The 288,358-nt window shown below is 39.8% G+C and overlaps 6 protein-coding genes across 8 annotated transcripts; 3 read left to right on the top strand and 3 right to left on the bottom strand.

Annotated features, from left to right (window-relative positions):
* Positions 1–69,267: 69,267 nt before the first annotated feature.
* gja1b (gap junction protein alpha 1b) lies at positions 69,268–76,672 on the bottom strand. The gene is made up of 2 exons (XM_042503037.1): positions 76,575–76,672; positions 69,268–73,566 (listed from the first exon to the last, which is right to left on the bottom strand). Exon 2 carries the CDS (start codon positions 73,548–73,550, stop codon positions 72,384–72,386), a length of 1,167 nt encoding a protein of 388 aa, XP_042358971.1. The 5' UTR covers positions 73,551–73,566; positions 76,575–76,672; the 3' UTR covers positions 69,268–72,383.
* A 10,182-nt stretch (positions 76,673–86,854) lies between these two features.
* lbr (lamin B receptor) lies at positions 86,855–108,997 on the bottom strand. Its single transcript, XM_042503736.1, has 14 exons — positions 108,844–108,997; positions 104,155–104,329; positions 101,526–101,741; positions 99,814–99,912; positions 97,531–97,717; positions 96,437–96,633; positions 95,869–95,923; positions 94,577–94,771; positions 94,367–94,470; positions 92,889–93,014; positions 92,515–92,683; positions 92,198–92,278; positions 91,869–91,991; positions 86,855–88,733 (listed from the first exon to the last, which is right to left on the bottom strand). The coding sequence occupies exons 2-14, from the start codon at positions 104,317–104,319 to the stop codon at positions 88,573–88,575; spliced, it is 1,878 nt and encodes a 625-aa protein (XP_042359670.1). The 5' UTR covers positions 104,320–104,329; positions 108,844–108,997; the 3' UTR covers positions 86,855–88,572.
* Positions 108,998–112,251: 3,254 nt separating this feature from the next.
* On the bottom strand, positions 112,252–204,770 carry enah (ENAH actin regulator). Its single transcript, XM_042503720.1, is given in 18 exon segments — positions 112,252–117,025; positions 119,167–119,224; positions 121,925–122,009; positions 124,810–124,876; positions 125,137–125,188; positions 126,385–126,433; positions 126,775–126,917; positions 128,429–128,683; positions 128,685–128,767; positions 131,681–131,710; positions 131,713–131,920; positions 131,922–131,959; positions 131,962–132,471; positions 139,443–139,810; positions 153,110–153,182; positions 180,454–180,631; positions 186,331–186,496; positions 204,679–204,770. Coding segments are annotated over 18 exon segments (2,493 nt in total). The 3' UTR covers positions 112,252–116,987.
* A 56,467-nt stretch (positions 204,771–261,237) lies between these two features.
* srp9 (signal recognition particle 9) lies at positions 261,238–263,887 on the top strand. The gene is made up of 3 exons (XM_042503719.1): positions 261,238–261,418; positions 261,582–261,650; positions 263,028–263,887. The coding sequence occupies exons 1-3, from the start codon at positions 261,347–261,349 to the stop codon at positions 263,145–263,147; spliced, it is 261 nt and encodes an 86-aa protein (XP_042359653.1). The 5' UTR covers positions 261,238–261,346; the 3' UTR covers positions 263,148–263,887.
* Positions 263,888–265,398: 1,511 nt separating this feature from the next.
* Positions 265,399–273,277, top strand: ephx1 (epoxide hydrolase 1, microsomal (xenobiotic)). Of its 3 annotated transcripts, none has more exons than XM_042503715.1 (9): positions 265,399–265,441; positions 267,856–268,050; positions 268,137–268,317; positions 268,403–268,621; positions 268,783–268,912; positions 269,975–270,189; positions 271,289–271,397; positions 271,698–271,820; positions 272,618–273,277. In XM_042503715.1, the coding sequence occupies exons 1-9, from the start codon at positions 265,418–265,420 to the stop codon at positions 272,823–272,825; spliced, it is 1,404 nt and encodes a 467-aa protein (XP_042359649.1). In that variant the 5' UTR covers positions 265,399–265,417; the 3' UTR covers positions 272,826–273,277. The 3 variants fall into 3 exon arrangements, with proteins under 3 accessions (XP_042359649.1, XP_042359650.1, XP_042359651.1); XM_042503716.1 differs by having other exon boundaries at positions 265,420–265,508; XM_042503717.1 differs by having other exon boundaries at positions 265,420–265,536.
* Positions 273,278–276,424: 3,147 nt separating this feature from the next.
* Positions 276,425–281,663, top strand: LOC121955669 (transcription factor 23-like). The gene is made up of 4 exons (XM_042503718.1): positions 276,425–276,592; positions 277,289–277,441; positions 279,695–279,859; positions 281,453–281,663. The coding sequence occupies exons 1-4, from the start codon at positions 276,425–276,427 to the stop codon at positions 281,585–281,587; spliced, it is 621 nt and encodes a 206-aa protein (XP_042359652.1). The 3' UTR covers positions 281,588–281,663.
* Positions 281,664–288,358: the final 6,695 nt, after the last annotated feature.

The raw sequence follows: 288,358 nt of genomic DNA, 5'->3' as shown, positions 1-288,358 counted from the left end.
ACCTAAATACATGCCGTGTGAGGATCTCCTGCCATCTGTGAGTAATGTGTTTTTATTAAGTGCTGCTCCTATTTTAAAAGCACCTAAGAACCTATTTTGGTCAGATAGCGCACTTTCTTGCTTTGTTAAAGGTTGAATTCAAGAGGTCAGATGGAAACATTTGCAGCTGACATTATGTAATCTAGAGTGATGATTTACTTCATCAGGAGCTTGAAGGATGGCTTCAGGATGAAGGAACCACAAGTATCTATCTGGATCACTCACACATGAAAAGATTATGGTCTGTGTTGAAAAAGGGATAGGGTTAGGGGACCTTCATTATCATAGTTACAATAATAACCTTGTGGGTAAAGTCAGGGGAAAACAATGTGACCTCATAAAAAGGTTGCTATGATATCCTACGAAAATGTACACTCAACAGTATGATACTCTTTGAATTAGGGCCTAAAAAACGATTGTATATACTTACTACTATATAAGTTGTGTACTTAATGATAAGTTACAGAGGTTAGGGTTAGGCAAATAAGATTATTGTAGTTAGGTTTTGGAAAAGAAACATGGTGACAATGTAAAATGACTCAAAGTTAACATAGGTCTTTGGGGGAAGTCCACCCTGCCTCCTTTCCAAACCGCTCTCATCTTTACTCCCATCCATGCATTGGTCATACAATCACAGCCTTCCCAAATATGTGGGTATTAAACAGATTACTAGTTTGCAATCATGTAAAAATTTTGGTGCATTTGTTTTTGGCATAATAGCCAGGCTAGCAACTTCATTGTAATTGATAGGTGCCATCTTGGGGTCCGGCATCTAAGTATTATTAAAATCCATGAGCTTGTCTGACCTAGCATCGCTTGACTAACTAAGGGTACTGGGACTTTGGATTGGTCAACTATGGCCAATAGTGGGCGCTGTCACTTCAACAGACATGGATGTTGTTGAGGGGTTTTTGTTGGAGCGAGTGATGCTGTTGTTCCTCTTGACAGTACAGTTTTAATAAATGATGCATTGAGTGTTCTTAGTAGAACTGCAACAATGTTTAAACTAATTACTAACTGCTGTTGTTTAGTAACTGATGAGTCTTTTCAATCATGCATGCGCTCTTTTCCCACAGTTATCATCGAACACTTGAACTTGTGATCCAATGCTGTTGATATCCCACCAACAGCTGTATGTGGGTTTAAATGCTCTAAAGTAAAGTCCTCATTCTAAACAACAGGAATATTTCAAAATGACCCACAGGAACATTACTGAAATGTAATACAATCAGAACGCTCTCTGATCTGCCTAATTCTAACCACCTCTTGGTTAGGGTTAGAGAAAGATGGTGGTCATGGTTAAAACAAACCATTGTTGGCTGTAGGTCGTAGGTGGGATGTGAAACAAGATCTCTGGTTTCAAAGACACTTTGTACTATCCACCAGACCTCCTTCCTACAAGGTTTTGTGGTGCTATAAACAATGTCATGCTACAACCACTTTTGCTTCTGAGTGATGTCAATCATTACGCACACCACCACAGATGCTGGCTTGTTAGGATAAATAATCATAGGTCATTTTAAGTGCTGGAGATGCTGACTGATTGTAATCATGATCGGAATAATGGCTTCTGAATATGGTACCTGCATTTCATGGACTAACCAAATTTCTGTAGTCTGTCTGTCTGCACTCTAATTGCACAAGAAAGTCAGCAACAAATGATTCATACTGCATGTGACTCATTGCTGTAAACTGGCAATTATGTCGTTAGACTTTTCTTTTAATATCCACAGAGACCATTTTGGGACTGCTGTTTAAGTACAGAGAAGTTTCAAAGTAGATTAATTGTATGAAATAATGATACAACAGCTGTTGTTTGAAAAAGCTTATTGAGGCAAATAAACATATCATATGTATGTAAAACTTATATTATTAGCTGGATATAACCAGCATGATGGAGATGAAGCTAAGGTTGTGCACCACTGCTTCCTCTGGTTCATAATAAATGCATTAAAGAAAAGCTCCAGGGCACTTATTTTTTGGATGGTGGTTTAAATCTTTATACTCAAAGAGATTTGACTGAATGTGAAAAATTATCAGTCGCCTGTGAGTCCTCCAACTTTATGTATGCGAAAAATTAGACCACCGGAGTAGCTCTTTTAAAATGGACATGTGCGATCAGTTGGAAACAATTAAAAGCTTAATGTTATTCATTTATCAGCGCATGGCACACAAGGGAATTTGCTCAAGGAGTGATGTGTAAGTTCTACAAAACAAACCAAGCTGTTCAGGCTGCAAACAGGTGATCACCAGTTATTTATATCTATTTATATTGTCATATGTTCATGTTGTCCTTCTTGTCAACCCAACTGCCACAAAAATAGTTCATATTGTATGTTTCTGCAAACCATGGATAAGGTAGTTTTGTGCATTATTTTTAGCAGGTATGAATCTTTATATTTCTCAACAAAGCTGTGGTGAAGGTGTTGTTAGTTTTAGGCACAATCACCACTTGGTTATGGTTAGGAAAGATCATGTTTTGGCTTGAAAAACAAAACCTCTCATTTGTTGGCACAAAAGCGGCAAGAAAAGCATGGCCAGGTTGGTGAAGAAAACACAGGTTGCATGGCTTAAATGCCACTGGGAAACACCACGATAAGTTGGAAAAAATGGTGGCTCGAATGCTGCTGGGAAATGTTGCAATGTGTTGGAAAAACTCCCAGATTACAGTGGCACAAATTAAACTGGAAAGTGTCTCAATGCATCGATGAAAAATGCCCAGGTTCTGTGGCTAAAATATTGCTAGGAAATGCTGCGATGTGTAAGTGTAAAACACCCAGGTTTGGTGGCTTAAATGCTGCAATGTGTTGGCAAGAAACACCCAAGTTTTATGACTCAAGCGTAGCTGGGAAAAAAAAAAAGTGTGATGTGTCGGTAAAAAATGCCCAGGTTTTGTGGCTTAAACGCAGTTGGGAAATGCCGGGATGTTTCAGTTAAAAACACCCATGTATGGTGCCAATAAAACCAGTGGATATGCTGCGAGGGGTCACCAAAAATTCGTTTGTTGGTCTGGAACATTGGTCAGCATTTTGGCAGCCATCTGGCTTAGGTGTCACACCATCCTCCATCTCCTAATGATAAAATCTGTTGATATACTATGTCACTTTAGCAATGTTAAAATGCTATGAAATGTACAAATGTATCCATAGTTTGCAGAAACGTACAATGCAAACGTCTTCTTCTGGTGACATGGGCTTCTCTTGCCCAACGGCCAGTAAGTAACCAAGTAAAAACTGTGAATCCTTGCAGTCCTTTACAGAGGCTGCAACTGTTTTATTTAAAACATTTTATTGTTCAAAGGGAATAACTGTCTTTTATTTAGGAGGCTCAGGTGGTGCTTTTTGAGGGAAAAATATGTGTCTCCAAAAATACATTTCAATTCATATTTCTGTTATGACTTTTACTTTTTTTTCTTACATTACAAATACTTTCTAAGACTGCACTGTATACGGGAAATGTCAGGTCTTGTAATTCACAGATCATATTTGAACGTATGCTCTCTGTAGGGGGGAGGAACCTCTGCACAGTTGGAGACATGGCAGGCTCAGCATGATGCTTATTACGCCCAAACGACATCTTTACTGTGGCTTGAGAATAAATCTGGGACAAATTAAACCATCAAATGACACGTACCAATTACAAAGTTACAAAGTAAAAAATCTGTTCACATAGTTATAATCCATTACCAATGGGCTAGGTTTTTATAATTGATGCCAGTCTGACTCAGTCGCTGATTGTTTTAATTGGTAGCACGTTTATATGTTTGTGTGTGTGTGTGTGTGTGCGAGGGGGTCGTTCTGGCCTCAATAAATGCCGAGGTCATGGTGACACTTAGATACTTCCATGTCAGATGACTGAGGGAGTTAATTGGAGGGTAAGTAGGGGAAGGATCAGAGTTGGGGAGGTCTGAGGGTGGGTTGGGGGTAATTTCCAGCAAAAAAAGTCTATTTTGCAAAGGAACATGTGCAGTGTTGGAAGCTGTGACAGTTAAACGTGCTCGAAAGAGACAGAGAACGTTGAATTTCAGGAATGCCTTTGCTGCTGTGAGCAACCACCGTAAGACTCTTTGTGGCGACTAGGAGACAATCCACACAAGAGAAAAATGCCTCAACCGCTCGCTGTGCATTCAGATTGTAAACAGCACTGCACAGAAAAAAATGTAAGGACCTGTGAGGATTACTTTGAAGGTTTATATTAGATGCCAAAACAATGCAGAGCAATTTATAATGAGACAAATGTTTACATCTCTGTTAAGTTATTAGTGACTCTCATTCATTTTATCCTTCATAATAATCTAACCAGGAATGTGTGCTTGCACATATTTGTCTGGCCAATGCAGTGCGTTGCTGGGTGTGGAAGGGTTCAAATTTGTCTTTAATTACTGAATGAATGAGCCAAATAAAACCAAGCACCACTATCTTGTTGTTTTATTGCATGTTGTAAATAGTCAGCTAAATTAAGTTATACAATGTAATCATATTTGCAGCTAAAAAAGGCTAATGTTAAGCATACGTTAGTCTTTTCACTCATTGGTGCCAGCAAATACCAGACATCCACTTAAAGTGCCACCGGGTAATATAAGGTGTTTAACATGGCCTCATTTATGCTTAACAATTTGGAGAGAACATGCAAGGTTCACTGAAAACCAGGAAATGTCACCTTTGCTGCTGGTGCTCAGACTCGTAAACTTATATTTGCCATGCAGTTCAAGTAGTGGCTGACATCTGTTTACATTTGATAGGGCAGGAGCTCTCACATAACTTGCACCTGACCTAGTTAGTAATGCCTTGTGAAATTAAATGTTGCACAATGTTATATGAGGGAGAGCTGCGAAAAAATGTTTATGTGATGCAAAACTGTTTCATTTTGTATATATATGTATTTAAAAATTCTGTCTTTCTGCAGTGATGCTAGAATCCACCTGAAGCCAGCACTGTACCTAATGGCCCCCCACAGCCTCATAGAGGTGGCCAATTAAGTGTATTTATCTCCATGGTACATATGCATATATATATATATATATATACACACACACACACACACACACACACACACACACACATATGTATATACATATATATATATATATATATATATATATATATATAGTCAAGTCTATGACAGGGCCAGGACCACATATCCAACTTTTTTCCAACTGCAGAAATGTATGTTTGACCATTTAAATCCTTTGTTCTTACTAATGTCATACCTTCAGTTCATTGGTGCCAAAATGAGTAGTATGTTTAATTGATTTGCTTTCTGCTTCAGATGATATGATGAAGTTGCTAATGTAGCTGATATGCACTTGTCAATGTGATATGTTGTTCACAGAAAGTAACAAACAGACCACATGGCTAATTATTACGCAGAATTAAGTTATTAGACCACTGGGTGCCATTCTGTCAGACCATAATCAAACCTTCCATGGTTGGCATTATGTAGTGTGTCATTCAGAGGTAACATTATGATGGTACTTGATTGCCCTTATTGTTCCTTTATGGATAGGTGATAGTTTGTCAGATCTGAAGTCTGTTGGTAAGGTTGGCACGTTATCAGACGTCATATACTGATTTTCCCAATCCAGTTTTGGCAGTTACAGTATTAATATATCTTTTCCAAGTAGTACGAATTTCTAATAGGATTTACGTATCACAGTTACCCCAAAAGAAATAATTTGTTACGATCTTTGTTTGTTGTTGTTGTCACCCAACTACTGATTTGAAATATAACGATCAATCACATCCTCAGATTCATTTTCACAGTTGTTGTGCATGTCACCAAGCAGCAAGCCAGGCTGGAAGATGGACATTACAGACAAAGTTTGTAAAGTTATTAGCTCTATTTCTTATTGAGTCTTTCATTTAGCTACATTACCGCTAGCAACATTAGCGGTTAGCAGTTTAGTACTTATACAAGTGCCAAGTTCCACGGTCAAAAAAATGAAGTCAACACAGAATTTTTTTGTTTTCTTAGTGGTAGTAAAGTACTGAAGTGGTGTTGATCATACAGTAAATACTAGGCAGGGTGTGTTTGTGCCCAGGTCAGGTCTGAGTTGGTAGCTGGGGTATGCCAGTGTGCCTGACAGGCCTCCTCCAGGCTCTCTCTAATAGGTGCTAATTGCATTCCATCCTCGCTGGTCAGCAGCCAGAGGGAATGTGGCTGTTATTACGGTGGAGTCCTGGAGCCACGGGCCATCAGCACATTCTTCTGAACTCAGTCAAAACACGCCTCCTGCAACCACAAAGGTGTGAGGCAGGCTGCTGGGAGAGCAGCCCCGGCGCAAGGCTTTCTGATCGGAGTGGAGATGGACATGTGTGTGTTCAGGATAATATTAAATAAGGAGTGACAAAACGACAAATGATAGCAGCTTGCGAGCCCTGCCAGGAATGCATGTTAAACAAGCACGGAGTAACTGTCAAACTGAGGCTGTTGCTTAAATAAAATGACCAGTAACACATCTGATCCCCATACATACTGTATATATAATGACAATGGAAACCAGCAGATTAAATGTGCATATTTATTAAGTTAATTTGTGTTTTACTTTATTTTCTAATTCAAACATCACTTTTACATCAAACATCCCTCAACAAGAATATCAGTGTTCAGGGTAAAAGTATGACCTGAAAAATGAAAAAAGCCTCCTGTGAGTGTGTAAGAGTCTCTTGTTAACCTCATTCTTAAAGCATCTTCTGTTATGAGATGGCACTTGTGTTAAGATTCTGAATTTTAGAGTCCCCTTAGTCTTCAGATGTTTTTTTTTGGAAACAAGGCTTTAACCTTCAGAAATTCTAATTTTTTTTTACCAAAACTTAAAACATCTCTGACAGTACCCTCTCCTGGTTCTAGTTCTACCTCTCTGACAGACAGTGGTATCCTCCAGGGTTTGGTGCTTGGTCCCCTTCTTTTTATACTTTTTATGCAGATGAAACTCAACTCTACTTCTCCATAACCATCACTGCTGCCACCCAATTTTCTGAAACTTAAACTGCAGTAAAGAAAAGTTACCTGCCCCACCATATTAATTTTTGATCACATGTAAAGTGTAATATGGTATTAATGTTAACTGCTATCCATGTAGAGTGATATACTATAAAAATAAAAAGTATATATATATATATATATATATATATATATATATATATATATATATATAGATATATATATATATATACACGACTGGGTTTAAAGGCATAGATGCTAAGCCCATTTATTAAAGGCTTTTTTTTACTTTTGCAAAGCAGTGTGCCTTTCTGTTTCTTTGGTTAGGACTTATTGACAAAGCAATTTACAAGTCTTATCTCTCCCTACTTTTTTTGGTTACATTTGTTAAATTATCGATTTTTATTTATACATATATATTTGATTTCTTAGTCTAAAGACTGGTACAGTAAATCTCAGAGCAGAGTAAACAGTATGACAAAGAAAGAGGAGAGGCTTGGGAGGGGGAGGATTTTGTGGAAAAACAGAGTTCAGTCTGGTTAGTCTGTCTCAGGTTCTCTGTTAGCTTTTCCATTGGCTGGCCCACTGGTCATTGTGTGAGACCACGCTGAGGACTGGACTACTGCCAGCTGAAGACAGAGGACACACAAAATTAAAGTAAAACACCAGCTCCCACACAGTATGGATGCTCTCATCCAGTGAAATGTTAATACAGTGTTAATACTGATGGGAGCTGCTCTCCCACCTGAGGAGTCATTTCATAACTATTCTCTGGTCAGTGGGATACTTAAAGGGCCTCTAACTCTGTGTGTGTGTGTGTGTGTGTGTGTGAGAGAGAGAGAGAGAGAGATGAAGTTATATTAGAGTTGTGGGATGACCTCGGATCCGGAGTCCCCCCTGTGAAAACACTGAAGGGAAGTGGGCTATGTCGGTGCCTGTCTCTCTCTCTCTGTCTCTCTCGCTGTCTTCCCAGCAGCTCATTGTGTGCCAACGACCAGAGAGGAAGAAAATTAACTCTCTTATCCTTCCTGCCTCTCCTCAGCTGATTTGTCTGCTTCCCAGTATTGTTCGGGGCATACAGCAGATGAGTAACACACGCACCGAATGTGGGTGTAGCTGTTCTTCTGTGGAGCAGCGGTTTATAGGTTCTATGTAAAGGCGATGATCATTACCGAAAGTGACGCTGATTAGACTGAATGATGTGATTTGTGTTCAGAATGTTGTCATGAATCAGTGTTTCTTTGTGAATAAAATACAGCAATCACTAATTTCCCTGCGTGTTGTGTGTGTGTGTTAGATGCAAATGTAGGTGGACCAGTTTGTTTTCCAAAAGTTGAACGTTGAACAATAGAATGAAGGAGACAGGTCAACAGGCTGACAGTCGGTCCAGAATGTTTTCTCTGGCTGGTAATATTACGTCAGATCCCTCCCATACATTATTTGAAGAATATTAGCTTTTGCCATCACACAGGAGATTAAGGGTAACAGGTTGTGAAACTCTTTTGTTCCTCAGTCTGTTCAGTCTATTAAATCAGAGTGAGACTTCTAAATAGCCTCAGTGTACCTGAGTTGAACACTGAATGTATCAGGTAATGAATAATATGTTGCACAGCATTTGTGTTTTATGTCTCTGATGATTTGTTGCATTTATTGTTTGATTTAGTTGTTTAAATACTTGTGTTTTTATGTGTTTTTATGTGAAACAGTTGACGTCCTGGGATGCAAGACAAATTGTAGAATTACTTTTGACAATAAAGTAAAATCTAATTCAGAACTGTTGGGGTAAGCCTTTAGTGGATTCCATCCCCTCGTAATTTGTGTTTCTGCCCGTGCTTCCTTCTTTGGGCGGCAGCGACAGGTAACGGCATGGGGCAAGGCATGTCGACATGAGCTTTAGCTGTGCACAACAGTCTCTGCTGTTATTCTCCTCTCCATCTCAGCACCTGCTGGTTCAGTGGGGTGCAGCAGCATGGAGCCAGGGCTCAGCCGCGACTGTTCTGTTATCTAAGTCAAAGTGAAAGGATTCACCTTACTGTTGTGATTGTCATGTCAGAGGCCCCTCTGAAAGCTGCTGGGAAGGAGATAACAAAGCTCTCAGGCGGGGCAGATGGCTCTCTCCATCAACAAACAATCTCTGATCTTTGTTGAACATGGCTGTTTGAGCAGATGTGTCAAGTCAAATAAATAGAAGGGAGAGTCTATTAAATCCAGATCTTCTCTCTGAGTGAGAGGGCAGCAACATATGCCAAGCTGAAAAATAATTCCTTTTTTTGTCATGTTTGAATACTATATAATATAGCATATGTAACGCTAATAGTACAAATCCCAGAATGTACCACAAGTGCGTTGGCACGTCAATCAAGACCTGCAAGCGTCCCCTCCTCCTCTGTTGACAGTCATTAGTCACCTCGGGCAAATTTAAGCTATTCCTCCCAAAAAATGGTGGACTTTAAAAACAGGAGCTTTCTCGACAGGTGAGAGGCAGAGTATCTGTTCATAAACATAAAGGACAGACCTGGTTGGATTTTCATTGAAGAAAATTAGTAATATTCTTTGATTGTTTTGTTGTTGGCCTGTGAAAACAGGTTTCCATTGAAAATGAACTTGAAAGGCTACATATAGAGAGAGGGACATAAGATTTATTTTTATTTTATTTTCTTTATTTAGATTGAAATAAATGAATGCCACTGATGTGTTTTTTATTTGAAGTTTATTTCTCCTGTGTTTATAGTATTAATAAGCTTTGCTTGTTTCAGATTCAATGTTTACACAAAACTTAAGTTTGTTTCCATATGAAAAAGTTTATCATTATATATCTGGAGAGAAGGGAAAACATGCTCAATTGTAGTCAGTTTTTCAATTTGGCCCACTGTGTATTTGAGTTTGACACCCCTGGTCTAGAGGATCATTCAGTATTATAACCTTATTTTCTATTTTTTTTTTTTTTTTCGATTTAGTAGCATTATCCCTACCAAAATAACTGCTAAGATCTAGAAAGATCTGAATTAAAGTCTGACAGGTCTAGAAACAGTTATTAACTCTTTATCCAGATTATCTAAACTAAAAGTGAATGTACCTGAAAGGTTGATCATGATTGCTGATGGCACAGAAAAACTGTGCATTCATTCCTGTTATTAATAAAGTCGTCAAAGTAGAAGTATATATATGTATATATGGGCAAAACTACGATAACGTGATACAAGTCATAAAATAACAGAATTATCCTTTAAGAAAAGCACTAATGGTATGGTGTCCCCACCATGCTATAAGGTCCACTTACTTGGATATCCTAAAGCTTTTAGCCACATCTCATGACCTTCATCAATGGATGAAGTTTTCTCAGTTGTCATGTCATCATCATATGACTTAATGGGACAATGGACAATAGGAGAAAATGCCAGTGATGTTGGGTGTTTTTCTTCGCTCTGTATTAAGTTTTTTTAACCAGGGGTGTTGAGGGCACCTCTGCAAAAATGCAAGGTACATAGACTGGAAAAACTCGATGAGCTCAGCAGTGCAAAAGCAGCAAGCATACTCTTCACTCTCAGTGCAAACCTATACAGAATGGAATAGTTTCTGCTGTGTGGCATGAATGATAAAAAACATCACAGTATGTCATCTTGTTGCCTCAAAAATGCCAGAGAACAAGTTAGTAGGATATACCCTATTGGGGAACTTGAATGTCTGAATAAATGGCATCTTAATCCATTCAGTAGATGCTGGGATATATCAATCTGAACCAGAGGTGGACAAACCGACTGATCGTCAGACAGACATTACCTTCCTTAAGGCCCCGCTGCTGGCTAAAAGAACAATCCTTTTAGGAATGATTGCATACCTTTGAATCCTGTCTAAATCAAAGGCTAATCTTCCTCTGCAGTGATGAGAAAGCTGAGAGCTGGACTGTTTCAAGTGGAGATAAAATCTGTGTTGTGTGAATGACAAACGTAAGCAGATGGCTGTGCTGTGAGCTTGAAGTGAACTGTGGTGTGCAGACATCCCTAATCAAGTTTAGAAAATGTTTCGAGATCTTACAGGAGGAGCCATGTGGTCACACATGTATGCACGCAAATGCATGCAAATGCAAACCACATCTCTCGAGGCTGTCTACTTTTAGTTTGGTGTCTTCATACTGACACAGTCCCAGAAAGTGTGTGTATGTGGTTTGTGTGTTGCCTGTTTAATGATCTACAGCCTGAAGGGAGCAATGACTGCAGGACAGTGTCATTTATATATCCACTGACAGGAACGTTTGCATTGAGGTTGTAGTTCTTAATCAAAATATACCATTTTAACAATTCGATTAGCCCAACTAATTTCCTGCATTATGTAGTCTGTTAAAGTGGATTCATCTTGCAGTCGTACTTTCCAGAAAAAGAAAAGGGGGAAAAAAGCAAAAACAAGAGAGGCAAACAGATGTTAAAAAGTTCTGACCACAGATACATATCAGATATCCTGATCTTACCAATAGTGCTATTTATTAGTGTAGATTGTTTTTTTTTTTTTTGTGCAAGTTGCCAAGAGTTCAAGATATTGGAACTAGATGGCACTTGGCTCGTGGTGCTCAAAGTGCCAAAAATATATTTGAAAAACATATCAGCAATGTTTCTCTCCAGAAATCATGAGCCAGTTACTTAAAATAATCCACAGATAGCATGTCTGGAAACATGCTAACATGACATAACTCTGTGTCCTGGGATAAATTCCTCCTTCAACCTGCCTCTTTATGCTGATGACTTTTTTATTTACTCCCATCGGCGCATTGGTTACCATATCGCAGCCTTCCCAGTCATGTGGATAATTAACAAATACTGACTCATGATTACATAGTATTGTAGATGTACGTACTAACTGTGCATCAGAACAACCTGTATATTAAACTGCTCACAACAAGGTCTGTTGATAAACTTCAGTAACTGGCTCATGATTTTTGGAAAGAAAATTGCTGTTGAGCTTTTCAAAAGTATTTTCTGGCACTTTGAGCACTTAATGTGAGCGCCATCTAGTTCCATTATATTTGAGATAAGGCAGATATCTCTATGACCTATATCTACAACACAGCAACTCATACCCAAACAATCTAGACTAATAAACAGCACTACAGGTAAAAGGAAATATTTTTTTTAATTTGGGTGTGAACTGTCCCTTTAAGTCATGATCAAGAAAACATTATTTAAAATCACATTATAACAAAAATCGCTGGAAATTTGTTTTCTCAATGAAATTCAGTTTTGCTCATCTTTAATATTAGATATCATAACTAATACAACTTTTTCACAGCCTGTCCTGCTGCCAAGGTGGACCCGAGGAGCTCGGTTATTCCCTGCCGTGAGGCTGTAGAGGAAATGCATGTCATAACGGCACAGCTTGGCACGGCAAGTCTAAAGCGGATCCACCTGGTCCCAAAGAAAAATCCTAAACTGTTGCTCTGTTTCCAACCTTTCTGTTCATGTTGTTGTTATAGTGATATCACCATGCAAATCTTGACAATGACGGCCAAATGATGGCCAAAATCCCAAACTATAACAGCAGTCAGTAAAGCAGTTAGTAAGTCTTAAATGATTACTGACAGCTTTCCATCTCTGTAAAAGATTTCATAGATTGTTATTTTAACCCATAACAATTTGTAGCCAAACAATCAGTGAGCATGTCTGCACTGTACAGAGTTAAAATCAATGCGGAAAGTCTCAGTGGACATGGGTGAAGACTGTCACCAGGTTTCTTTGCAGTGTGACTGAAACAGCTGCGACTAATGTGTCCGAACAGATGTGTTTGAAGTCCAGACGTGCCAGTGGGCGTCGCTCTAAAGCAGGGTCCAGTGTTAGCACAGTGTCATGTCCATCCTGGTATTATTGTTGGTGTCAAGCGTGGGGATGGAGGGGAGCTTGGGAACCAGTGACTAGCTTTGTTCTCTGCCATTGTATGTCTTCAGGATGTCCTTCAGGAATGTTACACAGGAGGTCAGAGGAGCAGCTCTGTATTACTGCCTGGAGGAGAGCCAGCAGGACCCAAGTCCTCTGATGTCCCTGGAAGACTAACAACAAACAGTCAACCTTTTGTTCCACTGGGATACAAACTGTTCATATAATGTGGGTAGGTGGGGCTTTGTGCAAAGTTGTTGATGCCTGGTGCTTTATTTACTGACAGTATTTTAGGTAAGAGTTTGTTGACAATGCCACAGCCATCTGCAGTTTGACTGAATAACCAAAATATTTTATTTTACATTGATAGATCAGATTTTTTTTTAAAGCAATTATTTCATGTCAGCTTTACATTATTGTACTTTACTCCCCAGAAAGAGGCAAGCACTATGCCAAGAAAGCTCAATTTAGCAGCTGGAATCTGTGATCTTCCCCTTACGGTTGCTATCCAAAAGCTCATGACCATGTGTAAGGAATGAAATCTAGATCCACTGATACATCAAGAGCTTCATCTTCAGGATCAGCTCCCTCTTCATCATGACGCGCTATGGTAAAGCGTCAGCATTACTGCTAAGACCTCACTGATTGATCTGTGGATTTCATGTTCCCATCATATCTCAAGATACCTTAACTCTTTCACTTGGGACAACAGCTCACAACCAACCTCTAGTGACCAATGGAAAATAACATATAATGTGCCTGCACTTTGCATTGCAGGCACCCTAAGCTAGTGTTGTCATGTATAGTAATCCTACCTCAAATGCTGATGCCATTACTATAATAAATAACCGTTTTGTTTTATATTTCTGGCTCTAAGACAACTCATTGGAGATTAATGGAATTTAATCCTTTTAGTTTTGCTCCTATCCACAATTTGTTCTTATTTTGTAAATATCCATTGATTTCTGGAATTCATCAATGTTGTTTTGTTGTTGTTTGTGGTGGTGTTTTTGGGGTTTTCCTTTAAACTCCTCTCCTCTCTTTTTTTATGAGTTAAGAGCACTCTTACCAAGATTAGAGAAAAACATCTAATTTTCACAGTCCATAAATTGTTTATCCAACTCAAGAAAACATGAGTTTTAAATTTCAGGAACATAAAATGCATTAATTCATTCGTTCATTGGCCATAACCACTTATCCTCTTATGGGTCGCAGGGAGGCTGGAGATGGGGTACATCTTGGACAGATCCACAGACTGTTGCAGGGCTGACACATACAAACAGACAACTGTTCACGCTCACATTCACATCTACAGTCAATTTAGAGTCACCAGTTAACCTGCATGTCTTTAGACTATGAGAGGAAGCCAAAACTCCCAGAGAAAACCCACACTGACCGCACAAAAAGAGCCCACGCATCCAAGGTCTGAAACTCGCCCCAACCCAAATTTGACCCTTTTGCTGTAAAGCATCAGTGCTAACCACTACACCACCATGCTGCTCATAAAATGCATGAATATCACATATATTTTATGTTTTAAATTAATTATAATGATGGTCTTATTAAATGTGTGGGCTAAAGAAATGTTTTTGGTCCAATGATGCCAAATAAGTTTATGAAAACCCTTGGGCAATGTGCTTTTTTGCAATTTCCTGTCAAAACATTTCCTTTTCATTTCAGATTTTTTTTGCAATTTGGGTGGATTCTTAATGCTAAACCCACTGGGGTCTTCAGATTTTCATTGTTGTAGTTTTGTCCATCATTGTAATCAGTAATAACATTGTACCCATCAAGATCTGAAAACACTTTGATCACCAAAAGGGACAAACATATTCAAGAAAATAAATTTTTTAACTTTAAAAAAATATCACATTTATGTAGGCTAAAGTATCCATGGCAATTTATTAATGTGCAGTCTTTAACATTTACCTGTTGGGGAATATTTTACACCCAAATGATCATTTGCACAACCAATCATTCACCCATTATGAAGAATTCTTAAAGAAAACGTGTTTGTCTTGCATGTCTTTGGTGAACAAAGAATCCAAAATGGATGTAGTTTCTGTCATTGTTAGACTTTGATGTCTTAAAGTGTTAGTTCAAATGAGCCAAAAGTCACACAATTACATAAACTTACTAACTGATTGAGGCAGTGTTAGTCCAGCAGCTCCCATGTTTGGCGAGTTAAAATTATTTTTTTCGTCAACAGAGTCTGGCTTTGAGGAAAACATTGATATTTTTAAACTTTAAATCTTTTCCCTGTTGGAAAGGACTGTCTGTTAGGGAAGTACTGACTGAATAAACGAAACTTCGATTATAATGCACAAGTCCTGTGAAAGTTTTTAAATGGACTTTTTGATATAATTTTGCTTTTGTTAAATGCAGACCTCTTTTACTAAGTCATCAAGATTTTGTCACCGTGGAGGAATGCTTGAAAAAACATTCTTCATGAATACAAAATAACACAGGGTTGAGTAATTGATATACAAATGGTAATTTGGGGGATGAAGTATTCCTGTAAGGAACTGTTGGACAACTAATGGAAATATGCTACTTGTTCCAACATAATAATTTCATATGTGTGTGACAGAGTGTGCTGAAGGTTATTTTTTTTTTATTTTCTCTAAAAAAAGACACAAACAATACATGGACAAGGTTCAAGGCTAGTCAAGTCTGTCACTCATGTACCCCGCAGATGTTGATTTATTCATCGCAAAGGGTTTTATTAGAACAACGATTGTTGGACTTGGGGTTTTTTATGGATTTCCTGAGTGGATTGGCTCTTCAGACAATAGGCTCCCCCATAGAGTCTAGAGTTCAAATTACAACCAGCGATGGTTGGAAACATCTGTCCTCAGTGTGGTTTCCTCTGCTCTATGTTCCCTGGTAATGAAGCCTGTCTGCACTGTTATTTGTACTCAGCAACAGTGGGGTATACTGATGGAGCAAAGAGGGCACTATTTGATCCTTTGGACTTTATGTGTGTACGTGTGTGTCTGCGTGTGTGTGTGTGCGTGTGTGTGTGTGCAAAGGGAGCTGGGAAGGCAATTACATGAAGAAGCAACCCATGACGGCATTTACTGTTCTCATAAGCAAGGCGTAGAGGAGTACTGAGTGTGACCAGGCAGCTTGAAGAATGTCAGCACACACACACACACACACACACACACACACACGCACACACACACAAACACACACACATAGGCACGCTTGCTCTCACACCCACTTCCATCACTTTATGTGTATGTAGTCGTCCGTCCAGGCCAGACAGTCTTGTTTCTCCTCTTTATTTTTCAGCCTGCAGTGAGACGGTGTGATTTGTGCCATATCATCATCCAGCCTGAGAGCAGTAATTATCTCTGAACATGGATGTCAGTGCAAACATCAAACCCTCATTTAGTGCCTGGCTGGCTGCTGAGATCCCACCATAAATAATGATATTTCTCATTTTGATATCCTCACTCGCTTACATTGTGGCCAACTCTCTATTCTTTGGTCCTAAGTGGCATTTAAATCATTGAGATAATTACTATCATCTTCTGCAGGCATTATGCCGTATTTAAGAGCTGCGACTACAATAGCAGACATTGTAACAAAGCTGAGCTTCTGTTTTTCACGTCAGGCCTGACACAGATTTAAAACAGTCAGGGTTTGGAACATGGGAAGAACCACACACTGAAATTTGAGTCAAGATCTTATTGTTTTATTTACTGGCAAAATAAGTAAGCAACATTTGAGCAGAATAGTCAAGAGTTTCACTTTGTGGAGTAAAAAGAGATAAACATCTGACTTTTAAAAAAAAACATCTAATTTTCACAGTCCATAAATTGTTTGTCCAATTCAAGCAAACATGAGACTTAAATTTCAGGAACAAAAAAATCCATTCATTCATTTATTAATAATAATAATAACTTTATTTATATAGCACCTTTTAAAACAGAGCTTACAAAGTGCTTTGACAAACAAGGCAGAGCAGCTGTGAGAGGTGTTTCACGGATAAGAAAACATGACCAAAAAGAGCCGAAAAGTAATACTGAGCTAAAGCCAGACAAACGAGGGAAACCATCACAAAACAGAAATATCAACAGCAACCCTTTACCAGTATGAATAAATGCTGTTTGAAGAGTGTTTGCAGTAATCACAGAATTAATAGTACTTGTAACAGACTTAACATTGCCAGGGCAGAATGAAAATAAATAAATTAAATGATAAAAACAATAAATAGATAAATAAATATATAAAATAGATGAATTAAATAAACCAATTAAAAAGAATTAAGATAAGATAAAATAAAATTAAGATAAAATTAAAATACAGACAACCATTCATGCTCTGAAACTCGCCCCAACCCGAATTTGAACCTTTTGCTGTAAAGCATCAGTGCTAACCACTACACCACTATGCTGCCCATAAAATGCATGAATATGATATATATTTTATGCTTTAAATTAATAATAATGATTGTATTATGAAATGTGTGGGCTAAAGAAATGTTTTTGGTCCAGTGATGCCAAATAAGTTTATGAAAACCCTTGGGCAACGCGCTTTTTTGCAATTTCCTGTCCAACCATTTCCTTTTCATTTCAGATTCTGTGCGTCACTCTGGTGCTGACATGGCATTACAGCATCACAAATGCTTTTTCTGCTGCTGGGTTTTTGATATTCCTGTGATGCCAGTTCGGAAGTTTATTTAACAGTAGGTCAGTGTCATTACTGCTGAAGTTCTTCTTCTTACAACCTTTTTTGGTTGCATCTCTCACCTTTTTGAGTGTGTGGAAGAGTATTTGGATAAGGCACAAAACCTGCCTTTATATGTTACATATTGTTTGGAGTAAGGCGAGGTAGATGTCTGGCTTTTACATCTTTTTTGTGCTTACAACATCCTCATCCTCAAGAAGCTTATAAGGATTATTATTTCAATTTTGTTCTGTTGTTTTTTATGTTCTATACATACACACCATGTTAAATTCTGTACATCACTCTCCAGTACCTATCATGGTCATACCTATAAAACCCACCACTTTCACACTTTCTGTTTTGTTTTTACAGGAATAAAAACACTACTGTTTCACACTTTCTGTTTTGTTTTTTACAGGAATAAAAACACTACTGTTTTACACTTTCTGCTTTGTTTTGCACCAGTAAAAAAATACTGCTGTTTTTTTCACAAAAAACTACTCTCATTGTTTTATTTATCTATCTATCTATCTATCTATCTATCTATCTATCTGTTTCTGTATCAATCTATCAATAAAAACACTACCGTTTTACACTTTGGGTTTTTTTGTTTGTTTGTTTGTTTGTTTGTTTGTTTGAAGGTTTTTTTGCACAAGTTTAAAAGATAAATTAACTTTATTTTGTTTTTGCAGCATCAAATGTTTTTTTTTTCTTTCTTTCTTTCTTTCTTTCTTATTCTTTCTTTTTAAACAAGCAGCTCAAACAGCTATCAACTCTCAGTTGATAAGGCTGCGACCTCTGCTACTTGTTCCAGTGGAAAAGTAAAGTATTCATTCCATTGCTGAAAAAGATCCAGCAGGTCAAAGCAAAGCTTTATTTAAAAAGCATGCTGCCCAGAGCAAATGTGTGTTTACGGTCTTCAGTCTTAGATGCCTTCAGACTTTTTATGCAGACAGAACAAAGTGTAAAAGACTCATTTTAAGTTTTTAGTCTGTCTATTTTCAGTTGGCTGGTTTATTATTCAGAAGATTGTGCTTTCTAGGTGTTTGAGTTTCCGTTTACTGTGTTTTTACGCTCCTGTGTTTCACTGCTGTCTTTCCCTCATGTACCCATCTACACACCTGCTCTGTATCCGCCTCATGAGTCCTTCCTGCTCCTCTGCTCCTCTCAGCCAATCAGCTCCCTGCCTGCTCCTCTGTCTAATCACCTTATTCCCCTCACATGAGTGTTGAGGTTTTATTTGGTTGTGAGATCTTAAATTTACTGTTTCCCTGCTTGGAAGATTAATCTAATCCAGTCATCTGCATTCTCCTGCATTTGGGTTCACCTACTCCACAAGTCATGACAGTGAAGAATGAAAACTTTTAAGTTACACAAAATTTTGATAAAAAAATTTAAAAAGCATGGTACTACACTGTGGAGTTTGCATGTCCTCCCCATGTTATCACCCACGGTCCAAAGTCATGCAGGTCAGATTAATTGGTGACTCTAAATTACCCGCAGGTGCAGCTGTGAATGTGAGCCTGAATGGCGTCGGTCTTAGCCCAGTGATAGTCTGGCTCCGTTCACCTCCCACCAAACCTTAATGGACAATCTGAAGGTATTCAGGATTCTTTCTAATAGTCATTCAAACAAATGCAGTGTATATCTAGGACTCCCAGTCACAGGCTGCATATTTCTACCAGCGGCAGGTTAAGTAAGGTAAAAACACAACCTGAAAGAACCCGCTGACTGTGGTTGGGCCCAATTGAGTCCAGGCAGAGAATCAAACCTCTAAACTGGATTCACTTACTGTGAAACAAAGTGCTCATATGGTATTCAGCTTACAGCAGAGCTGTCTGTAGGAAACCCAGCCCAAGCTCTATGTTTTCCCACCGCTACAATTATTTTGAGAGTGTGAGCAAGTGCATTAATAAAAGAGCTGACACCCAAAAAAACTGCTGTTTATAACCTGAAGAAACAGACATACTGTATATTACACGGCTGAACTCTCCCACCCTCATCTACAGCAGCTCCCACCACACCTAGAGGTCAGGACCTCTCTCACAAGCCGTAGAATGGGCTTCACATAGGCCCGACCCCCCTGAACCTCCTAATGCAACAATAATAGGAGGTGTTCACTCCAAACACATGGAACAATGATTTGCAACTGGCAGATGTTTTCGTTTTCCTCCGAGCTGCTCTCATGCTCCACAGTCACCTGGCCTGGAAAAACACTGAGGAGCCTGCACTAACACCATCATGTTGTCCCTACATACAAACATATCCTCTCATCATTTTTAAATACAAAAAAAGACTATAGTTTGTACAAGCAGGTAATTATGACTCGTGTTTACATTTAGCATAGGTGGCGACCTGTAGTGACTGTAGTAATAATGACAATAACAATGGATTAAGTCATATGACAAGAGCGACAAAGTCCAGGTAAGAAGATTTGGGATGTCAGACCAGTCAAACAAATACAGGACATTAACTTAAGAGACCAGGGTTTGTGTCCAATGTTAAAAAAAAGTCAGTGTTGAGTTATTTTAACTCTTAAAAAATGGAGGGAATTGGCTTGATGTTTTTTTATAATGGAAAGAGGGCAAATAGCAACTTAAGAAAAAAAAAAGATTAAAAAAAAGGTTAGGCCTGCAAGAAAATTACCTGAAAGTTATCACAAAAAAAGTTAAATGAGTTTTTAAAGGGTTTAAAAAGTATTAAAATATGATAATATTAGTAAATGCAGTTTTGCATAACACAATTTTAATTATCTTATTTTAATATAGTTTTCCCTTTTTTGGATAATTTTCCAGTGATTTTTCTCTCTTTTTTCTCTCGCTTGTGATATGGAAATTGAGGAAAGTGATTACAGTACATTAAAGTGTTGGATGAACTTGCAGGCAGCAGAAATACAAAAGAGAGAAAAGTGATTTTTCCACAACTTGACTGATTTGCCCAGTGTGGACCCAGTCGTCATTACAAATTACCTTGTCCTCCAGGATAAAGGCAGACTTTGTTAGTAACATAGAGGCAAGTACCAAATGCAAATAAATTACATTTCTATTGCTGGAATAATGATAAGAATAAATATGAACAAATACTGTATGGGGTTTGATATACAGAAAATCCTGTGGACTACGAGTTGATGGGGTTCAAACCTGTTAAGGTTTGGAAGGTCTGAGAAGAGGCAAAGTGCAGATAACAGGTGTGTCTCGGGAACTGTGTAAATCTGGAATTTAATTGAGCTATCGCTAAGCCCCGCCCTCAAACACCACAAGCCAATCACATTTTGTGCAGCTGCACAACGCACTCTGACATTCTGCTTGTATACCTTCATAGAAAAGCATCAGAAATTTATATTTTCCTGCAGTTTTATTTATATTTGTGCAAATATAATTTTAAAAATGGTCAAACGATGTGCATGGGGTAAATGTAACACTGACATATCCTGAAAGGCTGGAGAATGGAGTGTTTTTTATCCTGTTCCCTAAACCTCACATAAACAGAGCAAAGTGTCTCCTTTGGATTATGCTGTGTGGCACGTAAAGAAGAAAAAAACACAAACAAGGATGTCTACATTTCTTTGAAGGTAAGGCAACATTGTGTTAGCAAAATGTGCTGCAAAGTGACGTCACCAATGTCACCTTGTGGCAAACTTTGCTAGGTAATGCTAGCTTAAGTTAGCTAATAGTCACTTACATCATGGCCGGCTTCAGCTTCGTAGCTCCTCATGTCATCTTTTCAACTTAGTCTTACACCATGTTCACACCAAACAAGATAAAAATCTTTGCGTTGCATTACTCTCGCACATAAAGCCGTTGGAGTATTTTTGGAGCATTTTGAAACTCGCGAAAATTCACCCTCAACAGCAGTGGTTGTGCTTGCGTTAGCAAGGAGAGGCAGCTAACGGCTAACGGGGTTTGCAGTGAAATAAAACAGAAAGCTGGACGTAAACACGCAGGCTCTGTGCTCTGAAGCAGAGTGTACCAAATGAACCAAAACTACTGTCACAGCAGCACATTACATGCCATCCATTGTTTACGTCCACACTAAAAGACCATTTTCAATGACTCAACAAAGTAACTCAACAAAATAGCTTACACAAGACACATTTTATTATTATTTTATTTTCAGCGCTTATCATGAAATTGACATTTTTTTTGTTGCATTCAAATCTATTTTTTTTTTTGTTTCAGACAGTTTTTTTTCCTCTTTTACTTATCTTTATTTTGAAAAGGTTTTTAATTTTTTTTTTATTATTATTCAAGATCAAAACTTGAACTTTCAATTTTAAATTTTTTTTTTTTCATCTTTTTTTTTTCCAAACTAACAAACCCTTTTGGCCTTGATCTGGCTATATATACTCCTGTCCCCAGAAGTTCTGTTTCTCATCACTGGATATGTCTTTGACAATGGCAGCTGCTATTGTTAGTTTAGGTAGCTTGCAGATTGTTTGTCTGAGTGAGCTAGGGGTGCGGGGATGAGCAATAGGGCAATTAAATTTAAGCTCGCCAACTTTACAGTTCAAGTAATGAGGCAGGTATGTGAAGAAATACCGACTTTACAGTAACATTTCTATTTTTGTTCTGACCAAAGCAGAGCTAAATCAGCAGAGTTAAATCAGCATAGTTTACCCTGCATCTAATAATAATCCAATTGTGTCTCACTGATGTTTTGTTCTTTTCCACTGATTAATTTGTTTATTCAGCTGCCTTTGCTGACACTCATAATTTTCTAAAAAAGCAAAACAAAGAGAAACAGTCACCCAGCACAGAGAATTACAAACCAAACAGATGAAGTCAGTTCTGATAAAAATCACTTTTGGCAGCCTGAGATGTGACCTGACGTTGGGACAGTAATTAAATATTGTCTTAAAAATAACAAAACAATGTGTCATCTGTTATGTTAGCTTTTAACCTGTTAGCAGCTCTGTGACAACTCTTGTTTCTGAATAATGAATGACTGAAAAATGTTGTTGTAATACCGCAAGTGTTTCATAAGAACTGATCAGTAATTATGATTTGATGCTTTTCTGATCAGATTGTCCAGCCATGTGGGTGTGTGCGTGTGTATGTGTGCGTGTGTGCATGCGTGTGTGTGTTTGCCTGCATTATATCCGTTTGTTTGTGTTTCTGTACTTTTGACCTTCGAAGGGTTTCACCTCGTCCTACCTAATTGCTCTCACGCAGAAATTGCTCAGTTGTGGCACAACTGAGCTCCTGTTTGCAGAGCTTTCAACCTTCATCAACATGAAGCTCAGTATTTGTGGGACTGTGGATGTCCATTGTTCATTAACTTCTATTTTCTCCTCCAAAAAATCTTGTCTGTTGTCTTGTTTGTCTTGAGCTTGTTTCAAACCTGTGTAATGGTCTCATGTTCCTTCTTTTCAGTGGTGTCACCATGGTTCCCAGATGTCAGAGATCAACCTGGTGAGTACAGTTTCATTATCACAGATCTAAATGATGGAAAAAACTAGACCTAACACCAAAAAGAACTAAAGCCACACATGGGCGGTCATGGGACAGTAGGCCATTGGGCACAGACATGCAAGAGGCCCCACCACCTCCACTACACTTTTTTGTTTTACATCTTTCTTTTTTTACATCTTTTTCTTTTTGTTTGTCACAAACTACAAAACCAAACCTTAAATAAAAACAAGCTAAAAAGTATAAATAAATAAATCATAAATACAAGCTCCAAAATGATCTGCTTCTTCACCAATGTAATTTTTATAGCACTTAGTTTTTGCAACTTTTTTATAGTTGTCAGCATCTTTTTGTGGATTTTGTGTCTTTGTGGTAATTTTGTGTTCATTTGTAATCATATGTGTCTTCTTAAAGACATGTCTGTGTGGTTGTAGTTCCTTTGCCTCTCTATGTAGTTATTTTTAAGTCTCTTTGAGTCTCCTCCTGGTTGATATGTGTTCATTTAAGTGACATTTTGCAGTTGAAGGGCCAGGGGGCCCTTGACACATTGGCCCCCTTGGTCTATGCTTGATAGGCTGTACAGCAATGCATCCATGAAACTTGTAGTTTAAGGATGTAACAGTTAACATCAAGAGCAAAGGTTAAGAAATGAATGTAATCAATTTCCTATGATGTAAACAAGCACAAACTTAACAGGGTGTGTATGTAATCGTGTGTCTGGTTTTTGACCCCGGAAGGCCACAGACACTGATCCGTCTCGAGGGTTTTGAGTGCTGTTAGCACATGAGAGTGTTTATTTTAATCTAATAATACATGGTAAAAGGCTTTACTGACTGCTGTACACAGCTGAAGGGCTTATTCTGTCTGTTTCATGTGATTCTCATACTGAAGTACTTGCAGCCACAGAAGTCTATTATTTCACTGTAAGCAAGCCGGGGTCTGCAACACTTTGTACCAAAAGAAGAGCCATGCTGTTGCAGCAGGTGACATGGGTTTTTCATTTCTTCTTAAGCTATCAAAGCTGTATAAACACAGAACTGTGCACCTGTGAGCATGCTCAGTATGAGCTGCCTGACACAGAGCTGCTTGTCCATCAAGTCACACAGATGTTTCAGAATAAACTGCACTTGATTGCATTAAAGTTACTAAGTATAATGTTGTACTGCTAAACTGCAGTGCCATGTAAAACTCAGCCCTGCTGTTAAACCTAATTTTAAGTACAGTAGTTGTAGTTAAACTCAGATTTACTCATCTGCAGCAGCTGTTGTCTAGTCATGGTTCATTCTACTGACCAGTTGACATACTTACAGTAGACGTGTCTTCTTTGGTTCTGGGGGAGCTTTGTCAAGACTTGAGAGTCTAATGTTGTCGTAGTGATGTCATCAAGGTTATCTTAGCTCGGCTTTAGACGTGACAAATCCATAATAGAAAATCTGCTTTAGAAAAAGGTGTACAGTTTGAAACGTGTGGGTTTTTATCAAGCAGGGTGGGGCTAATGACACGATGCCATCAAGCTGCATGATGGTAATGGAATGTGGCATCCCAGCTCATACTCACTCCCAGGTCGTCAAATACCGACACGTTGTCACACCCCTCTGTGTGTTATCGTGACACTATAATACACACTAGCTATGAGTCAGCACATCTATGTCTGACCCAAATATATTAGGTTAATTGTTAATGTTGTGAAATGGTCACAATTAGGTTTAGTCTACAAAACAACTCTGGGAATGAGAATGAGCTGAGTATCCATTGTTTTCTAAGCTTGAGCCATACTAGGGACTAAAATTAAGGAGAACTTACTGGAGTACTCTTTTAATGTGGGGTTCTAAAATGCACTCAACTGGTGATGATGCACCATCGATGGTTCCCATCAATCCAAGGCTCCTGACAATACTGCATTGGTAAACACACGTCATTTATGGCTGTGTGCTCCTCAGGGACCTCACAAAGTGTTGTGTTATGCTGGCTTCACACTGGGCACGGTAGAGCTGTGAAACGCACCGATTTTTCATAAATTGCTACCTGCTAACTTTTGGTTTTCATGTTAACCATTTGTGCTGTTCAAAGGAAGTTTGCCGTGGTGCCAAGCTCTGCTGCTGGCTCACAAACTTACAGCGAAAGTTTCAGCTTCTGGTTTGTTTGTTTTTTCTGCAAGCTGTGAGCGGATCTGGTAGGAAACACACTGAAAATCTATTGCAAATGATTTAACACTCGGTCTACCAGAATTCTGCAACTACTAGAATGACCATAGCAGTCATTTTGACTGCTCGGACATTATTTGATTATAATTTGGATTATCATTAAAAACATCTAAGAATAAATTGGTGGAATAGGTAAAAAACACATCAAGACACTAAATGAAAACTATAATGAATCAGTGTTTTATTTATTTAATTGACACAACATAACTTCTCTGCAATTACACAGGCAAACTCGAACTGCAACCATTTTCTCTGTGAAATAAAAACAAATGTATCCTGCTTTCAAAATAGGTTGGTGTCATCATTAGACTTTAACAATGAAAAATGTTAACTATTATGAAGATTCCAAAATGCTGTGATGGCTGCCAGCCAGCTGAAGACACTGAATTAAACTATTAAATTATTAAATTATTTGGAGGCCCCCTGCAATACCTAAATAAAGGCTAAGGCTAAGGCTAAAGGCTCACAAGATCACATAAAACTAGCACAGGCTTACATTACAGAAATATGCATTATAGCAAACAATAGCCTAATAATAATGATGATAATAAGGAGTCCTCCTGTAGGCCTCATACCTTGAAAATTAGCAGATGGGATGTCAGCAAGTGTGGAATTCGATGTTTCCAGTCGTCTTTTTTTTCCAGTGGGCATCTCTGAAATGATTTCTGAATCACTCTCAGAGCTAGATGAAGCTTCTTCCAAACACCAAGAGACATCACTCTCTGAACCTGCTCCTCCATCAGATTCTTCCTCATCAAGATCTGAAGCAAGGCTGAAGCCTCCATAACAGACATTTTCTTTCTACTTGTCATTTTTGTCTCTCTTGGGTTTAGAGTGAAGCTATAATTAGGTTTTAGCTTCACAGAGCATAAAAAACAAACAGACAATAGAGCAGGAGAAAGAGCGGGAAAATGTAGCAAATAGTGAAATATGACACCCCCTGTAAAAAACATCATTGGTCATTCGAGGTAGTAATACTCAGTGTTTTGAAATTTTAATGATAAAACAATGTTAGAATAAAATATACACACATTTAGGAAAAGTCAGGGTCCTATTGGTACATAGGTTTTTTTTAAACCAAGTTATGACGTCGCAAATTTTGAAAGCAGTCAAAATGACTGCCTTGGTAGTTCTAGTGGTAAAGGACATATTAGACTGATATAAATAATGTGACTAAATTATAGAGTATGCATGCCACACTTACTTATTTAGATGATATGCATATTATTATTATTATATTTGTCAGTTGTGTCTAAACAGGGAGCAAGAGAGATGAGTAGACACACACACACATACACACACACACACACACACAAGCAGACAGAGACAGAGCTCTATATGTGCTGAGAAAAGAGCAGAGGAGCAAAATTGCTCACTGACCAGTTTTTCTTTCTTTGTCTTTCTTTCTTTCTGTCTTTCTTTCTTTCTGCTGGCAGCTGTTGCTCCACATGTGTTATGTGTATTATGTAAAAGCTCCTTTTCTGCATAGTCAGGAAATCTTCAGTGTATGAAAGTTACTCTGCATTTTTTTTTTAACTGTGGCTTTATGGTGATGGCATATAGTGGGACACATGAAAGGCAGTGTGGGCGTAGCTGTAACATCAGTGTAAACACAGAGCAGATATGGAATGGCGGTCACCCGGCCACTTCCTGTCTCCTTGCAGGCTGATAGTTGACATGGATGGCCTGTATATGTCCTTTGGGGATACAGAATCTTTATTGCTTGTGTGTGTGTGTGTGTGTGTGTGTGTGTGTGTGTGTGTGTGTGTGTGTGTGTCTGTAGGCCCCAGCAAGCAGCACTGCCTACCAGATGCAATAAAGAAAGCTAAATACATAAACACACACAATACACTCTCCACTCGTACTCTTTCTTCACTTACATTACTGTTTCAGAATGAGAATAATTTCAATACACTCAATCATATTTATGTTTCAGTGGGAGAAACTACAGATTTTTTTTTTTCAAATTCTATGCACAAACATGATCCATGCAGGCATTGAAATACAGTACAAATGACAATGCCTGGTCTGACCGGCACATCACGCAACTCAGGTGAACACTCTCAACTTGCACCATTATGCACCGGTGGCAGTAACACACTTTAGTCCATAAGGGGGCGATAGAGAGCTAATCAGATGGTTTTTTTATCTGTAGTTTCAATGATGGAAGTGGCATGAATATGTCAAACGACATGTTCAGCTACAGCTTTGTTGTACTGGTCGGTCGTGGTTGTTTTGAGTCGAAGTAAACCCAAGCAAACGAAATCAGCTTTCTCTGTTATTTCATGCTATAGCGCTCAGTAAGGGCAACACTCTGACTGCAGCTCGTGCTTGTGTTGTGTTAACATTCTGCGTTCATGTACTTGTTTTTGTGCCCTATCTTGTTAAGCAGTCGTGCCATAGCTGCCTCTGGGGATATGGAGGTCATGTCTTTGGTATTCTGTCTGGGAATTTAGGGTTTTTTAAAAAACATTCTGCAATCAAAAACTTGTTTTTTTAAAATAGGCTGATGCCAGTATTTTTTTGAGTCAATGTATTTATTTTGACCACTTTTTAACCAACAAAGGATTCATTACCAGAATTCAGCATTTCTGCACCACATGTTATTCCTGGTAGTGTGGATAAAGGGAGGGGGTGTTGGCACACGCATCACCATATTGTTTTTGTATCTGGCTTGTTGGTTTGGCTATAACAAGAGATGGCAATGCAATTAAAACATTTGTTTTGGTGCCTCGGAGTGAAATGGATGTGACCAATGTTTTTTTACGACAGCTTTTTCTCATCATAAAGTTTTCAAGTTACGACTAATTGCTTGTTTAGTGCTCCAAGGAACAAAAATAAAGTGCTTGCCACTGTGTGTTTGTGTGTGTGTGTGTGTGTGTGTGTGTCAGGGTTCAGGGTGTGATTTCTACAATCTAAACATGGTGTTTTTCCTCTTACCAGCTCCTCTCATTCACACAGTATCAGTATCCAGTAAACTTTGACTGGATGTTTCCACAGCCATGGTGATAAGGCCTGACTCTAAATGATCTTTATTTTCTTTATTTTAAGTGTACTTCTAAGTTTAGTCTATTTTTCTTCGTCATTCATATTTCAGAGAACATAATCTCATCTTTTCATGAACTATAAACTGTATATTTAGTAAATAGGCTGTCCTAACCTTGGACATGGACTATGTCAAAATTTATTTACATTAATAATATCCTCTGACAATAAGATGACCAAGTGGTGGATGAAGAACTGAAGAAATCTGTTTTTGAGTCTGGACAAAACATTGCTTACTGTTAAATCCAATGGTTGGAATAGGAGTCTGGGAAAACTGGCCTGGGATCAGGGTTTAGATCAAGTTAGCCTGCCATACAGTATGGTCCTGTACCACAAGATTAGTGAGTTAGTCATATATCTTTACAGCTAAACCAAGTGGCAACTACTAAGGCTGAAAAATAAAGTCAATGCTGAAGTGCCAAAAACTGCAGTTCCTCTAATGGCCACTTGAGACTGGCCCCAAGAACAAGTCAATCCATGTAGACACCTACTGTATATCCATGTTAAAATGACAAACTTTGCAACATAAATAAACTTGTTTACAGCCTGGTACAAATAAAATGTTTTTGGTTTCTATGGCTAATTTCAACATTTATGATAACTGTCCAGTGGTGAGTTGGGGTTTTTTTTATTTATTTTTTTTTATAACCCATCCATTTACATTTTTATTAAGGCCCAAAGTTTCGTATATTTAAGGAAATTGCAGCTTGAGGCTGTCTGGAAATCCTCATCACCATCTCATCTATGAGTCATATCCATCCCTTGCTCCTTATCTCCAACCTCTCATCCAAATATGGTAACCTCTGGCTCGAAAAAAACCCAAGATGGCAATCTCCAAAAGCCTGAACTCGAGGCTTCAAAACAGCAGTCTACAAACCAGCTGTTGACATCATGGTAGCTATGTCTATTATTTTACAGTCTTTGGGCTTAACTCAAGTTTCCCAGTATCACAAAGAAGATCACCATGGTAACCTATGCTGAAAAGCTAACCTCCTCCGAAGCAGGTTCAGTTCAAGGAATCAGATCAAAACCTGTCAACAGCCCAATACAGCTCAATGGGAAGATGGAGTCATCATTCAGCATCAAACAGGATCCTGACGTGGATCAAAATGTTTTTACGGTAGAGTGCCAAGTGACACAGAGTTCCAATTTTTAAAAGATAATTCAATTATAATAATAACAATAATAATAATAAATAGGATAATTTTCTTCGTTAAATTTCTGTTATTCCTTCCAGGAATCCTGAAATTAGACAGATCTGTTGACTTGCTAGTTCTCCTTTTTTGAAATTTCTTCAACTTTTTTTGTTGTTTTTATGCTTGTTTTTGTTACTAGCAATTGGCAGTAAATGTAGGACTTCTGCTTCTACTCTCAGTATTACCTCTGCTACCTCTGGCTCTGATACAGCCATAGACTGTATATAGGGAGTGGAGGTAGCCACCATGATATCACCCATTGATTTGTAGACTGCAGTTTTAAAGCCTTAAGTTCAGCATTTTCGGCTGTAATCATCTTGGCTTTTGGAGCCATCGGTGAGTGGAGCTGTGGAGGAGCAATGGGTGGATCTGACCCGCCATGGCAGCAGCTTGTCAATTACAAAGTAGCTGCACCCCGCCTCATACCCTGCCTCATCATCTCTTTTATGCTAATTAGGAACATAATTTACAAAATAAATACCATGCTATACTGAAGACTTCAAACTGGCGACTGAGACCATAACCTTATTATGAAAATGTTTATTGAGGTAATAGATCAAGTCAGAAACAGGGTCATTTTCTCAAAGATTTGTATACAATCGCATATCTTTTTGTTCCCAGTGGAGTCGCCCCATGCTGGCCACTTGAAAGAATGCAATTTTAAGGCACTTCCACTTTGGCTTCACTTCTCAGACCCTGAGATAACCCCCTGACTACTACAACCACCACTCCACTTGACTGGTGCTGACTGTTCTCCCTAATGACCCATCAACTCCCTGTGGCCTGTTCATTCCTGTAATAGGAATGGTTCATGTCTCCATGCGAGTGTGACATGGCCATGATATCCTTTTACACTCTGATGACTAAATGCCTGCACTGATTATCAGGTCATTCCACTGACACTCCTCTAGAGTTCACTCTGCTTGATGCTCGCTGCTCACAACGGACACAGATCTTTATAGAATCTTCAACATTTTTACCCTTGTGCATTTTTTTAAATCTAATGACTCTCCGTGATATTTTACAGCAGCAAATAGCACTCTAGTTTCATAATGTTTTCCAGCTCACAGCTCATGATTGAGCTTGAAGATATCAGCAGTGAGCTGGGAGGAAATGAGGGTGCTTTAAAGTGCTATTAGATGCCAGAGAAATTTTAAAAATATCTTGGCATTTATCTGTAAAGTTAAAAAAACATATCAGCTTAAGAAATTATTTTTTATCGATGAACAGAACAAAAATGTCTTGAGCAGAGGAGTGACACAATGGTCAGTGTAACCCTTTAATCACGCAGATTTCGCGATTGGGCTGCAATGGAGACGCTTCATTACGCCAGCTTTGCTTTATCGCACAGAGCCAAAAAATGGCGGCATCAGGTCGCCCCAGTGTGTGATAGCAGATAAAACAAAAAACTTCTACTCTACTATATTCCTGAGGGAAATGTTGTACTTTTTGTTACATTTATCTGCAAGCTTTAGTAACCAGTTACTTTGCAAATTCCTTTTTTTCAAAAAGCATAAGAAAGACTTGTAAAATTTGAATCAAACTACCCAAAAGCTAATACAAATACAGCTGAAACAATTAGTCCATTAATCAGTTAGCCTCAGAAAATCTGTTGGCAACTATTTTTGATCAATATTTAGGTTGTTTTCTAATTTCATATTTCATAATTTTGAGTTATTTGTCGTTCTTTTGTTGTAGTTTTAGATTTTTCTAGAGTGGGTACTTTTACTTGTAATACTTTAAGTAATTGTTCCTAATTATTTGCAATGAGGAACTTTTACTTATAACAGAGTATTTTTACAGTGTGGTATTAGTTATTTTATTTCACAGTCCTGTCCTGTCCTGTCCTGCTGGCTGTCCCTTTTACACAGACATCAATTCGGCACTGTTAATACCTCCATTGCTCGCAACACATATGAAAAATACTTAGATAGACAACAGTGTGACAATTCCACCTGGAACATACTTTAAAAGGGGTTAATATTACTATGGCAACCTTACCTTATTCCTGCTCATTGTGAGAAATCACTCAGTGTATCACTAGTCTATTGAAGATGTTTCTGGAAATACCCTTAAGTACAGCTTTAGGCAAGCCAGTAACCTAGTGGGATAAAACATTTTATGCTCATAGGGCCTTATCATTTATACTCATAATGTGCAGTAGCTTTCAAAAACCAAGTCATCACCCCTCACATCCTCAGTTCACTAGGTCTGATTAGTCATCAGGATGAAAAAGGTCTTTCCAGCAAAGACAGAGAGCTATTTGTATGTGGGTGGGGAATGTGGATGTAATCACGTAACAGAGGAAACATACATATGCACTCAAAGACCTTAGCCCCACTCTGCTGGAGTGTGTCCAGTGAACAACAGGAAGGACTCCCCCTGTGTTGTGGTAATGCAGCATGAGCTAGGCTGTTTATGACTAAACTAGTTTCTTGGTTTTGGAAACTTGACATAAAATTCCTTCCACAAGATTAATGTTTCATTCTTGACAATTGATGAGGACAGAAGGAACGTATTTGTACAGTTGTAGTGATTCCATATGAATGCATGGGAAACATACATGGGAAATGATTTCTTCATGGCCCATAACAATACCACTTAAAGCCAGGAGCAAAGCCAAAACTCCTAAAAGATGGGTTAACAATTTTTCAAGTCTATTTTTAAACAATAGTCATTATATGAACTTTGAAACAAGTTTTTCTTGCGGTGATCATTCCTCCTGTTCATTAAGTGACCCCATTCCAAATGGAGTATTGGACAGAATTCACATTCTCTAAGTGGTTCCGTGTAAAAATATATTATAATATATATATTAGTACCAGTACCAAACCTTCACTGTAAAGGTGGTAGATCATAAAACACTGACGGGGATTTTTTAAACAGTCCAGCCTAGTTGCCAGAATGAAATGTTGGCGTTGTACATATCTGCAAACCACAGATACATTACATTTGTATTTAATTCGTATCATATCAACTTTTCTAAAGGGATGTAGTTCTGATTACATGCATATGAACTGGGTTTCTCATCATGAGGGCGGGATGGTGGATGGCAAGACACCGGGCCAAGATGGCTGCCAAGCAGCAGACCACTGTTTGAGACCAATAAACAACAAATTGGGTATTCTTTTAAAGACACGGGACATTTACAGCCGTGTTTGTGATGACCAAACTGGGTGTTTTAAGTGAAAACATGATCTTCTCCCAATCCTAACCGTAACCAAGTGTTTTCTGTGCCTAAACTTTACCACAACTTTGTCACAATGTAAAATATAAAGTTGAAACTTAAGAAACATGCTTAGGTTTAACAAATCTGCTGCATATGAAATGTACAAATGTAAGATATTGGTGGTTTTCATTAACATAATGCAACATGTATTCTGTCGCCTGGGTTAAACAATCACATGGGTTGTTTTGGATGATACTGAAAAATAAATTTTCTTGCATATAGATATGAGGACATGTTTGTTTATCATCATTTGAGATATATAAAGCATGTCTGATATGACATCAAACTGATTTGATACCAATCAGAAGGACAGACGCTTGACATTAAAACCACCACACACTACAAGGTATCTTCACACACTTCACAGATGTATTGTAAACCCCCAGAGTCTGAAAGTATTTCAAAGAATTAAAACACATGACACAAGAAAAGAGCTGGCTCTTCTTTTCCAGCACAGCCTCATAGAAATGCATACAATGGACACAACCTCTGAACAATGCAAGTGGTGGTCCGCAAGAAATGTTTTAAAACTGCAAGCTGGCAACACAAAAGCAATGTCAGTGCAAAGTCTAATACAAACCTTTGCAGTTTTGTTGGGTGTACAGAAAGAGAAACACTTTAGAGTTAGTGAAGAAAACAATGCACGGTCAAGTCAAGGAAAAGGTTGTGGTTTCTGTTAAAATATGTATGTATGGGATGTAAGCTTGTGTTTTGCATACATAAAGTATCAATGTAAATTACTTTGCGCTGTCGAGTCGATAAAATCATGTAACCAAAGTGACTTTTGGTTTCCGCAGGACATAAACTGCAGTCTCCTGGTTGAAAAAGTCACTATCTCCTGGTTAAAATGTGTGTTTGACCCATCCACATCCCTTGCCATCAACCCCACATGGACTTTCTCTTCTCTGTTATACTTAATTTGTGTATCCGCCACAAGAAGTGATCCACATTGACTTTGCATTGACATCGTTTTCGTGTTGCCAGCACTTAAATTCAACACATTTCGTTACCAACTCCACATACTGTGTCGTTAAGACGTTGTGCCCATTTCATACACTTCTATGAGATCATGCTGAGGAAGGTACAGACGGAACAGTATCGATCTCAACTTACACAACTGTTTCGGTGACTTTTACTATCTTATATATACAGACACATGTTCTTAACGCAAGAGGTCTATTTGTAGTATCACTTGTGGGAGAATAAGGCCTTCGTCTCACAGTCAGCACCTCACAGTATCATTACATAAGCCATGTTAATGCAGCCAGAGCACCGGGGGATTAGAAAGGACTGTTATGTTTGTTCCAAATGTCCTGCAGCCTGAGCAGCCAGCCTGAGCACATATTACTGTCCTCCCAACAATTAACTCCCAGTCACACACAACAAAGTGAGCAACATTATGGTGTGTGTTTATGTCCTCCTGCTTTCATTAGACAGTGGATGATACAGTATAATCAGTGTGTATGACACTGCTCAAACTCAGACTATTAACTATTAACTTCTTTTTTTTTAAGTAGTGGTTTATGTTATTTTTCAGGTAAAAATGTGGCTTTAGATTGTTGTTCTGCTAGCTATGATGCACCATCGCTTTAAAATATTGCTACTTTACCTAATGCTGTTTATAAAACCTTGCACAGATGATATGTTTTCGGAAATGTTGAAATAACTGCAAAGATGAGCGTGATTGGCACATGATCAGGAGTTTGTTTACTCTGTAAACATATAGAATCTCACGGGTCTCATTTGTGTGTTCAGCTGAGTGTTGCTGAATTGAGGAATTCCATTTTCTCTCCACTTCGCCCTCTCTGCTGCAAACATTCCAGAGGAGAGCGGAGGTCACAGCTCCAGCACGGCAGGTGTATACTTCATTGCACATGTAATCAGTGTTGTGCACGTTCACACTTTGACAGAGCTAGCTCCAAGTTGCATTCACACGCATTAAAATGAACTAGTTTATGTTCATTTCTTCAGTTAAAAAAAAATAAAAAATAAAAGTACAAACTTGTGATCATTATTCACTTGCAGATATTTCAACCCTGTCTGACACCTAAGTCATCAAATTCTGAAGCTTGGTTAGCGGTCATTAGCATCAGACACTGATACACTGTGGCACCTTTAGCAGAAGCGTGAGCGACACCTGGTAGTGGCAGTTTTTGAAGCTCTACTATATTATAAAGAGCCAGAAAATCCAGGAACAGGTTGTGAAGGAGAGGGGATGGAGGCGTCAGAAGGGAGGCAAAACGGCCAAACAAACTACAGATTTTTACCCAGAAGTCCCATGTGAAGTCAAAAGTCGTTCAAGTTATTAAGTACTACGCTAGTGACGTATATCATCTAACATGTTACATTATATTACGTTAGTAACAACGCACTAATTTTAAGCCAACCAATAATGTTTTTTTCTAAACCCAACCACATGCCTTTTTGTTGCCTAAACCTAAGGACGTAAACCTAAAATCCAAGTGTTTTTTTACATACATTGTAAGTTTATTTTGTGAGACTGCATGCATTTCAGGGGCAGAAACTTATTTTCTTAGTTTATTTGTGGAAGACACCATGCACGTAACCGTAAATTGACAAGCTATCCTTGTTAGTGCAAAACTGATGCAGGAGAGGTACCTGTTGTGTCATATTTTTATGCAATGAGTCACTGAGCTGATTTTTTTTTTTATCCAGAATTTTTTTTTAAATATTAATGTTAACTGGTTCCAGCAGTACTGTTATCTGCATGAATTATGCCCCCTCCTTCAGGTGTAGGAAAAGGTTTGGCTCAGATTTAGGCAGGGAGAAACACAAATCAATGGGGAAACAGTCTTTGACATAGCAGCAGCATCACCCCTGTGTAGATATATAAGATACATTCAGTCCAAAGTTCACTGAAAACATGACAAACAAAGAACACATGCATTTAGCACGCTCATGCACAGTGCTGCATGTAATTTTATATATTGTAACCTCACACCCACATTACCACAGTCTGTCATGTTTTAGCTACGGAGAAGCATCAGGTCTTTCCAGAAATCTGTTCTGATCTGCTCTTGGAATAAAAGCCCATGAACTATATTTTTTACTCCCTAGTTTCTCTTCTAAGTATTTCCCAAGCCTTTCTTTTTTGTGATTTTGCCCAACTAGACGCTAAGCCTCTGTTGGTGGTTTGTATCTGTCTCTTAGTCTGACTGGATCTCTGTCATTTTCTGGATCAATGTTCATTCTTTTTTTTTTTTTTTTTGGTTGGATTTTGTGCTGATTTGTTCTTAAACTCCTTCAAACATTCATGTAAATTGGCTTCAGCATTATCCGTAGCTGCTTTTCTGAATTACCAGTTTTGCTTGCTATGCCGGTCTTGTGTCTAAGTCTGTTCCCTCATCAAAAAGTGATTCCCTCCTGTTTAAATGTGTGAAGCCACTCTCCATGGTCAGGTGTAGGAAAAGCTTTGGTTCAGATTTAGGTAGGGAGAAACACATATAAACGGGGAAACAGTCTTTGGCATAACAGCATCTTCAGCAGCCTGTGCAGACATAATAAGATACATTCACCACAAAGTTCACCGAAAACATGACCACGTTCAAAGAACACACGCTCAGTTAGCATGTTCTTGCATAAAGATGCATGTAATTGAATATATGTTAACCTCACACCCACACTACCACAGTCGGTCATGGTACAGCTGTATTTTTATGGAGAAGCATTCGGTCTTTCCTGAAATCTGTTCTAGTTCTGCTCTTGGAATCAAAGCAGAGAATGGACTAAAATGTTCAGCTTCTCTAGCTTCTCTTCTAAGTATTCCCTCAGCCTTTCTTTTTTCATAATGTTTTCCCAACTAGACTTTAGACCTCTGTTGGCGGCCTGTTTGTGTCTATAAGTATCATGGGATTTCTATCATTCGCTGGAATTGGGAGGATCAAGACCAGTCTGCTTTTTTTTCTGTTGTGTTCTGTACTGATTTGTTTTTCAACTCCTTCAAACATCAATGTGAACTTCAGCAGTACTGATAACTGTGCTGTCTGAATTACCAATTGTGTTCGCTATGCCGGTCTTGTGTCTAAGTCTGTTCCCTCATCAAATAACGTTTCCTTCCTGTTTAAGTGTGTAAACCCCCCCTCCATGGTCAGGTGAAAGAAAAGCTTTGGTTCAAATTTAGGTAGGGAGAAACACGTATCAATGTAAAAAACATCTTTGATACAACAGCAGCATCATAAGCCTGTGTAATAACAAACATTCATTCCAAACTTCACAGAAAACATAACCATGTTCAAAGACTATGCATGCTCATTTAACATGTTCATGCACGAAATTGCATGTAATTGAATATATTTTAACCTCACACCCACACAGTCTGTCATGGTACAGCTGTATTTTATGGAGAAGCATCAGGTCTTTTCTGAAATCCTCTCTAGTTCTGCTCTTGGAATCAAAGCCCAGAATGGACTAAAATGTTCTACTCACTAGCTTCTCTTCTAAGTATTTCCTCAGCCTTTATTTTTTGGTGATTTTGCTCAGCTAGACTCTAGACCTCTGTTGGTGGCCTGTTTGTGTCTGTAAGTACCATGGGATGTCATTTGCTGGAATTGGGAGGATCAAGACCAGTGTGCCTTTTTTTCTTCTCTGTTGGATTATGTTCTGATTTGTTTTTGAATTTCTTAAAACAGTCATGTGAACTGACTTTGGCAGTACTGATAACCACAAACCCTGTCTGAATTACCAGGTGTGCTTGTCATGCTGGTGTTGTGTCTAAGTCATGGATGTATTGTAGAGTCTGGATACAGCCATGGGGGTGGGGCCTTGTTCATTCCTATGAGAGCTGCTCAGTGGCGCATGAGGCAGAACAAGCTATTTTTTTGGCTGTAGGGCCCATGGAGCATGCATACTAGAGACTCACAGTGTCCGAGTGCATCCGAGTTTGGCCAAGTGTGCCCAAAGGGGTAACTTCTGCTGACAGAGCCACTGACTTCCTAATTAGTTCCTCACTAGCTTGATTTACAATCCAAAAAAATTTGACTCTCGTAGACTTTCCAAAATGTTATCGAACTGGATGTTTTAAATCTACACAGTGAAATAAGTTGTTTCGCAGGCGGGTTCAATGCACACAAAAAATTATTTACTGATTTACAGATGTCTCTATCCCAATGTTAGTCAGTGGGGAAAAGTCTTTCTGGGCCATTATCACAAGATCAACTTAAATGGTGTACTTTCACTTTTGGCCACTATGTAAAATTTGCATCAGAGTCTGACACACTTCCTGGGGGCTTGGTCCAAGTCTGTTCCCTCATCAAATACTGTTTCCTTCCTGTTAAAATGTGTAAAGCACCCCTCTATGGTCAGGTGGGGGAAAAGTTTTTTTTCAGATTGAGGTAGAGAGAAACACATATCAACAGGAAACAGTATTATATCTACAAAGACTGTGTCTTCAGCAGCCTGTGTAAATATAATAATATATATTTAGTCCAAAGTTTACTGTAAACATGACCATCTTCAAAGAACACACACTCATTTAGCATGTTCTTGCACAAAGTTGCATGTAATTGAATATATTTTAACCTCAAACACACACTACCACAGTCTGTCATGGTACAGCTGTATATTTATGGAGAAGCATCAGGTCTTTCCGTAAATCTGTTCTAGTTCTGCTCTCGGAATCGAGGCCCAGAATGGACTAAAGTTCAGCTCACCAGCTTCTCTTCTAAGTATTTCCTCAGCCTTTCTTTTTTTGTGATTTTGCCCATTAGACTGTAGACCTCTGTTGGTGGCCTGTGTGTATCTGACTGGAAGTCTCACAGGATCTCTGTCATTCGCTGGATTTGGGAGGATCCAGACCAAACTTACCACAGTACACATTCCTCACAGCTTTTTTCCTGCTGTGGGACTCATGCAGTCGTCCTCTGCTGCTCTTGATCTAGTGTTCCAGTTCTTACTCTTAATGATTTTAATGATTTGTCCTTCAGAGCAACCTTTTGCAGCCCCTGGTAGTATTTGTAATGCTGCACCCTGTGGAGGGGCTAGACGCAGTGAGTCTACATGATGTAATGGCTGCATATTATGTCATTTAAAATGTAATAAAACTCATAATGTAATAACTTGCCTGTAATGTAATAATAATTTTGAGCTGAAAACACAATAATTACATTCTTGCTTGTTTCACTGATGTATGATTTTGGCACCAATAACTGAGGGTTTTATGGATAAATTCACAGTTATACTTTTTTTTTTTTTTTTAGCAATTATTGTTACTATTATACTCAAACACACACATCGCAATATCAACTATGGACCACACATCCCAAGCTATGTGTTTTAAATCCTAAACGAGTCGGACCACATTTTTAAACATTTTTAATACATTTATGTAATTTACATTGTATTACCTGTATTGTATGTATTATTTTCACTGATAAAAAAATAAGTATTTGAAAACTTTTCTTCCCACCCCTGAAGCATAACTCACCTCTTCTGTACTGTAAGATTTCCACCAGAATATGACTTAAATAAACTGCCTCTGACAATCATTCACCAGTCCGCTGACTAAACAATCAAAAAGTTGAATGTAAAATTGAATTTATGGACTCGGGAAGGTTATAATTTCAAAAAGATAAAGTGCAATCAGTGCAAGTCAGAATTTCTTTACACTAAATTCCAAATATTTTTAGGTTTTTGTCATCAAGTAGCCTTGAGTTTGACTCCTTCACGTGACATGACTCCACATTTCTGGTCCACAGCGAGCTGAAAGAAGCAGAACAAGGATGTTATACATGTGCAGCCTCTAATTTGAGAGAGGTGTATTGTAGGCTACATGTATATTTTGGAAAATGTCTCTACCAGGAAAACAACATTACATGTAACTGCAGAGGTGGACGTACCTCAGAATATTGACTCAATTACTACTTGTGTTTCTATTTTATGGTACTTTATACTTTGACTCTCAAAAGTTCGTACTAAATCATTCTACTTTTACACTACTACTTACTACTTATTTGACAGATATGGTTACTACATTTAGGCTGCTACACTAGTTCCCTTGAAACTTAAAACTTTACCCCAAAATGAAGTGCCAAGAACTGCAGTTCCTCTAATGAGGCTGGCTTGAAAACAGAGTCAATACCTATAGACCCCCAGCAGAAATAAACACGTTTACAGCCTGGCACAAAAACTGTTTTGGTCTCTATAGCTAATCTGACAATTCATGACAGCTGTACAAGGGTACATTTTCATGTAACGCACCCATTTATATTTTATTAAGGCTCTAAATTACACATAATTAAGGGCGTGTGGTCGCTTTGAGTGACGGGCTATCTGTGAGGCATCACCACAATACTGTTTATTGCACATTTTTATTTCACTATAGTGTTACCAGGGCAACAGCTAATCTTCCTGGGGTTCATTTTTAGAACATATTTCACACACATGCTTTCACATACATGCACACAGAAATACATCACATCACTCAAAAGATCCAAGATGGCCAAAATACCAAACTCAAACTTACAAACAATATAATGATCAGTTTATGAACTTTGGTTTTCAACTAAAGAGGTGGGTTACCATGCTAATCAATAGCATAATAAAACACCTCTTAAGCTGAAACCTAATATCATATAGATTAATTGACACATCTACACATTTGAATGCTGTGTGCATGTTAACATGTCTTCAATAACAAATAAATTACATGTTATAAAGTAATCCCCCAAAAACACACTTCTGCATAGTAATTACTGCTTTTGAAAGTTAAATTTTTGCTCATAATAATCCTGTTCTTTTACTTATTTTATAATAATGGCATCCAAACTACGGCCCAACAACATCAGCTGTGTCTTGTTCAGAATCCTGACACTCATTTCTACAAATTCAGTAACTACGTTTAACCAGACCAAGAGTGCAGTTTTCTCATCCTACTGATATTTTGTACTTGTTTGTGAAATAAACTCTAATATAGAAGAAAATATGACTTATTACAGTAAGTTCGCTGACTACTGGCAGAGCTGTTTTTTTTTTTGTTTGTTTGTTTCTTTTTTTGTTTGTGTGTGAGGGGGTCATTTAAATTATTAACACTATCGCATTTTATTTAGGTATATTGCAAGATATTTGATTAAGCAGCAATACATCGCTGATTAAGATCACTGTCAAATGTAACAGCCAGTGCACATTTGTGCGCACCCCTTTCAGGACTCAAGCAAAGTTTAGAGATAAACTGATATGTAGAGTGGAGGGAGTGTGTGTGATTGTGTAGAAAGCAACACAGAGGTAGAGGCAAGACAGATAGAACGAAAGAGACAGTGAGAGACACGAAGAAAAAGAGAGTGAGATTAAGAGAGAAAAAAGAGAGAGAGAGACTGGGCCTTATGCATGACTGAGCCATTTGTTGCGCAAGAACCATAAGGTGTAAAATTGACTACATAAACTGAACCTCTGGAATGGCAACTTCAAACCATTGTGATAAAATAATACAGGATTATGTCGGCTCAGCACGGGGACAGCTAGTTCCTGTGAATAACAGCCCAGAAAACCTCCAGACACCACAGCCAGCCTGATGCACATCTGAGCTCCACAGCTGCTCCAATCAGTCAGTCACTTTATCAATTTATTTGTCACATGAAATCACACAAGGTACAATTCTGGTAAAATGTAATTCAGTTAGCTTTAGTTCCTTCATGCGTCCTTAACTGCTCTTTTTACACTCTAGGTTGCTATTTTATAATTGTCCATGTTTCCAGACTGCAGCCGGAAGTGTATGGCTGCAGGGCATCTGTTTATTGTTCAGGTGTTGTTATTGAATATTAAAAATATTCTTATTGTATATTTTGTATTTACACTTTCCATTAGACAGGCAGATTTAAATGGGGAGTCCAGTCATTTAGTATTGCATTTCCATATAGCTGCAAGTTATGAGAGACAAAATAAATGGACGGTCAAAACCGAAGCAGCAGGTTCATCAACAAGCTTATTTTGTCTGACTTGACTGACCGCCTCCAGGGCACGTTGTACAGTTGTTATCACAAGCTGCTGAGTAGCAATCATGACTAGCAAACTGTCCTTAATGTGCAACATTAAGATATTAGTTTAATTAGAGGTCCTTTTTGTTTTTACATGTGCACATAACTGATGTGGTTCTGGAGGTTAAACTGGCATTCATCATTTTAACATGCTGAAAACTGTTTTCTCATCATGGTTAGTACTTAATGTATGTTAGTGAAGCTATCATGTTGCACTTGAACAGATTTTTAGGGGGTTGCCCACATCTCCACTTTTGCTGCTCTGTGTTTTAATCTGTCTCTTAAAAATTGGATTTCAAAATTGCCATCCTTTATGGGATTATTCATACACATTAACCAAAAACAAACCAAACATCCCAGTGTGTTAACTCACCATTATTTAACAGCACAATACATGAATATCATCATCAGGCAAAAAAAAAGAAAAGACAAAGACCTTCCGCAACCAATGTTTTTGAGAGACATATAACCCAGAACAGAAAACTACAGAAAAGTTTTACCATAATACGTGAAACACACATCATACCTACACACTGAGATCAAAGAGATTCTTGGCTTTACTTAAAAGATCTACAAGAACAAATGCTGGTCTGTTTTGTGATTTCAAAGACAACTTATTTCAGTAACACACACAGGGGAAAAGGCATCTCCCTTAAAGCCCACACACTCCCAGAAGAGGAATCATGGGGGGGGCTGGGAAGACTTGAGGGGCGTGATCACAAAGGTTCCTTGAACAAATTTGCTCCTACAGATGAAATTCTATTAAAAAATCTAATAATTACTGTATGGATTTTTCTATTAATTTACCCTTACAGTTAAGACAGGATCCTGATTTAGATATAGGATCAAAGAGCTTCTAAGGCAAAAAACTGTTAGGAGTAGTGTAGGAGGATTTTTACTGTCAAGCGTCCTGCAGACTGTGCAACATGGATCTAATAAACTTGGGTACGACATAGACTTCAATGTATGCAGACTGTACAATGACAGCTCTTACTGAATCACAGGCTACAACATACATCTATCGACGTCAATACACAAGAACAAAACATCGGCATGTGCCATCCATAATGCTGCTGTAGTGGTAAGACAAAATGTAAACAATAAATCGAGCTCTCGCTATACTGGCATTCATGTGTCAAACAAAGTCTGAAGAAGAGGGGGAGGAGAATGTGAACACGGTCATGGCTGAGGAAAAGAGGCCAACTGGCATACTAATTTTGCAACGATAGCCCGAAGTAAGTGTTTATTATCATCTATTAACATTTAGCAGTGTTGTGCTGATCAGTGCGCCATTTCACGCTGCATTTCCATTGGTGGGTTACCAGACAAAGGTCATAACAGCAGTCACACAGTTATATGGTCATCCCAAATTTCTGACACTGTCAGAGCTTTATCCTGTCTTTTACCGCACAACAATGGCCATCCCTTAAGCTCTCTCACTGAGTGACATGGGACCACTGTTTTAGAGCCACGACCAAAGATATCACCACGTTTCTTTCACATTGGTCATCTTTGGTCTGGAACTGTCCAAAATCGCACAGTGTATACCAATCTTAAAAGGCTTAAGAGTTTCCAAAAAGTCTAGTGTGTAGGATTTTTTGGATATCTAAATCGATCAGCAATTTTGCCTTGCCTTAACTTCTAAACATAAGGTTGCAGATTGAAACCAACTGAAGCCTCTCCAGTGTGCCGAGCATGTGGAACTACAGTGGCCAATGTCAAAACGCAAATGGCCCTTTCTACAGCCGGCATGCATGTGGATAATAGGCGTAACAATAGGCATGTAGGGACACTAATGTGTTTCAAAACCAAAACTTATTAGTGTTGATGTTGCCTTTATCACTGGAATCTGCAGAGTGGCTCATTAGGAGCGATGGCTGACACCTGGGTTGGTGTGACTGCTCAGCTCTCTGGGTTACTGGGTTTGGTTGAGTTATCTTTGTTTTCTTACATCTTTACATGATCACACATCCACACACTGCACACATTACTGATGAGCTTACTGCATACTTAATGTCGCGCCATGACGTTATGCAGACAGGCTTATCATCCATACATCAGGCTGACGTGTAAATTGAAGCAGCTTGAGTTGAGTTGCAGTGGTCAGTATTACTCCCAGGCACAGCATCAATCCAGTCCAGCCAGTCAGTTTACTGCTACAGCGACTCGCTGACTCAGACTTGTTAGGGAGAGTCAAGCCAGGCCACAAACAGAAAGAGCTGCAACTTTCTCATGTAAAACCACTGGATACTGTACACGCTGTGTGTGCATTTGTGTGTATGTGTGTGTGTGTGTGTGTGTGTGTGTGTTTGCAAGAGGCTGTACACATGGCATAGCTTTTTTCTGCCGAGTCAGTTCTGTTCTCGAGCATGCAATTGATTGTGCTGCGGCTTTGCCAGCCAAAAGCAGTTAAAAATACCCAGCCCAACCAAATGAGGTGCAATTTGTTTGTTTCTCTTCAAGCCTGTAAAGTGGAACCATGTGAAGCAAAGACTTATATCTCCTGGAGGCTGTTTTCTTTCTTGTCTTCTTTGAAAATAATTGGAAATCTCGATATTCTAGTTACCACATTTCAAACATAATTACAAGCTGTGGGCATTGTTCTCTTGTCTGATGTGGTCCCATGTCTTTTTTCTCTCTGGTATAAAAAGGCTAAACAAGCATGAATTGTTTCTTTTTTTTCTGTCTTCGTCCTAATTTGTTTCAAAACTGCCCTTTTATTAAAGTCCTGTAGGCCAGGAAACGTTGAGGCAAGCTTCAAATTCGACTCTAAGAATGCAAAGGTCGACTGACTAATACATATCTTCTTTCATGGCTCTTTCTTCTAGAGTGTGCAATAACTGCAGTCTCAACAGAAAGTCGTTTTAGCTTCAGATCACGTGTGCTTGTTCTCCAGAACAAAGGTGATGAAAGATAGTCTGGACTCCAGCGCAGGATAGATCATGGCTGCTCTTTGGGCAACGCCCCTGCAGTCACAGTGTGGTGAGGTGGCTGAGATGAAGCCCGGCAGTACTGAAAACTATAATCTTCAAAAACTGTAATCACAGGCTGAGGCTTGGAGAGAGGCATCTTCTCTCCTCTGTCAGCCTCACAGCGTTTTCACCACGGGGAGAAACAGGGGAGCTGTTTCACGGTTTGTGTTTAGGGTGTGGTTCCACTTTCTACACAAAAGTTGAACTACGGTATCTGATTAAATGATTTGTTTTATTTGATGGAATCATCACACAAACATCTGTTTGTTACCCTTCTCTTTGACTAAGAGGTGAACGAGGGTTGAAATAGTGGAGTCTACTTCTTCTGCATATCTGAGTGGCTTTTCATTAGTTCTCAGTGTGGGACAGCAACAGATAAGGGCAACGATAAATGGGGATGTAAAGTATTTCATACGTTGATTAATATAGTTTCTAATCACTTATACAACTTAGCTACTCTAGTTGTTCATGTTCAAGACCATAATTGCTGGCAGCTCTAACAATAGCCAACAAAATGTTGGCACTGTACATTTTGGCAAATTGCAGGTGCATTTGTACATCTTATATGTATCTTATGATTGTTCCTATCGAGGGGGCCTCTATGCTTGAGGCTAGAATATGGTGATGGTGATATCATTCAGGGCCGGAGTCTGAGCAGTAGCAATATTTGCTGTGGGGGAGTTCCCACCAAAACACCTATGTAACCAATCACAAACAGCCCCATTGAATGGGAGTGCATGGATTGGCTGACACAGCTGTCAATCATGGCGGTAAATCCCCTTTTTGTAGTACTGAATAACTCATTTAAACCAAAACATATATAAACAAACACTTGAACAAACATAAGGGTGATTAGAACTACCTTCAGTGTCAGAAACCATCTTTGAGAAAAAATGTATTTGGTGTGTACTTTAGTTTTTAGCGTGGCCTGTATTCCATTCACTAATATGGAGGGGCAGGATTTATGATCTATACTGCAGCCAGACACCAGGGGGCAATCGTGATTAAAACATTACAATTTTGGGGAACTGTCACGTTGTCCATTTTTATATACAGTCTGTGTTTGAAGGTTATCAAAACATAACACTGGTTGATTTTTTGGCGACGTGTCTGTTGGGATTTCATGTTCTTTAAGATCCAAAAGCAGACTCAATAGCAATAGCAAACCTTGTTTCTGTCCAAAGATGTTCTCTCAGATATGAAAGTCCAAAATCAAGTCCTGGTTGATGACCAGTAAATGCTTTGACTGTTGTTGTCCTCAGGTTTGCTATATGTCCGTTAGTTTGTCATAATTTTATAGAGATAGCTCTGTATAGGAATATGCACGATGTAAGAATAATATCAACTGAATTACCAAAGGTAGATTTGAACACTGATTTTTCTTGTCTTCTGGGTGGAGAAGCAAAGAGCTTAAGCTAGTGGGTGGTTTGTGTTAAGTGTTGACTTCTCGTGACTTGAAGACTATACGTTCCAGCCATGTAAGGGAGAAGTGGACCTTGGACTTGGGATTACTTTGTCACATATACCGTTGGGTTTCATAGACGTAGAGTGATCTCACCATATTGTCAACAAGTTCGAAACAGTGTTCTTTAAAGCCTTTGAATTTACTGGTTAACTGTATAGAGTGCTTGCAGGACTGAGTCCCAAAACCCAGAAATGAATTTGCATATTTGCACTTCCTGTTCTCTCTCTCTTCGCTGAATGGCTTTAAATGCTGGTTGGATGCCTGAAATGAGATCTGTGGTTAATACAAACTTAAAAATATTCATAGCATAGTGTGGGGGGTGTCGAAGTCATGCGAATGTGGTATAGTCTGTTTATGGCCTGCTATCTTTTTTACTTCTGGCGATTGCATTTACACTTCTAAAATCATAAAAGTTATGTACATTTGTGACGATCCTTGCTGAATAAAAAGTGTGAGTATTAAACTTCTGTTTGCCACAGAGCTTTGTATTCCATAATCCAAAATCCAATGGATAAATCCTATCGGGTTTTGTCAAACTGGTCTATACCCAAATTAAAAACTGTTTATGCAAATGTGCAAATCCTTTATAGGTAGGATTACAGTTATTAATACGTAAATGCCTTTAAACATCTTAATATAGAATAAAGGGCTTAGTTCTTAAATGAATATGTGAAAAGATTTTTTTACATTCATGCTTCTATTTTGTATACAATTTATACTGCTCAGGGTCATTGAGGGCTGGAGCCTATCCCAGCGTGCATTGTGTGAGTGGATGGCTACACCCTGAATAGGCCTGAGCTAACATGCAAGTCTTCAGACTGTGGGAGTGAAACCCACACAAACACAGGGCGAACATGTAGCCCATAATTCACACAGAAAAACTCCAGCCAGCAGGGTGGCAATTATTAACTGTTGCTGTATGTGTAGTAAGGGTACATTATTATGTGCTTTCATGTGTGTTTATTTGCTCATGTTAATTGTCTGTGTGCTATAACAGCAAACAGGCATCGTATACCCCAAAACACACACTGTGGGAATGTGAGAGAAAAAAAAAAAGATACAACAACAACAGATACACCAACACAGGTTCACAGGCCTGTTTGTGGAAAGGCTTATAACATGACGACATTTCCTGAATGACTCTGTTGTGACAGCTGCGACAATGTTTGAAAGTTGTTTCATCCCTGCACACTCAGCAAGTTAAAATACATTTTGTAAATATGTTCAGTGCTTCAAATATGAAATAACATAATTTCACCCTGATTGTGGGTTTCTTAAAAGAGCTGTACAGCATTTAGATCAGATCCATAATTGGTGTCTGACTCAGATGGTCTGCACACAGCTCTAAATGTAAGTTAGTGAGCTGAGCTAGTAGTTATTGGTGCTAACAGTGCAAACTGCACTAACAATGGCAACAGTGCTGATAGAGTTAACAGTTTTAAGCTTGGGGGGGTCATCAGAGGGTGGGCGATAAGCTTCCCCGATTATGCCGTGGGTCAGAATGGTGTTATCAGCAGTAACCACTATATGAGCGGAGTGCAGAGCAGCAGCAATCAGCAGTATACACACAAACAGACTCATAAACACTAACGTGCACAGGCAGCCGGAGTGTCTTTCACAACAAAAAATAGAGAAGCTCAGATCACAACACACACACAGGCAGCATTATTTCATTCTTTGGTCAAAAAACTATTAGCAAATAGTTGCTATTATATTAATTCTCTTAATGCCCTGTATAGCTCCTTTAAGCACATTATTAGTATAGTTTATGGGTTACTGTAAACTCCAAAAAAGTACTTGGAATCCTGCTAGAGGTTTAGATAAGATTAGAACAAATATTGAAGGTAATCATTGTAATGTTTGCCTCAGTTTTGGTGTCATAATCACTTTAGATAAGATGCTGAGACCAGACGCATGTCTGAAGGCTCCTGCTGCTCTGAGAGAGTCTCTTGAACAAGAGAGAAAAAGAGAGAGAAAGAAGCTGGCACAGAAAATGTGTGTGTGTGTGTGTGTGTGTGTGTGTGTGTGTGTGTGTGTTCATGTTTTAACATAGGCATCTTACAGGACACATTTCAGAGTAAAGACCAGTTAACTGGGGGCAGCTTGTGCAACTGGGGACAAAGTCTTTGTCCCAAAATGGGAAAAAGCAGATTTTTGGGTCAGTGGTTAAGGTTAAGGTTGGATAGGTCAGGGTTAGGGTTAAAGGTTAGGCAAGTTGTGGGTACGGTTCCAGGGAATGAATGTAGATCTATGTAATGTCTCCAAAAGTGACACAAGTATGTGTGTGTGTGTGTGTGTGTGTGTGCGTGTGTGTGTGTGTGTGTGTGTATGCGTGCTTCAGGGGCAGGGACACAGTCAACAGCCAAAAACACTTAGCTATAAAAGGGATAATTTCTTTGTTTCTGCTTCATGCTGACTGCACTGCCTGGAAACCCCAAATCATTTCACAAGGCATTTAAGACCCAGGAACATGATAACTAGAAAACCAAATAAATTGCCTCAGCTCCAAACAATCGCTTTTCGAGACCGCCAGACTCTTTCTAACGACTTCACCTCCCAACCTTTTTCTTAGCACACACAGTTTCTTCACTGAATTTTATCTTTATTATTGTCCTGTGCAGATTTTTGGCCTTTTATCACCACAGTTGCTGCTGTTTCTAGCAATTGTTGACGTGGAGAGAGCTTTCAACATTTAAAGGTCCTCATACCAAAAGACTATAACCAGTTGTCAGAAGTAGGGATGTAAATGAAAACCAATATTTTTTTTTGGATATGTGCAGATACAAAAAGTCATATATGCAGTAATATTAATCTCCCTAACAGGCCGTACCTATTCTTGCCATTTTACATACCTTTGCTTCATTCCCACTCCACAAAAAATCTGCTAACACATGCTAACTAATGGCTTTTTAATGAATTAGGAATGTATACAATCAGCATTTACATATGGGCCAAATGACTCTGCAGTAGTAACAGGTATTTATCACCTCCGGCTTTGATCGGTATTGATGGGAACGCAGTACCCTGATTTTAGCCCCTGAACGAGCGAAAGTAATGATACGCCACCTCTAAATATATACAAAGAGGTCACGACTGTAAAGTCTTCACAGAGCTCTGATACTGCCGCTCTCTATGTTTTACCTGTTCTCCAGTCTGTTTGTGACACATGGACACACAAAAAAAAACACCCACACACAAAATGCACACTCGTCTGCTGCAGAGCCGTGTACAAGCTCTGCTTTACTGTCAGTGGGAAAGCAGCCCCCAGCCTCTTTTTATTGGATTTACCTGTTTTTAAAACCCACTTGTATGCACAAATTTTGGTGGGAAAGGGGTACATGATACAATCAGGCCTTTGTTTTAAGTGGCTAAAATATGTTTTGCTGTCAGCTCCCCTCAACACAGGTTCATAACTGAGCTTCTGGGGTGGTGGTTCTGTCTGTTTCTGCGAACAGGTAGTGTTCTGACCGCCATCTACTGTATGTAACAATGCATCTCATACAGCCCCACAGCACAAAACCCGAACTATCCCTTTACAATGTGCATTTTTTAGGATAGGAGGTAGGTAGGATGTTTTTCAGACTAAAATGTTTTTGACTTGAATAAATCTTTGCCAAAGATTAAACACACATTAGCTTAGTAGGTTTCCATCAACATTCAGTCCGTAGTTTGTGTTTCAGAACACAAATGTTCTCTTTTACTCAAGACATAACAGCACTTGCAGAGGGATAGAAAAGTGTTTCTCTTTAAGTGCTTTTGTCCTCCTCTCTTGTAAAGTGTTCAGCTGGCACCTCACCTCTTGTGATCATTTCCTCTGCAGACAGATCTCAGGCTACAATTAAGGCAACTCACAGTGTGAAAGTCAGTGTTTGAACAGGGACTTAGTTCATCCGGAAAAGAAACATGAGCTTCCTCAGAAGCAACAAAATTTAGAGTTTGGAAGGTCTCGAAAAAAGGGATAGATAAAAATTAGGATTTCTAATGCTTCAACAAATTCTGTATACAAATATATTACTCATGACAAATATCGTATGCCTTTGGTCATTTTAAATATGTGTGCACAACAACAGGATCAGATGGCTTGTAGCAATGGCTCGAGTACCCAATACTCCCACACTATTCCCTGCAAGACTGCAGCCTGCTCCAAGTCAACAAAACACATGCAAAGTGAATGGTCAAACTCCCATGACTTGAGTAGGACATCGCACCATGCCACATCGCAAAAACTGTTTCGGAATAGCCTGAGGAACATGACAAATTGCTCAAGTGTTGAGCATTTGTTGGATGTGCCGGTACTCTAGAGAAACCCTGGATCCATGGTCAGACCTCCTCGGATCAGACTTGGCTCTGATGCCTCTGGAGTGTCTTGTGGTGTCCGGCACCAGTTTGTTGGCAGGAAATCCTTTCAGTCTTTCAGATTTGTTAGGCGGGGCACCAGCAAACCCACATGTGCTTGATCAGGTTGGGTTGTGGGGAATTTTGAGGCCAGGTGAACGACTTCAGGTCTTTGTCATGTTTCTTGGGCCATTTGGCCATTTCTCAGCAATCCATTGACAGGACATTTCCCATCAGAACATTGCATTGTAATGAATTGATGGAAGTCAAGAGGTTTTAATGTTTTGGCTGAATGGGGTATATCATATTAGTAGCTGTCCATCTTACAGAAGCTCTGCTTCCTTCCCCGCCAGAGAGGTGATTTTGCATAATCCTAGAACCAGTCTGTGATGCCAGGGGTCAGAATACCTTGGACTTTTCTTAGCCTTCTGCGCCACTGATAATACACCTGACCCAATACCTTCCCTTATGGATGGGACCACAGGGCAGCAGCTCCATAGTTCTTTGGGGTTATGCCCAATTGGGCTCAATGGGTTAAGGCCCAACCTCTAGATGCTCCTATCTCCAGTCTGGCACCAGTCTTCCCTTTTCCATGTATCTGTGAATCCACACAAGTTAAAAAACCCAGTCTCTGGCGTCAAAGTCCTAGGTTCTGAATATATAGCATCCACTGGGACCACCTCACTAGAACTTCTCTGTGGTTAAAAAATGTCATACTTTCTGGATTAGAAAAAAAGTTGCCAAATTACATATTTAATGCAGCAACAACATTTGCTACTGTAATGTAATGCACTTGACAAATCTATTTAAAATACACCATAGCTTTAAGAAGACTGGTTGTGGGACAGTTCCATAAACATTGCTCTAAATTTGTACTTTTAGCTTAATCTATATCACAAGTGCTGATTTCAGCAAAAAGCCTCACCAATGAGCCCTGAGTGCCAACACTAAGATTTAACGATATTTTATAGAAGTCATATCTGGGATGGCACATTGGAAAAGTTAGTTAGCACTGTCACGTCACAGCAAGAAGGCTCTGCCAACCTGCCAGCCAGAGTTTTTCTCCACATGCCTGTGTGGGTTTTCTCCTGGTGTTTTTGGTTTCCTCCCACATTCCAAAGACATGCAGGTTTGGTTAAATGGAGACTCTCAATGTGTGTAAACGTGACCTGTCTAGGCTGTAATCCATGGGTATATATGTAGGTGATGGAGGGTTTTGTTTTAGCATGTTAACTTTTAGGTATTTTGAGCTATAATTATATTAATTTTTATGAAATTTGCATTTTATTGTTTCAAATTCAGAATAACCTATTAAGATGAATAGACCTCAACACTGGGCATTTTCTGATATGCATGCTGCTGTTAATGGATTATTCTTTATATATGAGAAGCTAACAGCTCTGTTAAATGAAAACATGTCTTGTTCTTTCCTCTGCCAGTGCTGCTGCATTAATTGTTTCCAGGGCTGTAGGTTCCACTGAAAACTCTGAGGTCACATTCTCTGTGGGTTTTATTCTAACAATTTAGAAGTTTTAGTAACCTGAAGTGCAGGTTAGTTACATATCGTAGGCCATGTTACACAGTTACAGTATGCTAACTGTCTGTTTCTGTTTATATGCTGACATAATTTCACTACAGGCACTAGTCTATCTCGCATTGAATGGAAAAATGTTTAAAATCAAGGAGTTGTTGCAAAGCTGTGTGCTCAGTTTTGGTTGGTAACACAATGGCTTTTAATACCTGAACCTAGTACAAGCAAAATCCTGACACAGGGCCAATAAAAAACGTTGGAGGATACAACAGACAGTGTTGGACTGGTTTTCAGTGACAGTCAATCACATCTGCTCTTCTCATCCTGACACCAAAGAAAATGATGTTATCAAGGAGAAATTGTATTTCAAGCTTTGCTTCAAATAATTATGTCCTATATTTTTTCTTGGAGCTCTGGATGCATGTAAGAGACATACATATTGCAAATGATTTTATGCTATGAACCTGGAATCTGTTTGGAATAAAAGCTAACTAGTATAGGAGATAGTTTACCTGTTTTGTTCAACACACTCTCATCTCAACTCTTTGAATACCACCACCTTGACAGTTGACCGACACATCAAAATATGACATACTACGTACATTCCTGCATCTGTTTTGGATGTTCAGGATGTGTCAATTTATACTTGCTACATCTATTGTGTCTTTCCAACATACACTGGAAATTTACAGTTTCTGCTCACCTCATGCAAAAATCTTTTTCAAAATGAATTCAAATGATGGTAAAATACTTTGTTATTTTGTTTATTTCCTAAACATTAAGTGACAAAAGTCAGTGGTAGATTTCGACAACAAAAACGGTGGCTTAGTGGATAAAGCAAGCGCCCCATACATGAAGGCAGTGTACTTGCTGCAGTGGCTAGGGGTTCATTCCAGCTTGCAGCCCTTCGCTGCATGTCATCCCCTCTCTCTACCCCTTTCTTGCTATCACTCTGTCCTATCTAATAAAGGCAAAAATGCCAAAAAAAATCTTTAAAAATAAAAGAAAAAGAAAAAAGAAAAAACTTGTCTAGATTTGGCTTGTCACATACGTCACTAGCAAAGAATGCTACACATACTAGCACACTATATTATTCTTGGAATCACTCAACTACGGGTTTCACGTGAGAAATATACAGCTGGCTCCAGAGTGAAAGTCCAGAGTTTGTTTGACCCACCATGAAGGGTGCCTCTTTGCATTGGTGCCTGATGCTGACTTCCACTGTCAAAGCAGAGGTATTTGACGAGTTTCGTTGTTGCCTGCTGCATCAAAAAATTGCGCTGCCCGGTGCGCATCCAATCGCCGTAAAGGGTGCCTCTGTGCATCAGTGTATGATGCTGCAATCACTGACCAGATGGCAGTACTTGACCAGTTGGGAGTGAGAACAGGCTGGTTTTGTTATATCCGGGTGCTGTTAAAATTTTTAAATAATTGATGATGGGTCCATTGTGGTGTTATCATGTGTAGATTATGTCCAACACATCCTTCAAATTCAAACTTTTAAATGAAATTCATGTATCATGACTGTTGCTGTATGATGGCTACAGGTAAAAAGGAAGGATTGTATATATTCTCCAAGCAGTTATGGGTGACATTCAACAAACAAACATTAACAAACAAAGAAAGGGTTTATGTGGCGGTCAGTGTATGTCTCGCCACAACTAAAACCACAAAAATGTGTTTCTGTGCTTGTGTGATGTGTTGGCCCGAACAGAATGTCATACCAAAATTACACTGTGCTGCCTGATCTGCATAAACACAACCTCAGCAACACCACTTGGCACAAATAGGTTTGGTTTATTTGGAGCCAGGAAATTACCAAATCAGACACAAAAAATAGACCAGAAGTAAACGGCATCAAGGCTGCATTGGTGATACCACGGAATGCTTGGAAATGGTAACTGAGGAGGCAGTATGCAGGACGCCTCCAGGCCTCCTACTGCCCACCGCTCTGTCTCTGATGGATGTTTGAGGCTCTTGCTGAGTGCAGCCCTGTATTTCATGAGAAACAGGGAAGTTAGCTTTATTGAAAAAGCAGCACTCACTGATTTAAAGCCACATAAATATTTCACCAGACACTTAATAAAGCTCAGCTTCAAAACACGAGACAAGGCTGGAGGTCTGTACGACTTTTACATGTCGTCTCTTTCTCTCTCAGTTCTTTATATTCGTTGAACTCAACCAAGAATGAAGACACAGATGTTACCGTTCAATGTCACGTAGCCGTGTGGTGTTACTTTTAAAAAATCACTGGTGTGTGAAAGAAATACAAATCTTGTCCAACAGGTTTTATATCTGTACAAAGACATGTTGAAGGTTAAAAGGAACTCAGTGGCTCTATAAACTGTCTCCCTGCCTTTGGTGTTAAGTGGCCATATCTTTTCTGACCTTATATTTGATCTCCATCAGCACTGTAAGCGGTCATGTCTCTGGGTTTTGGCTCTGAAATCTTAACAAAGTGCCACAGGGCTGAACATAATCATAACTGTGTCTAAAGCCAGGCCTGCCTGCTGTAAACCAATGAAGAGCCAAAATGGACTTCTTGTCCCAGGGCACGTCTCACTCTACCGCCTGACCGCAGAAATTCAGAAAGGAGCTCTCTCGGAGTTCATTTTATTAAGATGGAAAAATGCAACGAGTTTATTTTGAAACACAAGAAATCTAAAACACACAGATGTGTCTAAGCAAGTCCCTCAAACTGACAGACAAACAAGATTGCCAAAGTCTTCATCAGGGTTGTTTTTTCTCATGATAATGTATTAATTTGAGATCTCCGGGATCTTCTTTTATCTACTAACTTACTTATCTGCCTCACCAAAGAGCATCCGTGAGACAAGCCATCAGAGCCAAGTGGTGCTACTGTCTTCCATTGTAACCTAATTTTGTTATGTATTTCTTTCCAAAAGGTTACATCTACAGGTATATATCCTGAATAAATGAATCAGCTTTTTCTAAGTACCTTTCCACACCATCACTATTACAGAAAGAGTAGGTTAGGCCATTTTCTGATTTGCCACTCTCTGTGGTAAAACATAGAAACACTATGTCGCTGAGGTCAGTGAATGATTGCTCTCATCCTGATAATATACCAAGTTGACTGTTGACATGTATTGGGGAACAAACTGTGCTCTCTTATTTCAAAGTTAGGGACTTTATTGAGATATTGAGAAATGCTGTTGCAATATTGTGGGTTAGAGTACTCAATTGTTTATAAAGTACTTAAAATCGGATAAATTAAGCATTAAGTATGGCCTGAAAATGGTGTTTTCACAGTAATTCATCAGTATAAACAAGTACTATAATATAAATCTTCTGTTCATTTGTTTGTTTAAAAAGGGCTAATCATGTGCATGTGTACTTTTATTTTTGATCGCATTTTGATGATAATATTTCTGAACCAGTATTTATACAGTGTGTGCCACCTTTAGGAGAGGAATACTAGTTAGAATTAATGATCAAAACTTGTTTTCTTACATGCCTTCACAGTGAATGGAGAATCAAAAAAAGTGAATAGTCTTCATAAAGTGACGTAAGCTAGGCAGTGTTTAACAACAGCAAAACTTATAGTACTTTAAGTGATATTAAAGTATTTCCAAAATACATGCATTTTTGTTTTTACGTTATGATTTAAAGGCTACCAACGGGCCCTGATCATGAGCATGCATACAAGCTCTGTTTGAACAGTTCAAACTTGTGCATGAGACTGTTTGTACTAACATGTTTGAAATGACCTTTTAGCAAAAATGCATGTGTTGGGGGAGTACTGAGCATATTGCATGACTTTTGTGAGAGTTTGTGAAGAGATGTTTTGATATAAATTTGCTGTTGTTAAATATCGACTCCATTTACTTCACTCAATGAAGAATGTTCACCTTGGATTCTGTGTTCACCATGGAGGCATGTTAGAAAAACAAGTTTTGATCACTAATTCAACAAAACACATGGTGAGTAACTGATATACAAATAGTTATTTTGAGAGTCAAGCAAGTATCGGATCTGGGTGCTTCTTTCACCACTGCAGAAAAGTAAGGCTACAGTCAAACACATAAACAGTTGGAAACGCGGAAATCATGGAACCATGAGAAGCTTGTGAATTATATCACCCTGTTTAACAGTGTGAGCTCACTGGCTTCTTGTGCGCTCACCATGTGCACACTAACGGGCTGCTTCATAATGAGGAACATTAATAATGAACTGTAATTGCTGCATTAATAGGAAACAACAAAGCAAATGGAATACGTACTTCTGGGCTGGGAGGGTGTTTGTTTTAGAACCTCCATAAAAGCATCCAGCATTTGGCATGCAGTTTAAGTATGTGTCAAAGTCTTTGTTGCTTCAAACACAGAGGCAAACAGTCCAAATGAAGGGTGGAGGAATGGAGGATGAGGAGGAAGACAGGAAAAATCTATTCTGTCTTGTTATTAAGTGCAAAATATTTCCTGTTATCTCCCTTGCTATGGAGGTGAAGCCTTACTTTATCCTTATAAATGGCCCTTATCTTACTTGATCGTGACCCTTACTTGAAATCTGCTTTTTCTACACCTTGCAGAAATTTCGTGTTACTGTTGGTTTGCTAACAAAGCTTGTCATTGAATATTCCAAGACAAAAAGTACACAGACACGCTAAAGTGCTAACCCTATCCAAAATATCAATAAATGATGTGGATTCAACATGACAACATTTATACAACAGCTAACAAGTGTATGCTGTATACATTAGTCCATTTTCCATAACGTGTACAACGCTGGGTCAATCGAGGTAGCTCAGACCTTTCCTTCTAATACTTGGGACTGCAAGATGGTCCCAGGCCAGGTGGATCACATAAAGGTGTTCTGGGACTGCTGGGTCTCCTCACAGTTGGACATGATTACAGAACTGCCACAGGGAGCCATACAAAAGGCATCCTGATCAGATGCCCAAGCTACCTCAACTGACTCTTTCTAGTGTGAAGTTCTACCCCGACTCCTTCAGCATGTCTGAGCCATAGACTGTATAAAATAATGGACTTAGAGGGTGGAGCTGTTGGGTGTGCATTTGTCATAAATGTTGAAGTTATAGAGACCAAAACTGTTTTTGTACCAGGCTGTTAACACATTTATTTCTGCTATAAAGTTGGTCATTTTGACATGGGTCTCTATAGAAAACCCCAAGAATGAGTCCTTAAACTCAGAAATGAGTTAGCATTACAGCACCTCCTATTCCCTCGTGTGGAAGTCAGTGGACTTTTTGAATGGTTGTTGGTTATACACCTGAAATAAGGCTGTGGTTAACCCAAGCTTCAGAGACTTTCACTTTTCGTTCAATGTCAGAAAATACCCCACCCCATTTTAAAGCTTTTATGTGTCTTAAAAAAAAGGCGGTCCCTAACTAGGGGCATGAGACAACAGAACGTCATCAAGCGGAGCCGCGCTGAAGACTTTAGAGACTCATAGCTGTGGCAACGTCAAATCCTGCGACTGTAGTGTGGTTTGTTAATAGCCTAACAATAGCGTTTTACTTCTGGCAATTGTATTTAGTCTTTAAAAATCCTGAAAGTGGTGATCATTTGGGAAGTTTATCTTGCGGAACAAAACGTATAAGTATCATAAATGTTTGTTCGCTACAGAGCTTATTTTCTACAATGATCCGAAGTCCAATAGAAAATTCCCATAGGCTTTTTAATGAGGGAACCATGGCAATGTTAACTTCCACATCAGCCTAGAGAAAAACATCATCCCTGGAGCACTCTATAAGGATTGACTGGCTTTTGGAGCCAGCCTCAAGTGGCCATCAGAGAAACTGCAGTTTATGTCATTTCTGTGTTGGCTTCTTTTTTTTTCCCTGGAGGTCGCTACTTCTGAGTTCCCCCAGCCACATTTCAGACACTTCGCCATCAATTATCTCATTATTTCAGTTGGTATTCACAGCTCATGACCATAAGTGAGGCCTAGAACACAGATCATCAGGTACTATGACTGTCTGGTGCAATGCTTGTATCAATGATCCATTATTCATGCATTGTTGTGAGTGGAGATGTGAGTGAGGAAATCAAGAACTGAGAAGGTTGAAGCATTTACAGTATATGTTTTGATCATTTTACCAAACTTCCCATATAGACAACCAAACCTGCACACTGGGTTGCTAAGACACATTCACACTTGTTATTCAAATCATTTAAGCTGGCACCTGAAAGGAATCTCCAAACACAGCTGTTTCCTGTCAATTTCACAGTCAGAAGAAATAACACACATAGTTTCTGCATGTGTATCCAATACAAAGAAAGATACATGTAGTTGATCTGGCAGATTATCCAAGCTTAGAAGAGGAAGCATAGACTATCAACAGAGGAAAATGATAAACTTATGGCCAAAAGTCAGTGGACACGTCTACTTTTTATGTAATTCAGGTGTTTTAGTTCCACTCATTGCCAACAGATGCATAAAACCCAGCATAAAGCCATTAAATTCCCTTAGGCAAACATTTCGAATGGGTCATAAAGAGCTCTCTCACTTTAAACATTACTCTCATACAGAGGCTACCTTCTAGTTTTAGAAATTCTAGAAGAATAAGTCTAACTTGGTAAAGTTTTAATTTTATTTAAGAACTAGGCTTATCCAGTAAGAGGAAATTCCATAGAGTTGATTATGTTGAATTCTGAATGACTTTTTTTTTCATTTTAAAATAAAACAAATAAAACACATAAAATAGTCTGACTTCTGCTGACTAAAATCATAGGGTATAAGCAAATCTGGAAATGCTGCTTCACAACCTCCCAATTTTCCCTGCTTAAGGTGGTTCTTCATCAAATAAAAGAAAATACAACCTCATTAGTCCCCATGAGAGAATTAATCTTCTGTATTTAAACCATCCAAACACCCTACACACACAAGAGAGGCTTGAGAAACAATGGCAGGAGCTTGCAACTGCCCATGACTCCCTTAACAATCTAATTGCCAGCTGTCTTATTAAAGGATTTGAACTAACAACCTTCAGGCTACCTATTGCCAAAGTTGCCCACCTATTATTTCCACCAGCCCACCCTTATAGAGCACATCTAAATCAGCCCTGTGCACAGTGCATCATGGGTAGTTCAGGGAGCCTCTTAGATTAGAACATTCAACACAAAAACAGGACCGGCTCAGCCTGTTTAGAAAGCTTAAAGCATCAGCAGCCAATACAAAACCAAAAAGGTGATTAGAAACTAATAACAAAACGTAAAAGCACCAGTCCTAAGTAGGTCAATGACAGGTGAGGGTCAAGTTATTTGTTTGTAATAAACTATAAGGAAACACAGTCACTGCGGCACAGTTGTTTGGTGCACGTGCATGAGCTGGTTTGGTGACCCTGAAACCTTGGGCTGAACCCCTGCTAACTAAACTAGTGCCCGTTTTCCATCTGCTTGTTTCCATTTTCTCCTCCTATACAAACGGTCTTGTGTTTGGACTTAAATGTCATAATCGTTTGGTTTAGCCTCTTAATGCACTTTAAGCCATTTTCCGACACAGTACATAGACACACATGCACATACACACCCTGTGTACTAACAAACAGCTTGTGTTTCATTAAGGCTGTAGGACCAGTAACTGTCCGTTGGACAGCCTTAAGGTCCAGGCGATGAGAACCGACTGAACTCCTGATTCAGCTTGTCAAGGGCAGATGGAAACTCACCTGAAGGAAATAACAGAGAATGGAAAAACACAAATGGACCCAGAATGAAATCCATTGAAAACCAGGAAGATATTTATTGCGTTCTAATGTTGTTTTTTTAATATTCCAAAAAATAAAGTGTAAATTTAAAGGGATTACTTTATGGAAACGAGGGAAGATTTTCTTGTGCATTTACAAGAGAATTACACAAATAATAGGATGAGACATGAAAGATACATTTAGCTGGATTTACTGAGGTCTCAGTATTTATACCGGGGAAATTCTCAGTTTCTAAAGAACCAAAAGAATGGTTGTGTTAGGGGGGAAAAGAAATGGGCATTGAACATAAACTTAATTATAACCAAAAATGGAGTAGTAGAAAGAACAATTGAACATAGGCTTTGACTGATGAGTACAGACACTAATAACTGTCATGCAAAGGAATAGCTGAAGAGGTTTGTGGTTTGTGTTCATTAAATTTGCACTGTACAGGGTTCCCACACTTTTTAATAGACAAGATTTCAAAACTTTTCCATGACTTTTCTCTTTTACCAACTTTTTTTTCCCTTGTCCTACTTGCCCGGCTTTTTTTTAAACATATCAGATTCAAAGTATATTTAGACATAATTTCAGGTATCTGGCATACGTGAAGAGAGAGACAGAACGGAAAAAATAGAGAAACGTGCATGACGGGAAGAAAATGTCACAAATCGATGCAAATTAGAGTGACATTACAGTCGAGAGAAAGATTACTGTAAACTGTTTCATTACACAACAAAATTCCATGACTTTTCCAAAACTAATTTGCTAATTGCATCACTTTTCCAGGCCTGGAAAATGTGATTGTCAAATTTCATGACTTTTCTAGGTTTTATATGACCGTGGCTACTAAACTTTTATTCCTTTTGTTAAGACATTTACAGTGTGGCTGCATGTCCCTCGTCACAGTTCGAATATACTGGAGCATTGATGGGTATGATGTATGAAGTTTATGTAGGGCAATGAAGTCAGTGAAAATGAAAAGGCAAAAGCCATCCAGAGAGCAGCACAAAAAAGTTTCAAAGGAAGAAGACAAAATTGTCAAATTTGCATATACTTTATTCTGTCAGCGTTTGTTATTTATTGTTATTTGTTAGTTTTGTTGTTCATTTGTGTTGATTCCTGATTAGTTCTTGCTCTTGTTTGTAAGAAATACAACACAGTGATTTGGGTTGGGGGATTACTGCCTTGAGCACTAAATGTTCTAGGTCCAGCACTGGTTCCTTGCATGTATTTTCTGTATGTGGTTGTCTTATTATATCACTCCTTTTTGTTTTCCATGAACAAATGTAATGCTTCCTGGTGTGCTAACAATTATGCTAAAGACCACTATATCATACTTTTATGAGTAGGCTAATACTTTGTTTTTTCCTTCGGTCGAGTTGGCCACAGTAAAAGGAAACAAAAACACTACGTCATCAGTTCTTCATGAACACAATGATCTAAGAGAAATCCCACAGCTGTACTTATTGCGCTCTCCCTTACTCGCAGTATGTGTCCTGGTGGGTAGTACCAGGATCAGTCCAGGAGCTGACTGAGCTTCTGTCTTAACAAAGTGGTGCTGAATGAAAAGCGCAGTGTACACCACAGAACTCATATTCAAAAAAACACAGAACTAATCTTACTTGTCCTTTTGGATGGGTTTGCACTCCTGATGTGAAGCTTATAAATGGCTTTTTATGATGGTTTTCTGAGGCTGATTTATTAGGGCTGCATGAGGAGAGGCACACTGGAGGTGTGAACAAATGTAAATAGAGGAAGGTGAGAGATGTGCATGGTAAGAGAATCAGTAAGGTAACTGCAGTCATGGAGAGAACAAGAGGACACATGAAAGAAGGACGGAGATAGAAAACATACAAAGAAAGTGTCTACTCTATATATGAAAGCTTCTGGATCATTAACTTCCAAACACAAGCGTGTTTGTTTGAGCACATTTCTACAAGTTTATTGATCATGAGTCACACTTTCCAGATGTTTAACCATTTCCAACTGCACACACACTTGTCAGTAGGACATTCCAGTTTATGTCCCAATTTAAAGGCTCAGATGCTCAGGCTTATGCTAAACTAACCAAGTATGGTGGCCAATTTCAGAAAATAAAACGTTTTCTAAATGCAATTAGTGATGAGTCACTTAGTCGTAAATTTGTAATTGTACTTTCACAAGCAGCCTCTAGCAGCCTAATACAATTATTGCAGGAAGTTAGATAATAAGTTTGCACATGTTGCCTTATTCAACTTATTTCTGAGTAATCAGATTTATTCCTTTTTTCCTAGAATATTTATGTGCCAGTATTCAAATCAACAGTGTAGAATTAAAAGTTTGGCCCTGTGAATATATGCTTTCTTTCTCTCTGAACTGAGAAAGGATGATTATACTTCACTGGAGCAGACAGACAGACAGATGAACAGGTAGGTAGGTAAATAGATAGATAGACAGATAGATAGATAGATAGATAGATAGATAGATCTAGACATATATAATGACATTTAGTCATAGGGTATGGAGAACAAACCCAGCATCTGCAAATTGTCATATTGTTTACGTCCACAATGAGAAATTGTAAAATTGTCAGACATTTAATATATGGTCAACCTGATTCTCATTCCATTCATAATTTATCATCTGTCCAACGTAAGAGTCCAACATCTTCCTTATGTCATGTTGACATCTTGCGCCAGCTGGATGAGGTCATTCTGCTTCATTTATCATCAAGATAACTATCAAAATGCTTATACATTTAATCTATTTGCCAATATCAGACCATGTGTTTAGTTGAAAGTTGGCTGATGTCTGATTTTACCTTCTTTATAAAAAGAAAAGAAAAATCTTTGATTCTCACAAATATCAAATGACGGTGTTTTGATTGATTATTTTGCTCCAGTCTTACAGTAAGAGTGAGCTCGATATTGCATTAATAACAAAATAATTAAACCGTTTCTTGTTCCGTCGCCAATGCTAAAATTGGGGAATAGTTAATAAAATACAGCATCTGGTAAGACTGATGAAAAAGAAATATATCCAAAGCTGAATCAACAGCTCATTGCGAAAACAGCTACAGGATTAGAAACAGAGAACAGAAAAATGTGAGAGCCACAATTCAGAGTGCAGTATTGATGTAGGTTGCAGTTGTGTATAGTACACTGATTCTGGTTAAAAGGAATGCCTTAAAAGAAATGCAATCTATCAAAAACTTTTTCTTGATGCTCTTAAAGAAGTATCATCACTTTTGTGCCATAGTTAGTGTCACAGCACAGATGATACTGGTAAAATAATTTATTAGGTCTATGACTTTCAATAACTACTAAGTCTCTACATACAAACGATCCCCAACAAACTTTGAATGTCCTAGTTGCCAAAAGACCCAAACCTGACTAGCTGTCTTTATCTCTCTTCGGCTGGTGTTTTTTGACAGGCACATTTTAGACCTGCTCTGTTAAAGCAACAAACCAAAATCATAAATGACAACTATGAGACCTTGACATTAGGTGTGCTGTGCAATATAATCTGAATTTGTACTATTTTCCACACAGGATGCGGCAAACTTTTGAAAAAAAAAAAAAAACAGTGTTGCATGTGGGACTGAAAGTGACAATGGATAAAAGTCCTCAAAGATCAAACTTAATGTCTAGAGTGTTTTGAGGTGACGTCCCAGTGCGTCCTGAAACAAAGACACTGTAAGAGGACTTGTTACTGTAACACTCATCCTTGACAAAAACCTACTATGCAACCAAGGCCATGTGTGCAGCATGTTATCTTTTAGATAGGAGACTTCTGTGTAATTTGCCACTTAAAAGCACTCCGATGAGTTTTCTTTTAACAAGCAAAGTTCATTTCACATCTAGTACTCCTCATCCAAGTGTATCATATGTAACTTTGAGCTCTAATAAACATGCATTTCAATGCACTTTCTTACAATGTATTTCCATTTCATGAGGTGTTGTTTAACACTTCCGAGGAAGTTGATGTCTCGGGTAACAGGCAGCAACAGTTAAAGATAGGTTAACTACAGTATGAGCTGTTTTTTTAACTAACTAACTAATTTTTTCCTAACTGATAGAAAGTCAATCTGCTTTACCTCCCTCTTCTCCTTTTTCCTCAAGAAAATGTGAGCAGACCAAAATACTACATGGTTCATCATAGGATGGAAACTGAACACAGTGCCATCTCATGTTGCAGTTAATGGCATTTTGTTGATGTAAAATGTGTGACGCATGTACATTAGAATGTATTCTTGTTATCCTCATATGAAAATATTTAATAGTTCATAGAAAGACCACTTGATTTGTTTGTTTTTTTTCTTCGGCATGACATCGAGATGAAGACACCTGTATGTCTTGACGCATGGTGTTGATGATGGTCACTTATGGGCTATATCTAATATGGCAGTGTTCAGTGGTTTATGTGCTCTTTCACAACTGTGCTCACAAAGAGGGCATTGTACGGTCATTGCGTATTAAAATGGTACATGCAAGGACTATTGTGGTTGTGTGTTTGCCAGACATGCAGAAATGCAGAAATGCAACCTTTCAGTCAGTTGACGTGATAAAGAGCTTAGGCTGACAGCCGGGTAAACAGTCCCCATTCCTCCTCAGAGTTACGAGGGATGATGATACACACTGATATGTGTAAAAATGAGAACATATTCACAAACTGACCCCATGTTTGGCACAGGAGTACACTGTGTTTGACCCATTCATATTAGACTCTTGGTACTGGTTAATTTCCAGCAAGTCCTTCAACCCATACAACCATATAGTCCATAAGTCTCAGCCCATTTTAATTCTAGTCATCGATTACTGCCCCTTTTGCAGTGATTTTGTTGGAAGAACCTGACACCAAAAGCTACCTTTCATGGCTATGTGATATGTCACTTGATGGCTGGATGGCACCAGCAAGATACACGGATGGCCGGCGTTGTTGATGTCCCAGCATTGGTTGCCATGTGCTTTTTTTGCCTAAACATAACTGCACGCTTTTGTTGCATAATCTCATCATGTGTTTGTTGAAGACCCGGTGTCAGTAGAAGCATCTTGGAGCAGCAGATGCAGGGGGATACCTAGAGCATAATATGTAGACGTGGAAGTCCACTGACAAAGTGGCAATATGTGATAACCCTTTGACCCTTTGTGGCAACAAGCCTGTACTGCACTGAAAAATCTTGACACTGTCTGTCCTTATATTTGCCTCTGGTAAATATAGTGAACCCAAACGGAAGCAGAAGCAGGAAGGTTGGTTCCCATATCATAAAACTAAATGTTGACTATGTTTTCTTTTTGAATTCTCTTCCTAAATTTTATCCTCCTGTCTTTGCTGGGCTTTTTTGTGACATCAAATGCATTTTCTTGCTGCCAGCTGGTTTTGGTTTGAACATGACGTCATGGTTCAAAGACCTCGTTGAAAGGCCATTTTTAGCAAGCACCCTCGCAAATATACACACTATCTATGTATTTTTGCCAAGTAAGCCATAGTTCCACCCTGTCTCTGTGGTGTGCGGTTATAAGTCAGTCGGTGACGTCTCTGGATGTCTGAGAGCGGCAAACCAGCTGCAGTACAACAGCTGCCACCCTCAATGTTCATTTACACACCAAAAATAAGCCCAGCCACCATGACATGCGTGCACAGTGTCTAGCCCAGTAAAATAACATTACGCTTGGAAACATTTACAGTCCAACCCCTTTGACTTTTTTTTGTTGACTTTTTTCCCACATATGGCTCCACAATTTGGACATGGAGTATACTATACAGTTATGTTCTGAGCAGCTTTACCCTTGAAAAAATGTCTGTGAACATGGTCTATGCAGCGATTATGTTTTCCATCTAACGCCCACATTCTAGTTAGGGGTGGAAGGTGGCTTTTGGCGTCAGGCTCGTGTGCCGAAAGCACTGATAAAGCTGTGCTATTTGACAAGTTCGGAGTGAGAACAGGCTGAATATTTCAAATTTCCACAGAAATGTTGAAATTTAGGAATCTAGATATAATCTGTGTAATTCAACTGGAACGCAACTTTTGTTCAATGTTTTGTGATAGCCACTGAGATCAGCTAAAAAAGTCTGCTAACCACTCGAGGTTGCTCAGGTCAACAAGGTCGTGGCTTTCCCTCTTAGATCTCCAAGAATAGAAGCTCTCCAGAACTGTCAAACAAGTAAACCAATGCACATCTGATTGGTACATTATGTTAGTGTATTATTGTTAGTGTATAGTTTGCAACAGGAAACTCACTGTAATGAATCGCCTTTGACTGGATGAGATTAATAGTTTTCACCAGGGTGCTCATTACATTACAAATTGCTTCCTGTGACTGATATTCCCATGTGGTATCAATAAAACTGTATTTTTGAAAATATATTTTTTATTTTAAAATTATTCACGGGTCATATGAAGTAATTGTTGGGCCACAGGGCCTGTGGGTCATAGTTTTGACATCCGTATTGTAGAGCCTTTGTAATGTCTTAGAATATCTTCAACTTCTAGCAGTTTGATATAGTAACTTCTCAATACTCTATGATACAGTGCCATTTCAGCTGAAGGTTGGATATGAAACAGGTTAAAGGAGTTACAGTGTGTGTACATTTGACCAGGAAGCATCAACTGCAAAGCACTTTTAAAAACAAAAACAAGCAAAAAATATAGAAATATATGAAAAGTAATAATAATTACAATAATAATAATAGTTGTGAATATAGTTTTGTAGGCATTTTCTGTATTTTTTCTAATTGCTAACTTCAAATAGTTTCTCTCTCTTTTTAAAACAAAAATTTTCAGTCAATTTCCTAATTTCTTGCAGTTTGTGGGACATCATTCATTCATTATGTTAACTGACTTTTTAGCCACATTTAAAAAAAAAAAAAAATCAAACCAATTTGCTCAAATTTCAAAGGTTTAATGTTTGTGAGAAGTGTCCAAACACAGCAATAGAAAACTGATGTTTTTCCAGGTTTCAAATGATCGGACCTTAAAATGTTAGTTCTTTAAATTCAGAACTTTACTTTAGTAAACATTTGAGTGTCATCGTAAATTCTGACACTTTAATATTCTATTCCTAACAAAGACAAATATGCTGTGTTTTATGAATGTATCTGAAGACTGCCGAAAAAATAACACCAAACAAAAAACATCCACTGCTCTCCTCTGTCTGAACTTCACACATAACAATGGAATTAAAGGGCACCTTTTGCTCTGTGAGAAATACAGGAATTACACGACATCTCTAATGCTGGTCGATACACCGTCAGCTTCTTGAAATTGTAATAAATAAGTCATTAATGAAAGTCCTCCTCTCCCTTTCTAACTGTGAGCCACATGTGGTCTCCAAGCTGCAGCTCAGCTCTCTGAGCACATGTGTTTTGATTTAGTACTGTGGAAAGATTAAATAGGAAACTTGGAGAAGCGGAAAAGAGCAGTGTCCTTTCATATTATGAAATTTAACTGCATCTCTCGGAAGCCTTTATCAAAGCCACAGCATACTTTAGGACTGATTACCTGCTGAACCCAATCGCTCTGCTTTATCGGGAGCATGGCTTGGTTTATGGTGTTCACAAGGCTTCACCAGTGATGGCTAGACAGAGTTACCTCTGTTTTAGGCACATGATGCAATCCTCCAGAAATTTTACAATAGTAAACTGAGAAATACTTTCATCGTAAAGTTAAAAGGTCGTATAATTGCTAATATGGTCATATTTATGAATCCAAGGTAACACAGGGTGAGTCATTGACATACTAACGATGATTTGGGGGAGAAAGTATTCATGTCATTAACAAAAAACTGTGACAAAAAAAGATTTATTTGTGACCTTTTTGCTATGACAACAGACTAAAACACAAAAAAGTAGCATTGTTTAGTTAATGTTATGACACTGTAAATGTCAGGCAAGAAGGAGTATCACATCAGCTGGAACTAACCATGAAAACATGAAGACCAGCATTTTAAAAACAGAAAGCTAATGCCAACAAAACATCATCAAGGGCTAAGGATCTGAAGGTAACACTTCTTGTAGTTGATGACTTTTTTGTATTTATTAACAGAAAGGAATGCAGAATTAAAGTCAGCCATCCAAGTCTTTCTCTAGATTAGATGTCCTCACAGTTCAGACTCTTGTCCATGGCAAGTCAATCCAGACCCAGTGCACACCTCATAAAAGGAGTGCAATAATACAATGTAATGAAGTGTACATTTCCTACTTTTTACGCTTATGAATAAATTGTTTTATACAATATGGTCAATGTGGAGACAGTTACAGCGATCCTGGCCTGAGATTAAGCCTTAAAGGTCATAGCTTCCCTGTTTTACATCATTGTCATGGCAAATCATCACGTGTCAGAATTCAAGTTTATAGACATTTGCAGGCAATGTGGTATTACATTTGTGGGAAATGTATTACGCCTGTGGGATTATTACACTAAAAGTTACGGATTTGTATTACGTTTGTGGGTAATTATATTTGTGGGCTGTTATTATCTTTGCAGGTGTTACATGGGTATTCACGTTCTGTCGTGCGGGAAAGAGAAAGCAAGACTTCAGCATCTTCTGTCAGAGTACATTACGTCGCTAATGCAGTGAGGTAAGTTTTAAACAAGTTTAATAAAAGTCATTTGCTTATCACCAGTCGTTCCAGACCTTTGGCCTTGAAAATAAATCAGATTCAGACCTTTGTATATTAATTTTAAGAACCCCCGCTCTCTGTGGTTACTTCAGGAATACAGTGGTTTTAGCTGCGTGTCTCAAGTTAAACCCAGACAACAGTAGCAGAAACTGTAGCAGACAGCAAGCAGCTCTGTTTTAACAACCAGACTTTTGTTTTGTAACAGCAGCTATAACCTCAATGAATGAAAGGCATGCAGTACCCAATCTTGTAATAATTTCCTTAAAATGTTATTATACCTGAATTAAATAACATTTTCAGAAATGTAATTTAACACAATGTTGTAATAACGTGACCAATAATTTGATAAAATGTCCTGACTGATACTAATACCTTTTTACCAATCATGTTATATTTTATTACATTATTGAGAATTTATTATATTGTAAGTAAAAGCAGTTGCTCTTAAACTTTTTGAAGTCAGGCCCCCCTTTCATAAACTAGAAAGTCTGTGATTAGATCACATCATCATAATCCATGGCGGTGCATTTGAGTAAAAGTAAAAAAAAAAGAAAATCTATTTTTACATGTACTTAAGTGTTGAGGTAAACTTTTTTTCTTTTTTTGTCAATTTAAATTTTTTAATTTTGTTTTTGAATGCAGATCAGGTGAAGCGACACACTCTTCATTCAATAAAATCCATTTTTTACTTATAAAAAAGAACGTTTCATGGAGACTGAATCGACTGCTTTGCCTTTATTGTTCGTTGTGTAACATTGGTCATCTTCTGCAGCCTTTGTCATCTTCTGATGGTGTCTACTCTAAGATCCACAGTGGTCTAATAGACAGCCCTTTACTCAACGACCAATCAGCATAGGTACTGGTGGTTCATTTTCCAATGATAGGGATTTTAGTTTAATGCATCATTGCCTCATAACAACATACCACTTGACATCTGTTCATTTCAAATAAACCTGACTCACTTGAAATAAACCTTAACCATAAACAAAAAATGACAAATGACCTTAAAATGTTCCTTAAAACAAATGTACTTCTGGACTGGCGGTTCATTCAAATCACTGTGATGCCAAAGAGAAAGCCTTGCAATGAAACCAATCAATCAGTGATTAAGACAGAAAAATATTTATTGGTTAAAATAGCTTTTCACAGATACAATTAATGAGTTTTTTTTTTTGTTTTGCTATCATGCACTTACACTGTACAACAGTGGATCCCCATGGATTAGCATTGTCTGACAAATGACTATTGCTCCTGTTCTGTCAATGGAAGACATCTCTCACAATGAAACCAGTGGTCAGATGTCCGATATTATGCACTGTAGTGATTTCTGTGTTATAAAATAAATTAGTAACATGTGAAAACTCTTACCACTAACGTTGTGCATCATATTACATCTCTATCACCAAGATCTCAGTGCAAATGCCATTGTAGCTGAAAGATCCATGACACATGTAAGTACCGACAAAATGATGCACAAATGACAATTTATTTTTTTAAATTACAATAAAAAAGGAAAAAAAAGCCCAAATTGAGATTCATCCTAGTGTTTGGTAGTTGTGGAGCTACATTGGCATACATTTTAATATAACTGACTAAATATTAGTCCAGATCTATAAGCAGTCTTCTAAAAACTCACATTTTTTTTATTGTGACACAGTTAGCTTGATTTACAGTACTAAATATCTATTTCTCAAGCAGCAACGGTTACATTGAGTCTGAAAAACAAAACAATACCTACAAAACGAAAAGAAAAAAAATCATTCATTCAAATATGTAAAACACAGATAATCATTCTACTGTCTTTCTCTATAGCCCATGAAAGATGAAATAAAAATAGAAAAGATAACACACAGTAATAAAGCCTTTCTTTATGGAAGCCACATAAAAGCAGATCAGAATTTGCTGTGTCACAGAAGCCTGAACCCTCAGCCCTGCCATTCTCACACACACCCCAAAAAAAGACAAAATAAAACCACAAAATGAAAACATAACACCACATAAATTCAAAGTTTATCAGGAAACAACAGTCCATGATGACTGACGAAGTTACTAAAGAGGAAAAAAAATGCTTTTACTGTCAATAAATATACAGTTTGTGGGGAGTTAATGTTAGATGTTTTCTGTGAGTGAGAGATACCGGATAGTAGTCAATTTTTCCTCTTAGTGGTAGGTGTCCTACAGATGCCAAGCAATAAATATTCACTACAACTGATATTAAGCATTCTCCCAAAATCCCCTTACCATAAGTAACAGGCAAAGGATGAGCCAAGTGATAAACACTTTACATACAGTTGTCTGGACAATAACTCTTGTCTTTGCTGTGACTGACATGTGATTTTAACTGAGAACTGTTTTAAGAGTTTTGATGTAAGTGAAAACAGAAAAAAGATGTATTAATGTTGATTTACACATACATTTATTACACAAGCAAACTGTAAGAGCAAGTCAACGCAGGTAAGGCCATCAAACTATCTGTTAATGCAAACATGCATGTGTTTGTGTGTTCATTGCAACTTGGATTTATTGTTCTATTTCATGCTTGTGTTGGTCTTTCCTGACGGTTATGATAATGCCTCATTGATAAGCACAGCTTTATAACAGTGCACCTAGTGATCACACAGGGCTGTCCTCACCTAAAAAAAAAATGTCATTTTTTCAAACAAGCTAATATGCTCACGACTTTTCTCTCTCAGGGGCTAAGGTGGAAGTAGTGTGACATCATTCTGCTGTAATACCTTTTGCGGATGAAGAAAGTGATGCAGAGTTTACATTTCCCACCAAAACTAAGTCTGACCATAAAAAAAGACTAACTAAATAGTTTTAGTTAATTGAGACTCAGGGGTGGCAGATTAGAGAACTTTCATGAGTCAAGTTTGGTTCACCTTCAACTTATACTGCGTGCACATGGAATCAGGAAGATGGCAGACAGCAAACAAGGTATCATTTTGGTGAACGAGAGCAGAACGGTAAAATAAGGTGAGCTCAGGAGAGAATACCGGCAAAGCTAATGGTAGACAACATTGCCATTCAATGCTTCTATACTTAAAAAATAAAAAGTAATGACTTTTAACTATAATCAGAGTGTCTCGAAACAAAACCATGCGCCTCTATCACACCTAGTGTCTTGACCCAGTGCAGCACCCCCTCATTTTTTTCTAAAATACTCAAATTTTTGCCACCTTTTACAACAGAATTTACAATAAGATGTAGGTAGCTCCACACAAGGCAAAAACAAGGATTATCTGGACAGTTACTGGAAAAAAATACATAAACTATTAACACAAAATTACCTTTTTTAAATATATATTATTCAGTTTTATGTAAACAACACATCACCATAGTAACATAACAGCATGCATGTTTGGTTTTACCACCCTGTTGTACTGTTTGTCTTTGTTTTTACCTGTGCTGTTCAGAAGCTGTTGTTGATCTGAACTCTACTGTCCGCCTGATCCCATGTGAACGCTGCAGTACTTTTTCAATTCTAAATTGTACGTCGTAGATAATTTGACTAAATTAAGGGTTTGGAACATGTGGGTATGGAGATTTTTGTCTTGCACTACTGGATTCTTTCTTTTTTGTCTTTATTTGACAAGAACAATGCTCATGGATTAACAGAGACAAAAAGAACTGTAAAAAAAAAACAAAAAAACCAGAGTTTACCCAGAAGGCAAATTTTTAATCTGGTCCATGTTAAAAAGACACAACTAAGAAGGCACCCTGTTGTAAAGCTGTCACCATACCTTCAGAAACCAGCTATGACGGTAAGTAAAATGCTGTCACCAATAAGAAGAATAGCAGAAACTATAAAAACAAGAAGAAAACAGAATTGTCCTTTAATGTTACCATGGCAAACCAGATCAGCCACTTTGACCAGTATGGTCCTCTGTTCTTGAACTGATCAGTGACTGGTTCTAACTGGTTCTCACCTCTGCACCATTCCCGTGGCTGCTCTGTTCTCTTAAAGCTGGGTTAGCTCCACTAAAAGGTTATGGTAACAGTCATTGAGAAAAAAAAAATATTTGCAACTTGTACCTTTGACAGTGTTACATAACAAGTTTTAATGTCTCTTCGAGTGACTAAGAGTCTCTATGTTGAAGACAGTGATTGAGGTTAGCCCCACCTCTCATATGAACCCACGTGATTGAGGGTTTCCTGATTCTCTGGCTGCAGCCGCACATCCCGTCAGCCAGGCAGAGGTGGGAGGAGGCGGCACCGGGGCTTACACGTCCAGGTCGTCTGGCCTGGCTCGGCTGCTCATCCGGCTGCTGGCCCGGCTACAGGGCCTGGCGTCCATCAGCGCCAGTGGCTGCAGCTCGTGTCCTGCTGTTGAGGACAGTTTCTTATGCTCATGGGTGTCATCTGGGAACTCAAAGGCTTGTGCATGGGAGTTTGAAATAGTGCTTCCTCCACCGTTCTGGCCGAGCCGGTTCTGCTCTGTGGAGTAGTTGGCCCAGTTCTGCTCATTGGCCTGCTTATTGTAATTACGGCATGAGCCGGTTCCCCGCTCCCCTGTGGCCAGTTTGTAGCCTGGGGGGGACATGGGTGAGAGAGGGGCAGTTGGGGAGGAACAGCCATTATAGTAGGCATACTTGGTGGTGGACAGCTCTTTAGGGGTTGGACTCAAGGTGCCCCCACTTGGGTAGAGCATGGGCTGCTGTTTGCCTTTCACACGATCTTTGATCCTCTTGAAAAACACATAAAAAAGCTCAATGACGTTGAGCAGCAGGGACACCAGTGACACCACCAGCATGAAGATGATGAAGACGGTCTTCTCTGTGGGACGCGACAGGAAACAGTCCACCCTGTGTGGGCATGGGGACCTCTCACAGGTGTAGACCGCAGACAGGCTGAAGCCGTATATGTACCACTGGATAATCAGGAAGCCCACCTCAAACATCGACTTGAAGAAAATGCTGACTATATAGGTTCTGAGCAGGGCACCTTTCATCTTCACTTTGCCGTGCTCCTCAATGCCATACTTTAGCTTTTTCATCTCAATTTTCTTCAGCGGGATGTCAACATCGCCGCCATCGTTTTGCACGGCTTTAAGCTCCTCCTCCTTCCTGTTGAATTTCTGCTCCTTCCTGTTCAGGTAGAAGACATGAGCCAGGTAGAGGAGTGTCGGCGTTGATACAAAGATGATCTGGAGGACCCAGAAGCGGACATGGGAGATGGGGAAGGATTTGTCATAGCAGACGTTCTCACAACCAGGCTGCTGGGTGTTACATTTGAACGCAGACTGCTCATCCCCCCAGGCTGATTCCACTGCAGTGCCCAGGACCAGGATCCTGAAGATGAAGAGGACTGACAGCCAGACCTTCCCCCCGGCAGTAGAGTAGGCCTGGACCTTGTCCAGCAAACGACCCAGAGCACTCCAGTCGCCCATTCTCGGGGAGCATTAGCTGGTGAAAAAAAAGTTGACCAATATTAATCTGGCAGTAATATACAGACAGCACCAACTACAAAAGTTCAGGCAGAAATGGTGTAACATATGAATGCTCTAAACTAGTTTGGATTTTTGGGGAAGATTAACAGGATTTTGGAATTTTGGCAGCATTATGTAATTAAATAGCATTGTTATTGAAGGAGACAAAACTGGATGTTTCATGACGCAAAACACAGGTTAATCCAATTACCGAGAGCAGGTCCGGAAAACACATTTTGTTCGGTTTATGCAACAACCAGGCAAGGATGTGAAATTATGAAAAGAAATTTGACTTGTTTAGTAAAGAAAATCTTGAGCAAAGTTTGTATTCATCAAAAATAACAAAGTGCTTTAGAATGAATTGAAAGAGCATGTTTAAAGGTGCTGAATGTAACTCTGGAGACAGATATTTGGTTATTGAGTCTCAATCCCAGGACGACACTTTGAGTCTGTGGTCTGTGGTGGACAGACTACCATCCCGAAGCATCGGTATTTGAAAATTGGAGAATGAGACTCGACCATAAACTATCTTTCGCCAAAGGTAAAGGGTAACACAGAGAGAATAAACCCTTAATCACGTTATTTTCGAAAAATCAGCAAGATGATCAAATTATGGACCTTCAACAATTCTACATTAACCCCTCCAATAAGGAGCAATGGTAAAAATAGGGATGTGGAGGAAAATTTAATATTAATTGAATAGTGAAAGTCATGTGCAACAATTAGCATCTTAAAACAATTTCTCTCACTGTCTTGAACACAGTCATCAACTGGGTGAGCAGTCCTGGAAAAAAACCCATATTTCAGTCACATGAGGGGATTCTACCTGCAGTGCATTTCTGCAGCACTTCTTCCTCAAAGGTCCAAACTGTTTCATGAGAATAGCCACTAAATTTTGTCTGGTTCATCTTTGAGGCCAGTTTTTAAAAAAAATATGTCAAAGTTTATATATGACAATTTGAATGAGTCTTTATCACTTTACTCCTGTTCTTGTAGGAAAAGTATCTGCTTCACTGTTTTAAACTGCAAACCTCAATCCTGCAATTCCTCAGTAGTTGTTCTTGTCTGTGAAGCACAAAGCAAACAGGAGAGAATAAATGAGGAAAGAAGACGCAAATCTGGATCATCAGCAGACCGAGTATGTCTGCTCCAGAGAACAGTAGAAAATCTACTGAATGCCATCCAGTATGAGGTTGCTGGAAAACAGCCACTATACTGCGTGATTGTGTACTCAATCTGATAAGTGTGTGGCAGAACAGACGGTGCAGTAAATCTTGTCAGTGAGGCCTGCAGTGTGCTTCTTTGCTCTGTGCTTACAGACAAGCCCTGCAGATACAAAGAATATTTCCTCAAAGAAGATCAGCCAGTTACAAAAAAGAGTGACATCAGCTCCTGCGGACAGTTTACACCTGACCAGTGTCAAACAATTTGGTTCCAAAGCTTTCGACAGGGTCACGCTGACGACTTAGCTACACTTTTATTTCACTACAAATAAAACCATTACAGTGAAAAGATGCACGGCAGTGTGCTGTGCTCGTCAAGGCTCATCCATTTAAAACGAGCACCCTCATTGGTCAAAATGAGACATTACTGTCGGCTGATATAAGTTTGGAAGATGCAGAACAAAAGAAAATCACTGCTGAGTTCATCTGACCATGTAGTCATTAATGATAATTCACAAAACAATACAATAAATCAGAATTAGTCATAAAGGGTCCTTAAAGGGATTCTGGGAGTCTTCTGGGACTTTCTGTGGGGGGTCTGTGGTCACCGGTGCTGCAAAATTAGCAGAGCACAGTGTGATTCTAACTGAAATCTAGTGATAAACCACAGATTGTAAAACAGTTTTAATCCCGTTTTCACTTTCACCTCCACAGCTCAACCTTTCTAAATGAAATCATTAGTCTTATCAGGAATCTGATGGAGGTATTTAACTCTAAAGTGGATCTTTTTACCCACTCTGACTTGAAAATAACTAAGAAGAGCTGTTAAAAAGTCAGAGTAGATCTTATGAGGTAAAGATGAAAAGCATCCAACAGATAAAGACATTTTACTCCAGGGATCAGCAGGAATCTTAATGTGGAAAAATTAGAAAATCCAGTCAACTGGTGCCAAACTAACCGCATGGGCTCTCATTTATCTTATGATAAACCACATATTATGACCTGGAAGACATACAGAATGCACTGACATTCTGTAGAAATCACCTTTAATATGTGAGTCTTTAGCAGGCAGGATATTTAAACATGAAGCATAAAGAAATAGGAGTTAAGTCATTAACAAAGCAAAAAAAGGAAAAAGTTATTAGACAGAAAGATGTCCCGCCACTTTCTACATGAGTGAGTTTGTCTGGTGAAAATGACCAAGACAGCAGAGAACAATAGAGTGCAAAACAATGACTCTCTGAGCAGACCTCTCAGATCTTACTGAAAAATCTGCACACTGGTTTCAGTGAGGAGTCACAGGATATGAATGAAAAACGACTGGACATTCCAGAAGAAAAAAAATCAGTGTTTTTTAAAGTAAAATGGCTTATGGGAGAGTTTTATAATATGAAACAAAGCTTTCCTTGAGTTAAAAGTCCCGAGGACAGATCAGTGGGCCACAGTGCGGATTAAGTTAAAGCCAGCACAACAGCAACAGGAAGTTTTGGATGAAAAAAAAGAATAAACATAACGCGCTCAAGATTTCAGTGCGCCTTAAATGTATCTAATAAATCAATCAGCTCCTATGTTTATCACAAAGCCTTTGTGTAATGTGATAGTATCAAGTTATCTATATAAACTTAAAAAAAAAAAAAGCTTTAAAAGAACCAAACGATCTAAGCGCTTTTTTTCACACAGTGGGGGAAAACTCTTAAAGTTTTTAAGTTGCGCTGCGTACAGGAGCGCACCGCAGCTTTCCCCACTATTTCTAACGGGATTCCTGACAAGGAGGGAAAGTTTCCTCAGACAACAAATCAAAGAGAAAAGTGGTCTAACTTACCCGGAAAGTTGCAGATAGAAAGAAGAGAGCCCAGAGGGACTTTCTCCACCACTTGCAGAAAGTTGAAATCCAAGTTTGGGACCAGGAGGGAAACTGAGTCGAACTTGTCAAACTTCCCTTATAACTGTCCCGTCAGAGAAGTTAGAGTCACCTGATCTCTACGTCAAGACCAGAGCGGCTGTCTGCTGGGAGGAGAGAGCGAAGACTCCCGCAGGAAAAGCCAAGGTGTGGAGTTTGGTTTATTGTTTCATGTAGAATAGATCATGTGTGAGGGGAAAACACATGGTTATAATGCGCAACCTGAGCTTATTCATCTATGTCTTTATTTTTTTTTTTAAAAAAAGGTATTTTTACTGAAGTGCTGCACTTTTTTGAGATTCTGTTACTTACTTGTTTCTTTTTTCTACTACTTTATACTTCTGACACCTGGAGTTATTGATTATTGTGTACATTCAAACAAAAGTAAGTTAAGTTAATTTAAACAAAGTAAGTTTGCTTACTTTCCCATTCCTCTCTTTCTTTCTGTTTTGTTTGTTTGTTTTGTTGTTTGGAACCTCAATTTATATTTTTGGGGAAAAGACATGACAGTGTACATTGGTGCTCCAGCAGCATAAGCAGTCAATCACTCAGCTTAACCCTTTGAAACCTGAGCACATTGGTTTGATTTCTTGCAAAAACTAAGAAATTAGTTTTTAAAAAATGGCAAGAAAATTACTTAAAAATGAGGGAGAAAAAAAGAAGAAAATGCCCCCCCCCCCCCAAAAAAGAAAAAAAGGCTTGAAAATGCAACAAAAATATCTAATAATCTTAAATATCCACCCTTTTTAAGAACTAATTTCTTAAAATGTCTTTTTCGTATAACTTCTTACTAATTTCTTGCAGTATGGGAGATCTCTTGCCAGGTTACTCACTACCTCTTCCCCAATGAAATCAAACTGATTAGCCTGGGTTTCAAAAGTTTGACAAGCTTGTAAAGGGTTTCTGAGTGCAGCACAGGAAAACTGATGATGATCCAGGTTTCAAAGGGTTAACCTACGTTTAGAGACAAATGATAATAATATGGGGGGGCAGACTGGGGTGACAGGGGTCTTTTTTTTATTCATTCAACTGATTTATTCATCCAATTTTAATTTAGTTATGACACTAAATATTTAGAAATAAATAGCTTCAAATAAAACAGAACATGTCATTCCAGGTTTTTTGAGGGCCCCCCTCCCTTTTGAGCCCAGGGTAATCAGCCCCACTTCTCCCCCCACTATGACACTCCTGTCCACATGAATCCATCGGTTACAATGAAACACTGATAACACTGCACAATAAGTACTTTTACTTTTCATTTTGATACTTAAGTACACGCTACTGATGACTGTTGTGTGCATTTGTGTCAGTACAGTTTCAAATTTAGGACTTTTTCTTTTCGTGGAGTATGTTTACATTGTGGTATTGACACTGAAATATAGGGAACTTTATCCCCCAGTTACTGTAATAAATTGTATTTTTTATTAATTTGACTAAGTCATTCAACTAATTAATGAGTTTGGGAATCTTTTTCTACAAATAACACAAAACATTCAGTGGCCAAGTTTTCACCTCACAGGATATTGAGGCTTTTCTACTGCCAGCCTTGTTCTTTTGTGTTTCAAGACAAATCCTGGAACAAAGCTGCACTAAATAAGCACATTTATCTCTTGTTTTAAGGAAAACAAGTCTTAATCATCAATCAGTTAATCATCATTTATTCGTCACATGGAAATAATACATGGTATTATTCCAGTGAATTGGGATCCCAACATGTATGTAGGAGTAAATGACTTGTTAAGATGTTTTTTTTACAGTGTTTAAGCCTTACATTAAAAACATTACACTGTTTTACTGACAATGTACGTATGATAGAATTATCATGGGCTTTTATGGCTTCATACCATCATATAATGTCTATTAATGTAGTTTTTAGTTGTCTTAAAGCTTTCTTATGATGGCTTATCCCTACAAATGGTGCTATGTTTGAGATATTATTCTGTAATATCTTAAAGTGCTCTCAGTGTTCAAGTGTTTTTTTCTGATGCCTCCCAGTGCTCATTTGCTGTGAAACAATATTATTGTAGTGACTTCAAGCACCACTCCTAAAGTCAAACTAAAACCTGTTGATGGTGAACTGTTGTGTATTTTGTAACTTTCCATTAACACTTGGGTCTCCCATACTGTACTTAACAGTGCACAGCACCACCTAGTGATGGAAATAATGTAATGCAGGTGTATACATGAAAAAATGCCATTGTGTACATGTTAGAGTAGCACATAGTACTTAATAGGCTGTACATGCTTTAGGATTAAACATGGCCATTGGCGTAAAAAAAAAGAGAATAAGAGCACAAGCCACTTACCCCCCACACATATAAACACACGCACATATAGCTATTTCTATATCTATTACTATCAACCTCAAGAGAGCAGTGCAGCAGGGACATTTAGTAGTATAGTGTGGACTTATAGTGTTCAGAATGTACGGCTCCAGAATGGAATGACAGAAATGACCATGGTGACCATGTCAGTCCACCCATTAGTGTTTCATATAGGCCTTTAAAAAGCAGCAGCCTATGTCTTATGGACAGTGTTTCCTCTGCAGCTGCTTTGTTGCAGTGGTGATTGTGCAAAATTTTTGTTGACCGTTTATTCACCATCCATGTCCTCTTATTAGTTCTTGTGCAGGCAATAATACCAAAGCATTTCTTTTATATTTGAGGAAATAATAATAATAATAGCTATTTGATGCTCCAATTATTATTATAATCTCTTTCTAACACACCTGAGTAGGAAGGAGTTCTGAGAGAGACAGGTGGGTGGACCTGATAATAATGATAATAATAATTATTAGTATTAATATTATTATTGGACTGTAGGTAATACGTATTGTCAAACATAAAGTAATTCAGTTTCAAAATAAACTTAGTGAGTGACAAAAGCAATTCCACAGGGAGTGAATATTTCTTAGGCTCAAGCTAAAAGCTCATGGCTTCTCGTCCATAATCGTGCGATATTTTAGCGTATGTAAAACTGTGTGTAAACTTTCCACATCAGGTGAAACCAAAAAGGAGTTGTCTGACATAGAGATGTCAACCAGCAATTTCAAAACATCTTCAGTGTCCGCCACATATGTTGGTAAAGTCTTAACAATGAAAAATGTATTGGAGAGAATGCAGCCCAGTCCGAGAGGTGGTCATTGAATTAATATCCAGAGGCATTCTGGATTCATGAACTGCACACCATTGAGCCTTTTGGATTACATGAAGCACAGGATTTGAGTTGTTTTCTGTGATAGTAGTTTCCTTTTTTTTGTGATGAAATGGTTGATTTGTACTATCTTTAGATATTATTGCGTTTATTGTGAATTATGACATCTTTGCTACTTTATGGGCCTTTGTAAATATCGCCATGTTTTTTTATTGCTCACTTTTGAAAATGTTATTTAAATATTGTAAAATAATGAGAGGTGACGTTGACAATTTGTCACGTGACTCATGCGAAGCTATTTAGCACACCTGTGCATGCGCATGTGATTTCGCCGAGCAAACCTGAAGAAGCCACAGGCGAAACGCGTCGCTCGCTCTGAAAAAGTCACAGTAAAGTCATTCAGTGTGCGGTGCTCTTCTTTGTTTTCCACTTCATATGTCCCTGCTACCAACCAGCACCTGACGATAACATTAACTGTGCACCATGGATATATGTGCACGGGGAGTTTTGCATACTGCTTCACTATTAGAGACTTTGCCAGGAGTTTCCTCTTCCTTGATCGCCGGCGAGCGGACCAAGATGGCCAAACAGAGCACCTGCAACAACCGGCGTGCCTCTTCTTCAGTGACACGGAGACGCAAAATATAACCTCTCAAGCATTCCCTCTATGAAGATCACCGGAAGGAGACTCCGACAGTAAGTCCAAACGATCAGAAATCAGAGTTGAAATATTTGGAGAAAAAAGATATCCGCCTGAAGTGGTATGGGATTGCAATGTCTGAATGCTGGCGAAACAAACAAATTCCCAGAGGACCGAGAATAAATAAGAAACCCACACTCGGCATCTTTTGGTCATTGGATTTTCCGTTCAAAAACGGGTATTAAAAATATTTTTTAAAAAATGGTTGTTAGATTTTCGATTTAAAATGCAAAAATTAGAACTGAAATACAAGGCGTTTTTTTTTTTTCTTTTTCATGGTCATAAGGGATAAGCAAAATTTAAGAATTGGTTTTATTCGAATTAAATTTTATTATCTATTTATCATATCAAAAAACAAAATCACTTAGAGGCAGAAACTTAAAAAAACTTTTTTTTTTTTCATTTTCTGTGACCGGATGTGGTCATAGCGAGAGCGCAAGCAGTGTGCTAGTGAGCTCGCGATAAAACTAGTACGGGGCGGCTTTTCCGAAGTGGCGAGAGCAAACGGGACCTTAACGGACTCCGTAGGAGGGTAAGTTGGCCTCATTTCTGCTTCACAGCTAAATGACTGCACTATCGCTGCAGGCTGTATGTTGTGTTGCTGTGATGCTGCTGTGGAGCTAACGTTAGCTTTATTCCAGTGTTTGGGCTGGTTAGCATTGACTTATTTCAGAGTGGTTAAAATGCCTTTGAAGTGACCCAACATGTTTGTAAGTGTGGTTTTATTACTGATATTATATATGCGCTCGCGGTTTCATTTTATCACCACTTGTAGTACCGCTTAGTAAGCTCTCCGTTTACTACAGTCTCTGTTAACAAACAAAAAGCACATGCTAAAGTTGTTTTTTTTTTCAACTTTTTTTATTGGGTTTTGCAAAAGTATACAATTTTATGCACTTCTATGTATAAAGGGTCAAGTATAAAAGTTTTTTTGTTTTAATAGAAACTGCTGTACATACGTTTTCACAGCAAAACGATTTATCCGTCTGCTGATTATGCATCTGTCACCGCACAGGCTGCGGTTGTTGGAAAGCAATGCTGTGGCTGTCACAGCTGTAGCTGTGGCTGTCACTGTCAGGTAGTGAAATGTCAAATAACATCTGGTGGTGAAAAAAGTGTCAGATCACACATCTAAATATGTCTGCTCTTTCTACAGGACTGGCCTTTGCATCAGGGATCAAATCCTCCAGCACTATTTCATCTTATTTTAGAATATTGTAGTCTTGTTTTAATATTTAACAAATTTTGTAGCATGATGCACAAATGTGTAAATCTTACTTTCTATTTCATTTATTTTCATGGGAGCATAATGCACATATTTTTGAATGCAGTTTTTATTTAGATGTATTATTCTCTTTGCTTTCCGCTTAGTAAGCTCTCCGTTTACTACAGTCTCTGTTAACAAACAAAAAGCACATGCTAAAGTTGTTTTTTTTTTCAACTTTTTTTATTGGGTTTTGCAAAAGTATACAATTTTATGCACTTCTATGTATAAAGGGTCAAGTATAAAAGTTTTTTTGTTTTAATAGAAACTGCTGTACATACCTTTTCACAGCAAAACGATTTATCCGTCTGCTGATTATGCATCTGTCACCGCACAGGCTGCGGTTGTTGGAACAAATTTTGTAGCATGATGCACAAATGTGCAAATCTTACTTTCTATTTCATTTATTTTCATGGAAGCATAATGCACATATTTTTGAATGCAGTTTTTATTTAGATGTATTATTCTTTTTGCTTATATGTAGAATGAGTGCAAACTATAAAAATGTCACAATTTTCTCCTTGAGATCAATAAGCATTTATGATTCTATTCCAACTGTAAATTTGCTTTTTATTCATGTATTGTACCCACCTACCATGTATTTCAGTCATCTACCAAATAAAACTTGTTAAGTGAAATGTTAAGTGTCATTATTTGATTTCATGAGCTTATTCTCAGGTATTACTTTTGAGACGTTACTTTTTAACATGCTAAAATTTGACATTCATGGTTGTTTTTGGTCCTTTCTTCATCATGCTACACTATTACGCATCTCGACAGGCTATTCTATGTTATTTCAGCCATTTTTTTGATGTCATATTTTGACATTTTTGGCAATATTCTACTATGCGATTTTTGTTCATTTTTTCAACATCCTAAAACATGACATTCTTGATTGTTTTTAGTCATTTCTTCACCATGCTACACTATTGCACATCTCAACCAGCTATTCTATGTTGTTTTCAGCCCTTTTTTTGACACGTCATACTTTCTGGCAATACTATACTAAGTGATTTTGGGTAATTTTTTCAACATGCTGATATATTACATTTTTGGTTGCTTTTGGTCGTTTCTTCACCATGCTACACTATTACGTGTCTCGACAGGCTATTCTGTGTTGTTTTCATATGTCATATTTTTGACATTTTTGCCTCACTATAGCCTTGCATTTTTGGTGGATTTTTCAACATGCTATTTTATGGTGTTTTTGGCCGTTTTTGCAATTTCCTTTGCTATGGCGTGTCTCGGAACGCTATTAAATACAGTTTAATGTGGTTTTCAGCAGTTTTTTTGGACATGTCATATTTTGACATTTTTGCCTTACTATAGCCTTGCATTTTTGGTGGATTTTTCAACATGCTTTTTTATGGTGTTTTGGGCCTTTTTTGCAATTTTCCTTTACTATGGCGTGTCTCGGAACGCTATTAAATCCAGTTTAATGTGGTTTTCAGCAGTTTTTTGGACATGTCATATTTTGACATTTTTGCCTTACTATAGCCTTGCATTTTTGGTGGATTTTTCAACATGCTATTTTATGGTGTTTTTGGCCTTTTTTGCAATTTCCTTTACTATGGCGTGTCTCGGAACGCTATTAAATCCAATTTAATGTGGTTTTCAGCAGTTTTTTGGACATGTCATATTTTGACATTTTTGCCTTACTATAGCCTTGCATTTTTGGTGGATTTTTCAACATGCTATTTTATGGTGAGTTTTCTGGCTATTTTTGCAATTTCCTTTGCTACGGCGTGTCTCAGCATGCTATTTTACGCGTTTAATGTGGTTTTCAGCAATGTTTTGGACATGTCATATTTTGACATTTTTGCCTTACTATAGCCTTGCATTTTTGGTGGATTTTTCAACATGCTATTTTATGGTGTTTTTGGCCGTTTTTGCAATTTCCTTTGCTACGGAGTGTCTCAGCATGCTATTTTACGCGGTTTAATGTGGTTTTCAGCAGTTTTTTGGACATGTCATATTTTGACATTTTTTTTGCTTTACTATAGCCTTGCATTTTTGGTGGATTTTTCAACATGGCATTTTATGGTGTTTGGGCTATTTTTGCAATTTCCTTTGCTTTAGCGTGTCTCGGCATACTATTTTACGCGGTTTAATGTGGTTTTCAGCAGTTTTTTGGACATGTCATATTTTGACATTTTTGCCTTACTATAGCCTTGCATTTTTGGTGGATTTTTCAACATGCTATTTTATGGTGTTTTTGGCCTTTTTTGCAATTTCCTTTGCTATGGCGTATCTCAGAACGCTATTAAATACAGTTTAATGTGGTTTTCAGCAATGTTTTGGACATGTCATATTTTGACATTTTTGCCTTACTATAGCCTTGCATTTTTGGTGGATTTTTCAACATGCTATTTTATGGTGTCTTTGGCTTTTTTTGCACCCTTCTTTGCTATGGCATGTCTCCGCATGGTATTTTACGCGGTTTAATGTGGTTTTCAGCACTTTTCTGGACATGTCATATTTTGACATTTTTGCCATACTATACATATTCGGTAATTTTTTCAACATACTAAAATATGATATTTTTGGTTGTTTTTGGTCGTTTTTTTATCATACTAAAGTATTACGCGTCGCGACAAGTTATTCTATGTTGTTTTCAGCCCTTTCTTTTATGTGATATTTAAACATTTTCTGCCACAATATATCTTGCCATTTTTGGTTATTTTTTTGACATGCTCAAATATTTCATATTTTGACATTCGGTGCCTGTCGTTGCGGCAACCAAAGGACCTGCTGGTGGACACCAGCTGTGACGGAGGCCCTCATTGACTCAGGGGTCTCCTGAAACAGCAGACAGGTACTGGTTGGCCAGAAGGGCTGCAGCTGAGGGATTCGCCAAAGCAAAAACTCAGGTGTGGGAGGAGTTCTGGGAGGCCAATAGAGGAGGACTTTCGGTTGGCTTTAAGGAAGTTCTGGCAAACCGTGAGACACATCCGGAAGGAAAAGCAGGGCTTGTCTGACCAGGACTGGAGATATTGTCGAGCGGTGGAAGGAGCATTTTGAGGAGCTCCTGAATTCAGTCACCACATCCTCCATAGAGGAGGCAGAGTTTGAAGACTTGGGGTAACCTTTGTCCATATCCCTGGCAGAGGTCGTTGACGTAGTCAAGAAGGTCTTAGGCGGCAAGGCGTGTGTAGATGAGATTTGCCCAGAGATGCTGAGGGCTCTGACCGATAGTAAAATGTCGGATTCAGGAGGAACAATGTGGGTTCTGTCCTGGTTGTGGAACAAGTGCACCAGCTCTTTATTCTTGCAAGGCTGCTGAAGGGGTTGTGGGAGTTTGCTAATCGTTTTTTCCTTTTTTTTTTGCGGACGTTGAGAGGGCTTACAACCCACAAGGCTCTGGGATTCCTGTGGGGGGTACTGCACGAATACGGGGTACTGGGGTCACTGCTGTAAGCCATCCGGTCCCTGTATGACCAAAGTGAGAGCTGTGTCGGCATGCTCAGCATAAAATCAAACGCGTTACCAGTTTGTGTTGGCCTCTGCCAGGCTTGCTCCTTGTCTCCGATCCTGTTTGTGATATTCATCTACAGGATCTCAAGGCACAGTCAAGTGGTAGAAGGGGTCTGGTTTAAAAATTGCAAATTGCGGTCCTGCTGGCTTCATCACACTGTGACCTCTGGCATGCCCTGGGGTGGTTTGCAGCCGAGTGTGAAGCGGTCAAGATGAGAGTCATCACCTCCAAATCTGAGGCCATGGTCCTCTGCCAGAAAACAGTGGACTGACCTCTCTGGGTGGGGAGGGAGATGTTGCCCCAAGTGAAGGAGTTCAGATATCTCAGGGTCTTGTTCACGAGTGAGGGTAGAACAGTGTGAGATGGACAGACAGTTTGGTACTGCGTCTTCAGTGATGTGGTGAAGAAGGAGCTGAGCCAGAGGGCAAAGCTCTCGATTTACCAGTCCATCTACGTTTCCATCCTTCCCTATGGCCATGAGCTCTGGGTTGTGACAGAAAGAATGAGATTGCGGATAAAAGCAGTCGAAATGAGTTTCCTCCACAGGGTGGCTGGGTTCAGCCTTAGAGATAGGGTGCGGAGCTCAGTCATGCGGGAGGAGGTCAGAGTAGGGCTGCTGATCCTTTGTATTGAAAGGGGCCAGATAAGGTGGTTTGGGCCTCTGATCAGGATGTCTCCCGGGCACCTCCCGTTAGAGGTGTTCTGGGCACATCCAACTGGTATGGAAGGAGGCCCTGTGGCAGTCCCAGAACACGCTGGCCTGGGACCACCTTGGGATCCTCCAGGAGGACCTGGAAAGTATTGCTGGGGAGAGGGACGTCTGGAATGCGCTGCTCCGCCTGTTGCCCCCGTGACCCGACCCGGATAAGTGGAAGAAAATGGATAGATGTACTATGACATGTCTCAACATGCTACACTATGTGGTATTTTATTATCCAAATCCATGTACTATTTTGTCACCCAAAACAGCATAAACTCTCCTACTATGATGTGCTATCCAAAATAGCATCAAGCACTGGCTGATTATTTTGTTATCCAAAGTCCTGTAAGGAAAGTTAGTGAATAGCATGTCATAAAAACTCATAGGGCTCTATGTTGCGCTCGGCGCAGCGCAGATGTCATTGCTATTCTCAGACCGGCGCATTTGTCATTTTCACACCCGACCGTATTCAATAACTTACTTTTAAGAATGAACTGATCATGGTGATCAGTTCATTCTTAAATCTAAATGGATGATTGTGCCAGATTTGAGGAAACTCCCTAAAACCCATCATCAGATACTGCGTTCACAAAAATGAGACGGATGCAAGGTCACAGTGACCTTGGCCTTCAATCACCAAACCTAATCAGTTCATCCTTGAGTCCAAGTTGATAAGTGTGCTATGTTTGAAGAAATTCCCTCAAGGCGTTCTCGAAATACTGCATTCACAAGAATGGCCAGATGGACAACCCGAAAACATTATGCCCCAGCCTCAGCTATTGCTGGCATGGAGGCACAACCACTGAGTGCAAATGGACTCTGTCTCGTTCTGCACTGTTCATCACTTAGCCGCTCAACAAGCCTATAAATGAACAATGACCACAAAAAGTGGCAAAAGGGTAAGCTGTAAACCTTTATTTTATGCTGCAACATTTGTACAGACAAGCTCTTTCAAGCCACTGTCCCCCTCACTTACAGCCTGCTGGACCTGGTTACTTCTCATTCATTGTTGTCATATGTCTAAGTACATCCAACGCACAGCTTTCCATTAAGACTGCCAAAAAAGGTAGAAGACATTTTTGCCACCATAATATTTTTTAAAAAAACACCATAATTTTTCCTGGGGCATACAAGAGTGGCATGACTAATATCAAACAATATTTTCCGGAAACATGGCAGAGCTAAGTGTAAACATAACTACAGTGGTCAAAATTATGTAGTTAACTTAAAAAAAAAATCCAAACGAATAAAAAGTAATATTAAATATCTAATGAGAAATATTACTATAATCACTACTGTCACATCCTTTACTGAAAATAACAGGATTCAAAAACAAAAAAAAACAAAACAATATGTACATGTTATTCAGTCAGCACAGCATAAAAAATGCTACCTAGTCTAGTTAATTATTGCTACTGATGTATTCATCTACAGCTGCACAGGCGCAATAATACGTTTTTTTGGGTTCGCAAATGCAGTTTGTAAATGCTAACACAGTCAACAGCTCTTCATGTTGTCACAGTATTAACTTCATTAAAATCGGCGTTGTCATACAACCAGGCAAATTAAAGCTTAAATAAACCAAATTCATGTGGCAGTGGTGGAATATATCATATATATATTATACATATATATATATAATATATCATAATAGAAAAAATGCCCCAGAATCTAGCCAAAAAAAAAATTACAGATATTTCATCAGCACCCTATAAATGCAAGAGTTAGGTTTAGGCATAACAAGTTCGAGGGTGTCACTTGTTCACAGAAAATAGTAACGTTATTGTTGAAATGAATAACGGTCTAACTTTTTTTTTTTACTTTAAGCAGTGACATCACACTCATAATTACACACAGGAAGAACTGCAGAGTGAGTGAACCTGAGGTAGCAAAGCCAAATCAAATACACTTTGGGATTGATAATATAAGAAAAAATATATATGCTGTAACACATTAGTGCATTTTTCTTGAAACCTCCAAAATCATTTTACACTCTCAAGTCTAAACTACAAATCTATATAAAATTATACACAACAAAATTATTAAGACAAAACTTCTGATTTCTGACAAATTTCTGGGTCCTGAGAAAGAGTCCTAGTTACACTGTGCAGATTTTTTTTAAGTCACATTTTTAATCCCATCCTTCACAATATGCACAAGCAGTATAATCATAGTCGGAAGGCTTACTTACAAAATTATTCATAATAGCCAAGCTGATATTGTAACATTGTGAATTTTGGAGCAAGGAGCAAAACTTACCAAAATTATGCAAAAGGTGAGATATTCTTGAAGTATAAAAACAAATGTGTATATACAAAAATATACATCCTAAAAAGACATTCCTAGCAGAGGCATCTCAATTTCCCCCAGATTTTGCAGAGTTTCAAACTGTGTATTTTTGAATATTTACTATTAAAAAAGGCAATTCTTCAAATAGTTCACAATTATTCTTTTTTTGACATCAAAAAATATTTTTTTTAAAAGAACTGTAGCTCCTTCAGTCCAGAATCAAGATTTTAAGAAGTCCAATCAGTCCACTCATATTTGACATTTTTTTTGCTGAGCTTTCAGAGTCAGAATTTTGGGTTTAAAAAGGCCTCAGCTGGGGAGTGTCCGGCTACAGGTTGCTCAGTAGACATGCGGAATGATCCGGTAGCGAACAGTTCGGCAGTACTCATCCCACGCTGAGCCGTACTTCCTCCTGCACTCGCTCATGTCGCGAGAGTCTCGGTGTACGAGCAGGATGATGAAGTAGATCATGTAGTACCATGGCAGCAGGTGGCTGAAGCCTGTAGGTGTGAATAATAAAAGAGCATTTTAACCTGATAGCGAATTCAGCAATTGGTTAAAAAAAAAAATAGAAGTTGCTCTAATCTGCAATGTTATCAACAAAGTCACTAAATAAACTAAACTTCTCTAATTTCAGTCTTTCTGTTTTGTTTTGTTTTTTGGCCTTTTCTTGCCTTTAATTGACAGGACAGTGTTTCACTGGAAACAACAGTATCAGTCAGTCCTCCGGTCCTCTGTCCTTCTTTCTCTGTTGCTGATGTGACTCTGCAGGTATTGCTGATACGTTTTACGATATGTGGCAACGAAGCTAAATAGTTAAACTTCATACAAACGGCTGTCATTTTAGCTTGTTTGTAACAATTTGCTACTAGCTGAGCAGGCGTGCTGCACTGGTGTAAAACATAATGGATGAGAGACTGCGGACAGAGCTGATTAAAACACTGCTTTCTACATAATTATGCCTGTTAAACAGGTGATTTGACTTTTACTTGCTAAGGTTTTGTTGCACTTACTTACAGTTTTGAGCGCTGTTTGTTGTCTCCACTGCGGCCTGTCTGCTGCTCTGACTTCTCTCTGTTTAGTGTGTCTTTAAAGTACTGATACAAGTGCCGGCAATGTCGGACTGTATCAGTGCCACGGTCTTTGGCCCGGGGCCCATCCCTTACTGCTGTTAGAGCTTCATTTCTGAACGCAGCACACAAAATGGTCCCTTCTGAGGTGGTGTCGCGTTGGTCGCCAGGGTGCAAAAGCCCATGATGGGAGCTAATACATTGCTTAAAATGACCTCCTTAAGCACTGCTAGCTAGCACAGGTCTCTAATTTTAATATATATACACACATATATATATATATATATATATATATATATATATATATAATTTTTTTTTTTTTTTTCTCTCGCTGTTAATATAAACCTACCATGAATACCATTATTTCTTTGTCAGCAGACAAACTTACAAAATCAGCAAGGGATCAAATAATTATTTCCCTTACTGAACACTCTTTTATGCAGGAATGTGTGAAACAAAATTCAATAACATTTACAAAACTTTCTTGGTATAATTCATTTTCCAAAAAGCTATTTACAAATTCCATGACTTTTCCAAGTTTTTCATGGACTAACTATGTGTATTTAGACTAAAGAATCATGATACATCGATAATATCACCTCAGGCGTTGTCCAAAGTCTGGCCTGGGGGCCAGCCACGGCCCTCAGACCAATTTTAACCCTTTGAGACCAAGAGTGACATCATTTTTCTTGTGCTGCTTTCAGACTCCTTTTGCAAGTATTTAAACCTTTGAACTCTGAGGAAATTGGTGCAAATTTGAATTAAATTGCACCAATTTCATCACTGGAAAAAAGCAATGAGCAACTTGGTAAGAAATGCTCCACAAATTGAGAGAAAATAGTGGATTTTGAATTTTATATTTTAAAAATGTCAAGGGAAAAATGAAAAAAAGCTATGGAAAAACAATATTTATAAAGGCCATAATTATGTATTAATAATAACATTACAGAATTCTGATCATTTTCAGGACTTTTCCCTTTTGCCTTGTTTTTTTTTTTTTGTTTCCTTTTAATTATTTTTTAAAACTACCTTTCAGGTATTTTTGCTTTCTTTTTTTTATTTCTTGCTATTTTGGGCTAATTTCTTCTTTCAATGCTCATTGCTTTCTCTCTATGTATCTGCAATTAAACAGATTTACTCAGGTTTCAAAGGGTTGAACTGCCCTCAGCTATTTGTTCCATGTATACTATATGTGGCCCCACACGTTTTGGGTTAATAAAGCCAGATCACTTTGCATTTTTCCCCATTCACGTCGCAGTGGCAGGACTATAGCGCAGTGTGTACACATGTACCAAGAAGAAATTACACAGGTAGAACAAATGCAAACAAACAAACAAACAGTAACCTAACAGCAGATGGCTCCTGCTGGTAGCAGACATCGACACAGCAAAGTAGGGTTGAAAGAAAATGTTGATACACCTGAGTATCTCAGAAAAGTTTAAAAAGAGTTTGAACCCCTGGCTGCTAGTTTGCAGTGTTGTAATCTGTCTTCAATTATATGAATCTCCCACTCTGACTTAACAACATGTTCCTTGCGTGTTACAGGTGCTGTAATAAAAACAGATCCTACTGTGCTCATTGCATTATAAAAGTAGACTTGACTTTAAGACATCTTTTCCTTTAAATTAGATATTAAAAAAACCCGCAATATATTCCTTTCTTACAGTACTGCAGTGTATCCCGATACTGAATTGTAACCTGTGTTGTGGTTTGTATTGTATGTCCGGATTCTTGCAGATACCGAGCCCTGCAGCAAAGAAGTGTTGAATCGACAGCAAATTCTTTTTCACTAAAAGATGAAACAGTTGTTTTCCTTATTTGTAGAGTTTTTTCCCCCCAAAAACATGATGATATAAGAAGCAGCTGGCCCCCTGCTATTTTCACATTATCTAATCTGGTCCCCATTCACGGATGTTTGGACAGCCCTGCCTCAGGTTATTCCCAGTCCTGTTGTTGTTTCTTTGATTCCCTTTTATGTCACGCTGTTACACAACACTCACACTAACTTCTGTACAGTTGTTGACTCCCTTGTCAACAGTTTTTTGGCAACATTTTACCTTATAATACAGTGTTTCATGTTTTGACATTATGCTGTGAGTCAGTATGACACTTCAACATTTCAGCCACAAGAGGTCAGTGCAGGAGGACTTTTCTTCCACACCCTTTAATGTGGCTTTGCCCCTGAACAGCCACCTAACTGCAGGAAAGTACTGACAACATGCACAACTCTAGACCACACTCTTCATATATTTGATCAAGAACATATTCTTAATATGTTGGCTCTTAAACACAAATGTGCCTATTGAGGGGATCAATGTGGTTCCAAATAGAAATGCAAAGCAGTGCTTTTATTTCATGTTTCTGGAAAGGTTACTATGTAATCATGCACATTTGCACTTGCAACTCTTTGCCTTCCACCCATTTTTCCTTATAAAAGTCTGGACTCTAAACATTATTACCAAACAGGGTATTTACCGGTGTTTGAAAAACCTGCTTACATGCACTTATTTTGGTGGGAAAGGGGTATTAGTGTCCAATTACTTGTGGTGTAAATGTGAAACTCACCACAGGGTAGGGACCAGGCCAGAGCCATCAGAAGGTCTCCCAGGTAGTTCGGGTGGCGGACCACACCCCACCAGCCAGACACGATCAGACTCTTCCCGGTAGCTGTGGGGATAGTCTTCAGATCTGAAGATCGCAGAAAAACAGACAGTTTAGCAGAGAAAAATGGACACAAAAAAAAGACGGACAAAAAGGTGGAGGCAAACGTTTTGGCACCAAAATATTTGAAATGTTACTCAACAGTACTTTTTGTTTAAATGGAGGGCAAAAAAAAGTAATCTTACGAGTTATGGCATATTTATAACAATCAGCCTTAAGCCTGCAGAACTTACGAGACAGTTTGGGGTCTGACGGGTTTCGCCTGAAGTTGTTCTTCTCAGAGTTGGACTTCCTGAAGATGTAGAAGCCAACGACTGCAAGACAGAGACACCAAGAAAAAACTTAAACACCATGAGCTTTACAAACTGGGAAAGGATTATGATCACTGAAATGTTAACATCCTCTCATCATCTTGAGACTAAACAGCGTGTTTTTATCTCATTGAGTAGCCAAAAGAAAACTAGACAAATGCAGTTATGAAAAGAAAATAGTCCAAACCCTGAAACTGAGACCGTCAGTGACTTCAGTTTGATGTTCTGCTGCTACTTACGCTTGAGTGTGACGATGAATGCGAGGGCGGGGAGGCTCAGGGGGTTGGGGTGGCTGACCAGGTAATACGCCTGCAGCGTGTAAGTGAAGGGAACCCACACCAGGTCACCAAAAGCCAACATGAAGCCAAAACCATCGTGCATCAAGTCCATGGTGGTCAGGATGGCCTCCTGAGGAGACAAAATCACACATTCAGCATTCTCTATTTTTTTTGTTTGCTAAATAAAGTAAGATGGGTTTAAAAGTTGTTAACCTGATCACAAAAGCAATTATTTTCTTTATTTATTAATGTTTTATCGAATTCCCGTCGAGTGATACCGCTAAGAAAATATTTATGTTACAGCACAAGTTGGACTTGTGTTCTGCGGAGCGTACCTCGTTCCAGAGGCCGTCCACCACGTAGAGCAGCTGGAAGAGGTTCACTAGGATCATGGAGTAAGACGGAGCATCCAATTTCTGCACCTTCATCTCGGCCAGCGCCATCGCAAAGTTGATCAAACACTGTACAAGGACACACAAAGGAAATCCAAAATTATGGGTATTTCTTCATAATCCAGAATGCTGTATAGCTATTTGTAAATGTGCGTGCCAACTCCTATTCAAGGTATTAAAGGAGGAAATAAATGAGTGTAGATCTGATGCTTCACCGAAACAGCAGGTTAAGTCCTCTCATGTTTAACTCTTAAGGGACTGTTAAGCGCATTTTATGTGTTTTTCATTCTTTGATAATTTGGGCTGTGTTCATGTATATGGCATACATTTTTGGCAAGATTGTGTTTTTTTTTTTAAATCTTGGAATTTCCAGCTCAGCTCCTACAATACGTTTAAAATACACTGTGCAAATTCGACTGCAACATTCGTTCATTCATTCAAGTGAAAAATAAAAGCGTCAATGAAACCCATCCAAACTGCAATTTTTGATCCCACAGTCAAAGCATAAAAATGTGTTGTATTATTTCTGGGTGTCATTTTTACCATATTTTGCATATGGATAAAATACATGCTATTTCCACCAGGTGCACTGTCACAATAAATGTTGCTGACAATCACTGACATATCCCAGGCTGTGATAATCAAAAATAAATTAAAATCTACTACTGTTACTGCATGTGGTATATTAGAAAATAATTCTTTTTTTTTTATCTAAAAACATAGTGGCAACATGACAATTATCTGGCATTTAAAGGGTTGAAATTCTGAAAATGAAGGAATATTTGATATTTTTGATTAGGGCTGTTGGCAAAAAAATTAACTCAGTAGAAGTAGAAAATCATATTTATGTATCGTATTTTTTAAAGCTCAATTTTGAAATGCGCATTTTGTGCGCAAAGCGGTAAACGTATGTGTAATATTAAAGAGGGCCCTAAAGGGTTAAGGATTGACGCCCAGTAAAATTCTTCACATTTTTGACTACATTAACAACATGAACCCTCATTAATCAGCTAAAAATCTCCGATCACAGTTACTCATGTTCACAAGCTGTGGTTCTTAAATGGTATAAATCTCAGCTCAAAGTCTGCAGTGACCTCATAGCCCCAAAGAAACACCATGTTCACTGAGTTCATGCCACATATCTGAGGTCCAAAATAAATTCCACATTTGGCCACCAGAGAGCGCAGTGTGTGTAAGTCCTATTAAAACAGATAAGGTGGCAAATTGATCTACTGTGTAGTCAGCTGTGGTGTACAGGTACGTTTTTAAAATCAAGACACAATGACTACAAGTTACTCAACTAATAGACAGTATTTTCATAGCCAGATATATGACTGTTTCATTTACAATGAAAACAACAAAAGTCTTCTTAATTGCTCAATAAATGTGTTTTTGGGAATGTCCAGTGTCCTGTGACTCACCCAGCCAATCAGACCAGGTCTCATCTCACAGAAGAATTTCAGATCAAATTCTTTGATGCGGGGGTTGAGCTCATGTCCTTTGAAGAAGTCATAAACCACATTGCCTGGTGAAACAAAGGGAGAGAAAAGAAATCAGAAAACTGCAAAATAAATGAATGAATCAAAGAGGCACAACACAGCATGTGTGATCAGTGAGAAGCTCACTCTTACCAGAGCTTCCTCCCAGTGCCAGCTGCTCTGGGGCAGCGTATCGAGAGCGGACATACAGGTAGACGCTGAGCAGGACGGAGATGAGGAAGGTGGACGCAGCCAGCTGCAGGAAGTGGCTGTGGATGTAGGTGAAATCGACACCCTGGTGCATCGCCACTGCTACCGCGACAGCACTCACCACGATGGCAAAAAAACCTGGAGGGACACAAAGAGGATTTGATACAAGCCCCATTTACAGTGTTGCTTCAAGGTGGGAATATCGCAGTGTTATGATGCCTCATCATTCTGTATGAAAGGTATGACTGTGGAATGAGGGGCCAGTTTTCTCGCTTTTAAGCCACCATGGGAAGTAGTCTATGTAAAAGGGACAGCTGACAGGACGAGGTCATGGGCATAGCGGGTGTGCGGCTCTGGTTGCGAGTGACTGGCAGGAGACTTAAAAAGAAGCTTGAAGCAGTCAGCATCTAACTCAAAACAAAAAACCCAGCAGCTTTAAATGTCTGCAAATCGGTAAAACAATGACATTTGTGAGCTCCTTGCCAACCGAGCAGAGGACGAGATCAGCTGCCATATAGCAGCAATGATAAATGATTGTTATTGCCACGTTATTCTGCTGTTAGTTTAGAAAGTGCTGGCAAGGCGTATGTTATATGTCAAGCGAGAGGCAGATGCTGTCGTGTTAAACATCACGCCTATCATGCGATCAAAAATGATACACCGAAACGGCATGATACCACCGTTGTTTGGTTCTGTGTAAAAACCCAAAGGTGTCATAAAGGAGGGACTCTTTTTGGATCTCAGTGTAAAAATGGCTGCACATGGGCAGGAGAAAGCTAAAACGTGGAAGACAAAAAGCTAGGAGATTAAGGCCATGTTGAGATGCGAACGGCCCTTCTAAAAACGGAAAAGTCTTTGCACTTTCAAAAAATATTCCCTTCATGTGATAACACTGTAAGGCCGTTGTTGTGTGAACAAAAGGCCAAACCCCAACAAAAGTTCAACATTTCATGCAAGAAGCATTGCTGTGTAAACGGCCCCTAAAATTCAATTCAAACTACAAAAAAGGTAGTTGAAAGATAAATATGTTTAACTTTCCAAAACAACAGTAAAAGTATTGTCCCATAATGATCGTAAATGAATGCTCGAAGCCTGTAGTGATCAGATGGAGTCGGCAGCTCAAGAGTAGCTGTCAGAATTGGCTTTTTGTAGTGAAAACAAATTCCTTCATTCAAATGAGGTTTACGTGCAGTTAAAGACACTAACTGATGGTAGTGTTGGACCCTGAGCCTCACCATTGGTTCTGTACTTCAGCTTCTCCCCAGACCTCAATGGCATGCCCTCGCTCAGCTACAAGACAGAAAAACAGCAAACTGGGATGAACAGTTGACCAAGAGCACATTTTAGTCACTTGCTCACAAGTGAACACATGCATGCTACAACCTACTATTTGTACAGTCAACATATGTCAGTGGAGACGTATAGTATATCCTCATTTTACCACTGTGGTGACAAGAAGATTAAAGCCATCAAGTCATTTTTAATCTACACTAGAGGAAAATACTACATGGACTGAAATGATAAACACGAAACATGTAATGTGATTATAAGGTTTATCATTCAGGTGAGCAGAGAGTAATCTCTGCTCAGAGGCAGAGAAGACACTGGAGGAACACAACGAGAGCTTCCTTTTTACTGTGGGGCATCTCAGTAAGTGTTACTCCTGACCATTAATCCAATTTGTGCCTCCTGCAACAGCTAATAAACTGAAAAAGTCGAGCTCTGGTCCAAGGAAGGGGAAGGGAAACACACTGTATTATGTAATATCTCTGGTTTTGTGTTTTTACAGTTCTTCCCACTCACCTTTCCAACAGGCAGGATGTAGAGCAGGGCTTGGAATAAGATCCAGAGCACGACAAAGCCGAGAGCCTGGGCGTCCCAGAAGTCTTCAAGGGGGGGCAGAGGAGGAGGTAAGTTGGTCAGACTGGGGTCCGCCCGCTTCACTTGGAGTACCAGGAACAGGACCCAGGCTGGCAGGAAGAGCAGCCAGAAGTATGCTCCTGGAGGAGGGACAGAAGTTTGTGATCAGCTTCACCTTACTGCAACACAAACACCACCTTCACACAGACACACTCACACAGATCAATTTGTCGATTTATCTGTTATCCCTAAAGCCAACTGGTTTTCCCAGTGACTAACATCATCCAAATAAATTAATACAGTATACTCAGTGACCAGAAATGTAGAAATCTCTGCAGTACAATAATACTGCAATACTGAAATATCACAAAGATGTATGTTGCCTTCTGAGGAACTTGAATTATTAATTACACACTTTCATTTTTTCCCATTTAGATTATTGTAATTCCCTGTACACTTGCCTCAGTCAAACTGCTCTAAATCGTTTACAAGTGGTTCAAAACGCAGCTGCAAGACTACTAACTAGGGCGAGCCGTCAGCCCCACATTACACCTGTTCTTGCAGCCCTCCACCAGCTTCCTGTAAAATTCAGAGTAACCTACAAGATCCAGTTGATTACAATCAAGGCACTGCACGACCTCGCCCCCTACATTTCTGATCTCATTGTTCCTTATTCTACTTCTTGATCACTCCAATCCTAAAATTTCAGCCTCTTATCCATCCCCCGCTCCAACTTCAAAACAAAAGGTGAGCGCGCTTTTGCTGGTTTAGCCCCGACCCTCTGGAACAAGTCCATGGACCGTTTTCAGCATCTACTAAAAACCCCCCTTTATAGGCAAGCCCTCCTATAGACATCTCCATGTGTGATGTTTTCTTTGTTTGTTTTGGTCTCGTCTGTCTCTCATTGTACTGTGTTCCATATGTAATTTATTAAAACTTGAATTATTCAATCATTCATTCATTTTAAGTGTGAGTACATGTGTTGGTGAAGCTCCATGTAACTGCACGTTTTAAAAAGTGTAACCTGTGTAACCTACCTATCTTACCACCAAAATCGAGCGGGGTGGAGACGGAGGCAGCAGGAGCTGCGGCCAGCTTGGCATCCTTCTCCTCCAGCTGCTGTGCTTTGGCCTCGACTTGTTTGGCTTCTCCATCGTCCTTCCTGCGGCGCAGATTGTATCGGCCTTGGTTTGCCGCGGGCTCTGCCTCTACCGCAGCTTTGGACTTGGGAAAAAAAGATTTTAGTTAATTAAAACATGCAAAAAGAATTAATTCAAATTCAAAAGTTCACCATAAAATCAGTGTTGACTGACTGAATATTTGACTGAAAAGAAAACAAAGAATTATGCACACATTAATAACTTTTTTACACTTTATTGAGGAGGTTTCGGTCATCAGACCTACAACAGGTAAAATTCCTATAGACAAAACCACATACAGTACAGGCTGGGTGCTTCAATGTAAACGTTTCGTTTGTAAGAACTTTACCTGATGGAGGTTAAGTAGTATTTCACCGATATTAGAGTCCTCACATAATAAAAGGCCGTCTCTGCAGTAGTAAGTTGCAAATACTTTTGAAATTGTGCTACGTGACCAGAGAAAACAGTAAAAAAGAATATTTTGCTCAAGAGGGAGAAAACCCACAACTACCATAATGCATCACGCCTTACCAGACGCACGTCTGAGTGAAACAATGGCGGCCGGTGATCTCGTATTATAGTTGAACAGTACGCTAAAACACGTTTCTGAAAACATTTGAGGTGAGAAATAAGCAACTTAGTGACAGAATCTTGGTTTATATTTGAAGAACAGCAGCCATAAGTGTCTGCAAATTGGGAAAATAATGAGAATCGTGAGGTCCTTATCGTCCAAGCAGAGGATAAGATCAGCGGCCAGAGATGGTAAATTATTGTTATTGTTTAGAAAGTGCTGCCAAAAGATACTGTTGTGTTAAATATTTCGCCCAGGCAAGATTCTTTTACTTTCGGGATGCCAGTATGCTGTCTAAAATCACAAATAAGAGCAACATGATGCTGCCATCGTTTGGCTCTGTGTAAAAATGGGACGGAGGTAATAAGAAGGAACTCGGTTTCAGCCCTACAGCGCGATCTCTGTGTGAAAACGGCTAATGACAAATGAAGCAAACAAAGTCTGTAGGAGATGTTTTGCATTATTTAACCATCATTTGAGAAACATATACTATTGGTTTTACTGGTCTTCAGCAACAATATTCCTTAAGGCTAAATATTTCTTCATAGACAAATTAAAACATTTAGATAAAAATATCAAATACTTCTCTCGTGATTGAAATTAAATTTTAAATCAAATTACAAGCAAAAGATTAGAAATTAAATCTTAGAGTTTTCCAAAGATTCCCATCAGTATTACTTTACAGCTGTGAAACCCTTTGTTCCTCACTCGACCGAGTTCTTTAGTAAAGTTCACTCTGTTCATGAAGTAAGGCGTTACTCTCCCGTTAACTGAAAAATACTTTCACAAAGAAAGCTTCTCACAGAGGGTATAACTTTCAAGGATTACAGATTAGGCTACATAACCACACACACTAACAATGACTTTAGAGGCTCTGGTCTCATGTCTGCAATTCAACTCAGGGATTTGATTTAGACAAAAAACAAAACAGCAAAGATAGCAAACAGGGACAAAACTGGATTGAAATAGCATGTATTTCTGTTTTTTTTTTTTTTAAACACACCTACTACTCTACACTTTGTCTACATGACCCCTGTGGAGCTGTCAGAACATTTTGAAAGGGATGGAAAGTAGAGAAATGGCACATGTTGGTACGCCATGTGACCGGCTAAATGAAGCTCGATCTTGTGAGGGGAGCCTCCCTCGGTTGGAAAACACACTCAAACACACGCCCCCCCCAACGTGCATGCATCATGACATTCCTTTAGCTCTAACTTACCTCAAAGCCCATTCACTATTAGACTGTGAGCAGCGCCTGGAACATCAGTTGTTGTTTTGGTTCTAATAGCATCTATGTGGCAAAACTCATTTCAACTCAGGAGAAACTCAACAGGAAAAAACGCTTGAGAATAAAGAAAGTAGAAATTATTCTTTCTACTGCAACAGCCCAGAGACATGGTGTGTGTTTACATGTTTTTCACATACTTAACAGTTCAATTTTTTGTGCGCTTTTTCTTGAGTCTATACCATAACTTTAGTCTGTCTTCATGTGAGAGCAGCTGGGCGATTCAACAGTCCACCAGTACTCTATTTCTGGACCTTTCATTTAAATGATTATGGACCTTTTTTCCAAACAGAGGAACATTTTTCAATTACAAAATAAAACTCACCTCATTTACTTTGTTAGCAGTGTTATTCTCCTCTTTTTGTTTCTCCTCTGTCTTTTCATGCTCATTGTTGCTATTGTTCTCTGCTGTCTTTGTCTGTTGCTGTTCGTCAAACAATGGAGGGAGATTGATGGAGATGAAGAGAGACAAAAAGGGCAAAAACAAAAAAAAGCAACGTGAGGAACAGGCAGAGGGAACGTGACGGTGTCATGGTCAAAATCCAGAATGACAGAGAGACAGAAACGCACACATTTCTCACAATGACAAGGTACTGATGATTTAGGACATTTGACGAGATCATCTAGGACAACTGTGTTTCATTTTTAGAATAATTAATGGCACAAATTTGACTTGCATCAAGGGACTTTGATTTAAAAAGCCCAATATTTTAAAACGCACATTTCCCTCAAGAGGCTTTAATGTACGTATCTGTACTTGACCAATACTTGGAACAGTATCATCTCATCCACAGTGACATTACCCTCTTACCACTCAATGCTTGATAACCAAACAAAAGCCACACCAATGATCTTTGCTCTCGTCATGATCATGCGAAATAAGTGACGTTTTGAGCCAAAACACTCTTCCTCAGTCAGAATAAAATCCTTTAAGGGGAGCTTCCTAGGATGCGGATCTCTATCTTTTTACATTATGATTTTATATTACAACAAACCCAGAGTATAATTTTTATTGCAATTACTTCCAATTCCCCGCTAGAGAAAGTTAGAGAATAAGGAAGCTCAACAGAGCATTCTAATGTAGTGAGGCACCAGATTTCACCACTACTATTACACAAACTGTATCTATGTGTGGTGAACGGAAATTACAGAACTTCACAGAGAACGCAACCACAATCAAATCACAATTTACCCCATCAGCCTGAATGCTCTGTAACATGCTGTATGACTGAGATGGTGTCAAACATGTAACTGCTTCTCCCAAACTCAAGGCAGTGGAGTAAAGACTCTTTGAACATTACTAACAAAATGTAACTCCAGGAAGTAAAATCTGAATTAGTAGAGGCATTGCTTAGGGCCAGTGTCCACACAGCATTTTTTTCAGCACCAATGTCATTTTTTTCAGTTTTTCCCTATGAGTAGCAGGTGTATCTTTTTTTGAGGCATTCTGCCTTTTTTGTGTGTTAGCTCCGAGCGCTTCTAGTTGAAAATCTCTGCTGGTGAGATGTGCTTTTGTCTGTACCTTGTTAAGCTTGGTTTTAACAGTGTAATAAACTCTGTATACGTAGTGTCACGTTGGCTTACTAGCTAATGACATGATGACAATGTCAAGATTTTGTTGTCATAGAAGCATGTGTAGCGTATTATTTTTAAACAAGGGTTGAAGCGCTCCCAGCACCTTGCTCTGCAGAAGAAAAAGGCTGTGTGGACACAGGCCCATAGCGATGCAACCTTACGATGAATGACTTGGTTGACACTCAGCTGGCTATTGTTCATTTTTCATTACAAATTCTTCACTGTTTATGGGATGTTATTTCTTTGATAGATTACGTGACTTGATTTGGTTTGATTGGGCAGTTCACAACCATGTAAATATCAGAGGTAGGCAGTGTCTCTACTAATGTACTGACTGCAAGTCTGTTTCTGACCTGCCAAATAACACTTTCTGACGATATCCTTTATCTGTTTCTGTGCATCAGATCCTAAAACAGCACCACTGATATGACGAGAGAATGAGAAGGCAGCTGTGGCACTTACCACGGGACTGGGCTCGACTTCTAGTGAATCCTTCAGCTTCGTATCCCTGCGGGAGGACGGAGCGCTCTCTGTTATAGCTGCAGTAGCAGCAGCCGCCGCCGTGCGGGAAGATGAGCGCCGCGTGGTCCTCGCTGGGGAGCGCGACCGGCTGCGACGACGGCCTGGTGACCGAGAACGAGAACGGGAGCGAGAAAGGCTCTGGAAAACAGCAGGACTCTGAGGGAGAACAGCAGATGAAAGGAAAGAGATTTAAGTCATTTTTAACAACTGTACCTCATTTTTAAAAGTGAAACAGAAAAGATATTTTAAAAAAGTCTACCTCATCTTTTGTTTATATATTCAGTTCAAATACAGTTAAAATTTCACATAGCAGGGTCAATAAGCTAGCTTTATCTGAATCCAGGTTCAATAGTAAACTTTGGTTTAACAACTGTTAACGCTGAACACATCAAACCATTGTTACCACTTTTGAAGTTTTCATTCCATCTTAACCTTTCCCTAACAAACTTTGTTAACTGATCATTATCCTGTGATTAGACCTTTGCTCTCATAGTACTGACTCCCTCCTCAGGAAGGGACAGAGCGGATTGTTCCTTCTGACTCCTGACCTCCTGAGACTCAGATCTCTCAGTGTGTGCAACAGGCTCCTGCAGCTCTTCTATCAGTCTGTAGTAACCAGTACACTGTTATTTGCTGTGTTGTGTCGGGGTGGTGACTTTGTGGCTGGTATGGCCAGAAGAATCAACAAGCTGGTTAGGAGGGTCAGCTCTGTTGTCAGGCTGGAACTGGTGAGTGAAGTCAGTGGCGGAGAGGAGGATGTCACTTTCTCTATGACAAGCTGTGGCAGATGGGCAGATTCAGCTACCGGATCATCCCGCTAAACTGAGCACTTCACGCACTGCTTCGTGTCCACTGCAATCAGACTGAACCACAGCAGTGGAGACCACAGACTGTCCCATTCACTTTGACCAGCCAGCCAAAATCAAAACACACACACCCATTTCCCAAAACGCCCGGCACACTCTCCCTTCCCATTGTCTCAATTGGACTTGATTTGCTTATTATTACAATTAGTACTTTTATCATCCATTATATATTATACTAAGCTCACTATGCTTTACTAACCACATTTTCAACAGGAGCCCACAACACTTAGAGCAGTCAGGTCTAAAGTGCTGGCTGCAGGCCAATTTTTGGCCTTGAGACCAATTTCAAGCAGCCCTCATCTTGTCTACTGATATTATGATTAATCAAGCAAGATCACTTTGCATATATCTTCATTCACCTCACAATGGCAGGACAATCATGTGGTTTGGAGACATGCACCAAGTAGGAGCAGTGTAGGCAAAACTTATGGGTTTTCATAAATAAATAAGAAAACTAACGGTTACAAAACACCAGATATTTTCTGCAAGGTAGCAGATATGGCAACGGCAAAGATGCATAAAGTCTACAGTGAGGGCCACCGCTTTCAGGAGCAGTACAACTATATATAACATATATGAAAAATATCTATTTGTATGAGATTATTTTTAAATAATCCGTATGATTTGAGAAACAGCTGGCCCCCAGGTATTTTCACATGATCTAATCTGGCCTCCATTCAAAAAATGTGGACTGCCTGCACTGGGGGGTCCTCAGAGTAACCTCATAAGATACAACAAAATAATGCTTGACCATTGAAGTTTTGATGTATCTATTTTTGCATAAATTAATTTTGGTCTAAAAGTTCACATTGAACAGAATCCAACATATTAGCAAGGATTAATTGGCCTACTAATAAAAATGTAAAGACAACATCTAATTTACAGTTCACAACATCAATAACAAGCTAGCTGCTGCTACCCATGGATTCTTGAACAATCATGTGAACTAATCAGCTAACAGTGTATTACATTCTTATGAGTCACAATGGATAGTGTTGAAACTTTTTGGGCAAGAGTGTCTGACACACCAGCCACTTCAGAGACCACTGGCGAAAGTGCAGAGGGTGACGCTAATGCAACTAGCTTTGTCACAACTGCTGCTAGCTTAGCATGTACAGCAATAAGAGAAGACCCTAAAATATCTCAAGTGCAACTATATTTCCCACAATATATGTAGTAGGGTTCCTGGCTCTGTCTCTCTTTCAGCTAAGGGTTCTTTGGCCAGAAAAACACTGTCGACTCCTGCTTTATTATATTTTACAACCTGTTCTATATTACTGTACTATACTGTAAATTATGTTATACTACGTCAATACATTTCACATAGTTAAAGTACAACTACCGTATGCGTAGTATAATGCTTGCATTGTAATTTTGCAACTTATTTCTTTTTCATAATTTTATGCTGTTCTTGTTTTATTTAATATTCTTTATGTTATTTATACCTTTCTCTATGTACACATATTTAGTGTACTTTTTTATGTTCTTGTGTTGTTACAACAGCCAAGTTTCGCCTCTGGGAATCAATAAAAGCTTATCTGATTTTATCTTAACTCCCTGTGGCTCTAACCTGTAGTACTTTCATAGCAGAAAGCCCTAGATAAAAAAAGATTACACTAACACTGAAAATAAGATGAATTCACCAAGATACTACACAAAAAGAAAAGATAAAGTGACATTCAGTTTGTAAGTGTCTATGTTACCTTGATGTCTTGCTCCTTGAGCTCCAGCTCTGTGCCATCCTTGTAGATTACGGTGTAAAGCTGATATTTGGTATCATAGCCCAACACCCTGACCTCATAAAAAAGGTTGCTGCCGGGCCAGCGGCCCATCACCATGTCCCCTCTCTGATACTTTACCAAAGGCATCCTCACTGACCTGAGAATAAGTAAAAGACAAGAGATGGAGTGAGACCAGATGATATAATAAAGAGGAGAGAAGAAAGAGACAAAAAATGAAAGAGGGAGGACAACAAAAAAAAGGAGGGGAAATACATTAGAGTGGACAGGCGGGAGATGTGAGAGAGGCAAAAAGGCAAACAAAAAAGAAAGGACATAAAACATAATTGTTCTAAAGAATAAATATATTTTTAAATTCTTTTATGTAAACAATGTAGATTAGTTTTAGATTTTTTAACAGTAGAAAAATAAAAAAGTATAGTGAGTATAGTAAAGGCTACGTTGATACAATGGGCGCTGTCATTGCAACCAGTCATGTCTGTTTCCATACAGTCCACTGAAGCACAGCATGAGCTCAACAATCTGCTTGAATCACGACTAAAGTGGCATCTCAAAATGTCAATGGGCTCATTGTCACTCACACTGCTCTGACAGTTACATACTTGGCATCCTTTCTCTCTGTCCGCTGCATTTACATACAGCGTCACCGTGGCTGGACAATAATTAAGTATTATGATGCAATATCATTCAAAAGAGTTATATACAATGTGAAATATAGTTTGGCGTTATAAATTGTTCTGTTGCCGTTATTAATGAAGCAAATAGCCAAATCAAAAACTAAAATAATCCTACAAACAACAGCATGCAAAGTCTCGCACAAAACAGAAAAATATGCCTTTTGTCATGTGATCGTGCTTAGCAGATGTTATTCAAAAGCACACACAGCCAAGGATTAGAGCGAGTACAGAAAATTTCACTTCAGGCCATAAGATGCTCTTGAGCGAAAATAAAAAAAAGGTGAGAAAAATCAAGCCCTTCTTACTACAACAGCACCAGAGATGGGATAACTTGTTCTGGCCACTGCCTACAGGCTATACTCTTCACAATAATTAATGGGGAATATGTTTAACCCTAGGACAACATTAAAAAAAAAAAAAACTCTAGTCACAGTGCAGACTAAAACTGCTTGGGGGAAAACCTTACGCACACAGAAAAAAAGTCCCCTAAATCTGTGTTTCCGATTTAACTCTGTTCACTTAGGTGTGAAACGAACTTGGCAGTTGTATAGTGCAGCTATGTGAGGTCATCCTTGCACTGAAAAAAACACAGGTTAAACTCTACTTTTGTCAACCAACTTTTCTGCTAGTTGTCTGGGAAATAATCTATAGATTATCAGCCTGGCTGATTATTGGGGCAGATATTTGGAATTTTGACGATTATCTGTATCAGCATTTTATTTTAATGATCACCAATAAAATTAATTAATTAACAAGTGCAAAGAAAGTGTCAGCATGGGGGGAAGTTTTACTTTTTAAAACCTCATGGAGGTATTTTTATTTATTTATTTTTCATTAAAATTTCCACTTGACTTTATAAAAAAAAGGTTGCTTGGAACTTGCATTATGTAATGTTAAGTTTCAGTTTTAAGCATTTAAACAATGTTTTGTATTAGAGTTTGTAATATTCCAAATTTTAAATATTGAGAGAAAGATTCTCATTTTGTTTTGTAAATGCACATTGGTTCCAAATCAGTAATCGATCGCAATAACTACTAATAATGAGTTTTGAGCCTGATTATCATATGGGGGAGTAAAGTGACAATTTACCACAGTAGGTCAAAAAAGTCTCATTACATTTTCAGGTTACATAAGATATACTATCTAAATTATCAATTTAGCATCAGACACCATCTCTGGTTGGCTGTCTTTTTAGCTTAAACTTTAAATTGTGCAGGTTTATACTCTTCATTTAGTACATAGGCATCCTTGGTTTACAATTTCAAAACCATGCAAACATTGTGAGGGGCTGGGCAACCTCCACTAGCTAACACTTTAGAATGGCAAAATCCGAGTGCAGTGCACACCGCTTGACACAATGAGGTAGGCCGGGCAAGGTCAGCAGTATGGAACATTAGGGACCAGGGAGGCTCAGTGTCTAGAAAACCACCACACTACTGCAGAACTGCTGACAGGTCTGTCCCTGCTAGGTTTACCCAAAGCTGTCTGTCTGACAGAGTTAACCATTCAAGTCACAGCAGGCAAGGAATTTTAGACCAGCCACTGTACAAACGACAGAAAACTAAACTGTGGTGGTTGTGGCTGTTAAGTTTGCCAAATCTAGCAGCCAGTTTGAGGACAACCATAAAATTAAAACATTGATAACAGCTGGTCAATTTTACTACTAGACACCCATTGAGTTCACTGTACAAACATGATTTTCTTCCATGCAGCAGAAACAAACACCAGCTGAAAAATAATTCAAACAATGCACAAGCATACTGTGTTACACAGCTCATTCATAAAAGCCCCACATTAACCAAGATAAACAGAAGCATGTGCATGTTTTCGCTACTCTAAATCACTTTTTCATGTCAATTAGCTACTGTCACATCATGATCACAGATAAAACACTGCAGTATGCAAGAAATGTTTGATCTGTAGCACATTTAAAAAAAAAAAACATTAACTAACTGGGAAGAAAGAAAACTGACTTAAAAACACACTCAGACTTTAGTATCAGTCCAGCTCTGTACTGGTGACAATTTTAGCCACATACCCTAATGACAGGCTCCTGTCACTGGTCTTGCTAATTAAAATTCCAGCAGTTTACACAGCACCATGCCTCAGCAGATGGCAGATAGCATATAGAAACTATTTGAGGTTAAGATCAGTTGTTAGGTTGATGCTTTTTATCCAAAATATCACACAAATTACACATCAAAGAATCCATTCATGTTAAACTTGACAATCACAGCTGATTATTGAGGACTACACCACTCTGCAGTACAAAGAAATCCATAAACATAACTCCTAACAGTCCATTGAGAAGTTGGCTCTCAAGGATTACTACAAACAGGCAGGGAGAGTCAAATACGCAGCCAACCCCTAATCTAATGGTAACTGATCTAATCTGGTGAAACACAAAAATCCACAACATCTGAGTGAAAACCATCTCAATATGACACACCCAAAGTAAGTCCCTGCGCTGCTCCGAGTCCCATATAGGATGTGGAAGTCTGGGCTGAATCGTGACTGATGAGAGTTTCCCATCAGATCTCAGGCAGGGCTGATGAAAGGATATGGGCTCTACTGTAGGTGGAGTTTTAAATAGAAGTCACACACACACATATCCCCCCTTTGTGCGAAAAACTGCTGTTTAGCTCCACCTGGTATGCAGCCCCCTTTGAAATGTATCGTGAGTTTAGTTGTAAACACACCAGACAGGCGTTAACCTGTTGTGTTAACCCTACAATCCATTATTATTAGAGTTATATTTCATAATGGTGGGATAAATGTGAGTGGTTAACTTTTATGGGCAAAATAAATAACTCGTTTTAACACTAAAAATAACTTTAATCACAATCTTGACGCTAACTCGCCATTTCAAGACAGCTATAAAGTCGGAAGATCAACGATCGCTAGTTAACATTATTCTGGATGGTTAGGATAATTTCTTTACAAGAATATTTAATGTCAACAATCTATCACAATAACACATTGCAACGAATTGATACAAACATTAGGCTTTAAAAAGTAAGTTGTGTCAAAAGGAAAAGTACTTCGACACCGTGACATCTGTTTTTCATCTTGCAATGTCTCCTGTGCAATTTTCATTGCGTTATGATCTGGGATTTGACAGCAGGCTATAATGAATAATTCTGGAGCACTTTTATTCATTATTTCGTTAAAATAATCTGCATTTTCCCTTCTACGTTCCATAAAATAAAGATATTTTACTGCTGGACACATGGATTGGTGCTTGGCTTGGCTGTTAGTAAAATAGTTCTACGTTTTATGCCACAACTAAACTGTAATATATCGGAGCTGTTTCTTTAACAAAATGCGCCTAACGTTAGCTTTGTTAGCTTCCACGTAGCCCCCATGCAGCTGCAAGCAACAGAAAGAAAGGAGGGAAAACGTCATGCATTCAAATACTGCTGGTGATGAAAACAAATGCATCAGTCAAACTATCAACCCGCGAGCACATGTGGATAAGTTTAATGCAGCTGAATTCAGTGACGGTAGCCCAGCAAAACATTTAAAACATTTGATACGGATGCAATCCTGAAGCCGACGGGGCTAATGTTAGCTTTACAATCTAATAAACCTTGTCTTTGACAGGGTAGACACAGTCTAATTTCTGATCAGCCTGTTGTGGTGTGCCGTTAATCTGGACGTTCACGTCAGTGTATATAACGGCAACGTTCACGTCACAGGGCTGCTTGCCACAACTATTAAACATTTCCAATAAAACTATGAGCTATCAAGGAGAAGGGTTGCAATTTAACATGTAACCTAACAGTTCCCCCGGCATTTTTACTTAGACTGGTGGACCCAAGTTAAGGTTCCAGGAAATAGTCGGAGCCTACCCTCGGAGCGCCGTTATACAGCCAGCTTGAGTTAGCTCCGGCTAATACCTAGTTTCTCAACAAAGAAGCATAAAGCGATTTGCTATTCTGCACCACAAGCACACGCGTTTAACACATGCACTTACCTTATTATCACGCGAGTAACTCCAGTGACTTAAACCGACAAAATAGTCCTCGACAAGACCAGGAATTAATAAATTAAGATTTATATTTTAAAAACTGACGGTGCTAACGTTTGACGTAGCGCTCTTTCTCCCTCCCTCTCTGGGCAAAACCCACCAGTGACTAGGAAGGCGCGAAGGCCGCTGATTGGCTTGTGCAGGGTTCAATTCAAACAGCCCTCTAACCTGATTGGCTATCGGTGGATTTTAAATGAGTCGGGATTGGCTCTGAGGGAGTCACGACTACTTTGTTTACTGGTGTCAAATTACTGTCAGCCAAAATGGTAGAGGTGAAAAAGAGAAATACCTTCTGCTACATTATTCTTAGTTTTTAACACTTTGCAACCTGGATCAACATCAGGTTTCTTGTGCTGCATTCGGAGGCCTTTCACAACCATTTAAGCTCCTGAAATGTGAGCAAATAGGTATGTTGTCTGTCAAAAACAGGAAAAGGCGATCAGCAATATGGCAAGGAATAGTCTGCAAAATACAAAAAAAATCTAAAAAGGTGAAAGAGGGAGAGAGAATAATTAGAAAATTATCAAAAAAGAAAACCTGCAGGGAAATATCCAGAAAGCTATAGCTGTAATTATAATTATATATGTAAAATTCTTTAATAGAAGTAAAAATATTGGCTCTTGATGATTTTTTAAAAATTATTTTCATACTTTTTTCTTTTTTTTTTAAACTTTCTTTTCTTTTTTTTCTGCTATTTTTCAAGTGATTATCTTGTAACTTTTTTTATAATTCAATTTCTTATTTTGGGGCCATTTCTTTTTAAGCTGTTCATGACATTTTTTAAAAATGTTTTTGAATGAAATCAATCTAATTTGGTCAGGTTTCATAGGGTTAATAAGATATCCCTGACACTAACATAAAGGCTATAATATAAACTAATTCATACAAAAAATAGTCAAAGAAAGTAGTCAAATATAAATCACCTAAACTGTGATATCAAAATACTTACATTACATTTTTATATTAATGAAAGATAATATGTCCATGTAGAAAAGTTTTAAAATATTCAAAAAGAAGCTGTCATCATAGTGGTGCTGTATACTTCTCCTGGGAGACTTATTGTTGTCAAATAAGTTAATCAAGCTCTACAGACACATGCAATCAGTCATTTGAAAGGGTCTGGCTGCACTTTTGTTGCACAGTGTTCAGATATGATGCATAATTTATCAATGTGCATTCATGAAAACATTTACTAAATATTAAAAACAATTGCACAAACCTGTATAGTTATTTTTACACAGTAAACACTTGTATATCCCTATCTGTCCTCGTATTTCTGGTATGCTATCATGAGGAAACCATAAAAAAATAGTAATTATGTATCACACTGTAACGTCTCTGAGGGAAAGTGCACCATCAGCTGAAAGTGACTACATCAAACCGCTTTCTTGCAAGTGAACCAAATCATTCACTCATGGAGTCTGAGATAAGCAACTGCTTCATGGGACACCTGTTGCTCATAACCAAAGCTCACACAGTAAACACAATAAAAGGAAGAAAACTGATTTTGAAAAATTTAGACTCTCCTATTCAATTAAAGCATCAACCCTCTCTCAGCTTCCTCGTCTCTCTCGTAGCTCAGAGTGTTTTCCTGTCTTAGTGCAGCTGCAGCCACAGTGCAGTCCTTCTCTAGTTACAAGTCACACAAAACCTCAAATGAACTGCAGATGCACTGCCAGGCCTCCCCATGCTCCGCCCACAGGAAGTGCTGGTGTAAGTGAAGCTGCACAGAAACATTTTGACAGGTAATAAAGTGCGGGAAGTCTGTTAAATCTGACACGCAGGTTTTATAATGCAAACTGGAAGTATAAAAGAACATACTGTATGTGGAAACTGCAGTATTTCAAAATGTAACCCCCCTACAATAAAAACACAGAAACTGGCCTCTCTTGAATAATATTAAAGACAAGAGAATTAAAAAATAAGTAAACAAATAAATAAAAAATAATGTAGCTGAGGAAAAGTGAAAAAAAAACAAACAGATTTTGCACAGTCAAAAATGATTAAATGTAGAAAAGGTGTGATTCATCTGACTCTGGAGGGTTGAGCAAGCTGAAAGTAAGAAACCACAACATACATTAATATATGTTCAAATCTTGGTCTTGACCCCAGTTCTGTCTTCTTTCCACCCTCCAGCAAGAGTTTGGCTCAGCTCACTGAGGCAGCAGTACAAGAAGGAAGAGCTGCAGAGGGACATCATGCATCATCAATCAGACTTTAAAAAAAAAAAAAAAAATCATGCTCTCATCTTCCTCTTCCTGTTCTCCACCGCTAAGCGTGAATGTGAGGCGCTGTCAGACATGTTGTCGCTGTAATCGGGCTGTGAGACAAAGGCTGACCTGGTGTAATAAGAGATGTGGGCACACCAGGAGGGAAAGAGGCCTGCAGGGAATTTAAAGTCAATGCTCACTTAAAGCAAACGAACCCCTAAACACTCCAAGGCCGTGCTGGGGAAACCCAAAAATCAGCCCACATGAGAATTTGGACCTTAACTTCTACAATTACCTGAATGTATCCTTGTGGCCTCCCTGGTGATGGAGGTAGTGAGGGTCACACATGATTATGATTTCACAGAGTGTTGTTTTCATTTGTATGTTGTGTAAATGTAAATTCACATAATTGTCTTGTTCTTTTACACACAATTCCAGTTTGATGCCTTTTGTTGTGCACCAATATGGAGAAGATAACACAATCTTCTTGTTGAAAGAAGTTGAGTTCAAAAGCAATAAAAAGCTAGCTCAGTTTATTACACTGGGTTAAATACACCAATAGGCTAGCTTACAGTGGCTAATGTTAGCTGAAGTTAGCTCACTATAAATAGATATTGCAGTGTAACTGATATTACCAGGTGTGGACTCAACTCACATGACTTGGACTTGAGATTTGATGACTTCAGACTACACGAAATTAAAAAAAGACTTGCAACTCGACCTGGACTTTAACACAAATCACTCGTGACTTGGACATTTTCCAATATGAAGTGAGTTAAATACATCAATCAAATACAAACTGGACCTTTAAAATGGCATTACATTTGACAAAGAGTGCCCCATGACTTGGACCTTGAAACTCAAATTTTAGGACTTGGGACTTGTCTGTCTTGACTTTGGACTTGAGAATTTCAAACAATGACTTGGTCCCACGTCTGGATATTACTGAGTCAATTCATTTACTTAAAGAGTTAGTAAATGATAAAGTTACACACAGAGATCTTACATGGAATTGAAATTTGAAAAGAGATCATGAGAAACATTGGCCAAAATATTCTGATGATATTCAATATTTATTGTAAGAGGCTTGCTTTGAAAAACTGTTTAAGGTTCCAAACACCATTTTAAAAGAGACAACTTCTAGTCTCGTATTGCAATTTTTATTTAATTTGCTCAAACAAAACAATATGTTAGCATGTAAGAAAAGACTAATTAACATGAGAACAGTATGGTACAATGCAGATGATAAAAGAATAAGTCTGGAAACCCATCCATTCAAACTTGCTTCAGCCAAATTCATCCCCGCAAATTCACAACTCTCTCGGTTCCCTCGGCAGAAAACTGGGTTTACGGACAAAGAGAAATGATTCCATCAGCAATCTGACATCAACACGGAGCAGACCTCACTGCAGAGGACAAAACACATTTCCAAGTGTGTAAAGGAAGCGAAGCTGCTGAACACACACACACACACACACACTGTCTCTGTGACATTTAAACGGCATCACAGAACACTGCAGTCAGACTCATCTGGACTTTATGTTTAGAAAAAAAAATCATCATCGGAGCAAAGATCATCTTTAAACTCTTCCAGGCCTCAAAGGCTTGATTGTACTTCTGAGCTGTTAGAAAAGCAACCTCACAACTGTATGGAAATAAACATGTATGTAAAAAAAAAAAAAACAACAAAGAAGATCTTGGTGCAAAGATGTTTTCTTGGTGGGGAACGGTACCAAGGTCATCAAACTCTCCCTTCAAACATGACCAGGATAGGAAAAAAAGAAAGCCAAACTACATAACAACTGCATGTGATCATAATGACAGTCTCTAGAGATTATTACTAGTCATCTTTATATCTTTGACATATTAAATGCAACTTCGGAACAAGGCACAAACCACATAGCTTCACACAGAGATAAACTTTTCTTGAACCAAACATTTTACCTTCCATCCCATCCAAAGGACTGAACATAGACATCTTACTTTTTTTTGTTAGATCTCTCGACAAAATGATACAAAAATAAGAAAGGCGACTTTGTAGAGAGTGATTATGTTTAGCAAGAGACTGCCGAGTTGAATCCTTTGGTGAGAAAGCCAGGCTGTTGGTGACAGAGGCTCTGTTGTCAGAGTATGTTGGATTGCTCTGCGGGTTTTTGTCTTAAAGTGCAATCGATGCTGTGTAAACACTCAGTACAGGGAGCCTCTTGGCTGGGTGTTTCCATTTTTAAAAAAAAGTGGATGAGAAGATGAAACGACTCAACAGAGAGATCATGAAACTGACCTGATCATAATTAAATCCATTTTTCTTCTCCGCATAGTTTTTTTTTTCAAACAAATTTGACCCAATCTGTATCTCAAATCTGTGACTTCTCATCTTCAAACATCCAAGCCCTTGAACATAGAGTCGTGTTGTATGAGAGCCATCAGCCACAGATAGCCACCGATTAACAAACCTTTTGTACAAGCAAAAGTGCATGACAAGCAATACACGATAGATCCCAATCTGCTTCTCATCATCATACCTTAAAAGGGCACTCCGACGATTTTACACCCGATAATTAGTTTGGTCAGGAGAGGAACAATTCAGACTGTGAAAACAGTTGTACATTGCATTCTCCGCTTTACAGATGACGTCATAGTGATATCATCAGGGTTATCTCAACATAGGGTTCGTGACTTTTTTTAAAAAAACAGAAATCTAGTATTACAAACTGTGCAGAGTTTGAATAGTTGCCAGAATAAAATGTTTTCATTGTACATTAGTTCCAATTACATACATGAGTTGAGTCAGGACATTTCCAGCCATGTTTGTAGCAACAAACCTTTTAGCGAGACGTCGGGACATTTCCGCGCGTGTATGTGCTGACAAAAGCGGGTATTTTTAACTACACATTGGGACATTTCCAGATGTATATGTGGCAACAATACTGAGCTGATTTTAACAAAATGTCAGGACATTTCCAACCCTGTTTGTGGCAACAAAACCAGGTATTTTTAACAAGACGCTTGGACATATCTGCATAATTTATGGAGACAAAACCGGGCATTTTAACGAGACATCAGGACGTTTCCAGTCATGCGCGTGGTAACAAAACAAGGTATTCTTTAACGAGATATCGCAACTTTCCCAGTCATGTTTGTGGCAACAACACTTGGTATTTTAACAATACATCAGGACATTTCCAGCTGTGTTTATGGTGACAAAACAGGGTATTTTTAGCTACACCTTGGGACATTTGCAGCCATGTTTGTGGCAACAAATCCACAAACAAGACGTCAGAACATTTCCCGCAATTTCGGGATTGACAAAATGAGATATTTCAAGACAAAACATGATCTTTTCCTTTCTTTCTCTCCTAACCATGTTAACCATATCATCAGAACATAAAATTGAAGACTGAAAGGTAGAGAAACTTAAAGTTTCAACAAATCTGTTACATGTGAAACATGCAAATGTTACATGTGGTTTGCAGACACACACAATGCAAACATTTATTCTGGCGATTGTGTTGGTGCCTACATTTACCAGAAGGGAATAATCTAATAAAAATGCAATTGGGTTGAATTAGGGGAATTGTAGGACATAAAGTCAGGATATTTTGGCTTTTGTTGATTAATTTGTCCATTCTTTCTTCTACTGCAAAGTTTAAATTATTATTAAGTCACTGGAGTGCCCCTTTAAGTTGGAAACACTTTTACTGTTGTAAGTGAGCCAGAGCTGCGACATTAAGGGTGAACAGTGGTGACAGTATGCACACTAGCCCACACTGTTCTCCATCAATATACCATAAAATTCACGCTGTATTCTATCACCTTGTATTCCTTTGGAAAGTCAGAAAGGTTGTTTTCAAGCTTGTCCTGCAAACCCCACAGTGGGTGGCTGTATTCATGAAGCTGTCCCTCCTTAGGATCTCAGAGTACAGAATTGTAACATGTTTTTTTTTTTATCTGTTACCTTCACATGTGATCTTGGTGCAATAGCCAATGACATCAGTCTCTCAGCTCCCTACATTTCCCTCTCAGGTTGATTGTACTTTTAGTGAAACCAACTCAGCACCTAACTGAAAGAAATGCTGAAACAAAAGTGTTTTTTCAGAATAAAGTGACAGTCCTGTTATCAATGTAAAATCTCAGGGAAAATACAGTTTCTCATTTCTAAGGATTTGACATTGGCAGGAGAAAAAGGCAAAGAAAAGAAAAGATGAAACAAACACGTCATCAGTAAGCACTAGAAATAGTAAATGGCACATTCACGTCCTCTTTTGGACACCAACGCTTACACATTTGGGTTATCTTGTGCACTTTTCAACAGTCTCACTTTATAAATGCAGTAAATAATCATAATAAAGGATAAAAAAATCACTTCAGCTCCAATGTGGCTAAAGACACAGTATCCTTGGATTTTATAGAAATCAAAAATAAAAAAAGGAGAGTATTGTGATTCAGAAATGGTGTGCCATGAAATCATGTCTTACAGTGTTGCTGATATTCTTTCACGTCCGCCTTCAGTTTCACAGAACATCTGCGACCAAAGTTGACACACAGTAACATCGTCCAATGAGGGCCCGAAAAAGGACAGATGGACATCGAAAAGTGTTTGGTGGTGTTAGGACTGGGGAGGGGGAGGGGGCCTTGAAATAGATGCTACACTTATTGCTTGTAATAAAACTTGCGACAGATAATGCAGTTTCGTGGCAGACTTGTGACCCTCACCATATAAAGAAAAGAAGCGTACGTGCACCAAACGGAAGAGGTGACGTGATGGAGAAAAAAGGGGAGAGAGTCAAATCAAAAACGGACAGAAAGTCAGGTCTATCTACACGTCTGGCCGTGGTCGAGTAGCATGACGAGTATTAGCAAATCAGCACTTATCGTCGACGGTGAACGTTTGGTAGAGAGCTACAGCGGCTGCTGCGTGACAGGCAGCTACCCTCCGTGTCTCGTCCGCCTGCCACTCAACAGTATGAACAAAAAAATGAAACGTGTCAACAGAGCGCACACTTCAGGAGGGAGACGACACGAAGAGACAGACAAGACAGCATCCTTTTGAAAGATTGGATTATTGAGCTACTTGATACGGCCGTAGATCTACACTGAAACAGACATGGTTGATAGATGCTTTTTTTTATCTTCTAAATAACTTTTTCTCTCTTTTGTACATATTCAGGTTAAAATAGTATTTGAGGAAGACAAGCTTTACAGTGTCCTGCAGTGGTGGACTTCACCAGAGACTGTCAGTCCCCCATACACACTCACACACACTCACACACGCACGCACGCTACCCCTATGGCATTATGGGAAAAAAAGTTTTTTTTGTTTTTTTTTTTTTTAAATTTTCCATCCCCACCTTCTTCCTGTCTCTCTAAATAAAACGTGCCTTTTGATAGTAACTCACGAGATTCTTAGCATCACCGTTCACTTATGCGCCAATGGTTAATACAGTATCATCGAAGATTTTTTTTTGTGTGTGTGTGTGTTTTCATGTTATTATAGGACAATGAGAGAGAAATCATCTTTGCATAAAAGACATTTGCTTCTCTTTCACACCGTGCACTGTCCTCCGGGTTGCCCTCGGCGGGAGGAGTAGGAGGGGGAGGAGGAGGAGGAGGGGGGAGGGGCGTGGAGGCAGCGGACGCACGAGGCTTCATCGAATGGATTCTGTAAGTCAGAGTTACAAGCCTCCCACCACCACCACCCTGCCTATTGTTGTTCTTTCCGATGCTGTCCCAGAATAATGTCCTCTCTCAGTATTAATATGATTATTGTCATCATCACCGTTTTTTGTTGATTTGATTTTATTTTACGCTGTTGTGTTGTCTTTGTATTGACCGTGGTTGTCTGTTGGGTCGCGTGTATGTAGAAGTTGTGAAGAGGATCTTCTACGCCGTGCTGGACTTCCCCAGCTCCTCCCTGATTGCTGAGGACACAAAGACAGAGAGAAGACGTGTGACTCACCCAGTTACTTCTAACAAGAGCTCAACTTTACATGTGAAGGGGGTTCTAGGTTGGTCCTACCTTTTTTAGAGGGCTGTTGCAGCAGTTTGGGGTGTACGCTTAAGTAGGGTTGGATATCATTTAGAAAATCGATAGAGTACTTCATTGAATGTCTTTTTTTTCTAATTCATTCGATACCCATCATGTGAGTGGAAACATTCATTTACGTAATATGCCACAGGAGAGTAACAGTAGGTGGGTTTCCATTACAGATTTGCGCAAAACTTAAGCAATAATTTTGAAAAAGTTGATAAATCACAATTGCAAGATGACTGTGTTTCCACTAAGTTATGTTATACGTCTTCTCCTCTCACAACAACATTCCAACAAGCATGGTGATGGATGCTCAAAACATTAGCAGGTTTATTTCTATTGCAGCCACCGCACAAGCCATCATTATATCCAACTGAAGGAGAAGTAGGTGTGTTATGTGAGCGATAATGGAGGTGGCACCTTATACGGTAGCCTTGGCCAGCAGTGTATGAATGTGTATGTGAAAGTGCGTGTGACTTGTAGTGTAAAAGCTCTTTGAGTGGTCAGAAGACAAGAAAAGCGCTATGCAAGTGCAGGTCAATTTACCATTTTACAGAGTTATTTCAGTCAATACCGTAAAAGGTATCAAGTACCCATACCCAGCACTAATGGTAAGGTACAAAACACAACGGCTTGCGTCTGAAATCTATAATATAGAGTGTAGCTAGATAATAGTGCATCACCATAATTCTTAATTCTGCTTTATCAGACTGCACTAAATACAGATGCTGATAGCTGGGTGTCATATTCGAAAGAAAATGCTATTAGAAAAAGTATACATCACATCAAGGGGCCGGCACAGATGATGATGCTCAACTACGTATGACGCACACTACTGTTGACCTCCTCAGGGATATTTCTGGTTTATAAAAACTTATTTCCAAGGTTTTGGTCATGATTCTCATCATTAATAATAATAACATTATATTTATATGGGAACACAGTGACACTGCTAAAAATAATCCAGATGGGACAAGAAACACAAGTTTTTTTCTTTCTTTCTTTTTTTTTTTTTTTTTAAAAAAAGCTCCATGGCATCTTACTTGGGAAGAAAAAACAAGGGCGAATATTAAAAATATTACCAAACTGTCTGTTACAAACATGCATCACAGTTTTCCTGTTCATGGAAAGATCATTATTGACATTTTGGGTGAGCTCACTTTCAGTTTGACCTTAAAGTGGCTTCTGGATGTACTGCTTTAGAACCTGTCTAGTTGTATGACCACTTGTATCAGCCCTGTTGGCCTTTAATACTTCTTTTACTTCTCTTTACTTTATTAACAAAGATGTAATAATCCAGAATCATACTTTTATTTATTCCTTACATTCAGGGCTGGATTAACTCATTAGGGGGCATTCAGAGCTCCTGCTGACCTTCCTGTGTCCTGTAGGTATAACTCCTGGTTGCGTTACTAAGTGCAACATTATTTTTGAAAGGCATGTTTTGTTACTTTATAAGAATTGCAGGTGTCCATATTTTGGTTTAAGGTGTCAAAGACAACAGCTCATTAAACTGGTTCACATTTCTGACATCCCTCCCAGAAGGTTGACCAGCATGGAGCTGCTTTGCCCACATACAGTGTTGGGGCAGCTGTGCGGACTGGAAACCCTCAGGCGGTCCGTCTGCAGCAGAGCATCATCAACTGTTGCAACAACATCAGTGCTGCAGCTACGTACACTGATGCATGCGAACAGAAAGCTTATGCTCACATGAACAAAAACCACATTCTGAGTTTCTATAAGTTATGAGTCATAATAATACGGTGCCTAAGACAAATGAATAACGCTATTTTTAAAAAAAAAAAAAGACTTTGTGTCACTTCCTGTCTTTAGTTAGCATTTCAGTTTTAAACCTAATAACCCATGAAGATACGAGTTAAATAATTAAAACAGGAAAAAAGGAAAGTAAAACAGAAAAAAAAGATAGACTGCTGCACTGTTAGTTTTGGTGTATAGATTCACAGGAAGTGGAAGGAAGGTGTCTGACGGTTTTGCTGTGAAAACAGAGAGCACAGGTTTGGACATAATTACCATCAATGAGCTCTTCTTTTAGCTTCGACAGCTCCTTCCTCATCTCATCCAGAATGTCCTAAAAGATAAACATGACAAAGTCACCCTTCCATACAAACATGATACATGTCAGACATATGAGAAGAGACAAAGCAGTTTTCTCACCTTCCACTCCTCTTGGACACTCACATCACATTAAAGGGGGCGTGTAAGGCTCATTTTCAGGTTCAGATTTGTATTTTGGGTTTCTACTAGACCATGTTTACATGCTTCAGTTTTCAAAAAAACACTTATTCTCCTCATACGGTCTGTGCTGGAACACCTGTATTCACCCTCTGTCTGAAACTCTCACTTTAAGCGCCTGTCTCTCTAAGCCTTCCTACCAAAACAGCCTAGTCTGCTGTAATTGGTCAGCATTTCCAGGTCTTCTGAATCTTTGCAACCTCTCAAAAAAACCACAATAAAAACTTCAAACCAAAATCTTCACAAGTGGACATGTTCCAGCTGCAATGTGTTCCGAAATTGGGTAGAAATTAACAACATCTGCAACTAAGATTAAATTTCCCTGTTGTTAGTATGTAGCTACATGTTGCAGAGAACTTGCGCCTGGGTAATGGTTTTAATAGTGGCACTTTTTTCGGTGAAAAATCACTCATAGTAGCTTCTAAACCAAAATCTTCACAATCAGACATGTTCCAGCAGTAATACGTTCCCAAACTGGGCAGAAATTAACAACACTAGCAACCAAGATTACATGTTTTCCTGATGTTAGCATGTAGCTATATACAGCAGTGTACTTGCAGTCCGGAAATGACTGTACAGCAGCACTTTCTACCATGAAAAATCTAATATATTTTTTACAAGTGGAAATGTTCCAGGAGGAATATGATCCAGATTAACAGAGACATTAACAAAATTGGTGACCAAGATTACATGTTTCACTGAGTTTAGCATGTAGCTACACATAGCTACATGTAGCTACATGTAGCAGTGTAGCTATGTAAGGTAAACACTTGCAATGGCGTGCCTGGAGAAGAAATCTGTCATGGGGTGATGCCAGCTTGCCTCAAAAATGTCAAAACAGTCCAAAACCTGTGGTTTTTGCTTACAGGGATTGCTTTTATACACGTTAACCGTCATTATTTGAAGTTTGTCCATGGTTAATGTGAACATAAAATCGTAACATTAAATGTGTATGACAGAAAACAAGGAAGAGAATAATAAGTCCAGTTTAAGATGGCATGCTAACACAGCGAGACAGCGTTTCCCTTGACTTTTGGATTTAGTTAGGTAGAGGCTCTGCCAACTGGCAAAGGGAGATTCTCCGTCTTCCTTTCAAAGAAGCTAATCCCAGTGTGGGGACTCCCTGTGAGATTAGCCTTTAAGACTCACTTAATAACAGCAAGACGTAAACAAACTGACAGAGAGATGAGTAAATCACTATTATGAATTCTAACTTTACTCTTTTTTATCTCCAGTCAGACTGAATAAGAAGCGCAAATGACAGTGAGTACAGTCATATACAGGTGTCGTCTGTCCCTCAGTCCCGCTGCAGTGAGCAGTTGTGCTGGCAGATAGGCAGGACTCAGAGACTCTGGACTTATCTAACAGGCTCATTGACAGAGGTCAGAGGGAGGAGCTGCCTTATAACAGGACGGGTCACTGCACACACCCACACCGTCTCTCTTCATAACAGGACTGCATAATGAGTTAGAGTTAGAGTAAAAATAATAGACCTTGTGTGTGTCAGTGTAAGCTTTGCCTGAAATAAAATGAGATGACTGCTTATCACAATAGGATGTCAAACATGAGCATTTAAGAAGCACATTATCAGTACAACCAACATATTTTTTATGAACAGTATCTTGGATTATAATTACATAAAGATCTCATGTCATTCAGGAGTTTATTCCAAACAGCTGTGTTTCATATAAATGTGTTCAACAAATATCAATGGTTATCTGTGGCTGTTATTGAAAAGTTATAGGTTCCATGCTAAGTAGCTAACTGCAGCAGCTAAAATGTCAAAGTGTTTTTCGTAGAGAAAATCATGTTTTTCGTATTCATGCATTGCAGTTTAAAATTAAGTAATACATTTTGGTCCCGTACAGAAGTAGGTAGGTTCTATGTAGGATTTCTAACACAAGAAATGTGGACTCTGGGGCGCTTGGTGGCTCAGTGGATGGAGCAACGCCCCATGGGCAGAGGTTGTGTCCCCGCTGCAGCGGCCGCGGGTTCGATTCTAGCCTCGACCCTTTGCTGCATGCCACCCCCCAGATATAGTTTTGCTGTTGGTAAACATGGCCCCCATTTACTTCAATTCATCAAAAAAAATTGGATCATTTATTCACCATAGAGGCATGCAAGAAAAATTTAGTTTTCTTCATGAATTCAATGTTACACAGGGTGAGTAACTGATATACAAATGATCATTTTGGGGGTGAAGTATTCCTTTAAGAAAGTGAAAAAGGTGAAGTATGTGAGTTGTGGAAGAAACTGAAGCAATTGCATTAAACCATTTAATATGAAAGCCTATGCAGGAAGCAATAACAATAATAACGCAAAACAACTGCTACACAGCTTCCTTGTCCTCGTCTCAATAGACTGTCTACAAACTTTCAGAGGAATATTGATCTGTTTGGGTGACTTCTGTGACACAGATTTTGTTACGTATTGACAGACAGGCACAGCATAAAAATAAAATCCATATATCCTGTGCAGTGACATAATGTCAAAACCAAAGTTTTCCCTTGTTTAATGTTAAAGTGTGTTCACCTACCTGTTTCAACCTGTCATAGTCAACAGCTTCTGTTGGCACACCGTTGGCACTTAAGGATGCAGTAGGTGTAGGAGTGGATTTAGGTCTGAGAGGAGAGACATAGGACAGCAAATAAACTCAGCGCAGGGAAAAAAAGAAGACAAGAAGACGAATGTGAGGTGGAAAAACAGGATGCTCATAGACCGGTTGCTGCATTATTATCATGTACATCAAATAAATCAAATTTTGGATTTATTAAGGTCACTCAAACAACAGAATCTTAATTCATACTAGCACCTAAAATAAAATATTAGTATGCAACTCATCTGGATCTTGACTGATGGAAAACAACTAAACCCAGTGTAAAGCTGGATTACTATGGCACAAACTTGAATGTCTAATTTAAAGAAATATGATATCAATATTTTGATTGAAAACCTGAAAATCAACGATGATTTGTTATCACACACAGAGAAGCTCTTTGCTGAGCCTTTCAGTTAGTTGCTGCGGCAGCAAAAACACATTGAAGTTACGCTGTAGTTAAAAGATGTTGCCAAAACTGCAGTTAGGAACCAAATCCTGTTTATAGCATGCACACACATTTTGAGAAATGCACTCGCCTAGACATGCATGTAAGCACACACGCGCACACACGCTCGCACACGCACACACACACACACACACACACACACACAGACACACACACAGACACACATACACACAAACATACTGATGTCATGTTAAGAATTTCTAAAACTTAATAACATCCTCCTATGGTGCAGCAAGTGTCCATGTGTCATTTATTTCAAGTGTTCCTCAAAGTGACTTTTTGGCTAGGTGCAGCTGATTAGCAGCTCAGCTCCTTTTTTTTTCTTCTTGCGTGTCTGAAGAAAAGCGATAAGCCAGGAGGATGCCAGCAAGTCAGAAAAGCAGCCACGCCGAGTCCTTGCTCTATATGAGAGTCATGGGAGGGGGGGGGTTAATAGAGCAGCCAATCACTTTCAAGAGAGGAAGTGTGACAGGAAGGAGAAGTGAAAGAAAAGGAAATGAGCTCGGCAGCGGTTCATTTAGTAGCTATGGGTTGGAAATACTGCATAGCCAGAACACGGAAACTACGTTCATGATGCTTTAGCGCTAGTTTTCAGAGTGTTTCCCGTCTTAAGAAGATGCAGGTAGAGCAGAAGAAAAGAGATTCAGAGTCACAGCTGCACACTTTACACTCAGTCTTACTCAAACTTTTACGATATCCAAACTAGGAAAAATGAAAATTCATGGTGTTTTCTTTAAGAAATTAAAAGCAAAATGCAATGAATGCTGCTTTCCTTTGTAACTTCATGCTCACTGGATGATTTAATCTATGTCATTAGAAGTGAATAAAATACTATAAAAACTTGCAGCATTGCAAGTTCATGTGCTCCAAAAAGCGTGCTCCGCTCTCTGTGGGTCACACATTAAAGTTATTATAAACTGGAATCCAAAACGCCCATCTGGTCTTATCAGCCTTATCTGTGAGTGCCTGCTGGATCTGCTCTGGCTCTACAATGATAATACTGTGCCAAGTCTGGTCTGCACTGGGCGGACACATATTTCTGTGAGTTTGTGTGCATGATAGGGTGGGTGTACAGTGTGTGACGCGTACATTTGGATTTCCCTGTTCGAAAGAGAAAAGCAGAGAAAAAGGGGCAGCAGGCAGAGCAGCATGCCAAAGCAATGACTCGATCATGTTAGAAATCAATGACTGGTTTAGGAAACAAAGCAAAGTAATGCAGCAAATGGCACATATCAAACCGCAGACAGAGCTAGCTCCTGCAGGTTGGTACATTTGGAAAAGAACACAAAGACAACACAGGATCCATTCCAAATGTTTCATCCAAGCATTTGAGGGGAAACCCCTCTTCAACAAAACCACGCCCATCACAGCAAACCTGCATGATTGTTTTAAAGAAAAGGATTTCTCAAACTCTCCCAGGGCCTTTTCTCTCTACCTGCTGGAGGAATCTGCTCCCATGGGATTTCTCCACGGAGACTCTCGTCTGTGTGAGCAGCAGAGACACTGACTTTACAAATTACAGCTTATTTTCTATCTGTGTGCCGAATGAGATGACTCTGGCTCAGGGCTGTTCATATCGCCCACTCGGCTTTACTCAAAAGGCTACTATGCTCTAATATTAACACTTCCTTCTACAGTGACCAGGTCAGATCTGAGGGATCGGTGTCAGGCCCAATAAATGCTTTTTTTTTTTAATTGATCAAGATCAGTTATTTTTGAGCACACACCTCACCTGATCTTTGGTCTATGTCCACTGTCACACAGGTGTCATAAACGAAGAGTACGATTTGCGGCAGATATTCAGGTTTTATTGTAATGCCGCTATTCCAATAAGTAAAAGTTTAAATCCATCCAAAAAGCCCCAAAGGCTGTTCACAGCTGATTGTTGCCCAATGTTAGCAAAAAAAATAAGGGAAACTAGATTTTAGAGATACAACATAGCTGACAACATGGAATAAAATCTGTCCCTTTGATAGCTGCTAAGCTAAATTTGATACTAACTTCTTCCTCTTCATTCACACACACAGACTTTTCTGCTTTAAGTTGGGTGTCGGACGTACATCCAACGAGCACACGAATGCGGCGTAAGCTTTAGTGATGTTAGCCACTGCTGAACGGCCTCAGCAGTGCACCATGCTAAAGCTAGCTGATGCTAAAGCTTTAATATGCGCCTGTGGTGGACATTTAGTAGCAACGCTGATAGCCATTCAGGGAGGCAACACACATGAATGATGTGGGAAATAAAATACACTTTGGAAAATGAAACTTGAGAAACATATTAGGATATGAAATATACTTTCAAATGCAACAATAAACAAAAACACATGTTGAAAGGAGACATGGAGCGATTCTGTACCTTCCGATAACTGGAGATTTGCTACCGTTCATGGTGTTTGTTCTTTCCCATGGCTTCCTGGGCATGTCTGGAGTATGACAAAGCAAAAACAAAGCTGAAACATAAAACCAAACTCCTCTTACCATGTCGCATAGAGTTCTGCTATCCCTTGATGATAATTATTGTAAAAAAAAAACAAAAACAAGTTAACCATCAATAATGATAAAACAGCAGATTTGCTGCAGTAAGAAGTGATGTGAGAAATGATGTTGATGTCGCCTGTGTGAGGAAGATGGATGTTAATTCCTGTAGTTGTTGCTGAGTCCTCAGATTCCATCAGTCACTCACCTGGTGTGCTACAGGCTGACACTTTAGGGGTTGTGTTGATATCGCCCTCCTCCTGTTGGACAGACACACAAGGTTCAAAGGTCAAACAGGAGTCCCACTCAGAGGAGAGTTTCTACATAGACTGCACAAAAGAGATCATTATAAAAGTACAAGCTTTTACACAGTAAAAGCTTCTTTTGTCTGTGCTCAAACAGTAACAGTAAGACACGGCTAGCCTTGAATTAATTAAATGTAAAACACACAAGATCAAGGCTAATGTCCCTGTAGATGTATCAAGATGCTGTGAAGTAATAAAGAGATAGATAATCATAATCAGTCAGATATATGACCATCCCTTTATCTGTACTGTTTTATGTGTACAAAAAAAATGTGGAAAAAAATTATGGTGGAAAAAAAAGTTGTTTTTTCAACCATAAAAATAACAAGACAACAACAAACATCAAAAAACTAAAAATTTTAAACAAAAAAAAAAAAACATTTCTCAAAACTCAAAATAATTTTTTAAAAAAGGAGGAAATGTTTTTGTTTTTTGTTTTTTTTAAAAAGGAAAAAGACTTAAATATTAATCATAACTGGCAATCAATATTCTGTGAATGGACTGATTGATTAATCAACTATTAGAGTTGAACTTGCATAAACTGTTTGGTAATTTCATCTACAATAAAACATCATATTTTATAAAATCTCCTCATGTTTTTTATGCACAAATCTTAATTTGTAAAGTAACTAAAGCATTCAAATAAATGTAGCGAAGTAAAAAGTACAATATTTCCCTCTGGGACATAGTGGAGTAAAAGTATTAGGTGTCATGAAAAGAAAATACTCAAGTAAAGTACAAGTAACTCAAATTTATACTTAAATTTATACTTGAGTCAATGTCCTTGGTTACATTCCACCACTGATCTGACATAAATATGATATATACTTTCTATAAATACAGGCCTGGTTTCCTCTGGAGTTCAGGTGAGTATAAGACTTCATGGTATGTGAAAGAAGTGACTACAGACTGGAATGTAGTATATGAAATCTACCCAAGGCATGCAGACTATCACACAGACAAAGCACTGAGTGACTGTGGACATATTTCAGACAGGAATGCAGTAAATGTCTTTCACCATGTACAGCCTGGACACACTGAGGAAACCATGACTGTTATTATCACACAGATGAGCTATTGTTCAGTCTTGTATTTTAGAGCTAAATCAAAGGAAGCGTAGATGTGTCAGACATGACTCTGGTGATACTTACTGATCTCTGGTCAGGTTCAGGTGACGAGCCCTTCTCTGCGATTCTTCTCCTGTGAGACATAAAGCCAAAAACAGTGAGGAGAGGTTTCATGTTGAGGAATAGCAAGTTGCCTTTTTTTGACATTAGCATCACAGACCACAGCTCAAAACAATTCAGATCTACCTTAATTTCAAAGTTTATTTAATGGACAGAGATAAAATGCAGTAAAACTAGGATTTTACTACAAATCCATACAGAATCCATACATTGAAGATGATGATAAGACCAACAGGATTTTTATTTCAAAATTCTGACATATGAAACAAGATTCTGAATTGATCATGAACGCTAATTGTGTGTGCCAAGCTTGGAATATATTGGAGCTAATGCTAATATGTGATGTGACGCTACCTTCTGGCCAACAAGGCGCTCATCTCCTCCATCAGGCCTCCTCCTCCGGGCAGAGGGCCGTTGCCTCTGGCTTCAGATTTGGCCCCCGCGGCCCCTCCAGCCCCCAACATGGCTGCTGCCAGAGCGGCCCCTGCATCGTCACTCTGAAAGGACACAAGCAACATCTTCCTTAGTAGAAGTATAGTAGTATAAGTATTAACCCACCTTCCTGAATCATACAAGAATTAAAAACATAAAATTGGTATTTTTTATGATAATTTATATCAGAAAAGAACAAAGGAGGGTCAGGGCCACATTGAAAATAAATGAATAAATGTAGATATTGAGAATGAAGTCATAATATTACAAGAATTAGGAATGAATTATGAGAAATATGGTTTTAATATTACAGGCGAAAAGTTGCAGATTAAGGCCGCAAAGTCAGTTAACAGGGACCTTTTTTGGGAGGAAATTACAACTTTACTCTTAAAATATTATAACTTTCTTTTCAAAATAATATGACTTCAATATTAGAATATTAATCCTGTAATATTGTTACTTTTTTCACAAAATTATGACTTTTGTTCTTGTAATATCAAGATTTTTTCTTGTAATATGATTTTTTTCAAGAAAATATGATTTTTTCTTGTAAAATTACAACTTTATTCTTGTAATATTATGACTTAATTCATGTAATATATAGGCTGTATTCTCATGATATTATAACTTTGTAATATTATTACTTTATTCTCAACAGTATAACTTTTTGCTTGTAATATGACTTTTTTCTTGTAATATTATCACTTCATTTACATAATATTACGACTTTATTACTGTTAGATTGTAACTTTATTCTTGTAATAAGATTAATTTATTTAATTCAGAATACTATGACTTTCTTCTTGTAATATTATGACTTTCTTCTTGTAATTTTATGGCTTTTTCTTGAAATTATGACTTTGTTCTCTTAATCTATTTTTCCCCAATATGGCTTTGACCCTCTTTTACAGAAAAGCCATACATATTGAACAACATAAAATGTTTGTGTTCAATTTCTAGTTGATTTCTGTATTTTGTCAGGTTAAACACACAAGAAGATGTGCAGATTTGGTGCAGGAAGGCTGCATTGCATGTAAACCTCCTCGGAGGCTGAGATGAGATGTGACAGATGGTGACTGTGTGTGTGTGTGTGTGTGTGTGTGTGTGTGTGTGTGTGTGTGTGTGTGTGTGTGTGTGATGATTTGTGCATGAGTGCCTCAGTGACAGTGATTCTGTGTGATTATGTATGAAAATAATGTGCGAGGGCTGTGTGTGTATCAACAGCGTTTCTGTCAAGTCAGTGTTGCACTGAAAACAAAGGACACAAAGATCGATTGAAGAATAACATTTTGTGGGTGCAAGTTGTCACTTACTTTGACGCATAATTTTGTATGCATATAATACTCTATTTTATATTCTATTTAGGCCATTCCATTGTATCTTACATCTAATTGTTACTTCATCTTATTTTATCATTTGTGTTAACCTAAATATAACTAATAAGTTGAAGTGAGACCTGAAACACATGCAGCTAATCACCTTATTGTTGTGTTAATGTAAAATAACCTGTATGGTAGTGACATGAAGAGATACAGACATGATGTGTCAATCTTTAAACAACCAATCAGGTGCTCACCCTTGGCACTTTACGCAGCTTGGCTCCGGCGAGGGCAGCGGCCAGGCCTGAGACGGGACGGTCCTCTGCAGGAGAGAACAGTCCAGCGGGAAGGGGGGGTGCTGGGGGAGGGAGTGGGGCTCCAGGAGGAGGGGGCGGACCCGGTGGAGGAGGAGGTGTCCCAACTGGAGTCAGTGTGGGAGGGAGTGGAGGAGGTGGGGGTGGGGGAGGGTGGCCGGCTGGGGTGGATGGGGGGGTGGCAGCCGGGGTGGCGGCCCGCAGAGGTCACAGTGGAGCCGGGTGGCAGGGGTGGTGGTGGGGGAGGGGTGGGGATGGTCAACCCTGGGGTCTGCACCACGTCTGTTAGGGGGGAGGAGAGAGGGTGGGGGATGGGCGAAGACACAGGGATGAAAAAATAAGCTCAAACTGTCACTTTTTTAGGAAAACACAGTTTTTCAGTTTGGTCACAAAATCATTCTATCTTTTGCCTTAAATCACCCTGCTCGCTGTGCAACTGTCTGTGACTCAAAGTCAAACTAGCTCACTAACTCTCCATGTAGTATAAGCAGAATTATGATTTCGCCTTTTGAAAATAATGGATGTTGTCAAATTTCTGTATCCATCTGCTCTGTCATATATTCATTCACCAAACCTGTAATCTCCTACTAATATCACTGTAATATTGTAGTACTAGTTTCAGCCTGTGTAAGTCTACTTCAACAGGTTAAACCAACTGCCGCTGAACTTTAAGGTCAATAATGGTGGATCATTTTCTACGAACATGGAATACACACGTAATGTATGACAGCATGCCACGTCATATCACAACAAATATTTGATCAACATGCAACATTAGTGACAAGTAGTGGCAGTTAGAACTAGGGCTGGGCAACACAATGAAATTGGTAAGTTAGAAATAATAACAATAGCTATCAGTATGTTATTTGCCCAACCCTATTGTACATTCTGATACATGGAGCAGAGACAAAGCAATCAACACTGAGCATTAAACTACTGAAATGCACTTGTTGATGCAATGACACACACACACACACACACACACACACACACACACACACACACACACACACACACACACACACACACACACACAATAACGCATAATGACCAAAAGATGATCAACAAAGGAACATAGGCAGCAGTCGTATTTAGGTCGACATCAGCTGCATAAATATGATAGAAATCATAGCTTGCCAAAAGGTAGTATAATTTGCAATCTGATAAATATGAACTAAGTTCTGTTTTTTAATACAGAATGAACAAATGTTTACTTTCTAATTGTTATAATCAATAAAATTTTTATGATGCCCAGTTCTCGTCACAGACCTTATTACATGATCAATAATCTATGATGGAATGTGCACATGCTTTGCTGTGATCAATATTGAACCAGTCTAGCTAATCAGTTTGATGATATCTGAGGCCAAGGGTGAGTAGAACATCCCCTGAGGATAATAAGAGAAATGCCAAGGGTCACTGGAGCACTGGAGCATTACCATATGTATGCTGCTCGTCTGATGTTTTATTTCAGAAAGATTTAAACTTGTATATCAACAACTGGGCTTCAATTATAATCACATAAAATAGTGATAATCACTAAGAGAATCATTCAAGTTAAGTGTCTTCGTGAAAGGCTTGATGTCCCCCTTCCTCTGAGGGATAATAGCACAGCCAGTGATCCACCAAAGCCTCATTCAGAGACAGCATCCAGTTGTGACTAGACACAAGCGCCCCTTTTACACTCCCTGTTCAAGGCAGGGACATCTTGTCATGATGCCACCTCGCTGTTCTGTATTAAAGGGTGCGATTGCAGAATTGGGGGACAGAGTATCATCACCTTTAAGCCGCCAAGGGAGGAAGTAAGAGTGCAGAAGCTGTGCTTGTATAAATAGGAAAGCTACGAGACGTGATTGTGGGCGGGACGTTTTGACGTGTTATGTGTGCCACCTACTGCGGGAGATGTAATAAGCAGCTAGTAGCTCTTAGCAGCTACTCCAGAGGAAAAGAGCAGAGGCCGTAAAAGTCACACTAGAGGCTGATGCTGTTATGTTAAAGTCACGCTCATCACACCTCTTTTGGTTCCTCGATGCCGGCATGCTGACTAAAATCACACACTGATGCTGTCATTTGGTTCTGTGTAAAAATGCAAAGGTGGAATTTAGAAGGGACTTAGAGGGGGCCCTATTGCTTGATGTCTTTCCGAGCGCATCCTGTTGTGACTAGATAAAGACTTACAATAAGTTTGACTTACTGCACTCATTTTAGTTCAGGGGCCAAATGCAGTCCAATTTGATGTCAAGTGGGCCGGACCAGCTCAGATATTTTACAGTTTATCAAACAGTGAAATTCATTTGAGATGTCTTGAACTCAAAATTTTAGTTATTGTCAGGAATTATGGAGCAATGTTTTTGTTTTTGTAGTGTCTTGATCTTCAGTCATTTCAGGATAAATATGTAGGACTTTCATTTTGGAATATTTCTAAATTTGTGTATATAGTCAGAGATATCCTAAACTGAAATGTGCCAGTCAATGTCAGGAATTATCTATCTTAATTTTATTTTCAGCAACCCTGAAAATCAATGAATAGAGACATTTTCCCCACAATTTTGTGGTATTTACTTTTTAATCTATCTGAGATAAAATCGAAACAACTTTTTTTTCACACTTTGCAAAGTCATCAAAAAAAGGGCTGGACTGGACCCTTTAGCAGACCGATTTGGGCTGTATGTTTAACACCACTGGACCAGAGAAATTGTCAAATGAAGGATAATCAAATGGCAAAAATCACAAAATCAGCACAAAGGTGAGAAAAATGCAACACTATGGTTGAGAAATGGATTGACAAAAGAAAAAAAAAAACATCCACCAGTAAATGAAAGAGACAAGTGTTGACTTCCATCAGTGCCATGCTAAACGACCACACATACCTTATATCAAATGAACAGCCAGACACATGGACATACATGCAGTTTATGAGACTGACGGAGTCATTAGACAGGCCTGAGCAACAATGACTCGACACCAGGAGACCCGACAGCAGTCACCACAGCAGCTGTTTGAATGTAACAGAGGTCAGGACCTACACCTTCCTCCTCTGATATCAGCCTGCATTATGGGGCTTACTTTGTGGCCAGCTCAGAAGCACGGTAACATCTGACAGTCGCCCCTCTGTTAGTGAGTGAGTCACAGAGCAGTGAGAGACAGAGAGGGGACAGGGGCAGTGAGAAAGACAGTCTGGACAGGAGGCCTTACCCTGGGGCTGACAGGAGGAGCCCCCCTGAGAGGCAGGTGGGTCTCTGGGCCTGTAGCTGCGTCCGGCTCCCACGGCCCCGACAGGCCCAGGCCCACGGGGAGGGAGAGGTGCTCAGCGGAGGCAGAGGTGGCGGCGGCGGCAGCAGCAGGGGGTGCTGTGGAGGGAGAGGGCACACCAGGAGCCTGGGATGAGGAGGGGGGAGACGAGACGAAGGAGGAAGACGAAGGGGAGCTATGGGGGAGGGGGGAGAGGGGGCGGGGTGGGTGGGGGAGGTGGGGGGGGCAGGCGATGCCGATCGGGGTGTGCGGGATGGTCACGGGAGAAGGTGCGGGGAACATGGGCGGGCCATTGGGGGCCGGCGAAGGGGGCTTCTGGGTGAGAGGGGAAGGTGCTGCGATGGGGATGAGCGGCCGCGGACCTGCAGCCTTTCCTGGCGGGCTGCTTATCATGACAGGGGGCGACGGCGGCAGCGGGGTGAAGTTGCACGCCGACCACACCACGGATTTTGGAGGAGGAGGCGGGGTTGGCACGGGGGCTGGAGCAGGAGGTGGGGCTTGGGGGAAAGCTTGCTGTCGTCTGGGAACCGTTGCGTAATGAGGCAGGACCGGGTGGAAGGCAGAACCGAGCGAAGTGGCGAATCGGGAGGCAGAGTGCCTTAGAGGCGGGGTTGGCGGAGTAGTGGCGGAGGGCGTCCCAGGGGCTGGGTAGGTGGGCGTGGATGGAGATACGGGCGTGGAGGACGTCCTGCTGTACTCCTGAGGCGTGGGGGTGTACAGAGTGCTTTCGAAGGCTACATGTACGCCACGCGAATGGACAAACCGATCAAAGACAAGACAGGACAGAAGGGAAGGAGTGACGAAAGGAAGGAAGGAAGGAAGGAGAGAAGGCAGGAAGGAAGCAGCCGTCATGCACACAGGAGGGAAAGACAGCAGGTCAGGAGAGAGAGAAGGAAGGAGGGAGGGAGGAAAAAAGAGAAGGGGGCAGATGAAGCAGGAAAAACCAGCACAGAGCTATACCAAAGTTTTATTCCAGGTTGTGTGTACCGTCTCGGACACTACTGTGTTAGTGGACAGGTGTTAGCACTGTGGACAGAGCCAGAGACACAGAGCCTGTTCACAGGAGAAGACAGGAACACGATCAGACTGAGGAGCAAGAGTTTACTACACAACCGTAGAAGAGTGACCGAGTAGATGCAGCTCATCACCAACATCACAGAGCCTGTCCAATCAGCAATGGGACACTAAGTTGCACCCAAAGGCCCAAAATACACAACTTCATATAACGTTCATCAACAACACAGTGTGTCAGTAACAAGTAGAGCCAAACAACTCTACAACCAAAATCACATTCAACGGTGAAAAGACAGTGAGTTCAATAAAGTGCATGTGTCTGTGTCTAAGTGTGTGTCAGAACATGGTCTTATCGAACTGCTTACAAGTATGAACAAATGAAGACTTGCAGCTTATTTTTTAACTTTACAGGACATACTTGTACTTTATTGTGTAGTTCGACGATGCAAAAGGGTATCCTATGTCACCTGATTTCCTCCTTTGCTCCTTTAATAGTTTCTATGGCCACTAGAGATCAAAGACAAACAATAAACATAAATATGGCTCGTAATAAGCTGCTTGTACAAATGACCTATGGGGTGGTATTTTGGAGGCCTCATCGATGACTGTGCATTTCCAGTACAGTGGGTAGTGTCAGGGCTGGTTATTATATTTTACTATGTGGCATTTTATAATCACGCCTCACACCTCTCTCTACTTTACAAGTCTTTATGGTATTGAATAAGCCTCTTCCTTCTTTTTATTGCGGTTTATCAGGAGTGGGTGGAAGGACTTATTGTCTCATATCATTTAAATGTGGTGATTTTGTCTTAAATCCCTCCTCCGTTTCATTATGTGTCTATCCCAGCTGAGCCGAGCTCTCGCTAACTCATTACCTTGATTGTGTTTATGTACTCCTTTAGCGCTTAGCGTAACCTGGACGGTGCTGTATGGAGCTGCCATATGTTTTCTGTGTGCGTAAGGTTGTTAATCTGCTGTTCACCTTCTGCTCCACTTCTTCTTAGTAGTGATGTCATTCGACACTTCACTCTTGACTGGATTTTAATGTTTTTTGTTCATGTTTGATACTATAATACTAATTGTTGCACTGAAAACCATACATCCATTCCACTCATTTTTCTCTTACCTGACATACAGGAAATCTCACACTTACTCACAGACACGGTTCAAATCTACACACACAGATGCATGCATAATCAGACATAACACACACCTTCTTTCTCACATACACACCATGACATTGACCCGACTGCCAGGTCACACACACACACACACACACACACACACACACACACACGCGGCAGCACCAGAACTGGAGTTCATGTGAACACCTAACAAGCAGTCACAAGACAGATAACCTGATGGATTCGTAAGACTGTTTGGCTCTTTTCCAACCCCTCCTCCTCCTGCTCTGTGTGACTTCTGTTCCTCCCAGCTGAGCGCTCTGACAGCTCATGCTGCATTTACCATTTATCCTCTCTAACTGGAGTCAATGCTCGTTCCGACTTCCACTCCACTACACACACAGTTTCTCTCTTACATCTCTTTTTTTAACAACATTTCTCTACACGTTTTGCTTCTTCCTCTGTACGACTTTCACCGCACCACACTGCTACACAATCACCTCCCTTATGGCTCACGTCTCTTTCTTTGACTAAATTTTGACCTTTTCCACACTTCTCCATCATTCCACCACCCCCTCTTGTTTCATCATCCTCTCGCCGCGTCTCTCTGTAGCTCTGGGCGGGTCATGTGACTCAGAGGCCCCAGCTTTGCTCTGCCATTCCACAACACACGGTCAGAACACACTGATTACACGGAGGGCTGGGCACGTGCACACAGGAATATTAAGCGCACATGCACACACATGAGAAGACGGCAAAGCCATACTGCAGCCAAGCTCTTCTGCAGCGAACCCATTTCAACAACAACTTCAACATAAAAAAGCAGTAACAGCAACAGAGGCGGTATATCCACCAGACCACCTTACAAAAACTGTTTTTCACAGATCTAATTAAGCCAATTAAAAGCCATGGTGTGTACTCTGACAACAATTGTGTCTGTGTGTGTGTGTGTGTGTGTGTGTGTGTGTGTGTGACAGGAGATGTAGGACATTTTTATCATGATTACTGGCCAGAAACATGCAATTACTGGGTAAAGAAGTTGTCAAAGGGAAAAGGCTCGCACACACAATTTTGAATTCCACTGTCTTTGTCACTGAGTGAGAAAAAAGTGTCCTGCAGGTCTCTCCTCTCCTTTCAGAAACAGTGAACATAATCAGTTTGAGTAGCCATACTCTGCAGCATTTCTAATTAAAAATGCTAACAACGCTATTTAGCCATTTTCAACCAACCGAAGCACCAAATATAAAGCTTCAACAAGATCTTCAAAAAAGTAAACAACTGCAAAGGAAATTACAAAAAAAAAAAAAAAAAGTAATACAGATTACAGAAAAATGTTGGGGAGAGTGCTTGTGACAATTCAAGTGCTCTGGGTTAGTGAGTGAACGACAATCGGTTAGGTACAGTTGGTCTGTCAGGCTTCTAAACTGCTGAAGAAAACAGCGACAGGAGCACAGTGTTCACAGTTCAGTTTCCCACAGAACTGCATTCTTGTCATGATGGTAGCTGACACGAGTGGTTTGCTCAAGTTAGCCGCTGTAGCAACTTGAATTCAACCAGTGAAAGGGTCTGATCCCAGTCTGCCCCGACGCCCCACCAGATCGGCAAGCTTCCTGTTGCTGCCTTTACACAGGTTAAACCCACAGAAAGTATAAAGTAATGGACATTTCTCCCATGATGTCACCCACTGATTTGTGGACTCACATTTTCAAGCCTCTAGTTTGTGAGTCTGTCGCCATCTTGTATTTTTGGAGCCAGAAGTGAACATGTTTGGTAAAGATGTTGGAGCTTTGAAAGGGGTAAGGGGTGGATCTGACTCATAGACATATGGACTCACAAACAGCCTGTCACTCAAAGCTGTCCTGCCTTTGTTTGTGTATAACTTTCACCCTTAATAAAACTTAAAAAGGTTTTCCCAGTTAAAGTTTTTTTTTGGGGGGGGGGGGCTTTTTTTGTTGTGGGGGTTCGTTGGGCAGAGGGATGAGGGTTCATTGGGCAGAGGGATGTCTTATGCTGTAAAGCCCTTTAAGGTTGTAAAAAAAAAGTAGTCATAGAGACCAGAACCCTTTTTGTACTCAGCTGTAAACGTGTTTACTTGTGCTGTCAGGTTTAGCGTGGTGATCGATGGGGGTTGACTCACTTCTGAGGTCAGCCTCAAGTGGCCATTAGAGGAACTGCAGTTTCCGGCACTTCTGTGTTGGCTTCATTTTTAAGCTCCAGAGGTTACCGCTTTATTTAGTCCCAGTGCTGCTACCACTGGCCCGTTGCGACTCTGGGGTTTGTGCAGATTTGATTAAAGTTACTAGAGCTGCTAAATGAAGGCCTATCTCTGGAGCTGCGGCCCACTCTCCTCCGGGCAAAGGAGTCTCCTAGCAATGAGGAGTGAGGTGGATTGACCACGGGGTGAACTTATATTAGCTAGCACATCCTTGTCTCATCTTTAGTCTGTTAAACAGTGAGAGAGAGTGAGGCAAGAAGGGGCTGAGCGAATCAATGTGCCGCATGCAGCTCTACAATCAACTAAGATTTTACCCATCAATTTAAGGCGGTCATGTTGATACTGTGGCAGTTGCTACAAATAAAAAATGTACAAGAAACGGTGCAGCTACTCAGACACTTCAAACACTTGACTCATTGACTTCAGTGTAACTGTATAACTAGATTCAACCATACACACACACAGTTATCCTGTAAGAGAGAAACACTGTTATGAAGCGTTAAATATTAAATCACAAGCTCACATCAAACCCAACACACACATGTTCTGATTGATCCAGTGTGTTTGTTCTCTGTATGTTATTGTGTATGACATATGAATTAAATCCACCCTTTTGTCCTGGGGCATTTTCACGCAAGTACACACACACACACACACACACACACACACACACACACACACATTTAACCCTTGGGCTCTCACCAGCATTCTCCCTGATGATGTATTTTTAGCCTCTGAGTAATGCTGCCGAACTGTGTCTGCTTGCCTATGTGTGTGTGTGTGTGTGTGTGTGTGTGTGTGTGTGTGTTTATGCATGCGTATGTTAATAGGCCAAGCATGGCATTGAAGCGTGCCACACAACGCTGCCTTCCCTACTGACCCAGTCTTTAAAAGTAGCAAATTTCCATTCCTATCACACAACTTTATAATCTGTGTGCTCCATCTGTGGCTCCACCTTGTTGCTGCTGCTGGATTTAAGTCTAATTAGACTGCACCAAAAACAGTTTTAAGAGTATTTTTTTGCTAAATGCTTCAAATATTCTGAGTCCACTGAGAGGAGAATAATTATTATATTTCTGTAAAGGATTGGCAGTTACCCAAGCCAAGGTGTATAAAGCCAGCATATCTTCACACCAACACCATTCGTCTTCATTTTTGGTGAGTGTTTCAAGTGTCGGAAATTACATGTGCGACTGGTGTAAGGGCTGGCGGCCATGTTTCAAAAATAATGCACTCATCCCTAAACTCACGTGCACAGACTAACATTCAACCCTTTATGCCCCACTGCCTTAGCAATCTGTTCAGAGCGCCTTTCCAGCCTATGGGCACAGAGCAGAGTGCAGGCCATACTGTAGCTTAGCACTGACACAGGAAGCTAGCACTGTCTGGAGAATGCAAAAGAGACAGAGAGCTGCGTCCTCTCAGAAAGTATCCCCCTCCAATGCTCAAAATCCTGCATCTAGAAGACGTTTAGGAATGTTAGAGAAGAGCTCTCTCTTTATCTGAAGCATTTTCATCTGAAGCTTCAAAGCCTCACTAGACACTGTGAGATAAAAAAGGGTTAAACTAAAACTACGGATTATTAACAAATCTGCAACATTTATATCATGTTAAAGTTCAACTTAATGTGTCCCAACTCCATACAGCATGCTAAATCTAAACAGGTTTTGAGTAAGTAGTGTATTGACTGTCCACACTGGAAGAGACAGCGTGTACTCAAAACACAATCACCGGACAAAATGTTTCTGCAAACCACAGATATGTCACATTTGTACATTATGATGTGGTTAGGTTTAGGCACACAAACGACTTGGTTATGGTTATTTAAAGATGATACTTTGGCTGAATATACCCATGTCTGGTGGCACAGAGACTGCTGGTAAAGCAGGGCCAGAACGGTGAAAAGCACCCAGATTCGGTGCCACAATTGCAGGCAGAAATGCTGTGAAGGTTTGCCGTATCACTTTGGAAGTGTTGAATACCTCCCCCTCTGTTCCTGACTTTTGATGTTGAATAATGGCTTGAAAAGTGCTTTTGCAAAACATTATGGTGTCACAGTGAAGTTGACCTTTGACATTTGGATATATACAGTATATAATTCCACACTTCATCATTAGTTTATCCTATTAGACATTCGTGTTCACAGTGACCTTTGACCACCAAATTCTAATCAGTTCATTCTTCCAAGTGGACGTGTGTGCCAAATTTTAAGAATACCCTAAAATGTTCTTGTTTTGCAGGGGATATGTTTAAACTTTGTGTTTCTCAACAAGGCTGTGGTGACGGTGTGGTTATGTTTTGGCTCATAACACCCACACTTGGTGGCTCAAATGCCGTTGGAAAAGAAGTGATGTGTCGGTGAAAAACATCCAGGTTCAGTGCTAAAAATGCAGGTGGAACTGTTGTGGAGGGTCACCAAAAGACAACCATTGTGTGTTGGTTTCAAACAGCATCTCCTCCACCTCCTGCTGTCATTTATCACTTTAAAACTTTTGATATGCTACGTATAAGACATTCAAATGAAATCTATTTGTGGTTTGCAGAAATGTACAATGCCAATGTTTTCTTCTACAACTGGGCTGCAAAATGGTAATCCTGCATCCTAAAAACGGCATGATTTTTGAGCATGTCGTTGATATACACCACTCTCCCACAATGCAATGCACAAAGAGAATGACAGAGCTGCTCAGAGCTGCAAAATTCAAAGCAAATTGTTCACGGTGGTAAAACATCTGTGTGTTGACATAGCAGAAAAGAAATCTATTACAACCTTGAAAAACGTTTTCATGTCTGTTTGAGAAATTTAATTGGCCGTGTCATTCAAGTAACGGTTTGACTGGCGTGCACTGAAGCATGAATTTTAGCATTTTATGCTCGTGTTTAATATTTTTTAAAATGTTAACTGCAAAAACAGAATAGTTAGACTGATTTATACTGATACATTTAATTTATGGTATAATGTCTACTGTATACAGTTGGGATGAAGTAGGGAATTGGGACACACTTGAGATTCAACTAAGTCCAAGGTTCAACATTTTAGTTTTACACGAGAATAACACAAGAAACAACCTCCATTCAAAATTAAGTAAAAAATATTCAGTCTACAGTCAGCCTTTGGTTAAGTTCTGTTCTTACAGGACGCCATATCAATCAGAATAACCCCCGAAGACAACCTTTATTGATCTATTGCTCAAAAAAGCAAGAAAATTATCAAATTTTAATATACAAATCAACAAAACTATGCCCATATTTAGTCCAAAACTCTCAATACTGGCCTTCCAAAACTCAAAGTGTGTGTGTGTGTGTGTGTGTGTGTGTGTGTGTAAGCAGAAAATCAAATTGCATCACTCACCGGCGTTGGAGATGCGTCTCCCTCTCTCCCAGTCCTGCTGCTCTCTGTCCAACTGCTCCTGCTGCTCCCTCTCTGTCTTCTCCCTCTCCATCAGCTCACGCTCGCTGCGCTCCTGCTGCTCCTGGCGCTCCCTCTCCGCCTGCACCTCCCTCTCCAGACGCTCACGTTCCTGACGCTCACGTTCCTGACGCTCACGCTCTTGACGCTCGCGCTCCAGCATCTCTCGCTCCAGGCGCTCCCGCTCCTGACGCTCCTTCTCTTGACGTTCCCTCTCCTGACGCTCTCGCTCCAAACGCTCTCGTTCCAGACGCTCTCGCTCCTGATTCTCCCGCTCCATCTCCTTCTGCCTCTGCAGCTCCTGAAGCTGCCTGGAGGAGGAGAGGAAAGGAAACAAGAGAGGAGAGGAAACAAGAGGAGAGGAGAGAGGAGACATTAATGCAAAATTCACAATATGTCAGTTGTCTCTGTTAAAATGTCACATTAAAACTCGTCTTATAGCAGCTTCCTGTCAGCCAGAGTTTACAGTCATCGCTTTTTATTTTTTATAAAGACTTCAGCCACCAATGCTTAAAAAGAGGTTACGTGACAGATGAAAGAGGAACTGAGGTTGAGAAAATATTTAAATAAAGACAGGCAGTAAATTAGTGTGAGGCCTGTCCTGACCACCCTCTGACCCACAGGCAATTACTGTTGTCATTATATAAGTTAAAGCTATTTTGGGCGCATCAAACACACACACTGAGGACTGCCTGTGGTAAAAACACTCCCTTGGCTGCACAATGCAGCACAGAGCCGACACTGTGTCTGACAGGAGAAAAACAAGAAAATAAAGGCTAAATAAAAGCTCTTTTTTAATGGATGCAGCATCATTAAAAGTGATGTTAATGATGTTGAAGTACGGTGTGTTCAGGAAGCTTTTCCTGCAGGTATTTAATGCAAACTGGTACTGTAGATCCAAGTTTAATCACTAGGTGTCAGTAGAAGGCAGCAGTAAGAAGAATAGTGCAATTGCAGCAGCGGAGGGAATGGATCATGAAAGCAGTGTGTGTGTGTGTGTGTGTGTGTGTGTGTGTGTGTGTGTGTCTGTTCAAAGTTTGACAGAGAAAGGCAGACATTTACTATATCCGACACTTGATGAAAGAGCTGTAACGACGGGAAACTGGATGTTGTTTGTACAAGACATGAACATAAAGACATACAGAGTCAGTCAGTCAAGTTACACTCACAGTTCACATCCATGTCTGTGAAAACACAGATGCCTCAATACAATTCTACATTGCGCTGACAAGAGTTCGACAGATGAGATGGCAGTGATCTTGACCTTCAACCACTAAATTCTAATCAGTTCAATTCTGTGTCCGAGTGAACGTTTTTGCCAAATTTGAGGAACTTCCCTCCGGGCAGTCTTTCACAAGACTGAGACCACGCAAGTTCACACTGACCTTGACCTTTGACCACCAAAATCAAATCAGTTATTTGGTGAGTCCAAGTGGACATTTTTGCCAAACTTGAGGAACCCCATCAAGACCTTCTTGGTTAGCAAAATTTGAGACGGTTCATCTCTGAGTCCAAGTGAACGTTTGTGTCAAATTTGAAAGAAATCCCTCAGTGTTTCTGAGACATCCTGTTGACAAAAGTGAGACAGATCAGGTCACAGTGACTTTGACCTTTGACTTATGACCACCAAAACATAGTTATTTTATTGTTAAATCGAAGTGGATGTTTGTGTCAAATTTGAAGAAACTCAATAGAAGCATTCTTGAGATATTAGGTCCACCAGAATGGGATGGAAGTATGGATGGACAACCCCAAAACACAATGCCTCCGACCATAGCCATCCCTGGCGTGGAAGCAAAATAAATAGCAGCATAGTTTACTCAAGACACTGAATAGATATATACAGGATGTGTAAAGAAATATACAGGTCTATACTCACATGAACAAGTATACAAGTGTCTTGTAGATGTATAAAAGGAAAGCTTCACAATCAGTCCTTCATCAAAATGAATGACAGGTAGTGTGAAGGATTTTTATGAATAAATAATCAGAAGAGAGAGGGGGTGTGTGTTTGAATGAATGGGGGGAATAACAGAGACCTAAAATGTGAGGGGGAGAGCAGATGCAAACTGTGGGAGGTTGTCATTTGTCAGGTTCTCACACACACACACACACACACACACACACACACACACACACACATTTCCCAGCAAATCTGTCATTTAATTGGAAAGACTCAACTGTCGTGAGACATTCTGCTGTGATTTATTTGGTCATAAATTGCATTGGCTGCAAATGAACGAGTGTTACATTCATAAATTACACAAGCAGGGAGAGAGTTGGTGGGAAATGGAGCTAAATGCCAACATGCACTATCCCTGACACAGACACAGACACACACACACACACACACATACACACACACTAGCTCGTCTGCCCTCACTCCTCCTGTTCTGCTGACAGTTGACTCACAGCTAAAAGTCAATCATCAGCATAAATGTTGCTTAATGTAAACACTCACTCTTCTTTCCTTCCATCTGCCCCCGGTGACACACACTAACCTCACTCTACCAGTGACACAGACACATGTCTCAAGGCTTGTTTGGACCAGCAGGTTCACTCGCTAACACACACACACACGCACACACACACACACACACACACACACACACACACACACACACACACACACACACACACGTCGTGGTTGTCATTGTGTTCCCAGGTTGCGCTTTGGGAATAGCTCCCATGCATCTGTGAGAAACTTTACCGCTTCCGCTGAGTCATTCACCAAGAGACAGACATGTTCATTACATCACTGTCATCACGTCAAATACAGACATGCTCTTTACACAGAATGTTTTCCTGCTTTTTCAAACTAAGGAAAGCTGGTGATTTCACTAACCAACATCAAGAAGGTGCAAAAATTTAAACCCAACAATTTGCTGATTTTTGAGATTGTTTGGAGTTGGCATTAGTTGTGAAAATGATGTCATCAAGAGAGAGTTGGCACATATTTGGCCAACCTGTTCTCATTCTCAAGTCATCAAATACCAAAGCTTTGTTTACACCTCCTTGGTTGACGGGTTGTCATTACAAATTTCAACAAAATGTAGGCATTATTTTCCAAATGGTGTGTTTCCATTGCAGTTTTGCAAAATACAGCTTTTTTGAAACACCTGAAATAACACCTCATGCGAGCAAAAACACTTTTTTGCCATATTTTTTTTTTTAAATTGATGTGTTTCCATTTGGCGTTTTTTATATTTGTAGTTTCAATTTGCGCATTTTGAGGGTTAATGGAAACCTGCTTAGTGTCTGATTCTGATGTGCAAAGCACCCTTTAGTGTCTGTATGAGATACACAGCTGTCTCCTGGTTGAAACATGTTGTAACGTGACTTAACCTTGTGAAATGTTTGCAGTGAGTATCAGGTGAAAAAACTAAAAATGCATCATGGTTTATATTAAAATGATTACATTTGTTTTACATAAAGTGACATTGCCAAATTGCGATTTAGTCAAAAGCTGATGAGTTCCAAGACTGCATTTCAGCAAATTTATTCTCCACATGCAGGCAATCAAAGCCTGCTTATATGTGATTGGTCAATACTATTCAGACTACAAATAAATACCAGAACACTTACGATACCAAAATCTTGTCCTGTTGCCTTGCAGATTTCACATTCATATGCAGATATTTGGTCATAGAGATTATATAATATTTTGCACCAAGTCTTTTTCTCTGTGCCCCCTTTTTACAGACATTCATCCAGTGAAAAGAATATAATCAGAGATTTGACCTAATGCAGTGTTTGGTTACATAATAACTGATGAAAATTAATGAAAGTAGCACCAATGCTAATTCCCTCAAACCCGCAGAGAGACGTGATAGCCAAGAGCTCAGAGGCTAAGATCCACCTATTGGCTCCACAGGATTATCCTGACCAATATGATGCAAGTGAGAGGTGTGAAGGAGAAAATTGTCTTATGAGTGCTACACCTCAATCTCACCAACTTATATCCGTTCAATACAGGAGTGAGTGCAGAACCAGATTTCCCCCGGTCTTGTTTCTCCATCGAAAAAGACACACCATTACTCATCCTGCCCCAATATACATGGATGGCTGTGCACACACACACACACACACACACACACACATACACAAAGTGTCCCAGTTCTCACGGTGTCTCAGTGGTCCATTGATGTAATTACAGAAACACAGGGGTAAGCTGGATTTTCGGCCGATGGAAGCGTTGCGGGGTCGGGTCTCTGAGGATACAGTCTCCTCTGGGGGCTTCCCTCATCTACACTAATATATCATTTTCTCTTAAATGAGTCCCTGTGGGATCCTCTGCAATGTAACAGCAGCAGAACATCTTCATGATTAAACACAGCTCATGATGTAATGCTGTGACAGTGCGAAAATCAGTCTAATCAGGCAGATCAGAGAGGGGGGGGGGGTTCCACATTTTATTTATTCAAGCTGCTTTTTTTTTCTATGCAAAGACGGCTAAACTTGCCAACAGCCAGCAGCCAAATGCTGGCAGGACCAAGCCGCTACAGCTGGTGCAATTTGTCAATGAACAACGTTGGCAGGTAAGTGCCATCTTGTCTGTACAAAACACATATGTGATTTGTTAAACAGCTAGAGCAAATACTCTGATACTTTACTCCACTAGTTTACTGTTCTGATTTGTAAGTCAGCTGTTGTCTAAACGGGGTTAAATAGCTAGAAGAACACCCACATCCACATTATCAACATGCCAAGTGGTTCAAGTTTGGTAGTCCAATAACTAAGGCAGCAGAGGGTCAAGTCTCACACACACACATACACACATGCACACACAAGAAAGGACTTGGGCAGAGGGTCATGGGGGGGCTGGTGGTGATGCAATGTACAGGCAACATGCACTTCTCATTTACTCAGAGACGAGTACAGAGGAGCTACAGCTGTCAGGACTCGATATCGAGAACTAACTGATTTTATTGCCTCAACCGGTGCTTTAACATCGTCATTGGTGCAGATCATGGTGCAGTGAAGTTCATTTTGCTTGCGGAATAGCTGAAGCAAAGCGTTTAGAGGTAACACAGGTAATAAAATGAAGAGAGCAACATATAATATCTACAGTCTCTCTTATTGAGTGCTGGCAACAACATTAAAGTTCATACTTGTATTTTGGGTTTCAACCATGTTTACCTGCTTAAATGTTAAAAAAAAAACACTTCCTTTTACTCATACTGTCTGTACTTGACCACCTGCAATCACCCTCTGTCAGAAACTCCCACATTTTAGTGTCTGTGTCCCTTAGCCCCTCTCCCTAGTAAAAGCTTCTACACCGTAATCTTCACAATTAGACATGTTCCAGCAGGAATGTGATCAGAAATCGGGAAGTATTTAACGACAACACAAACCAAAAGTTTGTCGAGTCTAACTAGTTTAAAGCTTATAAACATCAGTGTGTCTAGATAGTAAATTGCTGTGTCAGGAAAATGCAGAATTTTGAGCTACAGCATATTCTCATTCTCTGTGACTTATTCAATTGCTCAAGGATCCCTTTAGCGTCTGTATGAAATGCACCGGGCTTTCAACTAACTCCAGTGTAAAGCCATCTGTGGCAATATTAGACACACTCAGAGAAACTGACACAGTGAAAAGAGCTAAAAAGTCCATGCAAGGAGGCAGTCAGGGTGGTGACCGGGTCAAACAAACGCAGGACTTTCACCCAGGAAGCCGCTATTTGTGTGAAAGGTCGACATTGAATTTTTTCACCATGTAAAATACATTAAGTTATGTAACAAACATACTTGTTTTAACCGAACAAGTTTTTCTCTTAAACTAACCAAGCACTATTTTTAGCTGAAATGTTAAATAGTTGCCGAAACCTACATTTGCTGTGAGCACAGACGTTTATTTTGAAAAGAAGCAAAAAGACACTGACCAAGCTGCTGCGTTTGATGAGTTGAGTGAGAAGGAGTTGTGAAGGACTTCGTATCTGGCTGAAAAATACAAAACCAGCGATTGGCCACTGGAACAAAATCTGGTTGCTTTTTGTATTTACTACAGCTGATCTTCCTGTTTCCTGTTCTGCATCCTGTAATGGGACATTTCAGTCTCTAACATCTAAGCTACCACGTCCACTGTTTCCACAGGGACTTCTGCTGTAGGAGCAATTTCCAACAAAGAAAAGTCAACTGACAGAGTCAGAGTAATTTGTCTTGCACGATGCCTCATTTTTTCTCGTTACACTCGTTGGTGTGAGGGGGTACTTGCTGAATCTGTCCTAATTAGAGCCGAGAGGCAACCTCAGCTGTACTGATGTCTAGTTGGACTGCTGTTTCCTTTGTTGCGGTTAAATGCTTGTGCTGGCGTTGATGAATGTCTCCTAGCTTGGAGGCTTTTTAAACATTTGACTGTTGGCCAAATTTGTGCTGAAAGGACAATAGAGTGGTGAATTAGTTGCTTCAGGATTCCTGATAGAATAAGTAATGTTCAGGGCTGGTTTCTGCACACATAAAAACACACACTTCACCATGGCATTTACAAATGTTACACACACACACACACACACACATACACACAGCATTCCCCTTAGCAAGAGACATGACATTCCTAAACAATGTGCACACACACACACACACACACACACACACACACACACACTAATAAATAACCTATTTGACAAGGGTTTTAGACGTATTTGAGGTGTGTGTGTCAAATAGGTTATTTATTAGTGTGTGTGTGTGTGTGTGTGTGTGTGTGTGTGTGTGTGTGTGTGTGTGTGTGTGTGTGTGTGTGAACATTTCGTGTATGTCTGCGTTTGGCCTGGGATCCAAATTGACATAGACTTTTATCCCTCCACATGTTACATTAATGTCTTTGAATGTGTTACATTAACGCATACATTTTGGACTATTATTCCTATACACTGCAAATATTCTTTATTCTGTGAAATTCAGTGCATCCTCTGTTCAATATTTCTGCACACTCCTAAACAAAAACTATGAACAGCAGTCTCATTTTACAACTGTTATACTTTGTATCATTTTCATTGTATTTTATTGTATTTCTGTTGCAAGGTTTCTAGTCTGTATTTATGTTTTAAACTTTTGCAGTATTTTGCTTTTATTGGGATTTCCTTTTAATACGTTTAATGTAGTGCACCAAACATTAAGGCATATTCTTGTATGTGCAAACCTACTCGGCATTCTGATACTTAAGACAGTGTGTGTAGATATGAGACTTTGTACGTGTCTGTGAGGCAGTGAAACTAAAAGTGATAAAACCTGTTTTGAAAGAAGATAAGTTGACGTGTCAAGCACAGGTTTAATTGACACATTGCATTGCAATAGGTATTGGAAGGGAGCCATTGTTAATGTTATCACATCCACCTGTGCATTTCTTGATACAGTATGTAAGAATATAACAGGTCTATGATCCTTTCCGACTTTTGGAAACAAGAGAGCTCAGATCAAGACTCGGAATATCAAGATTTATCCAATAAACAAAACAAAATGTAAAGTACAAGATGGATGGACTTTTGATTGAGAAGAAAATAAAAAAAGGTGATTCTTACAGTTGGTCAAATCCAAAATATATTTTTTTAAAAGGCTATTGAACTGGAGTCAATTGTCATTATACATTAGCAAAAGAGCCCCAAAGTTACTGTGTACCAAAAACTTGAAAATTTGGGCTTCTTGTTATGCATCTGCAACAGAAAATAACAAGAATCATACAGAAAACAGCCTTTTTTGATAAAATCCAACTTAGCCGCTTTTGTTACAAATTCATCAATGTTGTCACCGTTGTAAAAAAAACAAATAATATGAGAAACAGGCCATGTGATTCCAAAGGGGGTTATGACATCAAACGTTTAAGAGCCATTGAAAAAGGCTATTTTCAGTTCTGGGCTGGTGTACCAGGGGCATCAGTGTGCATGAAAGCCTGTTACTCACAGTTTTTCCAAAGTGTATCAAAACACTTCTGACTGGAGGGTGACAGCACGACACAGGAACAGTGTACTTAACTGTATTTTGGCATTATATGGCAAAAAAAATGATTCGAGCACAGGGACACAGATTTGAATCTATTCTTTGAAAAGATATCAGTTTAAATCAACAATGTAGATATAAACTAAGGGCAATTAGTTCATCTATCTTATAACTTTGAGGGCACCGATGCAGTGACTCCCACATGAAACCCTGCTCCTGTATGCACTGTCTCCATATTTCCTGCCTCTGATAGCTGAACCTAAAACAGGTTTCTCTTCCCTCCACGTCCCTCTCTGCCTTGCAGGGAAACGTTACAGGATTCAAAGCTGTGAAAAGCCTCCTGCACGGTTAAACTGGCGTCTCACTCGCCTCCTGACAGGAGTTGCCAGGGAAACCGTTGCTAGGGGAGCGTGGGCGGCGGCACGGCTTGAATCCCCACATGCACATAGACATATGTGCACATGCACACATATTCCTTTCCTCTTTGCAGCAACTTACTATGAGTGAGTTGGAGTCACTCCGAGGCAGAGTCAGAGAGGATTTGGGGCAATATTGAAAACATGAAATGGGTTGTTGTCAAAATTTTGAGCCAAGGAACATGAAGAAGGAGAGCTGCATAGGCAAAATGCAAATAATGTTATAGGATCTGCAGTCGAATGGTGTGAAGATCAAAGGCTTGCTAAGGCCCCCAAAACCATTACATTGTTTCAGTTTAATAGTTAGCAGTGTATTCATTAGCTACAGAAAATGATTAAAAAACTGCAGATTCTGCAGTGGAGAAACACCTGAGGGATTTATCCAACCAACCAGCGTCTGAAATTAGCACCCACCACTGCCAAATGTGGGTGAATTGTTGGCAGTGGCATGTAATATTGTTAGGCATTGCTCACTTTGGTGAACAGAGTGAACACACTACAGAAATACACATTTGTATGCTTTGATAGAGCCACACATTTAAAAGTCCCTTGCAGCTGCTATATAAGAACATCACTTGTGGCTGTAAAACCTTATTTGTGTGGATTGACAGCTCATAGAATTCTAACCAATCACCACTGACCAGGCTACATAAATACCGACTTGTTACTATATCAGCTTTACTAGCTACCTGACATTTATCAGTATCTGCAGTATCACAGTAAACCAGGCTATTTAGAAATCAATACCATCATAAATAATATAGAGCCCTCCTCTTTCTAGTGAACTCATTATTTGTAGTGCACAGCATGCACCACCAGAGCTCAGTTTTTGCTCTCTACTGGTGGAACAAGCAGCTGAGCTGAAAGCCCCTGCAACACCTCTTTTGTTTCTGTTGAGTTTGAATGAAGTGTGTTTAATGATAAATTAACGAGGAAAATTAAATTCTAAATGTTAAAGCTTCTTTCTTGCACTTTGTGGAACATTTATTACCAAGTTGCTAATTGCCTTGTTCTTTTTTACAAGTTTTTATCATCCCGGGTTGCAGATCTCCTGGTTTCTTTACGTCCCCCTATATCTTCCAATGACTTTAGGAATTCTACTGTTGTTCTACTACATAAATATCACATGATGTCATATTTACGAGCTCACTTGACCACTTTTGCATGCACTGATCTTTCAGCCTCTGTTCGACAGTTTGTTTCAACCAGCTGATGTTAAGGTTTTGTGTTAGCCAGAGACAAACTTCAGTATTCCAGTATCGCTTTGGTGGATATCCCTTTTCGTTTCAATTATCACTAATACAAATGCTGTTTTGAGGCTAAATTCACTTATTTATTATTCTATCTTTCACACTCTGAATATTATATAGCCTACAGTTGTATACATTTTCATTTTTTCCTTGAGCAAAAGATGATTCCTGCCACTCTGCGACAAGTGACAACTGTGCTTAATCTACAGGGAAACTGAAGTCTGGCAAAATCTGTTGGCCAGCTGGACTCAGTGGCTCGCCTGATTGGCTCACAGAACCAGGAAATGTATGAATGGACAAAAGCCCAGATGGACCATATGGACCTACTCTAGTGAGGATGCAGTCCAAGAGTGCAATACACACGCACATGCGTGCACACACACACACACACACACACACACACACACACACACACACAAACCATGTGTCATGTGTCCCACTAACATTAGACCCCAACCTTGTAATCAAAGCCAAGCTAACATATTGGTTTTTAGAGATGTTTCTGTGTGTGTGTGTGTGTGTGTTTGTGTGTGTGTGTGTGTGTGTGCGCGCGCGCACGTGTCACTGTCATTTGGGAATAAATTCGGATGTCAACACGTGTTCATGACAATGTGCAACCCAGAGCAGCTGCTGGTGTTTTCATCCTCTCAGTGTTAAATACCAGCAGCTACGTGCTAACAGCTAACACAAATCTAACACACTCGATTTCCTTCCCACTTCTCCATCCTCACTTTCATTCAAGACGCATGTGACACATCTCCTCTCTCTCTCTCTCTCTCTCTCTCTCTCTCTCTCTCCCAACACACACTCCCTCGCTCCCACGCACCACACAGCTATTTATACCGCAGCCTATTATTTCCAGCTCATGTCTTTTTAATCTGAGGGTAGCACCATGCATTTCTGAACAGGTGGTTTATCCGCGCTCTCTCCCTCAGCCGTCCGTGACTCCGCTCACACATGCAGTGAATATTTACAACAATCCATCAATCATCCCTGAAGCATCATGGCCGGCCTGCTATATGCCTCTTCTTCACCCATCTCTGTCACCATGAAGAGGAGGATTAAAGAGGAGATGGAGGAGATAAATGGAGTTGGGGGACACACAGCGCATCATATTTTCCTGCTCTTGTGTCACCCCCCATTACAGAGACACTTGAAATGTCTCCACAGATGAATGATCTCAGTGTTTACTCCTCAAAGAGTGAGCAAGAGGAGGCCACACTGATGACTGTTGACCGTGTGGTCCCTAAGGAATGAGGTGAGCTCATCCTCCTCAATGAGGCGGAGAGGAGCGTCACTGTCACTCATCCATATCTCCGATTCTTTGTTCTCTCTCTTCTTCCATCGCCATGTCAGGTTCAAAGTGATACGCACTCCTAAACAAAAGCATTAACCCGCTGAGATCAACCATCCATTCCAATGGACAGAACTTTTCTAGGATGTTTAGATCTATGATGACTAAATCTAAACACAAAGACTTATTTGACGAGATGTCAAAAAAGCCAATCACGGTGATCTATGTCATCTAAAGTTGACTGCAGTAGAGTCACGCCCCCTTTTTAAACGAGCATGGCCCGACTGTGGGGGAAGGAGAGATCGCAAGGCATGTTTTAGTCTATAATTCATATTGTTAAAATACATAATACTCTACGTCTTAAAACAGCTTTTAAAGTTAACATGAGATGTTGTAATGCTAATACAAGTCAAAAAAGCATATGACAGATTTACAGCTTTTACTCTGGATTTAAACTTTTTTAAAAAAAATCCATCCATTCGAATGGACGATGGATCTAAATGTCACCAGAAAACTGATACGACCACTCTTGTGAATCATTTGACATGTTTGACATAAAGATCTATCTATCTCTCGAATATAATATAGCACTTCTGTCAATAGATGCTCCGAACTCATACACACTGGACCTTTAAATACATGCAAATAGCACAGGATTACTGAGACGCTATTTACTTGGCAGCGCAGTCAGGGGCGCATTTCACCCTTTGCGGGTGCTTTGAGCATTACACAATATCTTTTTGTCTTATTTATGCAGGTTTAGCAGTTGAAAATGCGGCGCAGTCCTTTTGTGAATCAGCCAGTCAGTCTGTAAACTGACTGGATTACTGACAGCGGCGCACTGATTCGATGTGAAACAGCTGCTCAAAAACAACCTGACCATGTTTGTTGGCAAAACAGACCTTCTCCATCTTCCAAAGCTTACAGCGTGTTAGCTTTCCTTTTAAAGAAGCAGTAGTGTGCTGCCAATTCATTTCTACACTGCTCTCCTCCTCCTTCGCCTCACACTTCTTTCATCCTATTCTCACTCTGCTCCACACAGCCTCTCGTACGGGACTCATCTTGGCCTCTGTATCAGCGGATGACCTCAGTCACTGATCCACTGGCTGCCTGTCTGTCATCCGCTGCTAAATATGGAGCATGACCGGAACCGAAGGGAGGGGGGGGCAAATGAAGCTAGACGGAGACAAAAGGGTAAAAGTGAGAAAGCAGGAGGGGGAAGGAAGAAATGTAGAAGAAAGGGAGAGCGGGGAGCTGGCAGCAAGATCCATCAGGCTCTTTCAGACCTACAGAGTCCGTAAAATCCCTGGCAGATCCAAATTCACTGCAAATGCATTGACTCACACCTGAAGAATGCTTTACTACTCGTGTGTGTGTGAGAGAGAGAGAGAGAGACAGAGAGCAAAAGGAAAGAAACAGAGCAAATCAAATAGCGACTGCATGTCTGAAGGATGACGGAACGAACATGTTGTACTTTCAAATAATCCACATATTAGCATCACTCACCTTAGCTGGAATCTAACCTGTGACGCTGGCAATGTTAGTGCCCACACAAACAAACATGGACGCCTCACATCAGCGACAAGCAGTAACCTCCAGGACTGAAAAATGAAGCCAATGAGGAATAGTGAAAAACTGCAGTTCCTCTAATGGCCACTTGAGGCTGGCTCCAAGAGCGAGTCAATCTCCATAGACCTCCATGTTAAAATGCCAAAATTAACAGCAGAAATAAACATATTAACAGCCTGGTACAAAAACATATTTTAGTCCCTACAGCTAATTTCCACGTTCATGACAGCTGTACAGGGGGGAATTTTTCTACAGTTCACATGGTTGGTGATGACAGCAGGCTCCTGCTACCAGAATCAGCCAATAGCAAAACTGCATCGCAATAGCCAGGTTTCAACCTTTAGAGGGCACTCACTGCGAAGATTTCTAATACAATATGTATAATTGTAATACTTTTCACTCAAATGTCAAGAGTTGACCCTGAATCAATCAACAACACTACTAAATATTGCTTTTCAACTAAAAAAAAAAAAAGGTTTAATTACTCTTTAAATATTTGTATTTTGATGATTCGGCAGAGTTATCCCTCCAGCATCCCTCCAGTTGTCAGTCATGCCATTACATTGTGGTGAGCAGCAGCTGCCCTCTCTCTGAACTGGTTACCGAAGCAGCCATCACTGTTTGGCTGGTGTAACGGATACTAAAGTTAGATGTTTACGTCTCTGTGTGTGGTCACGTTTGTGGTGAATATAGTCCATGACGTCTCCCCGTCTGTGTTTGCATGTGAGAGTGCGCGCAGGCAGTTCAGACTGATGAAATCCTTCAACCAGGTTTCTGGTGAACAGGTTCGAAGCCTCGGCCAACAGCTGGCCCCCATTAATACGGCTCTGTGTGTATGTATGCAAGTATGTGTGTGATGTGTTTTCTAGCCGATCCAGAGCCTCATTATTACCTGAGGGAAAGAGTGGCCTTGTATGGGGAAGAAAAACAACTGTGAGTATGCGAGGTTTTGTCTAAGTGTGTGTGTGTGTGTGTTTGTGTGTGTGTGTGTGTGGCTATGTAAAACAGTGATAGACTGGTTGGGGGAAAAAAGAATAGAAATGGAGAAAATGGAGGGACAAATATGGAAGAAACAATGTTGCCTTACACAGTGAAGACAGTTTCTATTGTTCCATTCTGTATGTGATCTTTGTGTTTATGAGGTCCGTACCTTCTCTGCAGGTCCATCTCCTCTGGTGTGGGGCCATTCTGAACCTGGGGGCCCTGTCTGGGCAATGTGGGGCCTGTAGAGGGCGACACAACACAGAGACAGCTCCTGTTAGACATTCAACCGACATCCTCATTACAACCGACACGCAAATCCTCAGGTACTTTTTCAGCAAACAAAACGTACATGTACTGTGAGAATCATAAATGTTATACAAATTTAAAAGGAATTTCATATTTTGCAGCAAGACACTTAATAATTTTAATAAAACCTTTCAAAATGAAGCTGGAGAGATAAGCCATTATGGTAAAGTGGGTCGGGGAAAGACCCTCCTTCTGCTTTTCTTATGTGGATATCTCTGATCTCTGAGGTTGTGGAAAAAATAGGACATTATTTTTCACGAGATGGACTCATCTGTCTCTGCAAAAATGGAAGAAACTGTTGGAATCCCTTGGACATAAATATAATTTGAACCTAAACAGAGAAATACTGTGCACGAATTTCTGAACTGAGGACACTGGGTATGAATTGAATTAAAATAATATTTTATATTTATGTCTATTTAAAAACAATGTCGCTTTTATCGACCAGTCATGTAATATAATGCAGTCATTTATTGAAAAAAAAAGAATAAAAAATAAATAAATAGAATAAACTGTCAAAAGAATCAGAATCAGAAATACTTATGTGATCCCTGAGGCAAAATTGGAACAACTTACAGTTGCCCTTATAATTATCTCAGTTATATCAAGCCACCTGTGCAGAGAGCTCTATGAATGCAGTTCAGGAGGAAACAGTGAGATACTACTGGTTGTCATGGCAGCACAATGTTTGGCAAAAGATCTGCAGAGTATTTAGCTTCTGTAGATCTCAGGTGCAAAGGGTTGCAGAGAAGTCACCTGTGTGTTCTGTTAAATCGGTCAAACACTTAGTAGATTTTTTTTTTTGTTCGGGACTTGCAGTATGGACTCTAAAGAACATTACTGAATGCAGCTGTAGTTGGTAACTGACCTGTGGCACTTATCTTTAACTGGCTGGGAACTGTATACATATTGAGTGAAAGTAGCCACATTCAAAATAAATACCTCATTCAATATGTGTCCAAGTATTGACAGTGTAATGCCTTCTGGTAAGTTCAGGCAGGCAGAGAAGTTACTATAAGGTCCAAACACATAAGACCATAACACTAAGCGGGCCGTATAAGCATTCCCTCTGCATACACTGCAAACTGAACTCCCTCCCCAGCGTCCTCCTGCATTAGCATGCAGGTTGCTGTGAATGTTTTTCTCTCGGATGTTTTGTATGACTGTGTTGGAGGGCTGTGAGCTCAGGGACAGTCTGTGTCAAGCTCCGCCAGATTAGATTCTGGAGCATTGCACAAGCAGAGACGCCACCAAACTCCAAAATGTGGCTGAGAGGAATATTCAGACTGCTAAAGTAGGCCTACTGATGCATTAAGAGGATAGTTTCAGAGTTTTTTAGGTGGAGTTGTATAAGTTAACTATCCATAGTCAGTGAATTACATGCAGTAGATTGTTATCTGTGCACCCCCAGGTTGGAGAAACAAGCAGGAGTATCGCCATAGAAGCTACCTAATGGACAGCTGTGGACTGAGATGAAGTCTGAACAAATAGAGTTCAAAATGAGCTATCAATACAATGTGCACACACAACATTCCTTTAGAGGCAAAACATTTCTCAGTGAACACAGCCATATGCTTAACCACAATTTGATCTACTGGAATAGTATTCCACTCCAATGGATCGATTGTTAATGGTAGCTCACTCTGACTGGGTAGCAGCAGCAGCAAAATGTATTTTAGCCACCGAAAAAAAGAGCAAACCTTAAAAAAGATCAACATCAGTTTAAGAGTATGGCGTATTTAGAGTATTTTCACTGCTTTGCCTTAATGTCGGACAGCCTTTTCCGACAGGGAACTAAACTGAAAGTGAAACTCATCTTTTCAAAGCCAGACTCCATTGACAAAAAGTCATTTGACCTCATTAGAGTTGCGTTTTGTCCACACATCTTCAGAGGTTCTACGAGTTTATCAATATTAATTAACCAATTAATCACAAATGGTGGTGGTGTTATGCATGTAGACACACCAACAGAGACAGAATGGAGTCATAATGAGGGTCTAAACTGGAGGATCAACACAAATGCAAAGACAGTACTCTGTGTTTTATCTGCGTTTCATCCCACACCTGACTTCATATTAACCTATTAGCCTTCAAGTGAGCAGCTGGTTTTGCATAAAGGAAATGACAAACACGAATGCCCCGAAAGGTCAGTTTAAACCAGGTACACGTTCTAGTGAAAGAAGCGCAGTCCACAGCATAAACAGTGAAACACTGTCAACACTCACTGACATACCCTCGGCAGCCTCTGGCACCAGAACAAGAGACACCCAGACATCACTGTCTCATTTACACTTGCTAATGAGCTGTGTTTTCTGCAAAACCTGAGCAGAGCCAGATGGACCAACATGGTGCTCCTTCTCCCGCTGTACACCAACCACACACACACATGCACACACACGCACACACTGGATCTGGATGAAGCTGAAAAGGGAGCAAATTTGACTGCAATTAGTGTTCAGCCAAGTCTGAGGGGACAGACAGACAGACTGAGTTGAAACGGGCAGAATCTGGGCCGCAGCCAAGCTGAAGACTGTTTCTGAACAGCAACGTGCTCACACACACTGACCCCACTTAACACTGTGACCGTCGTTAGTATTGGCATTGGCTGCTTCTCCACAAGAGAAGAAGATAGGGTTTGCCACGTCTGAGTAAAATCAAGTTTTCAGATGTTTGTATCCTCAGTGGGAAGGCATTTCTGTTGCCAGCAAATGTGTAAAATAAGGGTGCTGCGATCTGTCAGCCACCAATAATTATCAGCCAATATTCATTCTAAATAGTTTGATTTGTGTTTTCTGTGAAGGCTGACTGGAGGCACCGATTAGATGCAAAACACAAGACAATTTTTGCAGCCACTGCTAAAATGGCATCAATCTGGTAGTTCTATCAAGTGCAAGTCAATGACAATAAATTTGCAATTTGCGTGGTGTTTTCCAAGGAAATCCCTCACGGAGGAATGCAACCAAAAAATTTCAACACCACAAACTTCATCAGACATTTGAGGGTTCGTCAAGTCAAGGAATATGACAAGTTTTCAAAGCAAGCGAGGCAGAGAGAGAGAACTCAATCTCCGCTCACTCAGCCAACTGTAGCAGAGATATTGCAACGGCAGCAACCCTCCAGCAAGGACATCGAAACAAACAGTAAAGACTTGTGTAGTCCTTGGCAAATAATGACTAAGCACTGACGCACATCAAGAGTTACTGGAAACCAGTCTACTGACCACTAGTAATGTCAGCACAGAGAATCTTGTCTGATGAGTCAGCACAGGAACCACAACCCCCATAAATGGACCAGTAAGTTTACTGGTGTCACAACATCAATGGTTTCTTACTGATATCATGTGACAAGAGTGGAGTTTATTCCTAAAATAAAACTTTTTCTTCTCTTCGCCTCACTGATGAATAACAGAAGTCTTCCCTTGTATTTTAGTGTAATGTGGCCAAAGTAGCTTGACATTTAACTCATGCCGGCCTTTCAGCAAAAGACTTTTTTAAGCAAGAGAGTTTTACTAGAGTTTTGGTGCGCTAACGTGAACTTGATCGATTGGTGCAAGGTAGTCTTAAAACTCAGTCTGAGCCCTCAGTCAGTGTTTTTCTTGTCTTAGCGTCATGGGAAAATCAAACTTTTAAAAGTTTTAACAAACCAGGAAGACACATGAGTCACATGAATGGTACTCCAAGGAGGTGCAAAAAAAGTGAGCAAGTCTTGGTTCTCGTGGACTCTCGTGCTTTAATGTAGCCTGGATCTGATCTACTAGCACTTTTTTAAGTGAGATATATTCTCACGGTCTCCTCCCAATTAAATAACACAGCTACCAATACCAATGGAGGCTCGTAGCAAGTTGAGACAACAAGAACCAAAATGTAAAGTTTGTATGCAAATACAATTTATTTTCATGGAATATATTGATGCTAAGTTGACAAGAGTGATGTCAACATATTAGGCCTTTTATCTCGTGTTTCTAGAGTGTTTTCTGTGGACATGTAAGGGATTGTTAATATTTCTTAAATAGAATTTGGTGTAATATTTCTCATCAGGGGCAAGATGAGAAATAATCCAAAAGGGGAATCTATTTGTAGTCTTTCAAACAGGGCCCCTACAAGATCCCCAGTCTTCGCAAAATTTGTGACAAAAAACTCAACACTGTCTTTGATGTGAGAGGGTGTCAGACTTTAGCTTTTTAAAAGACTTTTTAAAGTCTTCCAGCATGTGGTAGGCATAAATCTGCCTATGACTCCAGCATTTATGTAAGCTTCTTTTCTTTAACCCCGAACAGCAAACATCCGCAGGGGAAGCTGTGGATCAATGGTGTGTTCAGAAGGTAAAGCCCTATGTGTGTGAGTGTGTGTAGACTGGAAACCATTCAGTGAGGGTGTGACTCACCAACACTATTTAAGGTGTCTGTAATAAGGACTGGGTTTGCATCTCCCTTTGTGATGTCCTAAGAGGTGAACTCATATAAAGTGGAATATTTCAATACAGACGTGATGACTAATGCCCAGTGGACATGACGAAGTGTCTCATTCTTCACGGTCCAGATTTAATCTCTTCTAGCTTCAACAAAAGCTATTTATACTGTGCAAATATCACATTTTCCACAGACTTTATCAGGACTACGTTCATGTGCCAATAAGTATAGGTAACTCACATTATTCAGTCTTGGGGCAGCTGTGCCAATTTTAGTGCCAAAATCTGTTTGGCGTCAGTCTCGTCACTGTAACAGAATCTAATATCTCTTATCAAAACTTCTTGCTCTGATGGTTTTCCAAAAGCCGGACAAAGAAATGATCACACGGCTGTCAGGGGATCAGCGTTTTTGACAAACTGACTACAAGTGTAAATCACAGACAGCGAAGGAAACATTGATTCATAGACTGCCGTCACATGTTTCACCCTTCTTCTCCAGATCCCTGTCAGTTTATATACTATCAGATGAAGGAAACATCTGGTGCTGAAACCACTGACTGATTATTCAAAAAGTGCAACATCTCTTAGAGTTTCTGTATTGTTTTATGTAATGTCTGTAAAATATTTGTCAGGTCCAGGTCCTCAAATGTGACGATTTAGTCCCTGTCTACATGTTTACAGTTTCAGGTCACTAGATTTTTGAAAATGCTTTGTTAAGTGCAGATTTTACAAAACTTTGGTTACTTAATATCGATGTGGACTTGTAAAACAGTGGATTTGGGAAATGAGCAAGCAACAGAAGCACTGACAATGGCAGTCTACCAGTATGCTAACATTTTCTTAGCACTGCTCGACTACTTTACACTTTAATTTAATGTTGCTGCACCACCACCAGTGTTTGCGGTTTAAAGTCTGCCTTTTAAATAAGACCCAGTCGGACCAGAAGATGGTGGGATGATGTGGAGAGTGGGATTTGTTGATGTGGAATGGAAGGAAAACTTTTACATGTCCAGAGCATCCCTAATATATTTGAGTGAGCTCTGTTGTCCTTATATTGAGAGGGAATCGGCGATGATGAGTTCTCCAGTGCGTGCTTTGAAAAAGGTAGCCTGCACACCTACTTCATCACCTTTGTGACGAGGTGAGACTGTGGAAGACGGCTAATGCCGTTAAGTGCTTGGAGTCATTTTGGCGTTCTAGTGTTGATGGAGATATTTTGTAAAATGAAGGTTGGTCAGAATTTTAAATGGTGGAGGAAAATATGTTTTCAAAGACATCTATGCTGTAGAAAAAGCCTAATCTCACACAAGGATGAGTTCTGATATATGGTTCCAGTTTATTTGAGCTCAAACACTAACAAATCTCCTATCCAATCTTTTATTTCTTCATGCTAATTCTCACTAGCAAAGACCAATTTCGACAATATGCAGATGACGCCTGGTTGTGAGTGGAAAGACACATCACTCACTGTTTGTGTTTGTAGGTCAACAGTGTGGCAACTATGAAAGGCTCTTACAATTGAATTAAAACAAGCTAGTTACTAATAAATGCCGTGTTAACATGCTGTACTTCTTATCAAAAGTTACCCAGTAAACCAGAGATGAGCAGCACTTTAGAATTGAATGGTTTGATAGTTTGAAATATCCCTCACACAGTTGCGGAGACAAAAATGTCATCAAAAACTACAAACTCAGACAGTTTGGAAGCCACTTCCAAAGCATTCGAGTTAACCTGACTTTAACAATGGAAAGAGAAAATGATGTAGAGCATCTCCAGGGGGATGCAAAATAACCATTCCTACATCTAGCTCTCTATCTGCCGTCATTATCCACATCATCTCATCTTATTACCATCTTGATGGTTCTCCTTCTTGTATGGGCTGCATTGAAATAGCATTGAATTAAGTCGAGTCCACAGGCACTCGATTTCTGCGACTGTAATTGCTGACATGGTCTCCCGTCTCCATCTTCCGCTGCCTGTGGGTGTAATTGTGTTACTGTCTGCTCTAATAGAGCTTATGTGCTAATGACAGAACACAGACAGCAGCCTAGCGGGGCAGGAGGGAGGACTTAAGATCAGATAAACTTGCCTGGCATTCATTTAAGCTTCATTTCCCTATTAGAAATCTTATCATATAACGATTTGAACACAAGGAACTGTAATTTTATGGCATCTCACATTTCTAAGGCTCAGTCCCCCTTGCCCCTAACACTTAGCCCTTACCCCTCCATTTTGCACGGTGACTTGACTAGAGGTAGGGTGAAGTGTTAAGGCAACATGGCCCTCAAAACTGAGAGGCACACTCCATTCACACCTGCCTTGCAATCCTCACAGTATCTAGACATAACCCCGAGGAGCCATATGTGAAAATCAGTTAATTCTGACTTTGTCTATTAGCTCCATTATGCAAAATCTGTGTGTGAAGACTGGAGGACTGATGATATTAAATAACGTCTGTCAGTAAGGGCCAGACCTGGAAACATCAGAAAAATTAAAGGAACGGCAAGAGACTGTTATTTAGGACCAAATTACCAACTGGCTAGGGGACCATGGTGTAACAATGTCATGTCTTGCCTGCTGCACGTTCTACCCAGATGCCATCCCTCACCAAAACCAAAAACAGCATTTTCAGTGGGTGAGAATGCTTTTCGACATGGACAATCATATGTGTTACATTTGTGAAACAGAAACTTCAGATAATGTCCTGACCTGATTTTCCTGACTTATTTTCAGATTTAATGTAAGAAAACGGCTCCAGTGGAAAAAGAAATAGTCTGCAAGGTGGTTGAACAAGCAACAAAAGAAATGCACCAATATATTTTCTTTAAGTAACAATTAAACATGACAGTAACCATTGTATTATCTTATAGTTTTAAGTTGTTTCAATGTATTATAGTATTTTTCTGTCAAACAAGCATAACAAAAATTTGCTAGTAGTTTGCCGATGTCTCAGCAGCTAACTAGCTAGCTACCATTACATTGTTAATCCTGATTTTTGCATGCCGATCATGCAATTTGACATATTTCCATTTTGCATTCCTCCCACCTTTGATGATCTGAAACTTAACTAAAGTCCAGAAGTGAAGCTGCTGCACGTGTTGCTAATGTTAGCCTACAGAGCACCACTAGTGGCCTGGTAATGATAGTGATATTGTTTATTTGATGGCATGTTTGATCGATTGATGGAGACACTTATGTTGTTCGTGTATTAGATAAATTGCAAATGTCAAATGTAATAATACCATTATTGCCATGGTCTGTTTATGTAAACGCTATCAATGTCTTGAGGGATTGTCCCATTTCTTAGGGAAAGTTTTCAGCCACTGCCCCTTGTATATCTATACCAAGGGGTAAAGGGGCACTTCAAAATGAGAGGTAGGGGTACAAATAAGAAATGGGATCAGGCCTCAGTGTTAATGTCTCAATACCCACAAGACTCACTGACTCTCAAGGTGCCTTCTCCAAACAGACATTGAGTCATTTTCTCTTCTCGTAAAATGGAAGGACTAAAAAGACGTGAATTGATTCAATGACCTAAGACAACAGCACTTAGGCTTGGCCCGCGTCCAAAAACATTATCTGACACAATACTGGGTAAGACAGGGCAAAGAGAAAAGCCATGAAGTAAAGCCAAAAAAGAGGTATTTACAGACAAAAGCAGACAGAGAACAAAGAGAAACTGGGCTGGGCTGTGCTACAGTATATTAGCTGGCCATGAGATCACTATCTGCTACTTTGTAATATCTCCACAGCAGGAGGACAAAGCTGATAATAGTTTACGGGACTGAAAGGGAGAAAAACAAGAGGGTAATGATAAAAGGAATAATTCCACAACTGATAATAACATTTTCTAGCCGATGTCGACCTTAAAATGTTAAACACACACACAAACAGTAAACCAACTATAGAAGTCTGTTCCCATGGCTCTGTACCTACATGAAGGCAGCGTCAGTGTGGGCCTCCTCTGGCAGCAAACGTAGCGCCACAGTCCATGTGGGGCCCCGTCTGACCCGTTGCCAGGCCTCAGTGCGACCACCACCCTGCTGCCAGCTCCCCCAGCACAATCCTGGGAGCTCACATACAGAACCATAGCTCAAGCTTCCAAAAGGTCCAATTCAATTCCCTTTCAATTTCCTGTGCCTCAGCCCTGCATCATCCACACTGCTGGAGGTCTGATGGTCATAAAGTTCAGCTGCACCACGAGAAGATAATAACAAATACTGAGCCTTCTTCTGATGCAGCAGCCGGTTAAGTTGTTTATCCTCTGTAATGTGAAGCCTTAATATCCTGACGGTACACCTTTAAAGATGATGCTGAAATGCCTTGGCGTGGTCGTTCTTTGTGCCGACTCTCCAATAGATCAGAATTGATGGAAACAAAGGAAGAGGAGAGGGAGGGATGGAGAATGGGAGGGAGGGATGAACATAAAGAGGCAGAGAGGGAGAGGAAGACTGAGCTGGGGATTAAGACGGAGAGTGTGAGCCGGACAGAGATAGAGAAAGAGGAGAAACAAACTGATGAAACATAAAAGGCAGAGAGAGACGGAAATAGAGAGAGAGAGAGAGAGAGAGACAGAGAGAGAGATGCGTACAGGATGTGGTGGGACTCTCTACCTGATGGGTTGGTCGGCCAGTTTGTGCTTCCTGGATCCAATCTATTATTCATACGCTGGATACAGAGAAGGACACCGCTGGCCTCAATATCATTACCAGTGTGTGTATGAAGCGATGTAGTGAAGGATACTCCATATCTTTATTTTCAATAATTCATTCAGATCACAGGAAGTAGCGTTCAACATGAAGGGTGGGGTCACCAAAATAAAAGGAAAAGACCTTTTCTAGTCACGCAGACAGTTTTGCTCTAAGATTTTTGCCTATATTAGCTGCAGGAGACCATTGACATTTACTGAATGCAAGCACTGTTACATAAATGTAACTATTTTTGTGTGTTTCTATGAATTTACGGCAAGTTTCAACTTCAACTTCTCCCTAAGTGCCTGTCTGAATACAGGTGTGCAAAGAGCACTCTTCCTGCACGACCACCCCAACAACATGAAGGGGAATAGAAATTTTATTTGTGATGCACCCAGCATTAAGAAATCAAGTTAAATAATTCAACAATGTTTTTTTTTCCAGAAGAAGTTTCCCCAATTATCCTCTATCTCGATGAGGACTTTTGTCTTTTCATGTTACACTGTTTTGTTTGGCCAACACGTTTCATCGCAGCGATTGAACAGGATTCTTTCTCTTTGTGGAGGACATGCTATTGAAGTGTTAAACATTTCCCACAGTGTTAAAAAACAAGACAAAAGATAATGTCTCAAAATAATAAGAAACCTTTAACAGAATGATGAGTTAGTATCTCAAAATAATAACTTTTACAAAATAGTGACTAAGAATCTAAAAAATAAGGAGAAACATTTATTTTGAGATACAAACTCTTTTTTTTAAGTTTCTAATTGTTTTGAAAAACTTGCTTGTTATTTTAAGTTACTAAGTCAATATTTTGCAGTAAGTAAGTCGTTAATGTAAGAGTTTCTCATAATTTTGAGCAACTTTGACATTATAATGACTCAACGAGATCTTTTTTGTTCCCAATCACACTGGCAGAAATAGGCTTCCATAGAGGATCCTGCAAACTGCTAATTTCAGTCTGAAAATGGACAAATAAGCTTATTTTGCCATCTGGATGGGACAAACTTTTACAGCATTTTAGAAATGTGTGGTCCTGTAATTTAGTGTAATGACATAGTGCATTATAAAAATTTAAAGTCAAAAATGGCCCAGCCTAACATAAGAAAATTGCAACTTTGCCAAAGCTCCACCACATTTGTGGCTACCCCCCATAATGTTTTACAGTATAACGTTAGTCTAATTACAGCTATACAACACAGTTATATCTACTATAGCATGGTGGCGTGTAGCCCATACTATTTGGGGTTTAATCACATGTCATACTGCCTTATAAACTGTATTGTAAAGTACAGTATGGGCTTGTGGCGTATATATTTCTTTATACCTGAATATGTTCCTGTCATTTCAGCAGGGTATACAATGTATGATAGCATTTATGTGTGCTGCCTGTGTTGCTAAAATTACACCCCCACTTGCCATGTTAACTCATTGTAAAACAAACTTCATCCAAACTTAACATGAACAAAATAAAACTCATCAAAATTGTCTTAGTCTTCCTAGTCAATCACCAACTCCGGTTTGGTTGAAATAAACCCTTAATTAATGAAATTACATGAAAAAATATGCGGTTTTTCCCACAGTCTGCTCTTGCTGGTCAGCTGTCTACAGTCCTATAACGCTCTCCCCACCACTCCCAGTCACCACCTTTTTCAGCTCAGCTGCAACCAACTTACTGCTCATCATCATTCATCATTGGCAAAATCATCTTCATAATGATCAAGTCAGAATAACTCGGTTTCCCACAGTTGCTAACACTAAGAAAGAACATTATAATTTCAGTTGTCATTTTTAAGTTGCAACAGCTTCACAAAAATAATTAAGTACAGCTTAATTTCCAGTAAACAAAACACTTAGACATAAAGTCAACATAAAATAATATTAGTTATTATTATTATAACTTTCCATTTTCAAGGCAATCGTTTTCCGAGATTATTTTATATAAAATCAACATGTCAGATTTTACAGTGTTGTCCGTGTTACTGACATTGCAGTTTTATTCAGTCACATTCCAGAAATGCACATTTCTTCAGCTGAATATCAACACAGTCGAGTACATTTCAAAATATAATGAAGCATTAAAAATAAACAGAAAAACAGTGATCGTAGTTTAACATGGTTATGATTTTGTATCGCAAAGCTATGAAAAACACACAGTGCTGCTTGCAAAATGAGGCAGAGAGACGGCTGCCTCTCCGTCCCCACAGTGACACAAAGTTTGATGTTCACTGTAAAAAAAGTTATTACCTCATCAACAAATAAGAAAACATAAAAGGTCTTAAACTATATACAGCAGGTTTTATGCAAAAAGTAAACCTTGTTTTTTATTTGCACTGCCTGCCTGTCACTGTCACTGTGTGTCACTGTAGCTGACAAAGCTGTCTGTAATCTGCTGCAGCAGGTAGGTGCTGTGATACACGTAATTCTTGGATCGGAAGAAGTAGGAGAAAAAGGAGAAAAACAGGTGACGCGAAAAAAGACAAAAAGACAAACACCAAAGGAGGGATTGTTTGTCAGGATGTCTGGGAAAAGGACGGACCAAAGTAAAGGACGGGTCATTCTCCTTTGTTTTACCTGCCCACACCAGAGAAACAACCTGTCATCAGAGCTGCCATCCATCTATGTTTGTAAGTGAGGAGCTGACGGTGTCTCCTGTCAGGAGGTCAAGGTGTTTCTGTATATGTGCTGGATGAGCATTTGTTCAGTGCGTCCATCCATCATCCCGTCAGACACAAACAGACTAAAGAGCACACGGAGGTTGTGAATAATATATGAAGCTCAGACGCTTTGATCCAAAGCGCCTCGCAGTATGATGAGTGTGTACATTTTTAGCATGTGTGGCTCCGGTGGGAACCGAGGCCAGTAAATCTTCACGCTCACAGCTACATGACGTACACACTCTGCAATCACAGACAAAACGCAAAGGAAATTCCAACTGTCTTCACTCTGTCAAAGTTTACGTGACTGTAACATATATCAGGACGTCCAGGTTTATTTAGACCGTCTGGTAACAGCACAGAGAGAAGGATTACAGGGCAGACACATTTTTCAAAAGGGAGATATTGTATCACATTTAGCTCATGATGTCATCGTCCAAGCATCTATAGCAACATCTTGTGATTGGCTACAACCCAGGCTGAGCAGGAGGAGAAAATGACAACTGCTCCATAGAAACATATTCCTCTAGTAAATAGTATGACATGTGGGCCATGGGCCAGGATCAGATATTGGCTGGTCTTTATCAAGACAGAATCTACGACTAAAAACATTCCTATTTCAGAGTAGGATATATTTCTGTCTACACTGACTGATTCCTCCAAGAGAGGGAATGTGACAGTGTAGACATTACGTGTCGAGGAAATGTGAAACTGAGGTAACCACAACGATTATATATGCAAAAATACGAGGCCAAATTAATAAATGGCTTATATGGCGTAATGATATTCACAGTAAACTATGTTTATGCAAACAAAGATCATAGGTCGTTTGACTGCATGAACTGATCCTACAGTATTTGCCAATCCAACAACGCCTAGAACAGTGTATTGTGACATGATCTGTGGGCTGATGCATTTCGCTCATCTTTCACTTTTAATCACATCATTCGTTAACTTAAAGGAGGTCTCTGCCATTTTTGGGGCATATGTATGATTGAGAGATTGTCTGCACATGGCTCTTAACATGGAGGCAGCCAGCAACTGATGGTGCTAACAGCGCGAACATTGCCAAAAACAGCAACAGTGCTAAACGAGCTAACTGTTAACCATAGAGTGTATATAAAGATGGACGATATGACAGCTCACCCAAAGTGAAGCCAAAACATCCAAATCACCCCCTGGTGGCTGGCTGCTATAAGGGTCATAAACCCTGTCCCGATGTCAGCAGATAGGAAATGGGCCAAACTGAAAACTCACAGCTGCGTGTGCCAGTCGGCGTGATCAATAGCGCTGCTCATGATTGGTCAGACGCAGTATGGGCAGGGCTCTATCCGGAATATTTTGGCTTCATTTTTCTACAGTGAGAGGAAGTGGAGACGCGATGTCCATCTTTATAGACAGTCATTGGTGTTAACCAGGGAGTGAACTGGATGATTGGTGCTACGCTTTCACGACACTGCCGTCCCAATATCAGCAGAAACTGTGCTATTAGTACAATTCAGTTTAGCTAGCTAGTGCATGGAGTGCACAAACAGGCACATGCGGCTGGACCGTCAACCACAATAACGAACAGAGAAGCTCAGATGAAAACACACAGAGGTAGCATGACTTCATTCTCTGCTCAGGACTCCACTATATCTTTACATGGCAAATAGTGGTTTTCTGCAATGCTCTGAATGTCAATGCTCATTTGAGTCCCTTTGTTGGGAGAACATTTAGTCATGTGATGTCTAACAGTGTGTCCAGTTTTATAACTCTGTTTAACTGATTTAAGAAATTTAATTTAACACACTTTATTAGATTTTATCTGCTAAAATTCAGTTGTGACATCTTTTGTCAGAATTAATCAGGTGACCAGTTAGGAGGACATAAAAGTATTCAAATACAAGACCTTGCTGGGCACATTATCTTTATGAAGCACTGAAAAGAGCTATTATATCGCAATAAAGAGCTTTCAAAGTTTGATTCTTCGTCCTGACACAATCATCAAGTTCCACTGCAAAAAAAGAATGAGGTTGTAAAGACACTGGTGTCTACCAAAAGCACCAGCCAAAGGTCAGTCACATAAAAAGTCACAGTTCTTGTCAAAACTGTGAGCTAACAATAAGCTTATTATCATGAAGCATAAAGCATTAAGCCATCTCCTGGCAGCTCCTAAAAGCTTAGACGCCTTTGGAGCTCTTGGAAATATTGGCAGAGATATGAGTCATTTCCAGGTTAACAGAGTTTTCGATAAATTGCCTAGGACTAAGTACATGTTGCTCTGATATTTTTCAGTTACTACTGATTTCCTCCTCTGAGACACTTAATAAATCTGGGCCCAGATCTAAAGGCCCAAACCACCTGTGACTAAAAACCGAAAGGTTTGCACTGCAGGAAGAATTAAAAGAATGTGTGAGGAACACAGATGGGAATGTGCCGGCCTAATGGCTCCTATGCTGCTGCGTCTCCCTCACCGGCTTCCTGCTGAGGTCAGTGTTTCCAGCAGAAGATGGGAAATACTTCTTTGAGGTCTGATTAGGACGCTCCATCAATAACCATTACAGTAGACAGCCAATGAAAATGGGCTACCTGGCACACAAAGACCCACTTCAAATTCTCTTTTTGGCTTCCAACTCCAACTGTTATCTCGGCACCTCTGTCCTTTGTCTTACCTCCGCTGACCATATCATTGTCTTCATTACATTAAAACCATCTCACCATCGATACAGTAGGGACCTCAAAGCTAAGACACACACACTCTTGGCTATTTAGCTCAAGGAGTTCTTGATGACTTTCAGTGTCTTGTTTATTGCGATTCAAGGACTCAAAGTGTTACTGTAAGTCATGTCCGTAGGCCTCACCTTGCAAAGTCATTTCTTTGGAAAGTGCCGCTCTGACAAAGCAAACCTCCAGCGTCCTGAGGCACGCTAAGAAATTACGATGCTTTACTTTGATCAACAAGAAAATACCTTCTTTTTTTTTTTCTAAATCCACAAATTCTGAAGAATCGAAGCCTCTGGGAGCCCTGATAAATAATTTATGAGTTAATGAGCTGATGAATGAACTTCTTGTAACACTGGATGATGAAATTCTCTTGGTTCATTTCATACCCCGAATGTTTGAGGTCAAGCTTTAAAAAGACGCGAGTTTGACTCACACAGGATTAGCATTTTCATAGGAGCTCTGTCTTGATCAAAGTACAGTAATATCTTAATGAGCACTGGATTCTTTAACAGACAGATTGAATTTACTGTAGGTCCAGTGTGAATAGAGCTGTTCTCCGTCTGTTTCTGTGCCTATCTTTGACTCCTTCACCATGTCCTACAAGTTGAGGGATTATTTTGGGGCTTGAGGGAGTCAGGATGTCTAGAAGGGCAGTAGGATACCGACATCTACACCTCTGCCGTCCTCAGCTCCTATGGATGACTGCTGGACATTTGATTCCAACCCACTGCCCTGTTAATATATTTCAGTGACATGGCGGCGGACGATCCTCAGAGTGACACAACCTGCTAACATGTACTTATTATAGTTTCAGATCTGCCCGGCAACAAGTGGGCCGGTCTTCTAGACGCCCTTGAGGGGTGAAGGTAAACACCAGGATATTCACTGGGGGATTAGAGTTAGTATGCACTTGTTGTGTTTTTGTCATGGACCTGGGAAAAACAAGCAGTTAAAAGCATCCAACCTTTAACTTTTTAATGACAGATTGTTGTTCAAGGAAAATTGCCACCAATTTGTTGCTTCCAGCATCTAAAAGGTGAAGATTTCCTGTTTTAGTGCCTCCACTAAATACAGAAGTAAACTGAATGACTAAGGTTGGATTGCACCAGCAAAGACTGACTTTAAAACCTGATCAAATCATGGTTTAAGTTTAAATTCTGTTGCACCAAACTGAACGGTACGAACCATCTCAGTACACTGAGTGATGGGCCCAAATTATTGCTTACAGTGTTTCAAATTAGGGGTTGACCGATATTGGTTTGTCAGGGCCAATACCAATACTGATTATAAAGTAGTTAATGGGACTAATAATTGACATTTGGAACCGATATGCATTTAAAATAAAAATGAAAATCTTCCTGCCAATATTTAGAATTTAGAATATAACAAACTCCAACAAAAAAAACTTTGTTTAAATGCCTTTGGCAAATGTTTAATCAAAACTGAGACTTTCAACATCATATACAGTAAGTTCCCAGCAACTTTTTTTATAAAGTCAATGAAACTTTTAAATAAAAAGTGAATGAATAAAAATAGCTCCCTGAGGTTTTACAAAGTAATAGTTCCTCCCATTCTTTTCATTTTTTTTATTAATTAATCTTGTCGGCGATCATTAAAATAAAATACAGATAAAAATAATCAGCAAAATATTGGCCCCGATAATCAGCCAAGCCAAAAATCTGTTTTATTTTATTTTATTTTATTTTTTCAAGGAAGGAAAGGGGCTGGCTGGGATGTGTAGGTAGCTGTAACCTCCAACTCACCCATAAGCATCTTTTAGACACTCTAAACCAATACTGCCATGAATTATACATCGCTGCATGACTCATCATCAGCTCGCCAAGCTAATGGCAACGAAAAAGACCAAATCCTTTGAACTGCAGTGTGTGAAATGCACAGCCAGACAGTGACAAAGACAGATGTAGCTTTCCACCATCTCCTCCTACATGTATTCTCCATTGTAAAAGCCTGAATAATATAAAGAAAGAGAAAAGAACATGATGAACTGGGGAGGAAAATCAAGGGGGAAACGAGGAAAGAAGCACAGGAGGAGGCAGCTGCGCACAAATATGCCCCATCAGCTTCTCCGCTGAACGGATTCTCCGATCATTCACAACTGGCTCGATAAATAGTGAAAAGGCTCATTTTTGTTGACACTAAATTATAAGGGACAGCGGCAGATCATTTCAAAAGGAGAGGAAGGGGCATGCCACTGGTATATAATTCATCATCAGAGCTGACAGCATATTTCATACAGATATTTTATCCGTCAGAGCATTTTTGCTGCCTGCATCAAACTTCTAGAGATCTCAACAAATACACAATTATGGTTAGTGGCATGACATGAATGTAGAAATGTTGGTTTTGTTATGACTTCTTCCAGTTCAATTTGGAGTTTTATGGATAGAAAATTACCAAGTCTGGGATTTGATCATTCTTCAGTGTTGTTACTTGCTTTTCAAATACAGACAACAACTGCCCGAACACACAACTCATGGTTGTTTACATCTGTTCAGCTCAAAACATGACAGAAGTGTCAGAAGATGGCTCAATAATCATTTTTCTAACCCAGGACTGAATGCTCAAGACACGTTAAGGTCTCACTGTGGAAAATGAGATGGAAGCATTTTAGATGCAACATCCGAATAAAGACAAAGAAGCAATTTTACTAGAACATGCGATCAGTCTCGATGATTTCCAATACCTGTCCTGGCTTTTACAGATCCCCATGTAAGCTTGGTAATATGGCTACTTTAGTCACTGGCGAGACGTGAAGATATTCAATCCCAAAAGATGGACAACTGAGTTGTGGGAAAGCAATGTCAAGTTCTGAGTGTTTTTGTGTTGGAACAGTTTTGGGTCATTTATTATTATTCCGTATTCAAGACATAATGAGAAACCTTTTGTCTCACTTAGTGGCGAATATTAGTCTACTGCAGATATATTAGTATCTGTGTGAATTCCTGCAGATAAGAAGCAGGAAATTGTAGAGAGAAAAGCCAAACCAGGTTTGAGGTAATGTCGAATCTGTGTCTCCATTACATGGTTTGCTCATAAAAGATGATTAATTTCTCTAACACCTCACCTACCACTTTTCTGTCTTTATACTTTTGGCTTTTGCACAGAAAGCTGACAACCGCATTCTGCTGTGTTTTTTGCATCCTCAAATCTATTGTTGTCCATGTAAATGCTCAGAGGGCATGCTCCAAAGCAAGAGTAATGCTTTTGCAGCAAGCAAGAGTTCTTAAATGTCCATTTTTCAGGGTGTGATCGCTGCGTCCTGAAATAAACAAACTTCAATTTTTGGAACGCAGCACACTGCATGTGCAACAACAAAATACCGCGAGCAGATATCTTTCCTTTAATCCGTAAATATCAGTCTGTGTTAAATAAGGAAGAGAAGTTGATCATTTTAGTGCCACCTAGTAGGCTTGGGCGTTATCACGCTATTGAGGTATACCCGGGTATTTCAAAATCCCGCAGCTATGTTTTTCAATACTGTCATAAATACAGACGCTCCTCTTTCTATTAAATTCATTGTATGTAGTGCACAGCACAAACCACCAGACACAGCAACACTTAGTGGTGGAGGGATAAGTTACAGGAATGTAAACAGCCAGCAACAGGGGAAATAACATCATGTTTTTCACATCTAACTTGGTGAATAAAAGATTTATTTCGACCAACCAGAGCTGGTGATTGTTAGAACAGTGGACTCAAACACTAAATAACTAGCAAGAGTAACCAAGACGGTTATGGATAGGCAAAAATGCATAGTTTGAGCAACAGCCTTAGAGCCAGCAACAATCCTGAGCTGGGAGATCTTGGCACAGGCAAGATCGAGTAAAGTTTATCATAGTTCATTTACTCATACTGCCCACACTGTTAGGATACAAAGCTGGTTGAAAAGCAGCAAAGACCCCCTTTCATAACCAATTCCTGGAGGAAGATCAATACAGAACTCTTCAGAACTTTCTAGAGAGTAGGCTATGATATGGTGCTGGTTAGAGTCACTTGGCAACATCAGGCGCAACCTGCCTCCAGGCCCCATGAAAGTGCCACAAGTAACCTGCGCCCAAACTCGTGTTTTCTAGGCAGTAAAAGTGTGTATGAGCCGCAATGCTTTCTGCAAAGCTTCACTTCCTCCACTGGGGAAAGAACTGTTACACAGCACAACAGCAGACCTCTTTAAATCAGAGATGTAAGCAGCTATTGTGAGGTCTGGAACCAGGCTGGTGCTTACCCATGGCATGCTACAATACATACTTAAACTTGCTCGTGTTTTTTTAATGTTTGGGATTTCTTGGTCATGTTTATTCATCAGAATTAGAAAAGCTCTTATGTCGCTCCAATAGCGGCTTATACTTTTGTTTATTGGCATTTGTATAACTTCAGCATACACTTTAGTACCCTGCCAAAGAAATCCACACACACACTATTGACACACTACACACCAAGATACATTCATGCTGTGTCTCACTTGCACAATTAAACTTAAACCTCTCTCCCAAAGATCAGGAGACCATGGCAACTGTGGGCAGTCCTCCCTCCAGCCTCTTCACACTGTTGCTACATGACAACTGGAGCGCAGCTTAACCAATGAAATGACAGAATTGCTCTGTAGCCAATGACAGGAAGTCTCTATGGAGGCCTTGCTTCCGGCTAAAATGTGTCTGAGGCTCGTGGGACAGAACTGCTAAACGCTGAAACACGAACTGGCACACACACACATGGATGTTTCACACACTTAATTACTTGTACAAGAAAGCAGCGGTGGAATACATTTATGTGTGATGTTTAATTTAACTGCATGAAACTGAGTAGGGATGAACTCAGTCTACACTTTTCTCTCCTGACTGACTGTTTGGGTAATGAAAGATAAGTTCTTTTTATTTTTACAACTTCAAGTATGTATATCTAACTTTAGCAAGTAACACAAACAACCTTAACTACAGGCAAAGATGGTCATATTCCAACATTATGTGGGCTAAAATATCTAGTATGTTCTTTCACTATTATACAATATTACATATTATCAGATCAGTCACATCCTGATTCCTAGAATAAAGTGTTGGGCATCAGTAAAAGCACCAAAACCAAGCGGCAACCTTCAGGGCTAAAAATGAAGCAAATGCAAAAGTGCCAAAAACTGCAGTTCCTCTTATGACCACTTGGGGCTGGCTCCAAAACTGAGTCAATCTCCATAGACCCTCATGTAAAAATGCCCAGTTTGACATTATAAATAAATATGTTTACAGCCTCAAGCTTTGATGGTTTTGGCCTTTTATATAACTCGCTTATTTACATTTTATTCAGGCTTAAAGTTAAACATAATTAAGGGCGTGGACACTTTGAGTGACAGCTGGGTGTACAGTTGTGTTGACAAAATGCTATACCACAGTAACCATGTTGTAACTCCAGATTTACAGAGTATAAGTGTAGCCATAGCTATCATTATTTGTGTTTTCAGTTCATGAAAGGTAATTGTAACATTTTGTTTGCAAAAATCTGGGATGGCAACAGCGAAAAGCTGAACTTGAGGCTGCAAAACTGGAGTCTGCAAACCAGTGGCTGATGTAACAGCGCTATGTCCGTTAGTTCTTATGCAGCCTTTGACCAAAACCATTTCAGTAACCAGATTGGTGCATCATTGATAACTGATATTTTATACATTGCTGTTGTATGTGGGGTTGCAATCATCTTCATAATCAATTAATGTGTCAATTAATGATGTAGTTTGAAAGTCAGAAAATGTCGAAAAATGCCTTTCAGTTTTTCATACCTATGTATTCAAATCACTGTGTGATTAGGTCCAAAACCCCAAAGACTTAAATAACTTAATTAAAAAAAATCCTCATGTTTATAAGGAACCAGAGAATGTTGATGAGGAAATATTCACTAATTGACTAATAATTTCAGCAGCCATTTTACCCAAACAAACCTATACTGCAGTTCAGTCCTGTGGATTCTGATGTCGTTCAGAAGACAAAGACAGACACGAGAGTTGCCTTCAGGAACAAACAGTTCTGCTCTACTCACTCCTCAGGATGATTTGAGCACGGCTGATCTTCTGTCGATCCTGGGGGAATCGGTGAACTCTAGCTGCAGCAGGCATGTCTGCGGATACCTCAGTGATGGGGCCTTAGGGGGTCGTTGCTTTATCAAGCCACTAGCAGCAGCAGTCGGAAAATATCGAAAGAAACTGGTGACCTCTGAGCTTTCCTTTCCTCTCACTTACTTTTTCACTTTCTCACAACTTTCTTATTAACTCTTTCTGCTCACTTCTTTGCCTTCCCTTTCTGATGTCTTTCCAAGCCTTGCTCTCTTTACTAGTATGTCTGTCTCTTCCAATGTCTGCGTCGCTGTCTGCTGTGTTCCAGCTGTGCTGCAAGTGTGTAGTCTACCACTTTGCCAACCGGGGGGGGGGGGTCTGCTGCCAGAGACCATGAGCTCATCAAGAAAAAGAAAAGTGGGGCAGGTGGACAGATGGAGGGGTCACGCGCTGTCACGATCCGCTGAGCACAAACACATGCCAGACTGATGTGGCGCTCTGTCGGAGGGGCCGCCGTACCCCGAAATGTTTACATCATCCTGACCTGCAAAAACAAACCAGTCGTGCCCGGGGGACGTCGGCTGTTTCTATGGGACGGGGATGAAGTGTCCCTCTGTGTGTCTCTGCCTCTCTCAGGTTTCAGCCCCCGCCTCCCCACAAAGCGTTCACATGACGGGGAGCCACGGGGAGCACTGTTGGCAGGGGCCATAAAAACTGAAAATAAGTTAACTTTCACATGTCTCCGTGGAGACAAGCTACTGCCAAGTCTAAAAGTGCTGCTGACACAATAATTCATCGATATTTATGATCTAATAATAACCTATAGCTAATGATGTAATAGTTTAAATGAGATCATTCTATTTTTTGAGTGTTTTTACTTTTCATATTTTACTTTCAACATAGTGATATTTATGTTTTCACTTGCTGAAAGCAAAGAATCCAGCACTGGGCTCTATTTCTACTTACTGCTCATGTTAAATACTGTAATCTTGTAAAATTTTGACAAGTTCATCATTTTCTTTTAAACCACAGTTAGTGTACATAACTAATAAGATAAACTTCCTGTTTCTAAAAAGCACCCAGAAACCCTGACTGAGATATTTTTGTTTAAACCTAGAACGTGGCTTATAATTTCACTTTATCAGGTGCCATTTCTTAAGGTGTCAACGCTGGTTTATATATAATTTCAAAATCATGATTTTCATTTTTATCTGATGTTGCAAAAAAAAATATTCAGCCCCAAATAGAATCTGATCTTACTGATTGCTTGTCAAAAAAACCACAGAAAAGGCCAGTAAGAGAAATGTCGTCTGACTCGCTTCACTACTGCAGAATTACAGCTATTCAATATCTTGTTTAGTCAATCAACAGGAAATTAAATAACAATTTCAAAAATCAATCCATAATCTCAGATGTGTACAGTATCATGCAAAAATAGCCAAATGTTCTCTGGTTCTTTGGTTTCCTTGTTTTATATAATTGTAAAGAGTTTGTCAGGGAAACATTTAAGAAAAATAATAATAACAAAGAAAACAATAATTAAAGAAAAAAACTAAAGGATTTGGGTCATTAGAGAGAAAATTCTGGACTGGAGCCCCAGAGGCCCCCCTTTCACTCTTCCTCCTGAAACTGACCAAAACAGTCCAACAAAAAAAAAAAAAGAGGCACATAGAGAAAAATATGCATAAAAGCAGGCCTAAATATTCAGCTGTGGGGGTGCTGAACTTCATCCAATCCCACCGACTGATGAGGCCGATGATCATGCTGCTGCTCACGCTCCTCCTGTAGCTGTTTTAACAGAGTGCTTTTATAAGCGGCGAGCGCTCACACACATCTAATACAACGGCACAGGTCAGGCCAGGACAGCGTTGTTTTTCTGACCCTTTATTCAACAAGGTTCAAAGAGGGGGACACACAGGACACAGTGTTATCGTCCTGGAACATGAAACTTCATAAACAAATCTTTCCAAAACTTGTTTCCATTCAGAGAATCTTAGAGATATTTGTCACATTTATATCCATCCATCAGTGTGTACCCTTCACCTCGTTGTCACCCCCCCCCCCCCGTCCTGACCTGGCAGGAGAGGATTATTGGCCAGACCACAACAGAGACAGACGCCCAGCGGCCTGTGACCCGTCCCTCCCTCTCCTGAACCCGGCCATCCATCCCGCTCTACTTTCGCCTTTTTAGGAGAAAAGAGAAACACGGATAAACACAATGTGAGCGACTGGACCTGCACTCGACTGTGTGTGAGCTCACAGTTTTTTCACTCGGAGTCAGAGGAAGAGACTCTGCTGTCCTTCTGACTCAACACTAACGATAAAGTCAAGATGCAGGCTGTTTCACTGACGTAAGGCCAGGTGATGAAATTGTGTGGTGTGTGTGCACACACCTACTGTAAACAGACACAAAGCTATGTGTGTGTGTCATGATTTTAATAGCCCTATTAGATGCACACACGTAAATACACACGTCGCCACGTCCACTCGCTTCTGTAAGATGGAAACTATTCTGTGCTTTGTTCAATAGCTTACTCACACATTCCTTCATGGCTTAGAAGAGCAGACGCGCGCACACACACACACACACACACACACACACACACACACACACACACACACACACACACACACACACAGAGACACACACACACACACACACACTCTTGACTCAACAAAGCGGAGATAGATCACAGAAAAGGATGGACCCCCAACCATTTTCTAAATCACAATATAAATAAAGTGATTCACACTGGGAACTGGTTCTGTACTTTTAGTATGGTGTCAGACTGCATAAAAAAGCATCAAAATAGAGATGGTTTATCAAAAAAAGTGCCAGTGGAGGATCCCCACACAGCCCCGACAAGAGGTCCAAACTAAGCACCTAATATCCTAAAATCCTAGAGACGTCCATTCCAGGAATAAATCGCATCGGTCTCATTTATCAGAGCAACTCTTTGTTGTAACCGTAACTGTGTCAGTACGTGTCTGCCCCGCGCTGCTTCTTTACATCATCTCCACACACAATAAAAATGTGCCCTCTAACCTCACATACACATGATTTTCACAGCCGGTGACAGTCGCCCACTGCATCACTGAGCATGGAGCTACATGAATCAGATGGAAGCACAGGAGGTGCAGCAGCACCCTGTGGTGGCTGGAGGACGGGTCAGCGGAGCCATGTTCTCACTGTACATTTCTGCACATAAATTAGAATTACCGTCTCGTAGTTGTGTGCCTTTGCCAGCCAGTCAAGTTAAGATGTTCATCCATATGTCTCATCTCATATGTATGTGCACATGCTTTGGCTTTATTAAATGTTGTGGCAATTCTTTTTTTGTTTCATTTGGAACCTAACACTTGAAATGTTGTAAAACAGGACGATGAATGGGAAAGTGATTTCTCAAGTACAGCTTGAAAAAGTAAAAGATGTTGTTTAGATTTAAACGTCTCCTCATCTCCTTTCCACTCTCCATTACAGCAGATACCAGTCTTATAAATATGTGAAGGCTGCTCAGTGTGCTCTCAGGCCCAGAATAAAAGCACCCACAGGCCACCAGCACAACATAAATCACAGTGAAGATTCTGTAAATGTTCCAGCAGCTGCAAAGATGATGCTCCATTGAAGAGCTGGCTCGGAGAATTTCTGCCATTACTGAGCAGTTTGTCTCGTTCCATTTAAGCGTCCTCACTGTGGATTGTTACCTGAGGATTTACATCTCCATTGATTATCGACCTGGACCTGAGGAGTGTGAACACTGGATCAGGTCACTAATATTTACAGGTACTCTAAAGCACTTCAGATAAAAGCTTTAGATAGCGCCTTTACAGCACCACGTCATAAATCAACACTTGCTTATTTGCTTGCGAGAGAACCACAAAACAAGTCAAACAGATGGCAGCTTTTTTTTCTTCCTAACATGCTAATGTAATACAGTAAAGATGTTGGCACTGAGCCAGAAAGGTCACAGTTAAGGCATGAAGCAGATTATTAAAAGCTTCCGCTAAATCATTCGCATTGGCGCATATCAGCACATGCAACGAAAGAGCGATCCGGCTCAGATGCTGTCATGTGGCAGGAGTGAGTGATGGAGGGGAGGATTGTCAGGTCCACAGATGACTACGGCTGAAATAGGCGCCACCGAGAGCAGCTGTCAGGACAGAAATACAGTAGCGAAACAGTGGGAGTGAAAGGGGAAACCCTGTCGCCTTCCCGTGGCTTCTGTATGCAGCTCACTGCGCCGCTGAACGAGGGGAAGGAGGGAGGGAAGGAAAGCGGGGTGTGAGGAGCATTAGTGGCAGAGAGGGAGTCGGGGGAGATCAGGCGAGGTAAAAAAATGGAAATGCCGCTGAAGAGGGAAGAGAAGAGCTAGAGATGAGGGAGCAAGAAGTGAGAAAATAATAAGAGTGGAGGAAAGTGCCTGAGGCGGTGCTGTTTGCTAGTAAGACTCTTCTCTGCCTAACAAACACCATAGTATGAGACTGTGGATCTATCACTGATTACACATTCAGGTCACACTCTATAGGAGCCACAGCATCCCCAATACACAACGATTCATCTGTGGTTAGGCAGGACAGGGGTGTGTCTGATATCTCACAGTCTGATACCATCATGATACATGGGTGCCAATTTGTTAGAATTGTGATTTTTTTAAGTATTGCAATTTTATAATATGATTTACTGTGATTTTTGCATACTTTTTAACACGAAAACATGGTGAAAAAGTTGCGACATACACTTCTAGAGTTTCTATGATTATATATGAGTCATATTTCCAAAAACAACACACATCTCATGTAACTGAGTTGGGTAGTTAAATCACAAAATGAACTGAATTGATTCACAGAGAAAAATAATTTAATAAACCACTCTGCCTTCCTCAGACACGTAAGCATGTGATGCATATTCTGTTATTTCAAGAATTCAGGTAATGTCTACGATATGACATATCCTTTATGTCATGCATTTTATATTATTAGTGTGTCTTTCTGCCAGATACACTCACAGTGTGTCCAGTGTCAACAGCCCAGTTTGTTAATATTGGAGCCCAAAGGTAGCTGCCAGCTTGCTCTACTGTTATTGGAGCACAGAGCCAAAGGGGGCGGGACTTAGGAAGGGCTATTTCTCCATTGAGCTTTTTTTTGAACAGTATATATGGATAAAGTTCCCTTTTAACTGAGTTTCTCCTTTTGTAACTCTGATACTCTGCCATCTCTTGTCCTCTCACACACAAACATACCACACACACCTCGTAGCACCATTAGCATAATGAGGCGCATCCCTATCAGGTTAATTAGCGGATGGGATTAGAGTGTGATGAGAGGCATGGCTCAGGGAGGGAGGAGGGGATGCACTCTGGAGTGGAGGGTGTGCGGCACAGCAGGTCATGCAGAGCAGCATCTGGATGCTGAGATCACATAAATACAAAGAGGGTGCAATTAAAACCTCTGCTTTGTCTTTGTTAGGAGAGGAAAACAAAAAAAAAAAAGAGAGAAGGAGAGGAATCGGCTGCAAGTTCTGCCTCAAACATGGAAGCTGCAGATTAGTCTTCGCTTTGGGAGTCTGAATCTGAGCGCAAACACTCATCTGGGTAACAATGCTCTCCCTCCCCTCCTCCCCCTCCCATCCCTTCCGGCAGCTGAAGATAAATGAAGATGCACAGCCAGAGGATGGAGCTACGTAATGAATACCAAGGTCGTGTTGTGCCACTGGAGTTACAGCCTGCAAATATTTGAGGCCGGATTCGATGGCGCTTAGTGAACGTGCATGTGTCGAGCTTACTGACGTTCCCTCTTTTATGCTCAGATCTACACAGGATTTATAAATGATCTCTGACTGGCAGATGTGAGCACAGATCATGCTCAATGATACTCATAAACAAATCATCCCATTAACTGACGCTGTTGCCACGAGCCGTCGATCATTAACTGCCTGCTGGGCTCTCAGGCTGTCGGCTCTGACACAAAGTTTGAATCAAGTCAAGTGACTACAGTCCTCAGTCTCTGCGGTGAGCTTCCTGTGATTAACTCAGAGATGTCACTGAAAATATTTCACCACATAAAAATGGTTTTATTGTTGACAGATGTCTTTAGTTATCCTGCATCTTTCGAATAATGTTCCCAGCCACTGCAGTACAGCTTCCCTCGTGTATTACAGCTTCTATATTACTAGATTCATGTAAATCTCTCAGACCTTCAGAATAAAAGCCCTCATGTGTTGGTCACAATAATGAAAAGGACAACTGACATATCTTGTTTTTATATCTCCGTGTTTAAATGTTTCTTGAGACTGGCTTGTTTTGTCACCCCAAAAAACACATGGACTTTCAAGTAAATTTCACAACGTGGACTGGTGCTCAGTTCAGCAGTGAATTGTGCACCGCCTGTCAGGAACTACTACCTGTTATACTGTTTGTCCATTTATAACAAACACAGTATTATGTAAATCACACTGTCCTGTTTCTTATTACAAACAGCGATAGTAGAAAGATAGAGCTCTGTGACACTTTGAAAGGCAGCTCAACTAAAGTCCTGCGGTCTGTCTGAACCTGGCATCTCCAAATAACTCAATGGCTGGCTTTCAGGGGGTTTTGTTGTGCTCCTGCTCCCTGTCTGAAACTGTCATTCCAACCCAAATGTGTTTTTTTGGTAACAACATTTGGGAACACAAAACAGCAGCCGGTAGTCCTACCTGCATCCTGGGAGTTGAGCACCTCCAGGGCGTGCATCATGGCACTGGCGAATACATTGGCGTCCTCCTTGCTGCCAAAGTTGAGGCCATAGACCTGCCGGGCGTCGCGCCACTGGTGGAAGGTCTGCGTGGCCTGGTTGTACTTCAGCCCCTTAGGAATGGCACAGTTTATCACCACCTGGAGATGTCCATGATGAACAAGGAGGGGGGGGCAACAACATTTTTTAGATTAGTAATGATTAATGAGAAACTGTTCAAAATACTTTATCTACAGAGAGGCCAAGAACAACAGGCTCTCAGGAGTCCTGTAAAGCTGTTTTTGAAGTGTTGAGAGCTTAAACTGACAGGAAATAGCCTTGTGGAAAAGATTAGGAAAACTGAAACCTGACAGCATGTTTCAAGGCTGAACTGAGATTTATGGCTTAGTAGCTCAAATAGAGACACAAAAACAGGGAGAGAAAATATCGCGGTGTCACTGCGTCAATCACTTTTTCCTGTCAGTGGTGACACTACACCTGCTGCCAAGCTCAGGAGCCGACAGAAGATGATTCACAACAAACTCACACACTCCCTGATATTGTCCCTCTAAAAAGCCCGATCTTATTAAACACAGGGTAACAACGCCGAGACTCTGTAGCCATTATGTGGTAAAAGGTCAGTTTCACCTGCTCGTAAAGTGACTTTATGATCCCGTCACTCTGTGTTTAAGGTGCTTTTGGTGCTAATATCGGGGGGGGGGGGTGTTTAGCGTCCTGGGCAAACAGCCAAGCAGAAAGCTACTCATCTCTCAGTTATTGAGACGGAGAACCAGAGGGACAACAGCAGATTCTCCTCTCTCCACTTCCTCCAGACACACGATGTGAAGAGCAGGATCTTTAATCTGCATCATAATCAGCTAATGAATCGTTGGGATGATGTAAAAACACTTCATCTGATACAGCTGAAATACCCTGAAAGATTGTGTAAAGTGGATTAAATTCATAATCACTGTGTCATCTCATGTCCAGACTAATAAGAGGCTGAATCTAAAACATTTCCCTGCAGGGACCCTGTGGTCCAACGCTTATCTTTACGGGGCCCCGTGGTTAGTTAAGATTTCGGAAACCCTGTAATGAAAGAGATTAACCCTTTGAAACCTGGATCGACATCACTTTCCTTGTGCTGCGTTCAATTGCCTTTCACAAGTATTTAAACCTTTGAACTGATCGAGCATATTGATTTGATTTGCTTTTGAAAAAAGTAATGAGCAACTTGACAAGAAACGAAATTAGTAGAGTAGAGTTGAGTATTTTTTTTTCAGTTTGTTTTCTTGTTTTTGTTTTGTTTGTTGTTTGAATGTTGGCTTCATTTTTTTTGCTTCCTTTTGCTAATTTCAAGTTAATTTTCTTGTATTTTTTACAAATTTTTTGTGGGTCATTTTTTCGTAAGTTGCTCATTGCATTCTTCCCATGTTTTGAAAGAAATCAAGCAAATTCCCCCAGGTTTCAATGGGTTAAACTGCCTTCAAAAAGGTAATATTCTCTCCTGAGCTCAATATTTCTTTAGCCAATAAACATCTCTTCTTGCACTAAAACCCGGAACCAATCGGCTAGTTTATAGAACGAGGTCTAGCGCTGATGCCGGCAAAATTTATTTGAACCCAGCAAGAAATAATCTAGCATCAATTTCTGTGCTTATTATAATGTCTCTCTGGCAGGCGGGAAGTGATTCCCACAAACGTTCTTCTGCTGTGGAAGGACTGAGTATGAAAACAAGCAGCCAGTAAATGTGAGAGGGAACTGAGATGGTGCAACTCTAGATGCTTATTGTAGGTGGCAGTGAATAAAACAAACAGAGGAAATGTGCATCTTTTGATTGCGGTGCCACACAAACTGAAAATCAGCCTGAAGCTCAGAGTGTGAACCGCTAACACAAACGCAGCCGGTCCTCCCACTGGTGTCCCATTCCCTTTATCAAAGAGGTCTATTATGCTTTTCTATATTTTCTCTTATATATATATATATATACAGTATATATAGACATATTATTTTAATGTCGACTGTTCTTATTAAATGTTGCCAAAGTTTCAAATAATGAGGTCAACATTTGTAAAAGTGATTCCTTTGCACAAGAACCTCAGGCTTCAGACTGGTCTGAATACTGTTTTTAGTGGGTTGGTGGGTTTTTTTCCAGGACAACTTTATATGGTCATCTGCTCCAAGCGCTGCAAGTGTTTACATTACACACTGCAACATGCTGCTATATGCTAATGTCAAGGAAACATGAATTCTTAGTTGCAGATGCCGTTAATTTTTCCTTGATTTCAGATTATATGGTACATGTGGGGTTGTGAAGATTTGGGTTAAGAAGCTTTTTATCACTGATTTTCATGGTAGAAAGTGCAATTATAGTCATTTCCTGGATGCAAGTGCACAGCTGTGTGTATCTACATGCATAGAAACATGTAAACTTGGTTGCTGATTTTGCAATTTTTTTCCCAAATTTCAGATCAATATTCTTGCTGGAGCATGTCTGGTTGTGAAGATTTTGATTCAAAAGCTTTTATGGATTTTTTTCTTAATGGTAAAAAGTGTCGCTGTACTCCGTTAAAGTAATTCCCCAGCTGCAAGTACACTGCTACATGTAGCTACATGCTAACATCAGGGAAACATGTAATTTTGTTTGCTGATGCGGTTAATATCTTCACAATACTGGGTCACATTTCCGCTTGAAAGATGTTCTGTAAAATCCTTAAAATGAGCCTTATGGGTCCCCTTTAAATGCCAGAGGTCGATTGTTTGATAAGATCAAACTTCAGCTGGTGTTTGTAGCTTATTTGTGAATTTCAGGATTTCAGGGTTAATTGTGAATTCTTGTAAAACATTTTTTTAATCTGCTCCCATATTAATTAATTGTTAGCACTTCCTCTTAGTTTCTCTTTTCAACATAAATACTGTTGTCAATCATTAAATAAGTCCACTCAGGTCGACTTTCCCAACTTTTCTACTGGAAGTCAACTCTCCCTGCACAGATTTTTTCCAGCTGCACAAAGGAGACAATCTACCCCTTTACCTGTTCACTTTTACTGTGAAAGATTGAAGTGTTGAGTTTCATTGACAGTGGCTTTACAACAAAAATAATAGGCTATAACATGGCTTGAATGCCTATGAGGAGGTCAAAACTCCACGCAGCATTTGTAGTGTAAAAACATACAATACAAAGAATATTTAAAAGTGTTTTCATTGTTCTTTGCATTTCTCTTTTCCATGACTTTCCAGAAATTCTTGCTGTTATGACCTGATGTTGTGGCACTGATTGTAGAAGAATGTAGATTTGCTGAAGACACAGAGGCATCATGACTTATCCTCGTCCTTCCCTCCAGCCACAGGAGGGAAACAGACAATAAGGCAGAGAGGATTGTGGGATTGCAGAGGCAGTGTGTGCTGACCCATGGGAGGGAATCACTCACATGCTGTCATCACAAACACACGCACACTCACACACATACAGACACAAGCCCCCAGTGGTCCTCATCCACTCATAATTGCCTTTTCTTCCAACAGCTACTTGCTGTGTTTTGTTCTTGTGCTGCTGCACATGTAAAAATAAAAGCACAGTGGCCTCGCTGTCGTGTGTACACACACCCATAGTGCATCAGCCCTGTATCGGATGCTCCTGGAGCTGCAACAATTTATCAATTAGCTGTCAACTATTAAATTAATCACCAACTAATGTGATAAACAACTGGTGTGAGGTTGCCGTTTTTTTTTTCCAAAGACAAAAAAAGAACAAAAAGGCAAAATTGTGTGTTCTAGCCTCTTTAACGTGAAGGATTTCTGCTTTCTTTACTCCTCTATAACAGTTAACTGAATATTTTTGGGCTGGGGACAAAAAAAAACATTTGACGATGTCATCGTGGACTTAGGAAACAACTGATCAATAACGTATTGATTAATCAAGAAAAAAAATCAACAGAATAATTGACAATGAAAAGAATTGTAGCTTCGTTGCTATAAGTAGCTCTTATAGAAAGTGAATATTATGCTTGTTATCAAGCTGTGAGTTGATTTTCTGCTGATGCATTCAGAGTGTGTGCTCATGCGAGCTTTGGTGCGTTAGGGCTGTAACTGTTTGTGCATTCTTGCCAAAGTGTCATGGTGCGAGGATCAGGGACTGGTGCATGCAACCATGCACAGAATACATCGTGAGCAGATTGATGTGTCAAATGTGGAACCAAAGTTTAAAAGCTTATGTTTCACACAGAAACTGTTGGCTGTACACCGTTAGCAACATGTGGCATGCTAGTCAGTCAGACGTCGGTGAGCACAAATAAAAACAGCTGATCTGGAAGACCTGCCCGTTGGTCCTGGTCAGCTACTACAACAACAGACAGAAAACTGTGTGTCCTAATTGTGCCGTAGATATAGACTGTGATGGAAACACATTCGACATGCTAATGGTCATTTGACAGCATCACGAGGTCTGCCTATGGCTGCCTTCACATGCTCCTCGGAAACGTTGTGTTCATGAATTATGAACACATGGACAGCCCTCCAAAGTCGTAATTACAAGTGAGAAACTGGGACATTTTGATGATGCCTGAGTCAACAATCGACAGTAAAAAGTTATATATTTTGTTATTTTGTTCTGAATAGCTATCATTTACTTTTAGTTGTTGCACATTTTAGTGCACATTTTAGTATCTGCATCTATTAGCTGTAGCAAGAAAGCAAACTTTTAACAATAAAACATGCCAGGTGAGTATACTAACATTGATAACAAGGTTATTTTACAACACAACACACAACATGCATAAACACAGCAGGCAAAAGTCAATGTTTGGTCAATGGTAAGAAACTTTTTTAGAAATTCACTTACTAAATATCAATTTTTGATCACATGTTAAGGGTAATATGGTGTTAATGTGTTACTGCTGTCCATGTGCAGTGACCTAGATTAAATAGAAAATATGATATATTATATATAAAATAATATATAAATAATAAATAATAAATATCAATAAACAAAGAACAGCTACAAACTTCTTTTTTAAACACTCTTAGCATTAAAATGCAACCCATTAGCTTCCATGTTGTTCCCACCTCACAACCTCAAAGCACGTGAACACAACAAAGTCGGAAAAACAACTTCCAAACACAAAAACTACAACCTTCTGAATCACATGAATGTAGCAGATTACCAGGATGATAAATGTTTGCTTTGAATGTAAAACCCACAGTGGAAATAACTGAAACACTTTTCCTAATGAATGTGCTTTATTTTTTTATTTTTCTGTTTATTTTGTATTTTTAATTTTAATATCATAAGAGGCACTTTTCAGTTTGTTAGCCTTTTTGGGAAATAGTCCAGTGTTGCTACAGTGTTATATGTAAGTGTTTTAAATCTTCCTTATATTTATAATGAAAATAGTTCACCAAAGTTGCCAGTAGTCAAAATGTTCGCTCAGTCCCCTGCAGAGGGTTGTGTTTGTCTCTGACACTTTTCACAAAGAAATGAAAATCAATAGATCCCTATGCATTTGTCTTTTTTTATTATCTCATGCAAGAGATTAAATTGTCATACCCAAAAGTTCTTGGGAAATTTAATAAACTGATTCACTGGCTCTTAAAGTTTGAGTTTGGCTCTGGGGACATCCTCGTGACTCTCTGTCCCTCATACCTGCTGACACATCCTTTAAACTGTATTACTGCATATTAGATTGAACAAGCTTTAAATTATTTACAGTCCTTTGTCAACCTGAGAGAGTGCTGAGCTCACACTGTCACATCTGATGCCAAACTGTATGTGTGCACATGACTTCAACTTAAAACAGCAATTATTCAACCTTGACTTGGCTCCTCTACTGTAAATAAAACATTTAGTTCCACGTCCACTGACCTGATGATCTTGGATCTTGCGTCCCACGACACGGAAGGCGTTGTTGCCCGTATGGTGGTAGATGTGGACTCTGCTGAAGCCCGTGGAACCACCGGCTGGGACCCACTTCTTATTGGCATCGTCATACACCATAACAGCGGCTCGCGCCTGGCAGATACTCTGTTCACTGCAAAAACACAACGACAGGAAATCATTCAACAGTCTGATCTGATGGCCAAAAGTTTATTTCAACTGAGCTGATAATTCCCACCTCGTGTGGCCCCTGGGAGCTTGATACCCATCTTTGATTTCACCTTTGTTTTTGTCTTTTGTGTCTTTTTTTGTTTTAAGTAAACCTTTAATACAACATGTGTTCAGTCTGAAATACACAACAGCCAGAGGGGAGCTCTGAACTGTGATTATAGCTACGATGGTGATGCAGCAGGTATGCGGTCAAGCCACGAGAGCACAGCCTGCTCTGCCACAAACGCTGCTGTAATTAAAAAGACATGGCAGCATCTTTTTCTCTGGTCAATATGACCCTGCTACACACAAAAACAACACATCGCTAAATACTTTAGACAGTGTGTCCCCTACTGCTGCACAGGCCACTATTAGACCAACAGAATTGTTTTTTAATGCCACTATTAACACAAAATACTTATGACTGTGGAAAATGTTGTTTTTTTTCCTTCACTGATTTTCTACAAGTCTTTTTGAAGTAAAGTTTATGATTTTCTTTCTTGTCGTGTAACGGCTATGCTATTACATTTGCGTCTGTTATCAGTATGCTCATCTCAATGTTATAATCCATGTTTTATATGGTTAAACATAATATTACTCCTGTTATCAAACACAGCACTCTCTCTCTGATTTAAACTAAACTGAAGTTATCACAACATAACCACAATATCAACATAATTTCTATTTAGCAAGCGCATGTCATCAGTGCTGCAATTTAAAATGAACTATCAAAGCTTCTTAAAGCTTCTTATATAAAATCTCCTCATGTTCCAACAGGAAAAAAATTTACATCATCGGCAACCAACTTTATATCTTTCCTTAACATTAGCATGTAGCTACATGTAGCAGAGTACTTGCAGTTGGGAATGCCTGTAACCAAGTATAGCTACATGTTCTACCTATGCTCCAGCATAATTTGATGACAAATTGGGGATAAATCGACAAAACAGGCAAACAGGATTACATATTTCCGTGATGTTAGCATGCAGGGTGCGTCATATAAACTCTTGCAGCATGCCAGAAGCAGATGGCTATATAAAGATATCTGTCATGTGCTGAGGTCAGCCTGTCTCGAAAGTACATTTTCCTCTTTACTTGAAACTTCAACCACATTTAATAGAAACATCCAACATTAACACATAAAACAGAAAATAAGGACAAACTCAATAGGTTCACTTTAACCAATTAAAGAATGCAGCAAAGCTCTTTAGATTCTACACATTCCTCAATGACGTGTTGATCCAGAGTCCCTTAAACACAGAGATGATGTAAGAATAGACGAAAGGGCAAAATTTGGCATCAACAACTTAAAGAGAGAGACAGAATCACATCAACATCTCCTTTAGCATCTTATAAAGTCTACAGACTGCTATCACAAACACAAGGAGTGAGTTCATATGAGATCCAGAGCATTTTCAGCCCTGGAGCACAAAACTAATGAAATCTGCTTCATGGGTGGCTGGCTCTGTTTTGTATCTTTCACTAAATAACACACCTTGCAGTTGTGTGCCATGTATTTAAAGGGGCATTTCATCAATTTAGTATTACAGTTAGTTCCAAAAGAGTTGGGGGTCTCAGACAAGACCATTTTTTTTAAAAAGGTAAAAAGATATCACTTATCTATGATATCTGGAATTTAGTCCTTAAACAGTGATCCTATAATTCCCATGATGCCTTTAACATAATTTTGTGAGATCACTGCATGATAAATGCTCATGAGGGTACATCAAAAGGGTATTTTTCTCCTCCAGACACACAAAGACGATATCAGTGTTTTTACAGGCTGTGTAGTACGCAAGTAAACTCACCTTTATCTTATGTCTGACACACAAAGTGGACTGAATGCAACTTTATGACAGACAACAGGAAGGAAAATTACAACTACTTACACCAGCGAAGGACAGTGGAGAAAACAGATCAGCATAAAGCACTTTGGCAATATGAATTTCAATATTAGAACCTGAGTTTGAGAAGAGAAATAGACGGAAAGTGAGAGGAGACGAAAAATAGGGAGAAGAGTTCGAGAAGCGGTGAGTGTAAAACTGGACTAAATGACAGGCATAAATTGCTTCAGGAGAAGAAGAGAAAGGGTGACGGAGTGAGAAAAACAAGTGGGGAGGGAGGTGATAAGAAGAGGACAGATCCATTTCCACTGAGATACACGTTTTGCGTCAAGTATGTTTCGAGTTTGGAAAACGCATGAAAAAAGAAGACACACAAAGAGGCTCACACACGTGCGCACTCTGCTACACGTGCAGAAGCTACTTAACATGCACTCCAGGTTTGAAACTTTCCGTAACAATCTTCTTGAAACGGCTCTGAAACATTTATCTCTGTGGGCGCTCAAGGACACACACACACAAACACACACACACACCCGCACACGACTGTATCCATACGAGCAAATCCAGCTCTCACACACACTCTCACACCTCTGCTAATGTGCTTCATTATGACAACAGAGGCTGAACTGTGTTAGCGCTCTGCAGCAGCTGTTGAACCGCCATTACCTTTTTTTTTTTTTTTTTTTTTTTAGCACAAATCTCTTCGATGCTGCATTAAGAGTTAACACCTCAGCCTATCTTACATCTAGCTGTGAGCAAAAAAAAAAAAAAAAAGAGCCGGTGATGGAGAGGAAAAAAGAAATCAAGGCAGGATAATTCATTCATGGCTTTTTACATATTCTACAGGCAAATGATTAAATCTTGCATCTTCATTAAACTAGGCAAATTGACTAAGATCCATTAATTTTTTTCCACAGAGGCTCAGAGCAGCAGCTACAGCGGTTACATGGTTGGATGAACACTGTAAAGTCTGACAAGTTGATCTTACTTCAATTAATCTTGAAAACTGACTGACTTAAAAAAGGAAAGTAAATATAACAATTAATCTTAATCTATGTTTACACTGTGAAATCTGACAAGCAGATCTTACTTTTTTAAAAATATAGGACGCCGATTGCTCTGAAAATGGCAAGTGATATAAAGTAAACATAATAGTTATACCTACATGTAAGGTTTGCTTCAAATGTCAAAGTCAACTGAAAAATGACAAGTGAAATTAACTTGTTCTTTCTAAGTGATAGCAACTTAATCTAACTACCGCAGTCTGACTTAATGCAATCTGCAATTCTGAACATTGAAGTATGTAAACATGTTCCAGTGGAAACCAAAAAATACAAGTATGAACCTGAAAATGACAACAAGGGGTCCCTTTGAACGAGGGATTTCATCTGTATGACTCCAGAGCTCCTCTACGGTCTGGTTTGAGACTGGGTGGCTCTCTTGATTGCACGCAGCCAATCAAAGAGGGTACTTTAAGCAATCACATCCGAGCGGTAAAAAATAATGATCGCATTGCTGCATGTTTCATTGATTGTGGTCACATTGGTCAGATGGGATGTCGGCGTGTTCTCATACCATGGAATAAATTCAGGATCACTGCAGAGACCACAGCCTTTGCCTGCGATGGTCTAAGTCACAAACCTTCACCACAATGTGCCTCTGTGTCCAAAAAAATATAAGTACACTACACACGACTGTACATTTTTGTGTCGTGAATGTGCTGCGGTCTGCATGTGTGTGGAGGGTGATTATAAGTGTGCGTGATTCAGCTCAAGGCCCCACTTCTTTACAACCGCTGTGAGCTAAAAGCCAGAGGAATCCATCCCAAAGTGTTCTGAGAGGAAGAAAATGTGGCGACCGAAAGAAGGAAAAACAACATGAGACATGAAGAGAAAATGAGAGGAGCACACTCTCATAGAAATAAAGGTTCCAAAAGGGTTCATTTTGAAGAGCTGTGGTTCTACCCAAAACCATCTGCTACTACAGAACCTTTTTTTTGAAGACAGGGTTCTTCAAGACAAAAAAGATCCATTAAGAACTACAACCATTAGTTATTGTAGGAGAGATCTATGGGTAATGTAGTCAGTTATTATCTTTAGAGCCCTTGTGGGTTCTAGATGAAACCCTTGGAATATAAAAGCATTCTTGGTCGAATCCCCTGGGTGGATTCTTGAGGAGAACCTCGAAATATCAATGAGTTCTCGGTTGAACCTCCTGCGTGGGTTCTTGATGAAACTCTTGGAGTACAACATGGTTTTCAGGAAAAGCTCTTGGGTGGGTTCTTGTTAGCACCCTTAGAAGGTGGAAAGGTTCTGGATAGAACCTCCAGAGAGGGTTCTGGTTGGAGCCATTACACCATTAAATGGTTTTCTGTAGTACCTCTCATAGGGGGTTCTGGCTGAAACCTTTCACAGATGGTTCTAGCTATTACCCTTCATGCAGGGTTCAAGGTAGATCCCTCTGAAAGGGCTCTAGTTGGAACTTTAATAAAAGTTTCTACAAAAAACCAAAAACCTTTATGGTAGTCCTACAGTAACAAGCCTAAAACCCCTTTATGGTTCTATTTAGCACTTTTCTTTCTAATAGTGGAGAGTACATGACACAGTTGGTCCGTTCACTGCTGAATTACTTTGACATTTATGCTTTTTGTCTCTGAGCAGATGTAGGATACATTACCAGGGAAACACAGTGTACAGCTATCTCTCATTTACATTAATGGCAGCAGATTACTGTGCATTATGTGTTGGTGTATTGCCCCTTTGTCTTTGCAGCTACTTGAGGGAAATGATGTCAGAGAAAATCACAGTGAAATGTGGATTTCCGCTTGTTAAGTACTTGACTGGTGTAATCTAGCCCTGTTGACCCTCCTCATCTCCTTGTTAACTCTTCCACCGAACACGTCAACTGCTGTCTCCCTCCCGCTCTCTCCACTGAGACAACGCCGCTGCCCACCGTCAGCATGCCGGCACATACTCCGGGGTTCCCTTTGTTTCTGCCTCACACAGCCCAGAAATATGGTGCATTTCAATGGGTTCTATATCAAGTTACACTATAATGTCTTAATACGAGATAAATCAACCAACGTAATGCTTTTCAGTTTTCTTTTCAAGGTGATTTCACAGCTTCACAGACACATCAGGGCGAGTCCATTTAGACATCTCTCTGCTTCTAGCCCAGTTATACACCTACTGTTTGAGGACATTACTTTGGGTTAAAAGGTCTCTAATGGAGTGGAAGGACTCACACAGACACACACACACACACAAAGACAAAATCTGCAGATGTGACGAGAATAGGAACGGAGAATGGGATATGAGATGAGAATATTTTCATCTCCTTCATTAATGTTAATGAGGCTCCGAGTTAAGAACGGTTCCGACTTCAAAGAGGAACAGAACAGCTCCAGGGGCTTCACCGCCATGATGTCACATCCTGCCAGGATCGGGGTGGGTGTGAGCGGGTGTATAGAGATAGCGATGAGAGATAAACGAGGCGAAGAAGGCTACAGAAAGATGTTTACACTGCATCTTAAACGGTCAGACGATTCCTTCTAAATGTGGGACATGAAAATCCCAGTCTTCATGTCATGATTATTGTGTTTTTGTTGTGATTCCAGATATATTCATATCTCATCCAATCCCTAAAACATTCAATCCTGTTCTCTCTTCTTACTACTTAATGAAAAATACGCCAACATGCTGATTTCTGACAATATCACAAACATGTCCAAAACATCAACCCAAAGTTGCAGTGTTTTTCTTATTTAGCACAATGAATGAATGAATATTACATACACTGAAAAAAAAGTCAATTCCACTACAGATGAGACTTGATGATCACAAAAATAAGTCGATATATTGATATCGGTATCAATTATCGGCCAAATGAGTTTTCATATCCACATATTTGATACTGGCAAAAAATCTGATAACGCACAACCTCCATAAATTACTAGAGAAGCTGCAGAGGGGATAAAGGACATCCTTGATGCATCCCCTGATTGCACTGACTCACTACATCACTACTACGGGTGGAAATTGTGACTAATTTCACTGCTGATAGGCCAAAGTTACATAACGAGCCAACCGTCTAAATATAGAAACAAACCAAAAAGGGGTAACTGAAATCTCATTGAGAGGAGTTGAGTTGCACTGAGTCTACTGTACGAATGCGGAGAATCACTGGTATCAGCGCGTCACATCATGTCGTGCACCACAGCTTGTCCATCTGATTAGATTTTTACACCTGATTGCTACAATGTGTTACAATGTAATGTGATGTTAATCACTGAATATGTTAGCTTAATTAATGACCCCCCCCAAGCATAACTCATCATCTTTACATCTGATTACGAGAATGTTTGCTTCTGCACGAACCGTACAGAGTGTGATAAAGAGCTGAATGCTTGACGGACAGACAGACTTGGACCTGGCAGAGCTCTGGGATCATGCTGTCAGCTGTATGAGATGAAACACTCACACTATCTCCTCATGGCTGGGACTGGTTTTAGAAATCAGACGTTTTCCTCTCACTGCAGCCTCAACTCAATGTTTTAAAGATTTTGCATTTTCCATGTGATGATTTTTGTATTTTGGCCTGACATGTAGTTTGGAGCAAAATAATAAATTTGTTTAAATGCATTGTTTTGTGGTAAATTGTGTTTATAATCAGTGGTATATTTTAGAAAAGCAGTGCTGAAAACAAATTTGGTCAGATGTAGTTTGACACTACAGGAGAGCAAATTAAGTGTTAAATGAACACCACTGAGATTTTCTTTTGACATATAGTGTCGAGATTCAGCGACAGTGTTAATGGATGTTTGAACTTACCTCTATCAGAGCCGTCTTTTCACTGTAAGAGAGTCAATTATCAACACAATAGTGTGTAAAATCAACACTCTTCAGAGTTACTGGCCCATCACTGTAAAAGTTTAATAACTCAATTTAGTGTTATTGACTTTTTGAATTTTACTCGAATAGAGTTGGTTTGATACAACAGAAGAGTAAATTATCAGCACTACCGGGAGTATTTTTTTTTTTACACTCATCAGAGTTCATTATCCTTTAGTGTTGATTTTTAATAACAATATACAGTGTAAATGAGTGTTACATTTTTACTCTCTTTAGAGTTAATTTAACTCATTTTAACACTAGGGAAAGACTTAATTTAACACCAATTCCGAGCGGGAAGTGTTTCTTTAACACTGCAAAATGTACCGTGTGATACTTACAGCATAAGTGTTTTAAGCACAAAAGTTTCAGATGAACTCAGTTGGGGTTTTTTTCTTCTTCTTTTTCTTTTTATGATTTTAAAAAGGTCGCTTTGTGTTTGCATTGCAAGAACTAGAAACAATCGTAGTTGTTAAAATGATTTTTTTGACAACTTTTTTTCAAGTCTATTTAAGAGGAGGAACTCTTCCAGCACAAGAACAACTGTGAGGGATTAAGTGTACCGCGATGGTGAACACATGCACCAATGCAGCACCGGCAACTGCCATTTTTAAATAACCATGGCTTTGTAAATACCAGACAACAAAAGACACAAATAACAGCTCATAACTAAGAAAATGGAAGAAAATGCAGGCAAATGGGCGGACCGTAAAGTCCAGGTTACACAGGATGCATGTGACTGGCAAGACACAACGCTATTTTGACTTGACAAAGCAAAAGTGACGCTGCTACAGCAAGCCAGCTCACATCACTTTAGCGCTCCTGTTGCTGTTACAAATGCAAACAGAGTAATAAAAGCCCTTGGGGTATGTAGCTCCCGGGGGTGCTCCCCAGAGCTGTTTAGTCCAAAAGCGCCTAAAGCGTTTTTTTTTCACCTTCCAGGAACGTCATCAGGGTATACAGTTTATGACGAAAAAAAAGATGGAAACCTCTTATTACTTGTTGCGTCTTGTCACCAGGTTAGAGCAGCCACACTGACGCCGTGAGCAGCGCTGCTGAGCTGCAGCACGTCTAGAGAAATGGAGTCTCGACAAATTTTTCAGCATGATGCATGCTCTTTTTAGCAAAAACAGACAGGAAACATGGTCTTTTGATAATTAAATTAACTCTATACCAGCTTTTATTACAGTTTTAAAGTCTCTCTCTATCACAGACATGAGGAAATACAAAAATGTCTGTTTCACTTAATCTTTCTTGATTGTTTCAAAATAAAAGCCCTTTGACAATGTTTCTGTTGACAGAATCCTTTCAGTTGTTGACACAAGGCATTTTATTGTGAAATATTTGCAGGACTGCGTTGTTGGCAGTGCAGTAGCTTGCATGGCCTCATAAATGAGTGGAGTATGGGCTCTTAATTGTGGAAATTAGGGGCTGAGAGATTATCAGTCTGACTGATTATTGGGGCCAATAGTTCTTGTGTTTCAATATCAGCTGCTTAGACTCACTCAATCAGCTGCTTTTGAATATGGCACCATTATCTCTTTCACCTTCAGACAATCATATGATGAAAAGGTAGGTGCCCCTGCCACACACAATACTCTGACTTTACAAAAGATTCATCAGTAACTGACTCATTGCAGGGGTATTTCTTTTCTCTGACTACTTCACTCTCTTACTAAATTCACTCTCTTTCGGCAGTTTGCCCTTTTTGGCTTCAAATCATCAGGCAATAAACTGACGCTCTGCTCTGAAAGGCCGGAGTCAGCTGCCTCTAAACTGGGAGAGGATGATAAAAACCGTGAAACAAAACACACGGGCAGAATCATAGAAATGTTAAGAGAAGGATTTCCCAAGCATGGGTGTGGAGTCCAGGGGGAGTCCTCGCTGTAAAAATGAACGAGAGAGGAAGAAAGAAAAAGAGGTATCCTGGGACGGAGGAGTGCAGCTGGCCCCGGACGGAAGGAAAGGAGTTCAGGATGGAGGAGCTCTGGAGAGCATCCCCACCACATCTGCATCCTTCCTCGCTCTGCAACCATGTCTTCAACTTTCAGCTTTTTTTACTCAATACAGAACTTTCCACCTCACTGACTCTTCCTCCTTAAACCATTTTTTTTTTCCCGTCTGTCCTTTTCTGTCTCCTCTTTCTGCCTGTCATTAATCAGCAATCACTTATGGTGTGGTGCAGAGTTTGCAGAGTGCTTCCAGCCCATATGGAAGTGATCAGAGGCAGGCAAGGGAGGAACAGCAGAGGCCCCACAGACAAGAGAAAGTCCCCGTTGAACCGCTGCCTGCAGGTATCGTGCCAATGTTTGGGATCACACTAAATCAATGCAGCGGATTCCAAAGTGGGGTCAAGGGAGCAGCAGAGACTCATAAATGCTCTCAGGTTGTTGTTATTGAGAAAAATTATCACTGCATTTCAGCAAAGCCATTACCGAAGCAGTCATTTGTTTTATACTCTTCTCATTACTGTTATCTGTATTACAGATCTCCTGAAGCCACGTTATTTAATAGAACCTCTATCAACACTCAGCACCCAGTAAAGCTGGAACAAATCTGAAGTGATTCATTTCATTGTCGACTAATCTGTTTATCGTTTCTTTCAATTATGGTTTCATATTGCGTGTTTTGTCCAACCAACAAGCCAAAGCCAAGAGATATTTAAAGGAATACTTCATCCCCTGAATGACTATTTGTTTATCTGTTACTCACCCCATGTTACGTAGAATCGGTGCCTAAAACTCGCATGCCTCCATAATCCAAAAACGGAGAAAATTCTTGATGAATCAAAATGATAGGGCTTCACCTTTAACATATGTTGAGTACTTCCCAAACAGACAGCCCCTCCTGATGGGAAACTTTCACTAAAGTGAAACTGATCTGTGCTCTCTTCAAAGCCAGACTCCATTGACAGAAACTGTAATTTTACTTCGCTAAACATGGAAGCTATTGGTCTACTGCTGCCTCAATCAGTTAGTATGTTTGTGCTATTGTGCGACTTTGGTGACCCAAACCAACCCTTTAAAACTCCAAAGTCACACAATAACACATATGGACTGACTGCTCGAGGCAGCAATGGACCAGCAGCTCCCGTGTTCAGCAATGTAAAATTACAGTTTTTATCTATGGAGTCTGGCTTTGAAGAGAGTATAGATAAGTTTTACTTTCAGCTACGATCCCCATCAGAAGGGGCTGTCTGTTTGGGATAAAAACACACCAATACAAATAACGCAGTCTGGCTTCATTTTCTTGTCTCTATATACAACCTTATGAATTGTGTCTTTCCAAGTGACAAGCTGCAACAACAAAAAAAGACAGAAACTATTCATCTAACTATCATAGTGTGTGGGTTTTCACTTAATGACTGAGTCTATATATGGAGTTGGAACACTGACAGTAAGTTTTGGCATAAAAAATAAATTTTGGCGTTGAAAAATGAAACACTGGCAATGGAGAAAAAATCCACTAAAAAATAAAAGACGGGTAGTAAAATTATTTTTATATTTTTTGAACTTTGATGTGTTTTTCCATGAAAATCTTTTTTTTTCTGTATGTCGCTTTTTTTACAGTGTAAATTTTAGGTGACACTGGAAAAAAGAGTGAAATGAAGGGGGAAAAAGGAGATTGTAATTGAAAACACCAGAATACAATAAAATAAAATAAAATATTCTTTAATGCGTACTTTTATTTTTTAAAGAGGATTTTTTTCAGAGCCAATGTTTCCTTTCTCAATGCCAAATTTTAATTTCATTGCCAAAACTTACTGCAACTGTAGCTCCAAATGCCACAAAACCGAGCTGAAAATAATGGATAGGCCCAGCAGACATCAGCTGGTCACTGCACAGTCCCACACTCCTACACTGGACTCCACATCACCTCCCTTTCCAACCCTGCTGCCTTTTTATAGGAACTGCAAACCGAGTCGTCACCCTAGCAACACAGCCGTACATGGGCGGAGGTTTGTGCGCTGCTAAAAAGAGAGAAAGAGAGAGTGTGGGAGGGAGAGGAGCAGATGTGTACAGGTGTGAACACATGAACCTGGTCACCAGTCAGCCATTAACAGCTGTTTGTCTGCATAGAGGTTACCTGCTCTCTACTTTGCTGAAACACACACACATACACACACACATACACACGATATTATAGAGCCATGAGAAAATACCCTGCGCTCACAATTATGAGTCATCCACTCTACCAGATGGTAGGAGAGAAAGAGACGGAGCAGGAGAGGACCAGTGTGTGGCATGATCGCAGAACAAACACCAAAGGTGTGACAAAGAAGCCATAACCACTAGTGGCTATATATAACCCAGCACATCCTACAGCGATACACTGAGTGGCATGACAGTGTGTGTGTGTGTGTGTGTGTGTGTGTGTTTGTGGAAGGCAGACACACAGCTACTCTCAAAAACAGAGTGATGATTCTCGGCTCTGGTTCTGCGAGCAAAGGTCACAGTCTAGCCAATAACTTTGTCAGGATTCAGTAACGGCGTACAGTCTCATTTATATTTGGTACAGTGTTTTATCAGTGCCGGTCTCAAAGGGCTTCACAACACCCACGCTCCAAAACCGTGACTCAAATGACACCCTTCTATATTAAATTGTCAATGAGAAACAAGAGAAAAAGCTCATTAGGAACAGCGACATGGGAGAGGAAATGATAAGGGCATCACAGGCTGCCGTTAACAACCACGAATCAGCCCTAACTTTAGCGTTTTTACAGCACATCCTCAGCGGCTACAGAAATATCAGCACCCTTCCCCCCTAAACTGAATAATATGGATTAAGTCATCTATTATGGCATATGTAATCCTCAATTTCAACATAATATGTTCAGAACTATAAAATATAATGAGAAACATTTATTAGCAAAATAACAGATGGCCACGTTGATTTTTTGTGAATCCTATTAAACAAATACTTAACAGTATAAAGTACACAACATAAAACTGATACAAAGATGCTGTAAATCCAATACTGGCACAAAGCAGCCCTGTTTTTCGATTTGAAACATTACACTAAATGTCCTGTATACAACTACAGATATATAAGGGATGAACAAAGTACAGCAAAGTGATTAGGGTTCGATGGTTTAATGTATATTGTAATAGAGGAGCATGCTGTATACCATAACATCATATTTCACCCCAGCTGTACACTTCTAGTGATGTTTTCTTTTTTCTTTTTCATTCCATGCCATTTCTAAAGGCCCTTTCAGTGTTTTCCATTTCCATTCATTACCATTTTTTATAATTAATGTTTCGTAAATGTTCTATGGTTACTCAATCAATAGTAACTAGCATTTCAGTTTTTTGTTTGTGTGGTTGGTAGGTTGGATTATTTTTTCACTTACTCAAAATATGTAAATTTAGGGATATTTGGGGATTTTCCAGTTAATGCTACAAAGTTCTTAATTGCAGGTGAATTTGTAGAGATATTTTGAACTATAAAAACGAAACGTGAACAATGTACATGTTAAATAAATATGAATAATGAAAATATTTAAGTTAACCATAATTGATTTAATGTATACTGTGAAATCAAAATACCGTTTTAAAGGTAGCCTACTCGATCAGGGATGTTTGCTGAACTTACAATAACCAAGTAAAAGCTACTTATTTAACAATGTCGTTTAACTTACAAAAATTAAGTTGGTGAAACTTTAAATTGTCACCAGTTTTTGTTAAGATTTGATTATCGCGCTTTACAGTGCATTGTTTGACGTTGTCGTAGCATATCTGCTTTATCTAAAGTGGAACAGGGGAACAAGCTCATATATTAAAACTGCAGATCAGGGATAAAACGGCCTATTCTGAGTGTGTACCTGAACATAATCACAGATCAGCGCCAACACTTGATGTGCTCAGGCAACAAAGCAGATTTTTGTGTTGCTGCAGTTTTCCTTCATCAGTCTTCCTGTTCTGTACAGAAATGTAATTAAGATAGTAAAGATTTAACTTCAGCATGCTTTGAGGGGATGACAGACAGAAAACCAGCAGTGAATGAAGGACAGGGACATTTTACAGCAAGTGCACAGCATGGGTTTCCAGAATTACACCTTTGGACTTTGTTCAGTGCTCTATTTTTCTTACCTCACCGACATGCATTACAAGCCAAACTACACTGTAAAATCTGACAAGCTGATTTTATTTATTTTTTTAGATCTAGAGAACCGACTGTCTTGAAAAATGCAAGTAAATATAACTATTTGTCTTATTTGCTGTTTACGTTTTACGTAATGTTAAGTTTGCTTAAAATTTTGTTATATTTACTTAATATTGTGAAGTTGTTGCAACTTAAAAATGACAAGTTTACCTGAATCAGTCTTTCTCATTTTTAGCAACTTCAGCAAACTAAGTTTAGTGTGCTACATATCTGTATTCTGCCGCCTGCAAACTAGTCAATCATATTTGTTTACTCTGACACATATTAGAAAAACCAGAACTCACAGATCTTCTTAATCCATCATTGGCAGAATTCTGTCAGTATCAAGTTAAGTCAGATTTACTTTCTTTACTGAAGTTGCTTTTGAGTTGCAGTAATTTTGCAAAATTGAGTAAAGAATAGCTACACTTTTAGTAAACTTAACAATTAAATACAAAGAAAACATAAATTAAGATAAATTATATTTAAGTCATATTTACTTTCCTTTTTCAAGGAAATTGGTTTCCAAGATTATTTTAGGTAAGCTAAACTTGTCAGATTTTACAGCACAGTCATCCTTTAAAAAAATGGTACTATGTGTCTTACTCAGTGAATTAATATATGTGCTGTTAAATGAAACTGAGAATTACATGTAACATCTGTGCTACATTACAGTACTGCTGTGTTGTTGTCCCCTAATTATTTTCACATTACCTAATTCAGGTCATTATGGTGTAAAACATTATTGCCCAGTAATTACCTGGACCATCGACTGGCCCATTCAAGCACCACGCTTGTTTAAGGAGAGGTTGGACCAGATACACACAGTCCTCTTGGATTCAATTAGGCTTTGAGCGACTCACTCACAGAAACCATTAGCTGAGTGAAGAGGCAGAGCCCCAGAGGAGGGATCCACAGGTGGCTCCCCCTCTCTCATTGCCTTTAATGACTCTGCCCTTTTCAGCGCCATGGTAACCAGCATCATTGCGATCAACCCCAGGAGAGCAGGGTGTGAATCCCCTCAACAAGCCCGTCTGACCTTTCTTTAAATAAAATAGCTCACTTTGTTAAATGGGTTACAAACATTTCAAAGTATAGATGTAAGACATGTTTGGCTGACTCTAACTGCAGACTTATGGGCAAGAACACAGTAGGAGGAAGTAGAAGTTATTTTGAGTAGAAAGGCAGTTAGCTTGATGAAGCAGCAACTCTTTGGCAACCATCCTCGAAGTGAGAGAAAAGTGGGAAACAGAGAAATGAGTAAAGGACCAGGGTATGTAGAATGGTATGTTTTTTAATACCGTCATAAATACAGGTGGTCCTCTTTCTGTTAAACTCATATGTAGCGCACAGCATGCACCACAAGACCTCAGTCTCAAGTCTCTACTAGTGCAAAATGCAGCTGAGCAGAGAGACATCACGACATCTTCTGGTGGAGGGAGAAGTTACAGGACTGTAAACAGCCAGCAGCCAGCCATAGCAGAGAAAGACCATGGGAAATGGGAAACTTTTTTTTTCTTTTACATCTTACGTGGTCAATTAAGGATTTATTTCGACCACACTGGACCTGGTGATTGTTGGAACAGTGGACCTACTAGCTAGATTACTCAAAAGAGTCACCAAGACTATTAGAGTGAGTTTTCTTTTTTTTCTGTCAAGTTTTAATGAAGTATGTTTTATGATGAGTGAATGAGGCAGTTAAGCATAGTCAGTCTTCTGTTGAATTCAAAAAGGGAATATTAAAATATTACAAGAATGTTACTTTTCTTAACATTTTGTGGGTTTCTATTGCATATTTACTTGACTATAAAAGCTGAATGTAAGTTGCACACTCACAGTTATGTGTGTTAGCACCACACACATATCATATACTCTGACATTTCAGAAAGGTATTAAAGTATGAAATATTACATACTGCCCAAGCATATAAGAAATCATACAAACTATACAAACACACTGAAATCATACATGGTAGCTCAGTTTAATATACGCCTGCAAGAATCACCTCTACATACTGTAACAGCTGACGGGTCTGGGACCCCAACACACTCCAGATGCTGTTTATGCACCAAACACACAAGCGCACACACACAGAAGTGCATTGCAGAGCGTTTCCAGGGTTCAGAGTGCAGCCCGTGTGTTAACTGGGAGCCTGGCACATTTTACAAGAGGCCAATCATGTTCCCATTCACACAGAGACAGGGGACACATTGACCACAGAGCAGGTCTGGACTGCACTGAACAGAACCAGTCGTATGTAACCATTATAACCAACAAGTGAAGCCTTCATAAAAACAACTGTACAGGTTTGTTTTAACTGCACTGTGAAGACAACAGTGGATTGAGGCCAAATGGCCTTCAAGAGTCCATAAAATGCCTGTGAGATTCTGTTGAGTTGCCAAATATTCACATGTGAATTGGACGTTTGTCTTAGTGTGGGAAATGTTAGGCTGTGTCCTATATCACTGACCACTCACTGTATAGTTAGAGTCACAACGATTAGTTGTCAGCGATTAAATTAATCGCTATCTTAGCGGTTTGAACCATTTTTAAAAAGAAAAAAAAAGTCAAAATTCACTGACTCCAGTGCCTTATGTGAATATCTTCTGGTTTCATTCTTCCTCTACAGGAGTAAACTGAATATCTTCAGGTTGCAGACAAAACACGACATTTAGGGACGTCATCTTGAGCTTTGGGAAACACTGGTCTACATTTTTCAACATTTTCAGATATTTCATAGACCAAACAACTGATCAACTTATCGAGAAAATAACTGACAGATAAACCAACCATGAACATAACTGTTAGTTGGTTTGTGTACAACCGATGGTCACTAACAAATCACTTTTTACCATCATTTGTGCATTTAAGGAAAAATGGGAGTCAAACAAGAGAAGTGAGAGAAGTGTGTTTATAACCTGTAGAACAAATGTAAAAGTTTGAATGCTTGTGAGAACAAAAAAAAAAAAGGACTGTTATTGGGCTGCATTTTCAAGCGGTTTAGTATTATTCAAAAAAAGTGCAGTTTGTTTTTCCTTATGATGACAGGAACAAGTATAGGAAACAAAAAGGAGACTTAAAAAGTTCATTTTAACAGCAACACACAGATCTGTTGCCATCCATGCTGCCTTGCTATCAAGTTTTGTTCCCCTTTATTTGTTTTATTGTGTTTTAAAAACTGTGTATATACCGATACAAACAGCGGAGCTTCTCTCACATTGTTTCACCACTTTGTTTTTATATATTAAGAAACACACATTTTAGCACCGATGAGATTGACTTAACTGTAGCCCGAGCTGCTTGTGTTTCCTGTAAACACTGGCACTGGTGGAAACATTTGCAGATTACGCTGGGAGTGTTTGAGGAGCTGTTTCTGATGTAAATGCTTCCTTACAATGTTGGCTATCAATCACTTCTCTCTCCAAGGCCTGACACACACACACACACACACACACACACACGTCTGGGCACAACACTATGCTGTTCACGCAGAAAGACAGACAGACCGGAATAACTAGCTAAGCTCACCTCATCCACCAAGCTGATCACAAAATCACTGACTTGATGAAAAAGGAAACAGGACAACTCGTGAAACATTTCCTGAATTCTGGATTGTTTTTTCATTGTACGGTCTTTATCAGACACCACGCCACAGCATGTCTCTGCAGCCCAACACCCCACTTTCCTACTGGCCACCTAACGTATTAGTTTTACCTTCAGTCTTGTACTTTCCTTTCCTCCAAGAAACAGGGTTCCCACACACTTAAACCTGCTGATGCCTGAGTAAATTGGCTTGATTTTTTTCAAAAACATGGGAAGGCAATGTGCAAGGGAAAAAGAAATGATGTCAAACTAGCAGGAAATCTGCAAAAAGCAGAAGTAAATTGCCTGAAAATTAGTAAAAGAAAAAGAAGAAAGAAAAAGCACGCTAAATAAATGCTTAAAAATTCTAAGAATTCTGTAATAATTTTTAAATATGTAATTATGATAATTATATATACAGTTTTTTCCCAGCTTTTTTTCTTTGTTCCACTAGCTTTTTTTTCTTAATTTTAAAATCCTATAATTTCTAAATTTGCCGTTACCTTCCATGATGAGGAAGGTTATCCACTTGTTTTCAAATAACAATTTATCGATTCATTAATTATTAATTTTACCAATAATCAATTAAGGAAAGTGCTTGCAATTTGCAACCCTATTATCCACTGAATACACCTACACCACCAAAAAAAATCCATGATTTTTCCAAAACTTTCAATGATTTGTACCACTTCCTTGATTTTTCCTTGCCTGAAAATATGTGATTGTGAAATTTCAGGACTTTTCCAGGTTTTCCATGACTGTGGGAACCCTGAAGGAAACTCCAGAATTAGACTAAATTGGTGACACTTGCTGAATTTTGCTGAAAACCCCCAATATCCTAAAGGCTACTACAGCTGTTAGAGAATATATTCAAAATGCATGTGATGCATGTTTCAGTGCATGAATAATGCTGCAGGGAGGTCAGGGGTCAGGCACAGACCATCATCCCTAGAGCTGGGACATTCAGTAACCAGCTAAAGGACACGGACACAGTGTGGATTCTTGCTGGGCGTGTAGCTGGAGGACGGTCTCTCGGTCCATAAAGGACATTCAGAAACAATGAGATGGATTTGTGTCTTTTTGTTTCACACTCACAAGCAGCCATTTGCTTTTACTGAGGACCATTTATGTTTGTTTTTGAAGAAAAAACTAATAAAAAAATAAAAAAAAACAAGAGAATGGTTTGTATAAATAAATAAATTAATTTAATTAATTATTAATAATAATTTTAAAATAACTTTGACCATTATAAATATTGTTTTTTGGACCTTTGGACAATCTTCCTTTAAATATTTACCAAAGGTACTAATTTCTTGCAATTTGCTGACCAGTTCTTGCAAAGTTGCTCATTTCCTTTTTTCCCATGTTTTCAAAACAAAGCAAACCAATTTGCTTAGATTTCTAAATACTTGTGAAGTCATCTGAACGCAGCGCAAGAAAAGTGATGTCTGTCCTGGCATCAAAGGGTTAAAGGCTTGAGATTTCCTCCTTATTTGTCTTCAGTTAAACTACTCATTAATGAGACATAAGCCTTGAACGCTCACAAAAAAAATGATTAAAAAAATAAAATAAAATAAAGTCGGATGTCAACAAGGTTCCTGCACAACACCAGAGGCTGATGGAGAAACACAGAAGAAGAACCCACTTGAATGACAGCAGGTACGTACCGGTGGATTTCCATTTTGGAGGCCAGCACACATCTCTGACTGAGGATGAAGCTGGAGGCTTTGGACTGTGGACCAGAAGACTGGATCTGCATGTCTCCACACAGCCGCTTCCCGCGCAACTAAAACCCCAGCCACCCGCGCTCCGCTCCGCTCCTCTGTCTCAGGGTCTCGCCTCCACTAACGTCCTCTCTTTGACTCGCTAGCCAAGGTAATCTCTGCTTTCTCCCCCTCTCTAACAAACAGCTTTCTTCATCATCCAAAAGCAGAGTGCCAGTCCCCCCCCCACCCCCATTGCCTGGATACCCCACTGCCCCACCCCCGGCCCCCCACCTCCTCTCCTCACAGCCCCCGTTTCTGGGTGATTCCTTCCTTATGCATATGTGCGATGTCAGCGCCAGCGAGCGAGCGAGCCGTCCAGACACTCAGCCAGCTGTGGTTTCCCCATGGCCGCGGCACCAGCCGGCAAACACGCACGCTTCAGCCCTGGCTTTGGGGCGCCAACAGCGGGGGTATCCAGGCAACAGGCTCCCGCTCCCGCACAGCCCACTCTGGCGCTCCGTGGCTGTTAGCGGGGAAATCACCGCGGCGGGATCACGCAGCACGCCTCGGCTCGGCTCAGGAGGGTTCAAGCGCGGGGAGGGGAGGAGGCTTCCTGTCTTCTGTTGCTCTCTGTGTTTTCTTCCTCTCGCCCGGCTCCCTCTCTGCTACATCTATGTCACACCTTTTGTCTCTCAGTTGATCTCTCCCGCTTTCATCTGCACGCGGCTCCCTCCCATCCTCCCTCCCTGCTCCTCGCTCCGCTTTTATCTATGCGACTCTCCACGCGCTCGCACTCTCTCTATTTCTAACTCGTCACACACCCACCCAACTCATCTCCCTCACTCCCTCCACAGAGATGTGCCGGGGAGAGCTGGGGAGGACGGGCGGCCAGAATTAGTGGTGTTTGGCAGCGCTGGAGCGGGGATTAGCAAAGCGTTTCGCAGCATCTGACAGACACAGAGCTCTGACAGGAGGGATTCTCCTTTTCACCGCATGGCTCCACAGTCACTGTCTAAATGCGGTGCATCTTACTGGAGTTCATTTTCAGTCTTTCCTTTGCAGCTGCAATCGACTGGCACTGAATAAAAAACACACTGCATGTATACTGAAGTCAGAGCGCAGAAACACAGCTGCACTGAGTCAATCATGTAATCAATAATGCAATAGTGTAACTATTACCTACAGTACGCACATCAGTCTTAATAATGTTCACTACTGTTCTCATGTGAAATCATAATCAAAAGTTAGAATATCTGTCATCTAGATAGTAAGGCAGGACCTATATTTAGACTGTGTTTTGGGCTTTCCCACTGAGCTGATATTTATACTGCAACCCTTACTGGGTTTTATTGGTTGCTATGCCAACTCTTAGGTAACTTGGGAGCAGGATGGCCATCATTTTCTCTGCTGTGTTTTCTATTATGTATTTATAGAGCTCAGAAGAAAAAAAAGGTGTATCTTTAAAACAGTGATACTCAACTTGCTTTGCTTGGGGGCCACTTTTGCAAAATGACAGGAGGCCAAGGGCCAGTCAGCAGTCCCATACATCTATCTAGGATTTGAAGACGTTTTTAGGATTTTAGAGCATTACGAGCATTTTAGAACATTTCTTGGGATTTTAGGACATTTCTAGGATTCCGAGACGTTTCTAGGATTTTAGGACATTTCTAGGATTTTAGGATGTTTGGGGGTTTTTAGAACATCAGGGGCTTAGCAGTAGAAAGAAACAAAGACTTAGTAAATTGGTGCTATGACCAGAGAAAACGGAGAAAAAGGACTTGGGGCAATAACCTTTGCTCAAGTTGAAGAAAACCTACAAGTACCAGAATGCACTGCATTGCACCAGACAAATAAACGCTTCTGCTGGTGGTTGATGTAGTGCAGGTTTGGCTGTTTTTTTTTTTTTTTACAGGGAAACAATAATGCAGCCAGCTAAAAACAAGCTATCTCCTATTAAAGCCAAACAGTGCACTAAAATATGTCTTTTAAAACATTATAGGCAAAAAATATGCAACACAGTAACAGAATCTTGGATCCTATTTGATCATTTGATCTCAGTTTTTTCAGCCTCTGTTTTTATGATACAGAAAATAGTATGCAAACCACTTCTGGTTCACAAAATCCAATATTACAGCCAAACAGTTCACTTAAATATGTTTTTGGAAAATTTCAGATGAGAAATGACAACACAGCAACAGAATCTTGGTTCATATTTGATGAACATTGCTTAGTGTTACAGTTTGATCTCAGTTTATACAGCCTCTGTCACACAACAAAGGAAACAGTATGGCCTCCACTTTCTGATCACAAACTCTCACATTACGATTAAACGGTGCACTAAAATATGTTTCTGATGAAATTTAAGGTGAGAAATAGTGAAACACAGTAACAGAGTCTTGGTTTTAGTTTTAACCCCCGTGGATGTACAAAAATGAGGAAAGCACAGTTTGAGCAACAGTATAAGAGTCAGCAAAATCTACCAGATGACACACAGCCTCAGGTCAGTAAAACACCCGTATTTGCTCCAAAGTTCACAAATCTACACATTTGACCTCTTCTTTCTCTCTTTTTTTACCCACAATGTGAAAAACATACAGGCAAACACCAGCAACTACAGATCATATCAGCCGTGAATAATAAAAGCTAATGCCGTTGGTAACTTTCCCAAAGGTCACAGTGACGCTTGGCTGTTTGTCCAGCGAGTGTGGCCTCTGTCTGTTCTCAGCCAAACATTATTAGTGAGGTAAGTTTAGCACCACTCTCCAACATCGGCATCATAAGTAAACACGGTGCTTTAGTAGTTTATATAAGCAGACAGAGAGGAGAATATCTCTGGTTAATATCTCTGGAGTCTGGTGTCTAAATATTCCTGTCCAAAGCATTCCTGTTTCCTGTGTCCACCTCATAGTTCTGAATGGTGACCACCAGCATTTTGAGTAAGTGCCAATGCCTTGAGACCTATAAAAGCCAAAAGCCTTACTTTTTGGAAACCTTTTTCGCTCAAAATAGAAAACTTGAGAATCAGGTGAGTTATGAAACATTTCTCACGGTATGGTAACTTTATCAGTAACAGATTAAATGTCATATGCACAAAGTGTTATACTTTTGGAAAAAAATGATGCTGTTCCATGTGCACTAAAAGGTTTCAGTTTCTTTGACAAATGGCAGAAATTACAGTCCAATACTATTTGTGTTTATTGAGCTTAAAAGCAAGGAATAATATATTGCAGGGATGCACGATAGTATCGGCACAGTAATAACAGCCAAGAAAAGGACAATTAGGATATTTACTGATATTGTCTCATATGTCTCGCAGGCCCCTGAATAGTATCAAATCAAAAAACGATACTGGCCGACTTTATATGAGCCAATATCGTATTTTGATTAATTTTGGGATTTACACCCCTACATCATGTAAACAAACAACAAACCTGTCAGCTGTATGCACAAGATCATACTGGAGACGTAACCACTTTAAACTTTGATTCCAAACTGGGTTTCGGGTTCATTATGAATGGCCCGCATGTGACTCCCGGACATGTCAAGTTTGTTAATAACACACTTCATTTTGAATTTTTGGTACAGGGCTTTTATTTTGAAGTGCAGTCTCCTGCTGTTCAGCTGCTATTTTATTGCCCAGTTCTTGGTATTATTTGGCCTATTAAGGTGCTGTGACTTCGCTGAGTTTTTATGTCACTCATCTTGAAGCAATTATGGGCACTTTTTGGTTGCAGTGCTATTTATTTACTAAGCTTTAAGTAATTGTACTTAATTCTTTCATTATGTGTTATTTAATTGTGTTTTAAGCCATTTTGTGAAATAAAATATGTGGTAATTTATCTTATGTCTGGACCTTGAACGAATGAGGACAAAATCTGGACCCTGTGGCTGGACCAGTTGGGAACCACTGACTTAAAAGATGGATGAGTGCTTGCTGTCTTGCTAAGTCTGTACTTTGAAACAAAAAAACACACATTTTAAATTCTGATATTTACTAGAAATAGCATACAATATAGGCAAAGGTAAATGGTAAATGGACTATACTTGTATAGTGCTTTTCTAGTCTTATTGAAGGCAAAAATTCAATTTGCCTTCAATATTTACCAGAAAATTTCAACTTCGTGGCAATCTTTCCAGCCAGGTGCTATTTTATTTAGGTGAATAGGTTTAATATAGATATTTTCTCATGTTATCGTCATGAATCAGCTGTTTCTTGTCCATTGTGGCACCTTCAATATGAGCCACAAGAATAAATAGAAACAGGGCATCAGACAAAAGTTCAGCTGGATCACATTGCATTGCTTGTGGCCAGTTAGGACATGCCAACAGAAAACAACGCAATCAAACTGATTTTGATGCACACGCTCGTGTCGCATTCAGTTAGGACAGAGTGCCTCCAAGGTAATTATTTTCACCAAATTTTATTACCAAATATGTGGACGCTAAATGTGCTAAACATACACAACACATGCTAAACATAAATGGTTACAACTGATGGTTACAACTGTGCATGAAATGAAGGCAGATGTACTAAAGCTGAGAACACTACTGTGACATGCCTTTGCACTGAACATTATGAGGTATAAATGAACCACGTGATCGGCTTTATTACATATTAGATAGTTCAGTATAGATTTGTTATGCTAAACAATGGAGCTCATCAGCTTCCTGCACAGCTGTGACTAACAATGGACCAACTTGTTGAACACATGCTTTTTCCAGGGTTTGAATCAATTTGTGATTCACCCTGAAGGCTACAAAACTAATTCAAGGGTTGATGTAATTACTACACATGTTGCAAATAAAGCGTTTTTTTTCCCCCTTTTCCCATCGGACAGCTGGCTCGACAGGCATGAAATCATCCACAATAAGGCAGTGCATTTCTATCAGAATGTGCTGTGTTTTCAGGGTAGGGCATAGAGATACACACACACACACACACACACACACACACACACACACACACACACAGACACACAGACAAACACACGCAGACACCAACGCTCAGAGATACACACAAAGACACACACACACACACACAGCCGGGGACAGGGCTGCGAGGGAAGGCTGTACCAAACTCTGGAGGTCGGAACAACATGGGCTCTAGGAGATATACATATTTGTGCCTTTTGTTGAGCACATAAACATGCACACTGACGCTTTCAGCCAACGCTGTGCTCAACTGAGCCTTTAACACGACACATCGCTGACTGACACATGCATACCTACACACACAAACAGTGCGTTACTGCTTTAACAATCATCAGCGTAGAAATAATGGCAAAAGTATAGTTTTGCAGTGGTGAAAGATGATGATTTATGATCGTATACAATTAATCACTGGTGTGGCCCTAAAGTGGAGCAGAGCTATTAAAATGACTTTTTAAAAGCCCGGAGAGGCAGCGTGTGCCCCGGGAAACGGGCTGTGACGGATGAAAAGTCTACGACGAGAGCAGTTTGTCACACTTGGGTTAAGCACACAGTCAAAAAGCTGTCTAAACACTGCGCGCACATCAAGAGCTGTTACAATCAATTAGAGGGAGAGGACGACGGGGAGGGATGAGGAGGAGGAAGAGGGGGAAATGACAGAGCAGCGTGAGGCACCTGTGAGAAGCTCCTGCCTCTTTTAGCAGCACAGATGATGCGAGGGTGGAGAGGAGGAGGAGGAGGGAGAGGGGGAGGAAGGCGGGGAGCAGAGGGGTATAGAGGATGGAAAGGGAAACACAGAAGGAGGAGGGGTGAGAGCTCTCAGTCACCAGATATAACCATCGTGATAGAAATGCATAAAAGTGTTTGATTTGTGCCAAAACTCCCAACTGTCCAAGTTTTAAACTTAGCTTTGTGCCGTCAAACGCACAGAACAGAAATGCGACTCATCAGTATAACGCCCTCATATTCACAAAGTTTCTTTTTTTGCCAGTGGCTTAGTTTAGTAACACGTTAAAAGGGCTGTCTGTTTAGGGAACAAATTCTCACTCCCAACTCGTCAGTTCGGTCAGGTGACCTTGCACGTTAACCTTTGATGTTTTAGGTATACTTCCCATGTCAGGCTATGACGTCCTGGGATGCCGCTACAGAAATGCACATGGTGGGATGATGTCATGGTGGTATGATGCTACCCGTTACCATGATGTCAACAAATGAACGTGTGGTGGGATCAGGTGGCACGGTCTATATGTTCACACAACAGCCTGGACTCTCACCACGGTCGGGATTAGGCACCAAAGTCACAGATGGTTAGGTTTAGGCAAAAAGGCACATGGTAAAGTGTACACACACACACACACACCATTCAGGGTAACACAGGACTGATATACAAATGCTCATTTAGAGGATGAAGGATTCCTTTAACTTTCTTTGGAAAATGTGTTGACTCTTTGCAACCCTGACTGGGACCACAGCACTCAACATATTAGTCGGGCTTAGTGCTACGGGCACAGGTATCCCACCTGAACACAGAGAAAGATGGAAAAGGTGAAGAATGGATGATGGAGAATGAATAGAGAAAGTAGAAAAGTTGTAAATAGTCCTGCTAATGGAAACAAAGGCAGCGGGAGAAGAAAGAGATGGAGGAGAGCAGCAAGACGTCTCCTCTCCCCCGAGGCCTGATGCCGTATCAGCTCGCGTCACCGCAGGAAGCTGCAGGGCACAGGTGGCTCAAATGCCACAGACGCGCACACTCACATGCCTCATAAACCACAAGCTATTTCCCTCAAAAGACTCTGAAAAGACCCCAGATAAGATATAAGATGCTGTGCAGCGCTGTGTGCCCGTTGAGAAAGAGAGGAATCGTAACAATGACATATACTAAAGAGTCGGCTTGTACGCACGCTTAAGTGCATACAAGGTCACGCAGATCAAACACAGACAGCCTGAAATAAACACTCAGAAATATTACAATGTAATCCGTATTTAATTAGAGACTTTCGCCTGTTATAACAACAGTGTCTTTAAGCAGCCCTCTGACCGAGTCCCACTGAGGGGACAATAATTCACCGTCAGCCCTCCTCTTTAATTAAACTCTACAAACAGCCTCCTCCTTGAAATGTGTTTGTGTGTGTGTGTGTGTGTGTGTGTGTGTGTGTGTGTGTGTGTGTGTGTGTGTGTGTGGTGCTGAGGAAAGTAGATGACATCATCAGGCCAGTCAGCAGTCGAGAAAAAAGCAACTCCAGCTGACTAAATAGAAACAGAGGAGACAGAGCTGCTGTTCTCTCTTTTCTTTTGTGTGTTCAGAGTGGAGACCCCCCCCTCCAACTCCTGGACCTGCCTTCAAAATAAAAGCATCAGTTTGCAATCATTCTTACTGGCTGCACTGGAATGAAAATATCATGAATCTGATTATTAGGTAAAATGTCCAGAGGGTCAGATTTGGGGCCACAGAAGTGTTTTCTCTCAGCCTGCAGTCTTCAAACATGACGTTCTGGGATACTGTATTTCTGCCATGTCTGAGCCAGCAGATGACTATGATAAGATGTACTGGGCTTACTGGACAATTTTGAGGCTGACTCATTCCTCTGGGCACACAGCAGATGGAGATGCAGACAGTGAGGTAGAAATTTGCTATCCCATCAGCATTAAGGTCACAAACAATCTATCGACAATCTATCGGCATCACTTTTCTTGTGCTGTGCTCAGACACCTTTCACAAGTACTAACCCCAAGCAAATTTGATGAATTCTTTTAAAAATACTGGAAAAAGGGCAATGAGCAACTTGCCAACAAATTGAAATTAGTAAATTTTCAAAAGCTAGGGAAAAAAGTATAGCCAGAAAACTCTACTTGTAATTATGCAAACTATAGTTTTGCAAATTATGCTACAAAATGATATATTATATTATAATATATAATATATATATATACTATATATATACTAAACTTACTTTTTAAACACTTTCACACAATTTTCATTTTTCTGTTGTTTGCTTTTTTGGGACGGGGGTGCAAATTTTCAGGTTATCTTTTACTTTTTTACAGATTTATTGCAGATTTTTGAGTGATTTCTTCTCATGTTCTTCATTGTCCCCTTCCCATCTTTTTTAAAAGAAAGGGGGGTGACATGCAGCAAAGGGCCACAGGTTCAAACCCGCGGCTGCTGAATTATTTTCTAATATTGTTCTATATTTTATTGGGCTAGGTATAGCTAGGTGTAGCCAAATAAAACAAATGGTTTGAGAAAAACCAACATTTTTTAGGCAGAGTGGGCAAAGTGGAAGATAAATGTTGCACTGTCAGGGCTGAATGGAGAGCATGCAGGGAGAACAGAGGAGAGATGTGAGGCAGTGATACAGCACAGCAACAGAGACAGAACAAACAGGGATGGAGTGAGGGCTGAGAGAAGGCAGAGATGACGAGGCAAGAAGAGATGGAGAAGAAGATGGGATGAAGCTGGACAACGTTTGAAACCTTAAACCTTTGAAACCTTGATCAACATGATTTTTTGCAGCACTTTTTCTGGGCCTTTTCTTTTGTGCCCATTTTCAGGTTGTTTTTTTTTTTTTTTTTTTAAATTTTTTTTAATTTCTACTAATTTTCTGCTAATTTTTGGGCCATGTTTTGTCACGTAGCTTGTTTTCACCTGATCATTTTGAAAGAAATCAAATATTTCAAAAGGATTAAAACAGAGCCTGAACTTAGAAGAAAAGACGGGGAATATAGTGCCAAAGAAATTATAAAAAGGAGAATATTGCTTAATCTATCATATACTTAATCATCCCTTGACTTGGACAAACCCTGGGACACAAACAAGACCAACAGAATCCGGTGACAGCAAGGTCACAAGCTGAGCTCATCCATTTCTGTCAAAGCGTCCTTGAGCAGACAGTGAAGAGTGTTTGCTGCAGGGTAACTCCACAAACTGTGTGTCCTGCAGCTGAAACACAGACATGGACATGTCTCAGGGGACATGCATAGCAAATAAGTTCCATATCAAGTGGCAGACAGGTGCACCAAGACAGTGAGGGAGGTGTGTCCATGAGACAGCGCTGCTGCTGTGATAACAATGGTGCATATTTCATTCTCTGACAGCGCATGATATAGTTACTGTCCTCACACAACTCACAGGGTGTGAGAACACTCCCTTCCAGTAGACAGAGAGCTTTCTGTTACTGCCGAGCTGGCAAAACTGACTAGAAAACAGCGAAAAACAGCAGCCTTTGTCCTTTCAGAACTCCCACAGGACATCAGGTACACCCAGATGCTCCCGGATCATTTTACATGAGAGCGCACCGAAAAGAAAGCCTTTTTTTTTTATCCGCAGCTTAACCCTGAAACTAAGGTGTGAAGCAAACCTTCACTGATCTTAGATGAAGAACACAACCTCTGATCTGATTCCCATCTGAAAGCACCGTTTCCTTTCATCTGTTGTGTGAGCAATCATGGTTCTCCTCGGCCATAAAACCAGAGGCAAAATAACAAGACTTCACCTGCCAACAGTGACATCATGTCAGCTGGCAGGTGTGCCGGTGCCGCAGGTGATTCACTCTTGCAGAGATGTGAGGAAAGGAAGCATTTTATTGACCTTCATTTTACAAGCTGAGAAAATATGCTTTGCGAAGGGCCTGTTGTGCTATTAATAAGAGCAGAGATTACACAAGCGTTATTACAAAGATCTACAACTGGTATGAAACAACTGAGGGCCCATTAGTTGTAGTTTCACATTATAACACCTAAACTTTTTCAAATGAATTAACCAAATACAACATTTCGTCTGCCCTCGCCCGTTTTTATTAGCAATTATTAAATGCTCAAGTAGCAGGCTTCTCATTTTCAGCTGGCAGTCAGGGTCAGACCCTGTCTTTGAAATGAATGACTTGTTGCCGGTGGCAGCTGTAACTACTTAATGACAGGAGCATTTGTCTGAAGCAGCGCAGGAGTGTTTTCGTAGTTCAACAGAGTGGAAAGTCTTCTTTAATGAAACAATCTAGCTGTGTGGGAATCTCCCAATTCAAGTCGCCCTCCTGACACGTTTTAAAGTATGTAAAAATAGTGATGAATGTATTAATATTTGTTTTACATGGTTTTCAAACGTAAAAAGTAACTAGAACTACCGCCTCACACTTGTATGCCTCTGGGGTTACTGTTTACCTCCATGTTTGTCCACACTCACATGTAGCCATGACAGCAGACAATACTTCGAATATGGATGCAAAGAAGCTATAAATTCTAAAATATGGATGCTTTACACACACCTGCAACCCGGCAGCAAAGAAGATCTATAGAGTCAGCGCAGTTTCATGATTAGTGTCACCAGGTCAGTATCTGATCAAATGTCTCCCCCTCTGTTCCTGAGATATGTCAAGTAACGGCCAGAAAAAATTTAGCAAACCATTATGATGTCCCAGTTAAGTTGACCTTTTCAATATAAAATGTCATCACCTCATTTATGTATCCTATTAGACATTTGTGTTAAATTTCTCCTTAAATAAGTATGGCCAAAAACATGTTTTGTGAGGTCACTGTGACTTTGACTTAGACAAAACGTTTGTGCCAAATTTGAAGAAATTCCCTCATGGTGATCTTGAGATATCGCATTCACAAGAATGAGACTGATACAAGGTCACACTGACCTTGACCTTTGATTACCAAAATCCAAGTAGTTTTTAACCGAGTCCAAATGAACATTTTTTCCCAAAGTTGAAAAAAAATCTCCCACGGTGTTCTTGACATATAATGTTCAAAATAATGAGACACATGAGGCCACCTTGATCTTTGGCCTTTGATCACCAAAATCTAATCAGTTTATCAGCTAGACCAAGTGGACTTTTGTGCCAAATTTAAAGGAATTCCTGCGAGGCGTTCTTGAGATATTGTGTTCACAAAAATGGGACCTGCCAAAAAGAATAATGCCTCTGGCCAGTGCTACCACTGACGCTGAGGCATAAACAACCTGAGATCACACAGAGCAACAGAACTGTGTGTTGTTGTCATCTGACCTGCACCGCTCCTGTTGTCCACCCTGGACAATGATGTCATTGTTGCCGGGTGAACTGACAGACAACAGGTGACATGCAGACAGATGCTAAATCAACACTGAAGCTCTTAGGAGATGATGTCACGCTGAGCAATGGATGAATACAAACAGAAATCACTAATTGAGCGTCATTAGTTATAATTGTTTCATTGAGACATGAGCACACTTTGAACATCACATGTAACCACAAATGGAGAGCTCATAGGAAACTGGTAACTGCAAAAACTGCACAAACACAGGTGAAAAATGCTGTGTTGTTTTTGGGGGGGTTGCCTACATTACTTGCTGGGATGCAACTACTTAATGGTCACCTTTAATTATTTATACATGGAAGAAAAAATTGGTAAAAATTAGCATTTAAGGACACAAATCAGCAAGTGTCTCCACCACAGTGCTTTTAGTGATAAGACAGCAGATACTGAATTTGCAAACAGTGAATGAAACACGTGAAACACCCCCCATCACCACCACAAACATACACTACTATAACCCCCAAAAAAGTCAACTGAGAGCTTTTCTATATGTTTCCACAGCAGCTCCAGATGCAGCATCGCCTCACGTTAAGTCATATCTTATATCCTGTATGTGAGCAATAACTCCCTCTGATTGGACTCTGAGGAGTTTCACGGCCGCAGCGGTTCTATAAATACATAAGCTTCTCGTGTGGTGAGAGGCTCCAAATAATGAATGAATAGGTGGACGGCGCTAAAAGCTAAAGCTCGTTCCTCATCTGAGTGGGAAGAAAGGCCAAAGAGTTGAACTAAAGTACAAGTAGCCTGGTAGAAAGGCAGGCTAATCCTCAGTCATAAGCCTGTACTGTACATGTTAAACCTGCTTTAAAGGTGATGGTAAAGAAATGGAAAATGTTTAACACAGACCATTAAGCTTTCTATTATACGACAGTACGACCTTCTAAATCCTACAGCAGCTCCACTGCCTCTCAACCACCCGCTGAAACTTACGAGTCACGAGTCATCTCGGCGTCTCGGGTGAATCCGGCACCTCCGCCTCACAGAGAATCTGTCGTTGGAAGTGTTTGGTCTATTTCTTGAAGTGTCCACTTTCTCTACAGACTGACTAAGCGAGCAGCTGCGTTGCTGGTTCAAACTCGACTGGCTGACTTCAGAGGGGGGAAAGTGAAGCGGCGTTTAGACGGACAGTGACAGTGGCGAGGTGCCCACCCACCCACCCAACCGCAAGGACTGCTGGTAGCACCCCTCCTCATTTCCCCCATGCACCCACCCACACTGGAGCCAGGGCTAAAAGTGGAGCAGCTGGGTGGGGGTGCGGGCGGTGCAATGGGTCTACACTTGGGGGTCGTTTGGGAGGGGAATGTCTCCCTACACTTTCCAAAATTAGATATTCTGACGCGCACACATCATCAGCTTAGATTATGTGGAGGATTGTTGGAGGTTTATAAATCTGATACAGGTGTTCCTTTGGTCACCAAAGAAGGAGACATGACTAAGCAAATGAAGCCATTGTAGAAGTCAGACAAGAGTTTCCCCACATCACTCAAAGACCGGACAACTTTGTATTATTGGCTTCCACCTTGAGCTGAAACGATCAGCATTTAAGTCAATTGGCAGAAATAATTGGCAATATTTCACACATTTCAGTAAAACGTAGCTCATGGTGTCGCAGTTACGGTCTTTAAAGTGTTAACCTTCAAAAGGGGAACAAAAGTAGCAGCGAGCGGGATTTGAACTTCATTCTCAAGTCCTCTTTTCCACTCTTAACACATCTGCCATCATATTTTGTGTCTACAACCGAGTGCAACACCACGGATGTGTTTGAGTTTGTCTGAAAGCACGCGTCTCCATTTCTTTACTGTTGAGACAGCAAAGACGTACAAAAGACTGTGAGCTCTTTGAGAGGAATTGGGAAGGCAGTGCGATGACAGATACCGACGCCTTCACTCCACTGAATTGAAAAGGGTAGAAATGGATTTCCAATCAATTATGTTCGACCGGTGTGTATTGTTCAATGCAAAAATGTCAGTTTGATTGACAGTTAATACTTAATAACCCTAACATAAGTGACAGTGTATCAGTACTCTGAGCCTTGAGTTACATACAGCACAGAGGCCTTTATGTAGCCTGGCTGCACTCAGATCAATGGAAGTCCAGGAATAGAGCTGTTGGGCCTTCAGGCCTCCTGCGGGGACATGAAAACGCAGTCTGAGGGCCGTGGAGAGAAACACTCAATAGACCCATTCTAAGGACCGCACTCTGAAGTGTTTCAGGTCAATATGAAATCTATTCATGGTCATTAGGAGAGTGCCGGTGGAGAATGGGTGCAGAGGTAAAGGGAACCTGCGGGGGGCGTGATCCGACACTTATGACTTTGCATGACTTTGAAGAGCTGATTTTTCAGTAGGTGCGTTTCAATCCACCTGTTTCTATGCACATTTTTAATTTGCACATACATAAACCTAAATGGAAACACCAAAAAAATAACAAAACTTTGAATAATTGCAAAAACTTTTCATGCTTGGGTGAGGTAGAGTGTATCAATCATTTATTTGTGGCAGCCCACCATGGATGAAACATCTGCTGCCACGAATAGATTTTCTATTTTTGGAGGTGAACCGTTCATTAGGAGCACTGTTGGAACATATTTACTGTTCAGTTATGCATTACACCTCATGGAGCACAGAGCACACTCTGGGCACAGACGGAGCAGCAGAATGTCAGGTACACTGACAGTTAAAATTTCAGCGTTCATTTAGCTGGGTCTAGAAGTTTGCATTCCTTTGCACCAGCTGCTTCTCTCATCCATTGATCTGATCTGATCGAATGATACAAACAAAAACCCACTTAATTAAAAGGAAAAAAAAGCAAAAAAAATGCTGTTATTCCTTTATTTGAGGTTTAACTGACATTCTTTGACATCATTTCATTGCTCACACTTCTTTTGCAGTGGCATAGTGGCACTACCAATGTTTGCACAACAGCAGTAGATGGAAAAGTGCAGAAACATGCATTTTCTTTGGCCAATTTTCCAAATTTGGTTAAAATTTGTGATACAATTGGATGGAAACCTAGCTGATGACTTTTAATGGCATGTGCTATATTCACCTGAGAGACACAAACACAGGGAGATTTATGACACTGCAACACCGATACAAGTCTATCACTCAGTCACATATGGCCTTGACCCTAATAGAATATTTAGGTCACGTAAAATACACCTTGGAGGTCAAAGGCCAAACGTATCCAATGTCTGTCGTCCAAGAGGAACCAGGAGTCGGTCAGGTTTACTGGTGTGACCCACTGCTACAGTATGTCAGCTCTTAAATAGCCCGAGCTGTCTGCACATTCTTCACCCTTCCGTCACCAAAGACTCAAATAGATACAGTATGTCTGTCATCACGGTCTGTGACAAAATGTTGCCATTCTAATGCAGCATTAAGACTGAATAAGTGAGCTCAAAAAGAAGAAGAATCCCATACAACACGATTAACAAACAAAATCTGAAACTAAACCTATTAACCACAAAGGTGGGTGGTGTAGTTCAAGTTACAGTGTACAGGACAGGGTGGTAATGAAGCAATGAAGCAAGTCAGAAAATTTAAAAAAAACATCTGCCACAATAAAAAAAATAAAAGATTAAAAAAAAAACATCATATGAAGTAGGTCTTTGGATGCACAACCCACCCTCATGTCATTTATTGTACAAACGAGGCAATTTATTGATCACCTTCATCTGGTGCCTGTTTGGGAAGCACTGAAGGCTTTCTGGGCCTTACGAAGGGTTTACAAATTGCACCCTAACCTTGAAAGGGAAGCTTTTCAAGGAAATCCTTGTGTGATCCATTAATACTCTTCAACACTGGTTTGTTATATCCCTGGTGGCCAAAACCTGAAAAATAGAGGTCAGTTTATACACTAACAATGGTAAGGGTGATGATAAAACTGCAAAGGTCTAGAGAGAAAAACTCAATTACATTTCCATCAATGCTCCATTAATGAAGCCAAATGAACAGCATTGTTTCCCCGAGACTGACTGATTTGGGGTGACAGGACTGAGGAAACTTTGAATTCATGATTAAAATGATCACAAGTTTCATCACGATATTGTCTCCACCTACACACATGTAACCTGGCTTATCAAGAGCATTTATACATTTTTACAATTTTATTCCCTTTCAACCAAACCTTGCTAATATCAGTCTTGTAGAGCCACAAGGAGTATTTCTTCTCTGACAGCTAAGATGAATCAAAGCCCATCTTTATGTGCTTGTCGGGGTTTCTGCAGCGTCAGCAGTCAGTGCTGCCAGTGCTTTGGCCAGGACCAGCTTCCTTCCCATTAACAGCAGAGCTGATAGCATCCTCACCACTATGCCACTACTGCCAGATCCAGTTTGGCCGAGGCGTTTACGAAACACTTATATTTCATCTTGATTTTCAGAAATTTGGGTCGGTTAATGTCTGACCATCTTTGGTATTTAGAAACTTTTGGGAGTTTTTATTGCATAAAACATAAACTGCCATAGACTCATGTAGGGCTGAGCGGTAGGGCTCATAAATAAAACTGATACATTTTATAGGCTATATCACAATACACAATATATATTTTGATATTTTGAAAATCCTCTAAACTACTGTTGACTTCTAAAACACAAAATTTAATGAACTTCTTTTACAATGAAGTAGCTTCGGTTATATACTAAAATTCAACCCAGTCTCACTCCGATATCATCACTTTTGTGAAGTTAAATAAAGTGCTGTTATAATTATGTCAAATAAGAACTGTTAGGCACTGTCGTAATGAAGTTAACCAAAGTACTGTTATAATTTAGGTAAATAAAGTACTGTTATAATTATGATGAATGAAGTACTGTTATATTAAAGTTAACCACAGTACTGTTGAAGTAAAGTTAACCAAAGTACCTTTATAAGTTAGGTACATAAAGTATGATAAATAAAGTACTGTTATAATAAAGTTAAGCAAGGCACTGTTAAAATTAAGGTACATAAAGTACTGCTAAAATTATGATCAATGAAGCACTTTTATAATAAAGTTAAATAAAGTAGCCTACTGAAGTACAGTTATAATAAAGTTAACCAAAGTATTGTTATAACAAAGTGAAATAAAGTGCTGTTATAATTATGATCAAAGTTAAATAAAGTATTAAATAATGATTAAATATGATTAAAGATTAAGTATGATTAAATCAATCAAAGCGGCACTCATGGTGTAAAACGCTGACATAAATAACAGGAAAATGCAGTAAAGATTCTTATACTGAGCAGAAACGGAACAAATGCACATGCATTACGTTTCTGAACAGCGCCGCACAAAAGCCTTCATTAAAGCAAATAAATGATTTCTGAATAAAATATTTGGTGTTATTTTTGTCAGTGAAAAAACATGAAGTTATTTTTGGCCTGGCAGGGGTTACCCCTCAGGAGAAACACTGAATAGTATATTAAAAGGGCTGACTGTAGATTTCTGTATGCATCCTATTTCCCAATAGACTTTTGCAAAAAGAGGCTGACACAGGAGCACTACATGACCTGTGGACAGAGACAGACAGGCAGTGAGAGAGAGAGACAGGCAGTGGCAAGGGAAGCAGAATTATCCATGGCAATAAACCTCCTCCTTGACTAAACAGAGAAAGAGCCAATGTATCACTTCTTTTAAAGTTTCCCACTCCCCCCTCCTTCCACCTACTCTCAAACACACTCTCCATTCATTCATCCCTTTCCCTGCAGCCCATTCTCTCGCTCCCTTCTTCCCCCAGTATCTCCTCTTTTCCCCCTCTGTCCGTCCTCAACTCTGCACGCTCCCGCTCTCTCTCTTTCACTCTCTCACTCCCTCATTCACCGTCTCTTCTCTCGTCTCCTCAGCTCACCTCTCATGCTAATAGGCCATTGATGCGGTCTCTATGGTGATGTACTTTTCATTCCATTGGAGAGGAACGGGCCAATGGACTGACAGGATTAGGGAGACACTGAGCGACCTGTGAATGTGTGTGTCTGTGTGTGTGTGTGTGTGTGTGTGTGTGTGTGTGTGTGTGTGTGTGTGTGTGTGCGTGCGCGCACGGTTGTGTTTGAGCTACACATAGTGGGAAACAGATTATTCCAGCTTTTTCCATTTAGAGTAGTGAGTGTGTGTGTGTGTCCATGTGACTCACTGATAAGTTCAAAAAAACTTCATCTTATCTTTAAATCCGCAGTTGGGCAAAATGATTATTGCAGGTACAACGACAGATTCATCAGATACACAAATCAGAGATTTCATTATTGATTTCATCATTGATTTTTGACTTTTTGATGTCCATCATTTTATTTATATTTGCTGATATCATAAAGTCTGCCACTAAAGCGGCCTGTGGGCGATATGAGACGACATCAGCAAACATCCTGATTGTTTTTTTTCTTAGCTGCTTACCATTATCTGCCTGGTCCTAGGCCATCAGCACCATTCGAACATTTAGGAAGGAGGAGTGAAAACGGTGACACAGACCTGCCATGGGAATTTCAAAATAAAGGCATGATATGTGTATATGCTTTCACTTTGCATCAACAATAGTGGATTGTTGCTGTTATGCTGTTATGTATCATTACACCCATGAATGTCAGTAATACTTCAAAAAATAGTGTCAGATTACACCCTACAGAATACATTTAACATTAAGTTGTTCATAAGCAACATATCCGATATTTCAAACCTAAAAAACTGCTTATATTTTGTAGTGATATTGCGTAGATTTTGTACCTTTTATTGTTGAAAATTTATGATCTCATTTCATTTGTGCCTTATTGTTGTTAGCTTACTGGACGCTGACTTTATCAAATGCTATTAGTGAGGGGCTGGGCGATGTGGAGAAAATTATAAAATCAAAATATATTTTACCAAATGATATTGCAACAATATTGTAGAGCTGGCTATTAATGCTTTAACCAAATATTTACAGAACACTTTTGGTAAATAATTGCCAGCATTGTGGATGTAATGACTAAATGGGTAAAGGCAGATAATGAAATAGCCAACAGTCTGGTAAGTTCAGAAAATTCCATCACTGAACTGTAATGCAGCTTTTAAAACCAGGAAAAGACAGCACTTACAATATAATCATATCCAAAATCTAAGAAGATATCTAATTTTTTCATGATACTGATGTAATATCAATATATTGCCCAGCAACATTTTTATCACGAGTGTTGAGCTGATGAGTTGATTAATTGATAAGTCAAACTACAACTAAAACAAAACTGGTTGTAAAGAGTTGGTTTTTTTTGTTTTTTTGTTTTTTTTTTTTAGTTGTAAAAAATGTTTTGGTCTCCTTTTTATTCATCCTTCCTTAAGGGAACTTTTATGGATTACCACAACTTCTGTAGAAGTGCAGTCCCCAAATCATTTCACACACACACAGACACACACAGACACAAATATTTACACCAGGGATTTATTAGTCCCTAGCCAGAGCCTTACAGTAGCCTACATATCACTGTCACAGCTTGACCGGTTAAATCTGCAGAAAGTGTGTGTCTGTGAGTGTGTGTGTGTGTGTGTGTGTGTGTGTGTGTGTGTGTGTGTGTGTGTGTGTACATGACAAACAGATCCGCCAGCATGCTGGTGCTGACTCAGCAATCTGCAGAACAGCAAGAGTTAGCTGTGTTTGGTAGCAACGCCCTGTTGCTACAATAAGCTCCAAGACTCCCATCTATCAAACTCCAGTGTGGTTTCATGTGGACACACAAGAACATGAGAGGGTGAAAGAGAGATGGAAAGAGACGAAATACCATGAAAGAATTTCCTGTCCACAATAACGACACTAATCCATTTTTCCACGTTGTGAGAGCGAGAGGATTTCTAATGAGGGAGACTTTGTTGCAGATGAATGGGATGCTACATGATTTGAGTGAGAGGTCTTGGCACAGAATCCACAAACTGCACAGTGAGCAAAACCTGGACCCCTTAGCAGAACTCCCTGTAGGATGAGGATTAATCTGAAATGATGGTAGTCGCTTGTGAAACAGACAACAGTTAATAATTAAAGTCCAGTTTATGAAACGAAAAAGGTTTGAACAATGTGTGTTTCAGGACACTTCTGACTCGATGATATGATCATCCGCTCCAGGCACACTACTTCGAGTGTTTACATTACATAGTCTACACTGCTACATTATTACCATTATTGCTGTTGCGTCTCTCCAACTCTCTCCCTCTCTCTCCCCCTTTCCTTTTTGTCATTATTGTGATTTTATTGTTATTTACGACATCTATTGCACGTCTGCCTATCCTGGAAGAGGGATCTCTCCTCAGTCGCTCTTCCTGAGGTTTCTACCATTGTTTTCCCCCGTTACAGGGTTGTTTTTGGGGAGTTTTTCCTTAGTTGATGTGAGTGTTTAAGGGCAGAGGGATGTCGTATGCTGTAAAGCACTCTGAGGCAAACTGTGTTTTGTGATAATGGGCTTTATTGATAAAACTGACTTGACTTGACTTACATGTAGCAACATGCTAAAGTTAGGGAAACATATTATATAATACATAATCTTGGTTGCCCATGTTGTTAATTTCTCTGTGTTTCTTCCTGGTTTTGGATCATATTCCTGCTGGAAAATGTCTGGTCTGTTGATTTTTCATGGTAGGTCTAACGCCTAGGTACGTTAGACCTAAACCACTGACCAATCAAAGCAGACAGGGCTTTTTCAGGAGGCGAATTAAAGTGACAGGCACTAAACCAGCGTGTCTTACAACGTTAAAACGCCATTCAAGGGGTGCTAATCTGAAATATACCATACAAATCACTGTATGAGGATACGTTGAAAAATCTAGTAATGCATGCACTTGACTTCCCAACCTGAGTTCTTGCAGTTACCCTCTACAAGATTATTCCACAAACCAGGCTAGTTAATGTCACCTGGTTTATTTATGCACAGGTAGTAAGCATCAGACTAACTGTGGGACTGAGAGGTTGTAGGCAATTTCATTAGCTGCACACACGCCATGATTGGTCCAATGCCAGAGGCACACAAAGCTTAACTGTACTATATGCAAATACAGTATCAGATCATGCTGTTGAGATTTGGACATTATCTCACTCACCAAACCTCATTATTTCTTTTGTTAGATTAAAATCAGCAGCGTTTTATTCTGAAAAAGTAGTTAAAGCTGTTTTAAAGCCCCAGCTGATCCCCTCGCTATCTTCCGCTCCCTCCCTGTTTCTCCATGTGAGACACAAAGGTCTCTCAGGCAGCGCCTGCAAGATAACCGAAGCCTTCATTATATTCTACCTGGAGTAATCCACAGCATTAACACTCCTGTCTGACAACTGCTGACAAAGGAATTGTCTTCTGGGACTTCTGGCACATAAGTTGCAATTTTCTACACCACCACTGAATATCAGTATGTTTTTAATCAGCCACTGGAAAAAAATAATGGCGAGCTGCTGCTGATATCCTCACGTCAGAGGGCTTTGGGCAATATGTTATCAACAGCTTGTACGGAAAGCTGACAGGGTATTGCAGTGACAGTAACATTTTGACGTTAATTTCTTTCTTGTCAACATACAGCAACGACCTCTTTGCCCTCAAAGGTCAGACAGCCACGTCCCATTTCTCATAAAACTAGAATTGCTGCCCTGTTGTACGCCTCCACCAACAAGTCAACATGCACTTACAGGTTACATCCACATCTGTCCAGACTCTTTAAAACATGGATGCTTCGCACGCATCTTCACCCCAGCAAAATAAAGACACATATATTGTGTGTTGTAATATAGCCAAAAAATAATGTGATATTATTTCTAAAGCCAGATCACCCAGCCCTAGGCCACACAGTGCAAAATTAGCAACAATCATCCAATTTCTGGCATGGCAGTTGAACATATTTGAGCTAACACACTTCTGGGTTACTTTCATCAGAATATGCAGAGTGCTGCTTCCAGCGCTGTATACAGTTCTCTTTATACATCTATGCCTCAGAGCCTCTGTGTTGTTGTTGTTGTTGCTGCTGCTGCTGTTGTTGTTGTTGTTGTTGTTGTGCTGCGCAACATAATTGGTTGATGCCTTTTTCCACTACGCAAATACTCCATCGAAAAATCGATTTTGTTGCCAAAAAAAAAAAAAAAAAATTATGTTGCCTTTTTCCATGTAATATTCATGATCTGTACAGAATGGTAAACACAACAGTTCCACAAAATATATTGATGTGCAAATTAATGGCACCAAAAAAAAGTCCCCTGTGTGTGTAAAGGCCTTTAGAAGGAGGACAAGGAGCGGCTCATGTTTACTCACACGCTCAGCTTTAAAATCTTCCCTCAAACATCCTTCAACAAATAAGTGTCCAGTTTTCCACTGACTTTCTCCTTGCTCATGTTAAAAAAGGTTTTGTTGGGGCCATTCCCGCTCGGCCTCGGCCTACTCTGCAGCCGGTTTGTGCTGAGCCTGCGGAATTCCACTCACACAGGGGTCTGTTTGTGAGTGTGTCGGGGATTTATTTAGACTTTCAGGGACCGTTTCCTGGGTTTGCGAGTGTGTATGTCATCTCTGTTTTGTTTCTGTCTTCTGCTGCCATAACAAGGCTGATGGCATCTGCAGACGCATAAGCTGATGAGATATGGAAAGTCTAAACATACAAGAGGAAGCTCAATGACAGAAAGTGAACGGACTCATTAAAAAGAAGGAGAGCCTCTCGATGGTTTTGCAACATGCTTGATGATAATCAGATGAGATCCTGACCACAGGGACAACCTCAAGTCTGCATTTCACAATCAGAGACACAAACATGCTCCTCTGGTCAAACTGGTCCAACATTCACTCCAACTATGACAATAGTTTCCATATTATTATTATTATTATTATTATTGGAAGAAGAACTGGTTGCCATGCTCACACTTAGCAGGAGTTACTTTGCCTTCTTTCTTGTTATGCTGTATTTTAATCAAGTGTGTATCCAACTGGAGTAAAAAATGCGAAAAGAATAGGTGAAAGTGAATAACAAAATGTCCAAAAGTAAAGCATGCATATGGCATTATTTCGCTTACATCGCCAAAAGTCGGGGTAAGTCCACGGACACTGCAAACCCTATCTGTAAAAGAAGTTTTAAACCTACACATACCAAGGTAGCTAACACATCCTATTTTGCAAAGGATCTCGTCAACTGATAGTTACGTAACTGATAGTTATTTCTATTACTAATTTTTGGTCAGCGGAGTGTAGACCTGCCATGGAAGTGTATTGAGTCTTATAAGTGCCTTTTAATAAGTGATATCGTGTTGCAAATATAAACTTACCTATCATAGAAATCACATAAACCCAAGAATAAGGGATATGACAGGCATACCATGAAAAAGCTTTTATAACACCATGACGTTCATCTCATTACTAAAAATCATCCAATTATTACAAGTCACTAATGCACTGCCAAAAAGATGTATGAAAAAAAAAACAAGAAAATGCTTAACAACATGCTAAGTACAATTTTATTAAGCATGAAAATACTAAACATAAATGACATTTACTGTAAGTCCAGCATTTCCAGACTTATCAGTGTACTAAAGTACAAATGAACACAAGTGACTCAAAACACGACCTTAGCGAAGGTCTGTGATCAATTTTTTTCCCTGCTGTTTTAGGTTTTTCCTATAGTATCAGTTATTTTTTATTGGATTTGAGATATTTATACACGTATTGAATCAAAGACATAATTATGGTATCATGACAACACTTTATAGTAACACCACTGAGAAACTAAAAACGAACTGAGAGGTTACAGACTAAATCTGCTGATGTAAAGGTAATCCTGCAGGTGGGGGCTGGACGAAAATCCAGTCTTATCAACAGTCTACATACTTCACTGGATAAGGGGAAATTTTGACCTTTAGGTGGCGCTAAAGGAAAAGTCAGCTGATCACCAAAGTCATTAGGATTCATGTGCTCAGCAACATGATTTTTTTTTTTTACTGCAATTCATGCAGTAGTTGTTAAGAAGTGTGGACAAAAGTGGTGGAGCGACTTACAGCGTGGTGCTGCCAAAAGTACTCTGCTGCAGCTCACAGGTAACACACCAAATTAAACACATCATTACTTCCAGATTTCCAATTTGATGGATGGAAGAACGAAGCAGAAATGTTAAATTAGGCCCGAGCTTCACTGCTGGGACTGTCTGGACTCTGTGTAAGGGCCCCGGCAGCTCACTGGGACCACGATATTAAGAAGACTACAGTGGTCACACCACACAGCTTTGGATCTGCTGCTGTGGTGTGCTGAGACATGAAGATAGAGAGAACGAGAGAACGAGTACAAAGGCCGTTAATAAGCTGACTGATGGAGGAGAGGCACAGAAAGTCTAGCCTGCAGAGAGGAGGGGAAGCTGTTTCACAATTGACATGTTCGGCGTTTAGCCTCAGCTGTGCACGGCTTCAGTAATTATCCTGTTAGTCCTTTTTATTAAAGCTGACTGTTCTGTAATTTTTTTTCCATTCACGCTTCACAACTTTTGGAAAAAGTGCTACACAAACACTATTATTAATAATCGCACAACTCAAAAGTATTAGATGTTTCAGAGAGAACATGTTTCACTGGGTTTTATTAACAAGGTACTATCCTCAGGCCCAAAACTGAAGTCACGGTGTGGAGAAAATTGTTCATTATTTTCTAATTAAGAAACCGTTTAAACATCTCGGCTTATCGTCCACATCTCCTGGCCATGTTTTCTGCAGCTGATTGAAAATATATATGGCAACAAACCCTGAGGCAAACAGGTGATGAGCAGATTGATTTTTCTGGGCCTCCGTACCTGCAGTGGTTTATAGTGGTGTGACTGAGATGACACACATATACATATAAATCAGCTGGGGGGGCATTAAACACACTGGCAGGCTTTAAGTGTGTACATGTGTGTGTACATATATTGTTACATTCCTTTATGAACGGTACACGTGTGCAGAGGACTGTAGTGAAGTTGAGCGTGGTGTATTTGACGGAGTTGGCAGGGTGTGTACTATAGTCATACTTCCAAACATTTCGGTGGCATCTCGGCACTCTGAACACCAGCTCCGTCAATACACCACACCTGACTTCACCACACTACAGACTAGGGTGTAGTAATGTTACAAATATTTATTTATCTATACATGTTTAAAATGGGTTTTTTTTTTTTATAAAATTGATGGATTTGAAGAATTGATACTCCTTTTCGGACATTAATACTTGCATTGTTTACTGAATATGTCTGGTGGGCATTCTGGTGATGTTTTTCTTGCATATACTTTATGTTACTCTCCCGTTTTACTTAGCATGTTTGAAAAAAGTATCTAAACTACTGCTAACCACAAAAACTACATCCTGATTCTGAATATTTGAAATGATTTCATTACTCTTTTTCTGCAGTACAGATACACCAGTGCCAGCTGTGCTTCATAGCTTTCTTTTATTATTAGAGTCTACTACAGTCATTCTGCTGTTCTGTGCTGCTAACCAAGACAAGAACTTTTGTTGTAAAATCATAGCTTTAATGCCCTCATTGTCAATTTTTCAATTGTTTTTTCGGACTTGAAAATGGTATCAAATATTGAGAATGTTGAGAATGCTGTTGTTGATTTTTTAACTCTGCCTTGTAAGGTCACGTTGAGTGTTTTGAAAAGCACCTACAAATAAAATGTATTATCATGATGACAATGTGCGCATCACACAGCTAGGCTTTACCACGGAAGGGTTGATATCAAAAATGTGTTTTAGCCACTTTAAAAACAGCCAACCTAAAAAATACAATATCAGTGTTTTTGACGCAAAGTTTCGTTTTAGTCGGACCGTGTAACAGCCACTAACAGCACTTTCTGACCCATACAGCTGACCAGCTGCAGATGACAAATGCATTGCTAAAGGAAAAAGCTGTGTGACGGCGAGATACAGCGATGAAAATATTCTCAATATATATGATACTGACTTCTTTCGGTAGGCCTTTATTTTCTAAGTGGGTAAAATACGTTTTGTTATCGACCCCTCTGAAACCAGGGAGCACATTGACTGCCAACTACTGTGTGTAATACACTGAATATACATAAGTACAGTACATAAGTACAGTCATACAGCCCCACTTCAAAAATCCAGAACTATCCCTTTAAAAAGGTATCAAGTACTGATAACAAGGACCTTACAGCACATACAACAAAATATAAGAGCTATTAAGAGCTACTGAAACTCTAAGCCGGACCACAATGGAACAATCGTAGACTGAACCTCTGCCATCAGCTCCCATAAAGATTCACGAGACAACCAATGAATTCTTTGGACTTTTCTCTGCTCCTCCTCTTCGGCAGATTCCAGTGAGTCAGTGAGGCCCGGGATGGAAAAGCCACAGCAGCGACTAACTGCAACATAATACACCAGCTAACCGCACATCAAAGCTCTCAAAGGAAAGGTTTGACTTTTTTTGGAAGTCAGTCCCATTAATCTCATTTTTAAAATAATAAGGACCAGAGAGGTTTGAAAGGGCTTGTTGTTAAGGAAAAGCAAACCGAAGTCCCAGATCAAGGCCTTCACCCAAATCGAATCATCTGGCTCACGAGTGTTTGAGAAATCCTTCTGACAGGTTCTACTGAAGCTGGAGCAAAACATCAAATATCTTTCAGTGTTTGTGATTGGAAATAAATGTTCGAAGCAAGAGAAAAGCGTGAACAGCTAAATAATTTGGTAATATGTTTAAAAAGAGTGCATCGTATTAAGAAAACAGAAAATTGTGATTGTTTTTTTTTTTTATAGTATGGGATTAGAGTGAAAAGAATGTTACATAAGTACTTGGTTGACAAAATAAAAGCCTTTTTTACCGGCTGAATCCTCCGTGTTAGGTAACTGCAGATATACTGGTGAGAATAGTGGGAATTACATCCTTTTCCACCTTCCACAAGCACACCCAGTAAAGGCTTTCACACTTCAGTCTGCATCCTTAGGCTTCATTAAAACTTAATAGTCTTACATTCTTTGGTTTGGATGTGTGTACGTCCCTCTGCTTATGTTTCCAAGTCTTTGCAAACAGCAGATAAGAGTCAAAGTGCGTCTTTGTGTATGTTTGCACAGAGGTCTTTACTCAGCAAGGAATTTGACAAAAACAACAGCAGCTCAGCCAAAGCATCAGCAAGAGAAACAACATGCGGCCCTCCTCTCACCTGGCTCTCCCTTTGCTTTGCATTTTCTCAATTACTGAAAATATTTATGGAATCAGGCTGGTATCCTCCCGACCCTCCTCCCTTACAAAATCTCTCCAGCCTATCCTCCAATCCTGGGCCACTCACACAATGTTTCTGTTGGTTTTGTGTCGGGAACCTGGCTGTTAACTCCTTAGACGGGGTTAGGTGCAGTCTGCGATCTATACATCAGTTTAAAGAGGTTAACTTTGGAGCCATGTCACTGAATCATTCTTATAGCAATAAGAGTCAGCAAGATGTTCCTATCAGAAATGCTCTCAGCTATGGCCCGACTGATTTTGAGGCCGATATCGATATTTGGGAGTTTAAATAATCTGAGAACAATGCATTGACAAATAAAGCTATAACTATGGCTGAGCGACATGGAGAAAATCAGTTATGATAATATTTTTGCCCAAATACCTCAATATCATTTTGAAAGTTTAGCTATGAAACAAAGCATGTCTGTCCATGTGTACAGACGTGGGCTTGAAACGCACTTATACGACAGTTAGTTCTGACCAAACAAAATGATTGGTCGAGAGGCATTTTTAATGGGTGCTGATAAACAGTACATCATTACTGGGACTGGGAGAAAGAATAAAAAAAGCTCCTTGAGGTTCTACAACGTAAAAGTTCCTCCCATGCTGACACTTCCTCTGCATGTATTGCAGACTGCCTTCCCTGGTGTTGGCTGAGTTTAATACGCACACTTTTTCATTAAGTAATTTTATCGGCGGTCATTAAAATGAAACGCCAATACAGACAATCGGCGAAATGCCAAATATCAGCACCGATAATCGGCCGGGCCGTTATTCTGTCGACCCTTACTCAAGAGGGACACACAATATTGAACAGTGTGTGACAGTATCAATGTCTGCGCGGCTGTGATAATAAACAGTATAACAGCACTCCCTCTCTTGTGTAAATGCTTAAATGTATTTAATTTATTTAATTCAAACAGTTTTATTTATAGTTTGGCTATAGTCGCAAAATAGATGTTGACACAGCTCATCAAATCTAAAGATAGAAGCCTACAAACAGCACTGATCGGACCCTTGATGATGCCCTTACATTTAAAGGGATAAAATGGTTTCTTCTTCAAATTTCATCTGCAGAGAAGGAAACAGCAGAGCAAGTAGGAAAACAGAGTTAATATTCAGACGGTGCTACTAAGCATCCACACTTCCTAAAGCCTGAGTGTGTGTATGTGTGTGTGCTCTTCTCTGCAGTGATCGTGGAGATGGATTCTCCAGTGCATTTGATGAGAGCTGTGGCCATAAGCCCCGGTCGCTGTTGGACCTGCATACTGATAATGACCAACACCAAGCTGAGGGAGTTCCAATGAGCACACACAAAAGCACTCCCGGATATAAACACACTCGTCATAAACTGGCCGTGTTTGCAGTGTGAAACAATAGCTCCGACCCATCTGTTAGTGTGGGCGTGAGAAAGACGGTGAACAGCGAGGGGAGCGATTGAGAGGAGGGAAAGATGATCGAGGGACAGCGTGGAAGTGAATGAGACAGAGAAAGAAGAGAAAGACAGTAGTGAGAGACAGAACAGCTGATTTATTTTGCAGGCTAAAACACGGCATTCGATTGTCAAAGATCTCCTAAAGAGCTGTTAATGCATCCTGCTGCCGCTCCACACACACACACACACACACACACACACACACACACATACAGACACATTTTAATGAGGAAAAATAACAGGAGCTTTTAGCATGTGTGATTTCCACAGAGTAGAAAGCTGCATCAGCACAGGCAGTGACACATTTCAGTGGATGTGATGAGAGCTTTACATGTGGCTATTTCAACAAGGTGCACGAGGCAGAAAAGTTGAATTCAGGCAGCAATTAAAGGCAGACAGCTGAAGACTTATCTCTGCATTGTTAAGCACTAAATTATAACTGAATAGACAGATCTGCAAAGCTGATTTATTCAAGTGTTTGCATCAAATGTCCCTCACGATATGATGGAAAAATAGAACAGATCCAGAAATTGAGAAGAGGTGGAAAAAGACAAGAGAGAATAAAACAAAGACACGGAGAAACCGAGAAGCTGAGGGGGAGAGAGAGAAACAGAGAGAGAGAGAGAGATAAGCTGAACAGCGTTTCTCTTTATCTTGAGCTGATAAGACCAGACTTGGCTCACACAGAGTAAGATGTAGGACAGACACTGCTTTAGGTCTCTCTCTCACACACACACACATTCCCGGGCTGACTTTGAGGAAGTTTGGCGACATTCACAAACATATAAACAGATTTTTATTAAAGGATAAGTCCAGTGTTATTCAAGTCTTTCTTTATCAGATGACATGAAAAGACCAACACTCAACACTCTTAAACTTCCCTACACTGTCTGTAAGTCACAAAACAGGGAATCTTTTCTTTAAGCAGCTGGGCACTGCAGCAAAATGACTAATCTGCAGTTTCACTGATGATGAAAATGAGTTAGCTGCAGCACGAAACACTTCATTTGCCAGTAATTAAGTCTGGGAAAAAGACGTGTATGTGAGTGGTTTCATTAAGCAAAGTGTTTTGTTTTGACTAGGGCTGCAGGAACGAATTGATAAAATTGATTATAATCGATTATTAAGTGCGTTGGCAAAGAATAAAATTATCGATTCGTTGTGTCGTTATTACTCACCGTTTCTCTAGCAGCGCTTGTCAGGAGCGTCTCCGCTGCATGTCAGCTGCAGCACATCTAGAGAAACGGTGGCTCAACGATTTTTTACGCGACACGTGTGCTTGTCAGCAGAAATAGACAGTGGAGATGGTGTTTTGGTGAATATATTGACTCTATGCTACCTTTAACTGCAGTTTAAAAGTCTCTTTCTGTCACAGAGATGATGAAATACAAAGATGTCTGTTTTACTCCAACTTCCCTACTTCCCTTTCAAAACAAAAGCCCTCTGACAGCGTCTCTGTGGACAGAATCCTATCAGCTGCTGATACAAGGCATTTTATTTTGAAACATTTACAGGACCGTGTTGTCGGCTATGCGGGAACTTGCACGACTTCATAAACGAGCGGAATTTGTGCTTTTAAATGTGGAAATACAGAACTAATATCTGCGGGTCGTGATGCAGCAGCGACGTAACAACAACGCTGCACGTGTGAAGAACACAAGCCTGAAACACGCTGCAGTTCACCGAGGCTGAAGTCAAACTTCAACATAGGTCGTTTTTTGTCAAAGTACAGAAACATGATGGTATGTTGTAAAAGCTGTCAACAGTTTTTGAATTGTTTCATATTTGATTTGTAGTTATTTATTATTTAATACATTCTGAAAGTTCAGGGATGTTCAAATATCCCCGTTTATGCACTTTTTTGCACTGTTGTCAATGATAATCTGTTTTTGAGCAAAGTGATGGGAGAAAAAATGCTTATTTTATTATTATTTCTATTTTCATTTTTCAAAATCCGATCCATCAATTAATCAAAAAAAAAAAAAAAATGATTGACCGATAAATCGATTATCAAAATAATCGTTAGCTGCAGCCCTAGTTCTGACTGATCAAAGCTCAAGTTACGCTTCTGACACGGGATACCTTTCCTTACTAGGAAATATTTGGATCTTTTTTACACAGTTTCGCTTTGCAGTAAAATGATAAGCAAACACACTGGATGATTTTAATAACTTTGAAGTACTTGCATTGTGCAGCTGTATTATCAGAAGTATCAGATCAGGACTCAGTATCGGCAGATACTCAATATTTGATGCCTCAGTTCGGGATCGGGGGCAAAAGAACTAGATCGGGTCATCACTAATATTTTAAAGAGTGTATGCATGTAACGAGCAGGCACTGTTTATACGGTTAAAACAACATGCCATCCCTGAACATCCAAAAGGGACGAGAGTGGTGCCTAGGGCGTCATAGCTCTAGGGCCACTGACCAAGCTGGTTATTTGACGAGTCGGGAGTGAGAATATGTTGTGTTTAGACAAGGAGAAGTTTAAACAAGAGAATGAATGGAAAAAAAAATGGTTGATTACTTGATAATAATTGCTGATTTATTGACCAATTTCTGCAGCTTAATGTGTGTTGTTGGTGATAAAGGAACATGTCAACCAGTGCGACAGTCTGTCTCATTGATGATTTTTTAACAACAATGGAGCTCTATGGCACACAGTATGATATGTGCATTCACACTTGAGTTGGGTCTTTCCATGAGATTTGATTTCTAGAATTAAAAGAAAAATAGAGCACTTCAAGGGCACTAAAACTGGCACAGCGGTTCCACTCGAAGCAACACATCAGCACGACCTCGTGCCCCTCACACACTCAAAAAGCCACTGAAACACAGAGCTACTTCTCTGCTGCGTCCAGCAGACACATGCAAATAACCGCACAAAGAGCGTTACTATAGGTAACGCCAAGTGTGTTTTTACGGGAAAGTACGGGCTGACCGACTTGTACAGATTGTAGTTTGTGACCCTCGACCTGAGCAAAGACAACACACAGAGGAGAAAGGGGAAAGGACAGACAGCTGCTGTGAGAGAGGGGACAGATGGACAAACAGAGCAGCCACCTGTTTTTTTTTTTCTTCAGCCACATTTACACCCAGACAGTCAGCTTTCTTTAACCAAATCAGAGCATCCTGTCACATTGGCCTTTGTGTGTACACACACACACACACACACACACACACACACACACACACACACACACACACACACACACACACCAATAATCAAACAAAAAGGCAGCATGCTTCAACAGTTGGCAGTCTTTCCTACGCAGAAAAGGGCCCACAGTGAGTCTGAGAGGAAGCAGAGAGCATCTAGTCTGGACTGGATCATCAGGCAGCCACAACACACACAGACAGACACACAGACACAGACACACACACACACACACACACACACACACACACACACACACACACACACACACACACACACACACACACACACGCACACACACACACACACACACACACATGCACACACACACGCTGGCAGGCAGGGCAGGGTATTGGGCATTAGGTTGGCAGAGGCATTACAGGCTGCCACATAAGCCTCTTCCAGTTTTTTACTACCAGTGACATCTGCTGCCTGAGGTTACATGTGTGGATACAGCACTTACACTGATAATACAGCACCACTGACAGCAGCACAGGGAATGTGATCTGCACAAACACGATTCAGACGTAGCATCGAAGCTGAAAAACTACAATGGATTTGAATAATTGAGGTCACAAAAAAACCTAAAAACATGTTCTCATTCGCTTATCTGCAATCAAACAATCAAGCATTGGACAAAAAGCAGTAGAGTTGTCATCACTGTAGCATCAGTCAGAAAAGCAGAGTTTATATCACTGCGCTCGGATCACAGAAGGACTATGACAACTGACAGGTGACTGTGCGATACAGCACAGATTTGCTGAGTTTAGTTATATAAGAGTGCTGCAGCTTTACCGGATTTAAATTCAAGATAGTATCATGGCTAAAATCGACCCAATCACATGGCCATCATAAACACACACACCTGATGAGTCTTAATGTTGTCAAACCTTGTTGCTGATGTTGCTGTTGTATTGTGAATATCTACTACCTTGTAGCTGTGTTTATATTTTACAGTTTTCATTTTCTTTACACAGATGTTTCTGTTTCCTGAAATATAAGACACAACGCGCTCACTCCTGATTGAACTTTTTGAGACTGTGTGATTTCTCAAAGTGATATCAATGCAGTAAAGATCAGGGCAGCACTCCAATATAATAACTTTTTTATCGCCACATGGATGTTTCGGGTCAGACACCTTTTCTTCAGCAAGTAGATTTGACAATATTACAAAGGAAGCCCACCGGTGGGGTTAATTATAAGTCACCACAATAAAACATAAACAGCGCATCCCAGCAACAGGAGCCAACATTTTTAAGGAACAGAGTCACAGTAATTTGTCAATTCATATGCTTTGAAAATATATGAATTGACAAATTACTGTTAGAATGGCGAGGCAGCATAACGGCGTGATATTCCCGCCTTGAGCAGGCAGTGTAAATGCAGCTTGGGATAATAATGCTAAAGAGGGTTTGAGGCTCAAAACTGAGCCACTTACTCACCAGTGTAACCTGGCTGAAGACTGTAGGGTGGCCACAGCGTTTCACAGAAACGCTGTTGGATCAGCACAATGTTACTGATGGGAAATGCAGAAAGAACTGCGCAGCAACATCGCTCACATCAGATCCGGTTGGTACGCAACCGCAGTAAACTGAAGAGTAGCAAAATTAACCTACTGATAGATGTGTTCATAATCAAAAGTATTCTCTGCATTTAAAATATGCACTGATCAACTGTTAACCCTTGACATCCCTGATCAAACCCCCCAAAACACTGGATCCTACACTTTAACTTCAACTCCATAGCATCTTTTCATTAGCTCCCTGCCGCTTCCAGCTTTAAATGCCCCAGTTTGTATCTCCGTCTGTCTGTTATGAATTAATGAGCTACTCTGGTGATGTCACTTGCGTCGCTCTCTGACTTGATAAAACAACTCCAGATTCACACACCGTGCGAGTGTTTTCACAGCGTGCGTAGTGCTCGCTGCACTAATGAAACTGACTTTAACATGTGAAATTGGCTGAGTGCCCTCTAAAGGAAAGCTGTCAGTCAGGTTAATGCTGTTTAATTGTCGAGCATATCGTCTCTAAATTGGATTGGCTTCACTGATTTCTGCGTGCCTGAAGTGTGCTCAGTGCAGCTGCAGAGAAACGGAGCGTGAGACTGGCTATCAGCACATGTTGGAGAGTGAAGAAATGTGAAGAAATGATTGGACACCCCTACTGAAGTGTCCATGAGCAAGACTCTGAATCCCCACCAGCTGCAGAGCTGCACCTCAGCAGCTGACCCTGAACTCAAATACCCAAAGGCAGAGACAATGGAAGTGAAAAAATACATGCAAGGGTTTGGAAGGACTGATGGTATATGTGAAGAGTAGGGTTGCGATGGAATTAGTTTTTTATGGTACAATAACCGTCTCAGAAAATACTGCAGTATCATAGCAAAGAACTGTTATCATAATCGGTCAGAATAACAAAGGACTGAAAACAGAAGGGTAAGTTTTGGTTGAAAGTATGCTTCATCGCTATGATTAAGACCTGACACCATTTTTAATCCTTTGAAACCTGAGTGAATTGGTTGGATTTCTTTGAAAAAGAAAAAAAAAAAACATGGATAAAAAGGCAATGATCCACATGGCACAAAATTTACCACAAATGTCAAGAAATTATAAGAGAAGAAATGAAAAGAAAATGACCTGAACATTAGTTTTTAAAAAGGCCTGGGAGGTGTAGATGAAAACTGTCAAAAAAAAAATAATAATAATAATAAAGTTATTTTCCAAATTACTGGAAATATGTCCAGAAAAATATATTAATAATTATTCTAATTTTATATTATTTTAATTTGATATTTTAATTTTAAATTATGTTACAGGAAAACGTTTGTGCATATATATATATATATATATATAGATAGATAGATAGATAGATAGATAGATAGATATAGATAGATAGATAGATAGATAGATAGATAGATAGATAGATAGATAGATAGATATTTATATATCATATTTTATATATTTTGTTTGTTGGTGTTTTTTTTTTTCCTACTTTGAGTTAATTTACCTGTAACATTTTTATTCATTTCCTGATATTTTTGGGGCATGTCTTGTAAAGCTTTTTATTTCTTTCTTTCCAGGAAATCAAACCAATTTGCTCAGGTTCCAAAGGGTTAATGTAAGTCTGTGTAAAGCCTCCATTAAAAATAGCTAAAATAAAGGTCAGATTCTTCATCCAGTTGAGTTTTTTTGTCAATATCGTAGATGAGCAGATGTACACAGTATGATAACCATCAACTTTTATATCAGAGTATACAATCGCAGTAACCGAGTTCAGACACAGCAGAGCGAGGTGAGGCGGTGCAGAGGGGAAGCAGGCCAGTGGGCATCTGTCCAGGCTGTCGCACAACAGATTGAGGTCTAGTCCGGGTCTCACCCCTCTAATCCCGCCTGACTGTCATCTTAACCCTGCTTCACGCTGACTTCTTACACAATAGGCTGACAGCTCAGGTGTGCACACACACAGAATGCAGTCGCTGATGTGCAGCCGCGTGCAAACACTAATAACATGCATGAATAACGTTAGCTCCAAGATAAAAGATGGGTACTAATCTGGCTGTCCCCTTGGATTATTATTCAAGCTTCTGACACGAGCAAAACTAATCATTTTGGTACCAAACAAGGGTTAGACAAAAACAATCAAACCCCTGTGGCTTCCTGTGGCGCTGGACTCTCAGACGGTCAGTGGAGAAAAGAGGTAATCTTGTGTAATCTGACTAGTGTCCACTGGTGAGATTACTGTCTGACCTCTGCCAGCCCACGCCCAGGAGACGCTCACACACACACACACACACACACACACACACACACACACACACACACACACACACACACACACACACACACACACACACACACACACACACACACACACAGGTAGGAGACGAACATGCAGAAAATATAATCAGTCATTTGTCGTATATTGCAAACAATAGCAATAAAAACACAGTTAGGGCTGAAACTTCAGTAAAGGTGAGAAACGATGACAACAGTAACTGTTCCTGGGTCAAGCTAACACACACAAACACAAACAGTTGTGTTCGTGTGTGTGTTCTCAAGTGTCGACAGGTGATAAGCAGGCTGTTTCTGAGCAGCAGCTGTGTGACTGGGGGCTGTCAGGACCCGCAGAGAAAGACCTCTGAAAGTTTAATAAGTGTCTTGTCTTAGAGATGAGGGGTCGCTGCTACAACAGACAGGAAGTGAAGCCCTCGGCCGGCTGGCTGGCCTTCACTGCGCGCTCCGTTGGTTCTGTAATAATGTGGGTCTCATTTTAGATGAAAGAGAAACTTTGCTGATTTTAACCCTGCTTTGTATCAAAACGACGTATGTGTAAAGGAACTGAGGTAAACTTCCATCCATATAACCAGTGCCTCGATATCCCTCCTCCCCCCGCGACAAAACTCCACTGGATGACGCAAATTGATGCAAAACGAGTCTTCTGGCAGAGTTTTACTGACTCTCGAGGCTGTTGCTCGAACCACTGACTGTGCCTGCGCACTTTCATATTGCCCCCCAACACAGACACAAGGACTATAGAAGTCCATCACAGGTCAGACCTGCTTCTCTCTCTGCCCCCCGAAATCTGATCAAACTGTAAATGTAGGCTGTGTTGATTATAAAGCACAAGATTATAAGAAATAAATCAAGATTATGTCACTGCACTGACAATTTCTTGCCTTAATGTTTTAAGAAACATGTTTTGGTGCCCTGTTTAGCTATAATAGCGAGAGTTTGCAAACAGGAAGTGAGTGTCATACTGCATAGTGAAAACAAGTCTGAAAAAAAATGTTACTGTATTGCCTTTTTCTCGCCGAAATTTTTTCAGAGACATGTATTTAGCTCACTGTTAAGATCGTTTCTTGCCAGCCAGCGGGAGCAATTATTGGTCTGTTACAGCGTAGTGCATTCTGGTCATGTAGCACCAATATCACAAGTATTTGTGTCTAGTTTTATTAAAAGGCCATTTTTTCAGTGGTGAAATGTTTTTTTAAAGCCAGCAAACAGTTTTTTTTTCAGGGATTTCCCTCTTTCTGAGCGCTCATGAGGAATGGGATCGAAGTAAACACAGAGCTGCTACAAGCTGGGTGCAAACTGTGGCCTTACCCAGCCAAAATGAATTATTCAGTGCACACACACACACACACACACACACACACACACACACACACACACACACACACACACACACACACACACACTCTCTCTCTCTACTGTTCTCACGCTGTAACAGGGACGTGGAGCCTGCCTCATTTTAACGAAAATGTAACCAGAAAAGCTACTTTTTACACTTTTGCTTGTCCTTCACTTTTCTCTCCTTCCTCTATCATCATCAGAATTTCGGCTGGGCGATATAGCTAAAAATGTTATCAAGATAAGAATTTTCATGTTGATCGATATCAATATTATTTACCAAATATTTTATCTTATTTTTTTTGAACTTTAAAGGCTGATTTTCCAAACAGTAGCACATTTCACAAATCTGAGATAGATTAAAAGCAGCTATATTAACAAAACATTGTTTTAAAACAATAAAAATAGACAGAAATTTGATTTCTGGTCAGCAGCACGTCAAACACTTTGGACAGACAGTTTGAGGGTTTTTTTAAGTGTTTTCTCATCAGCAATAACAAAAGACATCCTTTGATGACAACTTCAAGTAGAAATTGAATTCTGTCTGATGTGACCAAGACAGAAATCAGGCTTACAGAAATGTACAAACGTTATATTCACGTTAGCTTTAGACACGTGAAGTCATATCATTATATGAAACAGCTGGTTAGTCAGTCATGTTAGCTTGATAATATACCGTCAGCATAGATGAGTAAACTTACAGCTACTGTGGCTAACGTTATGAGACAAATGTAATCACAGAGCAACATTATCCATGGTCAAAACAGTCGTACTAAAAATAATTTAATGCACGTGTCACATGTTTTAATGCTACAACACCGCCGTGCGCTTCAGTGGCCAGCCAAATGTGTCTTCTTCTTGTACTATTCTAGATTACATTAGTTATACCAGATTTGATATAAATAAACTACCTTGTTTAAAATGAGAGTCCCTGCGTTCATTTCAAGTTAAAATGATAAGAAAGGGCATGTAAGGGATACTGGAGCTTTACAATTATTGCAGTGGAAGTGCATATCAACTCTTCAATTATTTGAAAAGTTGAGGCAGTTCCTGTTTGGTGCCAGAGCAGAGTGAAGGACAGACTGGTCTGAGTCCAGCCTGTTGAGCACAGCTGACTGCGGGGAGTTCATGTGTCAGATGATCCTCTCTCCCAGTGCACAGCCATTGTCCAGGGGAACAAAGATGGAGAGGTTTGTCCGGGGTCGCTTCATTATGGAGGCCAAATGAGGCCTGACTGCGACGTGGATGACCTGTTTCACAACTCGCTCTTTTACTTCCCTCCCTCCCTCGCCTGTCTTTTGCCTTCTCTCCGTCCTCCTGGAGCTGCAACTCTTATTTCTCCTAGCTGCTCATTCAAGATCGAGCGCGGCCACAATCGGCTGAACAAAGAGCGTCAATTTGGTGGCGTTGTGTTGCCGGGACGACCACTTCTGATGACAGAAGTATTTTGGGGGGGGGGGGCTGTTTGGCGGGTGCAGCGTGGCAGAGACATGATACGTTGTTATGGAACTAAACAGCTACAGGCCAATGTGTGTGTGTGTGTGTGTGTGTGTGTGTGTGTGTGTGTGTGTGTGTGTGTGTGTGTGTGTGTGCGTTTCCGTACATGGCCGGAACTTCATGATAATGATATTTGTAAAGAGGGGAGAGTAACAATTGAGTTTTATCCAACAAAGACTGAAGTTACTGCTGCTGTTTTGCTGGTGTCGACCGTCCTGTGGGCAGCAGGGGACTAAATGGAGCTCTTCTGTTGCTGTACTCTCATCAACCCAAAAAAAATCAAACATCTCTGCTGGTGTAAATCAGGCATCATTATATGGTTTTGTTTGATTTTACTTTTGAAGCACGAGTCGTTTAAGAGTGAAACACTTTACATCAGCAATGACGAAATCTGGTGCACTTCATAGTGTTTTGTTCAACAATGACATCAAATTCCTCCTAAGCTAGCTGCCGAACCTCATTCACTCATGAATAGTTTTGTTCAGAGTTGAAGGGTGTGTGAACCCTTCAGCTTTACTTCTGAAGTGCTGTGTGAAGTCACAATGGTTAACTTGAAGCTAGCTGTTGATGCTCAGTAAATTAGGCCAGTCCGGACTAGGATGTTTGGGGCGTAGGAGTTTCAATAGTAATCAAGAGCTTTTCCCAAAGAATTTAATAATATCTTCGGCGTTAGCCGACCACAGAAAAAAACCCTGCAACTTCTCGCCGGCTCAACAAACTTTCTGTTGCTGTCATTACACAGGTTAGACACAACGCTGAGGGAAAGCCACTGGAGCAGCTCTGCTCCTGGCAAACAGTCAATTCAATTTCTGCACGGTTAGCACAAGTTAACACAGCAGCAGCAGCAAACATCGAACAACGACAAACTCACACTTACAGCAAAACAGCTCAACTTGTTACATAACCATTAGCCATGTGGTGCTAATAATTAGCCCTAACACTGTGTGTGTGCGGGCTGATTCCCAACAATTGTCCCCAGCGTGGAGCTCACACTCCTGCAGTAGTTGTCCTCTATAGGCGGGGAGGCAAAGGGACCACAGGGTAGCTAGGCTAAATCCTTGTCTTATGATAAACAGAAAGAGAGCAAATGTGGGGCAACAAGGGGCTGAAAATGAAATAAATGAAGTAAGATTTGACTCTTTTAAATGGTACAACAGGAAACACATTTATTTATGATTTCTTTACTGTTATTTGAAAATCCAAACCTCTACACTGGAAAATGCCATACACTTAATACTTCCACATCATAGGCTGGGTGTTCATGAAAGAAAAATGTCTCTTTTTTTTTATTTATGTGTATTCATGAGTCTCTCAAGTCTCCTTAGTTTTAAAAAGCATCTTAAAACACACCTTTTTAACTATACTTTTAGCAACACCTGCTAGAAATCATAATTTTTTTTTAAGGTGTAATGATTCGAAGTAACTTGCCTAACACTGTTCATTAGCCATACCGGATCCCATGAAGCTTGTCTCACCAGTGCAACTACAACCAAATGTGTAAACACGTGAAGCTTGGTGTTACACACAAGCTAAAGATAAGAGTTATTTCTGTGCTTTGATGCAGACCGTCAGGCCTGTAGATTATTAGCTATAAAGGGAGACGGGAGAGGAAGGTTGTCTAATTATGGAGTGTTTAGGTGGAAAAGAAATAACTTCTTAATCACTTTAAAGTGCTGATGGACAAATGAACTGTTGTCTTTTAATGTTTCCCTATAGAGCTAGAGTAGAAGAGCGAGAGATCTTTTATGCATGTTAATTGTGCTGTTATCTAAAGAAAAAGTCCGTCTGCCTGTAGGAAAGGGATTAACACACACACTTATCAGCTGTAACAGCACAGTTCAACACACTCTGTCGCTGGCACATACACAAACAAAGCTCTGCCGTTATGAAGCATAAAGAGAAACTCAGACTAAAATTAATGTCTTATTATGACAACAGAAACAATGCTTGTCACAAAAATGTGTATTTATTTCAAAAAAGTAAATGATCCTGCATGAACGCTGATGACTTGACCTGTTGACGGTGACGTGATAGAAGGTTTTAGTCGTGAAGGAAGGACAATTATGCCTTTAACCAGAGAAACAATGTGTTCCTTCACTGCTTTTTGAAAAATGAAAAAAGTTTAAGTTCAACTTTAGTAATCCACTTTAATGTATTTCCTGACTGAGTCTCTGCTCTCCCTGGACAGCCAATCTGCAGGGTGAAAATGTGAGAAAAGGGAAATTGATTTTGAGCTACCAGCTGCTTGGTGCCTCGGCCACGTCCGCAGCTCCTCTACAGCAACTATTTAACTGGAAGGATGTGCAGCCACACGGGGAGCGGTGCAATTTCTATTCCACCTGAGCCGAGCCGAGTTGAGCTGTCTTGCGCAAAGGTCTAACCAGTCACAATAATTTAAAAAAAATCGGCATTGACAGGTCAGACTTTTCAGCCAAGCAATTTCAGTCAGTGCATCTCTACTATTAGTATATTATTATATCATTTTCATTATCACTTAATCTGTTACTTCCTTGTTTAACCTATTATTATGAATAAAATGTCAGAATAGGATTTTTAAAAAAATACCCATCACAGTTTTCCAGAGCCTGGCCTGACATTATCAGAACTGATGTTTTGTTGAATTAAACATTATTTAGTCAAACCGTTATTTCTAAGGTCAAGAATGAACTTTCACACTCAAACTAAACAATTATCCGAGTTACCAAACCGATCATGAAGAACTGTGACGTGCATACTTGTGTCAGTTTTCACCCCTCACCTATTTTTCAGTCAAACTCAACAACGAAAGAAGGGAATAAATATGCCTCCCCTCCTCTGCCATCATCCCTGTCACTCCTCACTGCATGCTGACCGACAGGGCTGAAATATACACGATCTCAGAAGGAGACAAGTGACGGGGTTTGGAGGGGAGAGGTTGGCAGGGCACAGCGGAGAAATGCACATTCATGAGCTGTCGTGGCTCATCATGGTAGCCTGGCCTCCTGCTGGCGAATCACACAGCTGAGCGCACCGTGGGCACGCAGTTGGTCAGAGCTGCGCTTCATGACGACCGACACATACCGCTGACCGGCACTGCCTGGACACTCGGGCAACCGTTGAGGACGAAAACGCAAGGGCAGAACCTCACAAACTGGTGCACACACACAGTTTACATGAGCGAGCTTGGTGCACAGGTATTACGTGTCTGAACAAAACAGTCTCACATGGGAGATTAATATCGAGGGAATCAAAATATAAACAGAGCTCTTAAATCAAGTGGCTGCAAATGTCAGAGATCAAATGCTGAATCTGAGGTTGCTCAGATTATTCTGCTTTCTGGAAATTGCAAACTCTGGTTGTCATAAATAATTTCTTATATAACATGCAAATGATTCCTGCATTTATATGCGTTGCTGAATAAACAGAATAAAGAAGAGAAATAAATACGTTGCCAATATCATGTTTGACTTAAATCAAACCCATGGTTTTCTGCAAAGTATTTGGAGCCGATACACAAACAAGTGTAAATGTCTAAAGCGCTGCCAAAGAGCCTGGATCCTGCATTGTTCCCTCAACGCCACAGTTCAAAACTGTTGGACTGAACAACACACCGATCTTGTTGCTATTTTTAGAGGCTTACGTTTACATTTCAGGGCAATATGACATTGAATTTAATGACCTTTTTGTGAACAATTAGACATTTTTGAATAAAAGCCGCACTGCACAAGAAGGTCATTAGAAATCATATTCTCTGTTCTCTTGTTCTGAGGAAAAAGAGGAGAAACTGGCACGACTTGTTGAGTGAACAAGAGTCTGAATTTAATTCAATATGCCGTGTATCTGATACACCAACCAGCTCTCATTTCAGTGAGAAACTTACATTTTTGAAATGTTTTTCCACTCATTTCAACAGTCTGCACATACTGAAATAGCTTACCTAACCAATGGAGGCTGGTAGCAAGCTAAGCCGGCAAAATTCAAAATGTACAGTCTGTACACAAATAAAGTTCCTGGATTATTTTGAAGCTGAATTGACAGGAATGCTCTGGTCATATGACGCCTTTTACCTCATGTTTCTAGCATTATGCGTTTTTGCGGACACATAAGGAATTGTCAATATGCTGTTTTTCTTGTGGAGTTTGCTGGCATGTTTTACACCAGTAACGATGGGAAAACGTTCTCAAAGGAATCTAGTTGTTGTCTTGAATCCCCAGTCATAAAGCATGTGACTAAAGTAGGGCTGTACCCAACTCTCCCAACTGATTCACATTTGGTTGTTCAATAGGAATATTTGGTGATTCGTCTTGTTTTCCATACAAAGCTTTAAACTTTTTTTTTGCTGACACTAGCTATCAAAGAAAAGCCAGAGACTGTATCTTATTAAGTTGCTTTGAGCTTTAAATTCTGCACTTTTGAGCAGAAGGTCTCTCCTCTTCTGTGCTGCTGTCTGCATGTCTGCAGCTTTCAGTACCAGAGAGTAGCATGAAGGTCAAGAGTGTTCACTCTGCAGCAAAATCTGGGGACTAAAACGACCCCAGAGGCACACTACACCGACAAGCATGGAAAAAAAATAATGCTTGACTTGAAGCAGTCTAAGTCGACTGTGGGTCACTGACTGAGGATTCGAATCTCTGACTTTCAAGGGGCAGCCCTAAATAATCACATTGTCTTAAGATGGAAGAGGGTGTCGGACTTTAGGCTTTAAGAAACTGTTTAAATGTCTTCTAGTGTATGGTAGACATAAAACTCGATCCACACTTCAGTCTGTGGTGTCCTTGTTAAATGCTTTGTGCAGCTCGGCCATCCAGTTCAACCTCCACCCTGTAACCTTCCCCTGTCACACTACCTAACAAATGCACACATGTTGAAAAATGTATAGGCCTAACTCCTGTCAGTGTCTTCATCCTGACAGCCATCTGTCCACCAAGTGTGTCCCACACACACACAGCACAGGCCTCATCAGTGACAAATGTTTCACAGCTAACCCTGGCCCAGGTGCAGACGCCACACTGCGGGTTCACGGCATTCCACCTTCATCACAGTCAGTGATGTCAGTGGCAGGAGCTCACCAAAGCCGCGGGGCGGTGAGGACGACGCCTCGTGGGTTAAACACACAACCCTCCTGTCAATCACAGGCACTGATGGAAATATACAGAGCTTAGCAAACACCTTTAACTGTCAGAGCTCATAGTCTGTGACCTTGACTGTATCGTGTTCACTCCTAAATCTCAAAACAACACTTTTCTAAAGAGGCAGGAAAAAGTTTTTTTTTTAATCTTTCTTTTTGGTTGGTTGTCAGGACAATCTTAGCAACAATCAATACTGCCAACATGCTACAAGTTTATTATTAGTAAGTGTGAAACTACAGTTGCAATACGAAAATATAAACAAGTGTGTATCCTTAACAAGTGGGTGTAGCTTGTGAAAGAGAGAGAAAATGCTGCTAATCTGGTATCACACCTTTCTCTTCCTGATCGAGGATACAAGGGACACAAGAACAAGAGAAAGTCAGTCCTCCTCAGCTCACCACAACCCTGCAAAAGCTTTGAAAGTGTCATTTTGCCAACATTCTGTCAAATATTTCTGGACAAGCTTAGGGTAAATATGCTTAAATGTAATTAAATGAGTATAAAAATGAGCAAAAATGTGCAGATATGAAAGTGCAGACTTTATTTTATTCTGTTGCCGATACAGACCCAACTGTGTGAATAGGGCATCGGCCACGGCATGGAAAAGTGACGTCTGTTACTCAGCGGACACATTGTTTTTAGCATCATGGCCCCTGCTAAATGACTTATTTTACCATCAGAATTTCATCAATTTGGTTCAATGACATTTCGAAAGCCTAGAAGAGAGGTGCAGGATTAAATCATTTTATCCCAATCAAAGTTAGCTGAGGGCTAAACTGAAAGGTTGTTCAGCCAAAGAAATGCAGAAGATCTGAGTTATTTTATACCCAAGAAGTCCAACTTTTTTGGCTCCATGTATCTCCGAGCAACTTTCAAAGGAATGAATGGGACTCTGCCATTACCATTGCTATCACCAGTCAGTCAGTCAGTCAGAACCCGTGCAGACATGGGGGGAAAACATGCAAACTCTGCACAGAAGGGCCCCCACCCATGGACCAAACCCTGTCCCAACTGCGTTTTGAACCAGGGACCCTCTTGCTGTGAGGCAACAGTGCTAACCACAATGCCACCGTGCCGCCTGCTAAATCCAGTTCTCTTTATTTATCCAGCTTTGAATATTCACTATTACCAAAGATCCGGAGCCCAAAAAATGGTATTCTGGACAGCCCTGCAACTGCTAGCAAAACAAAGGAACAACATAACTCCAAATTACACACCATAATGGCACTAAAACACAATGGGAGAGAAAAAGATGACAGTTCCTTAACCTGGTCTGTAATATCCTGAGTGTCCATGAAGTGACTCATCACAAAAAGACAGGGGACAGAGTTAAACACCAGTATCACTCAACATGACTAAACAAGGGCACGCGCACACACACACACACACACACACACACACACACACACACACACACACACACACACACACACACACACACACACACACACACACACACACACACACACACACGACATGATGGGTGGTGGTAGCCTTGAGATTAGAGAAGTGAGCTTGTGACAGGGATGTTGCTCGTTTAGTCACCAGGTCAATGGGGACACCGAGTGCCATTCAAGTGAAAGAGTAACGCTTCCATTGTAGCTACTATCGAGACACCCTTGAGCAAGGCACTTAACCTTCAGTTGCCTTCTCTACCATCTAATAAAGAAAAGTGGAAACACTTGAACACAGGCATGTTTTGACAGCAGTGATTTGGTGCCATGTTTGCTGCTTGTGGCCACACTTGGAGCTCAAAGTCATGTCTTTCCCTCGAGTGAATCAGCAATAATCCGGAGAGAATTGCGTCTGTGATTACTTTCCTCCTTGGGTTGACTTTACCTCTGCAAACAGTCAGCCAGCAGAAGGCTGAAACCTAAGATGTGAGGGATGAAACTCGTCTGGAAATGGATGGAAATAATAGAAAAAGAGGAGTGCCTGTAAAGCGGCCCTTTTTGGAGCAGATAGAAGGGGAAATGAGAGAGTGAGATTAAGGGGGGGGGGGGTTGGCGAAGAGAGGCAGCGAAAAAGGGAGGAGAGAGGGAGATAAGGAGTGCGAGGAGCAGATGGTGGCGGGGAGCCAGTCGCGATCAAAATCTTCCCCAAAAACTTCAAAGGAAAATCACTGGAGCACAATAACTTCTTTCTGCCGTCCTACTTCAACATTTCATAGCTCAATCCACCTTCGGATAAATCACAACGGCAAAAAGAATGAGAGGTTGTTTGGGCTTAGACTCTTCCAGCTGATTAGTCAGTTTTAATGATTTCTTTCCGACATTTCGTATGAATTATTCAAAATTGTCACATCTGTGGCAGAAGAATAATATGAAATCATATCAACCGCTGTGCATGGATTAACAGCAGAACTAAAGGGGAAACTTGGATCAGTCTCTGCACCAAAATGCGGACAGTATTACAGAAAAGGCCACTGGAGAGTTTTATACTTAAAATAGTCTAAAAAAGTCCATAAAACTGTCTTTGGCATCAAATGAAATATAATTGTTCCAGTCTGGACACAGTGTTTGGAGCAGTTTTCTATGTCTGCTCGACTAAACCTACCAGGGATGGATGCTAATATTTTTAAGAACTAGCCCTACATGCCAACAAGCACATGTACATTTTTTGATGGCCCAAATGTAAATTTATATAAAAACAAAAAGGACAAAAAGGACAGACACAGGACAAAGCAAGTACTTTTACTGAAGAAATCTTAAGCCACGGGAGCTCAATAAAGAGTGCTACATTGAAGCTGAGACAGTATTAGGTTATGCTCCCTGGTAATGAAGTCATACTTCTTACAATGATGTTGGACCAACATGATCTGTCCTCTAAAGAGGAGCTATACCTCGACTCAGCTCCCCTCTGACTCTCTCTTTGGATCTCATTCTTTATCTAGAATCAATATAACTCAAAGCGTGACTTGAGTCAGTGACTGTATCTTAAGTCTTTTAAATCAGTGTACCGGATAAGTTTATTCTCATTTTAAATTAGCCTCGATCTGACCTCATTAATACCTCGTTTGGATGGGATAGCCTAACTTAAAGTTCTGAGTGACCGGATGGTGTCTTTCTCCACATAAACAGCTCCTCTGGTGAAGAAGTCAGATAAATTAAAATGTTCTCTCAGCTCCTGTCATTCATCTTTGGCGTGAACCTGCAGCGCCGAGGAGAGACGAGGCGTTTCAGCAGTTGTCAGGGCTTGTTACCATGACATTTCACAGCCCCGACACCCTGACGATGCTGCTTATCAAACGGAGATAAGCCGCCGTCAGCGGCTATGTGCCGCCTGACACTACGCAGAGAGACAAACTGACCACCATTATATATACACTCTCATCCTCATGGCTCTGGAATGTGCCCCGACCAGGTATCTTTGACCTCACCAAGAGGATAAAACCACCAGCCGTGTGCCACTGAGTATCTGCTGGGCCTCAGAAGATAGAGTCCACAAATCACAGAAACTCTGCACAGACATAAAGAAGTTACTGCGCTTTTCTTTAAAAACAACCTGCCACGATCCTGAAAATACTAAATTATGTCTTTCACAATGTACACATACATCCAGCCTTGCTGCATCTTCTTCTTCTGTTGAGTTTTATGGAGATTGGCATCCATTAGTGTTGCACTACAGCCATACACTGCCCTTTGCTCCATCTATTCTGGATTTGTGGTGGCATGTTTCATAAGGCACAAGGCAGAAATGTTCCTGAATGTAGTGCATGTGTGAACATTGAAATTCACTAATGGTGCAAGAAAGGTTATCCCAGTAATTTACCGTGAACAATGAATGAAAGCAGCTTTCATAAGTTGCTAGGTGGCACTTAATTCATATACATATATATATAAAAACCTAAAGACCTAAATCATGAGAACAACTGTTCTTAACCACCACATTTGAGTCATCAGATGTTTAAATAGCTTTTCTTAAAGACCTTGGAAGCTCTGATTGGCTGTATTAAACTTGATCTCCATCTTGCGCTCGCCACACAGAGCTTTTGTTCCTGACATGTCAGCAGAGTGAAGCAGGGAAATTTGATTCACCTCTGAATGACATCCATGAACGGTTCTTCCATGACAAACTTGTCTCAGATTTCATTGTTCAGTCAGCTGTTACTAGATATGAATGGACATCTGGGGACTTGCACGAGGTATGTGCTACACACATCAGTTGTGTGTGAATGTATGACACCTCGTTGACTGGGGAAACACTGAAAATGGGTGGAAAATGCTGGACTCCAGCAGAGTGTCCGAAAGAACCAGAGGACCAATACCTTATGTCTCTTTTCCACGTAGCTATGTATTCTAGTCAACCAGAGGTCAACTGATTCAAATAGGACCCACCATGATCTCGGATCTGCACCTTTTTCTTTTCAGAATTTGCCTCAGGTACACTGAAAATTCAGAATTTTTGCTGCACATTTCCAATGAAAACCAATAAGCTTCAGTTATATAGATCGAAAACACCTCTTCCCACCATACAAAAGTGTAGCCAAAACATCCCAAATACAGCCTTTGCTATCTTGCTGTGGTGATGTGGTTTTGAGCCAAAGACTGCGCAAAAGCATTATCCATAATACTGAGTTACCGCCCATACTCCCTTCCAGTCGCAAGAAGTGGCATTGATTGGGAACGCACTAATTGGCACACAGCTCTTAATCATGCCAAAGCCCCTTTTCATAGCATTAAATGACTAATTGAAACCAAACTTATCAGAAAAAGAATGAACACTTGCGTAAACATCAGGGTGACAACTACCTAAAGTGACAGAAAACAATCTTTTGGAACAATTTATTTGATATGAAGTTTTTAGTTTGGCTTATGTTCTATCCAACATTTTAGCTTCACTTTGGGGGTCTTGTGATGTCATCCATCTGTTTATACCATCTACGGGAATTACAGACACGAAACACAACTGTGTGGAAACGAGGCGTTAACGTTGTCACTGAGGCCACAACCTTATGGCACACTAACACACAGCCACAAGTGTCTTGCATGAGTCAGCTCCAAGCAGCTGGGGCTGCCACTCACACACACACACACCTGTTGCCCCCCACAGAAACATCAATACCTCCCCATTGGACCCTCATTTCTCCCTCTGAAAGACAGCGTGGACAGTCTGTGTTTAAAAGCTACAACACAGTCTGGTCCACAAAGAGGAACTGTGTCTTTATTCCCGTCTCTGCTGCCATCAGTGGTTTGCTGATGTTCAGTTTCAACACTGCTGCAGTTGGAGAAGACATATGGTCCAAAACACATCGTCAGTTTAAAAACAACTAATGAGAAAGATGTTAAAAAGAATGAGGAAGAGGAGGGAAAACATGAGACGGATGAAAAGTTAGCGGTTTCCATTCTGGGACATGAACACAACATGCGGCTCTTTGAAACAACCAAAGCTATTGTTAACCGCAGTTTGGCCTACAGAGAGATTCCAACAGCTGGAGTCAATTAGGGGCTTTCTTAAAGGGGGCAGGCCCATCCGCGCTGCATGTCTCATTTCTTAATGCACACCAAGTTAGATCAGGGATGGAAAAAAAAATGAGGCCAAACACTTCCCATAGAAGCTGTTTTGACATTTGAACTTTCTCTGCATGGGGCAGAGCATCACTCACGGCACCACGCAAAGGGAGAGTATGTGACAAAAGCTGCTGCGCTGTGTTGGACGTGTCGAGCGGAATCAAGTAAAAGCAACGCTTTTCGCCTCATCAGCAGCCCCGGGCCATTTTTAGGACACATTCCTGAGGGGAAGGCAATTCAACACAAACTAACAACAAACAGCTCTCATGCATGTGGATCTTGATAAACAAGGTCATTTCTAGACCTTGACACGAAGGTGGAAATATAACAGTGTGGCATTTCAGACACATTTAAGCCTGAGCGATGTGCAACAAAAACGGTACGCGAGATGTAGACTCCCCAAAAATCTCCCGGAAATGAAAACAACATGAAATGTATCGAGCACTGATTCCACAGAGAACAACAGAGACATACAAATTATACAGCATGTTCTTTCCCAGCTCTGGCCCCACAACCTTCACTGTGAGTTAATACTGTTTCCTTCTGTCTTTAAGTCCACTCAGCTTGGGGACATTCTTGCCCTTCAAAAGACAGACAACATCATGTTCACAAGGAGACACAGACTCCATCAATGTTACACAAGAGACACACACACACTGAACATGGCCTCAGACGGAGCATCTGATCCAGCTGTATGCTCATGGGTGTCAGATGCATAGGTGCAGATATTTGGGGGGACGCAGGGCACACATCCCTCTCAGTATTCAGAACATGTGCATTTGTTCCCCCAGTAAAACATGAAAGAAGCAGAGGACTTCTATTTTGAGAAAATACCACAAACTGTATGGGGGGGAATCACTAGAGGCCCCAAGATACAATATCATCACAACACTTAAGACACAAAATAAAAGTCTGACAATTCTTAAACCACGACACAATATTATAACAATACAGTTAGACTTGATGATGACATGATACTTAAATCACAACAAAATACTGTCATGATACTTAAGTCGTGATACAACAATATCATTGTGATGTTAAACCTGTTGCAATATTCTGAGTATCACGATATTACGATATATTGATTGATGAGTTTTTTTCTCAACAGCAAACTATGTCCCCAAAGGAAAACTTTGTCAACATTTGTTTTATCTAAAAATGTAAAGTTTTCATCCATTCATCTCTCTTCAGTCATTTTTACTGCAGCAACGTGAATTTAATTAAATAATTTTTTTTACCCTAAACGAATTGATTCAGAAAAGACACAAAGTGGCGCATAAAATTCACCAGAATGCAGGAAATTTACTACTGTACACACATTTTCTGGTGGAGGACAATATTCAGCGTTCATGTATCGGTGCAGTATTGCCACGCAAAGATATCACAATATTATGCTGTGTCAATTTTTTTTCACACCTACTAAATCAATGCAGAAAAGATGATAAGTGTTTTATGCTGAAAGTATTCTGTCACAGTATGATACCTGGCATCTATCATTTATCAGTACAATATTGACAGGCAAAAATATTGCCATACTATGCTGTATTGAATTTTTTCCCTACACCTAATAGATTCACAAAAGACACAGATTGATGCATAAAAATCCACCAGAATGCAAGAAATTAAGTATATGACACTCACAATTTTCTGGCTGAGGGCAATGCATTTGTGTATTGATACAATATTGCCAAGCAAAACTATTGCAATACTGTACTATAATGATTCTTTTTTTACACCTCATAACTTGACACAGAAAAGACACATCTTGGTGTAAAAAAATTCCGCAGAGTGCAGAAAAATTAACTGTTTGACGCTTTAAATTTTGTGGCTGAGGGTGAGACGTGGTATCTGTGTATTGATACGATACTGTCAAGCAAACATATCGCAATACAGCGCTGTATTGATTTTTTTTCTATGCATATATCATAAATTGACACATAAAAGACACAACTTCATGAAAAAACATCCCCCCTTGTGTGCCCCCCTTAATGAAACCTACACCCTTGCATGGGTGCACCCTGCCTGATGAGGAGGACTGTCAACATTAGTTTTAAAAGGTGTGTCCCCAATACACCCCTGACATGTGTAATGAGGTGTATGTCCTCTCATTAGCACAAAAACAGACTGCCTGTGTGTGTGTTTAGAGACTCCCCATGTCATCTCCCAGCTGACAAAAGTGCACGAGCTGCTTTGAGGACCGTGTGTGCGTGCGCGCGCGCGCGTGTGTGCGAGCGAGTGACAATCATAATGTGGCATCAAATAAATGCTACCCCATCACCAGTGCTGAAAGATAATCCCTCTTATGCAGTGTGGGAGTAGCAGCAGCAGGAATGAGCAAAGCGAGCGCCATTCCCAACCCATGCACGTCCACAAATGCAGCACAAAGTGAGTGTTACCGCTGAACGAGCCTGTCGGTGCGATGAAGCCGACGAGATTCAGCCTCTAATAAAGCTAACATGGCACTGCGGGCAAAGCGCCTCAGCACAACGAGCCGGCGCTACTGTGTCTGTGTCTGTGTGTGTCATTTTAAAGCAACATGTTTAGCTAATATCTAACTCCTGACTTTCATCTCCCACCGAACAGCCTCTTCTTTGATATTCCTTCATATTTCAGACCCCCAGCAGCTTCTTACCTCATGACGAAAGTGTTGTCGGGCCAAATATATCACAAAGTCCTTTCGGTTATCAGCGACGAGGTGACTTGTAGTTTTCCCAAAAGTTCACCGCTCGGCTCAAGGCTACCAGATGAATGAGGGGGGGCTCCGGCGGCGTGACAACAAGAGGCTTCACAGTTTGCAGGCTATCCCGGTAAAAGTACAAAAAAAAGAAAAAGAAAAAAAGAAAATTGGGATGTAAAACGGAAACAGTCCAATCCTACATGGTCCAGAGCATCGCGGCTCCGCTGGTGGTGAGGAGACACTGGGAACAAAGTGGGAGAATCGCAGCTTTTCTCGCCTCTTTCTGACGCACTTGGGTCGGTGTGATGCGGCGCTGTGCCGGGCTGCTGCCGGTCTGCTGCCGCTGCCTGCTGCCTGCTGCTGCAACACGTTCATGTGCCGCACTGAAAGCTCCTACTTTTAACTCCCACACTCACACAACTGAAAAAAACGATGTCTAATTTACTAATGCTTCATCTTTTAACAAATGGAGCACACTGAAGGGGGAAAACACGTTAATAATATTATATTTTTGGCAGTTAAGTCTCTAAATCCTGATTATATAATTATAAAAAGTTTAAAAATGACTAAATGGGAAGGTCATAATTGGACAAAGTGGTGTAGCTATTATTAGAAATACATTTTACCAAATTGCCCCACAGTGCATAAGAAAGTTAATAGCTCTAAATTAGCTATTGCGTTTTTTTTAATTTATTTGTTCCCTACTGGTAATAAGGCATTGTCCCAGATTGTAAGGGTCAAAAATAGTACTGGACCAATGCTTTCTACCACCTAAAAACCACATTTAAATGTTGTGTCATGTGAGAAACTCTTTAGTTGCCTCTTTTATGCGCGCTGTATTAATGAGTTTTTGATTTCCCACGGCACCTGAATGCAGCAATTGACGCAACTTGTGGGACGTAGCACGTACAGGTTGCCCCTGACAACTGAGTTGGCTCTCTCACTGTTTGTGATGTTGAGCCGAGACCAAAGTGGACTGAAAATATTGAAAAATATGCGTTTAGGTGGTAAATATGCTACAAAAATTTTAAAAAAACAAACAAAAAAAAACAGTACAGTAATCCAAGAGTGCTTTTTAAATCATGCACAAATACAGCACTTAACAATGTTAAGAATTAGCTTAGCTTTGAGGAGTTTGCACTGTACAACCTGGATAAAAATTGTTGTTTGCTAAACCTCCTTATTTGTAAAAAGTATGGTAAAGGTGTGGCCTGTGCTGAGGTCACCTGAGGACAATGTCAGTGGCTGCATTGTGTAGAAGAATGTTTTTGGGGGAAAATCCTGCATACTTTCTAATTTGCAAAAATTATTACTTTAATATGACGTTTCAGTACTTAACCTTCATTGGGCAAACAGTTTTGTGACAAAGAGAAGCAATCTTTAGTAGGAGTGCTGTGAGTTTGCAATCAGTTACATTCCCCGTGTGCAGTGGGAAGGCATAAATACCAAACATCAATAAATATAACAATTAAAATTAATTTGAAAGCAATTTATTTTTTCCCCAGCGTAGTAATGATGATCTTAAAATGTCAGATGCAAACACATAGAGATCATCAGAAGTTAATTTAATCGGCTTTAAATAAGTCAATACCCAGTAAAAAAAAAAAAAAAAAAATGTGCCCGTCATTACAAAAGTGCTTATTCAATGCCTAAGGGTACACGTCCAATTTCATTTACTTTAAATCAGCAGTATAACCTTTTTAGCCTTTTGAAGTAATTAATTAAAGGCTAATAAGGACATCAGGGGTGGAACTGAGGGTGGCTTCTGGGGCTACAGCCCCAAATGTTTTCTCATAAGCACTGAATCTTTAGCCCTTTTTCCCACTGCAGAAAAAATCCACTAACACCAGCTAACATCTGGCTTTCGTGTGTGATTGGAAAGCTTCCATTGACAGATATGGATATACAAAGTCTGGCTGAATATGCTAATTTTACCCTCTGTATCTGTGAGATGCAATGACAAGCCACGAGAAAATACCATCCATCTCCGCCCCATGCAGTGCTTGAATATCGTTCAAAATTAGTCAGCACAGAGTTTGAAAGAGAGAATAAGTGAGAGGTATAAAAAAAAGCAAACACTGTAACATTTTCACTGGCCCCCATGCTGCTTTCTACTGTTTACTAATCTGTTTTCCTACCTGTTCATGACATTGAACATCCCAGCTATCAGGGAACGCTCTCACAACATTGGCTAACATTACCTACAAGTTGTAACAATGTTGCCACTTTAAGTTGGGCCCCTAATATTTACAACATCTAGCTCCGTCCCTGGAGGGCATGACTTATACCAAATAAATTCAGCAAAACTGTACATTGCTGCCACAGTTGAAAACTTTGCCAGGTTATTTTTACAAGGATTTAAAAAAAAACACTACCCAGATGGCTTTTGGAAACTCCATGACAGTGCAAAAAGTCATTTTGTCATGCTGATGTCATCATGAATGCACCTCCACGTGTTTCTGTGTTTGCATACATTGTTGTATGCATGCCTAGTACGTGTGTGTGTGTGTGTGTGTGTGACATGTCTCCACCATGTAACATTATACATCACCATTACTATAATGGCACAGCAGCAAATGAAGTCAGCACTATAAGCCACTTATCCACGGAGGGACCGAAAGAGGCTTACCAGAGCCGAGGCCAACTCAAACTGTTTACCGCCAAAAATTAAATTTCTTTTTTTAGCTCAAGGGGACTCTATTCTCCTACCATCCATTATATTATTTTGATCTGAGTGCAATGCAGAAAGCATCATCATGAAAATGTTGATTAGAGAAATGACACAAAATGCACAAATAAGTGCCTTGCAGTTAATCATGTGGAACCTGGATCCACATCAGGGTTTTTTTTTGTGGTGCATTCAGACACTTTTAACAAGCTATTTAACTCTTTGAAACGTGGGCAAATTTGTTTGATTTCTTTTTTTTTTTTTTTTTTTTTTTAATAGAGGGAAAACACACTGAGCAACTTGGCAAGAAATGTCCAGCAAATTGCAATAAATTAGTAAGTGGTGACAAGAAAATGACCTGAAATTTAGTTTTTTTTTTAAAGGAAGGGAGCGGGGTTATATGTTTAAAATGTTGTTGTAGGAAGTAATGTAAACATTCTTTTATTTTTTTTACATTTTTTACATAAACCATTAAGCTGTTGTGGAGATGCAATAACTGTATCATTTAAAGAAAGCTCGGCTGAACTGCTTGTCGTCTGATGTTTTGGAAGAGGATTATGAGTGGGGTTTTCTAAAAAAAAAAAAAAACAGAGAGAGAAAAAAAACAGAAAAGTAAAGGCAAAGGTCATGTGATGCCAGTGCACTTTGGTTTAAAGGCTCCAGTCTGTGGAAAGGGCAGCCTGATTTTACTTAAACAAAATCAGCACTTTTAACTTTTGCAGGTGTTCAGTCGGACTTTATGTTAAAACTCTGTGTAATCAATATATTTAAAATGATATATGGAGTCACATTGGAGTGACTATGACACCGACTCCTCTCTTTTCATGCTTTTGATTCTGCAGTCTGAAATAGATGCAAGTCAGGCACCAGGGTGATAGAGCTGCGACTGACTCAGCTGATGATGAATGAGCCGTCAGCACACCACCCACTGCTCACCAGCTCTGATATTGTGACATCTAACACACTGAAGCAGTAAATGTCATTAGATCTGAAGGAGATGGAGCTTACTCTCCTGCTACACTCACTGTAAAATGCACAGGAAAATAGAGCAGCGGCCAAATGTTGCTGCAAACATCAGCCTTTGGAGTTTATCTGAGACCCTTTCAAAAAATACCTGAACTTTGTCTGCCATCTAATGTACAATCAGTGAATTACCAGCTAGAGCACTTAGTCCCATACTACTACCACTGGAAAGAGGTAGGTTACAAGATAAATTGCACATTAGGATTTTACATTTAAGAAAAAACAAAAAAAAGAGGTCATCAGATTTTAAAACAATAATGTTACATATTAATAGCAGCAAGTAGGGGAGAGTGGGGTCAGTTGGAACATTTTTGTATCAACAAAAAAAAAAGAAAAACAAATTCCATTATGGGACATGTCCACCAAGGTGTTTTTTGTTGTTTTGGGGTTTTTTTGAGGCCAGCATTTAAATATATATATACTTTACAATGGGAGCGCCACACTACAAAAAGGATGAGGCACTGGGCATGGATGTTGCACTGAGTGCTGTCAGTTGGGCGTTTTTTTTGTTTGTTTGTTTGTTTGTTTGTTTGTTTGTTTGTATTCAGAGTGCCCAGAGTTGAAAAATGTTCAACTTTGGGTAAAAAAAAAGCCACACTTGCCAAAGTCACCTTGGCCATTCAATCACAGTGGAGGAGGGACAAATATTTTACTCCGAAGATATTCTATATCATGGTAACCTGACACAGCTGAAAAACCGCTGCACCTCCAAAGCACTCTTAATGCTCCCAGCTGGGTGTTTCCCAAGAAGTGCCTGCCGTTTTCTGAAAAAACAAAATTAAAAAAACACTTTGGTGTACACGGAACCTGTGAGCACTCAGTGAAAAAACAGGAAAGAAAATATATTGATACCTGAACTAATACAGGTGTCTACTAAAAATTCATTGAGTTTTTAGAGCCCAAAATGTGAAAGTGAAAATGGATAACAGTATTCACAACTGTATCTTTTACATTAGTGTATAAACGCCTGAAAATAACAGTTGTTGTGGTTTCATTACTTTAGAATGAGCTGTTTATATCTACATACAGAGTGAGTCCTCTCCCAGGGAGTCCACCATGTTTTTTCTACAGTAGCCCAGAATGGACAAACTTAACACTGGCTCTAGATAGGGCCATTTGTGTTTTCACATTAGCCTCTGTAGTACTCCTACAGGCTTGGCATAAAAGAGAAGCTCTGCAACTTCACGTGTAGGTGCCCCTGAATCCTTCATCCTAGGCCAATAAATGTACAAGGAGTACCATTTCCCTAAATTCTGTCTCTCCGTGGCGGTTGGCAATGGGGGTAGAGTCAATTTGGACACCTTGTTCTAAGCTAAAAAAATCTTTTAAATTGTAAAAATTGCAGTCTAAATTTCCAGTAGTATATTTTTAACAGTATGGTCGAGGGAAATCAACAAAAGAGGCAAAAAACATACTTAAACACTGTAGATTTCAAAAATAAATAAAATGTGAGGAATAGTCCTAAAAGAGACTTTTTAGCAATTTTGAAAGCAACTGACTGTCCCAATTTTCCCCCTGTCCAAACTGACCCTGCTCTCCCCGACATACTACCAGCTGCAACTCCATGAGCTCCAACAGTGCTGCTCACATGTTAATGCAGCAACAGAACTGACTATTTGTACTAAATTATGTTGTAATAATATTTTAATATGGTACTTATATATTTTTTGTTTTTTATCTATTGCTACAAAAAGAACAACTATTTAAAAAGTAATATAAATTTTTAATTACGAAATCATCAAAAACTGCAATAAATCTGCCTTGTGTTGGAAAGTAAATATTTTTGATCAATCACTAGAGGGCGACATACAGACTTCCCCACATTAGAAACTAAAGGAATATTTCCGGTAGTGCAACTAGGCATAATTTCAAAACAAAAGTCCGTCTGAGGCATGAGGTAGTTGCCGTGTCACTTTGCTGACTGGTTAATTCAACCCAAGCTATACAATCACGATCAAAAGACAGTATTGCTTTTCTTATATTTATATAAATGCGTCTGCGTGAGTGTTACAGTTAGTTGTAATGCACGGGAACTTCACCGCGTCTCTGTCAGTGGGACATGCATTTTAATTTCTTCATTCAATCTTCCTGAATTAAACTTGCCATGCTTTTGTTTTGAAACGCTGACCCGGAAACGGTTTCGTCATCGCGCTCTCTTCCCTCTGATTGGCTGTGCTCACGCTGGTGCTGATGTGGTGTTCTGAAGTTAGCAACGCTGGTCGGCCGATTCAGACAGATTCTTTGGTTTAAAATAAAGTTTACTTTGTTACAATAATGCCTTACTATCAGACTTGGGAGGAGTTCGCCCGCGCAGCAGAAAAACTGTATCTGACAGACCCCATGAAGGTAAAAACTCTTTATTTTGTTACCAGGTGCGCATGCTAGCTGAATAGCTTGTTAGCATAGCTCGTTAGCGACGTGGATGTGCCAGCTGCTGGTCTGATTTTTTCTCTTCAGATTCACTAGTTTAATTGGAAACCCATTAATATATTACTTGCTCTGTTTTTAGGTCAGAGTGGTCCTGAAATACAGACACTGCGACGGAAACCTTTGCATCAAAGTGACCGACAATGCTGTGGTAAGTGACATAAGGGAATAATGGTTTAGTAGAACTGTTTGTACTAAGAAAGAAACCACACAGACACTTTCTTTGTGCTCTGTACTTTTGGTTCGTGTATCACTCTCAACATCTGTGAGGCTGGGTACTTTGTACTTTAAAGGTATCCAGCTGTAATCAGTAGTTTTCTGCTGATTGATGATTGATTCTCCAACTACTTGTATCAGCACAACTACTCTCATGCATCAAGGCACTCAGGTTTAATTTCAACATTAGTGGGGGCTCATATTAAGTGAGGGTATTTCCCACAGGGAAATGTGAATCACTTAATTTCATGCATTCTGGTGAATTACTATGTACAAATGTTTGAAAAGTCTTGATTTATGTGGAGGAAAACACAAACTTTAGGTGGCATGTGGCAATTCCAACTGTAAAATGATAAAATAGACTATAATGCAGTAAGACTCTCTAGCATATCGTATTGTTTTCAGACATTTACTTTCCACTAGATCAACTTTTCTCATTAAATGTTGACTTTGCTGAGTCAACACATCTGTATTTTAATCTTCTCTTCTACGTTGTGTCTTATTTTGGGCAGTAATCACTTTAAATGTGCTTATATATACTCTTCACATCAATGCTACATTCATTTTGATTTACTTACAAACCACCTGAATTGATTCGTTTGATTCAGTAAGATTTCTATTCATGTTCATTTTCTTTTTGCACATTCAAAATATATCTCACATATCTGTGGTCCGAGAAGTTCCCCGCTGTGCACTACTCTTCATCAGAGGTGATAAACTTAAACTAATAGCCCAAAGCTACAGTCACATTTTTTCCCATAACTTTCCAAGAGGCATGGCAATGGATATTCAAAACATTGGCAGGTCTATTTCTATCACAGCCACCACACCAGCTGTCATTATTTCCAATCAAAGGAGACGTAGGTTTGTTATGTGGGCGATAATGGGAAGGCAATCCTCTTATACGTGGGAACGGCCACGTGTGAGGATATCTGGGAGGTGATAGTCCACGATTTCAAATATCACCTCATGCGAGTGTTTGTTGTGCTGTTTTTTCCCCAAAATTGTTTCCATTAGGCTTATTTCATATTCACAAATTCAATTTGTGCACTTCGAGGGTTAATGGAAATCCACCTACAGATGTCTGACATGGGTCACTTTAAATATGTATGGGGGACATGTCCCTTGGACCCCATCTGAGATCTGTGCTGATGTGTTGAAGCATGCACAGGAGGGAACAGGTCGTGCAAGAGCAAGTGGCTCTTTTAGAATTCTGTGTTTACGATTTCTTAATCTGTGTCAACCCAGCTGGTCAAGTTAATGTAACAGTAGCTATCATTTCCCTCATGTAGTCCTTTGTCCGTCCCCACAGTGTTTACAGTACAAGACAGACCAGGCCCAGGACGTGAAGAAGATCGAGAAGCTGCACGGAAAACTGATGAGACTCATGGTGTCCAAGGAGACGCACAGTGGCGCCATGGAGACAGACTAACATGCTCTAGAAGCGCTGACCTTCCCGAGCACCTGGACTGAGTTCAGTGGACACAGCGGTTGTTGAGAGCACAGTACCATCGCAGTGCAGTATGGAGTCTGAGAGGCGGGTGGTGTGAGATTGATGTGGCTGCCTACACTGACTTAATACAGTCAGAGATGTGACAGATATACTGTATATATTTTATTCTCAGGATTGTTTTTTTTTTTTTTTTAAATGATACTTTCTTCATTAGAAATCCCACCATCCTGCTGTTCCTCACCAGGCATTGTGATCACATCCCTGATGGTATTACTGTAAAGTAAGGTCAGTGTAGGCTGCTGAGAATTTTTAGGAAATGTAGAGAAGATGAGAAGAGTTGGGGTAATGTGGGACTGAAGTGTCCAAAAAGTACAAATCCTCAGCTGCAGTGGAAGCAGCTTTGGCACCTTGATATCTTTAGAGGGGCTTGCATTTATTTTCAGTTTTAAAGAGGACGAAAAGGACGGGCAATGAAGACATTGCATGTCTTTTCTATTTACATCTATGTAGCGGTGTTGGATTCACTTTCAGCACAGCGATCGTTTTTGGTTTTGTTTTTTCCTCATGGACTTGTGCCACATGAATGAAGCAGGACCTTCTGATTTCTTAACAACAGTGTGGATTTCTACAGAGAACCCCCTTCCACACCTCCAAATGCCATTTTTGTCGTCTGAAAATCATTAAGTTTCATGTTAAATAAATGTTTATTTACCCCAGTACAGCATGTACCTCTCCTGTGTCTATCTCAGTGTCATAAATGTTCGACTTATTTCAGCTCAGAAGGATTCAGTCTGTTGGGAAATTACAAGGCTGAGCTATGTTCACAGGAAGACAGTTTACAGAAAGAAAAAGTTCTTTTTGAAAATTCATTTCATGGTTGAATAAAATCGTAAAAAGTTGCTTTACATTTTCCAAAAGTCCTTCAAATGTTTCTTACTATGTCACATTTTAAATTAGTTGCCATTGTGTAAAAACATTAGTCTTCATTCTATATTTTGGGTGTGTTTATTTGAAATTGCAGTTTTGGTTTGTAGTAGCTCAAACCTGACAACACCTCAGTGTCATCCAGTCCTCATCTGCAGGATACTACACATCCCATCATGCACCTCTAGCATTTACAGTCAGTTGTCAGCATAGACTGCATGGTTGTCAGGAATTACTCCCATTATATGCACAGAATCACAGGCAACAATTGTTAAATGCCTCAGCCACATGACCCACAATGCAAAAGTGGCCCTCAAGCAAAGCAAGTTGAGTATCCCTGAAGAACTTCATTCACAGAGAACCCATAATGACTTCTAAAACCCAGAAATTAATGGTAGTTCAGCATTTCTGGTTCCCTCCCCTCAAAGTTAACAGGTATTTTGAATGGGTTTTTGGTCAGAAGCTTTAAATAAGGTTTGTGGTTAATACAAGCACAAGAGATTTTCACATTTGGTCTACAACATCACATACATCTGTATTCCCTCTCACAAATTTAAAGCTTATTTTGTGTCCCAAAAAATGCCAGTTGCTAACAAAAGGCTAAATGAGACTACATATCGTCATTACGCCGAACACTAATAGCTTTGTAGACTGTAGAGTAGTTAGCTTTAGCCTAGCAATAGCTTTGTCCTCTGCCAGTTACATTTAGGCTTCAAAAGTCATAAAAGTGGTATTTAATTTTGAAGATAATCATTTTGAATAAAATGTTTTAGCATCATAAACGTTTGCTAACCACAGAGTTTATTTTGTGCAATAATCCAAAATGCAATGGAAAAATCCCACAGGCTTTTTGACAAGGGAACCACATTCAAACTGGCCTACAGAAAAACATCATCCTTGGGGTATTCTCAATATGCTTTTTTTGTACTTTGATTGTAAATAAGGTGCCAGAGTGCATCAAAAAGTATCAAAATAAAACTTATTTATGTCAAAAAAATTAAAAAGTACCATGGGAGAATCCTCTGGACCCCTTATGGAGGTCCAGGCTAAGCCCCTGAAATTCCTGAAACGCCCCTGACTTACACCTGACCTGTGCGAGGCTGCTGTGACTGGATGTCAGAGATGAGTAAGGACAGCAATCATTATATTTACAGATAAATAATTATTAATGATGGCTGATTAACTGGCCCCCTGTCATTTTATAAAAGTGTCCCTGCAGCACCTCATTCATATTTCTGACGCTGTCGCTCATTAACAGCCACGCCCCCTTCACGTGAACGCGCCTGTGTCTGCAGCAGACAGAGCAGAGTTGACTGAACCTGCGGATGATACGGACGGCCACCGCGAGGGTCAGTGCAGCCAGAAAAACAAAAATATTCTGCGTATGTTGAAGTCGCTTCGTAGTGGCGTCGTCAGGTAAAACAGCTCAAACTTTCGGGCCTGTGTGAGTACTGCTGACATTTCACTCACTGCTGTATGGAGTTGGTTATTGCTCGCGACATTATTCTGAAATAGTGATGCGTTTGCTATCAGATAAACTTATTTTGACCCAGTAAAGTTGGAAGCTGCGGTGTTCAGTTTACGATAAACGTAACGTTACGTAGCCTAACGGATTTAGCTTTTAGTAACAGTAACCTGACACCGTTACTTTAAAGTGTGAAAGTGGACTCTCGTACTTGATAGTTTGCTAGCTGTTAGTTACTTTAGCTAGCAACGTATGAAGAAAGCACCTATAAAATAACGTTAGCCACGGTGTCGCTAATACAGTCAGGCTGCAGCACACAGCGGTGTTCACACATTACAGACACTGTGACTAAAGTGTGAGCGGACTGTCTGTAACGGCACTGGCTCGGTGGGCAGCTCGTTGAACTTTATCCACAGTGATCTGTGGATAACGTTAGCGTTAAACCCTGTGCTCATGGCTGTGACAGCGAGTCCAGGCTTTTCTGTGGCAGCTCAGGATAAAAGTTTAAGTTTACATGTAAAAGCCGTGTGTAGATCAGATGACAGTGGCATTGATGGGTGTGTGTCCATGCATGAGGCTCTGCTGAATGAGAAAAGCTTTGTCATGCAGGGCTCAGTGACTGAGGGGCCTGCTCTTTACCTAATCCTGTCAACTCACCACAACAACACTATTGTTTGGCTGCTTGTTTTCTCTAAACTCATGACTAATAAAGCCATTGTGCCCCAGACTAAAATTACAAAACTGTCACAGAAAGTCACTCAGAGTATATGGAATGCAAATACATAAACAAATAAGAAAAGGAAATAAATTAATATGACTAATAAATCCATGGATTAATAAACGGGGCAAACATAAATTAATAAATACATTTTATTTATGGATTTATTTTAAAGTCAGATTTATTTATTTTCTGCTATTGTTTAGTTATCGGTGTTGGTCTCAATGTTCAATTAGCTTTAGTTAGAGAAAAATATGGATTTTATCACATCTAGTTTTACTTTAACAATTCTTTTTTTTATCTTCATCATGCATGATAAGGTCCTGCACTTTATCTACCAGAGGAGGGGTGAGGTTGGCTGTGACTTTTAGCTGTGAATTATTATTTTAATAGTGACCCTACCCAAAGAATATTTTTTCTTGAGCCTTGCGAGACTCAGGGCTTTGAAAGTTAAGAGTCAATTATTTTTTGGCAAAATTTAAACAAGACTCAAGACTCAAGTCAAACTTTTGTATAAGACGTAGAGTATAATCATTTTGAAACTTTCTTTGAGTGTGACATGTTTCGGACTGCTGGTGATTTGAAAATCTGATGATAGTTTGTTTTGTTTTGCTTCTTTTTCAGTTTCTGGCTATAATAACTGGTGCGATTTTGTTGATTTTATGGAAAACATGCCTTTCAAATCCACCAGTGGGATTTGGGGTTAAGAGGGTATTTAAGATAAATACAAAACACAACCATTAAAGTTGTCTCAAATTACTTTAAATGTGGATTTTGGCTGAGATGTGACTTTGTAATTTATTTATTTATTTATTTGTCTTGATCTTCCCTGAGGCTACAAATAGTTTTTCTTGAGCCTCACAGAGACTGGGGGAAAATGCATGACTCTCTTTTAATTTTCAAACTTGGTGTTATGATTTCACTATTGTCATGCATGCAGGAGCACGTAATTTAATATGTTTTACAGGACCTGGTCTGTGAAAATAAAATTTAAATGAGAATTGAGAACAAAGTGATTTTGAAGCCTTGTTGCACATGATATGTTCAACAGCTGTAGGAACTTTAAAAATCTGACGTCACTTTCTGGTTTTACAGTTACTGGCTATGATTAATGCTGTAATTGTGGCAATTTTAAAGAACACAAACCTTATAAAAAAAAAACAGGTAGGCAGGATTTGGGGTTCAGAAGGTATTTCAAATATATACAAAACGCAACTACTTTGAGTCCCAACACTGAGCTAAAATAAAACACACAATCCCCTTCCCAGCGCTTAAAAAATATTTGACATGCCTCTCCTGTTTTGCAACACTGCCTCCCTTGTCATAATAGCCTACAGTCCCTAAGCCAGCTACAGTTTTTAATAAAAGCCAAAGAATACTAAAATGGTGCAATAATTGTGTTGTGCAATAGCACATTTATGATAGATTACTGTGATAACAAAGAGCTTTCTCAGTTTGCCAAAATATCTCCTGGCAAATATAATTTCCCTGTAATGAGCTGATGATCTTTATCTTGTTCCACATTACTGTGTTGTCTCTGTCTGTCCCCTGTCTGGTCCTGTGTCCCTGTCCCTGCACAGACACTGAGCACCATGTTCACAGAGGTGCTGGTTGCTCTGGTGATTGGAGGACTCATCTTCTTCGTGGTTCAGAGGAGCAGGACCCAGGTTCTGAAGACAGAGGACGGCTGGTGGGGAGTCGGAGCACCACCTGATGGCGGGGAGGACGCCACCATTCGCCCCTTTAAAATCACCACCAGTGAAGAAGAGCTGGAGGTTCGATTCCCTCTTGTCATTTAAGACAGTCACTTCACAGCCTTTTCTGATGCTGCCACATGTCCTCTTTCCTCTCCTTTTGTCAGGACCTATACAGGAGGATAGACCTGACTCGTCCTGTTCCCTCACTAGAGGACAGCCAGTTTAACTACGGCTTCAACTCCCAGTACCTGCAGAGGGTTGTCTCTTACTGGAGAAATGACTTTGACTGGAGGAGACAAGTCGACAAACTCAACCAGTACCCCCACTTCAAAACCAACATTGAAGGTGAGGCTATACTGCTGACACAAAAATAAAGAACTGAAGATGTGTCGACCTCTAACCTGTTCTTACTCATTGAACCGCCATCCAGGCATCAATGTCCACTACCTGCATGTGAAGCCCAAAAAGGTGCCGGAGGGATCTAATGCCATTCCTCTGATAATGGTTCACGGCTGGCCTGGCTCTTTCTATGAGTTCTATGGACTGATCCCTCTGCTAACAGAACCAGCACACCCACAAGACCTTGTGTTTGAGGTGGTGTGTCCCTCCATACCGGGGTACGGGTTTTCAGAAGCACCATGTAAAAAAGGTGAGTCTGGAATATTTTTCTGACAGACATGAGGAAATATTAATGCTTAGATGTGGGAATAAAATGAATACACAGATCATATGCATGTGCAAGACAACTTGGAGGCAGAAACTGCTTGGGTTCATACTGCATTTTCTAAACGCGTTTGTATGTGTGAACAGGTTTTGATTCAGTTTGTGCAGCACGCATCTTCCACAAACTGATGAAGCGTTTGGGCTTCCAGCAGTTCTACGCTCATGGAGGAGACTGGGGCTGGCTGGTCACTACCAACATGGCTCAGCTGGAGCCCAAGTAAGGGACACAAGAGAAATTCCTCAACATCTGCCACACATACGTTTTATGCCTCCAGGCCGAAGGCAATATTTTTTTCAGGTTGTTCATGACTCCACAGGCCTGTCCGTACGTATGAACATCCCATTCCTGTAAACACGATATCAAATTAAAACCTTGAGGGGATTTCTTCATATTTGGCACAAATGTCCACTTGGACTTAATGGTGAACTGATTGGATCTTGGTGGTCATAGGTCAAAAGTCAAGGTGACTGTGACCTTGTCTTTCTCATTCTTGTGAACATAATATCTCAAGAGCACTTTGGAGGGATTTTTTTTTTTTTTTTCAAATTTGGCACAAACATCCACTTTGATTCAAAGATGAACCAATGAGATTTTGGTGGTCAAAGGTCAAGGTCAATATGACCTTACAAGACTATAAAACAAATATTTTACGATTCCTAGTCTAATTATGACAAATATTCCCACAAACATCTAATAGGATATAATGATGAAGTGATGACATTTTAGATCCAAAAGCTCAACTTCACTGTCACATCATAATGTTCTGCAGAAAACACTTTTATTATTATTATTATTATTATTATTTATATGTGAAGCACTGTTTTCACAGGCACGGATGTAGACTGAAAGTGCACCTTGGTGTGCAGAGGCATACAACCATAAGGCATTAAATCTAGTTTTGTAAATGCTGAATTATGTAACAATGGTGATTGAGCTAATGGTCCGGCGATTGAAGCCCCTGCCTCCTCTGTATTAGGAACTAGTTGTCTGTGGCAACATTCACAGGAAAATCAGTAGCGCACAATCTTAAATAATCTGCTCTCACACACACATTGTCAGTGCTGTGGTGTAACCTTTTAATCCCATCAGCTGCAGGGCGCTTTTAAACGAGCTAATACAAATAAATTCACCAGCACAGTTTCAAACACAGTCTGCCAATTGCCACAGGTGCTGCCAAAGAAAACAAAACAGATCTCTGAGACAGTAACTTTAAATAAGGTATTACTACATCACAGTATTGCCCTGCATTTTTTTTGCTGTTGCTTTTTCTTACCGTAGGACAATCAAAGGCCTGCACGTGAACTTTGCGCCACCCTCCAAGCCGGGGCTGACCATGGCTTTATCTATCATGCTTGGCCGTCGCTTCCCTAAGCTGTTTGGCTTCACTGACATGGATATTCAGGGTCTCTACCCCTGCATGGAGAAACAGGTGGTGGAGCCCATCAAAGAGACTGGCTATATGCACATCCAGGCCACCAAGCCTGACACCGTGGGTAAGGACCGCAGATTGTATATAAAAACAATGGATGTAGCAATCGTGATGTTACCATTCGGTTTGTGAACTCCTATTTTTAAACCCTGGGTTTGGCATTTTGACCAATCCTGAATTTTGTAGCCAAATGGTGGAGCTAACACGTACTTAACCTCCTTGCTTGGTTATCATGGTGCATTTATGGTTAACTGTGATCATGCTTTTGCTAATTTTGCTAGCAAAAAAAGATTTAAAATTATTACAACAAAATGCACTTAGTGAAAAAACTGAACATCTGACAAAATATATAATAATAATAATAATAGCTTGGCTTTATATAGCCCCTGTCATGGGACCCAAGGCACTTTAGTGTGGCTTTTTAATAAACCAAACACTGAGCAAGACTGTTTTAGGCATCAGAAAAGTTATCTTACATGAGCTCAAAACACACCGAAATAGCAACAGTTAAGGTTATCTCCACTACTGTTTGCACTTTTCATCCAACCACTTGCTGCCTCCACAAGACAATGCAACCATATTTCAGGCATCTAATCAAAGTCACACCACCATAAAATTAGCCATTATGCTGATGACATCCTGCTATACATTACAAATCCCACATCCTCACTTCCATCAGTCCATAATCTCTGATCAGTAACTACAGTAAGGTGTTTTGCTATTCCATCAACCAGACAAAATCCAAGATTCATACCCGTTTTATTGCAGGTTAGGTCTCTCTTAAGCTTTACCTAACCCACTTTGTCGCTGTGATAGTGACTTGTCAACAAACGGCACCTCAAAGCAGCTGAGCCCTTTATAAGTTACAGAGGCCAAAACCATTTATTGTAGCAGGCTGTAAACACGTTTATTTCTGCTGTAAAGTTGGGCATTTTAACAAGGGGACCTCAGTGGATTGACTCACCTATGGAGTCAGCCTCAAGTGGTCATTTGGGTAACTGCAGATTTTGGCACATCTGTTCATTTTTCAACCCTAGAGGTTGCTACTTGGTAAGGACATGCAACATACAGAAGGCACCTTGTAACAAAAGAGTCTGGACTATTTTGTTGTTTTTGATAAACAAACCCACAACTCAAATCATTTCTGACTAACTTCTCCTCAGGTCGGGGACTGAATGACTCCCCAGTGGGTCTGGCTGCCTACATTCTGGAGAAGTTCTCCACATGGACAAGCCGCGACTTTAGGAACCTGGAGGACGGAGGACTCACCAGGTGAAAACAACTCAACAGAGTCACAGGGAGTCAGTGCTGATAATTGCCATCACCACATCCTGTTCATTATCCTCTACTATGAAGATGCTGCTCCAAAATACCGAGTACAGACACGCAATACGTTCTTAATTCAGTCATTAGCAGTAGCATATATGTATTAGCAGTAGCCCCCTGGCTCCATTGTAAAATGACTCTTGCCACAGTATTGATCACATATATTCAGATACAGATTGTTTGGACACATGATGGGTGCCATTCAGTAGCCTCATAACTTTCATATGTGTGTGTGGTTTCTTGCAGGAAGTTCTCTCTGGATGACCTGCTGACTAATGTGATGATCTACTGGACATCGGGCTGCATTATCTCCTCTATGAGGTTCTACAAGGAAAACTTCGGCAAAGGCCTCGACCAGCCTCACTCTAAGTGAGTCACAGACACAGAGTTTGCCAGTTGGCTATACTGTGAGATACAAAACAATAGTATAAAATTTGAAGTCAACCAGGCAAAACCTGTAGAAGGAGTTTGTTAAAGTATTAAATCTGGAAATGGCAAAAGACAGGCTTAGATTGTTACCATGTTGACCAAAAAGATCCCTACAGAGATAGACCTATTTGCTAAAGACTAAGCTACTTTTTGTTTAATTAGAAACAGCCCCAAAACTGCTATCATCTAACTGACCAGAATCTATTTAAATCAACAGCAATTTATCATTGTAAAACACACCAAATGTAGATGACAGAAGCAAAATGAAATAAATAAAACTCAGAAAAACGGTCTTAGTTTGTCTTTCCGTTGTTCCAACAATCACCAGCTCTGATTTGGTTCAAATAAGCCCTGATTCACCCAGTTTGATGTGAAAATATGTCATCTCTGCACATGCTAGTCTGTTTCTGGCTGAATAGAAAGGATCTAACTCTTTCACAGAAGTCTGTATCTCTGTAGGGATCCTCTCCATAATGTTGTGAGAAAGGTATAATAGCAATCTGAGCCTGTCATTGGCAAAAACAAGCACTTTAAATCGATGTAAATTGACAGTGCATAAATGCCCGTAGGTGGTGACATTGCAGCCCATTTTGTGCCTGCAGCCCTCTCACTCAATACCAGACCAATTTTTAAAAACTGGTCTTTCCTTTAGTCAATTGACGCAAAAACGTGAAAATGTGGTCAATGCTCATAAACACCAAACCTTTAAATGCTGACACATCTTTGTCTCTTCACAGGATACCTGTGTACGTCCCCACTGGGTTTGCGTGCTTCCCCAACGAGCTGATGCACACTCCCAAACTATGGGTCGAACAGAAATACCGTAAACTCCTGACCTTCACACCCATGGCCCGCGGCGGCCATTTTGCTGCAATGGAGGAGCCCCAGCTGATGGCCGAAGACATCCAGAACTTCACTAAGACAGTGGAGCAGAAAAACAAATAGTAGGTGGTGGACTGATGACAGAGTGAACTAACTAAAAGTGTAGAATGAAGGTGTTGATATGCAGATGGATTAAATAAGCAGAGAAACCGAGTAAACATGTTTTTACATAAAAGACACGTTTACAGCCTGTCAGTACCAGAAACCAGCATTCATTCATTCCTTAAACTTTCCCCCAGCCTTGTAGCATTTAACAGTTTACTAAGCAGCTGCAGATGGGAGATCAGGGGGCGCTTGTTGTTATTGTGTTGACAGGCTGGACAAGGTGCCAGACATTCCTCTGACTGATAATACTAACCCTCTAACATGAAGCTACATTATGGCCTTAAACCTCTGCATTATGTTTGATTTCACTGGTTTTTTTCCTATTAAACTTATTCAAAACTTGTTTTTGTAGTTTAAACCTTTTTAAAACCTGAGCAATGTGGCTTGATTTCTTTCAAAAACATCGGAAATCGCCCCCAAATTATCAAGGAATTAGTAAAAAGAAAATTACCTGAAAATAATAATAATTTTAAAAAAATTAATAATAATAATCAAACATAAGAATTTTGTAACATCATTTTTAATATAATTATTATCATTCTAAATATGTTTTTTTTCCCCCTATACATTTTTTTTCCCAGCCATTTAAAAAAAATTTTTTCTAAATCTACTAATTTCTTCCAATATACGGAACCTTTTTTTTCTTGTTTTTATCAAGTTACTCATTGCATTTTTTCTCATGTTTTTGAAAGAGATCACATCAATTTGCTCTGGGTTCAAGGGTTAAATAGTTGCAAAAGGCATCTGGAGGCAGCAGCTTTGAAGCTTTGAAATCAGATGCTTGTTGTGCAGGGGTTCTTGACCGTTTCGATGTTAAGGCCTCCCAGTTAGCATTAGCTCATCTAAATACATTTCCTAACTTAATGCATAATTAATATAAATAAGTAACAATAATATTAAAAATAAATTGCAGCTGAGCTTTTGTCAGCTGGTCTGCTCGTCAGATCTTTTTTTGTGTTAGCATTAACTAGCTGGCAAGCAAGCTAGTTAGCTACATTCTGGTTTTACAATTACAGCAGAAAGATGGACATGGCAAACAAGATTTTGGTATATATATATATATATATATATATATATATATTAATGTATATTGATATCTGATATCACTGCTTTAATGTTTTACACAGTTGCTATACAGTTGGTTTATTTGCTAGCATTGACTTTACATTACCACTGACTTACTTTAATTTGCTAGTTTCAAGCACTAAAATTTTACAATAACTACGGAGACTAGAAGCACTGTTTACTTCTATTGATCTAAGCCTGAATCACAACTATGAAGTTTAATGTCTTCAAAAGGTTTTTGGCATTCAGCACTTTGATATGTAACCATGAGAGTTAACAGAGTTAAATCATGATTGCTGCTCATTGTGTTGATCTTGAAAAAGCCGAATACAATCTGTAATGCTGTTAGACAAGTTTTGTGTGACGATGATTTACTTAAATGATGAAAATGATTAAGTTGTAATTAGTAAAGTGAAAGATGTTTCACAATGAGGGCATTCAAAATGTATATCACAATAAAATACCAAGCTGATCTTAACTTTTTTAAACCCTTTGAAACCATGGGAAATTAGCCTGATTTAAAAAATTACCTGAAAATATATTAAGAAATAACAATAAAACAAGCAAAAAACAAATGGAAAAGTAAAAAGAAAAAACAACAAGAAACAAACAAAGAGGGACATGACCTGGAAAAATAATAAAATAATTTTTTAAATGTACTTATTTCATGTCTTGTCAAGTCGTTCACCGCTTTCTTTCCCACGTTTTTGAAGAAATTAAATCAACCTGCTCAGGGTTCAGATGTTTAAGTATTTGTGAAAGGTGTCTAAATGACATCACAAGGAAAGTGATGTCAATCCAGGTTTCAAAGGGTTAAACTATGCAATCTAAAATGAATTGCGTGTCTGCTACCATTCCAAGATGATTGTGACAGTTTTCTATCTCTGACAAAATAAAACCTACTTTGACTAGTCTGTTGTCCCTGCTGTTACTTTGTGCTTCTTTCACAGTTCACTGTGTTTGTGCTCTATTCCCAAAGTTTAGTCTATAGAGGAAGCTGAAAAGGCCAGTCTTATTGTGAAAAGCTTGACTCTAGCAAAGCTGAAAAGCTGATTCTGGTTCGATGCATTCTTCAAAGCCATCATGACGTTAACATTCAAACCTTATTTTAACCATAAAGATAACTGCACGTTTAAACCACAGAAACACTGCTACTGGGTTCACACGATGGTGGACAATTTAAGAGACAGCTGTGATGTTCCCATACTTCCTGTTTTTTTTGTTGTTTTTTTTCTCAAAATAAACATTCAGCAGAGGTTTACTTAGTTTTGGGGTCTACTTAACAAAGTCAAGAAAACAGATTATGGTTTTGGTCAAAATCACTATGTTTGTTACTCTTGAAAAGTCACATGACGCACTGTTACATAGTTCACAAAACTTGTTAACTTTTGTCTTTTTGGACACAAAACAATGGTCTTCTGGGTAAAGTCTTGTACTTGAACCAATCGTTTTGTGGACTTTCTTGCTCTTTAAACATCATTTGCTCTGATAATGACACAGCCCAGTGTGTCTCACACACTAAAGGGTGCATCAGTACCACACGCTGAGCGCCACTAAACCAGCGCTGGTATTTGACGAGTTTGGAGTGAGAACACGTTGATGGGAGTTGAACTACGGTCACAAAATGGGCTCAATGAAATTCAAAATTGCAGCTCAAGTCAAAGTGACCTCTCCCCAATCTTTTCATGCGATCACAATGAGGTTGTTATGATGCTGGGATACCCTGAATGTCTTCAACAAACCAAAAGGCTCTTCCGCCTCTCTCTGGTCGTGTTCAATGTCGCACTGCCCCGAGCTTCCAGTCCCACCCTTGTCCAGTTGTTAGCAGAGCTTTGAGTTTCCCAAGCCCCCCAGTGCCCTGGCTCGGGACACCCTCCCAGTGCTGCACTCCCCCAGGCCTGACTGCCTGCCTGCCTGCTCCTCTTGGCAGCCAAACAGCCAGGGGAGGATCAGGACGACCGGGCGGCTGAGATAAGGACCACATGAAGTTCCCCACATTACCTCACCCGATAAGGAAACAAGCAGAGACAGACGGAGAGGCAGAGAGAGAGAGAGGGTCAGACTGGGAGGATTCTCTGGATGGACGGTGATGCGCAGAGAGTCAGTCGGGAATTGTAGGGTTTTTTAGGGGTCTGGGTGGAAGAGGGGACCCACAGAGGCATGGTGAACTCTGGAAAGAAGCTTGGAGATGCCTGCTGGTCCTCTGCAGCCACAGAAGAGTGTGTATGAGATCGGATGAGGGATTTCAGCTGTTCTCGAGCCAGTTTTTATATCTACATCAGACTTTAAAAAAGATTTCAGATCAGATGGATAGATGACCCCAGACTGTGTTCTGTAGTGTTTTTACCAAAGCACTTATTGGATGATACTTCCACAACAATCTCCAACACGGGAACGCAAACTTCCATCCAGCCAATGAAAATAAACTGAACAAAGGTGAATTAAGTTCTCAAGTCTGTAGGAGAGTCTGCTGCACCGTTTCAGCAGCACCAATGGCGATGAATCCTCTGAAAGGTCTCATGTCGGTTGCAGCGAACCACCAGCTGGACTCCAGCTCCGCAGCCGAGCCGCAGAGGCAGCAGCCGTGTGCAGCCGGCAGCACAGCATCCCTGCTCGGACACAGGCAGAGCTCACGCAGCAGCCGCGAGCCCAGGAAGTGGGTGAGTCTACAGCTCAAGCATGATTTGGGATTCAAAGGCAACTGGCCATTAATAATTCTGAGCAACCAGTGGGATATTGCCACAACTTTCATCATATTTGAACTTACACTATAATGAAATAAGAAGAATAGCGTGTGAAACATCTGCTTAAAACTTGTTTCCTAAATGAAACAGATCAAATGTAATCTCATTCAGCAAAACTATGGGTCAGTGTGCTTCCGTTTTAGGAAGATCATGCAATTTTTCACAGGTTAATACACAGATTGTTTATTTTACTTTAAAAGAATCTAGGAAACTGATTGCCTAGAAATTCCAGGAAATTACAACTATTAATCTTGATTTACATCAAAATAAATTTGTTGAAATTAAGTCATATTTACTTGATTTTGTGAAGTTGTGGCAACTTAAAAATGATGAAAAAAGAAGACTACAGCAGACTACAGCAGGATACAGCAGTAAACCAAGTAAACTTAACAATTACATATAAATTAAACATAAATTAGGACTAACACTTTTTGAGGCAATTTGTTTAAGATTACAAGATTATTTCAAGTTAGATGAACTTTTTAAAGATTTTAAAGTGTAGCTTATTAGCGTAAAGACTTGATGGGAACATTCGGAGGACTCGACTAAAGTTAACTAATAATGAATGATATTTAAGACTTTTGGAGGTTGCATGTGTTTTTTTGCCTGCAGGAGCAGTCTGTGTGTGGGTCCAGGTCCAACTCTGGATCTGGTTGTGGGTCTATGGTCCAGTCCAGGACACTGAGGGGTCAGCACTCCCCTGAAAATGCAGCGCGAGAGAGGAGCCGCGTACGCAACCTGCGGCAGGCCTTCCACAGCCTGCAGGTACAGCAGACACTTTTCCATCATTTGAACGCAAGCTGTTGCATGTTGATGAATTCAATTTTTAAGCATCTCGCATTGTGTCCAAGAGGGACATCTGACCATGTCCCTGCTGGTCAGAAACCTTCCACCTCCACGAGGAGAAGAAAAATACAGTTCTTCCTCAGTTGCTTAGACACAACTAAGACTTACACCCAGCAGTGCAGAAACTGAACTCCTGGGTCCAAACTTTGCCCTCAGACAGCACACACAAGCTGTCAAACACATGCTACATGCATGACTATTTGTTACATACCAGAGGGATTACAGGAATTTAAAACACTGCTATCCAAATGCTTGGAATAGTTGTTTTTTTTTCAGAGAAATCATTAAATATTGTAAAGTCACAGCATTGATTATCCAGATACCTGCACCAGAAACTCCCACAGTGTGAGAAATGGACGGTATTATAATAAATACCTCTTACATTAATGGTTAAGTGAATAGTCATACTGACAAAACATGCAAAGAAGAGTCCATACACAGTAAAATAGCCAACAGAGTGGTGAAGTTATGAGTCCTAAAATGCGGAAGTCCGTCAGCCTTTTAGCACTTCGGTTCCCTTGTTTTAAAGTCTGTGGGCTTTTGAATGGGTTTTCAGTAAAATGCCTTAAAAAAGGCCTGTGGTTTATACAGGCGGAACATATTTAGACGTTTTTTTCTACAAAACAGAATATGTCCGTGCGTACGCCGTTTTTGAACTTTTAAGGTTTTACGCATTTTAAAAAAGGGGATTGCTAACAAGTGGCTAAGTGGACTACAGTGTTTATCGGTGACGTCATCACACCGGACACAGAAACTCATTTAAATCTTCACGTCGTGCGACCACGATGTAGTTCGTGTATAGCCTAACAATAGCTTTTCACTACTGCCGATTTCATTTACGCTTCAAAACACACAAAAGTGGTGTTCATCTGTTAAGATTATCATGCTGAACAAAACATGTAAGTATCATAAACTCGTGTTCATCACAGAGCTTATTTTTGGCGATAATCAGAAATCCCATTAAAAATCCCATAAAGTTTTTTGACGAGGGAACCAGTGCGACGCTTACTTCCTGGCTGGCCTGCAAAAATAAACCATCCCTTCGCCACTCTTTTTACAAAACCTTAATTTCCAAATGCTGCAAATGTTAGTCAGCGTCAGCATTGTCAACATGTCGTCACAGGTCTGGATCAGACTATAATGTCTCATCAGCATCACACATCTTTGCTCTTGCCAGACGATGTGGAAAGAAAACTAACACAATGGATGCAACCATGCAAAGGCGCAGGTTGCACAAGCTGATAGACTCATTTGGAATTAATTTCATCTGAGATGCCTTGTCTTATTTGTTGCGGTCTCTTGCTCTCTGATGTCTTGCAAGCTTCACATTATCAGGATCTATTGCTCTAAAGCACACTGACATGTCTCCAGGTCGACATAATGACCCTGTAATTCTTGTTGGTGCATGAACTATTTTGAGACTCAGCGTTTTTACCTGGAGAAAGGTGTGATCTTTGAGTTTAGGCTGAGATGTGTTTGCTAAATGAACACAGTGCAAAGATTCATTTGGCCACTTCTGTGTGAGGTTTTGCAGAAAGAGTTTTGAATGTTGAAACGTGTGGAGACGGTCTACAGTTAGGGGAAATGTGTGTGTTCCTGTTAGGCAATGAGTTTCTTGTGTTTAACCCTTTTAAACCTGAGCAAATTGGCTTGATTTCTTTCAAAAACACAGAAAGAAGGCAATGAGCAATGCAAGAAGAAATGTTTGAGAAATTAGCAAATAAAAAATTTGTGAAAGCTATAAGAAAATTACCTGGAAAGTAGCAAAACAACAAAACAAGTAAACCAATAAGTAAAAAAAACACTTTAATCTTATAATAATTGTATTTAAAATATTTTAATACATATTTAAGATTATCTTAAATATAGTTCTCTTTTTTAAAAATATTTTCAAAATCCACCTATTTCTTGCAGTTTGCGGTACATTCTTTGCCAAGTTAGTCGCTGCCTTTCTTTCCTATGTTCGGGTTCAAAAGTTTAAATTCTTGTGAAAGGCGTCACAGCGCATGAAAAGTGATGTCGCTCCAGATTTCAAAGGGTTAAGTAAGTGATTAAAAATTTTCAGATTTGACAATCTTTACTAGCATATTTCTGTTATGTGCAATTTATTTTTAATTTAACAATAATTAATGCAATTCAGTGTTGAGCTGATCCCTCTTCCTCTGTCCTCAGGCTGCTCTGCCCTCCGTCCCACCAGACACCAAACTGTCCAAGCTGGACGTTCTGGTTCTGGCAACCAACTACATAGCTCATCTAACAGAGACGCTGGACCAGGGAGGGACGCTGGCTGAGCACGCCCTGCCGTCCAGGCCGGGAGGATACCTGCATCCTGTTAAGGTACGGACAGGATCCAACAACTCCTGAGTGCATGACACTGACTGTGCTTCATATACAGGACATGGCCTGCTGGACATGATAATCATCCTATGAGACAGTAAGGTGAGACAGATCCGACCAGAAAGATTGGTTTAAATGTTGACAGTCACACATCATGAATCTGTAACCACGACAACATTTCATGTATCTGTCAGGTGCCAGAAAGAAAGACTGAAAGTTGTAATGTTATGACTACTGAAAAACGTTAAGCAACTACCCATTATAAGTGCATAAAACGACAATTATGGCCTTAAGATAATTAATTATATCTATTGATAAAACCTCTAATATTACCTTTACCAACTCATTTTATCAAGTGCATAAATAATTAATATCACCTTTAGACTAATTTTATTTAGGTTAAAGCACATGAAACCACCACATTAGATAACGAGCTAATTTCATCGTGTTATAAATGCATAAATCTACCTTTAGATAACTACCGTATGTTATCTAGTTTTAAGTATATAAAACCACTAACACTACCTTTAGATAAGTAGCTAATTTTGTCTAGTTAGAAGTGCATAAAAACGTTAATATCACCTTTAGATGACTCATTTTATCTAAGTTAAAGTGTATGAAACCACAACATTACCGTTAGATAACTAGCTAATGTCATCTAGTTATAAGTGCATGAATCTACAAATATTGCCTTTGGATAACTAATTTATTTGATCTATTTTTAAGTACATAAAACCACTATTACCTTTAGATAATTAGCTAATTTTATCTAGTTATAAGTGCAGAAAATCACTAATATCACCTTTAGATAACTAACTAATGTCAAAAAACTACTATTATTCCCAGTGGATCACTAATTTATTTTATAAATTTATTTAGTTATAAATAACCAAGACCACCTATGACCTTATGACTAGATAATTAGTTAGTTAGTTGTGCATACAACAACATTACCTTTGAATAACTGGCTAATTTTATCTAGTTATAAGTGCATAACTCACTAATATTACCTTTAGAAAACTTACTCATTTTATCCGGTTATAACATCACTAATCAAAATCACTAATATCTAACTTTAGATAACTAGCTAATTTAATCAAGTTTATTTAATAAGACCACTGACTCTATATCCCGAAGATAACCACCAACACATTTTTTTTTAGTTATAAGTACATAACACTACTAATATTACCTTTGGATAGCTAACTTACTTTAACTCTTTATAGGTACATAAAATCACTAATATCACCTTTGGATAACTAGGTTGTTTTAACTATTTATAGGTACATAAAATCACTAACGTTTTATGAAACTTTTAACTAAACTTTTTTTTTTTTTTTTTAACTTTTAACTTAAATCACTCTGACTTATTAGGGAAATACTTTTTCAAAAATCACTTAAAACTATGTTTTCGTGTTTTTGTTGCGTAGTGTCTACAGGTATTTCTTTCAGGCTACATGTATGAGAGGTGTAACTCGGGACAAAATTAGCATATTTTTACATTCATTCAGATGAGTTATGACTAATTTGTATATCAAATATCAGATTGCTTATCATATCAGCATGAGCCTGGAGTCCTGTCTCTGTCCTCAGAAGTGGCCCATGCGTTCCCTGCTTTACTGTGGCAGCGTGGGAGAGCTGCTGTCAGGAGTCCCGGCCAATCAGATGCCACCTGGACGGGAGGAGACACACCCACTGACCTCCACCTTAGAAGCGGAGCGAGAGTGAAAACAGAGCCTGGGATTGAACTTTCTCCCAGCTACTCATCTCTAACCAGCCATGTTGCTATGAAAGAGATAATGTTGATCTGAAGATGGTGATCAGTAATGACAAGGAGCTAATTTGATTGGTCTCATAGTTGCTGAATATCTGAGTAAACTGGCTTGATTTCTTTCAAAAACATAGGAAGAAGGCAATGAGCAACAAAAGAGAAAATGACCCCAAAATTAGCAAGAAATTAGTAAAAATTACAAGAACATTTCCTGCTAATATATATATATATATATATTTAAAGAATTAAAAAAAATCAAGAAAGTTAAAAACGTGACCTTTATAAGTGCTAAAAAAAATTGAAAATAAACCTGTAACATAATGATTAACATTTTCAAGATAATTATTAATATGTTTTTTTCCTAGCTTTTATTTTGCAATTTGTGGAACATTTCTTACCATGTTGCTAGTTGCCTTTTCCCCATGTTTTTGTAAGAAATCGCACCAATTTGCTCAGGATCCAAAAGGTTTAAATACTTGTGAAGGGCAGCAAAAGTGATGCTGCTCCAGGTTTTAAAGGGTTAAACAATATATGCATTTTAAACCCTGCTTTAGTAAAAAGTATGGTCAGCACATTGCAATATCAAAAGTAAATGAACTCATTATGCAGTGAAAATAAAAAATCAAAATTTTTAGCCCCAGAAAGTAAACGGAAGGCAGACGTATAAGATTTTGGATGGGAAAAAAAACCCACATGGTTGCAGATTTTGGTTTATCTAATAATGAAGGACGGGGGGGCTTAAATAAGCATGCGACTACAAGGCCAGAGGCCATTTTTAGCTCAGGCTGTTGGGAAAGTCAATATATTTTAAAGACCAAGCTGCCCCGTGGTTTGATGCACACATAAACCGGTTACTGACACGCACTGTGCAGAAAGAGGTCCAGATTCACCCTCGTTAAAATTTTCCATCATTATCTGAGCAGTTTGTCAGTTGCGGAAATTTAATACGAGGAAATGAAAAAGCTGCATCCCTTGACTAATAACGCCACTAATCACTACGCGGAGGAACAGCGTGTTGTCCATTATTGTGATTTAAAGGTTGTACAGCGTTTTATTTTTTCAAATGTTACTTTTGTTGTATGAACAACTTCAAGTCAGTTGAAAAATAGAATGTACTATGTTAGGGGCTAATTGTTTTTAATTTAGATGTTTGTGGTATCTCATGTAATCCGTGTGTGTGTGTGTGTGTGTGTGTGTGTGTGTGTGTGTGTGTGTGTGTGTGTGTGTGTGTGTGTGCGTGTGTGTGTGTGTCTGTGTGGGAGTGAGAGGATGGACGGACAGATGAGCAGTGAGGGAGGGATTGTTGTGGGAACACAGCTGCTGTCTGATCACGTCACATCTCTGCCGTAATGACCACTTAGTTCTCATTGCAGCGCCGCCACAGACTGTAACCTTTAACTTTGAGTAAAACACAATCTACAACAACAGCTTGTGTGTGTTTGTTATTACACACACAGTGCCGGAGCAAGCGCATTCAAGGCCGAAGGTCAGGTTCCCTAATAATCTGGCACAGAATAAAACCATGCAATCACTGAAGACAACATGTTTCATCTAGTGTTGTGCCATTTTTTAAATGTTAAAAAGTCTAAAATGTTTAAATGTCTCTTACGATCGTATCTTCTCTTTTGAAACCTGGGCAAATTGGCTTGATTCCTCTCAAAAGCCATGGGAAGAAAAAGAAAGCAATGAGCAATTTAAGAAGAAATGACCCAGAAATTAGCAGGAAATTAGAAAAAAAAAAAAGTAAAATTACTTGAAAATTAGCAAAGAATTAAAAAGAAAATAAAAGAAAATATAAAAAGAATAAAAACATAAACAAAAGAACAAAACAAAAACAACCAAAAAGGTAAAGTAAACAACAACAGGAAAATGACCTCATAAAAAACAAAAGTCAAAAATAAAATATTCCCCTAAAAAAAAATATAAAATTCTGTTTTTATGATACTTGTTAATATATTGTTCTCTACATATTTCCCCTTGCTTAAAAAAAATCTAAATCTACAAATATTTTGCAATTTGTGGGACATTTCCTGCCAAATCACTCACTGGCTCAGATAGCCTTCTCTATTTTTGAAAAACAAAATTTTTTGAGGGCCCTCCTCCCATCATGGCCGTGGGTAATCAGTCCCCCTCCCCACAAAGCCCCTGGCTATAAGTGGGTAAAAAGCAAAGCTTAAGATAATATATTAAATAAGTAAATATTACTGCAGGTTGCGTGAAAAACACCTTACAATTAAAAAAAAAAAAGTCTCCAGTGTCCTCCTTTTTTCACAATATTTGCAGTTCCTGTATCTCATAATTTACTACATTTCCTTTCTGTGTGAGAACACTGTAACTGCAGAAACAAGAGCTCAGCACTGAAATCCAGTCCCATAAGTCATGTAGATATGTTTGCAGGGTGGATAGAAGAAGCCTGATGAGAGCCCAGACTAACTGAAATCCTCTCCTCCTTCAACAAGATGGGCTCGGCTCCACGAGCAACAGTCCAGCGTTCAAGGCTAGCACTATAAATCTGTCCAGAGGGGGGCCGGCTGCCCCCGATCTCCAGTGCGTAGTGATGACTAATTTGGAGCTGCTGGAGTTGGACTACTAAGGCAGAGGTTACAGAAGGACAGGACAGTCCAGACCGTGTGGTAAAGTGACCGCAGCAGAGACTGAGGTCAAATGAGAACCAGGACGAGGCTCACAGCTGACTGTGACTGAGCAGATGTACGCTCACAAAACAAAAAAAAAAAAAAAAAAAAAAAACTGCATTTATAAAAGAAAATGGGAAAAATAAAATAATGACATGAGAAAACAAACTTGCAAAAGGAGATTAAGGCATCATTACCAGGTTACTATACTAAAGGTTGCTACAGTTTTCATGCTTACGCTGACAGATAGTCAGTGTAACTTAAAATAAGCCATTTCTTAGATTTAATCACTCAAATTTCAGTGAATTCAACTTTTTTTCAACACTTTTACTTAAACTGACGCCAACATCATTCAGTGCTTTCACTTGAAGGTCCGTTATGTCGAGTGCAGTGGCTTCTAGTGATGCCACTTCATCCTGCTTTCGTCAGCACCTCCACTCTTAATGCCATTTCAGCTTCTTTCAGATTTTCAACTATTTCAAAAGCCAAAGTGAAAATTTAATTGAGAAAATGTATTCAGAAATTCACACAACTTCAACAGTTCACACACAGTTTACTGCACTTCACCAACACACTAAAGTGGCACAAATGTATTGTTGGATGAAACAATATCTGAAATAATCTCTGTCATCTTGACAATTTCAACCTTTTTTCAAAAGACACTTCAGCTTCACTCAGCATTTCAGCTTCTTTCATTCCAAGTAATACAAATGTTTCACTTAAAAATTCTGCTCAGAAAACTTTGCCATTTCTGGTTTTATGAAATTTTTTCTAACTTTACTCCTTTACAAACATGTCTACTTTAAAAAAAAGATGAAAATATGGGTGAGAAGTTCTTTAGTTTCCTCCCACAGGTTTTGAAGTCCAACTCTTCAACTTTAGCCAGCACTTCAAACCCTTTCAGTTCACCAGGTTCTTCACTTAAAAACAACAACAAAATGCAGCATCTCTAACTTCCACATTATCCATTTTTTTGTCAGCTTCAACACTTGAGGCCTGATTAATCACTTCCACCTCAACAATTTAAGCGCCCATCAGCACTGGAACGTCACTTCAGTTTCAACTCCTGCCGATGTTTTCTTTTAATGAATTACGCTAAATTAAATTCAGCCCACTCAACATGCCACAGAGGAACAGAACGCACCATTGATGTGATGCATGTGATGTATATGTGTAGTATATGTAATTTATAACGCCCCATTCTTTAAATATTCGCAGGCTTCCCACACATTTTTACTAATGAATTTTCAAAACTTTTCCATAAAATTTCAGCTGACTGAATTATTTAAGTAGTTTTAAACAGGTAGGCCTATAAACACACACTTACCAGGCGTTTGCAGATAAGCAAACTGCTAGCGCATTTTAATTTTACTTGCAGGTTAGGGATTCCTGCTGTATATGTCAACACATCACTCTAGTTCAAAGGGGTACTTCACAAAATGTCATGGCCACGCCCCTTTTTGGGGGTATAGAAAACCGAAGATCTGGTCAACATTATGCATGTAGCACTAGTTTTAACTTTTGTTTTGGTAACGTTTCATTTTATGAACATAATTTGGAAAAAAAAAAAAAAAAAAATAGCCAAAACAAGTCATATTGAAAACCTTGTATAAAATCCAAACCATTTCCAGGCCTGGAAAAAAGTATTTCTAGTTTCATAACTTTTACAGGAATTTCATGGCTGTAAGAATCCTGTATATACTTTGAATTAAATACTCCATTATTTACATCAGTTCTGGTTTATCAGAGAAGTTATTATGCGTGCGTCATTGCTTCAGTCATACATTATATCAGAACCCACAATGGTTGCAGGTGCACCCAAGGGAGCATCTCTACCTGCCTTTAAAGTACATGCATGTGTTATTTCCCATGCTTCCATGTAAAGACAGCTATTTATGCCACTGGAACAGCTTCAAGAAAGAGCATATATCCAAACTGTCTGCCCCCTCATCCCCTCATGTTGAGAGATAATCAGCATATTTTCACTATCTCCTGCTCATTATGGCCGGTACACGCTGATTACAGGCTGGATTTATGGAGCTCTCTGAGGCCACACTCCCACTGCTTTGGCCGGGCCTCGGCTGGAACAAGTGAAGTCAAGACAGAGGATGACAGCGAGGAGGAGGAGGATCGCTGAAGGAGAAGGATGAAGAGGAAGAGGGGAAGAGCAGAGAAATGAGAAGTGGAGAAATATAGAAAAGAAAAGGAGAACAAAGGAGGGAACAATGACTGAAAATGAGGGTAAAAGAGCAAGGGGAGAGAGGCTGTTATGAATCATTTTTATCAGTCTGAGATGAAATTATACTTAACTGTGAGATTTCTCAATGTTGGCCATGTAAGATTAAGCTTGGTTTAACATTTGAACAAACTGAAACATTGTTTCTTCACTTTTTCTCGTTCACTAAATGGCAAGAGCGTTAAGTTTCTAATAACACAAACTACCTCCCTCCTCCTCCTGAGCCTCAGTTAAAGAAATACTTCACCCACAAAATGACCATTTATGAATTAATCATTTACCCCGAGTTACACTGAATTTGTGGAGGAAACTTATGTTTTCTCAAATGCCTCTGAGGTGACTGAAGAACCAAAAAAATACCAGAGAAAATTCTTGATGAATTGAAGCAAATGGGGTTTTCACAAAAGGATTTGTTTGTAGTATTTTAGGACATATAGGATTCTAGCATATTTCTTGGATTTTAGGACATTTACTGGACTTGAGACCATTTCTAGGATTTCAGGATTGTCTCATCATACCATATATACACATGCACACGCACGCACACACACACACACACACACACACACACACACACAACACACACAAACACACACATTTACAAACATTTATTCACATTTATTAGTGTATCTATTTTAAATCTAATTAAATTAAAAATAATCTAATTATAATAATTATACATGTATGTTTCCCATTTTTTATATTTTTTTTAAATAATTGTGCACCCTGTTTAAAAAAAACAAATTTTCAGGTCCTTTTCTTTGTTGCCTTTTACTTAATTCTTGCAATTTGTGGGACATTTCTTTCCAAGCTGGTCATTGCATTTTTCCATCCTTGTTTTTGAGTGGAACAAAGCCAATTTGCTCAGGATTAAATGCGTTAAATAAAGCAGGGTCAAATAATAGCCAATAAAATAGAAAGAAAATTGTTCTGTCAAAGCACAGGCTACAAAACAATAAAGCCAACAGCAGATACTGAAATATATATCAAGAAAAACAAGCAATGCAACAAAATAAAAATAAAACAAAACAAAATACAATAAAATAAAATATTAAAAAAAAAAAAAAAAATAAAATAAAATAAAATTTATTTAAATATAGACCACAGCTCAGTGCTGTTCAGTTCAGTTTAACAGCTGTATTCAACCAGCAAAAATGCAATCTACTCTGTGCGCGTGAACAACCGTCCCACAATCTCAAAAGTTCAGTCCAAAGAATCCGTTTTTTGGTTTTCCCAACAACCCAACAAAATTCAATCCCAGTCCAGTTTCAACCACCACGAGCATACACAACTCCACAATCCGCTGCGGGATCCCCCGCTGACCCAAACAAAACTAACCAACAATTAAAAATAGAAAATATCGTCTATATTCGCAGTTGAGTGACAGGAAATCATACACAACATAAAGGCTTCAGCTCGGACTCACGGTTCTGCTGACCGGTCAGTCACACCGTCACAGGGCGGGCTCTGCTGCGTCTCCTTTAACTCTTTCAACACTGAAAAAAAGATCCAACAGGGAAATCCTCATCCTCATCCTCAGGAGGCACTGTGCGCGCGCACTGTAACCACGCGGGCTTTATAACGCGCTCTAATGCTAAGAATACATTTGGCATCTCTCCATTACTGACCGACAACAGCCGAGGTTTCACACACACTCCTGCAGGTTGGTTTCACCTGCGCGCCTTTTTTTTTTCGAGGGGGGGGCTGTGATTGGTTAATTGGAAGATTGTGGGCGTTAACTAGGGGGGAAACATGGCGACGATGAAGTTAGTTTCCGATTTGTAGATGGCTTTACTTTTAATTAGAAGGCCTTCTTGTCATGTACTGTCATCTACAAAGCGACTTCTCACCTCATAACT

This window comes from Plectropomus leopardus, chromosome 16 (genome assembly GCF_008729295.1).
Source record: "Plectropomus leopardus isolate mb chromosome 16, YSFRI_Pleo_2.0, whole genome shotgun sequence".
Taxonomy (NCBI): domain Eukaryota; kingdom Metazoa; phylum Chordata; class Actinopteri; order Perciformes; family Serranidae; genus Plectropomus; species Plectropomus leopardus.
Note: the sequence above shows the minus strand (reverse complement) of the source record. Positions and strands in the feature narration are given on the sequence as shown.

Excerpts from the sequence above, each read along its gene's own strand:
- gja1b (XM_042503037.1), bottom strand. The coding sequence starts at position 73,550 with ATGGGCGACTGGAGTGCTCTGGGTCGTTTGCTGGACAAGGTCCAGGCC.
- lbr (XM_042503736.1), bottom strand. The coding sequence starts at position 104,319 with ATGCCTTTGGTAAAGTATCAGAGAGGGGACATGGTGATGGGCCGCTGG. Across the intron at positions 101,742-104,154 it reads TCAAGGAGCAAGACATCAAG|AGTCCTGCTGTTTTCCAGAG; the intron begins GTAACATAGACA and ends GTTCTCCCTCAG. Across the intron at positions 92,684-92,888 it reads TGGACGGCCTCTGGAACGAG|GAGGCCATCCTGACCACCAT; the intron begins GTACGCTCCGCA and ends TTGTCTCCTCAG.
- srp9 (XM_042503719.1), top strand. The coding sequence starts at position 261,347 with ATGCCTTACTATCAGACTTGGGAGGAGTTCGCCCGCGCAGCAGAAAAA. Across the intron at positions 261,419-261,581 it reads ATCTGACAGACCCCATGAAG|GTCAGAGTGGTCCTGAAATA; the intron begins GTAAAAACTCTT and ends CTCTGTTTTTAG. Across the intron at positions 261,651-263,027 it reads AAGTGACCGACAATGCTGTG|TGTTTACAGTACAAGACAGA; the intron begins GTAAGTGACATA and ends CCGTCCCCACAG.
- ephx1 (XM_042503715.1), top strand. The coding sequence starts at position 265,418 with ATGATACGGACGGCCACCGCGAGG. Across the intron at positions 268,622-268,782 it reads AGAAGCACCATGTAAAAAAG|GTTTTGATTCAGTTTGTGCA; the intron begins GTGAGTCTGGAA and ends ATGTGTGAACAG. Across the intron at positions 270,190-271,288 it reads CACCAAGCCTGACACCGTGG|GTCGGGGACTGAATGACTCC; the intron begins GTAAGGACCGCA and ends ACTTCTCCTCAG.
- LOC121955669 (XM_042503718.1), top strand. The coding sequence starts at position 276,425 with ATGGCGATGAATCCTCTGAAAGGTCTCATGTCGGTTGCAGCGAACCAC. Across the intron at positions 277,442-279,694 it reads AGGCCTTCCACAGCCTGCAG|GCTGCTCTGCCCTCCGTCCC; the intron begins GTACAGCAGACA and ends CTCTGTCCTCAG. Across the intron at positions 279,860-281,452 it reads GATACCTGCATCCTGTTAAG|AAGTGGCCCATGCGTTCCCT; the intron begins GTACGGACAGGA and ends CTCTGTCCTCAG.